This window comes from Leptinotarsa decemlineata, unplaced genomic scaffold, assembly GCF_025532065.1.
Source record: "Leptinotarsa decemlineata unplaced genomic scaffold, Ldec_3_MD MMD2_tig00026340_RagTag_RagTag, whole genome shotgun sequence".
Classification (NCBI taxonomy): Eukaryota; Metazoa; Arthropoda; class Insecta; order Coleoptera; family Chrysomelidae; genus Leptinotarsa; species Leptinotarsa decemlineata.
In genome coordinates this window covers 6,374,213-6,662,570 of record NW_027412694.1, presented here as the reverse complement: position 1 = coordinate 6,662,570, position 288,358 = coordinate 6,374,213, and the positions used below count along the sequence as shown (strand labels likewise).

At 34.4% G+C, this 288,358-nt stretch overlaps 2 protein-coding genes and 3 long non-coding RNA genes across 7 annotated transcripts; 3 read left to right on the top strand and 2 right to left on the bottom strand.

The window, feature by feature from the left end:
• Positions 1–91,306: 91,306 nt before the first annotated feature.
• Positions 91,307–92,780, bottom strand: LOC141485944 (uncharacterized). 2 transcript variants are annotated; one of them, XM_074183647.1, is made up of 3 exons: positions 92,261–92,780; positions 91,982–92,203; positions 91,307–91,922 (listed from the first exon to the last, which is right to left on the bottom strand). In XM_074183647.1, exons 1-3 carry the CDS (start codon positions 92,429–92,431, stop codon positions 91,572–91,574), a joined length of 744 nt encoding a protein of 247 aa, XP_074039748.1. In that variant the 5' UTR covers positions 92,432–92,780; the 3' UTR covers positions 91,307–91,571. The 2 variants fall into 2 exon arrangements, with proteins under 2 accessions (XP_074039748.1, XP_074039747.1); XM_074183646.1 differs by having other exon boundaries at positions 91,982–92,780.
• Positions 92,781–99,441: 6,661 nt separating this feature from the next.
• On the bottom strand, positions 99,442–285,828 carry MFS17 (Major Facilitator Superfamily Transporter 17). 2 transcript variants are annotated; one of them, XM_074183668.1, is made up of 10 exons: positions 285,672–285,828; positions 284,920–285,118; positions 192,400–192,587; positions 186,322–186,561; positions 128,915–128,999; positions 118,232–118,602; positions 115,466–115,598; positions 115,271–115,411; positions 109,661–109,857; positions 99,442–107,118 (listed from the first exon to the last, which is right to left on the bottom strand). In XM_074183668.1, the coding sequence occupies exons 2-10, from the start codon at positions 284,996–284,998 to the stop codon at positions 106,990–106,992; spliced, it is 1,563 nt and encodes a 520-aa protein (XP_074039769.1). In that variant the 5' UTR covers positions 284,999–285,118; positions 285,672–285,828; the 3' UTR covers positions 99,442–106,989. The 2 variants fall into 2 exon arrangements, with proteins under 2 accessions (XP_074039769.1, XP_074039770.1); XM_074183669.1 differs by having other exon boundaries at positions 285,613–285,797.
• LOC141485936 (uncharacterized) lies at positions 159,058–160,574 on the top strand. The gene is made up of 2 exons (XR_012467542.1): positions 159,058–159,570; positions 159,630–160,574. It is a non-coding gene; the product is annotated as an uncharacterized lncRNA (long non-coding RNA).
• LOC141485954 (uncharacterized) lies at positions 230,281–230,808 on the top strand. The gene is made up of 2 exons (XR_012467553.1): positions 230,281–230,694; positions 230,750–230,808. It is a non-coding gene; the product is annotated as an uncharacterized lncRNA (long non-coding RNA).
• A 1,301-nt stretch (positions 285,829–287,129) lies between the features above and the next one.
• LOC141485925 (uncharacterized) lies at positions 287,130–287,569 on the top strand. The gene is made up of 2 exons (XR_012467538.1): positions 287,130–287,330; positions 287,387–287,569. It is a non-coding gene; the product is annotated as an uncharacterized lncRNA (long non-coding RNA).
• Positions 287,570–288,358: the final 789 nt, after the last annotated feature.

Below are 288,358 nucleotides of genomic sequence, written 5' to 3'. Positions count from 1 at the left end.
TTTTTAATCCCAAACATGCATTATACTGCTTTCACGATGATTCAGAGCATTTAAACTACCTCAATGTAAAGCGTGGTCACTTTTTTGATGCTTACCATTACAGAATTTTCCAAATCTTCCACTATACCTATCTATATTTCTGTTCGTATTTCATTGAAATAATATCGGGCATGGTACATGGATCCTTCGTAGCGACATAACACCAGGGAAATTCCTAATCTTTATCCCGGTACCAATTTCTGGAATGAGATAAAATACAAGCAACAATGAAAAAATTGAACTAATAACACGAAATGAAAATTAAAAATTATCAACATGAAATGAAAATCAAAAACGATTCCAAGCCCAGTTACTTTACGACGTTATCGCCAGTTATCAACCGAAGACGATTGTTTTATTGGTATTCTGTAAGCGTCTTCTATTCCGGTGTAACAAAGTTGGTCTACAGTGACAAGTGTTGAAAAGAAGTACAGTATTTCCATATTTGTATAAAAAAATTAAGAACTGACTGCGCCCTTGCCTCCGCAAATCAACTGGGTCCAACTGCGCACTTGTTCAAAATCAATAAACCAGGTTATGTTATATAAAAATGTATCTTTTTGATAATAATATTAATCGAAATTTCAGGATTACTATGCCGATACATTCACGTGTTCATCTTGAATTCGCAGCTAGTGCTTCTTTCTCCTTCAAATCAATTCAAATTCCCAAAATTTCCTGCACAAGAAAAGACATATTCTATTCTTTTTTCTGGAAACAGATTTGCAGGATATTGAAATGTTTCATAGAATTTCTTCTTTCTCCTATATAAATTCAAATAGACAGGGCCATACTGCATGCAGTCACTCAAATAATTTGAACCTTTTCGAATCAAACTTTGTGATATTATGTTCACATGATGAGAATTCAATCAACGAGACGAAAAACTCTCTATTTAACCGACTATATCATTTACAGTTAACAAGATCTCGATAATTTTCGGAAAACTATGAAGAAAATCATCGCCTACTAATCATGGGAGAGCCGATATTTTATTGAAATTGTACTACCAGATCTACAATCGCTCAATGAACTATTCCACTACTATACACAGAGTGAAACTTCACAATAATTTGTCATCTAATCCATATGGATAAAATAACATAATACCTTAGTTTTCTCTTGACATAGTGTTTCGTTTAGTTGTTTGGTGAAGGAAAAGGTTTTTCATTATTCATTTGAAAAAAGTGGAAAGTATTTTATAGGGGAGAAGAAAACCTGAATGAAATTTTTTTGCTGAACCTAAAACGAATTTAGGTTCTATTTATCTCTTCTTTCTTAGGTTCTGGAAAATTTAGGATACAATCAATTTTTTGTAAGGTTCGGTTCGACTCCATTTTCGATGATGACGTCCACAAAAAAAGTAACTTTTTCTTCTCAAGACTTCGGTTAGATCTTCAAAATGATTTTTCGAAATATTTCGAATACTTTTATCAATCTCGCTAAATGCTCGTGGATGGTGAGAGAATATACGATAATGTCATCCATGTATACGATACATTTTTCGTTCTGTTTACCTGGAAAAACGTTATCCATTACTCTTTGGAACATGCTCGGGGCATTCTTGAATCCGAAAGGCCTACGTGCAAATTCATAGTGATCATTGCCCACGGAGAAAGCCGTTTTGTGTGATGAAATATCAGTATTCACCAAGTTGATCTGAGAAGTCTGTAATATTTGATATCGGCTACCATTAATTCGTTGAGTTTTCGGTATTCCATGACAACTCTCCACTTCTGTTCGTCTAAATCATAGGTATATCTTGTTTTAACATTTTAGATGTATGGGTTTTTGCTTCCTGCTTATGTATCTGTGAGTGCCTGTAAGATTTCGTGAAAATGAGTCTAGCATCTTCGATTCCAATGGTGTGCTTTATTCCGCTGGAGTTCCTCTTGATGTTTCTCTTCATTTGGATGTTCGATCCTCAAATGGGATTTTATTTCTTGAATTCAGTCAATAGGCATTGATACACTCTCAATTTGATCAAATCTCTGAAGTTATGTAAGATTCACGTCTATGCAGATGACACCCAAATCTATTACAGTTTTCCTCCCCCTCTGATGGATAGTGCTTGTGAAATTATAAATCAGGTATTAGTGACCTTCATTAATTCAGCTTCTGATCACTGCTTATTGATCAACTGTACTATATTAAAATTATTGTTGTTTGGTTCTGCATATAATCGTGCTAAAACGCAGCAAATAAACGTTAAAATCGAAGATGATTGGTTAACAGTAATAAATGAAACCAGAAATGTAGGTGTCATATTAGACTCAGATCTAAGATTCGATGTTAATCGCTCGTCGGTGGATTAAAACCCTCTTCAAGGAGCATTGTGCACACATGAAATATGGAAGGATAGAAAAATCCAGTGTCGCCCAACATGCTCTAAACAAGGACCACAGAATTGGTGAAAACAATCTGAAACTGTTTAGGCATGTGCATGACAGTAGGCTACTTGATGCATGTGAGAGTCTAGAAATAGCAAAATGTAAGAACAGCATGAATGGTGATAAGGGACCCATTCCGTTTAGCCCCCTTTTTAATCTTCTGTTAGGAAGAAAATAATTACTAAGAACTTGCAGGTGGTTATTTACCGAGAAATTCCATATTGGACTTCAGGTATGCAACCTCAGGTAACAAATTTTAGTATATAAGGATTAAGCAGACTAAACTAGGTATCAATTTTCTTTTCCTGAGGATGCTAACTTTGTTGGCGAAACGCGCGTCGAGTGCAAAAATATCAGTTTAGTGTTAGGGCAATTGATCTCGAAAAAAGTTATTCAACTTTCACACCAAAGGTTCCAATCTCATCGTTAAGAATTTCTTACTTGAAAAATAAAAGTCAGTCTTATCATAACTTGATCTCCTTACTATAGCTATCAATGTAATTTGTATACTCGTCTTGTCTTTACTCGCCACCTTACTATTATTGAGGAAAAATATGCTATATAGAGTTAAGTGAAAGAACATATTCCTGATGAAGTAAGTGGTTGCTTTATTGGAGAAAATGAACTTCGCTCTTTATTTTCCAACTTTCTTTAAAATCATTTTTTAGTATAGATGTACTGTATGTGGAAAATAATAAAAACGTATTATTATTATTATTTTGGTTTATCTGGTGTATATCATTATGACATTTGGCTGAAAAATTATTTTTGGAACTTTTTGATTTGGCTGACGGTTTGGTTGTCTAACAAAAATCTTGGCAAAGATTCAAGAAATACATCATTGTGAGATTTTCATTAAACAGTGAGTGGAATTCCATTTTCGATTGAGGTTCACAGATTCGTACTTTCTGTTGAAATTATCCCTGTGTTTGAGGATCTTCATTGCCTCCAGTACCAATGGGTTGTGTTATCCCTGGTTGGGGTAATGAGTTTATTATTTTCAATCAGAATCCTGTGGTTTCCTCCACTAGGTGCGTGCTCCGCCACAGCCGACTTGTCCGTTTGGCCTTGTCTCCAGTTTTTTTCTTGCTCCTTCAGCCCATAGGTCTTTTGGTGGTTCCGATATACAGGGTGTCCCTGGACTTCCTCTTTTCCTCTCGGGAATGTATAGATGGGGTCAAAATATCACCAGTACTTCATATAACTTTTTTTCCTAAAAGTCTTCGTAACCAAGTTACGGGCCCTCGAAGTTACAAAATGAAAAATGTTTTTCTTTGATAACTTTTCAAGTGAATATTCAAAATCATCCAAATTTTGGTAATTGACTAAACAAATGAATTCCGTCGATGAGCTTTCATGCAGGAGTCAGTTGTTTTGCTACAAAGTCAGGAACGGACTACCCCCGATGGTCCACACCCCAAAACTTTGAAATAACAGATATTTTTCAATATTTTTCAACAAAATAAGGTTACTTGGACAATTTTATGAATAAAAGTACTCGTGAGGAAAGTCGATCGGAGCAACGAGTCTTGATAAAAATGTAGTTCTACTCGACGACATCAAACCCGCTCGTCCACCATTATTTGAAATGAATAATTATCAAAGCAGAAATAATAATGATAACGTTAATTCAACAACATTTATAACAGGTATAATACAAAGTATGCTAAAATGAAGTCGTAAACAAAAAGTACAGTACCTATATGGAAGTTTAAGTCACAATTGTGATAGCAGATATTTTTTCAAAAGAAATATCAAGTTCTGTAGATTCGTGGTGTTTTTAAACTAACAAGCTACTCTACTATGAAATATCGAATTCATTCCATATTTTGTATGTACATAATACGTGTGGAATAATCACGTTTCGTGTTGATCAGTTATCTGAATCTCATGAAACTCAACATTCGAATGTTTCAAATTCTTCTTCACAGCTAAACTGTTGAGGAGTTTCACTGATAATTATAATTTCATGGGAGAAATTCTTTAACACGAATCTAAATTTAGCTGAAAAAATGCACATCGGAAAAAATATTTACTATACTAATAAAAAGCAAACGAATGAACTACAAAAACGGCTGCACATGATCAGGTGAAAAATATCCAGGGAATAATTATGTTCCATTTCTTTCACAGATGTTAACAAAAAAACCTTTTAGAAAGTTTTGATAAAAAATGAGAAACTGGAATGCGATTTTGTTTTGTTGAGTGGTGCGTTGTCATATGACTATCATTGTATTGTCAATATTCTATAGGATATTTTCAATTTTTTGATATGGCCGAACAGTTTACATTCAATGAATATGTAATGTAAGGTATGTAATAATTGATAATTAATTTGAGCACGTTGTTTTATTTCGATAGTATTGTAGTTACAGTTTTGCCAAAACGAGGTGGTGAGGGCGCTCCTAGGACTGTACGTACCGTTGTATTGGAGGAAAATATTTTGGAAGCCGTCGCTGATGATCCTTCAATGAGCATCAGAAATCTATCAGAACAGTTCCATACATCCAAGTCCACTATTCATAAAATAATTAGAGAACAACTGCTCCACCCATTTCACATCCAGAAGGTACATGCCATGACACCTCAAGATTTTCCAGCACGACTGGAGTATGCCAATTGGTTCATGGATAGGCAAAGAGAGGATATCACTTTTATTAATCGAGTTTTATTCACTGATGAAGCAGGTTTCAGTAGAGATGGAGTTATCAACTCTCATAATCTCCATATGTATATGGGCCGAAAAAAATCCCCATGGGATATTGCAAACCAAACACCAACGGAAAATCAAAGTGAATGTTTGGGCTCGTATCATAGGAAACCATCTTATAGGACCATTCGTTCTACAGGACCGATTGAATGGAGAACGTTATTTGGAGTTCATTCAGAACGATTTGAATTGACTTTTGGAACATGTTCCATTGCAAACCCGAAGAGATATGTGGTTTATGCATGATGGCGCTCCTCCTCATTTTAGTTTGATTGTGCGTGACCATCTGAACCATATTTTCCACAATAGATGGATTGGTAGAGGTGGGCCATATTCATGGCCATCGCGGTCTCCGGATTTAAATCCATTGGATTTCTTTCTGTGGGGGCATCTAAAAATCCTTGTTTACGCTACACCTATTCACACAAGAGATGCATTGTTGAATAGAATAACATTACATTGTGAAGCCATACGAAACGACCCTGGAATGCTATTTCAAGTACAGAGAGGGTGTCTTCGCAGACTAAGAAAATGTATAGAGAGAGAAGGTGGTCATATCGAGCAGTTTCTGTAGCGGATTTTTCATTTCTGTTTGCTCTTGAGGCTCTTGAGTTTCGTTAGTTAAACGTGTTTAATGTGTTACCAGAACGTACCACCAGAAACGTGTTAATTTGTTGAAAAATATTGAAAAATATCTGTCATTTCAAAGTTTTGGGGTGTGGACCATCGGGGGTAGTCCGTTCCTGACTTTGTAGCAAAAAAACTGACTCCTGCATGAAAGCTCATCGAAGGAATTCATTTGTTTAGTCAATTACCAAAATTTGGATGATTTTGAATATTCACTTGAAAAGTTATCAAAGAAAAACATTTTTCATTTTGTAACTTCGAGGGCCCGTTACTTGGTAACGGAGGATTTTAGGAAAAAAAGTTATATGAAGTACCGGTGATATTTTGACCCCATCTATACATTCCCGAGAGGAAAAGAGGACACCCTGTATACCTTTGCACAAGTGCACGGTATGCGATATACCCCTCCTGCTGATAGTGGGTCTCTCTTATCTTTAGCCGACCTGAGAATCTGTTGTATCTTCTTGGTGGGTTTCAGAACCGTTTTAATGTTGTGTTCCCCCAAGAGTGTTCCAGTTCTGTCTGTGACCCTAGGAATATCACTTGCAACTATCTGAGCCTTGATATCGAATGAATACAGTGTACCTGGGATCAACAATTGCGTGTGCGTTTGCAAATAATTGCGTGTGCGTATCTATCATATATTCCTAGGGTCACAAACTGAATTGGAAAACTCTTGGGGAGAAATTTGTTTTCAAACCCACCAAGAAGATACAACAAAGTCATAGATCGGGTAAAGACCAGAGATACCCACTATCAGCAGCAGGTGTATATCGCATACCGTGCACTTGTGGGAAGGTATATATCGGAACCACCAAAAGATGTATGGAAATCAAGCAGAAGGACCATGAAAGAAACTGCAGACTAGGCCAAACGGACAAGTGGGCTATGGCGAAGCACACACTACAGGATTCTGTTTAAAAACACAAAATTCATTGCCTTCAACCAGAGATACGGTAGCCGACTGGTACGGGAGGCAATAGAGATCCACAAACACACGGATAATTTCTACAGAAAAGAAGAGGCTGTGAAACTCAACCGAATATGGAATCCCATTCTAAGAAGTTCAAATATACCAAAGAGCATAACGGCAGGTAAAAAAAGGTCGACGAATGTTATTGACAATATATCTGATCCAGGATAAGGTTTTAGCACACCAAACTACCTATAGTACTATCGTAATATCGGATCATCGTACATTACTCAGGATGTATCTATGAAGAAGCTAGCCTCTCCTGCCAGCGAAACATCAGGAAGAAATCCCAAAAACCAACGGCCTTCAAACCCATAAAATAGTGACACTGATTGCGAGAGAAGTTTCGGACTGGTTGTAAAATATACCAGAACTGGCCCATTCCAAAGTGTATTTGCTACCAAAGAAATATTAGATTTTATCATTTTGACTTTTCATAAAAATGATAGTGAAATAGAAGAAACCAGATAGCTATTTCATTCCTTACAGAAACTGTCACCTTTAAAAACGAAAATTAGATAAAATAGTATTCAGTCTGCGTCGGCGGCATAACAATCCCATAACAATTCGCAGACGGTGTTGCGTTTACTCTCAAGTTCGACAACCAGTTGAGAGGGATACATGTTATTAACGTCGTCTTGGGCTCCGATATTACGTTATTACGATAATCGCATCCACAAATTGCTGACATTACTGACCTGGCTTGGTCTCTCGCGCCCCTTGCCCCAGGGCCGTATTACACAACAGGAAAATACTCTGTTATTATGAGATACAATGATTTCGAATATCGATTCATCTCATCTGCAGTATAGTGTAAATAATTTCGTTTTATTTTCTGTGTATTATTTCACTCCATTTTTTCATAAACCGGCATAATATGCCATGATAATTTTTTTAAATATTTAGTGAAATAAACAAGTTTTTATTGTTATAATTCTGATAAATACATGAAATAATGTTTTATTACTTTTGGGTGCATAACCTGCCATAATCCGAAAAATAATCGAAGCCAAATCGATGTAGAATCTGCTGACATCTAATGAAGAGCAAACTGAAAAGTTTACCATGAAAAGTTACTGCGTAACATAAACCTTTGAAGAGAACAATTAGTCAATAACTTGTATTCAAAAATGTTGCCTACAAATTGAGTAATCAATGTTGAAAATGGAATTTTTGGTTTGTAACCGCCAAAAATAAGTTTAACACAGTAATGAAAAATAATTTCTGTAGATCATTGAATGTTGAGGCAAAATGGCTTCAAACAACTTCAATTGGACATATTTTGAATTTTCATAATGCAAAAATGTTGTCATTATCTGCAGGATTCCCCATTTGTGTCGAAAATAATATCGATAGCTTGGAGTTTTTTGAAATTAATTTGATGTAAGTGGTATGGAAGGTAGGAACTAAAAGGACTTTCAGTCAAATACGTTCAACAAACTTACTCTATTTCGTCAAGCTTTCGTCTCTGAATAGAGACTTTGTCAGGACGCTAAAATGAAGTACAATACAAAAGAACTTGAAAAAATGGACAATACTTACAAGTAATCTGAGTTTCACAATTTAAAATTGAACATTGATGAAAATATTTCAAAAAATTGACGCATTGGTATTAATAATGTCATTTTCAGATATCTGATATCAGTATTTGAAATATTTTCATCAGTATTCAATTTCAAATTGTGAAACCGAATACTTGTAAGTATTGTCCATTTTTTTAAGTTCTTCTCTATTGAATTTCATTTTAGCGTCCTGACGAAATCTCTATTCAGAGACGAAAGCTTGACGATTTGTGAAATAGAATAAATTTGTTTTTTGAACGTGTTTCACTGAAAGTCTCGTTAGTTCCTACCTTCCATATACTACATTCAGTCGTCAATCACAAATCTACATATATATATATATATATATATATATATATATATATATATATATATATCGAGTGTGCATGATATAAATCAAAAATTAAACAATTTGGACAAACCGCGGACACGTGTTTCTGGCGCGGTGCAGCCAAGTGTAAAGATGGGCAACACTTGTTTGCCGAAAGCAGGAAATAACACATACGCACGGAGTCAACAACAGAAGCCAGCCGCACATTTGTGGTTCCAGTTAGAAGACCTAGAATTCCCAGGCTACATCTAACATGACCACGTAGGCAGCTATAGCTACCTGCGTGATATCCGGGTCCAGGATATAAATACAGATAGAGATTTTATCGAGTGTGTATGATACAAATCAATAATGAAATAATTCGTGGACAAAACACTCAAAAAAGGGGGGCAAACCGCGGACACGTGTTTCTGGCTATTGGCCTCATCAGCGCGGTGCAGCCAAGTGTAAAGATGGGCAACACTTGTTTGTCGAAAGCAGGAAACAACACATACGCACAGAGTCAACAATAGAAGCCAGCCGCACATTTGTGGTTCCAGAAACACGTGTCCGCGGTTTGCCCCCCTTTTTTGAGTGTTTTGTCCACGAATTATTTCATTATTGATTTGTATCATACACACTCGATAAAATCTCTATCTGTATTTATATCCTGGACCCGAATATCACGCAGGTAGCTATAGCTGCCTACGTGGTCATGTTAGATGTACCCTGGGAATTCTAGGTCTTCTAACTGGAACCACAAATGTGCGGCTGGCTTCTGTTGTTGACTCCGTGCGTAAGTAATGTTTCCTGCTTTCGGCAAACAAGTGTTCCCCATCTTTACACTTGGCTGCACCGCGCCAGAAACACGTGTCCGCGGTTTGCCCCCCTTTTTTGAGTGTTTTGTCCACGAATTATTTCATTATTGATTTGTATCATACACACTCGATAAAATTTTATTAATTATCTGCGAGCGCTTTGACAGTTGGTGGGTGGTTTTGTTGTGAGTTTCCTTGTGAGGAAGAACACAACTCAAAACTTAACTACCTGGACATAACCATAGGATATAACCACAACAAAACACAATTTCAAATGGCAATATACAGGAAACCTACACAAACAAGCTCCGCCATAACCGCAAGTTCAAACCATCCACCATCACACAAAATGGCTGTCTACAACGCATTCATATATAGAATGTTAAGTATACCACTCAGCAATGAAGCCCGAAACAAAGAACGGAAAATCATATACCAAATAGCGAACACAAACGGATACACCCAAAAGACAATAGATAAATTAGAAAACAGAATCAAACCAAAGATACAGAACAAGGATCAAGCCACCCCAACAGACAAAACAACACAACGATGGACAGCATGTACGTACGTAGGACACCAAAACAAAAAACTAACAAACATCTTCAAACCACTGAACATCAACATCACATACAAGCCGAACACGAAGATAACACAAAAAATAAACAACTATGAAAAAGAAGAAGACAAAGACCAAAACGGGATATACAGTATACAATGCTCGGACTGCAACAAATTCTATATCGGCCAAACCAAGAAAAAACTGATCCAAAGGTACAATGAGCACAAAAAGGCATACATAAATCCAACAGTATATAAATCAAACCTTGCAACACACGCCATACAAAACAAACATAATTTTCCCCCACCAGAGAACATAAAACTCATAAAACAAGTCAAAAAGGGAACCGCATGGACATTTGGGAAAACTTGAACATCCATAAATTTAACAGTCATAAATCACTCATCGAGGAACAAGTACAAATCAAAACACAACAAGATCTCACATTCAATATATTAAACAAAACCATACAGATTCCTAGAGAAGATCTAACACGAAGAAGAGTACCTGATGCAGAACAAAGACAGGCAAATTTATCTAAAGTACCTGAAATACCTGAGTTAAGACGCTCTGACCGTATAAAGAGACAGACAACAGAATGACCAGTTCAGTTTGAGGAGTGCCAGAAGATGGCAGAAGATGTCGAAAGCGCTCGCAGATAATTAATAGAAGATATAAAGCTCCAAATCGTTTTTGTACAATTTAATATTGAAATACTCAAAATAAAGGAAAATTAGTTGCATCAATCAATATATATATATATATATATATATATATATATATATATATATATATATATATATATATATATATATATATTGCGCTGGTTGTGCTGTCATCCTCTAGGCACTATTCTATCTGAACGTGTCATCCTGTGTGTGTCCTTTCATATGGTCCGAACGCCTCAATACAGGTACATATCAAAAAGTGCATTTAAGATCTGCTTGGGGGAATGAAAAAAATGCTGGCACAAGTGTATTATATATGTGTGTGCATACACAAGTGTATTATATCTGAGAGGGGCTATTTTGAAGGATACAAAATAAAAATTTATAAATAAATCAATATATTCAGAGAAGAATGAAAATTCACCTCATTTTTCAACAGAGTAATTGGGCCAAAGAGCTTCAACAATAAGCCATGTAACATAGGTACTTCCAGTAGGGTTATACGAGTATTATCTGTCAATTTTTCTCTGAATGCTTATGGACTTTTTTTAAGATATGGAGTTTATTTCGGAAAAAGAACAAATGAAATTTTCTACGAATACCATATTTGGTGCATTCATCAAACTGGTTTCAATATCTTTAGGTACATCATCACATCCACCTTAATTTTCTTTGAAGTTTTTAAGAATTCTGTGAACACTTCTTGTCGATACTTCAGTCAAATCAATACACAAATTAACGACGTCGTTATACGACATATTTTCATTCTGTTCACGGAGCCCACAATACATATTGTATAAAACAGTTTTTTCACCTTCAGATATATTTGTACGTCTGCGTTTGCTTTGACTGCTTTTACTATCCATATTGCTAACAGTTCACAGCACAACATTAAATTGATTTATAATGATATTTCCCTTGTTGTTGTTAGTCCATAAACATATCCCTTGGTTTTCACTAGATATAAAATTTCTTTTTTATTTACTGGTTATCATTTTCCTAGAAATGTAGGTACCTGATACTATGGCATCGACTACATGATAATTTTTTAGGAATGGAATGAATCAATAGAAATATGTTATTCATCTTTTATGTTTATCTAGTGTTCATTCAAGTATTGGGAAAACTAAATGGAAAATATGTATCTACACTGAATTCTAATTTCAAGCAGAAACTCCGAATGGCTTTGCTAGCTGACAGTATTGACAAATACACAGACGAGCCAAAGTAGGAAAAATGGCCATATGGTCGATTCGAAAAAACGATTTTCATTCAAACCAAGATATGAAGCAGTTTGAAAAACAAGCTTCAGTGGTCATTATTATGACAATTTCAATACATTAGACTATATTTGCCTTTCAATCTAGTTATAACTCACACTCGATCTTATGAATTCTTGGACAAAATAACTAACGATAGAATAGGTGATCCAGAGCCCAAAAGTGTTTCCCCATTATTCAACATCAAACAAATAATGTTTTAACCTACCATAGGTATCATAAGAACTGATCTCCTAATAAAAGTAAAATTGAGTAAGTAGTGACTTTCTCTTCTCACGGAAACGTCACCTAAGAGTTCGGCAAAAAACTCAAACCGCGAATATCGAAGATAAACTGAGGTCTTTTCGTAGGTATGCTGCAAAGCTAAGCTACATCGACTGCCGAAATAAAGATAGCATTCTGTCTCTTTCCGAGGCTTCCACTGTGAAAATGGTTGAAAAATGAACAGATAGATATGAAAGCCCAGCATTACAGAATCACGGTATTCACTTGAGTACCCATGTTTTGATATATGAAGAAACACTAATGAAATCACTGAGATCGGTTTATTTGAGAGCTCCACTGAAAAATAGTAATCCGATAAGTTTTTTATTCTATTTTGTACCAAAAGTTTCGTCTGCTACTGCGGCAGATGAAACATATGTGGCATGTGCGTTGACTGTGAGGACGAAGTTATATCTAAGCAACTATTGACTGGCGAGCTACCTGTTCATTCATATGTATAATCTCAGAGGGTGGAGGGGCTGATGGTGGGGCTGATGGTGGGGAAGATGGCGAGGTGTCCATGCAAATGCCTACTTCCGATTGATCCGTACTTTTGCTCAGTTGTTGTGATTGGTCGACACTGTTACTAGGTTGTTCAGATTGATCCAAGTTGTTGACAGCTATGCTACTATAGGATTTCTATCGGATTTGTATTCTAGTCTATTTCTGGCCTTCTTGAGTACTGGTTACCACATTCTGTGGATCCCAATACATTTTTCTCTTCAACTGAATCTGTTGGGATGGTTATAGATCTCAATGACCTCCATACCATGCGTGATAATGGATGGATTCGTACTTTATTACGTGGTATGTTCCTTCTAGGACGCTTGCGTTCCCGTATGCTAGTGTTGATATGCGTTTGATAGTTTCAATGAAGGCTACATGAACAGGCAATCCTATAAACATTGGCGGATGTCAGAAGAAGAGGAAGGTGTTGATTAGCCTCAATGGTCTTGATATTGTGACGTTTAAACAGTTTTCCGATACGTTCCGTGTCTCCGTTTATGTAAGACAAATAGACTGTGCCTACCACTGGCAGCTGTATCATGGTCAACGTTGAAGTATTTCTCCTTCTAGAATGTAGAGCATGTTTGATTTCTTGCGCTGTAAAACTATTGACCAATGGAGCTTGGTATAGATAACGAAGTTCTTCTACAAGAAGATGTGGTTCACAATTCATGATAACACTATCAACAAGTGTTTTCATCATATTACGTTTATGCCCTGGATGGCGTTTTGAGTTCTTATTGAGGAAATGATCAGAATGAGTAGGTTAGTGATCAGCTGTGAGACCTAGTTTTCCGTCAGATTTTTGTAAACCAGTCTACCAAAAAATTGCACCCTTTCATCATTTCCTTTTTCATGGTTAACTGGATGCGAGGATGAATGGAGGTAATATGGCGTAGGGTTTGCTTCCTGTGGCTCCAAATAATAAAAGTGTCATCAACATAGCGAAACCAACATGTAGGTTTCGCGGAGCGCTTTCTTCTCGAAAACTTCCATTGTAAATTTGTAGTGGTGAGAACATGATCAAAAATAACTGTGATGTCTCCTGTGATCTGCTACAACGTCTCCTTAACTGGTACAATGGTGAAGAGAGAAACGTCATCGTAGCTAACACAATTGGACGTAGTGAAAGGTTTGGCTCGTAGTCTTATGAAGGCCCTAGAGTCTAAGTGGTTAGGCTTCAGACTTCCGAAGTTGGCGCTTGTTTTCAGTTGGAATTGAAGAACATTCGTTGAGTTGGTTGATATTCTTCAGTATTTTGGATATAGGGTCACGCATGAGAATCTCATAAGTTGCTGGGCCAAGAAGATCGAACATTTTCTGTTAATAGTCCTCAGTGTTCAGAACTGTTGTGGGGTTGCCTTTACTGCACAGAGTACAATAATCTCATCGCCAGCATTCATCTATTTGAGAGCTGCACGTGCTACGATACTGATGTTATATTTTTGCAGCTTGACATATTGAAAGATACGTGCAGATTTTCTTCTTATCTCTTCCGCTTCCTCTTGTGGAAAATTTCGTCCTTTGGCAAGAATGGAATATTCATCTTCGGTTGGAATGGGATTTGAATAATTGACTAGGATTTCTCTTCAAAGTTGATGGTGGTGAATCTGAAGAGGTGGTGGCAGACGCCAGGGCTAAGGCCGATTTGAAAGTGATACATATGGTCTATGTTGCCCCAGTCTTATGCATTCCATCGGTTGCTCCAATATAGGTGAAGAGGTCACAACTCTTGATCAATTTGAGAAATCTCCTAACGAGTCTGAGCTAGCCGCTCTAGCATCAAAGGTCGTACAGTACGGTGGTACACCATAACTTTTCCACCATAACTTTTCGAAAAATTTAAGCCATCCTGTTTGCCAATTTTATTTCGTGTTACTTGTTTTTTTTTCGACTAGTTATCGACACAATTGGATCGTTAAATTTGGGTTTTTTTCACCGTTTTTTTTTTTTTGTAAAAAAGTAATCATTTTCCATCGATGATGAAAATACGATTTTGTAGTACTATATACTCGTAGTACTATATACTTTTTGAATGAATTTGTTTATCAACCAGTTGAAATTATCACAATGATATATTCTGATGATTAGTTGGTTCCCCAACTCTTAAAAATATTTTTAAATAATATGATTGATCAAATTAATCCAAACATTCACCATCCATCTCTGTCGCCGTTCTTTCTTTCACACTTTCTCTCTCACCTTCCAATGCGTGTTGTTGATCTCCTAACAACATTATTGGTTACACGCACTAATTTGGTCGTAACATAGATCATGTTGGCATTTGCAGTAAACAGAACACGTGAATGTAGTTCAGTGTGTGTGAAAAGCCCTCATGTCGTTATTTATGGTGTAAAGTTGACCACATGGTGTCTAAAACTAATTCATTTGTCACTGAGAACAGAAGAGAGAATTAGGGAATGCTCTATTCGTAATTCGTTTGTTGATGCCGTTAGAATTTTATTTACTGGCTGCTGAAAGGCGAGAGTGGCCGATGTGCATTCTCATGCTTCTGTGAATTGAAGTGAAATTGAAAATTTATGCAAAAAATATCGATGCGAAAAATTGAAGTTATTTCAAAACACCAAATTCTCGGAAATATTGAATTAAAAAAACATTGTTGTCAGGTTGTGATTCTTCATATTTCATCATATTCTATTCAAATCGTACACACGCAGATGAATGGTCATAGAATAACGGATAACGTGTTTTATTCAATAAAGAAACTTCCTGTTTGAAGGTGATTGACAATGTTTCATTTCATTAGTTGTATTATATAAAATGATTTGAAATCCTTGAAAGAACTAATGAAAGAAGAATTAAAAAAGAATAGCTGAAAATAACAATTATATTAATATTATATTAGTTATATTAACTTCCTGCTAATGAAATGTATTCGAAAGCATCAATGTTTATTAAATAAATACAAAAATATATGATTTGAAAGGGTTATATTTTTAGGAGTGATTAATTTTTTGGGAAAGAAAGAATATAACCCTTTCAAATCAAATAAGATTCCTCATGGCTGGGATTAAATCAAATAGGTGAATGAATGTCATTACGATGTCATCGATGACATAAGCATATTCCGTGACATTCAAAATCGTAATTCATGAATGAAGTGTGTGTATTTTCTATAATGTTATCCAATTTGGTACTGAAGAGCCTTAGGGCAAGTGTCTTAAGGCGAAACACGTGTATACCAGTTAGGGTGACAGTGTTCCATGTGAGTACAATTTATTACCATTCATTCAAAGTAGAACTCATGTGAATGATATCTGATTCTTATTCCTCCACAAATGTTCGATATACAAACTGAATAGAGAAAAGTATCTTCTGTATAATTCAGTGTCCATATAGAAGTATTTGTTTCGAATGAATTTTTTTCTTTCGTGTAATTCAATGTTTATATAAAAGTAGCTGTTTCAGGAGGACTTTCTTTCAGTTTGTGTCTGAAAGTTACTTCTTTGCATGATCTACACATCCATGTATAGAGTTACTTATTTTCAAATTGAATAATCCTTCCTTTCTTTGGAAGATTCTCTCATCCATTTTTTTGTATCAGATGGAGTAGTAGAAAGCCAAAAACTTTCTTTCCCAAAAAACAAAAATATACAATTTTGATTTATATTCTGCGACTATAAATGGCAACGTTGCGTATAGAGAGATGTTTGTGGGGCGGAAAAAAGTTCGAAACAGCGAAACATTCGTTGAATAATACCTAGAGTAAATAATCATTTTTTTCTCTGATTTGTTATTGTGATTTAGTTATGAAGATTAAAGTATGTTTCAACACTAATGACAGTTTTGTAATTTCTGTTATAAAAACTATAAAATTGGAAACAACCTTTTTAATATTATAATGATATACTCATTAAATAATGATATTTTTGTATAATACACACACTAGATAAACATAAAAGATGAATAACATATTTCTATTGATTCATTCCATTCCTAAAAAATTATCATGTAGTCGATGCCATAGTATCAGGTACCTACATTTCTAGGAAAATGATAACCAGTAAATAAAAAAGAAATTTTATATCTAGTGAAAACCAAGGGATATGTTTATGGACTAACAACAACAAGGGAAATATCATTATAAATCAATTTAATGTTGTGCTGTGAACTGTTAGCAATATGGATAGTAAAAGCAGTCAAAGCAAACGCAGACGTACAAATATATCTGAAGGTGAAAAAACTGTTCTATACAATATGTATTGTGGGCTCCGTGAACAGAATGAAAATATGTCGTATAACGACGTCGTTAATTTGTGTATTGATTTGACTGAAGTATCGACAAGAAGTGTTCACAGAATTCTTAAAAACTTCAAAGAAAATTAAGGTGGATGTGATGATGTACCTAAAGATATTGAAACCAGTTTGATGAATGCACCAAATATGGTATTCGTAGAAAATTTCATTTGTTCTTTTTCCGAAATAAACTCCATATCTTAAAAAAAGTCCATAAGCATTCAGAGAAAAATTGACAGATAATACTCGTATAACCCTACTGGAAGTACCTATGTTACATGGCTTATTGTTGAAGCTCTTTGGCCCAATTACTCTGTTGAAAAATGAGGTGAATTTTCATTCTTCTCTGAATATATTGATTTATTTATAAATTTTTATTTTGTATCCTTCAAAATAGCCCCTCTCAGATATAATACACTTGTGTATGCACACACATATATAATACACTTGTGCCAGCATTTTTTTCATTCCCCCAAGCAGATCTTAAATGCACTTTTTGATATGTACCTGTATTGAGGCGTTCGGACCATATGAAAGGACACACACAGGATGACACGTTCAGATAGAATAGTGCCTAGAGGATGACAGCACAACCAGCGCAATATATATATATATATATATATATATATATATATATATATATATATATATATATATATATATATATATATATATATATATATATATTGATTGATGCAACTAATTTTCCTTTATTTTGAGTATTTCAATATTAAATTGCTTCATATCTTGGTTTGAATGAAAATCGTTTTTTCGAATCGACCATATGGCCATTTTTCCTACTTTGGCTCGTCTGTGTATTTGTCAATGCTGTCAGCTAGCAAAGCCATTCGGAGTTTCTGCTTGAAATTAGAATTCAGTGTAGATACATATTTTCCATTTAGTTTTCCCAATACTTGAATGAACAATCAACATTACAATTAGCACCAATGACGAAGTAACACATTTAGAAAAAATGCATGAGCTCCAAATTGAATCCCTATGTGATATGGTCCATTGGTAAGAGATAAAATAATGATAAAAAACTTTTAAAACAAGCTTTCATTTAAGTGCCCTAAAAAGATCAAAATAAAATTTTAAATCACATTAACCACATTCATTTATGACTTTACGGAATTGAAATTATAATAAAAGCTTGTCGCGATAATTTCAATTTGTACCTACTAAACTTGTAAGCAATTTATAATGTTTGTAATTAAATAAAAGTGCCGTGAATGCTTAAAATGTGGAACTTTAATCTTGAATAACTTTTTTGTACACATTAGTTTTATCGGGTTTGAAATTTAAAATTTTATTCAAATTTCATCTGACTGAATATAAATTTCTTCTATTTTTTACTTTCAATCGATAGTTATCGATCAATACGAAAGTTCATCTATAAAACGGAGAGTCCTTCAACATAAAAACTTAAGGAACGGGGAAAACTATTATTAGGATAAACTATATTCTATAGAAGTGGGTAAGTACCTAGCTTGTTATATTTCTTAGTCTATTCATTTCATTGACGGCGTCATTATTACATGGCCGAGTCCCAGTTAATTTCGAACAGTCTAATTTTTCTATCAGGAGGCCTTCTATTGATGTGACCCTACTTAAAGCCACGTACGCTTGGCCGGCAGCGAACAACTTTGAACCCAAGTATACAACAGCGTGGTCAACCGTACTACACTACATTTTGTGAACTGTACAAGCCCAGCATAAAACAATTGGCAATATTCTACGTTCAGCTGTATTATGGCTGAATTTAGCTGGAAATTGCGCAGATTTTGGTTGAATAACGTGGATCCCGAAGATGGAATGTCTGTGTTATACATTTATGCTCTCCGGAAACAGGGCCATATAATTTCTATTATATGACCGATGACACCATTCACTAGACCCTTAGACACATCAACATTGTATCACAACATCACCTTGGCCGCCACAAATATTTCCAACTCTTCAGGCAACCCCCAAGGTCACGTTTATGATTAGCATGCATTGTCATCAATTCTGGACCAGCATGCAAAATTTCAGGTCAATCGGATACCGGGAAGTGGGTCAAATTGAACTTGCAAGATTTGTTAACATACATACATGGAGTACTCAGGATTTGATGAAGTCGACGAAGGCAGTTTTTGCCTGGTCATGATTGGAAAAGGTTTTGCCGGTGAGAAAGTTATCGAAGTGCTTGTGAAGATGATAGTGGTTGGCGTGAGGTCTGGGGAATATAGTGGTTGAGGCAGAACTTCAATGCTCAATTCGTTTAGTTTTTGGACGATGATTTGTAAAACGTGCGAACGGACGTTGTCGTGGAGCAATCAAACCAGCCGCTGGCCACTATACAGTAACCATGATCTTTTTTTGGTGGGTTTTCGCCTTTGGGAAGTGCCTAGGTGGCTAATGGATGTCGAACCACTGTCCTGAACGTCTCTTGTTGTAGATGATCACACGTGAAGCTCCAATTGAAGAAATTATCGTTTTGGTTGCGTAAAGGCAAACAATAATTGACCTCCGAATGATCTTCAATTTCTGTCGATCTTTCAAATCGTGAAACGCCCACTTTTCGAGCTTTTTGACCTTTCCAATACATTTCAAATCATGAAAACCACATGTGAGCTGACGCTCAGTTCTTCCACCATCCCACGCTCCGTTTCTGATATGTCAGTCTCCATCAGGATCCTCGTGTCCTCGTCCTGGATTACTGTAGGTCAGCCACTTCGGAGCTCATCTTCGAGGCTAAAATCTTCGGAACGAAATTTCGCCAACCAACATCGAACAGTGCGTTCATTAACAGTATCATTGCTAAATGCCAGAGTAATTTAAATATGAATTCCTTGAGAAACATTGCCTGAAAATCGCTCAACGACATCATTAAGTAAGTTGCCATTCAATTGATTCACTGAAATATGTCAACCATATTCAGTACTCCAACAATTTTTCTGCGAAACATTTCTGTTTCTTATTGACCTTTTTTGGGAATTTTCTTACACAATCTAAAAATATGAAAATTATATGGAGAACTTTATACAAGTGTAGAAAGGGCAAACTTTTTAGTTTCCCCAGATTTTTCACAAAGAAAAACGTTCCATTTATCAGTAACTTGTCGTATTTAACAATTTTGCCTACCAAAAAATTTGTTAAGAAATAATACAATACTTATCTTAACGAATTTCACTAGTTCGGACTTCCATTGTCTATTATATAAAATGATTTGTAATCCCTGAAACAAGTAAAAAAGAATAATTACAAAAGAATAGTTGAAAATAACAATTATATTAAGCAACAATAAACCTGATACGAAGACGATTGTAGATACCAACAATCGAAACGTCGTGAACTAACGTGACTTGGAATCTCTACACTTTTTTATTTTTTATTATTTTCTTTTTGCATTCCTTTAATTTTTATTTATTCAATTATTATATTTTTACTTGTAGGTTATTTCACTATCATTTCATTTCAGGTTTATTGTTGCTTAATATAATTGTTATTTTCAACTATTCTTTTGTAATTATTCTTTTTTACTTGTTTCAGGGATTACAAATCATTTTATATAATAGACAATGGAAGTCCGAACTAGTGAAATTCATCACGAAACATTGTCAATCACCTTCAAACAAACACTTATCTTAACGTTTCGGAGGCCAAAATCTGCCATCATCTTCAGGAAATGACAAAAAATTCAAAGATATTTACAGTTATTCTTTTTCTGATTGTTTATTTCCCAACTTCTTCGACAGGTATCAAAGGAGTTTTGAAATGTGAATTATGTCAATGTTATTGATTGACTACTGAAACATTCGATGTAATACAAGGGGCTCTCTGATATCAGTTTATTTCCATTTCGCCCCTATCCAAATTTGTGTTCGAAATGGATAGCCAAGTACGATCTATTTTCGATGAGCTGTTCGCTGATTCTTTTTGTTTACGTCTCATAGAGTGAGGCTCATTGGTAATCAGTTTTGTCTTGTTCAATTCAACTCGATGTTCACCGTCTGATTTTATAAACAGTTTTCTGACAATTCAGATCCTGTCAATCGTCGGTGATTGTTGAGTTGGATTGTGTTGAATTTATGAAGCTGTTTGTAGGGACGTTTGGTTTTTAATTGACTCTTTATTTTCTATTGCATTTATCGTTGTAAAGACCATTTATTATACTTTTTTTAACACTCGCATGATGATTTGATATGTAGTGAAGATATCTATTTGTATATGTTTTTTTCCGATAAACATTTATATCAAATTGGTGTGATCACCTCTCCAACGTCCACCGACACCTTTCACAACTATCGTTAAACCTTGCACTATCATTTAACTATCGTTAAACCATTTGCAAGCAACTTGCGAAAGTTTTTTCACCAAGTACTTGCCGGCGTGTCTACACTGTAGTCTAATTGTTTTGAAATTTATTGCGGCAAATTACTCTAGAAAGTTCGTTTACTTGAGTAACACTTTCAGAAAAATGGCGTCTCAGCAAGTGCTTGTGCTGTTGTAACATATACTCACTTAAAAAAACAAATGAAGGAAAAAGAAAATGACAAAAAGTCTAGAAAAATTTGGATCAGAAAATGGATTCAGCGAAGATCTACGTTAGGCATACATGAGTAGTTGCTCTCTGAATTGAGAACGGAAGATCCTCAACAGTTAAAATTTTTTTACGTATGTCTGCGGAAGATTTTGATTTTTTGCTGAAATTGGTGAAAGAAAAAATATATAAAACAGATATCAAAATGCGAGAAGCCATTCCACCAGAAGAGCGTTTGTCCTTAACACTTCGCTTTTTAGCAACAGGTATATATTATTAGAATAACAACACACCTGTACTGAACATGAAAAATTATTTTTATTATCATGAACAAATGTAATATTTTATAAAATGGCTATTTGTTGTGTTATAAAGCTTAACTTCAACTATATTAACTAAATTTATTTTAAATATTTCAGGTGACTTATCATTCTTTCATGTATCTATACCGAATTCCAGTATGTACGATCGCAAGGATTGTTCCTGAATGTTGTGCGGCAATTGTAGAGGCCCTAAAAAATGAATATTTAAAGGTAGATTGAAATATCGACAATTTGGGTATTATTAGATTAGATTATATTAGACTAGATTAGAAGTTTATTGTTTTTGAAACATTACACTTTTCATAACAATAGAGTGCAAGTTTTACATAAAAAAATGCCTAAATGAGTTTCTTTACACTAAATACTAAAAAATGGGGTACTCATTGTGCTTGCATGTAGGCACAATAAATTGTTAAATATGTTGAAGTCAGACAAATCCATTTTTTAAACGAATCACCTTTTTGGATTTGGTTATTTAGTATTAGGAACTCTTCTATGTATGTTTTAATATAAAACCAGCACTCTATTGTTCTGAAAACTGTAATGATTCGAAAACAATAAAAATCCAATCTAATCGGTTTGGCTGGCTATTATTACTTTACCTGTGTTAGTTTCATGATTTGTGTTGAGGAACTGAATAGTAAATTGTGACGCATTTGAGCTATTCGTTTCGTAAGGAGATAAAAGTGGAATAGAAGCAGATGTTGACGTCTCAGATTCTTCTTCATCAGCCAGTTCTGGAATTTCCAAAATGGCTTTTAAACCATTCTTTTTAGCTTTCTCTGAAGCTGCTAGAAACGTAGGGAGCGAAGCTCTGATGCATCATAGTCTCCAAATATTTGGAAATTATCTATAGGCCGATCCATCACCTTTATAGCTTTAGCTAAGGTAGCATAGTCTTCAGTTGTTCTACAGTTCCTCTTTTTGTTTTTTTTAGAAGAGTCGCATTGTATCCTTTTCAAATATTTCTTCATTATCTTCTGTTGCATGTTGCGTACCCACTGTTGCATTTTGCGTATCTACTTCTAAAATATCTTCTCTTTGAACCTGTAAAAAATTAATTTGGATGTTTATTTTAGATTCCGAATACTCAAGCAGAATGGATAAAAATAGCTGAGGATTTTGAGAATATCTGGAATTTTCCAAATTGTATAGGAGCCCTAGACGGTAAACATATCGTTATGCAAGCAAGCTCCACCTTGCAGTCGGAGCCATTACTTCAACTATAAAGGCACACACAGCATAGTTCTAATGGCTTTGGCTGGTGCAAAATATAGATTACTTTATGTGGATACTGGCTGCAATGGTTAGAGTATCAGATAGTGGTGTATATAATATGTGTTCTCTATCTAGAGCTTTGGAAGAAAATACTATGAATTTGCCTGCTCCACGGCCACTTCCAGGAAGAGAAAAATTATCACCGTTTGTAGTCGTAGTAGACGACGCATTTGCAATGAAACCATACTTGCTTAAGCCATATCCGTTCAAAAACCAGCCAGAGCCAAATCATGTATTTAATTACTGGCTGTCACGAGCAAGAAGGATAATTGAGAACGTATTTGATATTATAGCAAATCGTTTTCGAATCTTAAGAGAACCTATACAACTTGTCCCCGAAAAAGTTAGGAAAATTGTTTTGGCAATATGCGTCCTTCATAATTATTTAATGATAAGAAATTCATCGAAAGCGAATTATCCTCCGGTAGGAATGTTTGATATAGAAAAAGATGAAAGTATTATAAATGGCCAGTGGCGCGAAGAAGGTTTTCCAAAACAAAATTTATTGCCACTACATAACAGAAACTCTCACAATTGCTCCCAGAATGCTGAAACAGTTCGAGAAGAGTTTAAGGACTAATTTATTTCACCTGAAGGTGAATGCAATGGCAATATAGATATATTTAAGTCTATGGAATATTACACATAATTATAACTTTGAAATATTACATTACATAAGTTTTCTTTGCAATAAAAATTAAACTTTAAACTTACCAGATTATCTTCTGTAAGGCTATGAGCGTTTGCAACTAATATGAATTTTAAAGAATCAAAAAATTTCCACGTGGTCTTATACAATTCATTTGTCCCCTGTCCACTCTTTTCCTTTTGAATTTTTCTTCACTCCTAATTTAGTTGTGTTCTCAAGTTATGTAGCTTGCGCTGAATTGCATGTTCAGATGTGTTGAATAGTTCTGCTAATTTTTGAAATGCGCCTTGTTTTTTTTACTCTATTTTTAAAATCTTTGCAATGTACATTCCATATTTCTGGGTACAGTTCAAAATTTTCAATTAGCACAAGAGTTTCTTCTCTATTCCAAACACGTCGTTCCTCCATTTTGTGAAAAAATGTTAATTTCAATTCAGATTCGAAAAAAATAAATAAAAGTTTAAAATAGTTCACAAAATCTCACAACTTGCTGCAAATATTTCGAAACAGTCTCGAAATAATAAAGTGCAAAGTAATTTGCTCAGATTAGCCGTGTACACTACAAGCTCTAACAAGTCGGCAAGTACTTGGCCCGAGAGTAAACTTTCAGCAACTTTCCTCTAGCGCTGCTGTTTACACGCATTGCAAGTGACTTGTGAGAGTACTCTAGGCAAATTTAATTGATAGTGGACACGAGACTTTACATTCCAGGGGCGCTATTCAATACCGTTCGCAACTTTCAAAGTCCTTCGCAAGTTTGAATATTGCGAATGATCCTAGAGTAATGGTATTCTTGACTGCGAGCGAACTTTGTAGTTCGCAAACGATTTGCGAACGAATTTGGAGAGGTTAGGTCGCAGAATTCTGAGGTTAGGTATAGTGGTACAGAAACTTTATATTTATTGTCGTATTAGTTGAGTTGTACCTAGTTGATAAATTTATATAAAATGGATAAACTGCAGTATATAGCAAATTTAGAGAACCTGGAAATAGCAGAGGAACCAATACATCAACCTAATCGGTTTGATAATATCGATCCTTCATGCGACCACAACGACGTTGTACTGACATGAACGTTACTACCAGGGTAAGATTGATATACATTTAATGAAATGTTTTTAAAAAAATGTATAAGTCAGGTATTGGTCACGTTACCCTTCTTCTCAAGGAAGTTACCAAATGGACATCGGGAGTGGAATTTTTGAATCTGTTTCATAATCTTCTGTCTCTTGATATATTGAGGAAGTAAGTGTTGCACTTAATGAGTCAGCAATTTTTGACAGATGGGTGACTTTCCCATGAAATATGAAAGAACCAAATGGAGAACGATTACGGTAAATATCTACAAAAGTATATATCTTTCTAGAAGATGGTCTCAAACTGGGTATATAAACAGAAATTCAGTTTCAACTCAACCTCCACATATCTGAATGGAAACTCAATACTTATGATACTTTCTAGATTTTTCGAAGATTTCAATTTCACAGCGGTTGTTGGCTGTATCGATTGCAAGCACATAGCAATATTTCCACCCAATATCGATGATGTTGAACATCCCGAATATATTTATGTTAATCGCAAAGGCTACCACTCCATTAGTGTTCAACTAGTAAGTCTACTTTTACGTTTGAGATTGCAGATTCTAACGTTCTAACTAACGTTACTGCAGTTTCATCCTATAAGGGCATTTTCAAACTTAACATAGAAAGTTTCAATTCTCTTGTCTTAACTATTATTTTGTTTTTCAGATATGCAACAGTAAACTGAAAATTATCAATGTCAATGCACGATACCCAGGAAGCACACATGATGCATTCATTTGGGCCAATTCCAATATCTTGGAGGTGTTTACCAATCTTCATGCTTTAGTTCATACAAACTACTATTTGTAGGTAGGTATGTCAAGGATTGTTTTCAATAGATAGTGATTTTAATTTTCCCAACTGATTTTGGCCAAAGTTTTTGGTAAAAAATGTATTAATCATATCTGTAATGAATTAATACATATTTTTCAGGGGTATCTGGTTATCCACTGAGGACATGGCTCTTAACACCCCTTGAAAATGAACCACCTGAAGGTACACCAGAGCATAATTATAATAAAGCCCACAAACAAACGAGAAGTATGATTGAAAGATGTAATGGGGTTTTGAAAATGAGATTCAGATGTTTATTTGAGCATAGAGCTTTGCATTATAAACCAGCGGTGTTATGCAGGATAATAAACTCGTGTGTTGTACTTCACAATATGTGAATATAGTATAACATTCCAATGCCGGAGAACGACAATGAAGATATACAAAATATTGACTTTGGAAATATTCTCAATGCAAAACCTGATGATTGCGATGAAAATAATGATGGGCACAATCCAGTGAGGCGCATAAATCCCCAGCTAGCTGCAGGAAGGAGAGCAAGGCAGCGTTTAATAGATAACTATTTTCAGAATTATTAGAATAATTTTGTACATTATCAGAATGTCCATTATATTGTTATATTATACTGGTGAACCATCAAACACTGAAATCATTACAGAATCATATCAAATACATATGAATCAACAATTCATGAAGTTTCATTTGAACCATAAAGATTATTTCTCAGTTACCTTACTGTGGAATTTAAAATTTTCAAAACAATATTGGAAAACTTGAATTTTTTCCTGAATTCCATGAAAAACTGTTGTATGAAAAGATTAGTTTTACTAGTACATAATTTACATTAATAAAATATCTTGTTTGGGCATAAAAATATATTTTTTTTAAATATGAATTTACAGGAAAAGACAGAAACAAATATATCCGCAAACAAATTGTATCTAAGATATAGCCTCCACTAAATCTCTTAAATAGTTTATGCTTTATGCCATCGCAGCTGCTGTTCTTTCCGTGCCAGCTGCTATTCTTTCCTTGGTGCTGCAGCAGCTTTTTCTGTAACGTTTTCATCATCATAATTTTTTTCTTCATAGTATTTTTCTTTAAAAGAATTTTTCCGGTCAAGGGAAACCTTATAATTAGCTGCTGTCTCAGATGCATTTACCAAATTATTTCTTGATGCACGAGGAAACTTTTTTTGAACACAATTTTCAGGTGTTTCCTCTAATGTAGAAGGTCCACACTCCAATTAAATAGGTTGAAACTCATCAATATTCACCATTTCAATTGGATTTGCTTGGTTGCCATCGCTTGAATCAAATGGAATGTAAAATCTGTGCAGGATTCTTTAACATTCAAATGACCTTGTATCTTTACAAGTTTAATAGTTTCAAGAACCTCTCTCTTGACTTCATTTTTCGGGTCCTGCAGAGCAGGTCCACCACCAGTTCCACTTTGGTGTCTGTTGAAGTGACTCTGTTTCACTTTTGTTCTTGATCTTATATCTGCCATGTCTGAAAAATATTTGAAATTGTTAACTATCTACTAACCAACTATGATATACTTCATATCTTTCTCCAGGATTTCAAATCTTTATTTGTGCCACCCCCACAGCTATTGAGAAGCACTGCTAGCTCCTGCCACAAAATTCGAGCATCTTTCATTAGAAAACTTTCCACTTATGAGACGCGGATTTTTTTCATATACATATACATACATATTTCAAAACTCCTTTGACATCTGTCGAAGAAGTTGAGAAATAAGTAATCAGCAAAGGAATAACTTTGCGAAAAAAACATTGATTCAACGCATTAACTTATCGGGGTAAACAAAAAAGTTTGCTCTTTTTACACTTGCATAAAGTTCTTCATTATAATTTTCATATTCATCAGATTGTGGAAGGTGAAACTACCCTAGAAAGGTCGATAAAAAACTGATTTTCCTCCGCAAAAAATGACTTTCGTTCAATATTTCTGTTTCATACTCAAGACAATTTCAATTTTCCCTGTTTTAATACACCGATCCATTTTTATACCGATTTTTATTCAATCACAGAGAGGGGTATGCGCCCCTGCTCTCCAACAGGCATGTGGATTATATAATAGCGAAATTACCCTAAGATTAAATGAATTGTTTTTAATTACAAGAATTCAAAAACTAACGGAGAAGAAATATTTCTGTAGTTGTATACCAAATGAATTGGGATTCAAAAATAATAATAGTACATTCGACGATCTACGAATGGATATTTTTTACATGCTATTTATAAGTATTTGATATTCAAATCGAAAAACGTTAAAAAGTAATCTATACTGGTATGTGAACCAAGCCCTGTTGAGGGAGTGATTGTTTTACAGTTTTGTATTTGATAGAAACATATGGAAGATATAAACATTGCTGTTGAATTCATTTTTCATTGAAAGTATTTCAATTAGTTTCAATTTCTATTAAAATGAAGATTACATGAAGGTTGACAATACAATATAAGATTAGTGTGTACTTTTGTCATATATCAGAATCATTCACAAATCTCGGAAAGTCTAACAGAGGTGCCTCAAAGGTATTCCAAAGCTCACGTTAAAAATTGACCGAACCGTCCGCAATCAGCTTTTATTATATTTTGATCTGTCTTCATAATTTCAGTATATATTTCTGTAGGCCTGTAATAGGCGATAATAACAGGTTAGAGAATCAATATATCTCCAACTTGTCAAAGATAATTACGGGTGGGATCGTCAACATGGCTAGCTTCCGATTGAACCTGAGGGCTGAAAATACTCTTGTGCATTCATTATAACATTGATGAAATCATTTTTAATGGCGAAGGTCATAAGGAGAATTTTGATTCGATATAAAAAATCGTACCGCTAAGTATTTTTTATATCAAGGACAGTTTATTACGAAGACAAATGAATATATCTCTTCTGATAAGATTTTTACCACCTTCATTTTTACTACTTTTGAGTGGAAATATTTAATCTTATCATTGAAAGTAGTAACAAATATTATAGTATTAACAAATTGATTTGTAAAATATACGTAAATTATTTTGAATAGGACTCAGAATGTAAAACGAAACCTAAACTGAATTAGAAACACAATAAAAAATGCGTAAAGCATATAATTCCAAAAAGGATTCATCAAAACTCTTGTAATTCACTATTTGTTACCTTTGTTAAAGTAATGAATATTACAGGAGTTTTATCCCAACACCAAACTGTTATTTTAAACACTCCGACACGTCTTTCGATCAAAAAGTGATCATTTTCTAGAGCAGGGATCTCCAAACTTTGAAGCCTTCGGTCCATAATGATTTTTTCAGTTCGTTCCAAGGGCCAATTTCTGCCCTTAACTATATTTCTAGACTAGGATAGTCGCAAAGTGCGTGACCTAAGCAAACTTACGCTTTTTTTGCATTTCAATTATTATTGTGTATTGTGACACTTAGCGACATCTAGTGGCGAGTAGTGGTACTATGTACTATCTTTTTCAGCTACACGCTAAGTGGCATTAGGCGTAATAAAATATTTGGAATTACCGCGTTGGTTCGAGAAAGTTCTGGTTCTAGCTAGTGTATTTCGATCACCTCGAAATGGCAGTAATAATTGCATATAAAAAGGCTAGCGGCGCAACTGTGAGTTAGTCTGCGTAGGAAAGGCGAAGGAAGCGAAACTGTCTATTGTGAAATAAAGTAAAACTCGTCAATTAAAGTATTTTGATTTGACTTATTGTTTTTATGTGTGATTTGTTAGTATGGAAAAGAAGCAAAAAATCGACAGTGAATGCAGATCGTTCCAAGAAAAATGGAACTTTCAGTATTTTGTGATTGAGTCCAGTAATAAGGCGCTATGTATAATTTGAAATGAAACCATAGCTGGTCTCAAAGACTATAACATTAAACGACACTATGAATCGAAACATCTTCAAAGTTACTCCAAGTATAGAGGAAGTTTGCGGAAGGAAAAATTTGAAGCTTTGAAACGCGGACTCAAATCGCAGCAATCTTTGTTTACCAAAGCGAATACTGAACAAGAGTCTGCAACTCGCGCCAGCTTTCGTGTGGCTCTTGAAATCGGAAAATGTGGCAAACCATTCACCGATGGAGAAATGATAAAAGAATGCTTGATTGCAGTAGCCGAAGAAATATGCCCCGAAAAGGTAAATTTATTTAAAAGTGTCAGTTTGTCAGCAAACACCGTGGCTCGGAGGGTGCAAGACATCGCAGAAAATATATCATCTCAACTGTCTGACAAAAATGGACATCATGAGTGGTTTTCTCTAGCATTGGATGAGTCAATGGATGTGTCAGATACTGCTCAGGTGTTGATTTTTATTCGCGGAGTAGATAAAAGCTATCAACTGTATGAAGAACTTCTTGATATTGATAGTATTCACGGCACGACAACTGGGGCAGATATTTTTAAGGGAGTTGAAAATGCCATCAATAAAAAGAACCTTCGATGGAGAAATTTGAAATCTATAACAACTGAGGGAGGCAAAAATATGTATGGTAAAAATGAAGGAGTGTTTGCACTTGTCTCAAAGGCTGTAGAAAATGATGGTGGTTCAAAACCATTAGTCTTACATTGTATCATTCATCAACAGTCCTTGTGCGGAAAATGTTTGGATATGTCTGAAGTTCTAAAACCAGTCATATCAGTTGTTAACTTCATCAGATCCACTGGGCTGAATCACCGACAATTCCGCGAGATTATTCAACAGATTGGAGAAAATGATTTACCATATCATACTGCCGTTCGCTGGCTTAGTTGCGGAAAAGTCCTTAAGCGCTTTTTTGAACTTCGAGCAGAGATCGAAATTTTTTTAAATGAAAAGCAGCGCCCTTTTGCCGATTCAGAAAATAGTGAATGGATGTGGAAGTTAGCCTTCTATGTCGATTTGACAAATCATATGAACGAACTGAATTTCAGATTGCAAGGAGAAAATCAGCTTCTCCCTGATTCATACACCAATATCAAATCCTCCAGGCAGTAAATAATACTATTACAATCGCAATTACACATTATGAAACATGTGAAATATTCAGCCACACTACAGAGACTGAATTTCCCGTCAATTTTGCAATCGAAACTTTGAGTGCTTTGAAGATAAATTTTGATACTCGTTTTTCAGATTTTAATGTCATTGCGAATGAAATTAAGCTTTTTCAAAATCCTTTTGATTCTGACATTGAAACCCTGGCTCCGGAAGTCCAAATGGAAATTATTGATTTACGGTGCAGTGATATGCTTAAGAACAAATATCAATATTTATCTTTGTTGGAATTTTATAGGAGTCTTCTACTGGAACAATTTGATAATTTGCATAAATTTGCTCGTGGGTTGTTTTCTGTTTTTGGTACTACTAGTGTGAGAAAACGTTTTCCAAGATGAAGTACACAAAGAATGTTTACATATCTCAATTAACCGATGAGCATCTTGAATCTATTTTGATAATTGGTACAAGTAAAATTGATCCACAACTACAAAGTATTGTCGGTGGAAAATCACAATTACGTAAATCTCATTAGTGTTTTTGTTTCACTGTGATTCATTTCAATTATTTGTTAGTTATTAATATGCTTAAACTTAGATACTCAATTTTCTTTGTCATCATTTCTGTCGTTAAGTTTTACCTTGCAAGTAAATAAAACCGAGTAATTATCATTCTGTGTTTTCTTCTTCAAATTATCACAGCAACAACAATTAGGTAATCATTGGCTGTCGCGGGCCAGATTGCTGACAGTAAATCATTGGCTGTCGCGGGCCGGATTGATGACACTGGCGGGCCGGATTTGGCCCGCGGGCCGTAGTTTGGAGACCCCTGTTCTAGAGGAAGATTAAACTAAATATACATACAATGTAGTCCTCATTTATACCACAGATATCTCTTTGTTTTGAGGACAAAATACAAGCACTACAGAAGAATCCCTCTGGCGCTCTTAAAGCGGTGCTTGTGTGAAAGTAGCGATTCACATTGTATGTGAATCGCTGGAGATTAAATCGTTTTGAAAAAAACGTTCTCAGGAAGTTTATTCCACATGAACGCAGTTCTGCAGATGAAACAGATTTTGAACAGTGAAGTTCGAGGTGTACTGAGTTGCACCCCAAAACGATGAGCAGTCACAGTCCGTCGCGTATTTCTGACACGTAGCGCTCTTGGTGGAATCAAATGTGCCAAGTCACTCGAACACTTTCCACAGATATCCATCGACGGCCACTTGCAGGGAACGTTCTTTCAGGAAGCTGAAGAGTCATACACAAAAATGATCCGACAAGCCATAACAGCAAAATTTGGCCAGCAAACCCTTACGCCACACAAGATCAAAGGCCTTAGAAATATCAAGTTAGCTCTTGATTCTCCATATTTCTCGATTGCGTTATTCCAAATATGGGTAACATACGATGTAAGGTCGCCTGTTGATCTTTGTTTCCGAAAGCCATATTGATGATCGCTGAAGCCTTCCAAATATTTTTGGAGATGGTGGTTTACGACTTTCTTCATGATTTTTGATATCACTGATAGCAAAGCCACTGGTATTCAGTTATTTGGAAGATTTTTCTTGTCCTTTTTGGGAATTGGCTGTACGCGAGCAGTCTTCCGACGAGAAGATAAAAACCTCTTTCGTGTGAGACAGGTTGAAAATTTTGTAAAGTTTTCATTAACAGCCTCAGAAATATCTAGACCCGTCTTGACCCGTCTTGAGAAGAAAATTGGATTAGATAATTTAGAAAACATTTGCTACATGAATAGCATTTAAGTGTTGTACTTGACCAAGAATTTCAAGAACAAGATTTTAACGATGAACGAGAACGAGAATGTTTCCTACTTATTCACCAAACTCAAACACTTGTTCATGCAGCTGCAGTTTCGTAAGAATGCATCATTTTACCACCAACCGATTTTCTGGAGTCTTTGAAGTCCACTAGATACTCGTCAGTACAACAAGAGAATTGTTCCGAATTCTTGGGGTTCTTGTTAAATATTCTTCATGATCATGAGCAAAAAAGTAGCAAAATCAATACTCCTGACCGCTCTGGATTGAATGATTCCATACAGTCTATGTCGTTCAGGAGGTAGCAAAAACGTATGTGACTTTCTAGAACTTCAACTAGCGTTTCCTAATATTCAACGAAAGTCATTTTTTGTGGAATTTTTATATTTTTTCAGATTGTGGAAGGTAACCATTACCCAAAAAAAGGTCGTTTCCTAATATTACTAATAAGCAGTCCGTGCAAAGCTTATTGTTAAATCATCTGAAAATAGAAATTTCAACAGGTGATGATCGATTGTATTGCTAATCATGCGCCAAACTAACTGACTTTTATAAGAAAACAAATATAGCTGAGGCACCAGTCAATCTAGTAATAACACTCATGCTCTTTAAACATGACTCAATCTCTGACGGAAGCACCAAACTCTTATGAAGGTTAGAAATAGATGAACACTTCAATCTAGCAGACCACTATTATAATCTTCATGCAGTCATTGTTCACTGTGATTCTGGCGTTGAATCTGATCATTATTACGCCTGAGTCAAAGACGAAACGGTTTAAGTTTGACGATAGTCGTGTCACGAAGTGTTTTGGCGATGTATTGACTTTATTGTAGCCTCTGGAGACATCCTACATTTTGTTTTATGAAAGAGAGGACATTGGCAGATCAAGATTTTCAGATAATGTGGTGTTGCAGTTTTTTCCGGCTTTCCTGCAGCTGAAAAAGCAAATGCGCCACTAGAATCAATGAAGTCGCCCCGGAGCACTAATTAATTTGGTTATAAATGTATACATTGAATATTCAGTTTATTATTCCTCTTGAAGGCGATTACTTGGTGATCGAAACATGTGTAGAGGTGTTAAAAATAACGGTTTCTTGTTGGGATAAGATTCCAGTAATATTCAATAAAACCCTTATCTTCTCATTTTTTTTACTCTTAGCTCTGTGCATTGATCATACATCATAGTTGATATACCTGAAGTGGCCAAAGGAATGCATAAGTTTCAATATCGAAAATGACAGATCCCTCTTCAAAACGCAAGAACGCAAAAATGTGAATGTGGAAATGTGAAAATATGAAAAAAATGACTATCAAATATGTAAATCGAACTTCTACAACAATTGAAAACTTCAGATTTCATGAACGAAACGTATTTTCCCCATATATCTATTACTTGTCCTATTATTATGAGATGAAGACGATTTTTCGATGAAAATTAGGGTCAGTTGCCGACTGCTCCAGAGCATATGCAGCAAACACACATCGTTGTCTATGGTTTTCTATCTTCAGTTCCTGAGTTAGTTGACTTTTCTACGGGTGCAGCTCCAAATCACGATGCTAAATTTACCAAGTTGTGGTCTGCGAAAGGCAGAGTTCTTGTGAGCGACGAGAAATGGACTGCCTTGGATTCTCAAATTTATCCACCACATTGCGAATATTCCTATCGGTAGGACGATTATGGCGACCGTAAAATGGGCGAAGAGCACGGTTCGTTCTCCAGTACACGCATTTTGATAAAACGTTTTAATTATTTGCACGTGTTGTTGAATGCTATATCTGTCCATGGTGATTTGGCAGGACAGACTGATTAAATAGCAACTAATTTGACATATGTAGCTTCAACAAGATGACCGTTATCAATTGTCAAAGTTCGGAAGTCCCATTTGGAAGACCTTGAATAGTGAATAGTGATTGACAATGTTTCATGATGAATTTCATTAGTCCGGACTTCAATTGACAAATAATATATAAAATGATCTGAAATCCATAAAAAAAACATACAAATAAAAAATTAAAAAGACAATTATATTTAGCAAAAAACCCTGAAATGACATTACAGTGAAATAAAATACAAGTAAAAAATAGAACAATTAGACAAAAAATAACAAATTAAGAGATTCCAAATCAAGTTACTTCACGACGCAACGTTTCGATTATTACTATCGACAATAGTCTTTATCATCCAAAGAAGATTGTGGGAAAAGTTTTCCTTTCCTATGTTTAAAATGTTATAGACCGGATTTGAAGAATCTCTCAGAGAAACACGACGTGAAACCAATATTTAGGCCAAAGAAAATTATCAGGTCAACTAAGGACTCCAGAAAGTCTTCAGAAACACCCGGAGTATACCACATTCCTTGTAACTGCGGGTTGGTCTTCATTTAAACCACGAAAAGAAGTGTAGAAATCCGTCTCTCTGAACTAGTGTCCGACCGAAAGCTCGGTTTCGGTCGAGTTTCAGCAAAAAAACGGGTTTCGGTTTCGGCGGCAAACCTGCCGAAACTACGACAGAAACCGAAACTTTTTTCAGGAGTTCCCGCGCTGTGATCGGTCATGTTCGGCTCGTTAAATTTCATACAAGTGATATTAGGTAACAACTCAAATAAGTAATTTAATGTTTAATATTTTTGAAAACCAATCAATAATATTGGAAAGAAGGATCTACACCTACTCAAATAAACAACTCACCTATTTTAAGTATTTTTAAGGTGCACTTAATATTTTTTCTCAAATAAGGGTTTTTTATGTTGATTATCAATAAGTAGGGGAGACCGGGGTTGGTTGGGCACAGGGGTTGGTTGGTACATTCGTAAAATTTCGGAATCCGTTCGGTTAACACCAGCGTTGCTCGCATCTATCGGAAGGTGTTTGAATACGCGCCAGTTGAAGACAGTTATCGTTGATGTGTTGGGTTCTTTTTTTTTTTAGTTTTACTTGGTGCACGTGGTTTTGTTACCCGTAAGTAAATATTTATGAGTTTGAAATATTTGTAATATCAGTTTTATGGCTTTTTCCATAACAACAGAGTATATATATATATATATATATATATATATATATATATATATATATATATATATATATAATTGATAGTGTAACGACCGTATGTATGTATAGAATAGTAGTTTTTCGGGGATTCGGTCTGATTAGAATAAATATTTACTCTTTTTAGCTGCCCGAGCTTTCGCTAATGTTTATTAGCTTTATCGAGGGCTGTAATATAAAAAGGACATGAAAAATATATATATATATAAAACATAATAACGGATTAAACAGAATACCTGTGCTATTTGAGAATATTCAATATTCAATATTCAAATTGAATATTCTCAAATAGCACAGGTATTCTGTTTAATCCGTTATTATGTTTTATATATATATATATTTTTCATGTCCTTTTTATATTACAGCCCTCGATAAAGCTAATAAACATTAGCGAAAGCTCGGGCAGCTAAAAAGAGTAAATATTTATTCTAATCAGACCGAATCCCCGAAAAACTACTATTCTATATATATATATATATATATATATATATATATATATATATATATATATATATATATATATATATATATATATATTAAGAAAATTTGCACTTTTGTCAATACTTACCAAGTATAAAACCTTGATTTATAATGTTTCAACACTTAGTTTTGACATTTCTAACGTAAAAAAATGCATTGGGGATGGTTGGTACAAACTGCAAGGGGCTGGTTGGTACAGTCTACCAAGCAACCCCGGGGGCTAGCTTTAGGTTTTTTTGTTTTGCTACTAGCTGGCTTTTTTAGGAAACCTTCATTTAAATGCGTAGGTTTAAAAGAAAATTGGAGAGAGGCAAAACACCCCCGGATGTTATGCTAAGAGCGGTCAGAGCCGTAAAATCTATCAGGCTGGATGAAAGAAGTTCATTTTATACAATATATCCAGCATTTTATTCAATACTCCAAGGCGTCTAAAGAAAACCCTCTCCTGCTTTTGACAGACAACCACGATTCGCATTTATCTCCTGAAGCACTAAACATCTGCAAAGATGACGGCGTAAGAGTGTTATTCTTTCCGCCTCACTGTAGCCATAAACTCCAACCTCTGGATCTCAGTGTGTATGGACCGTTAAAGAAGTATGTCAATAGTGCTTGTGATTCTTGGATGACTAATCGTCCGGGTGCAACGATGACCATTTATGACATACCCAGTATTGTTCGTACTGAACTACCATTAGCGGCAACTCCAAACAACATTACAGCTGGATTCCAAGTTTCCGGAATGTATCCATTTAATAGGGATATTTTTCAGGACAGTGAATTTATGGCTGCTTATGTTACAGATAGACCAGAGCAAAACGTAAATCCTGGTGAAGTATTGGGAGTTAAAGCAAATCTACCTGAACTTGGTCAAATTACACCCATCGAAGAGGCTTTAAACCGTGTCGATAACCCCTTGCCAGACCAAGAGACTAATCCCAACGAAGACGTGCAACAAGCTGGACCAAGCAGAATTGCAGAAAGTAAGACGCCCACGCCCCAGAATTCTCAGTGTCTCCAGTCATCCAACAAGGTAGCAACATGTAGTTTTACAGATCTCGAAAATTTGAAGCTGTTTTCAAAAGCCGCAGAAAGGAAAGTGCAACGGGGTCGCACAAAAATAAAATCTGAAATCTTGACAGATACGCCTATTAAAGATGCATTAGAAGAAGAAAAAAGAAAATAAAACGAGATCGATAAAAAAACAGGTCTTTAGCAAAACCAAAAAGGACACAAAGAAACAAGCAAATACGAAGAATTCGAAAATTAAAGACGATTCAAGCAGTGATGTAGAAACCTTCTGCCTGCTTTGCGTTGAACCCTAGTCAAATAGTTTGCCTAACGAGAAATGGATTCAGTGCACCCAATGCAAATTTTGGGCACATAAAAAATGCGCAGATGTGGGCTTGTTCTACGTTTGTCATAATTGTGATTCGGATGGTTCTGGCTAGATTATTCACATTTTTAACGGATAGGTAACGTTTTTTTTTGTATAATAATTTTTTTGCAGGTTAATTCTTACATAAAAAAAATAAAAACAATAATCATTTTCTTAGTTTTTGCCTTGACCAACCAACCCCAAGGTATGTACCATCCCCAAATACGGGGTTGCTTGGTACACTTGCATCCTTAAGGAAAAAATTGAATTCTGGATTTAGGATAGGTCCAAACATTATGTAATTTGAAATTTATATAAACAAAACAACACTTATCTGGAAATCAAATGTACTTTTTCACTATCTATCAATAAAAAAATTAGAGCGGCTTCAATTTGAAAAGCGAACCAACCAGCCCCGGTTTCCCCTAAAAATGTCGAAGACTGCATAACGTTGTGATTTAAAGATGAAAAAATAAAGACTTACTGATTAAAATAACCTTTTCTTTATTTTTCCCTCAGAACATAATCCTTGTAAGGAAGTTTCGTTTTCGGTTTCGGTCGTAAAAACCAGTTTCGATCGGACACTACTCTGTAGCCAGCTACTCTGTAGCCGAAAATATTTTCAACAAAGGAGGCACCCACATTATCTCATTGGAAGATACAGTAATACTCAATAAAACCCAAAATTACTATCCAAGAGTATACAGAGAGGCGATAGAAATTCAAAAAATCAGGGATAATTTCAATAGAAACGCAATGAACATTATCTGATTACCTGTCCTTAAAGGTACACAAGGAAGGTAAGGCAATCCAATTAAGAGAAACCAAGACACGTTCGGTAATAATACAATAAAACCAGAATCAAATATCAGCATAATAGTTAGGCAGTGTCCATTGATCACGTGAGACTTGAAAGGAGGGGGAGGGGGTTAAGCAAAAATCACGAAATATCACAAGCGGGAAGGGGAAGTTTACTAAGATATCACGCATATTTATTTCTTCGTGTGACGCGCGATTTCTTAACCGAAAAGAGGCGTGTAATGTGACTTTGACTCACCGTTTCCAACCAACGAAAGAAATCGCCGCGTACCACGACGCCGCTCGGTTCGGCTTACCAGTTATTTTCTGTTATTTCGGCGCCGAATTCATGCATACACTGTCACCTCGTACGTTTTTCATTAATTCAATGTCTAAACTAGGTGATCTGTATAAAAGACCTATTTGCAGAGTCTTAAACATCATCACCAAGGGGAAGGGAGTTAATAAATGCTAAATAAAACACGTGATCAATGGAAGGCCCCTTACCGTGTTCGAAACGGGAACAACAACTCAAGCACCAACTCTGGCACCTCCGCCGTACATCGCCTTTGATAACATATATCGCATTAGTAGACGAAACGTCAGACATAAAAACTTGCAGACTACGGTCAAAAAACGGATAATAGGATTCACACAGTTTCAAATAAGTTTTCATTATCATAAGTTTTCGCGATGAATGTAGTCACACTTTCCACACCTCGATTCTCCGTAACAAACTGAAAATTTCTCATGGAATTTTTTCGTGAAGTATCATAAACAGTGACTCCCAAAATATCGACTACCTAGAAATATGCCAAGTGTATACACGAAATATGTTTTTTTTTTAAATGAGAAGAAACATTTTCATAATATATATCACAGGCGAATAAACTTTTCTCACCAACCGCACAACATTTGTCAAGATGTTGAGTATCACATGATAATTCACTGAATCATTATAGTTTTTTTAATGCTAAATGATTTTCCCAACCCATTAAATTTTCTCTCAGATAAACATAATAGAATAACAAATTAAAAACAATTTGATCGCAACTTTAACATAATAACCTAAATTTTCAGTAAACTTCATCACATCCGAAACTACCTAATAGCTCCAATCAGACGTTTAACTTAATATCTATGAAGTAAGAAATTGCCAACCCTTCCTGGTAAGAAGACCGCTTTCATCTTGAGAAGCCCGATCAAATTTGGGCAATTATTGTAATGTTTAGATTTTTGCCGGTGCTATGTGGACATTAAAATGGTAGTTGGCGATGCAGCCATCAAATTGGTGGTTAGAAATAGGCCATAAATAATAAAAAATATGGGTTTTTATACGAAAGGTATGTTTTGAGAAGGACTGCACCTACGTGAAATTTCAGTTATCCGTAGCTCGATTGCCATAATTTGGGGACTGTAAAGGATCGCGGTTTATTTGTTGTTTTCGGCATTGATTCATATCATTTTGAATTCATATATAATACACTCATAGGAATATGATATTCAGTAATTACAGATTGTTTAGGGTGATACTCAGAAGTCAAATCAATCCGTGAAACTTCCCAACAGGAAAGTGATTTAGAGTTCATCAATATTTCGAGCTTCTCATTATAATTTTTCTTGAATCTGTTCTAGAAATTTTCAAAATCATCTATAGGTACTATAAAATAATACTATTCAAAGCGACCACAAAGTAAAAATTTCTCAATTTTAATGTCAAGTTGAACCCAAGGAAACATAAATACTGTAGAAAACCATATTCACCAATATTCAAATAATGGACCAGTGGATTTCAGAAATTGGAAGAAGTATATTTTTAGAAGTAAATAATTTTTGGAAAAGAAAGATTTTTGGCTTTCTACTTCTCAATCTTTCTACAAAAAGTGTGGGAAAAATAACTACTCGTGGAATTGGCCGCGATGGTAGTGCGCCCGACTCACGATCGGAAGACCGTGGGTTCGATGATTCCTGCCTCGACCAGATATTTTTCTCGAGAAAATTTATCTGGTTGAAGCTGGAATGATTCTGCAACCGTATTAGGAATCACACGTTAAAAGGTAAGACCTCGTTAGTCCTTAGCTCGCACAAGTTTCTCAACTTCTGAGAATTGTCGTTCGTATGGGGGCAACAGCTGATTAACGGAAAAACAGATTTTAAACCGATTTTTTTTAAGAACATTGAATCATAAGAAAATATTTTTTCTTGTTCAGTTTATATTCCCAAAATTCCTTATGGATTTGAATTGTGTATCATTCATAGCAACGCTTCACAATATAATATATGAAAGAGTTACGATATAAAATATCACCCAGAAAGACACTGATGGATGTACTAGTACTATTCCAAAACTTGGAAGTCCGGTCAATGAGGATGATAGTGTTTCAAGTAAGTGAAATTTCATTGATTATATTGAATAGTGCTCTAAACGAATGGAAGACAAACTGAATATGAAAAAGTGATTTTCATATAATTCAATGTTCGTATGGAAGAAGTCGTATCAAAAGTGCTTTCTTTTCTGTAATTCAATGTTGATGTGAAAGTAGTTGTTTCGAAAGGGATTTTTATTCTAGTTACTATCTGAAAGTGAAATGTATGCATGATCTACACATCTTTGTGAAGTGTTTATTCTGAACCTAATTGTTCTCTTCCTTCCTTGGGAAGTTTTCCAAATGTTTTGTATGGAGATGAAGAATTAGAAAGCTAAAACCTTTCTTTTCCAAAAATTTCATAAATATTTTTCGGTGAGCCAGGACAATGTACAACTTTCGAGAGAATCAAATAGTTGAAAAAATAAACTAAAAACGTGTTTTTGTAGAAAATATTAAAGTATTTCACATATAGTCAGTGGGCATACTTGAAGTCTGGCTATAAATTAAATTTAGTAGTTGGAGTACTGGTTTTATGGTAGGTGTCAGTCCATTAACCTACTGTGTAGGTTACACACATTACAACTCCATTAACCTACTGTGTAGGGAGTTGAGACTGGCCTGAACGAATTGTTTATAGATAATTTGAATATTAAAGTAAACAATAACTTTTCATTTTCAGAAAGTAGTTTCTTTTAACTTTGACATCAGTGAATAATTCATTTCTTTTGTTAGGTCTTTGAATTCTTTATCTAACAGTGATACATGCTTTGATATCCTACCAATCGTATCTGAGTAATAAGCGGTTTTATATTCTTTTTAAGAATCTGCAAACAAACGATAACTATAATTTAGAAAAAAATATTCAGTACTTACTCCAGTTCATCCCAATTTATTTAAAAAAGTTCAATATTCACTTATAAAATGTTTCTGTTTCGGCAATATGCACTAAGTAGAAGTAACGTTTTCTCTAGGCAGCTCTGAAATTATTCAAATGAAATTTAGGATTTTGGCACCAAAATATAAATTCAAAAGTTTGTAGTGAAAGTGGACACAACTTACTGTCGTGAGTCCTTTTTTCATTTGTTTAAATACATTCATACGCGTGACAGAACAAAATAACCTTTGTTTGGAAACAGCTCGACCTTACCATGTGCATCTCGATTTGCCAGAAGCGGACACAGTGAGTGTACGAATAAGGATATCAATTATGAATTATAAGAGTATGGCGACTACCGACATGGAAATTACCACCCTTAAAAACCCAGATATCACTCAACAATCCAAATCTTATCCATCTGCATTAACACAAAAATTGAACCAGCTTTCAAGTATGTAGCAAGCAATCGTCTTCCACTGGATGCAGTCCGAATACAGGATCACCTTTTCGAACTAGGCACTGTAGTTAAAACCAAAACGTATAACTTTCTGTTCCCGAATTTCCAACAACAGGATCTGTGTATACCTGTACGACAAAAAACACGTCGATCTGTTCTTGAGAAACCACGGTAAAATAAATATCGATGGCAATCTGGCAATTCTTATATACACGAACCAAAGTGGAAGTTAGAGACCGCCAACTAGGACCTGTTTCAAGAGTGTATCAAAATGAACATGCGAAATATTACTTCTGGAGACTCTATTGATGATATTCTCCGCCAATTCAATGCTATCTTGATTTAATCGGCTACTGAGGCGATAGGTAAGACGAGATACATCCAGAGGGACAAAATGGTACCTTGATGGAATCTTGACTGCGATACCTATATAAAGCAAAGCAAAAAAGCTCTCAATGCTATTAAACACTATGATACAATGCCTATAAATAGAAAATCTGATAAACTCAAAATTGAAAAGAGCAATTGCAAAAAGAGTAATTACCAAAGCTAAAGAAGATTCTTGGCAGAAATATGTTGAAACCATTAACGTCAACACACCATTGAATCAAGTTTGGAAAAAAGTTAGGAAACTATCTGGCATTAATACCTTTTATCAGATTGAGGCACTGGAAGTGGAAGGGAAAGTTTTCAAGGACAAAATTGATATCGCTGGAAAACTAGCAGATCATTTTAGAGATATGTCTTTCAATACTAACTACGATCCGACTTTCTTAGCGCACAAAGAAGTAGAAGAGAACAAATGTATCCCGATAGTTTCTAACGAAGACCCTATAAACACTCCCATTTCTATGGCTGAACTCTTCAGGTTCTGACAATATTCCCTCTAGTTTTCTCAAACCCCTACCCCTACCATTCTCATCTTCAATAAAAATCTGGACACAACACGAATTCCCTGAACTCTGGGAATTGGAAAATATAGTTCCCATATTGAAAGTGTAAGAAGTTCCTGAAAAAGTTGATTTCTATCGACCGATAGCTCTTACTATCACTTATGTAAATTGCTTGAGAAAATCATTAATAAACGGCTCATCTGGACTGTTAAGAAAAACAAACAGCTCATAAGTGTAGTAACCGGCTTCCGTCCACTGAAATCCATAACAGACAACCTAGTTGATCTGGAAAGTAATATCAATGGAGCATTCAAAAATAATCTATGTAAAGTCTCAGAGATATTTTCGTGTTGGAGTGGATGGTGTATTATCAACACCAAGATACGTAGAGAATGGCTTACCGCAGAGCCCTACTTTATTCCTTGTGGCCATTAATAATGCTACAAAATTTTCAGAAACCAGTTCAGGCAAGAGTTCTTGCTGATAATTTAATAATATTTGTGGAAAAAAAATATTCAAAATATAGTCATTATTCTGCAAGGGGAACTGAATGAGTTAGAAGACTGGTCGACAACAAGCAGTTTTACTCTGTGAACTTGGAGAATTACCTTTGATGCTTGGAAAACTTGAACTGACACTATCATATACAGCCAGGGAATAAGCCCATCATACTCAACAACCCTTCATTGCCCCAGTCACCCCCACTACAAAAACAAATATTACATTTCATGAAAATGCTTTCCCTCAACCTCACACAGATGCAAAAATTTTCACAAATCCAATGAAAACTTTCTAAAAGAATTTCACCATGACGTATTCCCTTCCGAATATAAATACCCAGCTACTATTCATTAGCCAAGCAACCATAAATCCCCAGCTGATCCAAGCTAACCACCAAACCATAATATCTCAATAGTCACTCCACCAGAAAACTTCACTGATGCATCCAAATCAACTCGTGGTGTAGGATGTGTATTCGTAACGAACGACACCGCCTATAAATTTGATTGACATGAATCTGCCACTATTTTCATTCGAGAACTGGAGTATGCCATCCATAGAGCGCTCTTTCCTATATTGAAACAGCACCTGGGAAAGAGTTTCTGATAATAACAGACTCTCTTAGCTCCCTTATTTCTTTCTTGAAAATATATGTCCATCACTTACTGATAAATATGATTAAAGAGGTCAGTAGCGGGTCGGTTCGACGTGGGTGCTTTGTTCACTTACACAAATCGACTGCCGTATTGGTCGGTAGTTAAAGCCCTAGGCTGAACGACCAATTTTTACTTGCTATCATCTAACCCGTATTATGAATCACACGTTGAAAGGTAAGACCTCGAAAGCCTTAGCTCGCACAAGTTTCGACTTCTGAGGGTTGTCGTTCGTAGGGGTGCAACAGGTGCAACTTCCTTTGTCTGATATGATTTGAAATCCCTGAAAAAAACCATAAAGTAACAATTGAGCAGCAAACTGAAATTACAATGAAATAAAATGCAAGTTTCACTTGAAAATTGAACAGTTAAAGAATGAAAATTTTAAAAAAAATTAAAGATTTCAAGCCAAGTTACTTCACGACGTTTCGATTTTTAGTATTCACAATCATCTTCTGGTGATGACTGGGTTTATTCCTCCGAGAGATGACTATTTATAGATAATTCGAGTGCTTTCGCCTATCCCCTTTTTCCTCCCTCTGCTTCATCGGTTTTAGTGGGAGCTGAATATGATTATTATTTTTCAGCTAATCTTTTTAATTTTATTGATTTTTTCTGAGATTTCAAACCATTTTATATCATATTAGACAATGGAAGTCCGAACTAATTAAATGCACCATGAAACATAGTCAACCACCTTCAAACAAACCCTACTACGGGTTCCTTCCCATACAGGGATTTCTAGAAACGATATAGCCGATGAACTTGCCAACACGCACTCTCAGTATGAAATCATTGCCAACAGATTCACAACTGAATATTGATCAATATGTAAAACTTCCAGAAGCTAAAACGTAGGAGTAATAATAGATTCACATCTTGAATGGGATGCTCATATTCAGTATATTTGTAATGACTTGCGTTGCATACTTTTTAAATTTAAATTTTTGGTAAAAGTATCAACGAACTCTTACCTCAAAATTTTGTACCATGCACTTGTAGCGACTCACCTGAGCTACAGAAATGCTGGTTGGGGAGGAACCTACTATACACACCTTCACCCTCTTGAGGTACTACAAAACAGGTTCCCAAATTTTTTTTTATATTCGCCAGCTCTTTCATTATAATATTATCATCCATTACAATATTATATCCTTGAAACAACAAAGCAACAAACCAGTTCAATCAAGTCAGAATTACCAGATTACGACTGGGTCACACTCGCCCTACGCATGAAAATCTATTGGGGAGAGAACCGCTACCAGAATGTTTCACGTGTGAAGTGCATGTGACTTTTAAGTATGTTCTGTTACCTGCTTCTCACAGTTGAGAGACTAAACAATAAAATCCCCTCCGACCTAAGTGAAATCTTTCAAAATATCAACAAAGTAACAAAGTGGTTCCATCAAGTCATAATTACCAGATTACGACTGGGTCACACTCGCCCTACGCATGAACATCTATTGAGGAGAGAACCGCTACCAGGATGTTTCACGTGTGGAGTGCATGTGACTGGTAAGTATGTTCTGGTGCCTGCTTCTCACAGTTGAGAGACTAAACAATAAAATCCCCTCCGACCTAAGTGAAATTTTTCAAAATATCAACAAAGGAACAAAGTGGTTCCATCAAGTCATAATTACCAGATTACGACTGGGTCACACTCGCCCTACGCATGAACATCTATTGAGGAGAGAACCGCTACCAGGATGTTTCACGTGTGAAGTGCATGTAACTGTTAAGTATGTTCTGGTGCCTGCTTCTCACAGTTGAGAGCCTAAACAATAAAATCCCCTCCGACCTAAGTGAAATTTTTCAAAATATCAACAAAGCAACAAACCGGTTCCATCAAGTCATAATTACCAGATTACGACTGGGCCACACTCGGCTCACACATGAACATCTATTGAGGAGGGAACCGACACCAGAATGTTTCACGTTGTTTCATAAAAAATGTGTTTCATAAAATCCCCTTCGACCTAAGTGAACGTTTCCAAAATACTAATATCAACAATATTATCGAATATCTTAAAAAATATAAAATTTTATTCAGACTGTAATGTTAATAATCGCATAATATTCTAGATATATTTTATATGTTTGCCGCTAATAGCTACGGCCAATGCGGTTTTTTTCTAAATAAAAAAATATAAAATTAATTTAATTATGAACATATCCTGGAGTCAAATTGATGAGCAAACCATTCACCAAGAATAGTGTATTCACAATTCTGGAGTATGAGAAAAACATACTTATTAGATCAACACTAATGTTATCAATTTGTTGAACATCGCTGTTGCAATAAAAAACATGAAATGCATCTTCAAAAACGATTATTAGCATAAATCTCTACTTTGAAGTTTCAAAAGCATGACCGCCACCAAAAACAGCTGCTGGGCAGACGATTTTTGTAATCCATGCACTGCTACTAGGCGTAAGTACTTGAAGTATGGGGGCCGCGGGCCCCAATAGTACCGAGAGAGCGGTAGCGAGTGCTGTATCATTAAAGACCATCGACTCATCATGTCCATCATGCGGCTTTCGAAGACGTGAAGTTATTCGACTTCAATGAATTTCAAACCACACTTTAAATTACCTACGTTTTCTAATAGCTGACCCTTGAGGTATACTTTATTATTATATTTTACGCTTCGAAGTACTTCGGTACCACTTTGAAGCGATAGAAGAGATAGTAATTGTAGAATTTCACTTGCGGTAGTGAAGCAAGGCTGAATTTATTATGATTCCATTTGATGGGTACCGCAAGAATATTTGAAAACACTCATCTGCAGAAATAACCTCAACTGAAAATTGCTTGCTTGAAAGAAAATAAGAAAAGACTAAGCGGAACAACGTTATATACAAAAACCAAATTCATTAACATTATCAAGATATCAGTCACATATCATTGTTAAAATCAAATAGAGCAAATCACGAATCCAGTCCAGATGAGGAAACTACTGTTCTAGTGAAATGCACACTGGAAATGAAGTATATATTGTGAACATTTATGATTATTATCATGAACACGAATCATTATTCAAATAATGTATTTTTTCAGTTCATAAAAAGCTAAATATTAAAACCGTACACAGCAATGAAAAGGAAAAGCTGAAATTTTTATGTTTTGAAAAACTGAACCCTGCTTCATTCTTTATTTTATGAAATATATGATCTGAAAAATAAGAAAATATTCGTTTCCATCACATACAATAAACAAAAATTATTTCGTGTGAATATTACAGACTGTACGACAGAATATAATACCTCCATAATTATAATAATTATAAACATTTGTGAAAAACAGCCTCTTTCGTTTTGTCATGTGCTACTCTAAACCTGTCAAATTTAATTTCTTTTAGAAAATCCTCAAAAATCAGTTTTTTGGGAATATCGAAAAATGCCAAGAAAAAAAGTTGCTAAGTTTTCAACTTTCAAAAACCCTCCGAGCTTGGGGAAATCAAATAAAAAGCAACAAATCGATTCAATCAAGTCATAAGCATGAACATCTACTGAGGAGAGAACCGCCACCAGAATGTTTCACGTGTGAAGTGCCTGTGACTGTTGAGTATGTTCTAGTGACAGCTCCTCACAGTTGAGAGACTGTACAATAAAATCTCCTCCGACCTAAGTGAAATTTCCCAAAATATCAACAAGGCAACTCTAAATCTGTCAAATTTTATACCCTTTTTCGAAATTTGGACTCTGCTGTCACTTCGGCATTTTTCCAATTTTTTAAATATTTTAAGTCTTTCGCTTTGTCTTTTCTCAGAAAATACCCGCATTGGCCTGTTACCAGAAAAAACAATAAATACACCCCAGAAATTTGTCGTTGTTGTTGCAAAATTCATCTAGTTTTTTCATTTCATTGTTAAACTTATTTGGATTTTCAACGTTTGGACGTTAATATGTCAGTAATACGTCTTTCTCTTTATTCTTATTACACTCGTATTCATTTTTTTTGGCAGATTTGTATCCCATTAATTGCAGATGATTTCTAAATATTCTGATGCAGTTTACACTCAACACTGTAACTGTTGGATGTAAACTGTTAAATGTAGTAATCGAAAAATAATGACGCTTCTTGAGTTAATTTCATTTTCACCATTACATGTGTGAATTATATTTCTTTATAACAAGTAATACAAATCATGAAATTATGAAACAACAACAATAAAAATTAATAGGCGCTCCGGGCCGACTTCATTGATTCCAGTGGAGCATTTGCTTTTTCAGCTGCAGGAAAACCCGGTAAAACCTGCAGCACCACATCGTCTGAAGGTCTTAATCTGCCAATGTCCTCTCTTTCGTAAAACAAAATGTAGGGTGTCTCCAATGGCACCAATAAATTCAAGACATCGCCAGAACACTTCGTGTCACGACTATCTTCAAACTGAAACCAGTCCGTTTCGTCTTTGAGCAATAATGACCAGATTCAACGCCAGAACCACAGTGAACAATGACTGCATGAAAATTATAATAATGGTCTGCTATTATTAGACTGACTGTTGCCTCAGTTAGTTTGGCGCATGTTTGGCAATACAATTGATCATCACCCATTAAAAGGTCTATTTTCAGATGATTCAACAATAAACTTCGCACGGACTGGTTAGCAGTCATATAACATAAAACCAAAATAAGTATAAACAAATTCACAGTAAAACATCATAACATTCACTGATTCATCTGAATAATCTTATCAACAACCCGAATTCATAACTCAGTATGTCGTCCTTCCCATTCTATACAAATTATAGTCGTTTCATTCACAGACTTTGTGACATAAATAGGGGATTTACGTTAGCACAACACTCCCTAATGGTATTTTCTAAATTTTCTATGGTTGCAAATGGTCTGTGTTCATATACTTTTTGTTTTAGATAACCCCATAGAAAAAATTCCATCGGAGATATGTCATGTTTCATGAAATTTCTGTACATGTCAGCGTTCAAATTTTTTCTAAAAAAAAGGACTAATTATTTCGTTATATAATAACTATATACTACTATACATTTTTTTTTCAATGAATATTGGTCACGGAATTCTATCACAAAATTTGGATTATTGTTAGACCACCAGCGAAAATTTTGGGAACTAACTGTTCCGTTCGACGTGAAAGTTGCCTCGTCTGTCAATAAAATCCATTAGGGAAATGCGACATCATTTTTTCTCTCACCTTGGAACCAAAATGCAAATCCTAATCGAATATCGAAATCTCTTTCTTTGAGAGTGTGTATAAAGTTTGGCTCATTGGGATGGAATTTATTTTTGTGCCAAATTCTTCTCGCAGTTTCTATGCCAACCTCTGTATCTTCGCTAATACTTCTAATATTAGTTTTTTCGTTTTCAACGACGCTCAAACAAACATTCTCACCACTTAAAAAAAATATTTTCACTTTGTTTTGTGTGGAAAACTCTTTACATTAAACTTATTTGTGAATTATAAATGTACGAAAATCTGTACATAAAACAACTCAATTCATTAATAGTATATTATGCAACGATCATGTAATGATGGTTATTAAGACACGAGCATAAACCGGGATACGAAACGAGCCGAAGGCGAGTTTTGTATGGTATATGCGAGTGTATTTATAACCATTACATGAGAGTTGCATACGCTATTTTTTCTGAACCCGATAAATAATGAAAAACTATAAATATTATATTTGTATTGAACACATTTACAGTAATTCACTCATATTTTAAAAAAAAACAAACTTAATGGTATTATCATGGTTATATGAAAACTATAAAGATTCTAATTATATTTATATTGAATATAACAACTGTAATTAATCTGATCTTTTAAAAATATTGGAGTCGATGGTATTCCTTCTATATCGCTGTTTTCAGAAATTTTGATAATATAGGTAGGTAATATGAAAACTGATTTTGACAAATAAAGCAATTAGTTAGTTAGGTTAGAATCTAGGACAAACAAAGGAACAGGATTCTTGATTGAAAAATTATGGGTTTCTATTGGTTGATAATCTGTATCGTTATGAAAAATCTGTATCATAATGGATATCATTATGAAACGGATTATGGTCATTTAAGTGTATTGTTAGTGTAGGGGTGTAGAAAAACGCAATAATTTGACATTAACCAAAACTAAAAATTTGTTTTGAAAGCCTACTAAGAGAAAATTTTATTTCGATTGATCAGTACCTACTATTTTCTTCTCGAAATGTTGCATTAGTCTTCTAATGTTTAAAATCACGAAATTTTAAATCATGTTCAGTACAAATCCCTCTAACCAATGTCTTTTGAATAGTTATGAAACTGCAGGACACTGTTTAGTTTGAAGAAAAGTATGTTATTTCGGATTAGTTTGTAACTGAATTATTGGTCAGAAAAATAATCAAACTATCGCTCTATCGTTCGAATCAATAGAGCAAAAAATTCGAAAAATTTAAAAAATTGGAAAAAAGTGACAGTAGAGGGTCCAGCAAGGGTATAACAATTGGAAACTGAGCAACCTTTTACTTCGACATTTTTCGAAATTTACAAAAATACTGATTTTTTGAGGATTTTCGACAGGTTTAGAGTAGCACATGATTCAAGCATAAACTAACTGCCAAGTCAAATTTTCATTATATCTGTTAATAAAAAAAAAACGTCCATATGTCGCGAAATTTATGTGTGGCACTGTATATCATGAATTAATTTAACAGAATTTTCAATAAAAAATATGAGATTCAATGAATGTAACAAAACAGAAGTAGTAGAACTGAGATATGGAGTAATGAAAAGAGAATAGGAGACTAGGAGAACTGTACAAAATGTTTATGCAAAAATTTGCACAATGGAATAATGTGTGATTCATATAAGTATGGAAAGATAAGACAAAGAAGGAAAACTTTCATAATGAGTTTGATTGATCAACTGAGTCGTACTCAATAAAGCCACTATTAAAGCCACTGATAAAGATATATTAACCTCGCGTTATTACATCTTACCTCTAAATTCCGTACAACGCTTCATTGTGAGATTTTGACCAAACTAGTTTAGTAAAAGTCTCACAATAAAGTGTTTTTTTGAATACGTTGGTTATGGATTTTCATGAAGTATCGGTCATTTCCGTCATATAGGGATTCCATACAAATGAGGCATTTGCAATGCCTCTGACAATGATATAAGGATATTTCAGACCTAGTACGTTCAAAAATGCGTAAGAACTATAAATCTTGAATTACATTTGGCTTATCATGCATAGTTATGAATATGTGAATAATAATTGAGATTAGTGTCATACGTGACGTCAAGATCTTTTATTTCTTCACATTTTTCCAGACTTATATTGCCATTAATGCAATACTCTTCTCGACGCGCGTTTCACCAACCAAGTTGGCGTCATCTCTTCTTCAAAAGTGCTTGTTTTGGATTTATTCTACGCTAGAGGTTCCAGTTTTACCTTTTATTAAATCGTCTATTTCATTATCATAAGGAATGTTGTTACAATTATTCTTACATTGTTCTTGCACCAGTAATTAATTTTATTCAAATCACTCTGCAGTGAGATATAATCCTAATTACAGATACTATCTTCGAGTCTTTAGCAAAAAGCAAACTTTCGCAGGTCAGAGAATCTATCAGATCGCTTATAAATGAAAGAAAAAGTAGAGAACCCAAAGATGATCCCTGAGGTATCCCTGATGAAACCAGGTATTCAGGTGATGCATAATCGTTATAGAAAATGTTGTTGTAAATTATGCCCGAAAGGAAATAACGCCGGCTGCCACTGGTAACCATAAACCAAACGTGACGTAGCTGAGAGCGTGGGAATATCCAATGTTACCACTCGAGAAGCAGCAAGAAGCATGCTACCAATGTCGATAGAACTTTGGCGAAAATTCTACTATGTTCCATTGCGATATTTAAACGCTTGCTGCAAGCGTATTCGGACAGTCAAGTACACAGTGAGGTGGATGTTACACGCGCACACGCGAAGGCGATAGACATTAAAATAATAGTTAAAATTTTCATTTATTCATTTATTCATCGGTCAAGTACACCACATAGTTATTGTAAAATCACAAATGGTACGACAAGAAAGTTTCAATTGTTGAAACTGGTCAAGCATTAGAGTTGAGTTATGAACCCAACAAGTAAGATTCTTAATATAAACTATTGTAATTGCTTAAAAATTAATAAACCTATTTATTTTTTTATTAGTCCAGTACACCACAAACTGTTAATAAAATACTAAATGAAACATAAAGAAAATATTAAAAAGACAAGAATAAGCATAAAGACATTCAACAATTATGATCAATTTAATTATAAAACAAAACGTAACTGTGTCAAGTACATTACAGAATTGTAACAAAGTCCCAAATGTTACATCAATGTGCAAACAAACCCAAGAGTAAAGTTATTACTTCATAATAAAAAAAGGTATGCATTTTCATTTGTCAAATAGTACATTAAATTCAAATTAAAATTAAAAAAATGACATATACAATCATTAGAATAAGTTATGATCATCAAAAGAAATAATAATCGACTATTCAGAACAAATGAACAATAGTTGATGGGCTTGTTGTATTTAAAGTGAAATAAAGTTAAGTTTGATTATTCAGTGTACTCAATTATTGGTGAACCCACGGGTAAAAACGTAACAATATACTGAACTCTGTCTTTCAAATATGTTGTGAACAAAGTCAATAATTATTTGGGTTCGACTCTTCCAGTTGTATTGCCAATTGCATATGCAGGAAATTTTCTGTGAAGATTCCTGCACTGACGCCTGTCGGATATAATTCAACGCTCTTCGTGGTATTAGCCAGGGGAGTAGTTGTTTTCTGATAGGCGTCCGTCCATTCGACCTACTGTGAGACTGGCTTGAACGTTTAAAGTTCATTTCTTTACAATTGGCATAGCCCACTGTAAAGAAATGAACTTTACAGTTCAGTACAATAGGCATAGCCCACTGACTAATAAGAAAGTTTTTCTTCGTTATTCAGAAGAATCGGGCAAATTACGGACATGCAGTTGATTAGTACCTCGTCCACTAGATGGAGCGACATTTTGTGACGTTCGCTCCAACTTCGGAAGAGGAATGAAATACTCTGAAAGAATTCCGATTTTCAATTATGGAATATCATTAACTTTAGGTCGATGATGGTCACTATCTTGCACTGATGAGTGGCTAATAAGCCCGAAACCGGTCTGCAAGTGTGCCCGTTCCAAATTTGAAGATCGACTCTTTCATTTGTATTGCCAATTGCATATGCAGGAAATTTTCTGTGAAGATTCCTGTACTGACGCCTGTCGGATATAATCCAACGCCCTTCGTGGTATTAGCCAGGGGAGTAGTTGTTTTCTGATAGGCGTCAGTCCATTAAACCTACTGTGTAGGTATATCGAGACTGGCTTGAACGTTGAAAGTTCATTTCTTCAGAACTAAATGAATGGTAAAATAATTGCACTCACATTCATTCAGTGTAGAACTCCTGTGAATAATATCTGATTTTATTTCATAACGAATGTTTGGAATACAAACTGAGTAGAGGATAGTGTCTTCTGTATAATTCAGTGTTCATATAAAATTATTTGAAATCCAATAGTTTGGACTTCCATTGTCTAATATTATATTTGAAATCCCTGGAAAAACTAAAAAAGAAGAATTAAAAATCAAAGAAGAAGAATACAAATGAATAGCTGATCAAAACAATTATATTAAGTAAAAAACCTGAAATGAAATAATGGTGAAATAAAATACAAGTAAAAATGGTGTTTTGCTTAATACAATTTTTTTTTCAGCCATTCATTTTTATTCTTCTTCTTTGACTTTTAATTCTTCTTTTTTAGTTCTTTCAGGGATTTCAAATCGTTTTATATAATATTAGACAATGGAAGTCCGAACTAAACGAAATTCATCATGAAACATTTTCAATCACCTTCAAACAAACGATAAAAGTGCTTGTTTCAAAAACATTTTTCTTTCGTGTAATTACATGTTTATATGAAAGTAGTTGTTTCAGGAGGACTTTTTCTTCAAGTTTGTGCTTGAAAACTAACTATTTGCATGATCTACACATCCATGTATAGAGTTACTTATTTTAAAATTGAATACTTCCTTCCTTTCTTTGGAAGATTCCCATATTATTTTTTCATTATGGAGTAGTCACTCCTAAAAATATAACCCTTTCAATATAAGAAAACAATTACTTATTCATTTCGAAATTTCCCAGTTTATTGATCAGCATATCATTTAGTTTGTCCAGGGTTTTAGAAATAAAGGTATAAATAACATCGACTTGACCCTTTTTTATGATTTTCCATGATTTCGGAAATATATTGAGTTGAACCATGTGAATTAGAAGTAGTTGAGCGATGAACCATAACAGAATTGTTGTGAATGAATATAGGACGATAATTGGATACATCAAATTTGTTTTCAAATACATGAATGATTTTTGCTAGTTTTTTGAGTTGAAGCTTCCGTTGAATCAATATTACTGAAAATTACAAGTAGTGATGCCACAAATATTTAAGCGCAGTCTCTGATACAGAAAGTTGGTATGGAATCTCTGACAGAAGTTTACGTAGAGACTGTAGTATCATTTCCAGAGAGTTTTGAAATAACGAGAATGGATACAGATTTGTCAATATTATTCGTATTTGAAACTTTCTATTGATCATTATAGAATGCTTTTGAAACAATCAGCAAAACTTGTTACGAATCAGTAGTTCAAGTTGATTTTCTTTTATATGGATGCATGAACAAAAATATTTCGGATTAGAAATAATATTGTTCTGAACATTGTTAAGTTCTTGGAAAGACAGCTCATATTGTAAGAATGACAAAGAAAATCGCATTAGCTCCGGACTCCAAATACTAGGCAGGAAACATAACCGCTTCAATCAGTAAAAAAATGAAGAAATGTATTGGCTTCTAGTACGCAAAGCTCAAATGTTCAAATGCCAACACTGAATAAAAAGTATAATAGCCTACGGCTATCTCTTCAGTCGATAATGTAGTTTCATCATAGATACATGTTCGAGAACCTGTTGAAACAGTAAGAAACATGGATTTGAAAACTCCGTTACCATGCTGAGGAACATCAACAAAGGGCTTCTGCTGAGCAAATAGTAGGAGTAGAAGAAGTGATTGGGAAAATCATTATGAATTCGTGAATTATAGACAACCCTGGATCTTTAACTTTTCGTAGGCGAGGCAAAAACTGAAAAATGCTGCGCCACTCACTTATATCTATTTTTTCCTTTATCATCTTTATAACTCCAGCTATCAAATGCCCACTGATTGATTGACTTTTGGACATAGGCAGTCCGGAAAAAATGCATCCATCGCATAATGCATAATAAAAATAGAAACCAAATATATTATTGCATATTGTGAATTGAAATTACAATTTTTCTCTTTAAGCTTTTTAATCATAAATCTATGACCTTGTCCTGATTTAATTCGTGTTCAATTTGATATTTTCTATCGCTAAGATTGCAAGACCCGATGAGCGTTCCTAGCTCATAGAAGATCGCAAATAATTTTTAATTAGTTTTAGTTTGCTAAAACTTCGCTCACAGCTTGCGGATGTAGTAGGAAGCGTAGAGAAAATTCGCAGGGCAATACAAATATTAGAGAAATTCAACATTTTCAAAATATTAGTACCATTAAGAAAAGCGAAATTCAGCATGGTAGCTCAATCAAACCTCTTTTTAATTTCTGATATGATTCGATCAAATACCATCATTATTTCTTTAGAAAATAGTTGATCAAGCTGGAGTGTTAGTAATTCGTCCTCACACATCTCTTCAAAGGGGTTTTCACGTTTCAGAATTCGTTTGTTTCGCAAAATAGGCACAACCTCAATATTTCAGCAACTTCTCCAACCTCTTTTATCCAATATTTCATTGGATTTTGTCTGTCTTTTGTTTTCTTTCAGATTTTCTGTATTGTAATAACTGCCCTAGCGATAGTAATATGAAATATTATTTTATTCATTGAAATCGAGGTCGATCACCCATTTCTTCGGTGTCGATATTTTTCCAGTTGAAAAAACGCTGAATTACTTTATGACTGTCGGACCATCGAGCGTCGTTTTGGTCATGTAAAATTTGAGGTAGTCTAAACAAATGAATATATTGCATCCCGCCGATTATTATAAGCTTGGGAAGGTTAAAAAAACGCTGAGATGAGGTTTTTGTGGCTAGCGTTGTTGACGCGAAGGCTTGGGAGAGTTTCTTCAAGAAGACACAAAGAGTTTGGTCACCGGATCTCGCCGAGACGAGATCGGAAGTCTAAATAGGGGAGTTAATTTGTTTGTAAGTGCATGGTTCGAAATTTAAGTAAAATCGGTAGTGAAATCATAAACCGGTAATGGGTACAGGTGAGTTCGAAATTAAAGTGTTGGTGTTGAAAACACACCGGGTCAACGGAACCTATGGTTGGCCATGAACCACCCACCCAAAGAAGCGTTATGTGAGTGTTTGTTATTTTTTTTACAAACCAGATGATCTTGAGAAAGAGTTCACATATTATTTTGTCTGAGTCCACTTTCCTATTTGCAAAGAGGTTACATATTGTTGGGTTCCTAGTGCTGATTGTTTTAGAGAGTTCATATTACAATTACACAAAAAAGGGCGCAAATTTAAAGTTATACACCACTCTCCCTAGAGAAAAAATGAAATTGGGAGTATTTTGTATCGAGTTGGCGCATTTGTAATCATTCAACAGGTTAGATTAATAGTGAATAGCATGGTAAAATTGGCGGCATTTCCTTTGTTCCACAGTTTCATTCATTTTATAGAATTTAACATTTTCCTTTTATATAATATTTCACACGTTTTTTATTTTGTCCATGGAGTCGTTTTTCTACTTATTATACTTTATATTCGAAACTTTGGACTTTCATTTTCTCTTGGACTGAGAAAAGTACCATCCTAGTAGAGTAAGATGAGGTTAAGAAAACAAAAACAAATAAGAGACCTGTTGTCAATCTATCTAGAAGAGAATAGTGAGTGAAAAGCATTTCAATTAAGATCAAAATTCAGTTCTGGAACCACATAATGAGAGAGAATATAAGTAAGTATACCAAATGATCAGATTTCAAAAAGACCGGCCTTCGTTTGATCGGCACGAACCCTACAGCTTTTTCGGACCTGCCTTAATATTCAAAATTTGATGCGGAGAAATCTGCATCTGGTGACAGCCACTGCTAAATTAATAATAATAGATAACACCATATATGATTAGAATACACATATATCGGGGTGACGTCGTATTCCAATACTTTGTCGGAATTGCCTAATTTTTGTACGTTGTTACACTGTCCTGAGAAAAGGACCATTTATTACAGTATTCAGTCGGTAGCCAAGCGGTTCGGCGTGGGTGCTTTGTTCACTCACTCGAATTGACTGCCGTGTTGGTCGGTGGTTCAAGCCCTAGTCTGAACGATCGATCTTCACTTGCTACCGTCCAACCCGTGTTAGGAATCACACGTTAAAAGGTAAGACCTCGTTAATCCTTAGCTCGCACAAGTTTCGACTTCTGAGGGTTGTCGCTCGTAGGGGTGCGACAGCTGGTTAACGGAAAAACAGATTTTTTTTTAAACAGATTCACTCGATTGATTTCGCGGAATAGTTGAATCAAGAATAAATTTAATATTATTTATAGCAGTTGAGATATTACCTGGAGTTTACCTAACTTCTTCTAAGGCTTCCGCTACTTCTGGCAAATTCTTCAATAGGGCAATCATAGTAACATGTTTCGCTGACCATCTCTTCTGACTTCTTACTTTTAAATTTGTTTTGAATTTGTTTTTCTCGATATCCCACCTAGTAGTGGAGCCAACTATAAAGCAATATACTTTTCCAATCAGTCCAAATAGGTTGAAAGCTTCATGGCATGATGAGACAGAACACAGAACACCTACAAGTATTGAGAATCCTGGCTTGTACTCCTTTATAGATGCCTGCCATATTGGACCCATTATCATGAGATTGGCCACGACATTGTCCAATATCTAAACCACCAACTGCCAAATTTCCTGAAATCTATTGACAAATGTATTCTTCTGTCTTTCCAGCAACTTCTTTGAAATGAATGAAACTTTTTTCATTTCACACACATCACCAGTTCTCTTTACATATCAAACTACCTGGCTCATTTGTTCTGTATGGAACACATCTGAAGTGCAGTCGAGCAATATGTTATATTTGGCTTTTTTGATGTCATTTAAAATAGTATTTCTAACTGTTTTGTCATTATGTCAATAATGGCAAAGTATTTTACTTGAAACTTCGTAGTTGATCATGTTTGGCGAGCAGGGAAATCAAGTTCGAAAAGTTACTTTGACTAGGCTGAATACATTGTGTGATGAGAACGGGTTCGTTGAACCCGTGAATAGGAAGACAGTTTGTAGATAGATACAATACAGCATCCGTAACACTACGCAGGATCTGTCTCCATTTTTCTTCCTCTGAGTGAATGTCTAGTGCAGGTCAAAGTTGAGTAAATGATGAGTTGTGCATATATCTGCAAAGTGTGAATTTGGCCACCCTCTGAACATTGGAATACCATTTGTTCGATTTTTTGACAGCGGGGAAAAACGAATAGTATCTGTAACAATTTCCATAATTTCAGAAAACAAAACTACTCTTAAGAAAAATGGATAACTGTTACTCGTATAATGAATCACGAAATTATGCGAACCATGGGAAACTTAACTAATAGTCATCGAGATGTGTTCTTAACCGAATCATCTACAGAACAAACAAGTACAGTGCTGAAGTATATAGCTCCTCATACCATCAACTTTCAAACGGGCAAGATAACAAAGTCAAACAAAATTTGTATCCGAAGGGATCATTTTAATACTTTTTTATGAGAAGCCAATAATGTGTCATCACTCGGCGCATAGAGGGCGCTATCAACTTTTATTTTAAAATGAAAATTGAGGTTTTGTGACCCTTGGCTTGCAAGGTATTTCAATTCTCTATACAACGACTTCTACTGTTTTGAATTTGGATAATCGGTTGCAGAGTTATTGGTGCAATAATTTGGAGCTTAGGAAAAATGATGATTATTGACTTCGCAGCTGAAAGAGAAGTGGATAAAACAGCCCCAAAGTTAGGTATCATAGGTTACACAAAGTTTGAAATGTGTAAAAGAAAGAAATTGTTCACGGAAATTAATCGTTTTTAGAATTAAATTGAATCATAGTATTTGACAATGAGTTTTGAATCAAATTTAGATCTTTTTTGTGATTGACTATATAGATAAGAATCTACACTGTATTACCCTAGTAAAAGAGTTTATTGTGTTAGCTTGACAGCTGTCACTATTGATACTGAGAACATGCTCGATTTCATTTCGTTTGAATTCTCAGAAATGGTTCTCGCTAGATCTTTGGAGAAAAAAACAGAAGCAATCCTTATACACGACAAAGCCGACCGTGATTTTAATAAGGCAGCAAGATTTTCCGATAATTCGATTTGACTAAAATATCTCATATCTTATACGGAAATATCAACCGCCCAAATGTGCGAAATAGTCAGACATAAACCAATATTTTCTTGAGATCACAATCGATCTCCTAACAAAATAAGTGTATGTGCAGGAATGTTAGAAAACCTTATATCTAGAAAAAAATATTACTAGTAATTTATGTTTAGGAATTCCTTCAAACCACATTTACCCACGAGTTCAAGATATTTGGTGAGCCGTCACTTTTTGACATGCAAGTGGCTTGCTTGTTCACTGGATTTGACTACTCTAGATTTTTTCCGTTGAGGCTTCATTAAATTGGAAGGTCATGTTACGCAATCTGGGACAGAACGAAAAATTCAAAATAGAATTACTGAATCTTGTGCTAGCATTATCACAGAAACTTTCCAAAATATCACGAATAGGTTCGAAATAGACTGTTTCAAAGTAAGTATGTTGAAAACTCACTCATAAGATGTATTTATGTATAATAATAATGACAGGGTTGAAATGAAATGCTCTCAGTTTATGCCCTTAAAGCAAAAGATTTTACTGATTCATTTCTCTTCCAAATGAATATTTAATTCAAAACATCTGATAGAGAATGGCAGTATTACAAAATTTTTAGTCCCAAATTTAAACATCAGTAATTCCGCAATTGGTTATCAAAATTCAGAAAAGTGAATGTCATTGTATAGAGAATTGAGATAGTTTCCATACAAAATGTCAAAAAACCTACCCTTTCCATTTGAGAAAAAATGTTGATGGCGTCCTCTCGGCGACAAATGATACTATTGACTATTGGCTTTTCTTTCAAAAAGTACCAAAAATTTTTTCCTTTTAAAAAAAATCTTGTTCGACTCTGATATCGTGCCCCGTTCGGAACTGAAGATGGGGGTCTATTTAAGTCCGCACTGTTATAATCCATCATCACTGTTGAATTCAATCGATCGACGCCTTTCTGATCAATAATTAGAACACAACATTTACAGAATCCCGTGACGGGACCCGACGTTTTCGAGCCAAGGTGCCTTGATCATCGATCATAGCCTATGTTCCGAGAACCTCGCAGATGTCGTGAAAGATGCAGCCTACACGGAGGATCATCCTCCTCTCCTTTTCAAAACCGACCTCAACCTCCCAATCCTCCATACTCAGGAAACCATATTCTTCAAAAAACCAGAAATTCACCGACAGTTCATACTCCAAAACATAGGCAACCAAAACCTACAGTAAATCGAGAGAAATCGACTCACAAATCTACAAAATACAAAAACTCATGAATGCTAACGACGCGACTACCCTAACAATAAATAAAAAACGACTAAATCAGCTTCCACATCCATCCCACATGGTTATCTCATGCGAAACAAACATGCAGAACATACGTACACACGCGAGACCCTGTACTCAAGATGAAATGGGACAGACAAATCTTCTCATGAACCAATTCGTACTGAAAATGTGGAGATAGGAGACAAGCAGACTTGACTATAGAGAGAGAATGGCCTTTTGGAACATGTAAGTCTTGACCAGGCGAAAACAAAAAACGAAAAATCAACTAGTTATCGACGGTAACGTACCCACTGACGCACACTTTGGCAACGAATACATCAATATTACACAACACAATCAGTAGCCAATTACCTAGGCAGACATCCCGGTTATATCCCCTGAGACCTAAGGTCCCCCCTCAGATCCCCATCCAATGAGGAAGACATTCTTAAAGCTATTCACTACGGTAGAGATACCGCATCTGGACAAAACTCAGTCAATCATCATCAAATCAAAGAGAGGAAGTGTTAACACAAAGATTCAGAGAAACAGGATCAGCCCCTTGTCGTCATTAAGAGGATCAGCTACTTGGAGTAACAAGCCTTAAATGTGAAATTGCTTTTAATGTCAAGAATCTGTTTTAATCATATGAAGCAGCTTTTGATATTGTTGACAAAAGGTATCGATTATAGGATGTTTCTTAACTTGAGAATTCTCTTAACATTATTTACTTCCTTCCAAATTATCTATTTGTTGGCAAGAGAACATTATCATCAACCTACCATGTGTACTGAGAGCCGGTGATTCAACTAGTCTACTTGTTATGGTTGCTTTGTCATTATTATTATCATTATTATTTTTACTGATATTCTACTGAATCTATTAAAATCAAGCCAAAAATTCACGAGATCACAAAGCTAACAATTCAAACATCAAAGGAAATGAGCTGAACTTTTCATCTGTATGATTCAATAATATTTGTTTATATTTACTGAATACCAATAGATTTCAATTTTCAAAGGTTCACATTCACGATGATACTTTTTGCGAATCAACGAACGTGAAAGATTTGAAGTATGTAATATTTATCTCATGACTTGAATAGTTTATACAAAAAATAAGAACGTCAGTGGCTCATGTACGCCTGTGGCTCTTATATCAATAACCACCATTAGGCAGCTTACGCACTGATGCAACGCAAATCTCACGACCGACTTATGTAATTAGTTGCATGAGATCCATGTTTTCACATTGTTGTACAATCGATGCGTCTATAATCAAGTTGAAATGGAATTGTTAGAAGATGAAGATGTCATTTCTTGGTATTCTCGTAGAAAAAAGTGAAGATGTTCCTCAGTGCACCCGTATTTTGTAAAAAAATGAACGAAGGCTGCAAGGGAACTCCATGGACGGGTTAAATTCAAATCTATGTATAGCATGAGTTCAACATCCTTCGTAGAACTACTTAATTACTCTTACCATACATCGTTCATTTCACTTGAAAATAAAGAAAATAATAACAATACATACGAAAGCAATGCAACTGGTCGCAGATCGACCGGCATGTCCAGTCGTATACAACGAGTCGTATGGTTGCATCAGTCGGATTACGCAAGTGTAAATGCTTCTAGGAAATTCTTATGGGGCAGACTGATACAACTGGTTGCTAGAGTCAGTTCTCTGTTGCATTGCATCAGTTTGTAAGCTGCCTCAAATGCTTTTCATTGCAAACTAATTACCTACTTGTTCATTCCGTAGTTTCTGTCTTCCACTTTGTTTGGCAGTCGCAATCAAATAATTATTCTATAGCACTGAGATATTTTTCATTTTCAACAATATTTCTCAGTTCCACCCATCAATAATATATTTCAATCAGACAATTGGGAGTATATAACTCTATTCGGAAAACTAGCAGGAATCCCGCAAAGTGACAGTAAGTTCATTCGTCTTTCAGGTCGTTTGGCTTTATTGCAAGTCAATGGAAAACATTGAAACTGAAAAAGTTCGCAATTCGAACTCGAACAACAATAATTAAAATTTTAACAAAATGTAATTGAAAGAAAACTAGCTATTACTGAGATTCAGATGTTATTGGAATAAAAAATATCTCAAACTGATATAGATAACAATGGTGAGCAGGGTGAAAGTTAAAAGAGTAGCTGCATCGATAGCCATATCCTTAAATATTTGGATGGTTTCAACATCATGAGCGAAACAAATATCAACTGGTCTTCTTCTTTCGTATGTCACCCATATTTGGAATAACGCAATTGAGAAACATGGAGAGTCGAAAGCTGTTTTGCTTAATATTTCTGAGGCCTCTGATCGTGTGTGGCATGAGAGTTTGCTGGCCAAACTTCGATGCTATGGCTAGTCGGATCATTTTTGTGCATATCTCTTCAGCTTCCTGAAAGAACGTTCGCTGCAAGTGGCAGTCGATGGATATCTCTCGAATACTTTCAACGATAGTGTTCCCCCTGGATCCATATGGTCTCCAACCCTCTTTTTTGTATTTTAACGACTTATTGAAAAAACGAAGAATCCAATGTATTGCTTTGCTGGCGACAGCACACTTTTCTCTTCCTTCCATTTACACTCCAGGACATTGGCTCCGGATGCACATCTTTCTAGAAGAGATTTTGAATTGGGGTGAAAGTAACCAGGTTCAATTCAATGCCACAAAAACCAAAGCGTCGGTTTGATTCCACCAAGAGCGGGACATATCAAATTGGATATTTTCTAAAATGGTATCCAATTTAGTACTGAAGAGACTTAAGGCAAGTGTCTTACGGCGAAACATCGATGTCTACCAGTGAGGATGACAGTGTTCCATGTAAGTGCAATTTGTTACCATTCATTTAAAGTAGAACACCTTTACACTTCAGGACATCGGCTCCGGATGCACATCTTTCTAGAAGATATTTTGAATTGGGATGAAAGTAACCAGGTTCAATTCAATGCCACAAAAACCCAAGCGTCGGTTTGATTCCACCAAGAGCGGGACATATCAAATTGGATATTTTCTAAAATGGTATCCAATTTGGTACTGAAGAGCCTTAAGGCAAGTGTCTTACGGCGAAACATCGATGTCTACCAATGAGGATGACAGTGTTCCATGTAAGTGCAATTTGTTACCATTCATTTAAAGTAGAACACCTGTGAATGATATCTGATTTTATTCCATAACGAATGTTTGGAATACAAACTGAGTAGAGAAAAGTATCTCCTGTAAAATGCAGTGTTCATATAAAAGTATTTGTTTTGAGACAATTATTTTTTTTCGTGTAATTCAATGTTTATATGAAAGTAGTTGTTTCAGGAGGGCTTTCTTCCAGTTTGTGTTTGAAAGTTTCTTCATTGCATGATCTATACATCCAAATTGATTACTTCCTTCCTTTCTTTGGAAGATTACCACATTTTTTTGTATCAAGATGGAGTAGTAGAAAGCCAAAAACTTTCTTTCCCTATATTGAATAATTATCAACGTTATTAGTCTGGAAGGGAAGTTGATACAAATGAAATAGTGTCTCGTTGAGAAACTAACCAATTCCAAAATTATACCATTAGACGTTGTCCGGCTTCGCTCGCGTAGAATTAATCATGTTGGGATTGAGACTCCAAAGTACCCTTTATTCAGTTTGTTTTCTAGATAATCATAGACTATTTTCATAATACCAAAATCTGCCAAGAATAACATGAAAATATATGGCTGATCTTGAAACAGGTTCTTGTTAGTCTTGAAACAGTTTCATGACCTATAGAACACACCGTTGCCACAAAAGTATCTAGTTGATAATATTTTTTCATTTTTCTTTTGTTTCAATGTTTCATGATGAATTTCTTTAGTTCAGACTTCCATTGTCTAATATTATATAAAATGATTTGAAATCTTTGAAAGAACTAGAAGAAAAGAATTAAAAATTGAAGAAGAAGAATAAAAATGAATAGCTGAAAAAAAAATTATATTAAGCAAAAAACCTGAAATGAAATAAAAGTGAAATAGAATACAATTAAAAATGGAACAAATTGAACAAAAAATAAATTGAAAATATAAAATTAAAAGATTCCAAACCAAGATAGTTCACGACGTTTCGATTGTTAGTATCCACAATCGTCTTCGGGTGATGACTGGACTGATTCCTACGTGAGCTGACTATTTATAGGTCACTTGAGTACTTTCACTTATCTCTGCTTTCCTTTTTCCGCATCACTGGTTTAGTGAGAGATGACCGTTTGGCGGGAGTTGGCCTTTTTTTGCTTGATTATGGGTTTCCATATGTTGTATATCTCTACGCTAGCTTGGCTAACTACATTGCTGGATAACATTGGACCATTCGATGTTATGTTGATGAGTCCAAACATGCTCTGCTATTCCTGATTTGTTGGTTTCCCCTCGCTGTGTGTGTTTCTTGTGCTCGGCAATGCGAACATTCAAAGGCCTCTTAGTTTCACCGATATAGGATTTTCCGCACTCACACGGTATCAGGTAAATGAAATTCTTGGAATCGCAGTTTTCGTTTGGTGTCCTGGTTTTCGTAAGGCTGCTACATAGTGTTTCCGGATCTGAAGCAGGTTCTGATGTTGTACTTGGATCCAATTCTTCGTGTCTTTTCCGATAATCCTCTAATGTAGGAAAGTGCAAGCGCTGGTTGTGATGGTTTCTCTTCCTTTCGGGGCTCCTGCTGTCATTTAGCCAAAGTCTGTTCCGTTAATACAATCACCGTGAATTTTGCAGTGAAAATCAGGTAAGTCGACGTTAAATAGATGGCAGAAGGTTTTTTTTTAAGTTCACGATTGTTAGTTGTTCTTCTTGTTGATTTTCATTGATTATTTTGTATCTACATTTCAATTTAACGACGTTTTGAAACTCACTGCTATTTTGTTGACAATTCAACTGTCGCATTATATACATATTCTGGTAAGTATGTAGGTTCGTGACAAATCTGCCTTAGGCAACATTATCGAAAATCCAACTATATTCAACAGTTTGTTTTTCAAAATTGGGCCTACATTTTCAAAAATATATCGAAAGTATTGATATCCATTTCATTACCATTCTGCCACTTTTTAGTCTTTCTTTTTAAGACGTTTGGTTTAATTTATCTTTCTCATCAGACATTATAATATACATTATTCTTTAAGCTGGTACCAGTTAGCATGTGAATCATTTGTGATCATTCTAATTTCATTAAATTCCACTCGGTCACCATAGGATTCCTAAATGTGTTTTGATAATTTTGATCTTATCAACGGTCTGTTTCTGATGTAATACTCCACTTTGATTGACATTAATGCTCCACTAATATAAATTTCACCACAATAATGTCTTCGATATGTAGAGAAGGTATTGATATTGTTGGTGAACCATATGAAAGGAAACTCAAATATCAGTAAATCATGGATACCGGCACTTCAGAATACACAAAACATCAATAATTAATTCAAAAAGAATTGGACCGGAAACAGTCGGTCGTTCGGGATTCAATCCCATTATGAATACTTATGCGCTAACAATGGATTAAAGAGGTTTTACTTTTCAACATACAATTCCTACCGGGGATCAGACAATATGCATTGGATTTGCTGAGACCTAATTGGGTTCCTGGGCAGAGATCAAACCCGTATTCACTGAAGCAGTGATATAATATCTAATCATTTGTTATTTCTACTCTCAAATAATTAGGTAATTCGGCCATAATCATTTTATTTCACAAGATTTCATGAAGTTACTGTGCCCCTAATGTACAGGGTCTTCCAACAGGGATTTCCGAACTTCAACAATTGATAACGGCCATCTTGTTGAACATTCATCTGTCAAATAGTTGTCATTCGTTCAGTCTGTTTGGCCAAATCACAACGGACAGATATAGCATTCACCAACACGTGCAAATAATAAAACTGTTTTAGCAAAACGGGTGTTCTGTTTGGGCAACGTATCGCACGCTTAGCCCATTTAATGGTCGCCATAATCGTCCTACCAAAAGGACTATTCGCAATGTGGTGGATTGAATTGAGTCCACTGGTTCAGTAAACGATCAAACAACACCCGTACGTCGACGAAATGCAAGATCCGCCGATGACATCGCCGCATTCTGTGAGAATCTGCAAGAGAAGTAAAAGGCCGAGAACCCGGCCTTTTGCTTACCGCGAATTGGCGAATCTGCGTCGTGACTTTGGTCTATACTGACCCAGGAACTGAAGGTAAACGACCATAGACAACGACTAGTGTTCGTTGAAAGGGCTCAGGAGCAGATGGTAACTGACCCTAATTTTCATTGATAAATCATCTTCAGCGATGAGGTCCATTTTTGAATGAATGCATATGTGAACAAACAAAGTTATCGAATGAGATCCAAGAACGTGTAATGCATCCCGCAAAAGTCACTGTTTGATATGGATTTCTGACTGGCGGCGACATCGTTCCATATTTCTTTGAGAATGACGTTGGCCATCACTGTCAACGGCGAACACTATCGCTTGATGATGATCAGTCATAAGCTAAGAGAAGCCGGGTGGCTAAATATGAAATCTCGCCAAAAACGTTACTGCTCTACCTTGTATAATTAAATGATTACTACCAAAACTCCCTCTTACCTTAACAGAAAGATTGTGTTCCGCACTGACGTTTATAATCTTAATATTAGATCGAAAGGTATTATGACACCACCAATCCACAAATCATCATTGTTCAAGAGAAGTTTTTCCTGTGATATTGAGGCTATGAAACTCTCCTCCTTTCGAAAACATTTGTTTGAATTTATGAAATCCTGTGATATTTAGAAAGCTATTATTTGAATCAGCACATATATCTATAGTTTATATCCAATTTTTATCAGTTGTGTCTGTGACCAATTATTCTGCTTGTCCAAAGATTGAATGAAGAATATTATTATTATTATTTACTGTAGTATGCGCTGGTCAGGCCCTATCCCCCGAAGCCCCGATACATTCGGGAGGGCGCGCTAGCATTATCAACCAATGACCACTCCCCACACCGTGGGGTAATTGATCATTGGGTCCGAGAATCATGCGCCCTGAGCAAGCACAGTGAGCCAAGAAAGACAGCCTGCTGAATCTGTGCGGCTAAAATTTCTGCCTGAGTGCGGCAATCCGATATCATTTTAATATTCGAGAGCAGAGAGGACATCATTCCACCAAGGACTCCAATAATTAGAACAACCATCTTGACAGAGTGGTCTGGATAGAGTCTGCGGAGTTCGGAGACGGAGTTCTGACGATATTCGTCTCGCCAGGAGCTGAAAACTCCACGACAAATATCGTTTTGCTCTGGTGGTCGAGAAGAACTACATCAGGCTTATTAGCTTGTATGAGCCTGAGGGTGGGGAACGAATAGTTCCAGTAAATTCGGCACTTCTCGTTTCCCACAACAGATTCAATATCCCCCAGAGCGTAGGGTAACACCGGTGTCTCGTCAACACCGTAAGGTAATATAGCACTCTTAGGGCCGCGTTAAGTCGTTGGATATAGGCCGAGACCGCATATGCTGGACATGCTGATAGCAAGTGCATTAGGATCTCGGGCGCCTCGCGGCAGGCCCTGCACTTGTTATCAAGAACCTCTATACCCATCACGCGACGCCATGATGAACCCACCAGTTTCCGACTTCAGCCCACTCGACCTGAGACAAGCGACCGTCAGGCGCTTTGATAAGCCAAGGTCTTCAATGTTATTGAGGAAGACCCCATGCATTGGCTTATCCTTGTGTTTCCGCAGAAGTAAGGTGATCTCTGCGGCTTTTGTCTGAGCTTTTTGCTGAACGGGTTCCACCTCGGTGACAGAGTTGTGGTCACCTCGTTCAGTGTCGAAAACTATACCGAGTTCATCAGCTGCTCGAGCAGCTGCCCTGAAGAGAAATGCTCTAATTCCTGCTCTCTCATGGTCACGGACCATGCAGAGAAGGGGATCCGAACTCCTGACGACTTTACAGGCTTTATCCAGTACCATTCTGTCATGTAGACACTCCAAACTCAAAAGTCCACGGCATCCCTATTGTCGGGGGAAGTACAACCGAGGAAAGGACGATTTGGGATGCAAACACCTATAGATATCCATCATTTTTCGGGTCTTTACGTCGAGTTGATACAGCTCCTCCCGAGTCCACTTCACTACTCCAAACGAGTAAAGATTGGAACGGCAAGCATATTTGCTGCAGCAACTGTGTTCTTCCCCGACAGTTCCGATGACTAGATCTGTCGAAGTTTGTGCTGATACTTGCCGCGGAGGGAGTTTTTCACTGCTGTTACCTCTTGTGAATGGCGTTGTTCCATCCCGAGGTCTCTTCGGCATCCAGATGGTGAAGTATGCTTCCATCCCCGAGCTGCCACATTTATACCCTCGAGTATTTCTGAGTGCAATGGATAATGGCAATAGAGAGATGCAGAAGAGAAGGGAACTGAGGTAATCACCCTGAAATGACCAGATGTTATGATGAAATGAGTTCGCCAAAGTGGTATCAGTTGTTCAATGTATCTCACTATTTTGTCGGGTACCGCAAGGCATCTGAGCAAATGCAAGATGAGCTCATGCGAAAGTGTATCAAATGCCTTACGGTAATCGATCCAGGCCATAGAGAGGTTACGCTTATATTGTATTGAGTCCTGCGTTATATTATAATTATTATTATTATTATCATCAACCTTTCGGCCTGAATTGAGTGATCTGGACACCAACGATATGTTTCAACAGGACGACACTAAGTGCCAAGTGGATATTCTGCACGGCGATTTTCTTATGGGGGTTTTTCAAATCCCAGGTATGTGCGAATGAGCCACAAACCACAGCAGTCCTCAAAGCCAACATAACCCAACAAATTTAGCCTGATGTGTACGCCACCCAAAGAAGCCGTAGCGGACATCAGAACGATGTTATATTTTATACATAATGGCATCAATAGGGTTTTCAAACGAATAAAAAATTTCGATGATATCTCACTCATACTTCGTTGTATTCGAATTAGAAATAGGGAGAGCTTGAGGAAATACCCTATACAAGAAAGGCCAAATTGGATATAGTCAAATATAACATTATAATTGAGGTTTTCCTTGAATATTGTATTTTTATCCCTTATTAACATTATTTGTGTGCGTAATTTTTTAATAAAATTTCAACACTTCAGGATAAGTATTACCAACAATGTAAAAGTTGTTCAATATACCACTTGCTTGCTGTTCGCTTTCTAAAAACAAAATATCAGCCTGTAACAACGGCTCATTAAACTCAAAATGTAGCTTGCCATAATGGTCCCAAAAATGATTGGACATCCGATAACCCACCAAATTTTCGATTAAACACGTCTTCGATTGCTCCAACCCTCCACAAAAGAAAATAACAATTTCCAAAAATTACCCACTCCGGCCTTTTTCTCGCCAATTTAAAAAAACCGCCATATAAGTCAATTAAACATCCAGCTGTCGTTCTTCAAAATAATAACAAGTTGCGGCGTTATTTATTGTTTTTCGGAAATTGCCATAAATGTGGTTAAATGGATAATTTCGGGTAATAACCGTTTCCGGATCAGAACGTCGGTCACAAAGGAAGGGTATAATTCACAAAAAAATCTGCAATTATCATCGCTAGCTATTTGAAGAGAGACAATCAACCCCTTGAACTAGCAATTGTTGCAGTCTAATACATGAATAGAATTTTTTTTTGTAATTTTTCCTGCTAGGAATAGCCCGGTGAAAACTTAGACCTCGCTAATCCTTAATTCATACAAGTTTCAACTCCCGAGTATTGTCGTTCATCAGGGAGCGACAGTTGGTTAAAAAAAAGATCCATTTTTCTCAAAATTCAATTGTTATCGATCAAAATTTTGTTGTTTGTGACCGCTTTATCAATCTTGACAAAGTGATCCAGCGCAGAAACCACAACTTATCTTCATAAATTATTTTACTAGTAGAAAGTGGAACTGAAACTACTGACGTAGGTACTCGTAGAATAAATCCAAAACAAACCCAGTCCACCATCTTGGTTGTTAAATTTCACGACAAGAAAAGAGTGTTGCACTTCTGGTATTAAGGGACAGTGCTCTATTGGATTTCTATAAGTCTTTAATTATCTCTGAGCAAATTATTCGAAAAATTATCATCTACCTCTATTTACAGTATGAGTGATGTTCTATGTTTTCAGGCTGATGAAGTGCATGATTTATAAAATATGTTCATTTATCGTGACAAACCAGTTTTCCATTAATTCATTTGCAAAGAAAAACTTTATGTGTATATTATTTTCGAAAAGTGGTTACTCAACATTTTCAGAATTCATACTAAGCCAAGCTGATTGAATTGAAATGATTTATGTATTCAATAAATAATAGTTTGAAAACTAAAAAAACACGCTTCAATAGCAACACAAACAGTGAAATAAAAAATAATTCGAAACTAAATTAAGATGAATTGAAGGGATGATATTTTTAGAAGTGATTAATTTTTGGGAAAGAAAGTTTTTGGCTTTCTACTACTCCATCTTGATACAAAAAAAAGGATATAGATGTATCAAGATGGAGTAGTAGAAAGCCAAAAACTTTCTTTCCCATAAATTAAGATTGTGTTCAACATAGATAATAAGTCCTATGGCATTTGATAGGTCTGAAATCAGAACAAATCTATTTACAAAAAAATTAATTTTGTTGTGAAAAGGCATGGGATGCCCTGAATTATATATTAATTATGGCTCCAATCTGGCAAACAGCTCTTAACCAAGTATTTTCAACAATGGATATCAAGCACCCCACGCTTTTTACAACATTTTTTTGTAAATAGATTTATTCTGATTTCAGACGTATCAAAAGTCATTAATTGCATCAAGCCAAGGACTAATTATCGATGTTGAGCACAATCTTGAATTATTTCCTAATAATTTCTTATTTTTCAGCTTGTTTTTTTAGTTTTTCAAACTATTATTCATTTCCCTCTTTTTAGTTTAACTTGCTATTTCAAGACCATTTGTTTTAATATGAAATATATACGCATGCACAGACGGTGTGGTTGTCTCACTTGCTCTCACACAGAGACTGGGTGAGGAAATGATTTAATCCTGGCGATTCTGATCAGAATAATGAGTTAAACTTATGAAATTGTCACCGACTCTTAATAAGTATACAAACTTTAAAATACGTCCGTTTAAAGTTAGTCGATATCGAGTCCAAAGGAATCGGAGCAGGAGGTTACATATTAATGAGGATATAGTAGTGATTTCGAATTGGGGTGAAAGTTACCAGGTTCAATTCAATGCTTCAAAAACCCAGACATCGGTTTCCTCCAAGAAGATAAATGTCTCTGAACCGATATAATAATGTCAGGTTAGACAATTTCGCTTTCTGCTTCGATAAGTTTGTTGGTTAAAATGGCCACCAATATGTCTTACCACAATCACGTCGCTGGAATTGCAAAGGCTGCTTCTCAAAAGCTTGGAACACTGTCTCGAACCAGAAAACTGTACACACCTCAGCAATTTTTGATGCTTTATGAAGCTCAAATCAGACTTTCTTTGAAGTTTGCCCCCAAACATACCCTGAAGTTGCTGGATTCCATCCAGAAAAGAGCCATCCGCCTGCTTGGAGACACGAACATCACGTGCAACCTTGATAGTCTGGAACATCGAAGAAAGGTTAGAATTTGTCCCTCTTCTACAGACACTTTCACGGAAAATGTTCAAATGACTTGGTACATTTGATTCCACCAAGAGCGATACATATCAGAAATACGCGACGGACTGTGGCTGCTTATCGTTTTGAGGTTCAACTCAGTACACCTTAAACTTCACTGTTTAGGAACTCTTTTATCTGGAAAACTGCGTTTATGTGAAATAAACTTCCTGAGAACGTTTTTCCAAATGGATTTAATCTCTAGCGATTCAAATCCAATGTGAATAGCTACTTTCGACCAGGCACCGCTCTGAGAGCGCCTTAAGAATTTTTTGTAGTGCTTGTGTTTTGCCCTTAAAAAAAAGCGTGTTAAAAATACGCTTGAATGAATCGCTTATTGACGAATTCATTATGTCACGCTATTCGATTATTGTTGTTCAAATTATAGGCGAAGGCAAATTTTTCATAACAAAACCTGTGAAAATCTGTTTGTTTTAAAAAAATAAAGGTTGTGTGAAAGATGAGATTAATATTTAGGACAAAATGTTAATGAGACTACAAAAAATCGATAAGTGAAACAAATATAAGTTGGTGAAATGTAAAAATAGATGACACCAACAAAGAATAATTTTGCGAAATATATGCATTCCAGACACCTCAAAAAAACTTTCTACCTCAGAACCAACTCCAAATAATTTAACTGCTACAAACAGGTCATCGTTATAACTTTTCAGTTTCTTATCATGGAGAAAATGATCCAAAGTTATCGAAAGAAAAAAAATTGTATTCCTAAAAAGTATTTTGCACTATTATTCACTATTATTCGTACACACCAAAAATAATTGAAATCTAAGACCATTCACGTAACCAAAGAAACTTTTCGACGGTCCAAAACAGTTTACAAATTGAACTACAATAATTACCAAAGATGTTATGTGAAACAAACTATTCGATACCTGAAAACAGCACAATTGATGCACATGAGAGAAAGTGCCATACATTTGATTTTTTAAATCCAACTATTGTAAAAATGTTCAACCATATCTTTCAAAAAGACTTCTCAGAGAAATAATTCATTTGAATTGAAGGGGTTAAAAATATAACCCCTTCAATTCAAATAAGATTAAATCAAATAGGTGAATGAAACGTCATTACGACGTCATCGATGAACTAAGCAGATCAAGCTTATTCCGTGACATTAAAAATCGTAATTCATTAATGAAGTGTGTGTATTTTCTATAATGTTATCCAATTTGGCACTGAAGAGTCTTAGGACAAGTGTCTTAAGGCGGAACATCGGTGTATACCAGTGAGGATGACAGTGTTCTATGTGAGTGCAATTTGTTACCACTCATTCAAAATAGAACTCATGTGAATGATATCTGACTTTTATTCCACAACGAATGTTTGAAATACAAACTGAGTAGAGAAAAGTATCTTCTGTATAATTCAGTTTCCATATAGAAGTATTTGTTATGAAATATTTTTTTTCTTTCGTATAATTCAATGTTTATATGAAAGTAGCTGTTTCAGGAGGACTTTCTTTCAGTTTGTGTCTGAAATTTACTTCTTTGCATGATCTACACATCCATGTATAGAGTTACTTATTTTCAAATTGATTACTTCCTTCCTTTCCTTGGAAGATTCCCTCATCCTTTTTTTGTATCAAGATGGAGTAGTAGAAAGCCAAAAACTTTCTTTCCTGAAAATAATTCATATTCTTCAACTTGAAAGTGTAAACAGCAGAGATTTCTAAAAACGATATACATACTACGATTTCATGAAAGAAATGCGAAAATATCATCTATAGGTATACATTAGTTTCTTAATCAGTTTTATTTCCACAATTTGAAAAAAACCTTGAAAAAACTGAAATTGTTCAAAATTCACTAGACCCATCCCTTCACAAATAATAACTCCACCGAACTCTTACAGGAATAAGCCTATGCTGTTGCAATATCATCTGAAGGCTACTGCGGGAAATTCCTTAAGTGGTTTTCAATATTTTGGTACTTGAAGCAGGATCTATTTGAAATAAACTGAAATTAATTATTACATTACCTACTACCTACCGAAACTACCTACTAAATTACCTACTGCATTACCACATATGCAGTGTGTTGCTTTTCAATTTTTTGTTTACAACGAATCCTTCCTCCATGAATTTTGATATTTAATATATCTAGTATAGAGTGAGATTCTAATTTCAAAATTGAATGTGACAATTTCAATTCTTTCTGCAGTGATGTACTGTATCAGTTCGTTTTCAATATTGGTATTACACGTGAAGAGTAGGTGAAACATATAATTAAAATATTGTGAAAATAAATTCCTCTTTCAATCACGAACGTTCGTAAATTTATTTTAAAATAATTTGTTTCATCGTCAGAGGAAATTTGTCATATCGAAATCAATTTTCAATACTTATTGTTGAAGTATAACTTAAATATGAAGAAGAAGTGGAGGTTTGCTGTATGAATCAGCCATGGAAGAGTTACCTGAAAGCTACGTTGGTTATGAAACCCAAATCTTATGTTTAGATGGTCGATACTCAAATACTTTGCCTGAAGTTCCGCAAGGATTGATTTTTTGATCTTTATTAATATTTCTGTATATTTCAGACTTTTATCGCTAAAGTTAATGTGGACTTTCAGAATCTTCGAGTTTCGGATCAAGAATAAAAAGACATGAAATCGAAAAGTCCCATAGTTATTAAATTATCTGAAATGACTCTGGCCTCCTATTTCATAAACATATCAATCTTGAATTTCATTAGTCCGAAATTCCATTGTCTAATATAATATAATATGATTGGAAATTCCTGAAAGAGGAAAAAAATATAATTCAAAATTAAAATGAATAGCTGAAAATAACAATTATATTACGCCAGAAAATCCTGAAATAAAATAAAAATTGAGCAAAAAATTCAAAATTGAACAATCAAAATAAACTAAAAATTTTTGGTATCCACAATCGTCTTCGGGTGATGACGAAGAAGATTGTGGATACTAACAAACGAAACGTTCTGAAGGTTTTTTCGCTTAATATAATTGTTATTTTCAGCTATTCATTTCAATTCTATTTTTATTTGCTCTCTCAGGGGTTTCAAATCATATTAGAGAATCGAAGACCTAACTAATGAAATTCACCACGAAACATTGTCAACCACCCTCAAACATATCAACTTTCTTCGTGAAAGCTCTCAAACTATCTTGCGTCTATTGTATCAAAGTACAGATATAATTCCATTTAGATTACAAATGAAACTATGCGACTCACATAGTTTGTTAAATATCCGTTATATATTTGTATTATATATTCATGGATCTAGATTGATACAATCCCACACATAGCATCTTCAAAAATACAGAATAACTTCATTCCCTTGTCTTTTCATCTTTGTTTCTCCATATCGCCATATTTTCGGAGACTGAAATATTGTATGTAGGTTCGTTTTATGTTGTAGATGTACAATAAGAAAGGATTTTCAAATATTCCAACTGGGATCTCCTTGGGAATAAAAGTGACTCGTTTACATATGAAAATTGCCTTCCGTACCGCAAAATTTTCGAAGGCTGAAATTTTGTATGTAGATTAGTTGCAATAAAGTATGATTTTTTAGGATTTCAACTGAGGCTCCCCCACAGGACAAAAGGGGTCCATTTACAAATGAAAATTACATTTTCATCACTGTTTCTCCGTACCGCGCTCTATTCTCTGATGTTGAAATTTTGTATGTAGGTTCGATTTATGTTGTAGATGTACAATAAAAACGGATTTTTCAATATTCTAACTAGGGCGCCACTGGCGAAAAAAAGAAGCCTTCATAAAATAAAATTACCTTTTCATCACTGTTTTTCCATATCGCTATATTTTCGGATGTTGAAATTTTGTATGTAGGTTCGTTTTATGTTGTAGATGTGCAATAAGAAAGGAGTTTTGAATATTCCAACTAAGATCCCCTTGGGAATGAAAGGGACTCGCTTACATATGAAAATTACCTTCTCATCACTGTTTCTCCGTACCGCAAAATTTTCAAAGAGTGAAATTTTGTATGTAGACTAGTTTCATGTTGTAGATGTGCAATATTTCAACTAAGGCTCCCCCACGAGATAAAAGGGCCGCCACTACATATGAAAATTATATTTTCATCACTGTTTCTCCGTAACGCCCTATTTTCAGATGTTGAAATTTTGTATGTAAGTTCAATTTTTGTTGTAGATGTGCAATAAAAACGGATTTTTGAATATTTCAACTAGGGCGTCAGTGGTGAGGAAAAAGAAGCCTTCATAAAATAAAATTACCTTTTCATCACTGTTTCTCCGTACCGCTATAATTTCCGAGGCTGAAGTTTTATGTTGTAGATGTGGAATAAAAAATGATTTTTAAATATTCCGACAACGGCGCCCCCACTGGGGATAGAAGAGGTGCTAATGAATCGAAGAGGTTTTGTATTAGAGTGTATAATATATTAAAATTCTTGCAAAGCGCTTTCGACTTATGTCATCATCAGTGCTCACTTGAAAGTAAGTGATCTGGTTGAAAAGGGAATTTAATGAAATTGGAGTTGTAAAATTTTAAGGTTAAGACATTTGGAAAAATTGTTTGAGATTACTTACTTGTCAGGCAACAGGAAGTATCAAGATAAGTGAATTGTACATTGTAATATTTAAATTATATAAAGCAAAATAGGCTTATAGCCAAGAAAATACATTTTGGATTCAGGCCATGTGGTTCAGTCAAAGTATCTTATGAAAAAGGACAACTTGAGACAGAATGTGTCAAGTGTCATGTTAAAATAATGGTACCAACTTGAGGAGTGGTCCATTATGGGTTTGATTGAATATGTAGAGGAAAAATATTGAATAAATTATATTAATAAACTATGATTAATTAATAATTCATAATCCTCTTATGAAGGGGAAGGAAATCTCTGTTTAAGTTTACTTGAGTATTCAAACAATGATCATTGTTAGAAAGTTCTTTAGAAATCTCCATGAAAATGTCAGCCAGGAAAGGTGAAAGAGGGTTACCCATTGCTAGGCCATCAAGTTGACTGTAAAATTTATTGTTAAAGACAAAAAATCTTGGGAAATGCATTGTCTTTAACAATAAATTTTACAGTCAACCTGATGGCCTAGCAATGGGTAACCCTCTTTCACCTTTCCTGGCTGACATTTTCATGGAAAATTTTGAAAATTCATTCATTATTATTAAAATTAATAAAATTCTCAGTTGGCACAGATATGTTGATGACTGCTTGGTTTTCATAGATGGCAACTCTAATGTAGCACATGATATCCTTGACTCCTTAAATAACTTACATCCCAAAATCAAATTTACACTTGAAATAGAACAAGACAATAAATTAAACTTTTTAGATCTGACTATAACAAAAACTAACAACAAACTAGATTTTTCCATTTACAGAAAACCAACCCAGACTGATCATGTCATTCCTTTCAATTCATTTCATCCCATGCAACATAAAATGGCTTCCTTCAATTGTTATGTTAACAGATTGTTGAACATTCCCTTATCTCCCTCCAATTTTAATTTAGAATTAAATACTTTAGAACAGATTGCTGTCAACAATGGTTATCAACCATACATTATTCACAAATTAATTAGTAAATTTAAACTCAGATCAGATAGAAGATTGGCCTTTAACTCCACCACCTTAGTTAATTCACCTTCTGTGAGATATTTTTCCTTACCTTATTTTGATCAAAATATGTGTACTGTTATTTCCAAATTTATAGAAAATACCATACCTGGTACAAAAATTTCCTTTAAATCTCAAAACAACTTAAGTAACTTTTTAGTAAATTCTAAAGACAAAATCAACAAATTAAACTGTAGCGGAGTCTACAAGCTTAACTGTTCTGATTGTTCGGCATCTTACATTGGTAGAACCTGTAGACCTCTTTTCACTCGTATTAATGAACATATAAAAAAACCTGATAAATCTGCTTTTGGCCACCACATAAAATTTCACAATCACAACTTTAGTCCCAATAAAAATTCCAAAATATTACATAAAATAGATAATAAAAATTTCCTTAGACTTGACTTGTTTGAAGAATTGGAGATTTCTAAAGAACTTTCTAACAATGATCATTGTTTGAATACTCAAGTAAACTTAAACAGAGATTTCCTTCCCCTTCATAAGAGGATTATGAATTATTAATTAATCATAGTTTATTAATATAATTTATTCAATATTTTTCCTCTACATATTCAATCAAACCCATAATGCACCACTCCTCAAGTTGGTACCATTATTTTAACATGACACTTGACACATTCTGTCTCAAGTTGTCCTTCTTCATAAGATACTTTGACTGAACCACATGGCCTGAATCCAAAATGTATTTTCTTGGCTATAAGCCTATTTTGTTTTATATAATTTAAATATTACAATGTACAATTCACTTATCTTGATACTTCCTGTTGCCTGACAAGTAAGTAATCTCAAACAATTTTTCCAAATGTCTTAACCTTAAAATTTTACAACTCCAATTTCATTAAATTCCCTTTTCAACCAGATCACTTACTTTCAGGTGAGCACTGATGATGACAAAAGTCGAAAGCGCTTTGCAAGAATTTTAATATATTATACACTTTAATACAAAACCTCTTCGATTCATTAATTCAAATAAGTGTATTCAGCTTTTCCAAATCCTTTTATTGATCTACAGAAGAGGTGCGTTCACATATGAAAATTACCTTTTCATTCCTGAGATAATGCTGCGGAAGTTTCACCGTTACGGATTTCGAAATAAAGCACATTCATAGTTCACGACATATTTATCTGGCCGCACACAAATAGTTAAGACAAAATCAATCTCATGTTTAGTTAATATACAATGTGGTGTCCTGCAAGAATCAGTCTTGAGTCGAATTTTGTTTTTACTGACGACGCTTGACATTACATAAAATGTCACCCTGTTTGTCAATGATACCACCATACTCTGGCATAATGATAAGTAAGCTGATCTTTATCACTTCATTAATTCAGATATAATAAAGGTCAAAGGGTGGTGGGACTTGAACCTTTTATACAGACCAATATACAATTACAGACCAATCTCTATCATATGCAACTTTTGTAAAGTGTTTGAGATGTTTCTTGAGAAGACAATCTATTGTATTGTCAGCAACATTATTAGCTCCAATCAACATGGTTTCATGAAAGGACGGTCAACCACCACGAAAAATGTAACAATTACTCAATGTATTGATTGTCAGTCTCAGACTGATGTCTTCTACACTGATTTTTCTAAAGCGGTCGACAGACTTGCTCAACAGACTGCTCAACAAGCTTTCGACTTTTGGGTTATCCAATGAATTAATTGCTCTCTTCAAATCGTATTTTTACAACAGTAAGCAGTACGTCCAACTCAATGGCCTCAAGTCTGAGATTGAAGCTGAGATTGATGTCAATTTCCTTTTATACGCAGATGACTTGAAACTTTATCACAATATAACATGTTCTAATGATTGCGAACGTCTCGCCCTGAATTTAAATCGCGTTGCTACATGGTGTCGAAAGAATAATCTAAATCTCAACATATCCAAATGCAATGTAATGACTTACTCACTGAAAACCAACCTGAATTTACACAACTACGTCATACACAATCAAGTTATGGAGCGTCCTGACACACTCACTGATCTAGGTGTTACTTTTGATTCATTCCTCTCTTTCAATAAACATATTGACACTGCTCTAACAGCTTATCGCATGTATGGATTCTTAGTTAGAAATACAAAAGACTTCCAAAAAGCTTCAACATTGAAATTGCTTCATTTCACTTTTGTTCGATCTAGGCTGGAATATGCATCTGTCGTGTGGAGTCCCTACTATCAGGTTCATATAAACCAACTAGAAGCCCTACAGAGGCGCTTCCTGAAATATATGTTTTTTTTAACTTGAAGGCACGTATCCTACTGTAGGAATACCCTATTATGGATTGCTTGTAACTCACAATTTTTGTAGTCTCGAGGTAAGGCGTAAATATCATTCATTTCTTTTTTTTATTCAAGGTCATAAACAATATCATCACCTGCTCTCAACTGTTATATATGTTGAATTTTTGGGTTCTTAGACGGTCATCTAGGAATAGTGTCACATTTTATCTCAAGACTCCGCGTACAAATGTAATGAAAAAATATCCAATGTATACAATGTGCGATACCTCTAATTTTGTTAGTCATGTCCTAGATATATTCAACTGCCAGATTATACAAATCAAAAAACATTTCTTAGCTAACTGACAGTTCTGTTTTTATTTTTTTTATATAGTTTCACAAATTATATTATGTAAGTACATATTTGTAAATGCCACTGTTAGCCCCTATTCTGTAATTGGGTTCATCCTGTAGAATAGTGTATGAAATAAATGAATAAATATATTGAAAACTAAGGTAGTATACTTCAAATGTGCAGTTGCTGATATTTCTTCAAACCACCAGATTATTGAAAACAATGTTTTTTCTGAATTTCTAGGACAACGGTCTCAAATTCAATGAACATGTCCAAAACTGGAATAAAATATTGTGTTCTGGTTGTTATGCTGTGAAAATTGCTGCAAACGAACTAGGATACCCAACCGCAAAGGCAGTATACTACTCCTTGATAGAATCACATTTGCGATACGGTATCCCATTCTGGGGAGTGTGCAGTAGTAATGTTCTTCAAAATGTATTGTCTTACAGAACAGAGCCCTGAGATACCTCTGTAAACTAAAATTTCGCCATTCGTGCAGATTTCACTTCAAGCAATACAACATATTCACGGTAGTGACTATTTTTATACATTTATCAAATGTTATTAATTTAATTACATTTACATTTTTATATACACGTTTTGTCAACAAGATGTTATTCTTTGATATTAAAGCATATTTTGATTGTTTGATTAATTGACTATTTCTCCGTATCGTGAATTTATATTTAGTATCGGCATTGCAGATTCGTGGCAGAACGCTAGTCGAAGAATATAATACTCTACCCAGTAAATTCTATTTTCCATTTCAGTTAAATTTTAATAAAATGGAGAAATGTCTCTTGGCTATACCTAATTGATTTTTGAATGCGTTATAATATAGCTCTGGGAAAGAAAGTTTTTGGCTTTCTACTACTCCATCTTGATACAAAAAAAAGGGATGAGGGAATCTTCCAAAGGAAAAAAGTAATCAATTTGAAAATAAGTAACTCTATACATGGATGTGTAGATCATGCAAAGAAGTAAATTTCAGACACAAACTGAAAGAAAGTCCTCCTGAAACACCTACTTTCGTATAAACATTGAATTACACGAAAGAAAAAAAATTATTTCGAAACAAATACTTCTATATGAACACTGAATTATACAGAAGATACTTTTCTCTACTCAATTTGTATTTCAAATGATCGTTGTGGAATGAAAATCAGATATCATTCACATGAGTTCTACTTTGAATGAATGGTAATAAATTGCACTAACATTGAACACTGTCACCCTCACTGGTATACACCGATGTTTCGCCTTAAGATACTTGCCCCAAGGCTCATTCATGAATTACGATTTTTTAATGTCACGGAATAAGCTTGATCTGTTTATGTCATCGATGACATCGTAATGACATTCATTCGCCTATTTGATTTAATCCCAGCCAAGAGGAATCTTATTTGAATTGAAGTGGTTATATTTTTTAGGAGTGATTAATTTTTGGGAAAGAGAGTTTTTGGCTTTCTACTACTCCATCTTGATACAAAAAAAGGGATGAGGGAATCTTCCAAAGAAAGGAAAAACGTAATCAGTGAGGGTGACAGTGTTCGATGTAAGTGCAATTTATTACCATTCATTCAAAGTAGAACTCATGTGTATGATATCTGACGAATATTTGAAATACAAACTGAGTAGAGAAAAGTATCTTCTGTATAATTCAGTGTTTATATAGAACTATTTGTTTCGAAAGAATTTTTTTTCTTTCGTGTAATTCAATGTTTATATGAAAGTAGCTGTTTCAGGAGGACTTTCTTTCAGTTTGTGTCTGAAAGTTACTTGTTTGCATGATCTACACATCCATGTATAGAGTTACTTATCAAATTGATTACTTTTTTACTTTCTTTGGAAGATTCCGTCATACTTTTTTTTGTATCAAGATGGAGTAGTAGAAAGCCAAAAACTTTTTATCCCAAAAATTATTCACTCCTAAAAATATAACCCCTTCAATTCAAATAAGATTCCTCTTGGCTGGGATTAAATCAAATAGGTGAATGAATGTCATTACGATGTCATCGATGACATAAGCAGATCAAGCTTATTCCGTGATATTAAAAAATCGTAATTCATGAATGAATTGTGTGTATTTTCTATAATGTTATCCAATTTGGTACTGAAGAGCCTTGGGGCAAGTGTCTTAAGGAGAAACATCGGTGTATACCAGTGAGGGTGACAGTGTTCCATGTTAGTGCAATTTATTACCATTCATTCAAAGTAGAACTCATGTGAATGATATCTGATTTTCATTCCACAACGAATATTTGAAATACAAACCGAGTAGAGAAAAGTATCTTCTGTATAATTCAGTGTTCATATAGAAGTATTTGTTTCGAAAGAATTTTTTTCTTTCGTGTAATTCAATGTTTATATGAAAGTAGGTGTTTCAGGAGGACTTTCTTTCAGTTTGTGTCTGAAAGTTACTTCTTTGCATGATTAACACATCCATGTATAGAGTTACTTATTTTCAAATTGATTACTTTTTTCCTTTCTTTGGAAGATTCCCTCTTCCCTTTTTTGTATCAAGATGGAGCAGTAGAAAGCCAAAAACTTTCTTTCCCAAAAATTAATCACTCCTAAAAATATAACCCCTTCAATTCAATATAGCTCTCAATTGAATATTGTATTTTATCTATCTAATATTTTTTGTTGTGTTGTATACAGCAATGTTCTTCAATACTGCTTTTAAATCATTCAAATAGTTTTTTTTTTTATTTTTAAACGGTCGATTCGTAAAGCTATTCGTAGCATTTTCATATTCTTTTCAATTATGTACATAATTTGTTTGCTCGATGAATGTATCCAATTTTTCATTTATTATTATTATATTTGTCTGTCACTTTTCAGTACTGTTCATAAGGTATACTCATTGAAAAGTATACGTGGGGAAACCAACTGTCAGTGAAATCGTCGAAGCACAACATCTAGTGGATCCCGTCAATAGTCCGGTATACCCATAAATAAGTCAAACTTCACATCACCTGACATGTTATTAAATACAGAAAGCAATAACGATTATAAAATATCGAGTCCTAAACACCGATCGCAGATAATGACTGGTTCAAGCACTTTTTTACCGACCGGGTCCCATTCCCTGCCAACTAGGATTCTAGTCAGATCCAGAATAAGAAGTATGAAAAAGAAAGGGGATTGCTGTTTTTGTTCCTCATTAAAAGTTGAAGCTGATTTGAATAGAGCGGAGGTAGTATACGAAATTTCAGTTTCATGTGGATTATTGCGGAATACTTGAAATGTGTGTATGTGTTCGAATTAAAAATATCTAGATGTGCTCAAAATATGAAAAAGTCTTTCTAGAAACATCGACGACACAATGCAAATATTGGCGCATTCGCCATTAATCCAAAAACGGTGAAGCACTATTAGAAACATTAGTCAGTCAGTCAGAAATGCTTTATTGTCATAAAAGTTTAGGTATTTTTGACAAAGCAGGCTTAAGAACTAAAACAATCCGAAACATTAAAATAAAGGTCAATAATTAAAAATGAAATATTAATATGGCTCAAGCATACTTCAAAAAGTTTATGATAATAGTTTGTGATAAAAAATTTTATATGTTGACAAAATAGGCTTAAAAACTAAAACAATCAGAAACATTAAAATAAAGGTCAATAATTAAAAATGAAATATTAATATGGCTCAAGCATACTTCAGAAGTCTGTGATAAAAAATTTTATAAGTTGGAATTATAAGTTGCGAAGTCATCCGAAAGAAATTCCTCAGTAGTGTAATAAGCTTTATCTAGCAGAAGTTTTTTACTCTTTTTTTAAACTGTTTGTAGCATGCTAACGTTCTGATTGAAAGGGGAAGATGATTGAAGTATTTTTGCTATTATAAAGAATCGAATTTTTAATTTGTGCTGTTGACAGGATAGGAAGAGGAATACTGAATGTGAGACGAGTGGCATAATTTTGATTTGAGTTCGAAATGTTATCTTTGTGCTTTCTGTGCATTAAGCAGACTGTTTCTAAAATAAAGAGGCAGTAGACTGTTAAGATGTGATGTACTAAAAAAAAGAGGCTTACAGGAATCTTGCACTCTAGCTCCGGTAATGAATCTCACTGCTCTTTTTTGTATTGTGAAAACTTGACTCAATAAGTTTTGACAGCTGCTTCCCCAGAAATAAATTCCGTACCGCAAGTGGGACTCAAAAAGTGCAAAGTATGCTTTTCTAGCAGAGTGATAGTCCAAAGAGTTAGAGATAGACATTATCACATAACAACTTGAGGATAATTTTTTGCATAGTATACTAATATGCGTTCTTAAATTTTAATTTGTTGTCTATGTTGAGGCCCAAAAATGTGTTCTCTAGTTTATGATCAATGATGTGTTATTCAAGAATTATATGGTCCAGGTTGCATTTAAAGGGCATTATATTATTCTTTGATATATTGAAAGATAATAAATTGGCATCACACCATTGTTTAACTTTGCCTTTATCATGCTCTACCCTAATTTTTAGTGCATCAGTGTTTCTTCCATGCCAAAGTATAGACGTGTCATCAGCAAAACTTGTGAATTTGAATATATAATAAAAACAGCAAAGGCCCGAGGACAGATCCCTGAGGTACTCCGCATTTGATGCTCATTTTATCTGATGATGAACTTTTGAAATTCACTACTTGAACACGATCTGATAAATATGACTCAAACCACAACAAGATGTTTCCTCTAAATCCATAGATTTCAAACTTTTGAAACAATATTTTGTGATCAACACAGTCGAATGCTTTTGTTAGATCACAAAATACTGCCACTGCAGCCTTACCAACATTCAGTCGAAGGTAAAGTTCTTCTTAAAAAGCAAACATTGCATCATTTGTGCTCTTAGAGGCTTGAAAGCCATATTGATTGGAGTGAAGAATATGATTTTTGTCAAGAAAATTTAGGATTCTCTTTTCCACGATTTTAGATAGAGTTGGCGGTAAAGAAATAGACCGGAAGTTCACAGGTATATTAGAATCGCCTCCTTTAAATAATGGAATAACGTCAGCAGTTTTTAGGCAATCTGGAAAAATACCATTTATGAGAGATTTATTTATAGCTTCTGCTAAGATATCTAATACAGTGTTTGGCAGTTTAAGGAAAATTTTAAGTGGAAGATCATCCCATCCTGAAGAGTTTTTATTTTTTATGCTAGAGAGAATTTCTTTCATTTCATCTCCAGAGGTTGGGAAATAGTTGAATGAGTTCGATATGGCTACATGTCTAAGGTAAGGTAATCATTGGTTAATTTTTTTTTACCATATTTTGAGCAATGGAACAGTAGTAAGTGTTAAATTCGTTTGAACTCAGTTCACTATCAACAAAAGATTTTTTGCTGTTTCCTCTTAATTCGTTAACGATTTTCTATGTTTCCTGCTGTTTATTATTCGAATTTGATATTTGATTGCTGTAATAAGTTGTTTTCGCATTTTTTATGATTTTTCTATGAATGTTCCGATAATTGTTATATTAGGCGATGAAGAGAACATGATCTCTGAAATATTTGCGAATATAGTAGAGACACCTCAAATTTTCAGCTGAAACTTTTATGCCCTTTATCATCCAAGCCTTCTTTTTCTTAAGTTTAATGTTTTGAAGTGGAAAATCTTCATTAAAAATGTTAAGCAATTTTTTGTGAAAGTCACGTAGAGGATCCTCAGTTGTCACTATATGTCCCCAATTAGAATTATTACACAATTCTGTAAATTTCTCAAAATTCGTTTTGCTGTAAACCCTAGCTTGTTAGTGTTGTACTGAAAATTTATCAATGTTATCAAAAGAACACTTACACAAAATTGCATCATGGTCAGACAAACATGTATTGACTATTCCTGGAGTTTTTTCCCAACACCAAATCACAACACCGATCACCAAGTGATCATCTTCAAGAGGAAGTTTTATCTTCCTCTTGAAGATGATCACTTGGTGATTGAAACACGTGTCGAGGTGTAAAAATAACGATTTGGTGTTGAAAAAAAAATCCAGTAATATTCATTACTACACCAAAGGTTCCAAACAGTACATCATATGTATTGACTACTTCACAACTTATTTTTTCTTCATGTAAATTAGAGCAAACATAATCTAATAGACTTGATGAATATTTACAATGTCTCGTAGGCACCTCAATGTGCAATTTTAAATTATATGTATTCAATATATTATCAATTGAGGTATTGCTCTGCAATGCATTGTTTAAGTTAAAGTCTCCTGTTAATAGAACAGATGCATTGGTTGGAAGGCGTGATGAAAGTATTTCTAACTTGAGTAAGAAATTTTCTGTATCTTCATCAGTTGGTAATGTTTTTGGTGTTCAAATGAAATCGGTGGAATAACCGGAATTACTTCAAATTGAAAGAAGTATATGTATTAAAAAAAAATTGTTTCTGGGAAAAAAGCTTTTGGCTTTCTATGTCCTCATCTTTATAAAAAAAATACGGAAAACTTACGAAGGAAGGAAGGAAGAGAGCAATTAAATTCAAAATAAACTCTTTATAAAGAAGTCTGGATGATGCATATATTGAATCAAAGAAGCGAATGAATGTCATTACGTACTGTCATCGATAACATGAGTAATTTTAACTCATTCGTGACATTAAGTCGTAATTTTATGAATGAATTCAGTACTTTATCTTGTAATGTTATAAAGATTGTTGCTGAAGAGGCAATAAGGCAAGTGTCATATTCCGAAACATCAGATGTCCACCATTGAGAATGACAGTGTTCCATGTAAAGTAGTATTTCGGAAGTATCTATTTCGAAAGTACATTTTCTTACATGTAACTCAATGTTCATGTTATTGCGGGAAGGTTTTTTTCCAATTTGTATTTCAGAGTAATTTATAAGCATGATCTGTACATCTCTGTAGAGAATTTATTCTGAACTTAGTTGCTTTCTTCCTTCCTTTGGAGGTTTTTCCCAATTTTTTATATGAAAACAGAAAAATAGAACGATGGAAAGCTGTTTTTTTTAATAATTTTATATTTCTTATATTCCACAAGCTATACGTCTTTTGAAAAATAACTGTTCTGTCGGGACTGGTGACAGGTGGATTATTAATCAGACGGACACAGCGTTTACAAATCATAGAATTTATCAATAACACCAACAAAACGGCAAACTTAAAATAACAGTGTAAACTCATGGCGAGGAGAATCAGAATCAGAGTTCCCGGCCGAAATCCCAGAACAGAATGAATCGCCTCTGCTGAAAAATGTTAAGAAATATGTTTGAAGGAATCCTCAAAAATCATCAATGACAATGGTCGGGGTCATAAATATAGTCAAGAAGGGTCAACCCCTTGGGCCTGAATTCCGTATCTATTCCTTATCTTAAACCATAAGAGTGTTAACAATGAGTACCTACTCGAAACATCCCCAGTGGTGTCGTTCTAAATATTCATCTGTTTTTTGGTAATAAACTTTCGTTTCGAAAGAAGAGAGAAATTCCTTAGAAAGTTGTTAACCAGAGATATTTCAACCATGGTGGTATTTTATTCATACATTTGGCAATGTGATAAGAGAATGCTCTTCTGTTAAATTCTGTGTGAAACAGTGAAGGAGTAAGTACCCTTTGTTAACCATGGTTCATACTTAGCCAGTTGTTATTTTTCAAAGTGAACAAAATTCTATTGAATTTTCTATCAAGTTTAATGAAACTATTGTACATCGAAATACGTGTTGCGATTTTGTTAACTGTCTAGTGGAAATGTCTCAGTAAAGTGTTACTCGAATAAATAATAAAGCGAATGAAACAGAAAAATTTCACTTACATTGAACACTGCCATCCTCAATGGCAAACATCGATGTTTTGGAATGATTTCCTGTTGTCTCTCCAGCACCATATGGATAACATTACAATATGAATTATATAATTGGGCGAGATTCAGTATGGCACACAGCACCGGAGGTACATATTGCCATATTCCACCTAGACCGATACATACTACTGAAAAGACAATAAGGCAAGTATCTTGTTACGAATCATCGATGTCCGCCTTTCAGGATGGCAGTATTTCATATCAATTGAATCGAGCTCTTTCGAATACTATATTGTGTAGCAATCTTATCAATGTTATCTGATTCAATTCCATAATAATGTTTGAAATGCGAACTGAATAGGAAAAGGCGTTTTTTGTATAATCCAATGTTCATATGGAAGTAGTTTTTTCGAATGTACTTTTTCTAATGTGTAAGTCAATGTCTATAAGAAAGTTGTTGTTTCTAGAAGACTTTTTCTTCTAGTTTGTGTCTGAAAGTTACTTATTCACATGATCTACACATTTTCGTAACAAGTTTATTCGTAAATTAATTGCTTCTTTCCTTATTTGGAAGTTTCGCACATTGTTGCTTGAAATATAAGTTTGAAAAAATTATTTTGAAAATGGGGAAACAGTACTGAGTTATAGAATGTACAATATAAAGTAAAGTAATGTGATTACTAAAGAAACAAACCTGTAACTTGAATGCAATTCTAATAACTAACTTATTTTGTCACGCAGGACGGTATTTATAGTAAAATAATTGATTACATGTTCAAAAAATAAACAAAGAAAATAATAGATTATTTGGAAGAGTCTTAAAAGTGTCGTTGTTTTGGGAGCTGCGTCTCACAGGATGTTGAATCAGCAATGTCAACATTGACATTGGTCCAGTTTATTCCAAGTCTCCTTGGTTATGAATGGTGAAAGTCAATAAAAAAATATAACAAGCATAAAAAAATATGAATACAACTAACAAGATAATACGCCTTGAAAGGTGTCGACGAAGTTTTTGTAAAACCGTATCTGCGGACTAAACGTAACCATACACCTCGATCTATATTCAAATGAAAATTAATGAAAATGATCATCCACTCTGCTTATGAATGAAATCGCCCGTAACAGAAACGAAAGAGACCAGTAAAGCAAGGGCTCTGAATTGCAGAAGGGAAAAATTAGACAACTGGAAAAGGGAAGTTAAAGAACTGCAGAGCAAAAGTTCCTTATTCTTTGACTGGTCACCCAGTCGGACTAGCGCATTTTTGCAATACTTGAATGATCAGCAGCTTTTTTTAAATCCTATCTAGGTTTGATAATGTTTTTTCTCAATTATACTTCCATTACATTTTTCTTTCCTTTGCCAGCTAAACCGGAAATAAAATTGCAACCAAATAAAAAAAGAAGCATGAACAAAATCAATAATGAAATATTTAATGAGTAAAAAAATCCTTTCGGTTGCGTGAACCATTTGAGTTGATGAAGAAGTCTGATGAAATCGATATCTTGACCTACGACGATGACAGTTTTATCATAATTTTTTGCAATTTCTATTGCAGTACTCATATTTAAATCATAGTCTTTTTCCAGAGCTTGTTCGCAGTTAGTTTCCTCATTAAATTTTTCTGATATAATTTTTATCGAATTATTTTTATTTGTATCAAAAGATAAAAATGTTTCTTCTGTAAATGTTATTTTGCTAAACGTTTGATATTCGAATGTAGGGACAAAAGATTTTCGTCTCTTGTCTCTCTCGAAAGAGACAAGAAAATATTTTTCAATTGAAAAATATTCTGTCGACAAGACAAGAGATTGGGTCATCTTGGTCGAGACGAAACAGGAAAACCCTCTCTTGATAAGATAGCACAAAAGAGGTCGAGAGAATGTAACATCCTAAAAGCTTACTTTATTTTTCATGTACTACTTGCCAAGAGCAATTTTATTTTTATTCTCGATAATAAACGAAAAATAATGATTTTTTTTTCCAACAAAATTCGGTATCTGCACCAGCCTAAAAGGAAGAAATAAAAAATAAACGAATACTCTCTCCTCGTCGTTGGTACTTCTTGATCCGCGAGAACTTGGCCGGAAATTAACTTTTACTATCTACCCTCGACGGGCGGACCCAACCATTTATTACCATTACGTTATAAGAAGACCACGGCAGCACTCAACCGTAGGTACTGCCCACGTATTCGTTCATCTTGTATTTTTATTCATGAAAAAGGACCCAAACGATAGGCCATGGGAATCTCACCCCTTTCTTGCCTCTTTCTGCTGGGGGCGTTCTTTTTACTAGGTTTCATTCATGAATGTTCAGATTTGTTGATTTATGAGTATTTTTTGTGATAATAATTCACAGGTAGTGCGGGTTTGATTTTAATTATCCATATAAGGATTTTTAACTAGGTACCTACCTATACCCAATAGAAGATAAACGTGATTATGAGCAACTACCAAAAAACTTAATAATAACATAAGTATCCGAATATGTTTTGACATATTGTTATGTTAGTCACACATCGCAATTTCGAACAACTACTTTCAAATGTTTCAATTCTGTTTAAAAGGGAATCCAGAACAATGTTATACGAAAGCTCGATTTGGTGGAAGTGTCAGGAAATTGACGTAATTGTGTTTATTAACCAACATGTACCAACAGGAGACACCCTACATTTTTTTTCATGAGAGGTCATTGATAGATCAAGATCTTCAGATGATGTGGTGCTGCAGGTTTTTCCGGGTTTTCCTGCAGCTGAAAAAGCAAATGAAGTCAACCCGGAGCGCCAATTAATTTTTATTATTGTTTTATAATTTCATGATTTGTATTTTGGAAGTGTTAATTCAATTATGGTTTTACAAATAGATAAATGTATATAAAATTTAAAAAAAAATGTATAACTGTCATTAAAAGTGACATTTTGAATAGTTGTCAAAAGATGATATTTACTAAGTAGCGTGTTAAAAATAGTTTTTATTTCTGACCGGAATATTATAAGCTTATATCGTCATAGTTACGCTATCAATAAAGAGGGTCATAACTCCCTTGGGACATTATAGATTTTATAATTCCCTCTACCTTTCACAAGTAAAAATAAATAGAAATGAAAACTGAACCATATTTTATTTATTCACGTCATTACAAATAATAAATGTACAATTTTGAAATGTTCCCCGAAAATTACTTCCGCCACTGGAAACAATTTCTTCTTTTGTATGGCTGGAGCTTCTGTTCACTACAGTCGAGGTACCTGCCTCTTCTGATGACAAAGTAGACAACATACGCGCCGTTTTATTTCTCAATTCGATGCTATCCTCCAAATACCCCTCCGCCACCGTGGAACTTTTCCAACCTCCGTGTCTTTTTAAGTTAGTCATAGTTGCTCCTGCATTGGCTAGAGCAGTAGCAGAAGTGCGACGAAGGCAATGTCCCGTATAGGAAGATGAGTTTGGCAATCCTAAATACATTGCGATTTTGCTGGGGATTTTCCCAAACATGTTTTTTCCAATTGGCTTCAGGACGCAAAGACATATAAAGTCTTAATAAAGGCAAAGCGGAGAACTCTTTTTCATCCACAACTGTAAATTTCTTCGATACACCAGTTTTACTTTCCGGTACGTTCACTACCATAACGGAATCCCGGTCCTCTATATCCGATATCTTCATATTCAAAAGTTCCTGACTTCTGCATCCTCCAAAATAACCCATAATCAAAACAACCTATAACAAAAAAAAAAGGAAATAAATACACACAAAAAGGAAAATAAGAAAAAAATTACCTTATGCAATAAATGAATATCATTAGGAGCGTCCTTTAGGAATCTGATAACATCTTTAGGAGATAAAACAGCAGACTTTTTCGGCTTATAACTCTTACTCTTCCGTTTCAAAAAAGCATGGCATTCATTGAACTTGGTGATATCTCGTTTCTCATGTATAGTCACCATCAATTTTAGCATTGACCATTTAGTCCATAAAGAATTCGGACTATACGTTTCTGACTGAAACGAATAAACACAATTACTACCAAATCTACCGAAAAACAGAAAATTCCTTACCAGTTCTTGAAAATATGCCAGAAATACAGTTTCAGTGACATCTTTTGGCATAAGATTTTTCCGTGTCAGCCAGTCCAGATATATCTTGTATTCTTTTTGGTATACGGCTTCACTTTTCGATGGAATTAATGATTCTCTTGCTTGTTCAGATTTTTTCAAAATATCCTCCATTATATTTGGGGTAGAAAACACGTTTTCACCGCAAACACAGCTTAATAACAAAGTTCTGTTTATAAACAAGTAACATAGCAACAACCTAGCAACAAGAAAACTCTACTATAATCAACGGTACCTGATTCAAATATACCGGGAAGGTAATGAATTGGTACATTTTTCCGTTTCAAAAATGAACAAAATTTTATTGAAATCGGTCAGAAATAAAATTATCTATGTACCACGGGAATTAATGAGCCTTAATAACCTCAGGCAATTGCTGTCCCTCGGGCCAGAGGCCCTCGGGACGCAAACTTTGCCATCGGTAATTAAGGCCCTCCTAATTCCCTTGATACATAAATAACTATAACACTACTGTTAAAAGTATTTTCAACGCGATTTTTTTCGAACGAATAGCAATAAACAAAACATAATTATTCAATTCTCAAGGAAGTTTTGTTATGAAAAATAGATATAGATACAATTAAATACCAGCAAGAACTTTAAATGTGACTTTAAATAAAACGCGTGAGCTGTAAACAATACTGTCTGTTGGTAACCAGAAGATTCGGTGTCACCTGACACGGCTACTTCACAGCAAATGAGATAACATGAAAACAGTTAACTGATAATTTCAATCTCCTTTACCAATATAATAGATAATTTAGCAGTTGAAGGCGAATCTATTTGGTGTTCTCAAACAAAAAGTCATGTGCCTACGGATCTCAAATCACTTCAGAAAACATGGGACGAAATTTTACTAGAAATTGCTTCTGACTCCATCACTTCATCTTTGTCATCTACCTCGGAAAAATCTCGCCTTAAAGCCGTCAATATTAAAGAATCGTTGAACGCATTACTTGTTGCTACTCTGGGAAACACTGTATCTTTAGAAAAGGGAGGGTGAGTGTAGGTCCACAGCACTTAGGCCACATGTGACCCATTATACATCTTCCCGAGGAGTTGTCCTTCTAGGTCATCGTCCATCCCGTCCTTTCCAGGAAGGTGAACAGGTCACTGGGGGATCTCTCCTTTATATCGGCAGATGTAGGCCAAGACTCTGAAAGCACTATTAGATAATGATACTTTCAGGGTAGCCATTGGACTCAGACTGGGTTTAGATATTTGTACTCCTCATAAATGTATTAAAAATACTCGTTTCTCAATAAATGAAAAACCATTATGATTTGTCTCTTTCGGTGGGAAAAAGTTGTGAAAAATAAGCAAGAACTGAGTGGATAGACTTCCAGAAATATGCAAGAGGTGCTGATAAGTATTTCAGACATAGTGTTGACCCTAAAACTTTGTTTTACAGTCGGAATGAAGCGAACCGTGTAATTTAATGATCATAATGGAAAGTAGTTGTTTCGGATGGACTTTTCTTCAGATCTGTATCTCAAAGAAACGTCTATGTATGATCCACCCATAATTTTTTGAAAGTTCCCCACTTTCTATTTATTGATGAAAAAGTAAAATTCAACAAGTTTTATTCAACATGAAGCTCCTGAGGATATTACTTTTCAAATGGTGCCGTATGTAATTATATTCTTTTTAGTTACGAAAAAAATATTCATATCAAATTATCAATTTATTTATTGGGTTAAGAACTGTATTTCAAGTTATTCCTGGAGACTGGCAGAGAACATGATCTATTTCTCAAATAGTCTCTATGTGATACAATATTTTCCAATAATTTGGATTCCAGGACATAGCCTGCGGATGCGCATCTTCACCGGCAGCAGGAGGTTGCATATCTTAATGGGGATTAAGAAGTGATTTCGAATTGGGGTGAAAGTAATAAGGTTCAATTCAATGCCACAAAAACCAAGGCATCGGTTTTCTCCAGAAAGATAAATGTTTCCGAAACGGTGTCAGGTCAGACAATTCCGCTTTCTGCTTCGATAAGTTTTTTGGAGATTAAAATAGGAACATGAAAATGTTTTGCCACAATCATGATGCTGGAATTGCAAAGGTTGATTCTCAAAAGCCTGAAACCCTGTTCCGAACCAGAGAACTGTACACACCTCAGCAACTTTTACTGTTTGGAGCTCCACCACTATGCATACCCTGTGAATCTGTTTGATTCCAGAAAAGTCATCAGCCTGATTGGAGACGCAAACATCACTTCCAACCTTGACAATCGGGAGCATCGAAGAAAGGTTGGAGATTTGTCTCTTTTCTATACATACTTTGACGGAAAGTGTTCAAGTGACTTGGCACATTGGATTCCACCAAGAGCGGTACATACAAAAACCGCTTTTAGAACGCCTTAAGGATTTTCCTGTAGTGCTTGTGTTTTTTCTTGAAAAAAATAAATCGAAACCAAAAAACACAATAGAAGAAACGAATATATCTTTAAGTAGAAAATGTTTGGGAAGAATATAAACCGAGGGAGAGAATGTAATGCTGAAAAATGAGTATTATAGTAATCCGTTTACATTCTTTTGTTAGACTAATTCAATCAACTCACACACCTCAGTGTGCCTGTATTTTTGAAAAATACATTGCGTGAAAAAGTAAAATATCTTCAGTTCAAGATTTTGAGGAAGAGGACATATTCTGTTTTTAATAAACTCTCTTGGTTCCCCTTTTCAAACAATTTTGTTGACAACTCCTGAAATTCGTACAAAACGTTTTGGATTGAACTCATATGTTTTCAGTTTCAATAGATCTAATCATTGATTTCTTCAGAATTCATTAAAAGAAAAATTAACAAACTACTCCCCAATTCGTTGACTGTTTTATTTATTGATATTTATTATTGTGCACGGTTAATTAAGAGAATCAAATATCCATTGATTTTATCAGGTAGCCATAATCCTCATAAATTATGACAACAGCTAGAAAAACAAAAATCATACTCGAACCAAAAATGGAAATCTAAGACCTCATATGCGGGAACTTTCATGTTGATCTGCATATCCGAGAAGTCGGTCGACAATTTTCTTGATTGGGTTATAAATCAGTCTATTTCGCCCATGAGCGACATATGCAAGTAAGAACAGAAGCTTTTGCTTAATAATACCCCACCACAGCTTTAAATAATTCATGATTCTGCTGCGATGCATGCTCTCACCTGAATGCTTGTCTGTATTATTTATGACCATTTATTCCCGTCTTGATTGCCGTGATATGTGTGGCGAACGGAGTAAATTTCGATGTGGGAGGAAGAAAAGTGTGGATATCCATCAACCAAAAATAGTTTGTATTTATCTCTTTCATTCAGTTTTCACATTCACAAAATTGTTTATTGCAGAGAAACACTTTCTTGTGAAAAAGATGAGGCACATAATACAACAGTACAGATTGTACGGTACAGGGTGCCTGTACCAGAAATCCCGTTTTATCTAAAGGCTCTCGTAAACATTTTTCTCGAAGATTCTTCGCTCTTCATAATCTTCCCCCTTTTCTTATAGAAAATGGTTAAATTGTTTCTTTTAACGAATCGAAGAGGTAATATCCGAAACATGATAATTTTCTATCAGGATATCATCATTTTGACGGTGATATCTTGAGAGACTAAGGAGATATATGTACCGTGCATGGTGAATGATGAACAATTATTCCAATAACATGCTGTACATACGGATCGAAAACCGAACATGTGACGAAAAATGTGCAAGAATTGATTCACGAGTAGCTGACATACATTTGCGACTAGCTGACAGCATTTGATAGTAGCTGACATACATTCACAAGTAACTGACACACAGCCTCGGATGGCTGACTTTCATTTATGAGTAGTTACCCTATCGATCAATATATGTCTATTTTTCAGGCGAAAGTCTATGCAATTTTTCATGAGCGGAGCAGACAGACAGCCAGCTTGCTCTTGGGGCACTGATGAACTCAAAAGAGACAAAACACATCGAGACTAGCCTGAGAACGCTGTCAAGAAATAAAAAAACTGGCGAACGAGAATACGCCTACTCTAAACTGGGTGTCATGAATCACAGGCGATGAAAAATTGGGCTCAGAACCACCTGTTCTGACGAGGTCAGATCAGAATAATTATCGATAAGAAGTAAATTGATGGATGCAGCCGTTACTACGTGGTAGGAGATCATAATGAAAAGAGAAATGAAAATTTCTATGTTTTTTACCACTTTAAATTGTAACTAACGTTACTGCAGTTTCGTCCTATATGGACGAAAGTGGTAAAAAATATAGAAATTTTCATTTTTCTTTTCATCGATAAGAAGCATAAAAAGTATAAGGAAAATATACATGGAAAAACCTTTATGAAGGTATGTGATGGAATTGGCCGGATTTGTTGAAATTGTTTGCGAATTTGTAAACTGTCTGGTGGGCAACAAAGTGGGCGAACTTGATTCATTTCTTAATGAATTACTATGTTTGACTGATAGTTTGTTGCATGTAGGTGCCGCTTTGTAATTTATAGCTTTTTCACGAAAAATAACCGAAAAATGTAAGTCACTAAATATGCTAGAATACTGTGCAGAGTTGCAATATGAGGTCGTTGTATTATTAATACTTGTTAAAAACGTTTTTCGGTCTTTGTATAGATCTGCGGACAGCTGTTTGTGAATTCGAATATAACTGAATGTTTTATCAAGATACATTTCATCAAAGAAAATTGGTAATTTCATTTCAAATTTCAGTAATACAGATATCACTGTAATGTTGATGTAGCAGAATATAAACTGGCTTTTCTGTTTTTCAACTGCATGGAAAAACGGTTACCAAGAGATCTGCTACACGTACTGATAACCTGTTTGCAAATTTTTCTGATCACAATGGCATCAAACTTTCTTTTCCACTCAATTGTACTAAAACTTCAAACGTTGTTTTCTTGTATCCTCCAAAGACGAAAAGACAAAAAATGTTAATTGCTGAAACCATGAATAACTATTAGTGAAAAAAATTGTTTTCTGAATAATCAATGAAAATGCATTGAAAAACTTTTCAGAAACAACATCTCAACAGTTTCAGTTAGAGAAAAACGAATAGAAGTAAGCTCAATTCTGATACTTATTTTTCAATCAGTTTAAAGAAAAGTTCACTCCAACACGACTCTAAAAACATGACTGAAAAACATTATTGGTTCACCCAAACTAAGGGATGATGCAAGATATTTATTGAAAATCCAAAACTTTCAATTACCTGATTTATGCATCTACAAAGTGCTTTCAAAAATCTTTAAAACGTCTACCGTATCTTATTCGGTTTACAAAAAAGATACTCAGAGCAACACAGAGCAATCTCCTGCTGTTTCTCTAAATAATCTTCTTATTCAATATCTTTGAACACATGAATTATTAAATGTCCTTCAGTATGAAAAACCCAGTGTCAGCAATGTTAGTTTGTATTTTCAGAGAAAGCTTTGCAAGTGTTGCTTGTAAGCTTTGGGAGAAATAGGATAGCATCCTTAAAGAAAATTTCTATAGTTAGGCATGAGCTATAAGAAGTACTAATGAAAGCAAAGCTAAAAATAATTCAAAAAGTGGTTTTGCAGTTAGCAATTGTCAGTTTTTTCTAGATTGGGTTGGTTCAATAGCGTATAGTTTCCAAGTTGCGTTGAAGAAATCTAGAAAATTACTAAATCGAGGAACTTGAAATTTATCGGATCCAAAAAGTATCCAATGAGGCTATCAAGTTTTCTCCAAATACAAAACTTTCTCCTAAAACTAGTTGGATCCATGATTTCCATTTTTATTAGAAACTTCTGAAAAGTTGCCAACATAATTTGGATATTATTGACGCCAAAGAGTGATGGAAATATATCCTAATCAATTTTTTCCAAAATGAAATGATCATACCACAACCTGAAATATTCTCAAAATGGCAGGACAGTTGAGAGTAACGGCATTGATGAAAGAATTAATCGACAACACTGTCAAATTTTTTTTAGGAAAAAATGGTAAATTTTGTCATGGAGCAAGCATAGATTCAGAAACCACAATTGCCTAGGATATTGGCCAAAATGCATAAGGCGAGTATTGCAATAGCAATACTCTGATTCAGAAAAAATGTTTATAAGTGGTACAAGATTTTGGCAGAACATCAATAGACGATTAAAATTACAAAGTGAAGAAAATTGTTATTGAGAATCATCGAATCATTATCAGAGAAGTTGTTGAAGATGTCGGCATATCAATTGGCTCATGCGGTGCAATTATTTCGAAAATTTTGGAAACAAAGCGCGTGGCAGCGGAGTTCGTTCCAAAATTGCTGAATTTACACCAAGAAAATCGTCACATGAGCATTGCTATGGAATTGTTAAATGACGTCAACGGCGATCCAGATCTGCTTCAAAGGGTCATAACTGATGACAAATCAGGTATATGGTTATGACATCGAAACCAAAGTCCAATTATCCCAGGATAGCCACGACCAAAAAAGTACGCGCCAAGTTAGATCACTGTTTTCTTCGATTACCGTGGCGTAGTACATCAGGAGTTCTTGGCACATGGTCGTACGGTCAATAAGAAGTATTATCTTGAAAAAGGCCGGTATCGTGAAAAAACAGCTCATGGCTTTTGTATCACGATAATATACTTGCTGACTCGTCATTGTTTGTTTGTAAGTTTTTGGCGAAAAACAACACCGTAATCATGTCTCAGCCACCGTATTCCCAGATTTGCCCCCCCCCCTGCGACTTTTTCCTGTTGAGGAGATAAAAACCGAATTGCTGAGAAGACATAACAAAAAGTGCATATCAGAACTGCTTCGAAGATTTTAAAAACGTTTGCACCTCATTTTTTGAACAGACAACATATACTATATCTCATATTATGAATTAGTCTTGATGGTATAACGTTTTTATCTTGGATTTATTCTAAGCCAAAGGTTCCCAATTTTACCCATTAACAATACTGGCAATATTCAACTATGAAAGTGAGCATGTTTCAGAATTTCGTTGGCCTTCACATTGGGCTAGTGACCTTCAAACTTTTTATGAGGCAAATCCATTCTCAACAGCGAGATAAACATTATTAATGAAAATCAGGAAGGAGACATTGAAATAGGAGTTTTTTTAAAAAGGGAATGAAATAAAACAACGAAAATAACTGAAAATATTTCATTATATAGAACATTAAGTTCTCTAACTCCTACCACCATATAGCAACGAAATAATTCAAACATATTTTCAATGATTATCTTTTTCACAAATGTGGGAACTCTTAATATTCTGTTTTTATATAAAACAGCATTTCAATGAGTGGCTTTTATTTGAAATATTTCATTAACATATATATACATTCATGAGCTTTTCAAAAAGTGTTATGTGATTTATACATATAATTCATAAATTAATGGTTCATTAGAATAATGCTCTCGAAAGTGAAAATTCAATAAATCCTAAATATGATTTGAAAGTCTCAATTCTGTTTAAAAAGTTCAAACATTACATTGATTGTTATCCTGAACAAACTTTTGAATCTTACTCCCTCAAGTTCTATTCTACAATTTACGATTATTCAAGACAAAAAGGAAAATCATCAATATGCAAAATTCTTTGGAATGGTACTTACTGATAAAATAAAGAGTCTATAATCCCATCCATTTTCAACTGAAGTTAATTAGTTTTTTCTTTTCTTCTTAGGTAAATATATATTCTAGCAAAATCAGTCCATTTCAAAAAAGACATGTTACTCTTAAAATAAAATGGAATGGTGAACTTCTTTTTAGTGAACTATGTTTGGCACAAAAATGCTTGTTATAATTTCTGAGTGAAAATATAGCAATTTGGATATAATAAAAAGATGAATACATAAATCTTTCATTACAATTCAATTGTGTGAATTATGGAAATTTGCAGAATTGATGTGGAATAATCATTCAGGACTTTTTCAAGATGCATTCGGTGGAACTTGATCAAGCACTTTATGGATTCATATATTGGTAACATTGTGGAATGAGTAATTCATGTTTAATATAATGTCTCAATATATAATGTATTCCATATAAGATGTTTAATATAATGTCTCAATATATAATGTATTCCATATAAGATGGTCTATTGGACGTATTGAGAGAATATCAACTTGAAAAATTCAATTAGAACATCCTCTGTATTATATGATTTTTGAATTGTGATAAAAAATCAAAATCACTTCTGTGAAACATGTTTTATACCTTTCTTTCACCGTTCTTGAAATATTAATCATTTTGTATTTTCCTCTGACTAAAAAGATACAAATAACAAATAATTTACATATAATTACAAGTAATATTACAAATAATAATTACAAATTAATAATAATACAAAATTATTAATAATATATAAATATTTCTTATCCCCTTTTATATATTGGGACCTTTCACCTCACCTACAGTGAGAATTATTTATCGCATAAGAGTTAGTTCATGCTCATCAAAATATAAGCATTCTCATTGCGAATCGCTAACCGAAAAATAACCATTCCATTGAGTTTTCATTCCATTCCATTGAGCTGCATTACATTTTCTAGCAAATAGTTTATTACGTGCTATTGGCTAAAGTTTTCTTTCAATAATGAATAAATCTCGAATTCAAAAGTTGTATATCTTTAGTAAGTGTCTCTTAAGAAGTAACAGAAGAAATTATAGGTACAGCATGTCCCTTTATAGTTGGAGTCTTTCTGCAGGAGCAGCCCCGACGATAGAAGGGGGTTTACGGGTTTAGTTATACCGCGTCCCTTGCAGTAGGGGCTTCAGTTGTACCAGACCCCTTGCATTATGACGGCAATATGTAATATATGATAAACTGGATACAATAATAAATGTTATTACAAAATGTAGTTTCAAGCTAAGTACATTAACAACGTCAATCTCTTTTGTCTTTACCGAGGGCATGTTTATTTGATGTCGCCATATTTAAAAAAAATATGAACACTAAATGTTTTTTTTTTGCTTCCGAAGGAAATTTTTGATAGTTTTCAGAGACGATATAATTCAAGCATCTACATCTCTAACCGATATTAATGAAAGAATACGCTGAATATATGCTATATACTGTGATTCTATGATTTAATCGATTCACAATAATGCTATTTAAATTTTTGCAACATTTGTGAGTGCCACTTTATTCGCAAAAGTTTTACAAAATTCAAATAATCATGGCTGAGCTTCAACCCAAGTAATACACCGAACTCAAGTTATATAATCGTTTAAATAAGGTATGATGGTTTGCATTTCACGGAAGACTTGGATATTATTTTATACAGATTGTTCCATAAATATGTTTCCATTAGTATTTTCAATAAGCAACCATCTCAATTTTTTTTTAATTTAAATAACCATGAATAAGTTTAATTTACTCTGACCTATACCGATCTCCCAGTTCTAAATTAACATATTACGATTTTTTTGCATCTATGCAATTATAAATCTTTATGATTTCAATTTCCTAAAATGACACACTTGTAAGTGCTCTTAAAATTCATTCTGTCAGATGAATGGACATTGTTTGGCAAAAAATAACCAGTGTATCATTATACCAATCAGAAAACTGAAAATTTCCGTACATACAGCAATTTTTTTCTCATTTTCAAACATATACTGGAAAATCAATGAATCTTTGCACTATCAATTCCAGGCAGTCCTATTGAATTTCAACAAGGATAATAGTGGGTGAAGATCTGCTTCTAATATTTTTATTTGAAAAACTAAAGAACATACTTGACAATAACATGTTCAAATAGTCTGTCAGAAATTATTCACAATCTGATGTCTCAAATAAGTGATTTCAATTCTGAAGCAGAATTCAAAAATGGTATATTATAGAGGATGTCTTATTTATTTGTAATTTCAAATTAAGGTAATATATGTTACATGTAGATATGGCAACAATGTGGAGATAAAAATATTTGCAAAATCTATTTCACGGCCCTCTATGATACTGAATAAAATTTGGAAAACATGTCTTCCTTAGTTCTCAAGATATGTATGATATACATATCTTGAATATAATATACATATAATATATAATATAATATACATATCTTGAAATGTTTCCTTTCATAACAATATACTGGTATACATTTTTTTACTGCCAATAAGATGCAAATAGGGCCATTATTTCTAATCATTACGTCTGGAAATCTGTTGTATATAAGTATGGCTTATGTTGGAAGTATAATCCACCTTTATAGTCTCTTTATAAATCGGAATTAAAAATAAAACTGGACATGTTGTACTGGAATCTGAGTTGACGAAACCACTGAAGTAAGAAAAATATTAATCTACTCTTAATTATGCAAGTACCAACAATTATGTAAGGCTGGATACTTAAATATTGATTCCTTGGTAGGTGCAAATACCTAAACATCTAATAATAAAATCATTTGTGTTCATTCAACCACAATGAAGAATGCAATCTGCCCTGAGAACTGATAAACTATGGAATTTTTTTAACAAATTCAAAAATTGTTCTATCGATATTACTCCAAGAAACTTAACCTCTTTTGAAGTACAAATGGCCGTGTTTGAAACAGAAATGTTTCCGAACATTTTTTCACTTACTCCTATATTATGAATGTTTAAAAATTGAAAACTACAGATACTTGCAGTAAAAACTATCTCTAAGTTACATAAAGAAATTTAAAAATTCAATCAAGTTCAAAACATCCAAAAGCTTAAAACAACTCAACTTCAATTTTTAGTTACACACATTTGAAAAAATTGAGGAAAGTGTATTTTCATAAGTTAGGATTGTTAGTCAAAATAAAATATTTCAAGATTATTTACACTCTAAACTAGAAAATTGAATATAATCTTATTAGTTTTAAAAATGTACAAATGAAAATACAAATAACAGTTAAACTATAAATTAAAGTTTGTTCCCTCTGAATACTGAATTCTGCGTCCTAAATATATTTGTTATTGAAGTAACAAATTCTGCAGAAAACTTCCGGGAATGATGAAATGCAAAATAAAATTTTCAAATTATAAGTTAGTATACCAAAAAGTTTAGCAATAGGATTATTCATTATCTAGTTTTGAATTATTCTGAATACAAGTTGGAGAAAAATTATTGTCAAAAACACTTTTGCTACTTATTTTATTTAAGTAAAATAAACCTTGTGTAAATTGGGAGCAGACCATCCTCAATAAGAATACCAAATATTTCAGTTCAATGGTAGATAACAAATAATATATCCTAACGATGGGATACCAGAAAAGTTGGAGAGCATAATATCTAAGGGGAATTGAATCTCAGAAAATTATGACAATGACATCGGTGGAAATTTCCAGTGATTGCACAGAATACATCCTTCCTTGTAACCTACTCGAAAAACTACTGATTTTTAGAAATTATGTACAAAAATCCAAAACCTCATAACTCACCCCAAAGTAAAGGTATTTCTGCCACAGTCAGTATTGCGAAAGAATTTGTATACCGGATATTTCAAATATGTCTCTCGAAATTGGGATCTCAGAAAAAAGAAGATTGAATTGGGAAATAGTTACACGTTTATGTGATCAACAAAGTGGCGTTCTTGAAATTCCGAGTATTTCCTGCAATACTGGGAAAAAATGGAAATTTTATTAAATAGTTTTCATTTTTTCTTGACTTTATTTGATAGAATATTTCAAAATGAATTACATATTTTCATTGCCACTTTTTCTCTGCTGCATGATAGTGTTTTCAAATTTTTATCATCCTTCGGCCTCTATCATCAATTAAGTTTTTTTCTGTTGTCTCAATGTGTAGACTGGTAATTATAAAAATCAAATTTTGGGTCATTTCTTCAAAGATTTGCTGAATAGAGAAGAGTATCATCACCTTTTGACATCAACTTTTGAGGATTATTCAAACGTTTTTTCACTGGTCAAATAACTTTGCATCTGGTACCAACAAGATCATACCTTACAACACAAGGCAGGTATCTAATCACCTCACCACAAGGTTCAGTGGCAGATGGATCAGATATAAAGGCCGTGTGAGATAGCCAACTAGGTCTGCAGATCTCAGTGTCCTTAACACATTTTTTTGGAATACACAGAGATAGAATTTACAGTTGGGGCAAATACCAAAATGTCGGACACCTTCAACTCAACATTATTTGAAACAGTGGAAGATTGAGAACGAAAATAAATTGCTCAGAGTGTGACTTACAAAAAAAATCATTTTGAGTTTCTCTTGTGATTCTTGAGCTAGTTATGTAGCCAGATTGATTATTTTGTTTTATTGAAAGTGTTCTTGAGCTACTGTTCATATAGAATATCTTGAACAAAGTTCATTCTTGATATCATTTTATAATATTGTCTTTCACATTACTACGAACCAAACATACCAAGATTTATCTCCCAATGGTGAGAATCAAATTTGAAACACCCGTGTGAATATTGTAGGAGAGTGAATGAATACTCTTACAATTGACATGATGTATTAGAATTTTCTACTATTCAATAACAACCATAAATAATATCTTGTTGAAGAATTTTTTGAGTTTTCAAACCAATTATTTGTTCTTGGATTACCTATTTTTATATGAAAACCTTTGGTAACCCCAAGTCTCGTTCTTGCTTTTTCTGCTCCAAGTAAACTTTGTTTTTTGGGAAAGAAAGTTTTTGGCTTTCTACTACTCCATCTGATACAAAAAAAATGGATGAGAGAATCTTCCAAAGAAAAATTCCCAAAAAATTAATCACTCCTAAAAATATAACCCTTTCAAATTAAACTTTGTTGTTCCGGACCAGTATTTATTCTACTGGACAGGTATTAAGTAAAGGTATTGTAACAGGTACACGACCTGTCGAGAATGAATTCTTGACTTTCTGCTTGACGTCAGTTACTTTGAGATGTGTGTCGAGACAATAATGACCTCTTTGATTGCGGTAGTCTCTGTGAATCATCTCGTTTGTTAAGACAGTCGAGACGTTTTTCAATTTCAATGACCTCACTAATTATCCTAGCTTGAAGAGTTTTCCCCATAGAAATGGTTTTGGTGTTTCTGAAGCTTATTGTTTGGCCTGTTTCAAGGTGATGTTTAAAAAGGGATGAGGCTGGATCTGATTTCCGAACAGCTAGTTCATGTTCATAGGCTCTGTTGGAATTTGGAACATGGTATTTCATGTATGCCCTGTGTCATTGCGTATCGTGTCTTTGGATGTTCGTAAAAGAGTGGAGATTTGATTGTTGTCTGTGAATATTGTTCTTCAGAATTCGGCTTACTTTGTCGGTAACTCTATGGATGTAATGGAGAAAAGCTTTTGGCTGGACAGTCTGTTCATCGGGTAATTCGGGGTGTAGGGTTTGGGTTTGTGTCTTTGGATTTGAGATACGGGATAGTCGTTTTGGTGAAGGGCGGCTTTGAGTTTTTATAGTTCATTAGATCTGTTGTGATTGTCAGTGAGTCTTGATGTATGAGAGAATTCAAAACTAATTTGGGCAGAATGGTGATGTTACTTAGCATTCAGATAGCGATTGGCATTGGTAGGTTTTCGGTAGACAGTGTGTGAGAAAGAGTTCAGGTGAAAAACACCTTATCCCTTGCCTCTCATGTGAACCTACGACTTCATAGGTTAGTATGGCAGGTACCCAATGGAAAAACAACAACTATCCTAGCTAATGCCACACAAAAAGCTGAATTGAAACCATCAGGCACCCGTGCAATGTCTTCCATCTGAAAGATTCGTCACAAGTAACTTCCTAAAAATGAAAAGTAGAAATTAGACCAATTTCGAGGTAATTGCCCCTCGTCAGTACCGGACGGGTTACTTCAGACAGAATGAAACGCCTGAGTATCCCGAACAAACAAAATTAATTCCAACTAGTCATAAATTCTATCTGCAGTCGATTATGTATGTCCACTGCGCTACCTACAAACAAAGCCCGGAAACAACTCCACAAAAATATACTCCGGGGTGGGAGTCGGAATAATAATGATATTCCGGAGAGGTGCCTGTTACTTCAGCTTTCTGCGATGCATTAGCTGTGTTAGTTGTGGTTTTTCCATCGGATATTTGCCAGACGTACCTACAATTCATCGGTTCACATGAGAGGCAAGGGGTAAGGTGTTTTCCACCTAAACTTGGGCATGTTATGCACGTTATGGGCATGTTATGCACGTCATGGGCTTGCTATGCACACACATTTTTACTTTTCTAGTTTACCTGATGACAATAAAAAATGTCGAGATATTGTATTATTGTCCTAAGAGTAGGCAGAAGTACTTAGAAACTCAATCTAGAATGTGGTGATTTCTTTGAATTTTTTATATTACTATCGAAAGTGAATACTCCATATGATCAACAATGAATGAGATCTTCAACATTTTTTTGGATAATTTTGATTCTGTTGAGATTCAAACGATTTTAATTGTTGCAAATAAGTGAAATCAGGAAATATTTATTATAAGGATCCCAACTTTCTCCCACACCTTTTCCACTATTCTGAAATATTTTGTAAAACTTGATGCAATGCTAAAATTTTTCGTAACCTAAAATTCTACATCTAAGCTTATCACATTAAAAGATGAGGAAAACCGAACTAGAGAGAACTTTTCTCTAAGTACAAAAATCATCTAATCCTGAACATTTGGTATATCATTAGAATATATTTCCAAAAAAAATACAGTAAGGTTCCATATCACTAAGTATACTGTCGCTGTTCTCCATTCCTAATTTCATGCGATAACATCAGATTCCATACTATTTTTCACTACCTTCGTTCCGTTTTTGGGTGATTTCTCAACCATCAGCACTTCCTGTTCTGGAACTATAATAGGCCCATTTGAATAATTCCATGACTGGATCTGTAAACAATGTAAACCTTTTTATTCAATGTTTTTTATTTATAATTGAAGTCTATTTAGAAAACTAACCTTTTGTTCGAAGTTCATTATCCAACTCTCAATTGAAATAACAAATTTGATACAAAAATATGTAGTTTTTTTCGAAAGTTGTAAATGAAACAATGAAATGCTGTTTAGAAATTATGAATTGAATATTATATTTTTGTTTAAAATAATGACATCATTCTTCCATTAGAGAAATATCATGAATAACTTTGGTGAACCACCTGAAAATTCTTGGAATAATATGTAAGATGAAAATTTTAATAGGTATTGTTGAAAATTTTGACTGAAATATATATTTTTTTGGACTACACCTAACGATTTGATCTTCACAAACAACATAAGGTGTAGTTTAGATAGATATAGATAGAATAAACTTGTAGATTATCATAATTTATCTGAACTTAAAAAATGCCCCATCTTTTAGGACTCAATTAGCATACCTGAATATCATACTCATGGCTATATGGGAAAAACCGGAATACTAAATATTACATTGGTTACTACAAAAACAGTTCAAAATCATCTGATTACATACATTACGTAAAGCCATCGATCTGGTCGAATGGTTGGACATAATGAAAATAGACTTCTACCCTTAGCCTGTCATTTCAATCCCGATGGGTGTTCTCATGGATCAGATCAAGAAAACTACTACCAATATTTGTCAAGCTACTTGAAAGTTCACTTACAACAATGAAAGAATACACATGCTTGCATGAAATGAAATGCTTGATAAAACACCTACTTTCATAGTGCATCGTTTTCTTTTACAAGTGAACAATTCACGTTTATTTTTGATCAGTCTATGACCAACAGCTCTTGTTTGGATGAACTTGCAATCAGTACATCAAAGAGAGATAGCTAAACAATCATGAGTCAATTTTTTAGATTTGGAGACCAACTGATGACATTTGACAGCTTACTAAGTATTGTTTATTCAATATTTCTATGGTTTCAATTCTTTTATACAAAACAAACAGTTGCTTTCACAACTACTAAATGGTGGCCTTTTTATATTTCACAGTGAGTAATTTTGATTCATGATAATAATTACAAATTTCACATATTGACTTTATTTCCAACTTCATTTTCAATATGTAATTCTTATCATGAAAAGTGTTATTAAATTGAGAACGGCTCTGTCTCAAGTTCCACAAACTTTTTAACTATTGTTATAAAGAATGTTTTCAAAAAGTAGTTAGTCAAGGTTAAAGCAAAATCCGAAATTGAAAATTACGTCACCAGAATAATAAACAGATTAATTAAAATGTTCGTTTTATAAACTCACAATTGCAATAATTTTCATACAATTTTTGTGTAAGTGCCGCAAACAACAGTTGAAATGTGTTTTTGATACTTCATTAGCAAGATTCCCACATTTTTTTGTATCAAGATGGAGTAGTAGAAAGCCAAAAACTTTCTATCCCAAAAAGGTTAGATAACATTTGAACTGACTACAAGGATACGCTACATAACAAGATGTACATGATCATCTCATATACAGTGGTCTCCTCAAAATGCGTTCTGGTTTAACCAAGTGTCCGAAATTCTTTCGAACTGTGTGGGTATTTTTCTTAGTACGCATCATGTCTTGCGTAGTTTCCAAACAGTTTCGGATGTTAGAACCAAAACAAACCTATTATGTTAGATTCTTTCAAAAGTATTGTCCATTTTGATGTCATTTGTTTTTGTATCTCCATATCTCCATGGATATTTATTGTGCTGTATCACGGTATATACTGATCGAAAGAATAACTATCAAACCTAGGAAACCTCTTTGCCAAATATCCGGAAAAAAATTATTTGGGAAAACATCAAATCACTCAAATTTATAATGTAAGCATATATAAAAATCACGGCAAATATTTAAAAATTGTACACTGGCTGAAGGACTTTTGTCGATGACCCTTTGGTATTCACCAATAAATGACGTTTATTATTATTATTATTATTCTGACATACAGTTAGTGTTTATATGGAGTTTCATCAAGTATCAGTCAGTTCCATCCAATTAATTCTCAGATCTGATTTTTTATCAATAATTGTTAGAGAGGGTTATGATAATCTACAAGTTCATTGTGAAAATCTATATTTAGAACAACATTTTTCAATATCCATATTTTATTTTGGAAAATCAGTGAATCGAAAAACTCTTTAATTTGATGACATTAACAAATATACTGCTGAATTCCTCAATTCCAATTGACTATGCAAATAAAATCCAAAAAAGAAAAAAATATTGTCCGAGTTTGCAGGTGTGAAAGTGAAATTGAAATCAGAATGAACTTCTGAGTTATATACAGAAATTGATGAGACCAAGTAATATTGAATAAATAAGTGACTAGGTAAGTACACGAAACCCATATCTGGATATGTACTGAAGTTTTTCTTTCACTATAAGGTCCTGCTTTCAAAAATGCTACATGAGAACCACTCGCCCATCTATAGATAGAATATCACATATTCACATAAACTTGATTAATGTTAATGTACTCACATCTCCTGTCCCCCATATTTGGAAAAATATATATGTTGAAACAGCTATAAAGCATGTTACATAAAACACATTCTTCCAAGCTGACATGTTGTGCTCTTGTCCATCTAATAAATCGAAAGCAACCAAGGGACTAAGAAAACTTGCAGTCATATGTATGGTTTGAGCATAGGCCAAAACAGGTCCAGCAAAATTGGGAGCTAAAACAAAAAAATCAATTTTGAAAAAGTAATTTATTGGTTTTTACATAACATATAATAACATCAGTAAAACACGCATATTGTGAAAAATTAAATTTTTTTACGAAGGTAAGTTTTGACACAAAATATAGGAAACTCCTAATTTCAATATAATACATATATCGAGTGAATATTTTTTGAGACCTACGAGAAAATTTCCTGCATATGCAATAGGCAATGTAACTGAAAGAGTCAACCTTCAATTTTGGAACGGGCACACTTGCAGACCGGTTTCGGGCTCCTTAGTCACTCGTAAGTGCAAGGTAGTGGCCATCATCGACCTAAAGTCAATGATATTCCATAATTGAAAATCGAAATACTTTCAGAGTATTTCATTCCTCGTCTTAAGTTGGAGCAAACAACAAAAATGTCACTCCATCTAGTGGATGAATGGATTAACTAACTGCATATCCAAAATTTACCTGATTGTTGTTCGCTTCATCTAGTGGATGAGGTACTAACCAACTGCAAATCCGAAATTTGCCCGATTGTTGTTCGCTCCAGGTCCAGTAAATTTTGTATATACATTTCTAGTTTAATCAGCGGTTGTCTAAGTTTATCTGCATTTCTAGTGGAATAATAATGATAGTCTATTGGGTGGAGAATATACTCTTTTTTTATGGATCTCTAACAAAGTGTTTAAAATAAATATACAATGCAAATGCAGAATTTTGTAAAGATGAAGAGAGGTTATCATGGTTCGTCGAATGAAGCTCCAGCTATTATTCTAAGTGCTTTTTTTGCCAAAGGCTGTAAACCAGTTTACAGCATTTTCTTCAATTTCATTGGTCTTGTCGAGTAGTTTACTCATGTCGGAGTTACAGTGAATCATTATTGTATCATCTGCGAAACAGACGACTGTGCTAGGTAGTAGGCTTTGAAAAATATCATTCACATATATTACAAAAAGTATAGATCCAAGGATTGACCCCTGAGGTATGCCATGGGAAACTACTTTCTCCACAGATAATCCCCCGTTTGTGCAGACGGCTTGTTTCCTTCTGGTTAGGTATGAATTAAATAAGTTTATTATTCCATAAATTTCAAGTTTACTGATAAGGAAGGCTTTACTCAAATCCCACAATGTTAGCGAGGTGAGTTCACCACTTTCCACATGTTCGATAATGTTTTGTATTACCTTCCCCGCTGCGTCTATTGTAGATCTACCTTGATGAAACCAAATTGATGGCCATGAAGAAAATTGTATTTGTTTGAATAATTGTGGAGGCACTCTTCAATTACAATTTCTAGGATTTCTCCTAAAATGGGTATAATCGAGATAAGTCTATAGTTGTCTGGTATATTGGGATCACCATTTTTAAAGATAGGCACTACTTTATTAATTTTAAAGACATCGGGAAAGGTACCTTCCGTGAAGGAGCGATTAATTAATTGTGTCGAAGGTTCAACAAGAAAGTCAATGGTTTCTTTGATGATTTGACTATTCAAGTGAAATATGTCAAAGCTAGAGGTGTTCTTGAGTTTTCAAATTGCAAGTGTTACTTCTTCATGATCAACTGATAGTAGAAAAAATGAATTAATTGGTTTTGGGAGGCTAGAAATATAATCGAGAACGGAGATGTTGCAGGTAGGTAGAGATTTAATGATATTCTAGGCAATATTCGTGAAAAATATGTTAAATTCATTGGCACTGATGTTGGAAATTGTTTTGAGCTCACCAGTAGAGTAGGTTATTCATATATGTACTTTTGGGTTGTCTTGTATAATGTTTTCAATATATTTTTTCCAATTTTCATTGGTATTGAGGTGTTGTAAATTATATTTCTATAGTTGTTAATTAGTATACATTGAAACTACATGGCAATAATATTTTGTCCTCATTGCAGCCCTGGTAAAAAATTACATTAGCATGCTTTTGTGTACATTTACTGAACCTTGGATTGGAATATAGTTTCAACATGAAGTATTAGCTACATTCAGTAGTAGTCGAACACATAGCATATGGTTTTCATTTGGTAGCGGACAGATCACACAAGCCGTTTTTAACTACAAATTAAGCAACACTGTGGACACTCTGAAAGTCTATCCCCTTTACAATTCACAAAAACAGGTAATATGAAAGTGGAAAAGTTTCTTATTGGTCGAAAAAAGTGTAGGGTGCAATCTGAAAGCTACTTTAAGATATGCTGCCAAGTGTGTTTCTGTTTTGAGTCATTGACATTTCTTTTTGAAATTTAAAAAAATACAGAATGTAGCTATCAATTGTTGTCCTTTGATATTTTTTTGTTTTTATGCTAATATTCCAATGTTACTTAGAATAATTCAGTACAGGAGATCCACCTTCGTAAAATGGCAATATTTTAATGTCAACATTGTCTAACATTCTGAAATATATGAGGTGAATTATATCATAATAAAAAACTAGGTAATGAAATTCGACTCGATTTTTCTAACGATTATAATAGCAAAAGTGAGATAATATATGACTTCAACATTATTCTCAGGCCTCTGTCATAACAAGTTCAGCAATATGAGTTCAACAGTGGAACGAATATACTCACAAAAATTATAAATAATGTTGTCAAGTTCCATATATACTCATTTGCAAAGGTCCAGCGTAACTTTAGGCAAGATTTAGCAAATAATTATCACGAATCAACTTAAATTCTAGAACATGTTTTAGGTTATGCTAATCATAATTCTAACTGATGAGAATAAAGTTGGAACCGGACGGGTCGAGGGAAAAAAGCCAGACAAAGAGAGATACCAAACTTTAATTCTTTGATGCTATGTACACCAAAAAAGAAGAAAACCTTACGGTGCGGGGTTACGGATACCCAGTGCCGGTAATGCAGGCCCCTCTGAACCGTTAACCAGCGACTGCTGCTCGTTCTTTGTAGACCTCCAGGCCAAGAAGAGTTCCTTTGTTACTGGAGAAGAGATTTTTGTAAAAGAAATGGAAGATCCATTTGAAAAAAGGAGTAATATTATCAGAACTCCTCCTAGAGAGAGAGCATTCTCTCTTTCAGATATAGACTGCAGGGAAAAAACCTCCAAGCGAAAGAGAATAGAAAATCCACCCCACACTAACACACCCAATCGATTACAGAAATCCTCCACCAAATTTTGAGCCAGGTGAATCTACTATAAAAAGTTATTAAAGACACATACAAACCAAAGAAGGAATTCGTTGACATCAGCAGCAGACTTTCTTACCAAATTGAGAAACTATCTTCCGGGAATATCAAAAAATGGATTAACATTACAAATTCTGCTGTAGAAAGCCAGAATAATCTACAGATCGAAAACAACAATATTCGTGAACAAATACACTTGTTAGAAACAGGCTATAACAAGAAATTGGCCCAGGAGGAACATATATCTGATACGAAATGCGAAAATTGCAAGAGAGCAGAAAACCCTTCTTAGAAAAAAGCAACTGAAAAAGGAAGAATCATATGAGAACTTCTGTGCCACAACTGAAGTAGACAGATGTGTTTTTACAGGCTAAGGTTGAAGAAGGCCATATATATGACGCATCAAACGACACTGGGTTTATCTTTGTTTGTAAGGAAAACATTGAATTAAGAGATAGGAGCATAAACCAAATCATAAAAAATTTGGCGGAAGAGATGGACAGTCAAAATAAAAAGGAAGGGGAAGTAGCCATGACGAGTCATTCTCTTGGATTCCCAGACCAAGATGGAAATGTAAATCAATTTTATAAGATGGATGTACTTTGCAATCCTGAAAGAACTGGCAAGGACTAACGACCAATCTGAAAAACTACTCTTTCAATCTCTAGTGGCGATCAAAAAGCATGCGACCAAATACAAAACAAGTAAATTAGCGGTACATATTTCAAATGATGTATTCGGAACGATTTTATCCCGTATGTTGAGATATTTGCTTGCTGACACGACTGTGGAACTCATTGTTTATTTAGAAAATGAGAGAGTTATACAAAGTACAAGAAACCCTCAAACAAACACACCCGCCAACGGCAGTACTCGTATTAAAAAACCATGACACAATGCAATCCTTATACAAATGAAAGATAAATCGTATGGTGATTTACTTAACACAATAAAAGAGGCAGTAAACCCAAGCGAAATAGGAGTAGATATTAATGAAGTGAGAAAAAGTAGAAATAATGAAGTTATTCTCACAGTACAAAATGGATGGGACAAGGCTGAAATTTAAAAAAAAGAGTTAGAGCAAAAAGTACCAGAAGCAACAGCTCGGTTACTTTCCAGCAAAAAGATCATCCACATAAAGGGGATGGACGGGACCGTGATAGAAAGAGAAATAGTTGAAGAGATTTCCAAAATTATCAATAAGAACACTGAAGCGTTTGTGGTGATAGCACTTCGACCTGCTGATGGAGATAAGCAGAATGCAACATTACTAGTACACGAAGACGATGCCAAAAAGCTGTTGCAATTGAAAGCAACGAGGATCGGTTGAGCGATCTGTAGATTCGCTGAAAGACAGAATGAGAGTCGCTGCTTCAAATGCTGGGAATTTGGACACCCCAAGGAACAGTGCGCAGGACCAGATCGATCGGGATTTTGTCTGAGATGTGCAGAAGAAGGGCATAGGGCAAGTGAGTGTCGAAACAGACCATATTGTATTTACTGTGAGACAGAAGGGCACCAATCAGGTACATTCAAATGTCCAGCCAAATCAAAAAAGAAAATTTCAGTATTGACTTCGCGAACCGAGCAGGAAGTGGACTATTATCTCACCCAGGCACTGTCGAGGCACGGTTGATTCCGTAGGTACCTATATAACCGTAGAAGAGCAGAATATCCAGATTGTCTTTACTGCAATGCAGACGAAGACGTAGAACAAACCCTTTTTGTGGGAAAATGCGAAACTTCTGTATGCATGTGAAACGAACACCATATTCAATGCCGAAAATATGATGGAAAGTCTCTTACGTGGCGAAAAGACTTGGAACAAAACCACACAACTAAGGAAAGAGAAAGCAGGTGACGAGAAATAAGCTCAAGGAAACTCGAGATCAGTCGGAACACAAATCGATGACCAAATGTGATAGTTAGCTGCCAAAAGTTCGTGATAATAACTGTGATATTTTCTTTTAATGTATATGTTAACGTCCTATAGTTCTTAAATTTACTTTTAGTGTTTCGTAGCATACGTATTGAAGTAATGCGAGAGCGGTTTCCGATACGTATTGCTGAGCAACGGGGGAGGGGTTTTAGTTGGTAGGAATCCGGCACAGAGTCTATAAAGATTTCCCCTCCTCCTTAAAAAAAATAGGTGTATAGATAGGTGGATAGGACAATAAACAATATATCTAATAAAGGAAGTTAGGAGAGTATCTCATCACATTCCCTGTTGATTTAAATTGGGTATGTATTCAAAAGCATACATCAAAAAGTCTTACCAATATCTACAACATTCGCCATTGCACCAGCATAAGATGCAGTAATTAATGTCACTGCAATAAACCAGACCACCAGAACCAGTTCTATATCACAACCTAAGAAACTTATGAGAAGTACTAGTAGACCAGGTACAACTTGAGCTAAAAAAATTAAATAAAATCGAAAATAGAACACACTTATAAATATTCACTTACATAGGGCAGTCATTAGTTTTCTAACATTGGTCAGAGACATATATTTCTTTGTTACTAACTTATCAGCAATATAACAGAAGAACACTGATGCGATATAACTACAAAGAAAGGGTGCTCCATTCAACAGTCCATTCTGAAAAAAATATATAAAGGTTATAATGCATTTATACTGGGAACACCAGATGCATCTACTGTGAGAAGTAATGATAAAGTCTCTTTTAACAAAAAGACATAGAAAATCTCATTTTATCACATTATTAAAAAACTCGATAACTTCTATAATTCACTGAATATCTTGGTAATGGATCCATCTGTTAATAAATTATACAGTTTCTCTGAGGTGGAGTAGCATCAACTGAACTAATCTAAATGCAAAAGCTAGGGTAGTCAAAAATGGAGAAAAGAAGAATATTTGATCAATTGTCACAAACATTTGAATTGAAAAATTCGTCGATTTTAACAATCAAAGCTCAAGCTGTTCCTTGAAATTGTTCAATGAGGTACTGTTCTTTATTGTAGATGGTAAAACATTATAAAAAGGTGGGCCCACAACATTCGCTTTTTTTTGTTTGACACTTGGTTAGTGGAACATGCAGCAAATCTCTCAGTGTAGTATTGACCTTATGATAATTATTCACTTCCAAAAATTTATTTTTGTTTTTGCATACATGAACACAGATCTCAAAGATATATATATTCCAGGTAAAGTGGGCATTTCCAGTTTTTTAAAGAAAGGTTCACATGACTGTTAATGACTGACTCCAGGCACGGCGTCATCAACTCCGTCAACATATATCGAAAAAGCACAGGAGTTTAAATTAACCCCTGATACACTCCCAGCGTCACGCCAATCGTTTGGAGTTAATTTGGCATTTTTAGCCCTGTCCGAGAGCCCTGTATGATATTTGTTATTGACACATAAAAGATTCAACCTAATCGTTCCACAGTCCCGTGGATTTATAGGAGGGGTCGTAAAAGAGTAGTTGATCAACGGCCAGGTTTGTAAGCGTTTAAGCACGAACGCCTTTTTTAGGTTATATTATCATTGATTTATCGTGATGTTCATGTATAGAGATATATTTGTATGGATAATAGTAAACCTGTTTCTACCTGGAATATTACTGAGCCTTATTTCCTTCGTGTACAACATAACAATTGGTGACGAGGATAAAGCAAAATCTGGGTAAAAGAAGAAGAAAGCGAAGCTACACTTGTCGGAGTCATAGTCCATGTGACCGAGTTTAACCCGGGAGTAGAGGATTGAACAATATAATAATAAAAAGCTAGAACAATATTTCGAAGCCAATCCCATTCAGGATAAAAATTTTAAAGTGGACGTGTTGTTGAGTTTGATTCAGTTCACTTCTATAGTTTCCGTGTTGCGTGAAAGAACTGAATTTTTCATCGCCGTGCAGCAAGAGGGCGAGATGGTTAAAGAGTGGTACGCCATGGTAAAATCATTAGCGGTAAACCGCAAATTTGGCAGAGAGCTAGAGGTTTCACTGAAGAGTATGCTCGTATATGGTCTACGAAAGGGTAGGATCTTGGACAATCTGTGCGAAGAGATGGAAGATATCACGATAGATGCAGTTGTGAGGATAACCGTTCAAAAGGAGGATGTGGAGATATCATGCAGTGCTGTAAATTGTGTGGGCAGCAGCAAAACATGGAACGAACATGACCGATCTGCACTATCTGCAGCAGCACCACGGAGCAGTCATGGTAATGACCATTCGTGTCACGTTTGACGTCAGACCAGCGCCATAGATACCAGACGAGATGGCAAACCCGCCGAGCTGCAATGAATAGACAAGTATTATGACGTCACTGGTGCAATGTTTGTGATCGTGGACATGAAATGTGCATGTAATAATTGTGGAAAACTAAGGCATTTGGAAATAATGTGTAGGATGAAAAGACAACATTATCTCGACTAGGTTTATGATATGCTTAAGCCAACAACAAAAGAACCAGGAAGTAACCTTTTTATAATGGGAGTAAAAATCAACATTGAAAACTATGAATTTTTTATTGGCACTGTGGCAACAGCTTCAGTACTGAATGCGAAACATTACAACGACAGGTTCAGTAATTTTGAATTAAAACAGGATGATACGGTGCTGAGAGGGTACACTGGAAAACTAATATCACATTTAGAATAGGTTTTTATCACTGTTATAGTTGAAGATACAACCAATAAAATCCTGCAATAAAATTGGTAAACTCAAACATTTCCGTATGTATTCAGGTTTAAGAGCTGAGGCCAAGCCTGTGCTCTATCGTGCTCGCCCGGGCCTCTAACTTTCCGCGAGAAGATAGAAGAGCACTGCAGCTGATGACAGAGAAAGGTATTATTGAGCCAGTCTAAACATCAGAGTGGGGAACACCAATAGTACCCGTATTGAAACCAGATGATAGGACACCCATATGTGCCGAGATCCTTGACTTCCTTTCGCCTCTCTAATGTGTTTTTAATGATTTTTCAGTTGTCGAGTGCCCCAGAAATGAATTGGGAAATAAAAAACAGATTAGTAAGACAAGATTTTTTTCAGAAAGCCATGCTGATCTTTCAAAATTACTTCTTTCACAGAATCATATATGGTATTATACCTAACCTCTTCACCTACCAATATCTTACAGAAAATATACAGTATTCCAAAGAAAAGATTTACCAAATCGAATGATCTGAATAAACCAATCATGTCTGACTGATATATTCAACTTATTTATTCCTTCTCAGAGTAATATTGCTTATAATAGGCTCACCTTCTCAATACTGAATCCAAGAATGCTCTTCATATACGTTGGCCCAGAAATGATGAAAGTGTAATGACACCAAATCCTTCCGAATGTGGTAATACCGATGGACATCGCAGGCATCGACATAAAAATGGATTTCCACGGAACAGCCTGTTGCCGTGAATTTTCATAAGTATTCACAGTGTTCTCTTTGATATACTGTTGTTCTCGTAAGCTAATTCTGGGATGAGTTTCGGGGCTATCGAAAGCAAGGAGATACCATATGATGCACCATAAAACACCGATCGATCCTGTGGTGTAAAACACAGAACGCCAACCCAGGTGAGCAATGAGGAAACCACAAAGAGGGTATGTTATCCCAATGCCTATGCTGAATCCTGTGGAGAAAAATATTATCACAAATTGTCAAAAGTACAACTGAATAGTGCAATTATCTAAATTGGAATTAAACAATTCTGATTGTATCTTTCTCAGGTCTGAAAATAATGTTTTATTCAGAACTGACTACTTGCATTGCTTTTGAAACAGTACTTTTTTTGCACTGAATACTAGCCTGCAGATTTATTCCACTGTATGTTATATTGTTGGTCATCTTGTATTTGCCAATCTTCTTATGTGATATATTCCTGATATCAGTTTCCAGATTTTCTAAAATAACTATGGAACCTTTTCTGAGTATATTTTCTACAATCTATTACATTTTTCACTAGATATTTCTTAGAACTTTCACTTAGATTGACCAGTCAATGCAAGTCATCATTTTGAATAAACTTGAAACTTTTGTTCGAAAGCTTTTTCCAGATTACAATTTTTCATTTAGTTTCTCATCAATTCAATTCAGCGTCTAACTGTAGGATGTCAATATCGTATAAAACATATCTATGGCATTAATATTGAATCATTATACTGATGATTTAGAATATTCACCATATTTGTTGATGTACTCATGTGTTTGATTGTTCTTTTGTTAACGTATATTCTCATGGCAAAATAGCCACTAGAAGTGATATTATTTGGAAACTATACAATATCAGTTTCGCATCACTTGATAACAGTCAATAATTAGGGCAACATCAGAATAATCTTTCGAAATCTTTTCCACGCCAATGACGGTTCGAAAAATCATCTATACAATTTTCTAATGGAATATAACTCATTAGGATTCATATTAATGGCGAAGCTTACAGCCAAAAACGTTGAAACTCTCCCGAAAATATTTCCTTCCTGGCTGGGATTGAAGTAAGCACTTACTTCAAATCATGAAGTTCTGACTTATTTTTTAAACTTTCAATGTGAAGGAACATATTTAGTTCCTCTAGTGCTAAATATTCCTGCAAATCAATTTTTACATGAATACTGCTTCGTTTGTTATTTTTTGTATATTTTTCCATGAATAATATATTCAGGTTTCATTTCAAACGAATTGAGAAAGATATTTACGTAAAACTCAATTATTCATAATGGAACCACCACTACCACCACATAGTTTCAAGGAAAATCTGAAGAGATATATGTTTCAATCCGGTTTTCTTCTTTTATAATTTTAGTCAGTTGATACCTATATTTAATATTCATTCACCATAAATATGTAGAAAATATCAAAATTATCTGAATTATTATTGAAACTCTTCAATTATATTAAATTAATGACATAACTTTTCACATTTGAAAGATAAAATTCTCATCAATTCGTTTTCGTCTCCCTTTCCTGTTTTTCTCCCTTTATTTCTCTTACAAGTTGGATTGGAAAATATTTTGTATTAATTTGAGTTGGCTGTTCCTAGTTGGATGGAAGAGCAATTTCTGCCTTAATTTATCATGTGCAAATGCTGAATTCTGCCATTTGTTAGGTTAAGTTAGTCTTCTACTGAGTAATCTTTCATGCATATGTTTCTGAACGAAACATACCTATATGACTTACACAATTTTCTTTCGTAATTTGAAAGTTTCTCACTCTATATATCAACATAAACGTAGAGCACCAAAAACGGTTTTTCAATTATTCTCTCCTAAAGTACATTTCAACGTCAATTTCTTCAGGGATATTGAATAACAATAGACTAGTGGTCTTGGTAATTTACATAATTCTTGAATTTTATAGCATTCTCTCGTGTTGGCACTGCATTACATTACGTTCAGTTACAATTCATATATTCATTAAAATCCTGTTATATTCTTTGATACCTTAATTGAGATTTTAAAACTTCAGACAAGACAAGATCATTCAAGAAGCTCTTAGTTCATTCCAGAAATCGCCAGTTTGATGAAAAATTGTTCATAATTTGCAGATTAATTACACATGATTCTAATACGTTGTTATATTGAAAACAAAATAATTGATCCTAATACAATAAGATATAATAATGGAAATGAAGAGAATTCTAGGAATATAATGTACACTTCTCCAAGAAATTAACGCACCACTTTAATGAATCAATATTATTTGTAGTCAGAGAAGAAATAAAAAATGAAACATCTTCAGAGTTAATTTACATAGTATTAGTAATTGTAGTACTGTGTCAACTCATTATCGAGGGTTGACGTAACAAATAAAAAAAAGAAAATTAAAAACAAAATATTGTTGGCAAAAAAGTTGACAGAGATGTGCAGAAAAGAGACAATTACGAGTGTTTCAACCTCTACCACGTCTCACATCGTTGGTCCATACGTAACATTATGTGCCTTATTTCAGTCTGGTCCAGTTCTGTTCAAACCTGAATCAGTTTCTTCCCCTGTTCCTGCCAAGGATATCCCAGATATTTCTGTTGGATTTGAATCCGGGCTACGTGCTGACCATGCCATGGGGTTAATTTCAACCTCTTCGAGGTAATTTCTGACTATCTGTGCAACATGGAGTCTGGCGTTATCTTGCATTAGTAAGAAATTTTCGCCGATATGAAGAGCGAATGGTACTAAGTGTTGCCTCAAGATCTCCATTATGTACGTTTCAGCTGTAACGAACCCATTGTGTATGACCAAGAGGTCCCTACGTGCCGTCAAAGAAATACCACCCCACACCATAACCATGATATGGTTTATCAAAAGTTACATTGAGCATATCGTTCCTTAGGACGTCATAAACACGAACACGTTTGTCGTTATTGTGTAAACAATATCGGGACTCACCGGTGAATAACACTCGTTCCCAGTCAGCCTCTAACCAATTGACGTATTCCCTGGCGAAACGTAGTCTCTCCCTTAGATGGTCTGAAGTTAATAAAGGACGCTGAGTCGCTGGCGAACAGTTTCCGTACTGATTTGTATAGCATACACATTTCGAAACTGAATATGTATACTTCGATATGTAACAAACAGTTGTAGAAGTGCCAAAATTCTCAAATATCGATCCTGAATAGGGGTGGTTACCCGACTTCGTCCTTGCCTTGGTCTACGAGCATGGTCGCCTGTTTCACGGAATATTCGTAAGATCCGTGTAATGTATGTGTGGAACACATTGAATCGACGACCAATTTATCGGTAACTCCAGCTTTCTTCCAGAAGTATTACTGCTTGGGCACATTCATCACGGGTTGAATTACGTGATTGACGCTCCATAATAAACATAATTGAGAATCCTTTACAAATAAACAGTAACCGAATAAATACACCACTTAAACTCGTTCAGATTTGAGACCTCAATAGCTACAATAGGTGCTTTTTTTTGCGAATAAAAAGTGAAGCATTGAACCACAGTCGAAACATATCGCATTCACAAGTGGCATATACGAGGGGTTTACGAAATATAACATTGTAGTAGGAGTTTTTATTAACGCCAACAAAATATTTTGAAATTTCAATGTGGTGCGTTAATTTATTGGAGAAGTGTATCTGTCAAAAATTCTTCTTCAGTATTTCAATATCCAATATAAGAAATGCAAAAAGGGTATTTTAATAAATTGGAATCTCGTCGTTTCTGTCTTTGGACAAAAAACACAATTTAGCATGAGACAAATTCTCAAACTAAACAGGAAATTTCTGAAAGATTGCTTCTACCAATTGAAATGCGCTATCGTTTCAAATTGACCGAGAGATGAATACATTGGTGGACTCATCTGTGAATTCAAGAACTAATCTATTTTTTCTACAGCTTCAGCTACCAAATCGTTCAAAAGATATTTTGTGTATAATTTGTGTATTAAACTAATTTTCAAATATAAATATTATTTTGATTTGTCGTAACATAAAGAATTCACAGAAAATAGTATTAGGAATTTTCATTAAAAATCATTGGATAAATTGATAGATGTAGCTGTTACTATATGGTAGGAAATAATAATGAAGAAAGAATTGAAACTTTCTGTTTCTTTACCACTTTTATTTGTAACTAACGTTACTGCAGTTTCGTCCTATAAGGACATTTTCAAACTTATACATTAAACTAAAAATGATTGATTACATCAGCCCTTATATTTATAACACTTACTGTAGGTAATAATAGAGGTACTTAGCTTAATTGAGTACCTGGATTTAGTTTACTTGTGACAATGTGGATATGCTGATTTGAAAGTAAACTAGATCGATATGATCATTTAACAGGTTGCATCCGCAATGTTTATGCTTATGAATTTCCAAGGATTCCATATAATTGAGTTTGCAACCCTTCCTTGCATAACTCAAAATATGCGTTTAGATTCGGAAACTTGTGGTTGCATGCCAAGTAATGATTTGAAAACGTCGAATCATTTTTACCTAGTCTGAAGGACCTTTCATATTCAGCATACCGTTTTTGGAAATTTCGACCGCATTGTCCACTATTACACTCCGGACACTCAAGCTTATAAATTCCAGATTTCTCCAACCTGTCCACTTTATATTTGGCAATGAAAAGGAAATCAGTTAACCTGGCATGTGGTCTAAATGCAACTCCCACATTGTTTTCTCTGAAGAAACCCGCAATTATCTCTATTCTTTTACCAAAATATGTTAGAGTTACCAATTTCTTGATTTCTGATTGTTTGAGGGTATATTAATCTATAAGGGAATGTACGGCTTTGTTTTCTGACTAACTTCTGGATTGTATCCGCGTTGAAACCATTATTATGGCATATCTGTGTAATTATATCAATTTCCCTAGCTAGATTGTTAGCAGACAAAGGCTATATTAAATTGTAGGCTGCTAATTTGTGACTGTCTGGATGGGAAGAATCACTTGGGATAGTAATGCCTGTATAGCTAGGTTTTCTGAAAACATTGAACTCAAATTTATTCTGATTGTGTGTATCATAGGGTTCAACATTGAACTCAAATGTATTCTGATTGTATGAAACATAGGGTTTTCAACAATAATTCATACATCTTATAGCAAAAGGTCATTTCCGGTTTCCATCATGCATTTTAGGTTCATGAATCTTTTTCGGATGGGCAATAATACTGAACACGTAGTAGTGACACGTGTTGATGTTTCGTAAACTGTTCAGTGAGACACGTGTTGAGGTTTTGTAAACTGTTTAGTGAGAATCTTATAATGAAATGTTACACAAAATATGTTGTCTTGGAATTTCATCAAATATGGGCAATTACATCGCATAATTTTTTTGGAGACATTAATCATGTTCTAGCCATCAGAACAATTTAGACAACTTAAAATCTGCTCGAATCTTCTTTCGAAAGCCTACAAAGACATCATGAATGGATCAAGATAAAACTCAAACTCAGACAGATAGGATTACCTAGGTTCACAAAAGTTCTATATGAATAATGCAATTTATGCAGCGAACCTTAGTCCTTACTTTCCATTGGAAGCAGTTCTTTCGTTAGTCTTTTGACCAAGATATTTAAGTATTCATTTCTAATCGAGTGCCTATTGGGACAGTCATACATACTACTAGCAATAGTACTCATATGTAAAATATATGATGTACATAAGTTTTTGAGAAATATTAAAAAAAATTCGAAGTGTAGTTCAAACACATTCCTGATTAACTAAATTTAACCATTAATATTTCTTTTTATAGAACTTCTAAAATGTTTCTTCATTTCACCGAATTTAATACTGACCAAAACTAAATGTTCTTCAATGTTTGTCGTTAAGTTAGGAAAATTGTGACAGTTTTGAATGGATCGAGATAACTTAATTACCTTTTAATTTATTTGATTGGTTTTGAACAAAAAAAGCTACGAGGAACTATTTTTGGGGTACTCGTATACTCGTATATTACAAAGCATATTCCATCCAAAACTGTATTCTCATACAGTGCTGACCTTAATAGTCTCCCCCTCATAACTTTCGAACGATACAACACATCAGATTTGGGCAAAAATTTTGTGAAAAGGATTCATTTTCAGTACTTCATGGTGAGTAAACGCCAATAGTGTGACATCACTTGCATCGAGAGGACTGTGAACTTTTTTCAAAGGTTTTGTGACTTTTCGTTTGCTAGGAAATTCAATTCCCTATACACTTATTTAATTTGGATAACTAGTTGCAGAGTTATTGATGTTTGAATTTTGGACTAGGAACTTCGTAACTCCGCCACCCTATGTCAGATTTTTGTAAATGAATATTCAGTGAAAAGATATATAAATTAGTAAAATCTCTTGCAACAGATAAGTGTTAACTACAAGGGAACCTTCTTATCATTTATCTCATATATGAAAAAATAATTGCACGAAATGTTCTAAATTTTCTTCTTGAATCCCTGACAGCGAAACAGTCTATTTTCGAACTCACTTCTAACATTTTGCTTCTGGAGTACTGCTAGCTTTAGTTTCGGTAATTCTGACTCTAAGTTCCCGCATTGTCCCAGGTTGCGTAACATAATCTTTCGATTTGATATAGTTCAAAAAAATGGAGAGGAGTCAAATCCGGTGAACGAAAAGGCCATTCCAAAGAAACACGCCTACAATTTGCCTGGGTATGCCTGATAAAACCAATCCCTTACCAGCCTGAATCCGTGGGTGAATGAGGTTTTGAAGAATTTCCAAATCTGAATCGACAGTCAGATTTTTCTCTAGATATACGGGACCAACAATATGAATTCCCAATATTCTATACTATGTGCACTCAAGCAATGGAGTGATCCAAAACAGTATCATGCATAGTGTACGTGATCTCCCAGACAAGGATGCTTGTACAGAGCTGCACTAAGGAACGACCAAAATTTAATTTTTTTTTACAATATGCGGCTCGCTATATGATGTTTTTTTACGTGGAGAGTTGGGAAACAAATTAGCAGTTTCTCCAGCCGTATCAGTACTTGACATTTTGAAAATTTTAAACTTTAAAATACCGTATATGTACACATCACAGGCGTTATAACGTAACTGATCACTCCGACACTGTAACAATGAATTCCGCCAGCCAACTGCAGTTGAATCTGATTGGCCAGCGTGAGGAAGCTTGTTTATTGTACCCAATAGATGCGAATATGCGTGGTGATCATGCTTTGATCATGCATCTACCATTGTTTGGGTTGCTATGTTTGTTGGATGGATATAATTTAGACTTTCATTTTCTCAGCCGTTTGAGTATAATCTTCTTGAAAAATATGTGGGTTTATGTCTGACCAATATGGCACATTTTGGCAGTTGACATTTTTGTTCAAGAAAAAAGGACATTCGCCACTACAATTAATAATCTTCAGTGGACATTTATTCATAAAACTACATTCTTCTCTCAAGGTCATCTTCATTCAATTCACGTAATATCTTCAGTTCATAGGGATGAAACTTATGTATTCTTAGCGGTGGTTTCTGGGACATCAGTCTTACGGGCAGCTGATGCCGTGGCGCGACGATTTATATCTGTTGGTCGTCCAGCTTTTCTAGCTCTAGCTTCCATTCCAGTTGTTTGAAATTTTTCAACCAATTTCCTGATTCTTCAGATCGGATTATTAAGAAATCTTGTACTGAATATATTTTCTGTCATGAAAATCACATCCGGTCTCGTACCGTAAATAAGGATTGCTTCTGTTTTTTCCTCTGAAATTCTGGGGTGGACCATTTTTGAAAATTTGAACGACACGACAGTGGAGCGAATTTTCTGTAGCAATACTGATAGCTGTCAAGCTAACACAGTATTCCTATGTCAAAGCTATTTATCCGTTTGGTTGGTCGTGGTCTGCAGATTTTTATGTCTGATGTTATGTCTACTACAGCGGTAGATATCATTAAAGGCGAAGTGTTCGAGTTGTTCTCAACACAGGAACTCCAATGTTGGAATTCGTCTCCGGTTTTATATCATCGTGGCTTCGTTTCTCTCTTGGATCAAGTAACCTTGTACAATCAAGGACGGGTTACCAATTTTTACTAATGTTCATTGCCTCTTCATTTCCATTGGAAATATCCCTGTGTTTCTGAATTTCTATTAAATCATCTAAGGGAACAATGCGTTCAGGTCAGTCTCACCCCCCTACAGTGTAGGTTAATGGACTGACACCTATCAAGAAACAAATACTCCTCTGGATAATACCACGAAGGGCGTTGGATTATATAAGACAGGAGCCGGTGCAGGAATCTTCACTGAAGTATTTCCTGCATATGCTGTTGGCGATAAAACTGCAATAGATTTTCTATTATTGGAACGCATAGACCGGTTTCGAGTTGTTTGGCCACTTGTCAGTGCAAGGTAATGTCTATCATCTACATAAAGTCGATGATTTCCGACTATTTAAAATCGAATTCCTTCAGAGTATTATTCCTCAAACTAGGCTGAAGCGGACAACAAACAACAGGTTTGTCATCGCCCAATTTGCCTGTGAACCAGTCGCATATCCGAAATTTGCCCAGTTCCTCGTATAAGGAAAGAAAACTTTTCACATATAGTCAGTGCGACTACGTGAAGACTGGCTATAAATCAAATCATCTAAAGAACCAATTCGTTCAGGCCACTTTCAAATTACCTACACTCTAAGTTAATGAAGTGACACCTATCAGAAAACAACTATTCTCCTGGCTGATACCACGAAGGGCGTTGGATTATATCCGTCAGTCAGGATTCTTCATTGAAGTTATTCCTGCGTATGCCGTTGGCGATACAATTGCCGCAATAGATTTTCAATTATTGGAAGACACTTGCAGACCGGTTTCGGGTTGTTTGGCCACTCGTTAGTGAAAGGTTGTGTCTTTCATCAACATAAAATCGATCATTTCCCATTATTGGAAATCAAATTTCTTCAGAGTATCATTCCTCGAGCTAGGCTGAAGCGGACGACGAACAATAGGTTTGTCATCGCCCAACCTGCCTGTGAACGAGGTAACCAACCGCATAAACGAAATTTGCCCAATTCCTAGTATAAGGAAAGCAAACTTTTCACATATAGCGGGCCTCTTTACGGGCATAGCGAAGGTTAGGGGAATAGCTTTCCCTCCCTATGTTGAACTATTACACACCGAATTGGTGGAATTTTAGAGAAACGACACAACGTAAAACCAATATTTATGTCAATGAAAATTATCAGAGAGAGTCTAAGGTCAGCTATGGGCCCCAGATAGCCTTTAATAAACCCTTGGGTATAGGATCCCTTCTGGCTGCGGGTCGGTCTACATTGAAACCACGAAAAGAAATATAGGTACGCATCTCTCTGAACACAAAACAAATTGTTGACTCGGACAAACCAAAAAACAGCTACAGCCGAACATAATCTCAAATAAGTCACTCACATTAGGTATCTCATTCGAAGATCACAAATACTCAATGAATCTCAAAATTACTATTCAAGAATATAGAGAGAGGCAATAGAAATTCAAAAACACAGGAATAGTTTCAATAGGAAAAGAGGCGAAGAACATTAGAAAAACCTGACTAATTGTCCTTAATGAAAAAAGATACGATATTAAACCGGAGACCAATTCTACCATTGTAGTTTCTGCGTTGAGAACAACTTGAACATTTCGACCGTTACCTCATCGCCTGTAATAATATCTACCGCAGTAGTAGACAAAACGTCAGCCATAAAACCCTGAAAATAGCTTCGACACCATTATCTCTGGCCGTGAAAGTTCACATTCTTTCAAAAATACTCTGTGGAATCTTATCTACTTATCTACTCGGTGAATTCTAAAAAAATCATAAATTAGATTGAAAACAGAAAAGCGCCCTTTATGTCAAATACTTCGGTTCAATTTTATTATAATTACGATTCATTTAGGTGAAAAATTTCTTTCTATTACTCTTTACAAACTTTGTGTAACTTGTGATTAACTAATTTTGGAGCCATTGCCATCCTTTTTCAGTTGCAAAGTTATCAATTATCATTTTTCCTAGCCTCCCATTGACACACCAATAAATGCGTAATCGGTCAAACAAATTGAAACCGGAAAAGGTCGTTATATGGAGAATTGAAATATCTTTCAAGCGAAAGATCACAAGACCCTCTTTGTATTCGAAAAAAAAGTTGACAGTCCAAAATCTTGTCCGGCTATGATATCCCGTTCAAAAGTTAAGGAGGGTGAAATTTTTACGTCCGCACTGTATATGGCAAATGAACAGGGTATGGATAACATTCACTTCACTTCCATTGGTAAAATAAATTTTCATCAAATCTAATAACAAACATTTTGTATCTGTTCTGTTGTGGGTACAAAGCATTCATAACATTCGTATTTGTGGCATGGTTATGTTGATAGAAACGCAAGTTTCTAAATCCACAAAATAGAAATTCATATTTGTCTTCATCAAATCGTTTTATTTTCCCAAAAATTTTGAATTGGTTATTATATTTGTTGGTTTGGAGCATTTTAGATACTCACCTTGAAAACTGGACATAAACCGGCTCCTTTCAGGAACCGGAATCCAGTGCCCCACAAGAGCATACATAGCAGGCCAAGTAAGACCCTAAAAAGAAAAGGTTATCTGTGCAAAAATTTACCACGATATGATTTTTTTTTCAAACGAAAAATTAATTGAAAGTATCACTCGCTTCCTGAAATAAACGTATTAGATTTTCCAATCACCAAGCTAGTTGCATTGCTAGAGGCATTTTCTCCAAGTGACGGATATGTGTGCATTGTTTTCTACAAACCCTGACTATTGGGCACATAAAATGTTTTTATGTTCTGAAAAGATGACATGAAATTTTATTTCCACAAAAATTATTTATTATGCTCATATTTCCTTTATGTTCAATTGAGCTCCTTGGATGGGGGCGAAGTTATTCTAACTCAACCTACACATATGAAAATTATTAGTATAACAGAGATAGAGATTTAAGGAGAATAGTACTAATAATGTAACTGCAAATAAATAAAGAAATTAATATGCAAAGGGAAATTACGCTTCAATAAAAAAATAAATTCACTTTCAACTAGCTTGATGTCAGAAATCACTTTGTGTAACTCATTTCATCAACTTCTTTCCATTCCCTGTCTAGTATATTTTCTTATAACATTGTTTTCGAAAAATATTAGGTAGTTTTTATTCATACGTCATACGTCACGAAATACAACTTTACAAATTTACCATGCAAAGAGTGGAAAGAAGGACTTTTATGAAACTTGTCATGGATGACAAATGTATACCTCAAAGGAATTATGCGTATGAAAGTGAAGCAAATATTACTTCCTCGCAGGTCCTAAAAAGGCGATCGAACATATTGAAAAAAATTACATATGTACTGTAGCATAACATAAACGTGAATTCATTTTTCAGAGAGGTACCATTCAAATAAATATTTCTCAAACAAGTTAAGATCAGGTAATAAAAATATTGGGAAAAACCATATCGAAGAGTATCCACTTTTAGGTATTTCAGAAATCAACCAAGGAATAGAAGAGGAAAATATTGTGTATATTTCAAACTTTCATTACATCAAACTTCAAACAGGGCAGGCTTGACCTTCGAAATTTTCAATGTCATGATGTATTGTATTAGGTATAACTCTTACTCTGAGCAGTTCCGAGAGTAAAATGAAAGGGTATATTTTTAGGAGAGATGAATTTTTGGGAGAGAAAGGTTTTAGGTTTCTACTTCTTCACCTTGATACAAAAAATGTGTGAATCTTCCTAAGAAAGGAAGGAAGCAATATCAACTTCAAAAATTAACTCTATACAAAGATGTGTAGATCATGCAAAGAAGTAACTTTCAAACACAAACAAAGAGAAAGCCCTTTCGAAACAGCTATTTTCATATAAACATTGAATTAAACGAAAGAAAAATGTTTTCGAAACAAGTGCTTTTATATGAACGCTGAATTATAGGAAAAACACTTTTCTCTATTCTGTTTGTATTCCAAACATTCATATGAGATCGAATCAGATACCATTCACAGGATTCCTACACAATATAACTAATGAAAGAAGTAAAATTTCACTTCCACCCATGTCATCGATGACAGTACGTAAATAACATTCATTCGCTTATCTAATTAAATCCTAGCCATAGGAGTTTTGTTTAAATTGAAAGGGTATATTTATTTTAAGGGGGGATTGATTTTTGAGAAAAAAGTTTTTGGTCTTCCGAGGGTAATTCTAATCATTTACAAATATGTGAGAGGGGAGAGGAGTTAAACTTGGAAAAAATCACGTATAACACAAGCTCTAGGAAAACCCTACCAAATCGACCAAACTGCGAAGTGAATGATCATCAGGTCAGAGAATGCCAGACTCACTAAATGGATATTTATGAATAAGATTTTATAGGGTTATCTTGTATTGGAAAGTGTTGTACTTTTAGATCCCGTTTTAGTGATTCTTGCTGATGGTCCCTTTATATAAGGAACAGAAATCACCAGCAGACACGTTACATCGCTTGGAGGTTTTTCAGGGTCGCACACTATACTTATAAAAATGATGTGTTGAAATATGTTTTCCGCTAACCAGCTGTTGACCCCCTACGAACGACAACCATCAGATGTCAAAACTTGTGGGAGCTAAGGATTAACGAGGTTTTACCTCTCAAGTCATTCATTCATAACATAATAATTTTGAAACATCGCTTTGTTCATAATATTTGAAAGATAATGAAATTACATTATTATCAAAAAATGGTACTTTTTCCAATCACCCGAAATGCAATACTCTTCTCGACGCGCGTTTTCTTAACTAATTTGGGTATTCAGGAGATGAAGTTTGAGTTTTCAGGTGAATTGCGCTTCTGGTGATTGGAAAAAGTACTTGTTTTGAATTTATTCTTCGCCAGATGTTCCAGTTTTACCTTTTATGAATTATTATATTTTTATAAGTGGATAAATAATAGTTCAAAAAACTAAAAAACACGCTTTAATAGCAACACAAACTAAAAAATAGAAAATTATTCGTAACCTATGGCTTGATATAACTAATGATTTTCAATAAGTCTGAAATCAGAATAAATCTAGTTATTTAATCCTGGCGATCCTGATCAGGATAATGAGATGAACTTATGAAATTATTGTATTGTCACCGATTCTTGATGAGTGTACAAAGTTTAAAATACATCTGTCTGTTTAAAGTTAGTCAAAATCGAGTCCAAAGGAGTTGGTTACAAATGAACGAAAAAACAAACATACAAGTGAAATGTTAAAAATTGCCACAATGGTGTGGTGTTTTTAAACTAACAAGCTACTCTACTATGAAATATCGAATTCATTCCATATTTTGTATGTACATAATACGTGTGGAATAATCACGTTTCGTGTTCATCAGTTATCTGAATCTCATGAAACTCAACATTCGAATGTTTCAAATTCTTCTTCACAGCTAAACTGTTGAGGAGTTTCACTGATAATTATAATTTTATGGGAGAAATTCTTTAACACGAATCTAAATTTAGCTGAAAAAACGCACATCGGAAAAAATATTTACTATACTAATAAAAAGCAAACGAATGAACTACAAAAACGGCTGCACATGATCAGGTGAAAAATATCCAGGGAATAATATTTCTTTCACAGATGTTGACAAAAAAACCTTTTAGAAAGTTTTGATAAAAAATGAGAAACTGGAATGCGATTTTGTTTTGTTGAGTGGTGCGTTGTCATATGACTATCATTGTATTGTCAATATTCTATAGGATATTTTGAATTTTTTTGATATGGCCGAACAGTTTACATTCAATGAATATGCAGATATGCATGTATTTTATGGACGAGCATTTTGTAATGCTGCAGAAGCACGTCGTCTGTATTCTGAGCATTTTCCCAATCGAACGGTACCGTCAAGAGAAACATTCGAGCGTGTCGATCGCAGCTTGAGGGAGACAGGTATGTAATAATTGATAATTAATTTGAGCACGTTGTTTTATTTCGATATTATTGTAGGTACAGTTTTGCCAAAACGAGGTGGTGAGGGCGCTCCTAGGACTGTACGTACCGTTGTATTGGAGGAAAATATTTTGGAAGCCGTCGCTGATGATCCTTCAATGAGTATCAGAAATCTATCAGAACAGTTCCATACATCCAAGTCCACTATTCATAGAATAATTAGGGAACAACTGCTCCACCCATTTCACATCCAGAAGGTACATGCCATGACACCTCAAGATTTTCCAGCACGACTGGAATATGCCAATTGGTTCATGGATAGGCAAAGAGAGGATATGACTTTCATTAATCGAGTTTTATTCACTGATGAAGCAGGTTTCAGTAGAGATGGAGTTATCAACTCTCATAATCTCCATATATGGGCCGAAGAAAATCCCCATGGGATATTGCAAACCAAACACCAACGGAAATTGATTTGATTTGATTTGATTTGATTTAATATCGTTTAATGTCTTAAGAACTAACATCTTGTTGACAAACACTTTGTAACTCTAATGCGTGTTACCATACGATAGATACAATATATGAAATAGGGAATAAGCTTTTTTCCATTGGCAGGTACTTATTAAACACTAAGTTACAATGTAAATAATACTAAGTTCAGATCATAGATGAGGGAGAGAGTATCTTATAAATATGTATAAATTAAGTTTTTATGTATAAATAAAATTGTCTTAAAAAATTAAAATTGTAAGATAAAATTAAATTAAAATTAAAATAAGATTAAAATTAGAGTTACAGTTGTATAGATAAAATTAATATTGTATAAATAAAATTAATGTTGTATAAATAAGGTTGTCAATAGAATTAAAATTTGTATAAATAAAATTATTTCGTCATGAGTTTAGTTAATCATCGTAATATTCTGTCAAGTTATAATAAACCTTGTCGATGAGATGATTTTTTAGGTTTTTCCTGAATATTTCATAACTTTCAGATACTCTTATGGACAAAGGTACCTTGTTGAATATTTTTAAACCATTGTAAATAACAGAATTTTTTATTAAAGTCGAGTTTGGTTTTGTAGTTCTAAGCTGATCAACCTGTCGTGTATCATATGCTATGTTACCTTCAGTATATTTGAACTTGTTTTTGTATATTAGGCTTGCTGTTTCTAGAATGAATATCGACGTCAGGGTTAATATTTTAGTCTTTTTGAATAACGGCCTACAAGATTCTGTCCATTGGGCTTTGCAAATGTATCTAACTGCCCTTTTTTGTATTACAAAGATAGAATCGAATAACTGGGATGTGCATGCTCCCCAGAACGCTATTCCGTATCTCAAATGTGCATCTACCAATGCATAGTATGCACATTTGGCCGCCTGGAATCCCAATTCATTTGAAACCACTCTGAGAGCATAACATCCTGAGGCAATTTTTTTTTTAAGGTTTGTTATGTGGTCCTCAAATTTTAGTCTACCATCTATTTGAAGCCCCAAGAATTTCGTAGATGGGTTATCTTCAATCATGGTTTCCCCTAGAAATAGTTCTGCTAGGGTACACTTGAAAGTGACTACTTTGGTTTTTTTTGTGTTGAATGCTAAAAGATTATCATCACACCACTGTTTTACTGTCTTGAGATCACCCTCCACGTTGCTCTGCAGGGTGTTTATATTCTTTTCATGCCACAGAATTGTGGTGTCGTCGGCAAACATTGTGAACCTTCCCTTGATATTTATGTATGCCAGATCATTTATGTAGAGGAGGAAAAGGATAGGGCCCAAGATTGATCCTTGGGGTACTCCACACTTGATATCTAGTATAGAAGAGTGTGTCGATGTCCTGACAAATTGACTTCTTCCTGCTAGATAAGAGCACATCCAATTATATTCCATGCCTTTAAATCCATAATGATGAAGCTTCTGTAGCAGTATTCCATGATTGACGCAGTCAAAAGCTTTCGACAAATCACAGAATACCGCAACCAGAGCTTCCCCATCATTTATGTTTTTATAGGCCATTTCTAAAAAATTAAAAATCGCATCATTTGTGCCCTTTTTTTGTTGAAAACCAAATTGATGATCACTAATTATTTTGTTGGCCTCTAAAAATTCTATTATTCTATACTTGACTAATTTTTCAATTATTTTGGCCAGGGTCAAATTACTTGGGTCTCTTTGATCTCCTCCTTTGGATAGCGGTATGACTACCGCCGTTTTGAGAAAATGAGGGAAATTTCCTGTTGAAAATGAGTGATTTATAAGAGTGGCTAAGACCTCCAAAGCGTTGCCAGGTAAATTTTCAAAAATTTTTATCGATTGACAGTCTATCCCTGACGTTTTTTTATTTTTGAAACTTCTAATTGTTAGTTTGATCTCCTCAGCATTTGTTACATAGAAGTGAAATGATTCTTCAACCTGAATGTTTTGGAGATATGTTGAGGGATCGCGGGATTGCTCAAGTGGTGCTGTTATCTTTTCTGCTATAGTGCAGTAGTAGTGGTTAATTACGTTGGGATCTAGCTTTATTTCTGTATTTTCTTTGTTTTGTTTGCCTCTCAACTGGTTAACAATCTTCCAGGTTTCTTTTGATTTGTTATCAGCGTCATTGATTCTAGAGTGATAATAGTTATTTTTTGCTCTTCTGATAATAGTCCTATATAGTTTTCGGTAGTTGTTATAATAGTCCTCAAAAAAAACGTTGTTCAAATATTTTCTGATGTAATGGAGGGTGCGCATATTTTTAGCAGAAACTCTAATTCCTTTTGTGGTCCAGGGTTTCCTTTTTTAAATTTTAATTTTTTGTTTAGGGAAACATGTTTCGAAAAGGCTGGTCATGTTTGAATAAAAACTTTGGAATGGATCTGCTGCTGATAAGGTATTATTCCAGTCAAAATTTGCACAAAAAGTATTGAATTTTTGAAAGTTACCCCTGCTATATATTCGACCAATTTTTTGTTTTGTTTTCTTTCCTTCAATATCAATTTGTACAGTGCAATATATCGTCTCATGGTCAGATAAGTTGTTTGCATTTACATTACATAATATTTTAGTTTCGTCGAAAGTAGTGCAAAAGTAATCTATTAAGGTTGAAGAATACTGTGAAATTCTGGTCGGCGCGTTTACATGCATCACAAGATTAAAATTTATAAGTAGGTTATTAAGCCTCTGAGTGTCAGCACTATTCTGATCCTCGAAGTTAATATTCAAATCTCCCGTCAGTATGATCTGAGAATTAATAGGTACTTTCGTAAGAAGACCTTCTAATTTATGTAGAAAAGCATTTACATCCGAAGCAGGAGCTCTGTATAAGCAAATCAAAAATGTATTTATTGTTATTATGTGAAGCATTGTAAATTCAAAAACTTTTTCTTCAATGAGTTGGTTATATTTATCTATACTTCTGATTGTAAAGTTCTCAAATAGAGAATCGTGAACAAGGATAGCTGTGCCTCCATGTAAATACTCACTTCTACAAAACATAGACATCGCCCTGTAACAAGGTAGAGGTAGCGGTTCTGTCTTTTTTAGCCAGTGTTCGGTTAATGAAAGAAAATTTGGATATTCGAGTTCTTCCAACAATAATGTGAGTTCATCTATTTTATTACGAACAGATTGAATATTCAAAGTGAAAAAGGTTAAGTACTTTTCGTGACATTTTGCTTTCTGGCTAAAAAAGACGAATGCGTCAAATGTGCCTTTATTTGGAGGTCCGATCTGCTTCTCTCTTCAGAGTAACTTGAAGTTTTGTTTTGTGTTTTTTCCTCATCATAATTATTATTGTTTCGATAGTGCCCGTCTTGTTTCGTGGGGTTGTCAACATTGTCGTGAGCTGGAGAAGGTGTTGATGGTCGTATAGACTCAGCGGTTATCTTGCATGTTGTGGTGTTATCATCCGCGCATTTGAGAAGGGCCTTAGAAAGAAAATGTTTTCCAATGTTGTTTATTGTTCCATTTCTATGATAGTTAGTCCACTTCAGTATTGAGTTTATGTCCATAACATGTGTTAGATTCAAGTTTCTTATATGTAGTGCCTTGATGAATGATATATTTTCTTGGTATATCTCTTGGGTCCTCCTGGGTCCATATCGTTGATATTGCTTCAGTATGACTACAGTGTTGGTGTTATTGAGACTCACGATAAATTCGTCAATCAATCCAGCGTAGGGTTTACTAGGCCAAAGGCATACAATGTCCTGTCTTGTGAATTTCTTTGCGTTGCTTAGAGCTGTGTTTACAAGCTCTACGTCAGGGGCATTTGGTTTAATAATGACTTCAACACAGTGTTCTGTGGATTGTTTTAGGAGAAACCTCCCCAAGTCTCTACCATTTGTTCCCGTAACCACCAGCATTTTTGGCCTTGTCTCTCTTTCCAATATTGGCTTTTTAATGTTTGTTCCTATGGTTTCAGCTTTAGGCTTTGCTCCTGGTAGGTATGATAGCGTTTGGATCTGTTTGTCACTTGTTTGATTGCTGGTTTGAACATTTGCATCATTTTTGTTGCTGGGGAAATTGGTTGAGTTGTTACTGAGGTTGGAATTGTTTTTACTTCGCTTTAGTACAGATTCATTTGAGGTCGTTGGGTTTGAGATTTCCACCATATTTTGTAGTTTACAGTTCTTTTTCATATCTTTGTTTTCGGCATGTAGGCTGCATGCTTCCTTTCTTAATTCTGTTATTTCCTTGAGATTGGCTTCTCTCTCCCGTGAGAGACATTCTATGGAAGTCATCATATTATTTTTGATCTGAAAGAATTCTTCAATTTCCATTTGCAAATCGGCTATTTGTCTCGTCATTTTATCCACATCTTCTTGAAGTCTTTTACTTTCTCGTACAGTCATCAGATTTTCATGATTCAATTCCGCGAGGACGCAGTCTTTTTCCTTTAGTCTCTTTATTAGATCCTCTTCCACACTTATTGCTTCGTCATGAAAATCTGTAGAGGCTCGTTTTAATTTCTGAATGTGATTTTCTTTTTCTCTATTATCGTGTTTTAATTTGTTTAGCTCTTCCGATAAGTTGTTCATACTTTCCTCCGCCTCTAATCCCATCATCTCAATTTTAGCATCTCTTTCTTCTACATCTCGTTTTAAATTTTTAATAGCCTCCTCCATAGTACTAATCCGTTCTTCCTCTGCTTTGTTCTTTTTTACGCATTCTTTCGAGCAGAGTAATTTCGAACCTTCGATTAATATATATTTTTTTGTCCGGTCGACACAGCTGGAGTGGAACATATTAAAACACTGGATACAGCAAACATTTTGACACTCTTTGTTCTTGCAACATTTGAAGTTTGATGTCATTGTGAACCGGCCCTAATCCTCTAAGTATTGAAACACTTCCGTGTTTAAGCTTTGCCTATAATCACCGTACTAATGAGTTTATCACAGGCAAAAAGTCCGAACTGTTTTTAAGTCACTGATAATTTTTTATGATTTATCGTTAAAATTTGTAGCTTTTGCTTAGATGCACTTTAGGTTACAAATAGCGTTTTTATATGAGAGGTCCGCACTAAGAAGACAATTAATGGTTGCGGGAGCACTAAGTGAAGACACCATGCAAAAATCGCAATTTCTGGCAATCTTTAGACAACAGGAATATTCCAAAATACGGAGAACATAAGACTACACGTCTACACTTCATAGATGTTCTAGTTCAAAATTTCAATGAATGAACTCTTTACTTTACAAAGATGTGTAGATCATGCATAGAAGTTACTTTCAGACACATACTGGAAGAAAAAAACCCTGTCGAAATAACTACTTTCATATACATTTTTATATGAGCATTCAACGTGAATGTTTGGGCTGGTATCATAGGAAACCATCTTATAGGACCATTCGTTCTACAGGACCGATTGAATGGAGAACGTTATTTGGAGTTCATTCAGAACGATTTGAATGGACTTTTAGAACATGTTCCATTGCAAACCCGAAGAGATATGTGGTTTATGCATGATGGCGCTCCTCCTCATTTTAGTTTGATTGTGCGTGACCATCTGAACCATATTTTCCACAATAGATGGATTGGTAGAGGTGGGCCATATTCATGGCCATCGCGGTCTCCGGATTTAAATCCATTGGATTTCTTTCTGTGGGGGCATCTAAAAAGCCTTGTTTACGCTACAGCTATTCACAGAAGAGATGCATTGTTGAATAGAATAACATTACATTGTGAAGCCATACGAAACGACCCTGGAATGCTATTTCAAGTACAGAGAGGGTGTCTTCGCAGACTAAGAAAATGTATAGAGAGAGAAGGTGGTCATATCGAGCAGTTTCTGTAGCGGATTTTTCATTTCTGTTTGCTCTTGAGGCTCTTGAGTTTCGTTAGTTAAACGTGTTTGCATTATAAAAATTCGTTATGAACATTTTACCTATCATTTCCATTTTCCTTAAAAACTAATATTTTCGAATAATGGTAGACATCTCAGGATAAATGCTGTTGAATTAATGTTATCATTATTATTTCTGCTTTGATAATTATTCATTTCAAATAATGGTGGACGAGCAGGTTTGATGTCGTCGAGTGAAACTACATTTTTATCAAGACTCGTTGCTCCGATCGACTTTCCACACGAGTACTTTTATTCATAAAATTGTCCAAGTAACCTTAATTTGTTGAAAAATATTGAAAAATATCTGTCATTTCAAAGTTTTGGGGTGTGGACCATCGGGGGTAGTCCGTTCCTGACTTTGTAGCAAAACAACTGACTCCTGCATGAAAGCTCATCGAAGGAATTCATTTGTTTAGTCAATTACCAAAATTTGGATGATTTTGAATATTCACTTGAAAAGTTATCAAACAAAAACATTTTTCATTTTGTAACTTCGAGGGCCCGTTACTTGGTAACGAAGGATTTTAGGAAAAAAAGTTATATGAAGTACTGGTGATATTTTGACCCCATCTATACATTCCCGAGAGGAAAAGAGGAAGTCCAGGGACACCCTGTATAATTTGAGGTTATATTGTAAAGTAATAACAATTTTGTTCTTTCACACAATTTTTACATTGATAAAAACTTCATTTCAAATCTTTTTTTGTTAACAAAATCAGATATCATTTGTCCTGGTTGTCTGCATATAAATTGCCTAAATGACTTTTTAAAGTGGTAAAATAGATAGATATATAGATTTATTAAAGCTTTCAATTTGAACAATTGATAAAACTCAAGTCATAAAAATGATTACATTAACAATACAAATGTCTTAAATATTAATATAAATAAAAGCTTGTGGTATAGGTAAATACAATAAGTATATGAAAATGACAGGAACAAATAAGTAAATATCACAGATAAAGATTGATGAGTAGAATGTATTATGTAATATTGAAGTTACTAGGGAGCTTGAATTTGATACAGACTGAAAATAGTTATTTGTCCATGAATTCTTGTAATGAATATGGCTCAATGTCACACAACAGATCGAAAACACTTGTTTTAAAAATTAGTCTTGTCCGATCTTCTTTGATAATCAAGGGTAAATTGTTGTAGAATTTAATTGATGCGTGATGCGGCCCATGCTCTGTGTTTTTCAATCTATGTTCAGGAACAATATAAGTGGATTTCTGTCGGGTGGAATACTCATGCCTATATTTGTCATCTTCAAAATTCGATTTGTTCTCGTTTATAAAAAGTACACAAACATAAATATATATAGCATTTACAGTAAGCATTTTGTTACCCTTGAAGGTACCACGACAAGTATCTGTGTAATTCATATTGAACATTGTTTTCAATATACGTTTCTGCATTATGAAAATACATTCCAGTTGTGTACTCCCTCCCCATACTAATATTCCATATTTCAGCAGAGGATAAACAGTCCCATAATATGCGGTTTTAAGTGCATCGACTTTCAAGTGACGTCTCAACACTCGAATTGTATAACACTTATTTGCTAGTTTTTTTACAAGATAGTCAATATGTCCCTCATAATTCAGTTCATCATCTATATAAATTCCTATATAAATTTCTATTCCTCCGGAATAGAAATATTCATGTGAACATTTTTAAACAAAATGCAGTATGTTTTAGATGTGTTTAACAATAACTTGTTGGTATTGAAATATGTGGATGCTATAAAAATGCTATTTGAAATGGATTTTTCCAAGTTGAGGTTCCTGTTTACTGGTACAATGAGATTGGAATCATCTACATAGTTCACAACTTTAGTACTTGATTTTTTGTAAATTTCAGAGAAATCATTTATGTATATAATAAATAGTAAAGGTACAAGTACACTTCCCTGTGGTACGCCTTTTCCTATTTCAGTGAAGTCTGAGAAAAATTCATTATTTCGTTGCCTAATATGTACTTTTTGCTTCCTGTTACTCAAATACGATTTCAAGAGATCCAAAGCATTTCCTCTTATTCCGTAATTGAAAAGCTTTCGAAGTACAATGGAATGATTAACACAGTCGAACGCTTTACTGAGGTCCAGGAAGACGCCACAGGCACAAGAGTTTTGTTCAATTAAATATTGAATTTCATCCAGAAACTTGCACATAGTTGTTTCGGTACTTTTCCCTTTAAGAAAACCATGTTGGAAATCATTGAACAAGCCATGTGCCACAAAACAATTCGTAATTCTCATTGACATAATAACTTCAAATGGTTTGGAGAAAGCTGTTAACAAACTTATTGGTCTGTAATTATTCATGTCATTTTGTTCACCTTTTTTATATATGGGGATAACTACGGCCAGTTTCATTTGTCTATACCACTGCTCATTTTATTTTTGAGTTTATAGCTGGATTGGATTATTTCTTCTTCACTCACTGGATAGAGAAATATCGAGTTGTGGTTTGTTTTACTAGGGGTAGGATTTTCCCTGTTATGAAAACTCTCGATAGCTGGTGCAGAGTTTACAAAATGGACATTAAAATCATTCGCTATAGATTCACTCCGTCCCCATGAGTATTAGATAAAACAGTGTTGCTATTTCCTGCCTTGTTGTTGAGGGTATTTATCACATTCCAGGTGGTTCTTGATTTGCTGTCACTTTCTTCAATCATATTTTTGAAATAGTCACTTTTTGATTGATTCAAAAGTGGTCTGTATGATTCCCTGTATATATTTTTGAATTGTTCATTACCAAGAGCCATTACTTGCAAGGTGCTTACTTTTTCTTTCATCTTTCTGATTTTTTCATTCAACATCCACTTTTTGTTTGAGTCGTCCTATTTCGGATATAAAATTGTCAATAGTACTTTCTGAAAATAGTCTTTTATAAATGAAATTGGAATTTTTGGTACATTTTTTGATTCAATGGTTATAAGTTGGGCTCGATGGTCTGAGAGGCATGAGTCTATACCATTTGAGGTATAGTTTAGTTCCTTTCTGATAATAATATCAATACATGTTCCAGATCTGTTGGTTACACGAGTGTGTTCATTAAGAGTTAGGACAGCGTCAAAACAGTTCAAGATATCTAAGAATTTAGATTTATCTTTTGATTCTAACATAAAATTCAAATTAAAGTCTCCAGCTATAATGAACAAGCCATTACTTCTTGGGAGTAAGGAAAGTAAAGAGAACATTTTCTCAAAAAACAATGAAAAATCACCATTTGGGGGGCGATGTATACATACTATAAGGTATATAGAATTGTCCAGATGAAATTCAGCACCAGCACACTCAAAATTGTTTGTGATTGATAAGTCACAAATATCTTTTCTCGAATGACCTTCAATAAAATCCTTGCAGTAAATAGCAACACCCCCATGTCTACCTTCTTCACGACAAAAACTAGATATTAATTTATAACTATTTACACCAATAACGTTCAGTTCATCTTCACAGCACCAATGTTCGGTGAGGCATAAGAAATGTATATCATAATCCATTAAAAATATTTCTAGTTCATTTGTACTGGTTCTCAGGCACTGAATGTATTGATGTAGAAGACTTTTATTGTTTGATGGAAGAGTCAAGGAATTTTCAGCTGGAATAGAATTTGAGATAATCTGGGGTATAAAAAGTTTTATACATTGGTTTCACAGAGGGTTTCCTCTAGCTGAGAGAGCCGTGGATACAAGATAGTATCCAGTGGCGCATTTCCATCATTTCCTCCTATTATATATCCATTTTCTCTGTGTTCGGATATGTGGAGGTCCTCTGAATTTATCTTCTCACTATTGGTTGTTTTTTCCACCTTTTTTACAGTAGATTTCATATTAAGGCTAGTTTCAATAAAATTCGCTATTGCCCTGCTCAAAAAGTATGTATCTGTTTTCCTCAGGTCATAGCCATTACTAAAATAGTTCGATTTCCTGAGGTAATTATATTATTGCACTCAAATACATGTGTTGTTGGCGACTGCAAATTATGAATTGCCTTTAATGAATATAAATTAATTTCATAAATCTTATTGTTTTTACCCTTATTGAAACAATAAGGTTCAGTCATGGTGTTCGTATGTGTCAAAGTATTTAAAAAACATTTCATTTTTTTCACATCAGTGATCTTGGACCATAATAGTAGAATTTCTGACTCCGTCAGATTGTATGCATTTTCCTGTGCAATTTTTAGCAATTCGTCGGTGCAAGCAGTTGTTTTTATCAAAGCCTGGATTGTATAGTTTTGATGGGTTTCATTATCAAGATTCTTGGCCAAATATTTACCATGGTAATTAGAAATGATAATTATTCTCTGTTTGTTTTTGTAACGTCCAGATTCTTTGGACGTTTTACTAGTGTCTGCTTTGAAAGTGTGAAAAATTGAGTCAGGTGGGTGCAGCATGACCTGTGTTCCTTGATCACATGTATTAATTTCCTGTTTATCGACGCCACTGGTTTGTTCATCTGTTATTGTGGATTTATGAATATATATGACACTAGTTTGAGTACTTACAGAGTTTCGTGGTTCTTTTACAATAATCTGTTTTTGCAATTCCTTTATCTCATCTTCCATTTCTTTCACCGTATTTTTTTGAGTTTCTAACAGGATATTCAAATCAGTTTCCATGTCCATAGCTTGTTGCAGATAATGATCCTTTTCTTTTTTCAGCTTATTAATATATTTTTTATTAATCTCACCTTCCTCAACTAGTTCATTTATTGTTTTTTCCAGCATGCTGGTTTCTTCCAACTGGGCGGGTACACTATTATCTTTACAGCAGATTATTTTGTTTCCATTCACAGAAGCTACTTTTTTCTTTAAATTTGTTAACAAACAACTTTTATGGAAAACACTTGAACACTTTGTGCACACATATTGCAGTAAAGGTTTATTTTTACAACATGTATAATTGCAAGTCAGAGAGCACTGAGATTGTGTTGTTCCTGCCATGACTCGATACGACGATACTGTAAATATATTAATGTTTTTTATTGTATTGGGAATAGTATTTTATAATGTTGGAGCTAGATAAGTATACGTATGCTGTAAAAGTGATTTTTGTTAACTAGTTTAGTGATCCAATAATTTTTCTGAAAAAGGGGGTTGGTTTGGTAACAGGATCAATTTTTTTCTTAAAAAAACAATTGTATTCTTGCCGACGTTTCGAATTTAACTAAATTCTTCTTCAGGGCTCGAAAAGTAGTTTTTTCATGTTGATGATAATACTATTTTAAAAATCATCAGACATATTAGATACGTATTTGAAAAATAAAAATAATAAACACATTGCAAACAACAAATTTTCGAGACAACACCAACACAAAAAGACATGAAACAAACGATTTTTGTGTTAATGGAATTATATGACGATTTTTTTCGAGTGATAATTGTGTGACGGTAAGAGATAACTTTTCTTCTCGTGGTACATTAAAATTACATTGAAATAAAAGAGTTGACGAATGTCAAAAACACCGGCCTCACAAAGCAAATTGTCTGTAGGAAAGCGTGAACTTTTCGAATGGGCACAAATATCTGGCCTTCAGAGAAGAACAAAAGGTAATCAAATGAATGTACCTTGAGAACTCAAGATAAAACAGATAAAGCAGTACAAACAAATTTGTGCATTTGGAGTATAGCTAGAAATCAGGTGAGATTTTTCATACTTTTGAACTTTGGATGTTTTATACTTTGCATGTCATTATTTCGAACTGATATGTCTGATCCGGCTTTCGATGAAACAACAACTACTACATCCAAAACAAACACTTTTCCCAATGATCAGAAATGCAATACTCTTCTCGATGCGCGTTTCACCAACCAAGTTGGCGTCTTAGGGAGATGAAGACGCCAATGGTGAAACGGTTGGTGAAACGCATGTTGATGGTAATTGGAAAAATATTTGTTTTGGATTTATTTTACGATAGAGCTTCCAGTTTTACCTTTCAAAATCTACTACCATAGCGCATTTCTGAAGTTTTTAAAACTGCATCCAGATTCTGTGAATATATCATTATTTTTGAGACTACAAATATTGCATCTCCTTCCAGAAATTTCTGCAGTTTCATTATTTATTCATTTTATGAACACTCGCACGTTGCCTGCCATACCAATTTGGGATCAATGTATTTTCAAACCATTCCTCAAAAATATTAGCTTCCATGTTCTTATGATAGTCAAGTTTTTTCCACATAATTTCAAAGAATTCAGAACCCATCCTTTACTTCCTTGACAATGATTAGTAGCGATCCTTTGTTTGCAAGCATGTTAGGCCTACACATTCTCGAACCAGCAGTCCACCCTTTCGTAACTGTGTTGTGTCATACCAAGTTTCGTCCAAATAGAAAATTAGCCATTTTTCTTGACTATATTCAGTTATCTGTTCCGAAAATTTGTTACACAATTCCACTATTCTTCTGCTTTCCATAACTGCTTGACGTTTGTTTATTATTTTAAATCTAAATCCTAGTTTATTTATCCAATTCTGAAGAGTTTTGTCACAACAGATCACGTTATGGCCGTAAGTATTCAATTTCTTTCTTATGAGTAACAATCCTACATTGTTTTTTTAATGATGTTATTAGATGAACATCTAAAGGTTTTGGTAATCCCGTATCACATCGCGTCTTGCGTTAATTAGGTTTGTTTTTGACTATTTTACATACAGTTGACACAGGAATTTCGTTCAAATCTGATGTTGCTTGTAATAGTTTGTTTCCCTCGAAACCAAACTGGAGATGTAGATTATTATACAGTGTGTCCACAAAGTATGGAATAAATTCGATATTTTCAAAATCAAAGGTTGTTTTACAAAAACCTGAAATAAGTCGATTTTTAATTTTAATATTCTACATTTTACAACCAAATTTCATTATACAGGGTGATCCATATTAATGTGATGACGTTATCGGTAATTTGTTTAACTGCAACACCCTATATTCGGTGTCAGTTTTAGATACTCCGTATCGAGCTGATTCCGAAAAGGTATGATACTTGGGGTCCAACGGACAGAATTTGAAAGATGTACGCTTAGAAAATACATTTTATTGATATCTATTAAAAGTAGAAATTAAATGATTATTTCATATTTTTTCTAATGATTAACTTAACACTGGGAAAGTAATCCAGTAATAAATACATGACTTTATTTTAAATGTTCGAAGTGTAGTCCTTGCTGTATTTAACAGTAATCTAAACGTTGAATGAATTCTTGTTCAACCTTATTTACGGTTACTTGAGAAATTAAATTGTGGTTGAACCCACCATTTAATGTAAAACTGGCTTCATCAGAAAAAATTTATATTTTTTACGAGGAGACGGTCTCGGTGACAGTTATCCATCATGGCTTCAAAAAATTCTTTCTATCTGGATCATCCTCGTTCAATTCCTGTAGAAATTCGATTTTAAAGGAATCCCATTTTTCCAATTTTAATACTTTGTGTAGTTGTTTTACTGACATCAAAATCACGACTAACCTTACGAACAGAAGTGTGCACATCTTCTTCAAAAGCAAGTAGAACATCTAGTTTTGTATCATCATTTACAGAAGGACGACCTGATTTGCGTGCATTTTCAACTGTACCAGTTTCTCGAAATATCTCTTCAATCTTACTTATTGCTGACTGTGTTATGCGTCTTTTTGGATATTTTTCATTAAATAAGTTACACACTTCCATTTGACTTCGCGATCTGTCTCCATAGCCAATCATAATAAGTATTTTAATTATTTGCTTTACACTTAAATTCATTACTACTTCAAATTAATTCGAAGCAATACTACAGAAAATTCACGAATTAATACAACCACTACTGTCCTATTCAACAGTTACTGAACGTCAAGCGAAATAATGACATTTCACAATAACAAAAAAAACTAGTCGTCTAGTTTTTTGAAATTAATAAGAAATACTTGTTAGCACGGTTTCTGTCAACTACAGCAAAGAGTCATGTTTTTATTACTGGATTACTTTCCCATTGTTAAATTTATCATTAGAAAGAAATATAAAATAATTAATTAATTTCTACTTTTATTAGATATCAATAAAATGTATTTTCTAAGCGCACATCTTTCAAATTCTGTCCGTTGGACCCCAAGTATCATACCTTTTCGGAATCAGCTCGTTGCGGATTATCTAAAACTGACACCAAATACAGGGTGTTTCTTTTGAAATAATTGCCGATGACGTCATCACCTTAATATGGATCACCCTGTATAATGAAATTTTGTTGTGAAATGTAGAATATTAAAAATAAAAATCGACGTGTTTCAGGTATTTGTAAAACGATCTTTGGTTTTGGAAATATCGAATTTAATCCATACTTTGCGAACACATTGAATACATTGAAACATACTCTCTGTGTTTCAATATTCAAATGCATCCGAATCTTATTCACTGGTATCTATTTTTCGCATTGTTCACCAGCGCTATTAGAATCACTACACATGAAAAACTTTGAGTTGTTATCACATTCGTTATTACTGTTAGTACTTGTCCAAGGACACCACAGTTTAAACAGAGACCAAAAATTTTAAGTTATTATATCTACAACAATATCGAATTTCAACATTCAAATCGCGATCAGTTCCTGAACTGAACATTGACAACATGACTCTTCTAACCATCCTCACATTCTATTGATCACCATAACATGAATTCAAATTTAATTTTATGACTCTTCTGCCAATCATAAAAATCGGTTAGTAAAAATTATCTAATTCGAACCTCCAATTCTTCAGTCCTCGTGGACTAGTTCGTAGCGGCATTATTTCTCTGCCTTTGAGATGCCGATAGCTTAAACTATTCACAATAAAGATTACTTCGACTATATCTAATTGAAGCACTATCAGATCGGATCAAACCCTGACGTCATCTTCTGTTCCACGGAAAATTGAAAATAACTCAGATATGCCTAATTTATATGCTTTTCATAGAAAGTACTGGAAATGTCAATGGAAATTCAGAAGTTAAAACAATTTTAGGTGTAAATTTAAAAAAAATCTACTAGCTATTAATGCAAATGTTCCATATTTTTGTTACTCACCGTATACATTCAACTATCAAATCATACGAAATTGAATGTTTGAATTGAATACATTTTTTACATTTGAATCATATATGCCTATGGAACAGCTACCTGAAAATGATTTATTATTCTGTTGCTCAATAGCACCGACTATTCTTTTTCATTGACAGGAATTGTTTTCATACCTGACTTACTACGGGGCATTTTTAGAAATTTATCTGGAAAGTGAAACAAACCCATGCAGTAATTTACACTGAAAATTTTTTGCCAAAAAAATTATCCTATCAAATTTGTCTATTTCTAGTCATGTGTGTCGAAATAACCAATGAAACCATCATTACACTGATAACTACCCATGGATAGTTTTCACGGGTAGTTATCACTTATGTCATGACATTGCTAAGCAACAATATGAATTGGATGGAAATCGTACTCTCGAAGAGCTTGCATTAATACTCAAGGATTGGGCAATTAATATGAGAAAAAAGGATAGCACAGAGTTTAAGGAGGCTACTGTTAAAACCGTATGGAATATAACAAGCAAATTATTACAAGAAAAGTATTACAAGGAGTATAATATCATGCTAGACCCCTTTAAAAGTGTTGCATTCAAACAAGCGCGGAATGCACGCGACGCAGCACGAAGAAATTTACAAACAGATCCCACTAAACGCAAAACAAGCTCAGTACCATTAACTTCAAATGAAATGAGTAAAATTATAAACTTTTGGAATGAAAATACCCCTATAGGACTCCTACGCAAATTTTATCACATAGCAGCGGTGGAATTGGCTTGGAGAGGTGGTGAAGGTGCTGCTTGCTTAGTTGATTATTTTCATATCGAAAAGGACAATGCGTGGAAACACCTATGCAGTAACCGAGGCAAATACAGCAAGATCAACGGAATATCATTATACGAATTGTTCTTTTAATAACTGTGTGTTCAATAAATAATTTTGTTCGAATTGCAAAAAATTTTCTCACCGAATATCCCTCGAACATTGACAAATAACTCATAATTTTATCACAACTTCCTCAAGCACGTTATTTTAGGTAACATCCCTCCGCCTTCGGGATGTTACCAAATAACGTGCTTTCGAAAACTGTGATAAAATTATTTCGTTAGTTATCAATGTCCTTGGGATATTATAGCTGAAAAGTGAATAGGAGATGAATCTTGCATAAGATAGTAACCCGATACGATCTAAGGTTCAAGACCCATTTATGATCAAAGGCACAACCTCAGGCTGCATTCAAGTTTCATCCGTTTCCGTGATACATTGACACAAAAATATTGCATTGATCATTAAGCTAAGACAATCTTTCTCGACAGTGTGATACCGAAATAAAAAATTATTCATGACTAAACTTGTTAACAGATAATGATTTTGCAAAATACCTATTTCACGCGTAGAGAAATTTTTGTTTCTAGAACCACATTGTGTTTGAACAATTCCTATTGAGTGCCATCTATGAAACAATAGAGAATACTACTTTTATTTAGCCTACTGAAAATTTGAGCTCGTAACTACAAAAAGTGAATTTATCAAAGGTACAGACCGGTCCGAGTTACAACATCTTTTCCCATTTTTGAGAGTATTTTACATACTTTCACAATTTTGCGCCCGAGCCCCTGATTATGTTTTAATATGATACTGTATATTCCGGACGAGAATACACGTCGGTTAGAACTCAATCTGAACCCCGCAAAGTTTGGCATTACAGATCTGCTGAGTGGGAGGATCTTCAAGACCATTTCAGAAATGTTCCCTGGATGTTTGTTTCAGCTCTCATAATGCATCAATTTGTACTTCTGAAGACATGGAAGTTAATCTATCATCCATGGATGCATATATTCATTTTTCAATGAAACGAACTTCTAACGGCAAATCTTGGTTCAACAAAAATTGCGACTCCAACCCTCTCTTTATTGTATATCAACGACAGCACACTTGTCTCGTCATTCCATTTGGATTCCAGGACATCGGCTGCAAACCTTCATCGGCAGCAGGAGCTTTCATATCTTAATGAGTATTTAGAAGTTATTTAGAATTGGGGTGAAAGTAACCAGGTTCAATTCAATGCCACAAAAACCCAGGCATCGGTTTTCTCAAAGAAGATAAATGTCTCTGAACCGGATATAATAATGTCAGGTCAGACAATTCCGCTTTCTGCTTCGATAAATTTGTTGGGGGCTAAAATGAATACCAATATGTTTTGGCACAATCATGTCGCTGGAATCGCAAAGGTTGTTTCTAAAACGCTTGAAACACTGTTCCAAACGAGATACTGTACACACCTTAGCTGCTAGTGATGCTTTACCAGGCTCAGATCAGAACATCTTTGGAGTGTCATTCTCATGTATGGAGCTCTGCCCCTAAGCATGCTCTGAAGCTACTGGATTGCAGATTCAGGCCATGTTAGTCAACCGTGATAGTCTGGAACATTGCAGAGAGGTTGGAGATTTGTCTCTCTTCTATATATACTTTCGCAAATCACTGGCACATATGATTCCAATAAGAGCGGTAAATATCAAAAATATGCGACGGACTGTGACTGCTTATCGTTGTGAGGCTTGACAGTACACCTCGAACTTCACTGCTTAAGAACTCTTTTCATTTGGCAGAGGCACCACTCTTAGAGCGCCTTAAAGAATTTTATGTAGTGCTTGCTTTGTCCTTAAAAAAAAAACAAAAAATTATGCACATCAATCAGCTCTTTTATACGATTCAACTTCAGAGGCGAGTTCGACCATATATTTATTGATAATGACTCTCAGTATAAAGTATGGAACACATTTATTGCTAGCCTTAATAAATATAAAAAATTGGATAAACATTAAAATAAACCATGGTGAGGTAACCAAAAACAATTGTATTTCATGTGATAGATAGTCTCATTTCGTTATATACCTTGAGCAATTTCTCAATAGCAGCCTTGGATCCTTCATACCTTGATATATAATATTCACGATCGGTTGTTATCATCAACATGCGCCACTTGATATTGATAGGGACAATTTTTTGCAGGTAATGTTCCAGACCCTCCGTGGAACTTAGTAAACTTATTTTTTTTGCTCCTTCTCTGATCATCTCATACTCGACTTCGTTGCGAAATGTTTTTGAAGAGAAGTATTGATGTTTGGATTGGCACACTAACTTTTCCAGTATTTCTAAATACTCCAAATTATGTTCAAGCGTCGACATTTTATCTTATATACTATACGGAAAACTTATACCAAGTTGTTACTGAGTAACAATGCATTTGTAGTTCGTTAGCCTTCTCTATTTATATGGTTCAGGTAAATGGTTCTTCAGGAACTCGTCAACCCCATTAATCTCCATTTTCATTACCTGGTACAGGTAACAGAAATGTTACAGAATTGCCTATTAGAAAGTATGGTCAAAAGTTGTCTGGAAATTGATTGTTCTCAGATATAGAATATATACTTTATAAACTGGAAATATGATGTTACTGAAACTTTGAGAAATTTGACGTGTCTTATCAATGTTGTGTTCGATATTTCATACCGTCATGCGGCGTTTCCAATTGAATGGACATTTATAATGCATTTGTTAAGGAAACAGACTATAATTGAGAATAATCAGAAACCATTTTCCAACGGAATACCGGATATCGTTGTATTCTAACTGGAACCAAAATTTCAGCGATCTCTTTGTCGGAGTCATTGGAGTGTATTTAAAAATGAAACTGAAATCAGTAGAGTGAAATAAGGGCTTTCATTTCATGTAGTGATTACAGATTATCGGTCAATAATTCAAGTTATTCAGGATGTCCCTGGGTTTCCTATTTTTCTTTCGGGAATATATAGATGGGGTCAAAATATAACCAGCACTTCATATAACTCTTGTTCCTAAAATCCTTTGTTACCAAGTTAAAGGCTCTCAGAGCCCGTAACGAAGGAAAAATGTTATTCTTTTATAATTTTTCAAGTGAATATTCAAAATCAACCAAATTATAAATGAATTGCTTTGATGAGCTTTCATGCAGGAGTAAATTGTTTTGCTTTAAAGTCAGGAACGGACTAGCCTCGATGGTCCACACCCCAAAACTTTGAAATGACATTTTTTTCAATATTTTTCAACCAAATTAGGTTATTTAGACAATTTTCTGAATGAAAGTACTCGTGTGGAAAATCGATCAGAGCAACGATTTTTGATGAAAATGCACTTTTTTTCGACGACATCCAACCTGAGATGTAGCAGAAATAATTATGATAACGTTAATGTAACAACACAACAGGGATACTGCAAATGAAATATCAATGATAGATTCGTGATGTTTTTTAACTAACAAGCTACGCGAATATCGAATTCAGTCCATATTTCATATTCATTAATACACTATAAAGGGTATTACAAAAACGGCGACACGTGTTTCGATATACAATAGCTTTCTGAAGCGCTTGAAAAAGCTAGTTTAATTATGGATTTTCATCAAGTATCGACCAGTTCTATTCACTTGAATGTTTCAAATTCTTATTCACAGCTGAAACGTTGAGGAGTTTCACTGATAGTTTAATTTGATGGAAGAAAATCCCTAACCCGATAAATTTATCTGAAAAAACACACATTTACCTATACTAACAAAAAGCAAACGAATAAACTACAAAAACGGCGGCACATGTATAAAATATCCGGTGAATAATTATGTTTCATTTCTTCCACAAATGTGGAAATAAAATACTTGTAGAAGAAATAAAATAATTGTGATAAAAAATGAGAAACTAGAATGCGATTGTGTTTTGTTGATTTGTGCGTTATCATTGTATCGTCAATATTCCAAAAAATATTTTGAAGTTTGTTGATATGGCCGAACAGTTTACATTCAACGAATATGTAGATATGCGTGCATTTTATGAACCAGCATTTTCTAATGCTGCAGAAGCCTATCGTCTGTATTTCGAGCATTTTCCCAATCCAACGATACCGGCAAGAGAAACGTGCTTGTTTATTAAACACACAGATTCCAGTATAAATAATGCAGTTACCGTTAGAATATTATGTTTTTTGAAGAAGGTTCTACAGGAGTCTCTTGGTTTAAGGTTTCCTGTATACCTTATAGCCCTTTTCTGTGAAATTAGTAGACTTTTGAATAAAGTTGCACTGCATGCTCCCCAAAACGGTATTCCGTACGTAAGTGAGAATATATGAGTGCAAAGTAGGCCATCTTTGCAGTGCTAAACCCCAATTCTTTATAAATCACTCCAACCGCATAACAGCCAGAGGAGACTTTTCTAGTGAGTTGTTTAACATGATCCACGATTCTGGTCAATGAAGACTCCTAGAAATTTTGTGTTATTTTTAAATTCCAGTGATCTGTCTTAAAAAAAAGTTCGTTGATTGAGAATCTAAATGACAATAAATTTGTTTTAGTTAAGTTAAAAGATGAAATGTTTGAATCACACCAATCTTCAACTTTTTTCAAGTCCGCAGAGATTATTTTGTGCAACTCACAAGTGTTTTTATGATTCCAAAGTATGGTAGTGTCATCTGCAAATAAAGTGAACTTCCCAGACATATTAAGCTTGGTGAGGTCATTAATATATAATAAGAAAAGAATGGGACCTAACACAGAACCTTGTGGAACTCCAGAATTAATTTCCCTTTTTTTTTTTAAGTTGAGTTGTTTTGACCATTTGCGTCCGTCCCATTAAGTAGGAATCGAACCATTTGTGAGTTACTCCTCTGCATCCATAACGTTGGAGCTTTCTCAGCAGTATTTTGTGATCAACGCAGTCGAATGCCTTTGACAGGACACAAAATACTGCGGCAGTCTTTTCACCGACATTTATCTCAGAATAAACTTTATTCAGAAATGAGAAAATAGCATCATGCGTATTTTTATTATTCTGAAAGCCGAATTGATTTTCACTGATGATGTTATGCTTATTTATGAATCCAAGTAGTCGTTTTTTAACAAATTTTTCAATGATTTTTGCGATGGTTGGTATGAGAGATATAATGGATAATTAATTGGATTATGTTGTTTTATTTCGATATTATTGTAGGTACCGTTTTGCCTCCTAAGGTTGTGCGTACTGTTGTATTGGACGAACATATTTTGAAAACTGTCGCTGATGATCCTTCAATGAGCATCAGAAATCTATCAGAACGGTTCCATACATCCAAGTCCACTATTCATAGAATAATTAGGTTACAACTGATGCACCCATATCACATTCAGAAGGTACATGCCATGACACCTGAAGATTTTCTAGCACGACTGGAAAATGTCAACAGGTCCATGAATAAGCATCGAGTTTCATTCACTGATTTTCAGTAGAGATGAAGTTATCAACACTCATAATCCCCACATATGGGCCAAAGAAAATCCCTATGAGATATTGCGAACTAAACACCAACGGAAATTCAACGTGAATGTTTGGGCTGGTATCATAGGAAACCATCTTATAGGACCATTCGTTCTACATGACCGATTGAATGGCGAACGTTATTTGGAGTTCATTCAGAACGATTTGAATAGACTTTTGGAACATGTTCCATTGCAAACCCGAAGAGATATGTGGTTCATGCATGATGGCGCTCCTCCTCATTTTAGTTTGATTGTGCGGGACCATCTGAACCATACTTTTCACAATAGATGGATTGGTAGAGGTGGGTCATATGCATGGCCACCGCGGTCCCAGGATTTGAGTCCATTGGATTTATTTCCGTGGGGCATCCAAAAAGCCTTTTTTACGCTACACCTATTCACAGAATGTTGAATGGAATAACATTACATAGTGAAGCCATACGAAACGACCCTGGAATGCTATTTCAGGTACATAGAGGGTGTCTTCGCAGAATATGAAAATGTATTGAGAGGTAAGGGAGTCATATCGAGCCATTTTTGTAGCTGATCTGTCATTTCTGTTTGCTCTTGAGGCTTGCGATTGATATTTACACTATGAGTTTCATCAAGCTAACATGTTTGCATTATATAAATTCATTATGAACATTTTACCTATCATTTCTATTTTCATTCAAAATTATTTTTTTCGAATGAAGATAGACATCTCAGGTTGGATGTCGTCGTACAAAAGTGCATTTGTATTAAAAATCGTTGCTCAGATCGATTTTTCACAAGAGTACTTTTATTCAGAAAATTGTTTAAATATCTGTCATTTCAAAGTTTTGGGGTGTAGACCATCGGGGGTAGTCCGTTCGTGACTTCCAAGAGGAAAATTCAGAGACACCCTGTATATATAGTTATAGTTATCGAAAAAGCACGTTTGAAATATTGCTATCAATCAGTTCCAAACGTAAACTGTTATGCATTTATGAATAATAGTCATTGATAACGTGCTTACTACACGTTATCAACGTTGCGAAGTTAACTTTTCTTCATCATTCAACAACTATGTACGACGTCATTCGACTACAATCACTCAAATATAGACTGCTATATAGTCAGGCTCAATTTCAATAACTTAAATGATTTCATGAAGCTTGGCGGTATTTAACATTTGCCGAAAACTGGTTCACTAGCGTAACTTGATTACTTTGAATTTCTGAAAACTGTAAAACTTGATTTGACTAAATAGGTGACAGTTTTTGTCTCCAATCGCATCGATAGTTACGTAGGTCATGCTTATTTCAGAATCCCCAAAATCACTGACAAACCCGCGGGCAGAAAGATCATTATTTATTGTAATATTTAACTAAATTTGTTACCATATCTATATATAGAGGTCTCAGTATGACATCACTGAGGTTCGATAACTTTATCGATTCTCCTTATCCTATTAATCAGCTGATTTTTAAAGTAATTCAAATTGACAGATGATACAATCTATCATTTTGTATAATGCTAACCAAAAAGTAGTCTTTTAAAAATATCCACAAATAGTTTATTCATTTTGAAAGTTTCTGTAACAAATGTACATTTCTTTTCAATGATCACGTTCATAAACTCATTCAAGCACTATGTGCAATACTATTGAATCGTTCTTAAACGTTCTCTATAAAACACTGACTTTGATACGTTCAGAAACACGCTATGAGTCAAGATGCACAAAAACCCCGGTGTTTCAACAGATTTGCCTTCGTTTTGTCAAAAAGTCTAAATACGAGAAATGAGATCGACCAAACTTTGTACACTTGTTGATAGATGCTGCCAGAATCGAAATCTGTCGCGTTCATTATGTTCAGATCTTCAATTCATGGACCATGATGTAAAAAACATCTTTCAACTGATATAATTTTATTTCCGAATGTAAACAACATTGAAAATGGAAGTACCAACTTGACATTAGTAAAGCAGTGTCACTTGAGGTGTACTTAGCACACCTTTAATTGAATCTCTTCATTATTCATCAAGAGTGTCGCAGGACGAGAGATTTTGATAAAATATTTTACATAGGGTGTTACACCATGTATATATGCTCTGAGTAAACTCTGCTTGCGCTGCTGTCAAAACGAATAAAGTCGTACTCTGATACTTATATGATATATTACACACAAAATTCAACAACAACATTTGGTGAATACTGCATCATGATGATTTCTTATGCATTCAATAGTACAATTAACTCTAAATACGATTTTTCCATTAATTCATATATATATATATATATATATATATATATATATATATATATATATATATATATATATTAACACCTGACACTCGTTATTTATATGCGATATGGTGTTTGAACGGTTATTCCGAGAATTGAATCTACTGTACTCCATCAACAGTAGTGAGTTAATGAATAGAATCAATGTATTTACTTAGTTAATCGAAAGAAAAAAGAAACACCCTTTATATCAACCAATGAACACTATCCACACAATTATGAAAATCGCGTGACCTGTATTCAGATGCAATGAGAACGATTAATATTTACACCGTTTTATGGCAATCCAACAAAACATTGAAACTGGATAGCAAAGAAGGCATCATTCCATCCGGAAACTTGTAAGAAATTCAACTATTTTACGGACAGCTCATTTAATCTTAAGATTCGAGATCAAAAAGAGCAGGAGCAGAACTCCTGAATCAACTCAGCATAACCACCTTAACATAACATCATACTTTTTTAGTATTTTTTAGCCTTTTTCTTTTTGATTCGTGACTCATCTGCATTTCTCGGCAAATTTCTCTTGAAGAAACCCTTTTCTCAACCTCAATCATAGCAAGAACGTTAATCTCTGGCTCCTTCCTCATTGATGATAAACTTCTGTTCTGCCTCTCGATTTCCCTCCTACCAAAAACGATTCTCAACTTATGGAAAATACTGATGGGATGGATACTGCCAATTAGGATATTTCTGAGCATATAACTCAGCAGTATACCTTGAATTCTGTGTTAGTCTCCAAACAATAACAACATACTCACTTTTTTTCACGTTGAGTATACACTATTTTGAAGCAAAATTGAACGAAAATTCAGAAACTTTCACCTTCTGCTCACAAAGGTTATGTCACTGTCATAACCTAAATGAGTGTTTTGTTATCCAAAGAAGACTTGATGGAAATAAAATATTATTCAACATGCCTACCCGTGGCACACTTGACAAAGATAAATACATTATTATCAAGTATTTTCCACAGTAATATTTAATTTATGTTGTTAATTGTAATCCGATAGATTCGCCATTGGTGGCCATTTAGAAAATAATAGACAAAAAAATGTAATTTTGCTAATTTGTCTTATTCATATCTAACATACTGGTCACTAAAACTACGCGATTGTCTCCGGGAAGTCTCAGTATGGTGTGTCCATACTTTTCTGCAATACTCTCAAGGGCATACACTTTTACAAATGTTTTTGTCTGTAAAACTTCAAGTAGTTGGTTTTTGGTATGATTATCTTCAAAATACAAATTGATATTCATTGAAAAACTTTGTATTTCACCTTTCCTCGAATTTTAATTCGGTACTTTGATGAACTGTCGCGAATGAGGAAGCGTTGTCAAGAACTATTACACTATTCCCATCCAAATTTGGAATCAATATATTTTCAAACCATTCCTCGAAAATATTAGCTTCCATGTTCTTATGATAGTCAACATTGCAGTTCTCAAGTTTTTTTCCACATAATTTCAAAGAATTCGGAACCCATCCTTTACTTCCTCCACTATGCACAATGATTAGTCGCGATCCTTTGTTTGCAGGCATATTAGGCGTACACATTCTCGAACCATCAGTCCACCCTTTCGTATCTATGTCGTGAGTGTCATACCAAGTTTCGTCCAAATAGAAAATTTGCCGTTGTTCTTGTCTATATTTAGTTATTTTTTTCTAAGTATTTGTTACGCAATTCCACTATTCTTCTGTTTGTTGTAGGAATCTCATTGCTTTCGTAACAGTCGTATATTGTTTTTTCAATGATTTTTATTAGATGAACATCTAAAGGTTTTGGTAATCCCGTATCACATCGCGTCTTGCGTTCATAATGTTTGTTTTTGACTATTTCGCGAAGTGTTGGGAATGTAATTTCGGTCAAATTTGATGTTGCTTGTAATAGTTTGTTTCCCTCGGAACCAAACTTGAGATGTAGATTTTTATATGCATCCGAATCTTATTCACTGGTACCTCTTTTTCACATTGTTCACCATCGCTATTGGAATCACTATACAGGAAAAAGTCTGCATTATTACTATTAGTACTCGTCCAAGGATACCACATTCCAAACAGATAACAAAAATTTTAAGTAATTACAACTGTACCAATATTGAATTTCAATACTCAAATCGCGATCAGTTCCTGAACTGAACATTGACAACACGACGGCTCGCTGATATAGAAAATGATAACAGTGATTTTAACAAACGGTCTCTTATGGAAAATGTCACTGAAGTTGATACAGAAAGTACTATAGATATTCAGGATTCACGTAAAAGATGAGATTTGTTAGTTGCAGGTACGAGTATCGCACTGATTATGGCGTAAAAGCCGAAAGTGTAATTTATAAATAAATTATTCACACGAAATACGACTCTATTCCTGATTCACGTAAAAGTGAAATGTGGAAAAAGGGAGTTAAAAATTAAGTAACTACCGATGATTTTGGTATTCCTAGAGTTATGATAAATTCACCTAGACCAATTGAATCACATCAAATTTTACCAATTCACTCGCAAAATAGAAAGTTACCACAAACGAAATCTTCATTTCTCGAGTGTAAAATATTAGAAGGTATATATGAGTAATCAAATTTTCAAATTCGTTAATAATATAACTGACTTTAAGATACGTGAAAAAATTTAAATGTCAGATATAGCAATTATAATTGCAAAAAATTTAAAATTTGCCCAACATTCTGATCGAACTGTGACTGTGATTAGTTTATCGTTGGAAGAATATGTAAAATAATAGTTATTTATGTATCAAGGGAATTAGGAGGGCCTTAATTACCGATGGCAAAGTTTGCGTCCCGAGGGACTCTGGCCCGAGGGACAGCAATTGCCTGAGGTTATTAAGGCTCATTAATTCCCGTGGTACATAGATAATTTTATTTCTGACCGATTTCAATAAAATTTTGTTCATTTTTGAAACGGAAAAATGTACCAATTCATTACCTTCCCGGTATATTTGAATCAGGTACCGTTGATTATAGTAGAGTTTTCTTGTTGCTAGGTTGTTGCTATGTTACTTGTTTATAAACAGAACTTTGTTATCAAGCTGTGTTTGCGGTGAAAACGTGTTTTCTACCCCAAATATAATGGAGGATATTTTGAAAAAAGCTGAACAAGCAAGAGAATCATTAATTCCATCGAAAAGTGAAGCCGTATACCAAAAAGAATACAAGATATATCTGGACTGGCTGACACGGAAAAATGTTATGCCAAAAGATGTCACTGAAACTGTATTTCTGGCATATTTTCAAGAACTGGTAAGGAATTTTCTATGTTTTTCGGTAGATTTGGTAGTAATTGTGTTTATTCGTTTCAGTCAGAAACGTATAGTCCGAATTCTTTATGGACTAAATGGTCAATGCTAAAATCGATGGTGACTATACATGAGAAACGAGATATCACCAAGTTCAATGAACTACAGGCTTTTTTGAAACGGAAGAGTAAGAGTTATAAGCCGAAAAAGTCTACTGTTTTATCTCCTAAAAATGTTATCAGATTCCTAAAGGACGCTCCTAATGATATTCATTTATTGCATAAGGTAATTTTTTTCTTATTTTCCTTTTTGTGTGTATTTATTTCCTTTTTTTTGTTATAGGTTGTTCTGATTGTGGGTTATTTTGGAGGATGCAGAAGTCTGGAACTTTTGAATATGAAGATATCGGATATAGAGGACCGGGATTCCGTTATGGTAGTGAACGTACCGGAAAGTAAAACTGGTGTATCGAAGAAATTTATAGTTGTGGATGAAAAAGAGTTCTCCGCTTTGCCTTTATTAAGACTTTATATGTCTTTGCGTCCTAAAGGTATTGAACGATTTTTTTTGAGCTTCCGACAAAATAAATGTACATCTCAGCCAATTGGAAAAAACATGTTTGGGAAAATCCCCAGCAAAATCGCAATGTATTTAGGATTGCCAAACTCATCTTCCTATACGGGACATTGCCTTCGTCGCACTTCTGCTACTGCTCTAGCCAATGCAGGAGCAACTATGACTAACTTAAAAAGACACGGAGGTTGGGAAAGTTCCACGGTGGCGGAGGGGTATTTGGAGGATAGCATCGAATTGAGAGATAAAACGGCGCGTATGTTGTCTACTTTGTCATCAGAAGAGGCAGGTACCTCGACTGTAGTGAACAGAAGCTCCAGCCATACAAAAGAAGAAATTGTTTCCAGTGGCGGAAGTAATTTTCAGGGAACATTTAAAAATTGTACATTTATTATTTGTAATGACGTGAATAAATAAAATATGGTTCAGTTTTCATTTCTATTTATTTTTACTTGTGAAAGGTAGAGGGAATTATAAAATCTATAATGTCTCAAGGGAGTTATGACCCTCTTTATTGAGAGCGTAACTATGACGATATAAGCTTAAAATATCCCGGTCAGAAATAAAAACTATTACATCTTTCCATAATCTTATTGAATCATTTCCATGTAAAAGGTTCAACAAAATGAAGTATTTAGACAAGGGATTGCATTTGAATCAAAAGCACGAAATGAATATTGTCAATAGACAAATTCCACATGTCAAACTGTTGGATTAGTCGTTCATGCAGAATATCACTAGCGAGACACGTGATTTGAAAATCCAAATAATTACCTACAATTTCAATTTCCTCTATGCAAATGGTTCTAATCTGAAAACTAATCATTTACAATTCTCAGATCGAATTACTTTTACTAATTACTAAAAATAATGCATTTCATTAGTTCGGACTTCCATTGACTAATGGAAGTCCGAAATGATTTGAAATCGAAAAAATGAAGAATATGGAAAAATAAACGTAGGAAACCTCAAAAAAGCTCGGGAAAGCTTGTCTTTGAGGTGTTTTAGCTTTACATTTGGAGGTATTTCAAACTTTCAGTAACTGGGTAAAGGGTCAATCACCAAGCACCAACGAATTGACGTTGTTGATTTTTGTCCGTATTCACACATATATACTCACACATACAGGGTGTTCCGTCTCAGACGAGCCACCCCGTATATTTCTTATCCCATAAGGAGTGGAAAAATTTCCCGAAACACGTCGAATGATTTTGTTTGGGGGACATCTTTTGACGTATAATTTAGGCTTTAACGAGCAAGCCCATACACTGCAAAAAATGTGAGTAAAATTTCGTGATGCATTCTGTAAATTTCACGGTATATATTAAGGAATCATTATTTTTCGTGATGTTTAACGCATAAATCCTAAAGCCCAGTATTATTTCTATTTTCATATGGTAAGTTTACATATGCTATGTACTTTTCACAAATTATTCTTCAATTTTGCATGTTCTATTTGGTAAAAATATTGATTCGATATTTATCCTGGAAAAAGTCATAGTACTTTACTAAGTTTCCGTTTATAATATTGTATTATGTTAACACACTTTATTAGTTCTGTAGTAGTACATTGTAAATAACCAGTAAATATTTTGTAATTATTTATTTCCAACATCAATACAGGAATTTTCAACGCTTGAATTCTTCAACGTAAAAATATAAATCTTAATAAAAGTCATTACTAATCGTGTAATATTAAAGAATTTGTTGTGGAGAATTCCATAATAAACTCGGAAAAAAGTCGTTATTCTAGTGCGCGCGCATTCCCCATTTGCCAGGCCACACTCGATTTTTGATTATAATGGTCAGCAGTTACGTTGCGGTTGTTGCGTATAGGTTAGAATTTAAGAATTTATCATAAAGTTTGTTGCTAGTTATTGATTTCATCGAATGTCTCAGTAAGTACATATATTTTGTTTATATGAAAACAACAAAGATGTTCAAAAGAAAATATGATATTCACTATTATGTTCATAGAAATTGGCCAAGTGTTGAATTTATTTGTCGCCGAAATGGCTGTGGCGTCATTTTAAAATCGTATACAGGTTACAGGCAACATGTATTCAGTTCACATAATTATAAGAAAAGTAGTAGTGTTGGAATTCGAGAGGGAAATTCACACAATAATAATAATTGTAATGTTGCTGGTTGTAATTTTGCTACATTGAACAAAAAACATTTATTTCTCCATTTATACAGTCATTTCAAAGAACCTAATGTTAGAGTAAGCTGTCCTCTTTCTGTAATATGTAATATAAATACGATTTTTTCTAATATCAGAAGCTTCATATCACATGTTTTTGTAATCATAGGAATCGAAACAGAACCGTTTTCAGCATTGATTCACAAATTGAAAGAAGTGATATAAATCAGACTGATATACAAGAAGTGCCGGCACCTACTAATAATTCAGAAGACTTAAATTGCTCCAGAGTTGATATTGAAAAATTAGGAGTGCCGTTGCTGGCGAACATGTATGTCATATTACAGAGTAAATTTTTTTATGTGATAAATCATTACAAACATTAATTGATGCATTTTCTGATATAGATCAGCTAAATACAAATTATATGATACATAATTTCAATGAAATGAAAAATACTTCCCTTTCCATACACACACTGTACATTCATACTCTTCAACTACTCAATCATCAGCCCTTATAAAATCCTAAAAATAGTTCTCGACATTACTCTTTAAGAAAATAAAGTTCTATTTCAGTACATACATATCATTATTCATATAATTATTTATGAGAAACCTATTTATTTTTTCATTTAAGGTGATGCACAAGAAAATGAAATCTTCTTTGTTTTTGTGGAAAGAGAGAACATTGATTTGCAAGGATATGGAACTTTTATGGAAGCTCCAAAAGTTGTGTTTTCATTATATTTCATTCTTAATTTGAAATATCCTCCAAAACTCCAAGCAACCTTCGAGCTCCTACAGAGGATGTTTCTCAAAATTCATCCTGATGCTGGTTCCAAGAGTAGAGGAAAGGTTACTCAGACAAAGAAGAAAGTTTTGAATTATATGTTGAAATTTAATAATCATTCATTGCAAATAAAATGAAGATCTAGAAACTATGTCTACTTACTGAAAAGCAATTAATTGTAAAATTATCATCTTTATGTACCAAGTGAATGAAAAAAATAATAATAATTTGTGGAATTCGAACTTAGGATCAAAATTTATAGCCAATTCAAAATGTAATATGAACTTTCGATAATATATGGTTGTTAGTATTTAAATTTATACAAGAATAAATTTATCTTTTAGTATTTTTCAAGCAACATTAATAAATGGAATTGAAATCTTCCTTGTGATACATAAAAATGATAATTGAATGGCTATTTGCTATTAACACTAGAATCGTATCATCTTTTGTTGACAATCTTGAAAATTAATTTTTATAATTGAGCCCATTTACTAGTACGCTAGTTACAATTTTTAGTTTCGAATTCATATTAGATATGTCAACAAATTAAATGACTGGTTCTTCCCTTGAATACATTTTCAGTTCCCCTTTTTATAGCATTTAATATTTGTAACATTATTGTGTTAGTTTTTATCGTTCCTTACATTATTCAGTTTAAAAATGAGTACCTATTTATTTTTATTCGTTTATTTGAAATATTTATTTTATGTTAATTCTTTGTTTTAATAAATATTTTTGTAATGGTTTTGGATTTTAATATGTAATAACCATGAAATACCTTGTAGTTTTACAACAAAAACGTAATAATACCTTGTAATTCTACATTCTAATATTACCATGTATTTTTACATATGCCTACCCCATGTATAATGGAAATTTACAAAGGAATTCGAAATTTCGCATGGTAAAGATACAGTTCCCATATTGTATTATTACTCATGTTCAGAAAAAAAATCCAATTCGAGTAATGTACAATTATATGAAGGGTACAGTAAGATTACAGATTTGATGGTAAAACCATGATATTATTACTGAAAATTTCCACAATATATCGTTTATAATAACCCTATTTGTGGTGTAATTTCAAATTGCAATTTTTTTTTACTGTGAAATTTTACTAAATAAATTGTGTGACTTTTACATTTTCTATACTGAAAAAAAATTACGTAATTAGTATCGTTATATGATTACATAATAGATTGTGGTAATAAATTGCCAACGATAAATTGTGTAATTATTTTTATCAGTGTAATAGGGGGTTCTTCAACCCCTCAACCTTGAATAGGGGAGAGGAGTTGAGTATATACATATATACGCACAAAACAAACGTACACATATTATAGATACTCTTATATTTACTCATTGAGTTTATATATTTTCTGGGAAAATAGTGGCATGGATTGTGTGTCTCTCAGAAGAAATCAACCATTTTTTTAGTTTTTTCTTGAAAGGACGAGAATGAAGGAAACTTTTCAGGGCTACTGGGATAATGCTTAAAAGTCGTGGTGCAATATATGAAAAGTATCTCTGTCCAATTGCTTTTCTAGCTCGCTGTAAGTGTATCTTAAGTTCATTTCTAGTATTGTGGATGTGATTAACGGTTTGTATACTAATTTTTTATCGCTATAAAGCATTAGTATGTTTTTTTCATACAACTTTGTGATATCCTTTACGTTCACGTCTATAAATGATTGGTTGCTGGAATATGTGGAAGTGAGTCCCAACATAGCCTTCAATACAACACAACAAAGTTTTTGTTTGGGGTTGAAATTAGATGATTTTAATGTATTTCCACGTGTTAAAACCGAAAGTGACCATAAAAATTATATATTAGCTCTTGTTTTCAAGATATAGTATCATTATATTATATATATATATGTATATTGAGTTTTCAACAAATGAAATATTTCATCACCAACAGTTGGTACACATGTTTGTTTACATAACACCCCTCTCATCAGCTGTTCTTAAGTAGTAAACATAACCTATGTGAGTTTGTCAATTGTACGCACGTGGTTGCTATTGAAATTATCGTGTGAAGTTGATTTTTAAATTAATTTAAGTGCTGATCTGAAATGCCTCGAAAGTGTGTGAATTCTGTCGATAGCTTTTGCTATATATGTGGTGAAATAACATTTAAAGCTCAGAAACGTAAAATGACACCTATCGTTAAGACAGCCTATGAACATTATTTTGGGGTGAAAGTTGGGGACCAAGATAAATCATGGGCTCCTCATATATGTTGTAATTCTTGTTCCGTCATATTGCGAGAGTGGCTGAAAAATAAAAACCGGGCAATAGCTTTTGCAGTACCTATGGTTTGGCGTGAGCCTACCAATCATACAGAAGACGGTTATTTCTGCTTAACTCCTCCCATTAAGCAAGGTTTATCTATGAAGAAAAAAGGAACGGTTAAATACCCTAATCTCCCATCTGCTCTTCGGCCTGTACCACACTCAGACAATTTGCCAGTCCCTTCTCCACCCCAAAACTATGAAATTTTGGAGGAAGGTGATGAAGACTGTTTAGAAGGAGCAACCCATCCTTCTACATCCTATGACCCTGATTTTGAGGTAAGCGATAGGTCTAGTGATCCGCACAGAATTAGTCAAGCAAAGTTGAGTGACCTTATAAGAGATCTTCGCTTGTCTAAGGAAAAGGCTGAGCTGTTAGGGTCAAGACTACAACAGTGGAATCTTCTAAAACATGATGTGAAAATATCTCAGTACAGACAGCGTCAAAAAGATTTGCTTCCTTTTTTTGAGAACAAAGAAAACCTTGTAGTTTGTTCTGATGTTAATGGTTTGATGGACTGCTTGAATTTGGATCACACTCCATCTGAATGGAGACTGTTTATAGACTCTTCAAAACTAAGCTTAAAAGCTGTACTTCTGCATAATGGAAATCAGCTACCCTCTATAAATATGAAAACACTTCTCCAATCAATCAAATATGAACAACACAAGTGGCACATCTGTGGTGATCTGAAAGTCATTGCTATACTCCTAGGAATGCAATTAGGGTTCACCAAGTACTGTTGTTTTTTGTGTCTGTGGGACAGTCGGGATAGAAAATCTCACTATAAAAAAATGAACTGGCCTACACGAGACCTAAACCCTGATGAGAAAAATGTAGTTTACGAGCCTCTTGTAGATCCTAAGGATGTTCTCCTTCCCCAATTACATATTAGGTTGGGACTAATGAAAAACTTTGTGAAGGCCGTGGACCAGGAAGGACAAGCTTTTAAGTACTTGAGAGCAAAGTTTCCCAGGTTGAGTGATGCTAAAGTCAAGGAAGGCATCTTTATTGGGCCTCAAATCCGTGAAATCGTAAATGATCCTGCTTTTGACATGATTTTAACAGGAAATGAAAAAAGAGCCTGGGAAGCCTTTAAGGGGGTTGTACATGGGTTTTTAGGTACCAAAGAGATGATAACTTCACAGCATTGGTTAAAGAGCTTCTTCAAGCTTACCACCAACTTGGATGCAACATGTCCTTAAAAATTCATTTTCTTCACTCTCATCTTAATTTCTTCCCACAAAACTGTGAAGCTGTCAGTGACGAACATGGAGAAAGATTCCATCAAGACATTGCCTTAATGGAACAGAGATATCAGGGCCGTTGGAATGAAGCAATGCTTGCAGACTACTGCTGGTCTGTGTGTAGGGATGCTCCAGAAGTGTTTTATAAAAGACAAGCTAAACGACAGCGATCTTACAATGAATCGGATGGACTTAATTGAAATTTGGTGGTACAAACTTCTTTTATTTGCCAAAACACTAAGAATAATGTTTTTTTTTTATTAATTTTGTACCTAAAATATTCTAAAAGAAACATAACAATATTGTTTTATGTACTTTCACTTTTCACGTATAGTATAACTACTCTTTAAGATCAAGTACTGTGTATCTCAAAAACCAGAGCTAATAAAAATTTTTCATTGTTATTTTCGTTTTTATCACTCCAAAATTAGTAGAAATTGACTAATGTAGTGTAGGAAACATTCAAAAAATATTTTTTTGTTGTGTTGTATATTCTTTTTTCTAAGATTTCTAGAGGTGGGATGTGGTAGTTTCATGCGCCCCCCCCATGCTATAATTTCGTATTGCAGTAGAGATTCAACAAGAGCATGGTACAGTATTTTTAGTTTAAGTTCTTGAGCTGGTAAACCTGTAAATCTTTTTGATAGTTCCGTGATATGAATATTCCGTTTCAAGAAACTATCAATATGGACTCCGAAATAATTGACCGTTTTTTCAAGGGTCAGGTGAATGGTAGTATTTTAGTTTTTTTTAAATTGACAGTAAATAGATTCATTTTGAACCAACCAATATTTTTTTTAGTCTTTTTCTGCTTTGTCTGAAAGAACCAATAAAATTAAAAAGATTAGTTAAAAAATAACAAATATATTTATAAAAAAAACTGAAATTAAAATGTAATAAAATACAAGCAACGATTGAAAATTGAACAATTACCAAGGAATGAAAAAAAATATATCAGTCCTTTTAGCTACACTTGATAAACTCCGGTTTGATGCCAGGGGAGGTGGAGTTGAAAAAACTAAGTAAAATTTGAAGATTTCAAGCTAAGTATTCACAATCGTCTTCAGGTGATGACTGGACTTAGTCCCCCATGCCCCCTCCCGGGTTGAGTGTCCTGAGTTGAAAACTTCTTCACATGGTTAATGTGTGCAGAAAATCCCATCTCGTCCATCCATCCCCGCTCCTCCGGAGCGGTCCTCAACTTACTAATGGGCACTTCAGCAAGATTGCCATCTGACCTCTTTTAGTCGAAAGTCAGCCTTTAGGTGCTTTTACTTTCTGATCTATTTAATTGTTTTATCATGACAGTAGTCCTGACTATTTAAAGGTCAGTCGAGTGCTTTCACTTATCCCCTCTTCCCTCTTACCGTTTCATCGATTCTAGCGGGAGCTGACCGTTTGGCGGGAACTGGCCGTTTCCCGCTTGATTATAGGTTTCCATATTGCACCATATGGAGAGAGGGAAAAGGGGATAGGTGAAAGCACTCGAATGACCTATAAATAGTAAGCTCTCGGAGGAATAAGTCCCGCTTATTTTCGCTAATAATTTTAATTTGATCGATCCATTGGATAATGAAGAACTCTTGGAGAATATGGTGTTATGGAAAATCGAAGATTTTATATGGTTGGAGAATATATATTTTGAAGATGTGTGAAACACCGATTTATACGAAACAGGTCGATGGGTACAATTCCGGTGTTTACAGTATATAATTTTTCTCTACAATATCAAAAGATGAACCCCTAGTAGATTGTGTTCACATCGACAATTATCGGAAACAATTAAAGTTATTGTTACTGGGAAACAGTTCTGATATGTCGAGAAATTGGTTATTCTGCTCTGCAGATTATTTTTTGAGGATTATTTACATTGAATGTTTATCATCAGTCTACGATATACAAAATTAGGTGAAGATACAAGAGAAAAAAAATTAATGATATATATGGCTTGTGTAGACAAAACAAGAATATCGAAATTATCAAGTGTAAATATATTCTATATAAAAGCCAAATGGAATAAATTCATCATTTCGGTTACGATACATATTTCAACAAAATCCCGAAACACGTCAAATTTAAATTATAATTTGACATACTTTAACGGAAAAATGCTACCCCTACCTTCAACCTCCGTCGAATGACAGGTACAACCCCGAATTTTTTAAATGGGAAGTATAGGCTTGTGATATATCGTATGAAAGGTCTCTTCATTCGCTATTCAAAAATGTTATTGCTTTCAAGTTTATTACCACAATCAAGATAAAATGAACTAAAATCATGTGGTTACCGAAATTCCATAAAATACACTCAAAACTTATTGCAATATACTCAAAACTCATAACAACTCATAACAAAAACCATAACAATGTTGTTTTTAGATGGCATCCTTTAAACAACTATAAATAATTTAGTAGAGCCAAGATGATAGCACAGCCACCTGTCGAAAGCGCTCGCATATAATAAATAAAAGTTATAAGCAAATTAATGTTTGTAAGAGTTTTGGGGAGAAAATAGAATGTTCCGTTGTTCAAATGATTTTTAGTTTTATTGAAAAAACTCACCTATGCGAAATGCTCGCCAGTAATATTGAACAGCTTTTATGAGGAATCCATGCCCACTTGAAACGATTTTACTTATAATTTCGCAATCAGTTATCCGATCTCATGCAACTTACACCGATCGCTTAGAAAAAATATCCTTCAGATGGGTGACTGTTATTTCTCGAATTTTATCCAAGAACAAAATTATCTATACCTAAATTGTTCTGGACTCATTGAAAAGACGAGTTACCCTCCAGTGAATATAGGTTTTTAAAAATTATGTACATTTTCAAAACATTATATTTATAATTAAATATTTGAAAAGTGAATTATAAAATGCGTTTTTTAAGGACAGAACACAAGCGCTACAGGAAAATCTTCAAGGCGCTCTCAGAACGGTGCGCGCGAAAGTAGCGATTCACATTGGATTTGAATCGCTGGAAATTAAATCCATTTGGAAAAACGTTCTCAGAAAGTTCATTCCACATAAACGAAGTTCTCCAGATGAAAGAGTTCTTAAACAGTGACGTTCGAGGTATACTGAGTTGAACCTCAAAACGATGAGCAGCCACAGTCCGTCTCGTATTTCTTATACGTACCGCTCTTGGTGGAATCAAATATGTCAAGTCACTTGAACACTTCCTGTGAAAGTATCTATAGAAGAGAGACAAATCTCCAACTTTTCTCCGAAGTTTCAGAGTATCAATCAGGCGGATGGCTCTTTTCTGGATGGAATCTAGTAGCTTCAGGGTATGCTTAGGGGCGGAGCTCAGTACATGAGAATAATACTGACATTATTATATTCGGCTCAGAGATTTTTTTATGTGGCATTGAATTGAACCCCATTTCAAAATTACTTCTAGATCCTCAGGAAGATACGCAACCTCGTACTGCCGGTGAAGATGTGGATCCGCAGCCGATGTTTTGGAATCCAAATGAAATGACGAGACAAGTGTGTTGTCGTCAGCAAAGCAATATATTGGATTCTTGTTTTTTTTTCAATAAGTCGTTAATATACAATAAAAAGGGGAACACCAGCGTTGTTGGTGAAAGTATTCGAGAAATATTCATCGACGGCCACTTGCAGGAAAAATTCTTTCAGGAAGCTGAAGAGCCATACACAAAAATGATTCGATAAGCCATAACATCGAAGTCGAAGGCCTTAGAAATATGAAGCGCAACAACTCTTACTCTACATGTTTCTCGATTGCGTTATTCCAAATATGGGTGACATACCATAGAAGGTCGCCTGTTGATCTTTGTTTCCGAAAGTCATATTGATGATCATTCAAGATGTTGAAGCCTTCCAAATATTTGAGGATATAGTGGTTTACGGCTTTCTCCATGATTTTTAATATCACCGATAGCAAAGCGACTGGTCTATAGTTATTTGGAAGATTTTTCTTGCCCTCTTTGGGAATGGAGCAATCTTCGAACAAGAAGGAAAAACCCTTTCTAGTATGAAAGGTTGAAAAGTTTGCAAAATACTGGTGCGAGTTCATTTGCGCACTTCTTAAGTACGATGACGGGCACTTCATGAGGACCAGACGCCTTATTGATTTGTTTCAAAATTCGCCTGACGACGTTGCCGAAAAGTTATTTTCAGCATTATGGATTCTAGCGTGAGAATAGTGGGTGGCGCCTTTCACAGAAAATGGTCAGCGGAGCGGGACACAAATTGTTCAGCTAGTACATTTGCTTTTTCATTGGCTGTTGTTGCAACTGAACCATCCGCTTTTGTTAGTAGTGGAATTGTGAGTTTTGTAAAGCTTTAAAACTTTAGCTACCAACGAGAAGGATCTAGATCTGTTAGGATTGGCAAGCAGTTTATCCCAAATTCTCTGATTTAGAAGTTCTTTGCTTTCATTTATTCGAAGTTTGCAGCTGTTGCGAGCATTAACAAACTTAGTTCGGTTTTCGGTACTGGAATTTTTGCACCATTGAGATTTCTGGAGGCGACAGCTTGCTCGCAATTTTTGTTGAATTAAGGTTTGGCGTTAGAAGGTCATTTCATTGAAAAAAAAATATATGCAACCATGGATGATAGAATAACTTCTGTTACTTCAGAAGCACAAATGGATCCTCCCACTCAGCAGATCTGTAATGCCATACTTTGCGCGGCTTAGATTGTTCACCGACATTTATCGTTCACTCAACACTGGAATGAGTTTGTGGTCAGAGAAGATCCCAATGGAGACCTTACAATGACTATGTAAATTTCTGGATTAGTTGTTAGATAGTCTATCCAAATTCAAGATAGAGTAAAACAAAAAAAAAAACGCCGCGTGATGTTCACGTGATTGGCCAGTGTCAGATGGAAAGGGCAGCGTTCATTGGTGAATTCGACTTCTTGGTAAGAGTTCTGTACCAGCACAGGGTTGTAATCAGTCGTTTGCGTGTTTGTGTGGCGTGCGTTATAGTATATTGTTCAGAATTGTTTTCCAATATGTCCAGTACAGACACTGCTGATGACACTGTGAGCTATCCTCTGAGTCCAGCCAGGAAACGAACCAAAAAAAGACATTTGAATGTTGAGATGAAAGAGTGATTTTAAATGTGTTCAAGAAAGAGATGGAAGAAATTGAGACATCGATTGTCGACGATGTCGTATCGAAAGTTTCCGATAAAATTGGAGTGTGTTGCGCTTCGATTTACAATGTTTTACGGGAATATAAACAAAATCATACATTTTCCAAACCGAATACAAATCAGAATCGTCAAACCATTATAAAATCAATAGATGATGCTGATAAACATACAATCAGGAGGAAAGTGCATGAGTTCTTTTTCAGAAATGAAATACCCACGATAGACAAAGTACTCACAGAAATAACTGAAGATGTTTTATTGCCGTTTTAAGCGGTCAACATTCCATAAAGTATTGAAACGTTTGAATTTCGTACGGAAAAAACGGGGGCGCAATAGTTTATTATTGGATAGAGAGGAAATTGTGTTATGGAGGAGAGAGTATTTGACCAAAATTAAATATTATAGGGAACAACAGAGAACAATTTATTATATGGATGAAACCTGGGTTAATGCTGGTCATACTACCCCGAAAGTATGGGTCGATGAAACTGTGACCTCATCTAGGGGGGCCTTTCTAGATGGACTATCCACCGGATTAACAAATCCATCAGGTGAACTTATATTTATATTAAGACCTGCCTCAATCTCAATATATAAAAAGTAACCCTCGTATTTGTTTTATTTATTTACATACCTCTTCATAATTTCAAGTAAAGGAAAACGGCTTATTATTTGTCACATCGGCAATGAGAATGGGTTTGTTGCTGAAGGGCTGTGTTTCGAGTCGAAGAAAACTGGAGATTATCACGAAGAAATGAACGGTGAATCTTTCGAACACTGGTTTTCCAAAGTTTTACCCCATCTGGAGGATAATGCTGTGATTGTAATGGACAATGCACCTTATCATTCGCGACGGTTAGAGAAGATTCCAACAACGTCTTCAAAGAAGGTTGAAATCCAAAATTGGCTGCGATCAAAGAATATCAGCTTTGAAGACTCAATGCTAAGAGTGCAGCTACTAAAAATTGTCAAGGAGCGCAAGCTTGAATACCAAAAATATATAGTCGATGAGATGGCAGCAGGCCAAAACAAAATTGTCCTTCGCCTGCTTCCATACCACTGCGAGCTCAATCTCATCGAGTTAATATGGGCGGATGTGAAGAATTTTGTAACTCAGCATAACACCACGTTCAAATTTGCAGATCTCAAAGTACTTTTTGATGAGGCTTTGAAAAAAGTCACAGCGAAGAAATGGGAGAAATGTGTTCGGCATGTGATATCGGAAGTCGAGCCAAAGATGTGGAAGCTTGATAACATAATGGAGACACAAATCGAGCCACTGATAATTCAGATTGGTGAGGATGATGAAGAGACAAATTCATCCAGTTGAATAATTTTGATTAATATTCCATTTGATTTTACATAAAATGAAAATTATCAATAAAGAAATAATTACGTCTCTTTTCATATAATGCTTGAGTGCGCTGTGAAAAATCCAATGAAAATCTTTTTATATTACACATATTATCTGCATTTTCCCGTTAAACTGCAAAAGTTGTGCATTTCACTCGTTATTATAAAAAAGTTTTCCTAAGTATGATATAGCATTTGCGATCAACAAGATGTTGGTTCTGAATACGACCCTGGCCAATTCTTGGGATTTTCAATATCACGTGCGTAGGGCATGTCAATGTTTACATCCACTCTATCTTGGATTTGAATTTGCTTTAGATCCAGAAGACTAGCGTACTCTCTATCAGGGTTTAGGAGTCCTGGTTTGCTCATATATAATCTGAGAAGTCCGCAGCTTATTGCAAAAGCCTCAGCAACCAATTCGTGGCGCCCTCTCATCACCCAAGAATACCTTCCCCGATCGCAAATACAGGCTGCCAAAAGGCGTACGGATTCTAATGCGATATGGGTTCCACTTCGTTCACTATAAAAATGTGAGTTTATATTTGTACATCGAGTTTGAAATACGTTTCGTTAAATACATTTTAATTGGTGCTTTTGTTATCAAGTGGAAGATAAAAGGAAGGCTAGGCCCCGGGTGAAGGAAAACGATTGTTCAAGGTTATCTATTAGTTACATCCCGAGCAAAGGTAGTTGAGAAAAATTCATTAGAATTCAACTTTGCATTCCATTTTTCTCTTGAATGATAAAACAAGTATTCATGTTCGATTCTATATTCATATCTTTTATACAGTGAATTATAATGAAATTATAGAATGTTAATAATGATCAAGTTTATCCATAATTCAACGATATGAGTATAAAATAGTTGTATACTCACATATCTACCTATTTCTTAACAATGTATATTGTTATCACAGTTTCACATTTCACTAAAACACCAAGTATGGAACAGAAAATTACCCATTTGTAATTAGATAACTGGTAAATGATTCTGATATCAAGTTGATATTTCAATAACATACTTGAGTTAACATTATGTTTTCAATGTTATAGATAGAACCTTGTGGAGTGTTCATCGATGAACACGATAATATTTTTGGAGTCCCGATAGGTTAATAGAAGATGACCCCATTGTTGAGGTGAAGTGCCTCAAAACTGTCTCAGAAAAAACACCAAGGAAACAATTGAACAAATAATCAATTTCTGTACACATACTGTAATAACAAAATTATAATTATTACTATCAAGTTCAAGGGCAGCTACAAATAACTCGGCGTTCCTTGTATTATTTTGGACTCCGTTGGGAATGTCAGTTGAAAATGTGGGCTTTGGTAACATCCAGGGCCGGATTCCGGAAAGAGAAGGCCAGGGCTACTTCCCCGAGGCCTTCACAGAATAGGGGCCTCCACAATAAAGATAAAAAAATATCCAAATGTTGACGGGTCAGCAACCTTTACGTTTTTCCTCCCAAACAATTTTTTTTGCATTTTTACTAAAATACTTGCATAATAATATTATTATCGATATATCAGAAAGCTCTGATTGCAAGTTTTCATTTACTATACATTTTTTATTTTTTCGAGCAATATTAATTTTTTTGGAAATTAATTAATAATTAGGGGCCTCTATTACTGCGTTGCTTCAGGGCCTTCAGACTTTCAAATCCGGCCCTGGTAACATCCCACAATCTGTGATATCGAAACTGAAAGAAAAATAGTTTTCATCCATATTTCATCACCGGCCTTCAACAATTCATACTCATTATACAAAAAAATGTTTGGTTATGAATATTCCGATGATAAATAATTTTTGTTTTGTCGAAACGATTAGTATATTGATACATTTGAATTTGTTCCCTTGTAAAGATTTGATTTTGTTTTAAATAAATTTTAACCGTTCTTATCGCCAAGCTAAGTGATTATTTTGACGTAGACTAGTGTAGTATTATTCAACACTCCTTGTAGATTTGAAGTTGGTACCCGAGTTTTCAAATAACAAAAAAATTTTTGTTTTACGACATTTTATTGCTGTTGGTATTGTAATATTCAACACTTCTTGTGAACTTGAAGTTGATACCACATTTCAATTGTGTAGATGAATTTTTATATTTTTTTAATAGTATTTTTCATGCAGTTGTCACGACTTTGATGTTAATATGTAACTCTCCCTGTGAAGTTAAAGTTGATACCACGTTTCCAAAATATGGTGGTCATTTTTCATTTTTTAATAGTATGCAACCCTCATTCCCTCGCTAATGGATATAAGTGCTATTGTCAAGACTAGTGAATTTGACCTATGAATTTGAATGAATTCATGATTTTTTTTTTGATTTTGTGATTTTCAATGGACAGTAATTTTTGTAATCAGTTTCAACTGTTCCAAAGTTTTCACTCAATCATTCCGCTAAAAACTAAATACATTCATCAAGTCCAAAACTTTGCCCAATTACCAGAACTGCATTACTCATATCAAATTGTTAACCTCCTAAAAACGCGCGTCGACAAAAGTATTGCAGTTCTGGTATTTGGGAGAAGTGCACCGATTGTCGCAAGCAAATTTTTGGCGATTTGTATAAATTCATAGAAAATCGTTTATGATTTTGAAATGTTGAATTTTATATCGTCATGAATTGGTAAAAACGAATGAAACAATCGTCCCACTTATTTAATACACGACCATAAACTCCCCACAGCGCACTGTAACGCTGCAGCGTTACATACAATTTTATTAAGAATGGAAAATTTTCGTGATTCATTCGGCCTTTTTCACATACGTAATTGAATTATCAGATGAATTGAGATGCTATACAAGCTTCCTTGATGTCCTAAATCAGAGGTGTCAAACTCAATTTAGAATGTGTAGGCGAGCCAGATTACAACATTTTATTAATTTAATTATATAGTATATAAATACGGTTGTTAAAAATCATATCAAAGTTATAAAAGAGGGAAATTCTTTTGAGCTCGAGGTTCCAGATATCGGACTTTTCTTGTTTTTAATAAGCTCATTGATATCAGGTATCAATATTCGTTCTTGTGATGCACTGTTTGGAACCTCTGATGTTGTAATGAATATCTATTACCGGAGTTTTATCCCAACACCAAACCGTTATTTTAACACCTCGACACGTGTTTCGATCACCAAGTGATCATCTTCAAGAGGAAGATTAATCATCTGTAAGATGATCACTTGGTGATCGAAATACTTGTCAACTGTGACTTCATATTCAGAGCAGTCAAGTGTTTATTTATATCTATACCAGAAAGGCACAATCAAACCACCAGTCATTGCCATAATCAATTGGGTTGCATTTTTCTAACAGCGTTGAGCTGTATCAACAGTACTCTCGTCAACATCCAGGGATAAGTTTGTAATATCCTTAATTTTCTTCTTCAGTTGAAGAACCAAATTTTGAGGTAACTGATTTATTCTTGAAGCAACAGTGTTTCTTGACAGCGAAATATTTTGAAATATTGACTTTTGAAATGGAAATGGAAACATTTTCAACACACAGTCTTTAATATAATCACCATCAGTGAAAGGATTTGATCTCTTCCTGATCTCTAATGCAATAATAAAACTTAATTTCAGGACATCTTCGCTCTCAGTATTAACTTTAGCTCTCGATTGTTGACCTTGAAGTTTAGATTTTGAAGATGACGATGTGTCCGTTCTTATTTTTTCAGTGCAACAATCGAGTTTTGATTTTCTGATTGATTCGGCCGTTACTTGATGAAGATCCATAGTAATTTCAAAAACTACACCTCACGATTTGATCTCCACAAATCGTGAGGTGTAGATTATGAAACGAGTATTGATTTATGGTTCATCTCTTAAAGTTAAACTTCCCACAAATAGCAACTGATTGCAAATCAAACACAGTGGTTTACCATTTCATTCAATGAAAAATATGCAATTTCCCATTTAAACTGAAAAACAATCGCTGCACTCACTAACAAATTTAAGTTTTTTTGAAATTATGCCAAAATCGTAACAATTATGGAACTCGACACAACAATTATGGATATCGCACCCGCACGACACAAAAAAATGAACAATACCTTCACAATCATTTGACTTCACAACCACTACTTCACAGTACAACTAGAATCCTTCTCCAACCGTATCGCTTCGATTACTCGTGTTAGGAAACCACACGTTAAAAGGTAAGACCTCGTTAGTCTTTAGCTCGCACAAGTTTCTCAACTTCTGAGAGTTGTCGTTTGTATGGGGGCGACAGCTGATTACCGGAAAAACAGATTTTTTTTGTTAAATAGAGTCACGTCGCGCCGACGCACTTCTTTTATATCGATAAGAAAGGTTCTAGTCTAAACTCGAAGCGCGTGGAAGTTTATATTGTTCTTAACAAAAATAATGGGGTATTTCCGATTGTTGCTAAGAGATGGCGTTACTGTCTATGATGAAGTTGTTTACTAGAATGTCTTTACACGACTGTCCTAAATTATCTCATCAGAATATCAAAGTATAGGTATCCCTGTGGAACTAGAGGGGTGAGCGATTGTTGAAATTTGACGGATTCGACCATGTGGTAGTACAGCGTTACAAATTTCCACCATTTGATATTATGGTTTTCCCTGGTAGGAAAAAATGGGTGCCGACCAACTGTTTCTACACTAGATTATATTATCAGTCGAAGTCTAAATAAATAAAGAGCGAACATAAAAATCAAAGCATTATTTTTATTGGACCCAATCTATTTCATATACTCCATGTAATAAAAAATACTTCTAGGAAGCGATAATCGATATCAAAACCAACTATGCCTACAAACGATATTTGATACGTTAACTGAATTGTATACATTTGAATGATCTCAGAAAAAAAACGAATCCAATAAATTGTTAGAATAAAAATATCGTGATAATTTCAATTACTCAAAGACACAAGTGTTTCAACAAAAATTCTCATGGAAATTGGTTCAAATTTGTTAAATATAACTTGCATGATAATCAAACCGCTTTACGTTCGCCAAGTTTTTTCAGAAATTAAGTTAATGACCATGCTCAGTAAGTATGTAGTTCGTTCAAACACCGTAGACTCTGAAACAGTAAAGGAAAAGGTGACTTTAAAATCGACACACATAATTTATAGATCGCTGTTCTATGAGTTTAATAAATAGAGCTTGGTTACAATCACTGTTGAAATCTGTAAAAATATACTTTTTCATAAACCAGCTGTCGCTGCCTAAGAACGACAACCCTCAGAAGTCAAACCATGGGTGAGTTAGGGATTAATCAGGTCTTACCTTCCAACGTAAGATTTCTAGCACGGATCAATGAAAGTCTATCGTCCGGTCGTAGGGTTTGAACTAGCGTTTCACATAGCGGTAGATTGGATGAATGAATGACTCACGCCAACCCAACCAGCTACCGTCCCTTGAAGTATAAAGAATAAACCATAGGCCAATTGCTAACAATATTCAAACAGATAAGTAGAATTTGGAACCCCTAGCGTAAAATAATTAATCTATTGAAAATACTTAGAATAGTTGTTTTATTCATCTCCTGATGATGCCAACTTGGTTAGCGAAACCCGTGTCGAGAGAAAACATTTTCGTTCAGTACGATAAACATTTGGCTATTCAACCACAGTCTAGGAGAACTAGTTATTTCACTTCGATCGGCATTTTTGACCTTCATGCCCAACAGTTTCGTTTTTTTTGACTAGTGCGCATTCTAAATTTCACGCTAGGGGTCTGTTCGAATGTGGTTGAGAGTGATTCCTGCTGAATTTTATTTGTTTAGCCTTTGTCTATATTTTTCAACTTCATCAAGTGTTCAATAAAAACTAATGAGAATGAAAACTTAGAAAATATGAATGAAATCAATTCAATTTTGTAGTGAGCTTCCCTTCGCGGTTTCTTTAATTCAAATCGGTTCATAAATTGAAAATTATGTCAGTTTTAAAAACAAACAAATATTTTTTTAGAATGAATGTAATAAAAATACTATTCAGATGATTCAACCCAATATATTACGGTGAACATTTATTGTTTGACTTATTTATGTAAAACTAAGAAAATTAATAAATAAAGTTCAGTAAAGAACTTAATTGCAAATGCCAGCATGACTCGATTTGAAACTCAGCATCACTTTTTATTTTGTCTTCTTTCCATTTGTGATGTTTTCATTGGTTATTTGCTCTCTATCAGGTATTTTTTCTGATTTAATATATTTGGATCGTTGATTTCGTTTATATATATAACAGTTCCAAGAAAGTATTTTCATCCATCATATGTGGTTGAGCAAATTGAACATACTGAAAATTGAACATTCAATATTATTACGTTTTTCCCATGGGTTCGACAATAATTGACCACACTGTATAATTGAACTCAACTTCATTTCACTATTACACTGTCAATACAACAAAAACACTCAGACTAATGCGCAAATGTCTATAGCCTTATTTGTTCACTTCGCACTGCACTTTCCAAACTGGACTGCTTTTCCCATGTGGCGGTAATGCTTATATAACGCGACAGAAGTATTTCGAAGCCGTTAAAACAACTCCCGATCGAACGCATCGTGCCTTAATTTTCTAGAGGGGTACGAATAGGGATAAGCGCGACATTGACCAAGTCGCATCAGTTGATCGAATAAGGCCAGCGTCGACAAAAGTTATATTTTTCACAACAATTTCATTCGTTATTTACATAGATGATAGAAAACGACAAAATGATTCGCTAAAGTATGAAAAGTTACATATTTGAGGATATTTCAAAGGAACTGCAAACATTGCCCAAAAAATGATCGATTTACTGCTCATCAAAAATTTCCCTACCGGATTCGATCATGCGCGATCAGAATGGAAACACAAAAGTGGGAGGAGTCAAATTACTGGTCAAAAAACCGATAATTCGTTTCGAAATTGCGACCCCAAACAAAGTTTAAACAGTGAATGTTTAGAATGTTACAAAAATGTATTGCAGTAAGGTTTCTTCAAATTCTGGAACAAAAGCGAATACATAAACGATAATCACTTTCGGTTTTTGTATAACAAATATAAAGTATGTGCGCATTGTCATACAGATCATTCCCGTTCAAACTAGCCATCCTAATAAATGATTTTATATTGAGACTGAAAAATAGTGAAGAATGTCTACTCTGATTTTCAGACGAGCACATTTCTGTGTAAAAATCAACCCATCCCTATCTTCATCTCAAAAATTTCAAAAGAAAACTAATAGTTGAATGTCAATTATGTATCCAGCCCTGTATTTTGACATTACAGCGGTGAGCAATGCCAGAAAAAAATTTTTATTCAATACCAAACTAGAAGGTCCACTTGAACAACTATCAAAAATGTACAAGATGAACAATACTGAATAATACTAATACTAATGAAAACAACAGAAACAAGAACTCACAAAATTTGATGACTTAGTTACTACTGCTGGAGTTGATGTTTATGTCAAAATTATTCTAAAATGAGTTTTTTTATTTTTGTCCAGTTTGAACTGGGTTCAAAAAATGGATCATACACTACGAACATGAAACATTTGCGAGGGTTCATGAATCATTCGGGCAGAACTTCAAGACATAAATATGAATTGAATTTGTTATATAAATTCATGAAAACTGGTAACGGTAGTAACAGACAACATGGCCGTTCAGCATCGATTCATAACGAAAGCATCATTGTTGCAGTTCTAGTCCACATTGCCTGGATAGTAGATATGCATAAGATATTCCACAAGTCGTCCCAAGCATAAGGAGTGAGTTGTACAAAGTGGGCCAAATTGTACCGTTTTGAAGGGAAACTCCTGTTTTCAAACTAGATAGATGAAAATTGATGACTGTGTCTGAGGATCCAATTTTATGACTAACTTAATGGTGAAAACCGCATATAGATATCTATCATCGTTTTTGAGTTACAGCATGTATTTTGAAAATGTGCATTTTCGAAAAGTTGCTGTAACTTTCTTCCTGTCAAAAATTTCTAGTTTCTATGAAAACATTTTCAAAGAACTTTTTACGTAGAATTCAATGGTGTAAAAATACATTTTTTTTAAAATGAGATATCAATTGTTATTCATGGAAAACATTTTTTCTAAGGGAAACCCTGTATATTCCAGCATATTTCAATAGAATTTAAAATTACCTTTCCAAAAATGTAGCACACTTCATGTTTTGCTGGAGTCATCTTTGAAACACAGACCTTTCAGGTTTTTTCATGTAGACTTTGAAACACACACTTTCATCAAGTAGGCTTTGGACGATGTGGCAATAAAATAGAATGCAAATCTTTACTGGTAGCTGTCAAATTTTGATTTAAGCAGTAAAGACACTCTCAATTAGTGGTTTTTGTTCAATTTTCAAACACATTAACAAAGAATTATGAAAAATGGGTTATCATAGTCTGTTTTATACAAACCGAAGACAATACAGAAGCAGCAAGCAATTTGTATCACGAGAGGTATCCAGAGAGAAAACAACCTATTAGACATTTTCGCAAGATTGCGACACCTCCTAATTGATGGCAGTCAATTCGAAAAGAAAACGCCAAACTTATATAAATAAAATATGGATAAGGAGTTGGAAGTTCACCGAAACTGAGGCCTAAGGACTTTCACCTCTGGGGAAGGTTGATGGATCTTATTTTCGAATTGCCGACCAATTTTAGATACGAATTTGAAGCGGTAGTGATGCAAAGTTTTGCTTCTCTCACTCCTATTGAACTGATTATTGCGGCAAAAAACTTTCAGAAAAGGTGTCGTCTGTGTTTGGAAGAAGCTGATAGACATTTCGAACACGTTCTCTGAAGAAATATATTTCATTGTTTGTTCTTTATCATTATTTTTATCATTGTTGAAGTTTCATTTATTAATGGTGAAGATAGTATATATTGTTATCAGTTTTATTGAAACTTTGCGTTTCAATTACTGTTATGAAAAGTGATGGATGTAGCCGTTACTACATGGTAGGAAATCATAATGAAGAAAAGAGAAATGAAACTTTCTATGTTACTGCAGTTTCGTCCTATGAGGACATTTTCAAACTTACCTATACATTAACATAGAAAGTTTCATTTCTCTTTTCTTCGTTATGAAAAGCTTTCTCAACATTTGATGGCTACTACTAAACAATTTATTTCTGTTTTATCGTCGAATCGACCAAAGCCTACTTGATGCAAGTGTGTTTTTCAAAGTCTACATGAAAAAACCTGAAAGCTCTGTATTTCAAAGATGACTCTAGCAAAACTTCAAGTGTGCTACATTTTTGGCAAGGTAATTTCAAGCTCTATTGAAATATGCATGAATATACAGGGTGTATTGATAACTCATTTGAAAAAATAAGTTTTTGACACCATTTAATTCTAAATAAAAAAGTACGTTGAAAATATTTGCATAGTAACAAGAAATTTTTGACAGGAATAAAATTACAGCAACTTTTCAAAATGTACATTTTCAAAAAAAATGCTGTAACTCAGAAATGATGATAGATATCGATATGCGGTTTCTACCATTTTCACTAAAATGTGATTCTCAGACACAACCACCACTTTTCATCTATCTAGTATGAAAACAGGACTTTTTCTTTGAAAGTATCCATTTTGGACAAATCTGTACTAACGTTTTTGAAATTCCACACTTAGAAACTGAAAAGATTTAACGAGAATGATTTCGACATAAGAGTTGAATTTTGTGAAATCCTCTCAGAACACGTAAACCGTAATCCAGCTTTGTTGTACACTACATGTTTCACGGACGAATGTAAATTTTATCTGAATGAGCAAATAGAGTTCAGAAAAAATGCCAAGAATCGTCATGGTTTTCGAATCTCAATACAGACCAAAAAATTCACATCCCCAAAAACCATATATTTGGCAGGAATTTCCAACAACCACATTAAAGGACCATTCATTTTGACAACATATCCAAATGTTGAAGGTTCCAGAACCCCCTATTTGAGTCCACTGGGTTTTTTTCTATGAGGATGGTTAAAATCAAAAGTCTACGAGTCGTAGCCAACTACTGTAGATAATTTACAGGAACAAATTACCAGATGATGTAGGTTAGTAACACCTGATAATCTTCACTGTGTAAGGGAAAAACAGAAGTACGTTCATATCATCGTGGAAAAGTTTATGGTGTTCATTTCTAACATTTGATAGTGATTTTTTTCAGTTTCACTTTCTTATGGAACGCCGTTTTACTTCTTATTGTCACAAATATTCATTCCTCAATTTATTCAACTAACAATGTATTAGTTTGAATTTAATTGATTCATGCATTTGTTCGACACATTAAAAACGATTGTTCCCAAAATTTGTTCTATTTTAAATGACACTTGATTTAAAATGTTACATGAATTAATTTTTTTGATGAAAAGTTGCAAACATTTATAATATAGATTCATTGTTTGAAATTTTTGGAAGTAAATGTTTGTCATATATACTTTTTTTGTAACTATCGAATAATTTACTACAATTTTTGTGAAACATGAATAAAATGGTTTGTTGATAATTATAGTTACATGAATTAAAACGATTGTTGATAATTTTAATTCGACGCTAGCGTCGAACGGATTCTTGCAGAAGCTGGATTTTTAAATCTGGCAACTTGATAGTTTAGTGATAGTAACACAATATTCCGTCCGACCGCAGCGCTGAATAAAAATTATCAACAATCAATTTAATTCATGTATCACCTAAAAGCAACAATCAAAACAATTCATTTTTACAAAATACCGATAGAAAGTAAAACGGCGTGTCACGCCGTTTTACTTTTTTTAATATTCCTTTGAAATGATCTGAATTATTTTGTTTGTTGAATTTCAGTGATACATGAATTGAATTGTTTGTTGATAATTTTTATTCGGCGCTGCAGTCGAACGGATTATTACCGTACTATCACCAATGACATACATATTATATGCAGTTATGTAGTTCCGCAAAAATACGCCCGACGTCAGCGCATTGTATTGCATTGTATATGTTTCCTTCTTCCAAAAACCTATTTGCCTCTAGTATAGTTTGACGAATCCTACGCTTCACATTAAAACCACTCATGGTAAATATAATATTGTAATGTTTTCACTATGAACAACCCGAACCATCAATTTCTGTTCAGTTGGGTAACCTATTTATTGGTGTCAGTGTCAGTATTAGGCGTATTAGACTATAACTATAAGCTGTGCTTACGTTAACTATGACGTCTGGACATCTTACGTTAGACACAGTCTACAATTTGTTTCTCAAAAGTCGCATAACATTTGCCATCTATACAATCAAACAAGATATACTAACCACAGAATAGTAACATTAACGAAAACTTGATGACATTTTACAGACAACAACCAAGAAAACTGTAAGAGGAACTAGTGTGACCAAAATCCGTTCGACCGCAGCGCCGAATAAAAATTATCAACAAACAATTTAATTCATGTATCATTGAAATGCAACAAACAAAATAATTCAGCTCATTTCAAATGAATATTAATAAAAAGCAAAACGGCGTGCCACGCCGTTTTACTTATATGTATATATATATATATATATATATATATATATATATATATATATATATATATATATATATATATATATATATATATATATATATATATGTATGGCGTTGGTCATAGTACGGTAATAATCCGTTAGACCGCAGCGACGAATAAAAATTATCAACAATCAATTAAATTCATGTATCACCTAAATGCAACAGTCAAAACAATTCATTTTCACAAAATACCAATAGAAAGTAAACCGGCGTGCCACGCCGTTTTACTTTTTATTAATATTCCTTTGAAATGATCTGAATTATTTTGTTTGTTGAATTTCAGTGATACATGAATTAAATTGATTGTTGATAATTTTTATTCTGCGCCACGGTTGAACGGCGTGTTGTCGTACTATAAATGAACTAGCATGTTGCCATAAATCCGCTCGATACCAGCGCCGAATTAAAATTATCAACAATCGTTTTAAATGTATCTTTCAAATACAAGAAACTTTTTAAATCATCAAAAAATTTAATTTTTTGTCAGAAATTAGCTTTTTAAAAAGACTGATGAAATAAAATGATACTTGCTTGAGAATGTTTTGCACAAAAGTTGTAACCAAATTTTAAATTGAATGCATTAAAGTGAATGTTGTAAATATTAAACACTTTCAATAAAATTGAAATATAACAATCTTTATTATTCATAGAAAAATATTTAGTATGGAAAGTTAATTTGCTATATTTTCAGACAAACGAAAGTCTATTTTTATTACCAACAATGTTTCATGGAAAAACTTTGACAGTCATTCAAATATATTATTTGAAATTTTATTCCCAAACTTACTTTTAGACAGTGAATTTAAAGTTTCATTGTAATTCAACAGTCATATAAATAACTAACATTTTATTGAAAGGTCAAAATTATATGCGGAATTGAAACGTTTGTTGAATTTACTCGAATAATACATTCCATTGATTGTTGAATTAAAATGTTGGTTTATTGCTGAGTTGAACTATATGTATATAGATTATTTTTCAGCATAATATATAATAAATTGGCGTTCCATTTTCCAATACTCTGAAACAATATTTTTCTTCGGAATCAATAAAAGCTTCAAGTTATTTCATTACTCTTTTTTATTCAAATAACAATTTTATTCATGTAACATTTTAAATCAAGTGTCATTCAAAATAGAACAAATTTTGTGAACAATCGTTTTTAATGTGTGGAACAAATGCATGAGTCAATTAAATTCAAACAAATAAATTGTTAGTTGAATAAATTGAGGAATGAATATTTGTGACAATAAAAAGTAAAACGGCGTTCCATACTTTCTCGTTAGGTATTGAATAGAAACTTAAATTTTCGATATTGCATATCGTTGTAATCTCAAAAATGTTAAAGTACTATTCCCACTTGGAATTTTTTGACATGTGGGTTGCTATTCCCACTTGAATTTTTTGACATGTGGGTTGTTATGGGAAGAAAGTTGCTGACAAGTGGTTGATTTCAACGTAGACATATGTCTTGCTGAAAACTGAAGTTGACATGATTGAAGAGAATTCAAAACGGACTGGTAAGCCGTGATCGAAAGTAACCTTAAGCAACTAACGTTTTGTCTGCTACTGCGACAGACATTATCAGTGGTATAAACAAAAGGTTGTTCGACTATAGGCATAGTAAACATCAAATGAGTAGAATTCTGTTGATGAAAGCTTGAGTACTGATTCAGTTTATTTCACTTACCGATGCGAATCCTTGGATGAACCTCAGAGCGATTGTTATACCGTAATGGGTATCACTAGCCCACGGTATGCTCAGGCTGCACAAGGCAGTTGCTAATTGAGAATAGCCGAAGACTCGCTTGGTGCCTAATTTTTGGGTAGCCAATCCACCCACTACTTGAGAAATTATGTATGCCCAATAAAACGAGGCTAATACATAACTCTGCACCTTGGTAGACCATTGAAGTGTGCCACCATAGTCCTAAAAAGTTGTAAATATTATTATTGTAAATGCAACATCTGCAGATATCCAGTTAGCTAAATAGTTCGCAAATCCAAATTTTGTAAATGATTCTTTCTAGATCTAAAATTGATCGGATCAGAACAAAATACAGTGTATTTCTTTAACGTCCCCACCTTTTATTTTTTGAACGGGTCAACTAAAAAAATTTAAATTTGGGATAATGAAATTGATGCATGAATACTTTGATTTGAAGTAAAATTGGCAGATGAAACTTTCAAAATGGCGACTGGGCGCCTTCTGTGAAAAAAAATTAAATGGAAAGGGGGGTTTTGTGACACATCTTTTTGAAGCTCCTGACAAATGCTTCACAACACTAGAATAAAATGTCAATATCTTCAACTACTACCTTACCTGAATACATTGACATTTAACTACATAATATGAGGTAATAAGCTTGAGGTCAGTTCAGAAGATGCCCAAAATGGTTGCCTTGAACTTCTTTACATATGAACAGCCTATGCAATATTTCACGCCGAACATTTTCGAACACAGTAACGTCAATATCTCTACAAATATTTATTATTTTCTGTCGTATATTCAATATTGAAGCAGGTTCAGTTTCGTACACCTTTTGCTTCAAATATCCCCATAAAAAAGTCCAGAGGTGTCAAATCTGGCGAGCGGGCTGGCCGTTCTGTAGGACCTTGACGGCCAATCCAATGACCGGGAATAGTAGTATCCAAATAGTTTCTTACTTGTCTGGAGTAGTATGGTGGTGGTCCATCTTGTTGGAATACAATATCCATATCGAAATCATTAGGATTCACTTCGACGATTTCAGTGATGAGAGGGTCAGTAGCATATTCGAATACAGTTCCCCTGTTAAAGTTTGATCAATAAATAAATACAACATGGTTTCCCAATATTTCTGCCCGAATGTTAATTTTTTCTGGATATTGGTTATGTGTTTCCCGGAAAACGTGAGGGTTGGTGTCATTCCAATAACGGCAATTTTGTCTCTGAACATTGCCGTTAAAAAATATATACATTCGTCACTAAAACAAATATTGTGAAAATAAGTAGGATGCCTTGCAATGATTTCAGTCACGATTTCGCAGAATTCTCTTCTTCGATCAGTGTCATCTTCATTTGATTGGTGTACCATTTTAATTTTGTGTGAATGATATCGGTTCCTCTTCAAAAGTCTCCACCCAGTAGGAGAAGACACCTCACAATCCTTCGCGAAGGTTCAGGATTTACTACCATCTCACCAACTACACTTGCTGTTCTTCCGGAATGGACGGATGACCTAGGGTCTTTTTGTTATGTACACTACCGGTAGTTGTGAATTTGGTTGATAAGTTGGTGAAGTTCCCTCAAATATATTTTTTACAGATAGGACGATTCTGAAAACGTTCATTGAAAATCATTTCGGTCTCGTGAAAGTTACGCGTCGCAACGTAAATAAAAACCTCTTCAATTATTTCTTCCAATGGACAAGAACTGACCATTTTAGAGATTGTTGACGTGGTACCTTTTTACTAGTAAAACCGAAAACTGAATGAGAATATTCTAACTGAACAATAATGTTCATTGTCGTACTGACATTTTTGGTCGTTTTTATAAACAAAAAATAAGTTAATAAACCTTATCGGGTTGTTGGAAATGCCATATGGCAGATAAAAAAAATATTTCTAGAAATATAAAATATTAATGTGTATGCCTTCAAGAAATTATTAAATGTTCCGCCATTTTGTAGTAGGAAGATATTGACTTCATATTCTAGGGTTGTGAAGTATTCGTCAGGAGCTTCAAAATGATGTGTCATAAGACCCCCCTTTCCATTTGATTTTTTTTACCAGATGGCGTCCAGTCGCCATCTTGAAAGTTTCATTTGTCAATTTCACTTCAAAATAATTAATAATAATACAATAATAATACAATTTTTTGAATTGACCCGTTCTAAAAATACGGCGAAACATCGGATGTTTACCAGTGAGGATAACAGTGTTCCATGTAAGTGAAATTTTACTTCTTTCGTTAACTATATTGTGTATGAATTCTGTGAATGATACCTGATTCGATCTCCTTACGAATTTTTGAAATACAAACGGAATAGTCAAAAGTGTTTTTCGTATAATTTAGCATTCATATAAAAGTATTCGTTTCGAAAGTATTTTTCTTTCGTGTAATTAAAAGTTCATATGAAAAAAGCTCTTTCGAAAAGGTTTTTCCTTCCAGTTTTTGTCTGAAAGTTACTTCTTTGTATGATCTACACACCTTTGTATGAAATTAATTTTTGAAATTAATTGCGTCCTTCCTTTGTTTGGAAGATTCCCACATTTTTTGTATCAAGATGAAGAAGTAGAAGGCCGGAAACTTTCTTTCGCAAAATTTATCAACTTCCATTATTATCATTCAAACAATTATTTCTACACTTCTGCACTTCTTCTATTAGATATTCGCATTAATAATCGATGCCGCTCACAGCAAAAAAAGCTCATCTGATTTTGATCATATTTTCAACGAAAATTTGTAAATTCATTTTTTTGTGAAAAAATAATTTCAATAACCTATCAAAATTGTGAAGAAATTGAACAAGATATTTGATGGTATAGGACGATTTTTGAGGAAAATCCATAATTCATTCGATTAACACTTTATTTTCAAAACTGGCATGCACATGGATTCATACTAACTATACTACCCACTTAGTGCTTTATATAAATCAATTTGAATCATATGGCCTCATGCAGTCATTGTTCACTGATATTATTATAAAATTTCCAGATAAGTTCCGCCAAGACATTACTTTGAACGCCAATTCCAGTATGATTTTTTTTTAATTGGATAAAATGCAAACAAAATAGGACGCTATTGAACTGAAAAAGTAAAATAAAAAATAATGTAAGCAAATGATGTAAGCAAATAGATATACTCATATATGTATGTATGAAATGTAATATATATGTATGTATGTAATGTAAAAAATAATTTTAACTTAACCGATAACATCGATATTGAATATTACATGAAATATCAGCAGCTTTATAATCTCTACAAAGTCATAAATACTCCTCAGTATATTTTAAAACTGATAACATAATAACAGGCAGAACATATTCTCAAACAGTACAAATCCCAAATTATCTACTAGGATACCGCATCTACTTGTGGATGGGATAGACCAAGTCATTTATTTACTGGGTGTCCATAAGTCCAGTCAAGTATTAGCTTAGGTCCAAAGTAAGTGGGTCTATTCGACCTTCCACAGCAACCCACAAGGGTTTATTGTGGCTCACACCTATTCACACTCGTCCAAATAAACTCAGCTTCTTAACGAAACTATTAGTTAATATGGTGAGTAGTCTTTCAGGTCAGATGGTAAGAGTACGGCTCTACCGAATTCTAAAAACCTGATTCGGTCCCCAGCGGGGCAGGCACAAAGTATGTGCTCTGCTGTTCCATCATTCTTCAAACAGAGGCAACACAGAATGTCCTCCGACAGTCCGAGTCTCTGCATATGATGATTCTATTGACAGTGACCTGTAAGAAGGTCTGTCAGACATCGTAGTTCATCCCTACTGTAGTCCAACAACTGTTTGGTATCAAGCTTCGAAGGGTGAATAAACGCCTTGGAGTGAGCTAATCCTGGAAGATTCTGCAAGAAGTCCATAAATCTTCTTGCCATCCAGGTGTTCAATGTTTGTTTGGCAAAGCCTTAAGCGATGCCAATGACAGGTTGTGGTCAAGTAGTAACTTATGTTCAATTTTGAACTAGCTTCTTACCAACCACACGATTATTATGTATTTTTCTTATATTATCATAAAAAAAACAGTCGTGCTGTGCATTAATTAATTTAGCAAGATCAGTTTGTAACATACTATGAGATTGTGGTCGTTTCAACTGGTGCCCTCTATATATAAGTAAAAGGACCTTTGCGTGTGGTTAGGCCGCGTTCACACGATGTCAGTTAAAGAGACAACTGACAGAGGACAGCTTACTGATATAAAATTATTGGCTACCTCTAGTCAACTGTCCTGCCAATTGTCCTGAGATTCGAATGTCTCCAGGACTCCAGAAGTAGACAGAGGACAATTGACTGGGCGCAGTGATGCCCCCCACCACCCTATCACGGCAGTTGCCTTGACAATTAGCGCCGTGTGAACGTGATAGAGCAGTAGATATCTCGTGTGTGAGTTTAATTATGTATTTTAGAATTTTCTGTTGTGAAAAACTGTGGCTCCTGAATGGAGTGACGATTAAAATTTTAAATTCGTGGAGTTATATGAGGAGCATAGGTTTTGACAATCGGAAAAAATGCTGTAGACTTCTGTAACTATTTCCTGTAGCAAGATATGATAGTGTCACTTCTAATTTCAACTTAGGGTGCAGTGCTTTCCCCATTATTGTGTCTTTTTTAGATAGTTCACCTTCAGCACTTTTAGCCATTTGCCTGACCATTCCTTTTTCTTATTTAACTCTTCTTCAAAAACTTCGCAAACCTCAGCGATAAATTCCCGACAAATATCACACATTACTTTCAATTCATCACGAGACACAACAGACGATGAGGATCCTGCCATTTTTCGTCACCAACTGCCGTGGCAATAGTTTCGACGTGTGAACAAGTTCTCATTCATTTGGACTGGTCTCAGAAATTCACGTAACTGGTCCAAGAAAACTGGCCCCGACAATTGTCTCCTCAACTGGCGTAGTGTAAACGCTGCTTAAGGACACCAAACCTCAAAATCTGTCGACTGTAATTCAAGCTGGGCTAAATACAATACAATTTAATCATGTTACAAACTTCAAAATGAATAGCACACAACCATTTGTTGAATAGTTTTTGAAGGAAAAACATCACGAGCCAAGAAAATCCAGCTATCAGCCAGATTTTAAACAGATCTCGTCTAACAATCAACTATTTGAGCACTCGAAATATCGATTCAATGTTTCATCTGCGATACGATCCTGATTTGACATTGAATCTTTTATTTTTCTGAATGTCAATAAAAAATTGCACGAAGATCAATTGTCGTGAGCAGTTGCTGCGTTGCATTCAAAAATCAATTTTTGGAGGTGTCCCAAGCGAAAGGAAGAATGCTTTGACGAGGGCTTGAAAAAGGAGAGAAGGAGAGAATTTTGAAAAACAGAGCTAATTTCAATAATACATTAATGTTATTTTATTATTAGTCCCAGAATGAAAACTGTAACTCTTCATAGACGTGTTCAGGAGTTAATTTTAAGCAAACAGTTCAAATAATAGTAGGTCTGGAAATTCACTGTTCACAAAATATCGGGAGTTGAACTTTTCAAAAAAATTCCTGTCTTGTGTTAATACTGTAAATCTCCCTTATCCGATTTTGGTGAAATTTTTCAATGTTATTTTCAGAGAAAGAGTTTCTTTTAGCCTTGACTGGATAAAAATAAAGTACGCCACTGACGTAACTTGTAAAAAATTTAAAATTTCGTTGGGTTATAAACATCAAAAAATTAAACTTTTTCATCTCCTGTTTTGTTTTCGTAGCTCGCTTTGTCTTCCAGAATAAAAAGAAAACCATTTCATTGCCGATCTCTCGATCACACATTATTTAATTTCCTTATTGCTGTGTAAATGAGATATGAAATAAGAAATTTTCTGAACAGGTGTATCTACAAAAACTATTCGAAATGACAATATTTTTTAGAAAAGATTAACGTTCTGTATCTCGGAAACCATGCATTTCATAAAATTTGGGCTTCAGAACATGCCCTCACATTTTATTGCCGCAATTAGAAAACACACTGTTAGTACTAACAAAAACACTCAGACTTTTCTCAGATCTCCTCAACTAATTGAATATAAAACTTACCACTGTTGCCGTATTGTTGCTAGTTTCTTCTATTATGTAACAGTACTCATTCGTTGCATTTGTTTGCTTCATATCAGTTTTTTCGACCATTGCTACTATGGCCATATTTATATCATTTCTCATCATAAAAGATACTAAGAAGCCTGACCATGATAGGAGGTATAGTACTAATCTGGCTGGAACCTGACCTGAAAACGAAATAAAACGTTAATAATTACAAATTTGAATATTCTGGGGAAGTCAGTCTAATTCGCATTCACATAACAAATAATGAGTGTAGTCACTCACTCTCTAGTATGAAACCAACTACTAGCCACACCATACATTTTTGTAGTAAATTCAAATATACTCGTAAGTCACAATAAGTTGTTTTACATTTAACAAATCTTCATTATTCAATTACAGTTTCTTAAATTGTGTAATGTATGTAAGAACGTCCAATGCAATATGAAATAGAACGTTTTTTTATGTGGTCAACAATTTTTCTTTGGTGAATGACACCGGTTCCAACTTCGATGATCTAAATACAAAGAAAAAGAATCAATGGTGAATAATAGAAAAGGAAATATACATCGACGGCTACTTGCATGTCTTACACTTAGAAATATCAAGCGCAACAAGTCTTTACCCTCCACGTTTTTCGATTGCTTTATTCCAAATATGGGTGACATACGATAGAAGATCGCCTGTTGATTTTTGTTTCCGAAAGCCACATTGATAATTGCTCGAGATGTTAAAGCCTTCCAAATATTCAAGGATATGGTAGTTTACGGCTTTCTCTATGATTTTTGATACCACTGATAGCAAAGCGACTGGTCTATAGTTATTTTGAAGATTTTTCTTTTCTTTTTTGGTAACAGGGTAAACGCGAGCAATCTTCCAAAAAGAAGTAAAAACCCCTTTCTTGTGAGATGTTTGAAAAGTTTGCAAAATGCTGGTGCGAGATAATTATTCATATTCATTTTCGTGTCGTGGCGAATGCTGATCCATAGAGAATGTTGTACTCTCTTCATTTATTCTGTTAATTTTTGCCAAATTTTAATATTTTGCCTCTTTTCAGTATATTACTGTATGATGTCGTTAGGGATTTCTGACCAATTTTCCTCTACGGATTCAAATTGAACCAAATTGCTACCGAAATAACCCGAAAAATCAACCTGGCATTTGGCAATGATAGTGTAAATGGACGCACAGCTCGACGTTGGTTCGCGAAATTTCGTTCCAGAGATTGTAGCCTCGAAGATGAGCCCTAAAGTGGTCGACTACAGTAATCCAGGACGAGGATTTGAGGACCCTGGTGGAGACTAGTCCATCACGAACGGTGCGTGGGATGGCATAGAACTGGAAGTCAGCTCCCATGCGGTTTTTGATGGTTTAAAACGTATCGGAAAGGTCAACAAGCTCGAAAAGTTAGTGTCACACGATTTGAAACATCGACAGAAAACTATCCTGTTTGCAAGCTTGGTTCATTCTGTATAAATTGTTTCATTGTATTCATTGAGCATAGTATTTTTTCTACTTATTTGACTGTTTCATTTGTATTTTGTAGGGTTTATTAAACACAAACCTAGGTTCAATTGCATCACCTCCTTAACGTTCAGGTCCAGAGGGGTCAGACCGATAATTAATTCCATTGCCGCATTTGATGTTGTTCTCATGGCTCCTGTGATGTTTTAACGAGCCAATCGCTGTATTTGATATAATTTTTGGATGGCCGTTGCTTGTAAACTTTTGTTTCCCATGCAATGGCTCCGTACGTTAACATAGGTATTATTATTGCAGTATAGATCCAGGTAACCACACGGGGTGAAAGACCCTGTGTGCGTCTCACTGTCCGCCGACATTGCTCATAAGACACATATGCTCTTTTTGCTCTACTCTGTAGGTGAGAGTTTCATGTTAGCTTCCTTTCGAGGGTGGTACCAAGGTATTTCACCTCTTCAGAGAAGTTTAGTTTGCTTTTTAAGATTTCGGGAGGTTTTAAGCGCGATGAACTTCTTTTCCTGGTGAAAAAGACCATTTCAGTTTTCTTCCTTGGAATTGATCGACAGTGAGTGTTCCTTACACCATGTTTCTATTAATTTGAGCCAATCCTGCGGTCTATCGCACAGTGTGTTCACAAATTTGCCGGTCTGCAAGATGACTATGCTACCTACATATGCAATTGTGTAGAATTCATTATGTTTGAGGTGGTTAATCAGGTTATCCAGAACTATGTTCCAAAGAAGGGGTGATAAGACCCCTCCCTGTGGACATCCCCTCACGACCAGTCCTCTCACTGTGATGTCTTCTGCATTGATACTTATTGCTTTACTAGAGAGCATCTTGAGTATCCATTCTCCTACTACCAGGGGTACATTCCTGGAGTTTAGTGGCTGGGTAATTGTTGGAAAGGTTGTTTTATAAAACTCTCCCTCAATATCTATGAATATACGCTGGGTGGATTGTTTGTTGTCCAATGATCTTTCGATTCTGTCAACCACATGGTGAAGAGCCGAATGCATGCTGATTTGGATCAAGTGGGCTATGAACTAGTACTTCATCTCTTATGTAGCGCTCCCATAGCCTCTCCATAGTGTTTACAGAGAGAGACAGAGCATGTCTGTAACTATGGTGCGACTGAGAAGTCAAGAAAGACCACCTGCGAACATAAACAAAATTCGTGTGGGGCTCATAGAAGAGTGAAATAACTTGCCCAGGAGTACATTCCAACGCTATTTTTTCTTCACGTTTGAAGATAGACGCAGACTTTCGCCTCCAAAACATTAAGTATCTGTACTATTTCTTTTCTCTTTGTTTGAAGGCAAAATTATTAGTTACGACAAGTTACTGATCAATAAAACATTTTTTTTTCGTGAAAAATACTTTGAATTCCTGTAGTGACTTATCGAAGTGAACTAAAAAGTTATCATTTCAATGTAACATACCATGCGTTAAATAGATTAACTAGAACTAGAACGTAGAAATAAATTGAAATAAGTTCTTGACGAACCCAGGAGCGTTACATCCATGATCCAATACCAAATAACATTGATTCGACCTGCCTCGTCACTGGTACTAGGCCTTGACATGGATGAAACATTTTAATTAATTCTGTTCTGATTAGAACGAACGAGTTTCCCACTATTCGCTCATTCTGTTCTAAATAGAACTGAATGAGTAATAGTGGGAGACTGATTAATCTTTGATATTCATGATTTGAGATTTCTGTCGATCCCACAGTTTGGGTTCATTTCGCCACTAATTAAAATAATTTCGGTTCATAACTGGATAATATATTAACTACTTATCCTCGTGATATGTGATGGATTTAGCGGGCACTTGATGAAAATCCATGATAATTTATTTAACTTTACTGTAATGTTTTCACATAACGTTTTACAAAAATAAGACATGTGCTATACACTAGCTTTCCCAGACTTGTTTGCAAATTTTAAATGAGTTTCATTTCAAAAAACCATTTTTATGTTCTTTTATGATTATTAAGAAAGTTCTCCACGTTTGACCAACATAAAATATCTGCCAAGAACCACAAGTCAACTTTTCCGACCAAAAAATGTTGTCTATATTTTGTTAAATTAAATTGCTCAAATCATTATTTGTTTTGTAAGTTTGGTCAAAATATTTCCTTTTCAAAAAACGCTCGATATTATTGGTGGGTTCACCACTTCACAGTAGGTCAATGTCCTATGACATTCGTCTCACTCTCATGACCGTTGTTGACAGAAATTTGTTTTTGAAAGTGGGATATTGGTTAATGGAAGAACAGATTTTAAACAGATTTTTTTAAAGAATCAAATACGAGTATCTAACACTAGAAATCGTATTCTTCAAAACAGAAAAATGTTTACTCCTCTATTAACTCACACATAATGGGAAATATTCACAGAAACCAAAAAAATCAAAGCCCAAAACAAATTTGAAATTTATACCCCTAATACAAACCTACAAACAGATACATTCTGAAACAACTACTTTCCATTACAAAAATTAAAATATACAGAAATGACTCTTTTTTATCAATTTGAACACCAAACGTTCACAAAAGATATTGAAAACGATTATCGTTAACAAACATAACAATACAACATCAAGAGTACTGATAAAAAAGATTTTTTTATAAGAATCACTTCTTTCAAAGTGATCTCAGGGTTTCGAACTGAAACATTCAGAAATATCTGAAATATTTTGCATTCTTTCAAAATATTTAATACTGTCTGAAACGTATTTATGAATGACTTTTCTACATGATTTCTTGGGAATTTTTTTCATGTTGAAGTAACCGAACATTTTGATAAAATGTTTTCAAAAAAATATTCATTTCTATATTTCATTCTAATACTGAGTCTTTCTTTAAATTGAAATAAAAAAGTATGTGTGATATATCATCGAAATTTTTTATTCGTTTGAAAGAACTATTGATGCCAATGTCTGTAATATAACATCGTTCAATTGTCCGCCACGGCTTCTCTGGGTGGAACGCATTCGAAACGTCCAATTTTCCAGGACTCTGGCGTATACATCAGGCTGAATTTGACCGATAGCATGGGTTATACTGGCTTTGAGGACCGCTGTGATTTGTGGTTAATTCACATACACTTCAAGACCTCACTCAAGAAAACCCCATAAGAGAAAGTCTAATGGCTTTAAATAACACGATCTCGGTGGCCAGTTCATATCACCTCCACGTGAGATAACCAAGCCCTCAAATCGCTCGTGCACAATATCGAATGTGGCATAAGCTGCGTAGCGCCGTTTTGTTGAAACCGCGTGTCCAATTCAGGCCAAAAGAAACTGCTAATCATCGACCTTTAGTGCTCGTCGTTGACACTGATGGCCTTGCCAACGTCTTCCTAAACCGATGACACCGCCAGCCCAAAATCTACATCAAAAAAGTGACTTTTTCGGGATGCATTAGACGCTCTTGGATCTCATGTGGATTGGTATCGTCCCAAATTCGACAATTTTGCTTGTTCAAGTATCCATTCATTCATAAATATAATTGTTTGATGAAAATTAGAGTCAGTTCCCAACTGCTCCAGAGTCCATTCAGCGAACACACGTCGTTGTATATGGACGTATACCTTCATTTACTGGGTCAGTTGAATTTTATACGGGTGCAGGCTCAAGTCACGATGCAAAATCCGCCAAGTTGTGGTCTGCGAAGAGCTGAATTTTTGTAAGCGACGCGAAATCGAATGCCTGGGATTCTCTTGCAGACTCTCACAGACAGCGGCAGATCTTGCGAGATTCCAGAAGGTTCAATGTTTGTACTTTATTTGCCGAATGTAATACGCCGAAGTTCATGTCCAAACCGTGGTTGTTCTCTAAAAGGTGGAAAGTATAAGAATTGGTTTTGTTTAGTACAAAACTTTTTTTATATTCGGAGACCCTCCTTTTGACTTTCTTGAAGTCCTTCCTATATAAACTTTTAGGCACCGTCCACATGTTAGTTTTTCATTTTTAACCTTTTGTTTTTTATATGTCTACCCAACGAGTTACCCGTCTTGTATGCTAGGTTATTGTTATTTTATTTCATCTGATGATAATTTTCCTGTATATGTGAGTGTTGAGTGTTTTGTAGGTGTTTTGCATAAACAAAACACTCGCTTTCATATTAACCAGGTCTGCTGTAATTTCACCAAAAAATCCAAACAACAAATTTCAGACCATAGTAAAATACTTCATTCAACAAGTTAACTTCCTCATCAGACCCGAAAACAGATTACTAATACATCATGTCCAATCCACAAACTACACAACTGTACTCATTTATTGCACTTAAACAACATCATTCCATCAGACCAGTAGTATACATTTTCCAAATATCTGATGTCAGAGACCAGACCAGAATTATTTTGAATTCAATACATAACTTGATATTATCAAACGAAAAAGGCCTGAAATTTTCATGGACTTCGAAAAAAATATTCAACAGAATCCAATTTTCCAGAAATGTATTTATTCTTACAGGTATGTTGACGTTGTTATAGCCTGCTCCACGGGAACACATTGACAATTAGTGATTTTTTCAATACATCAACTCTATTCACGGAAACATAAAACTTGAAATAGAACTGAAAATCATTGATTCGATAAACTTTTCATACCTCACAATTACAAAAATCAACAACAAACATAATTTTGCAATTTACCACAAACCGATATATACAGACGCAACTATCAATAACTATTCTAATCACCCTCATTAACATAAATTAGCAGCTTACAATAGCTTGATCCAAGACTCATCAGTATCCCTAGAAAAGAACAACTTCGACCCAAGCATGATTCATCACATCTTTGACAGGCCATTAACCAAAATATCACTAAAACCTACGAAACCATTACGGGAAAATCATCAGGTAAAATAGAAAAACTACTAACAAAAGAGAACCCAATTACTCCAATACTTGCCACCTTTCAGAGAATAATCACAAAATCTACCTGGTTTGTCAGAATTAATATGTTCAAAATGTTTTTTTCCGTTGACCAGCTATCACACACCTACGAACGACAACCCTTAGAAGTCCAAACTTGTGCAAGCTAAGGACTAACGAGCTATTACCTTTTAATGTGTGATTCCAAAGACGGGTTAGACGATAGCAAGTGAAAATCGAGCGTTCAGCCTGGGGCTTGAACCATCGACTAACACATCGGTCGATTGCCCTAACACCAAACTGATATTTTTGCACTCGACGCGCGTTTCGCCAACAAAGTTAGCATCCTCAGGAGAAGAAAATTGATCATCAATTTCCTGAGGATTTCAAAAGTTCTGTCTGTTTTAATGAGTCTACTACAAACTGTAATGTATCAGTGAATACTTATTCAAAGTAATCGAAATAAGTGCCACTTGAATCAGTGCACTTTCGTCAACGTAACACAAGTGGATTAATTCCGTCGGAAAATTGTATGCTGAGGATTTGATGAAGACGACGAAGGCCGTTTTTGCCTGGTCCTGATTGGCGAAGATTCTACTGGAGAAGAAGTTATCGAAGTGCTTGAAAAGATGGTAATAGGTTGGCCAGAGGTCTGGGGAGTATGGGGGGGTGAGGCTGAAATTCGACGCTCAATGGTTTACACTAACCATGTCTTTGTTTGGGTAGGTTTTCGCCTTTGGGAAGTGCCTGGGTTCCTCATTGGTGTCCAACCATTATCCTGAACGTCTCCTGTTGTAGAGGATTTACTTTTCATCACATGGAACGATCTGATCCAGAAAAAATATCATTTTGGTTGCGCGAAAGTAAAGATGAACAGACCTCGAAACGTGACAATTTCTGTAAATCGTTTAAAATTTAAATCGTGGAGCACCAACTTTTCACCTTTCCGATACATTTTGAACCATCAAAAACCGCATGGAAGTTGACGTCCAGTTCTTCCGCCATCCCACTCACCGTTTGTGATGGATCCATCTCCACCAGGGTCTTCAAATCTTCGTCCTGAATTACTGTAGGTCGACCACTTCAGGGCTCGTCTTCGAGACATAAATCTTCGGAACGAAATTTCGCAAACCAACGTCGAACAATTCGTTCATTAACACTCTCATTGCCAAATGCCTGGTTCATTTTTCGGGATGTTTCGGCAGTTCTCTGTTTAATTTTGAATTCGTACAGAAGAATTGGTTGAAACGCGCTTAACGACATCTAAGAAGCTGATTGGAGACAAAAAATCAAAATTTGGAAAAAGATGAACACAATCAATGTGTAGAGAAACTCATTAATACAGTTAATTGTATGATTTTTTTAAGTATTAATGAGTTTAATATGGATTTTCATCGAGTATCGGCCAGTTCTATTCAATTAATGTTTAGAGTATAAAATTCTCTATCGATCAGTATACACCACGACACATAAGAACGAATGTTCATTGCGATATGGAGCTACAAATACACATGACATTGAAACAAACAAACTTTTTGAAACAACCTAATAGTTATTTAAAATTACTCTATTTGATCAATATACAAATTGAGATGAGATTCCCGATAGAACTTTCGACTTTCTTTTCAATGATTTTCTGCAGTTTTTTTCATAGAATAAAAATATTTATAAATATTATGGATGAAGATATATTTTGTATAGTCAAAGTAACCGATATAGTCATTCTTAAAGCTATTGGCGAAGTCAAAGGCCAAAAAACCAATACAAAGAAATAATGTCGCTTCGAATTAGTCCACGTGGACTGAAGAATTGGCGGTTCGTATTGGATAATCGTTACTAAACGAGTTTTATGATTGGCTGGAGAGTCATAAAATTAAATTTGAAGTCAAGTTACGGTGACAATAGAATGTAAGGATGGTTAGAAGAGTCGTGTTGTCAATGTTCAGTTCAGGAACTGATCGCGATTTGAGTGTTGAAATTCGATATTGGTGTGCTGTCCTTGGAAAAGTACTGATAGTAATAACGAGTGTGATAACAACGCAGACTTTTTCCTGTGTTGTGATTCCAATAGCGCTGGTGAACAATGCAAAAAAGAAATACCAGTGAATAAAATTCGTATGCATTTGAATATTGAAACACAGAGAGTTTGTTTCAATGTATATAAGAACCTACATATCAAGTTTGGTTTCGAGGGGTAAAAAACTATTGCAAATAACATCAGATTTGACCGAAATTCCTTTCTCAACTGTACGTAAAATAGTCAAAAACAAACCTTATAAACGCAAAACGCGATTTGATGAGGGATTACCAAAACCTTCAGATGTTCATCTAATAAAATCATTAAAAAAAAAACAATATGCGACAGTTACAAAATGATTACAATGAGACTCTCACAGTTGAAATCATAAGGTAGAAATTGAATACTTCCAGCCATAACCTGAGCTGCTGTGACAAAACTCTTCAGAATTGGATAAAGAAACTAGGATTTAGATTTAAAATAATAAACAAACGTCAAGCAGTTATGGAAAGCAGAAGAATAGTGGAATTGCTTAACAAATACTCAGAACAAATAACTAAATATAGACAAGAACATCGGCAAATTTTCTATTTGGACGAAACTTGGTATGACACTCATGACACAGTTACGAAAGGGTGGACTAATGATTCGAGAATATGTACGCCTAACATGTCTGCAAACAAAAGATCGGGACTAATCATTGTGTATTGCGGAGTAAGTAAAGAATGGATTCCGAATTCTTTGAAATTATGTGGAAAAAAGCTTGAGGACTGCAATGTTGACTATCATAAGAACATGGAAGCTAATATTTTTGAGGAATGGTTCGAAAACATATTGATCCCAAATTTGAATGCGAATAGTGTAATAATTCTTGACAACGCATCCTATCAATCGCGACAGCTCATCAATGTACCGAATAAAAATTAGAGGAAAGATGAAATACAAAGTTTTTTAATGGTTAACAATATGTATTTTGAAGATAACTATACCAAAAACCAACTACTTGAAGTTTAACAGACAAAAACATTTGAAAAAGTGTATGCCCTTGAGAGAATTGCTGAAAAGTATGGACACACCATATTGAGACTTCCCCCCTATTTTAGTGTTTTCAATCCAATCGAGTTGATTTGGGGAAAATTGAAACAAAGCATCAGGAATGAAAATAATTGTCTAAAATTTGGTAAGAAGGTGGTAGAGCTAGTTAAAGAAGTATCTAATATTACCGAAGAAGACTGGCAGAAAAGGATTAAAAAAGTAATTTCAGTAGAAAAAGACTTTATGGAGATTGGACACTTCCATATTAATGGTGGAAATAAATTCATTATTGATTCAAATGACGACAGTGATAGTGAAACGAAGAATATGAAAGAGGAATTATCAGAAACTCTCGAAGAAAGTGACCATGCCACTTATTGATGGCGTGGTAGCAACGATAAAGAAAGAGGAAACAGGAAATATTTGAAATTTCATCAAATTTCAAATATTTCCTGTTTCCTCTTTCTTTATGGTTGCAACCACACCACCAATAAGTGCCATGCATGGCCAGTGAAATGATTTTAAAATTTCAAATCTTTTAAATGTTTAAATAAAATAAGTTTTTGTACTTTTTCTCTGAAACATAAAAATTTAATGTGTGACACTTTTCTACATGATGAAAAGTATTAACTTTGTCTTTCTCAATGCAACGTCTGACTTTTTACTATAACCTCAAGTTAATGTCTTGATAAAGGGAATAAACATTCTCGAAAGCTCGGCTATATAACAAAGAGTTTTCTTTAAACAACAGCCCAGTATTTTTTGACTGCATCTCCAACAATGTTCCGATATAAAATAAGTGAAACAATATTTGGGTATGCAGCAGGCCAAAATTTAGTGTACTCTTATAACACAGATTCCAAGCTTTCGATAATCTTTATTATCATCATCAGGGATGCTACAATAAGGGTAAAAAACAGTCATATTTATAAAATAATAATTCAAACCAACTTACAGTGTATGTGAGGTTATGTGGCAGGTTGAAAGAAGTATGGACGTAACATATATGAAAAATTACTATGATATCACTCAGGACGTTACAGACAAACAATATATAGTAGATTTAATGATATATCATTATATTAACAAATTAAAAAACCACCTGTTCCTTGAAGAGGAAACCACGTGCATGATTCAAAAAAGGACATATGACATGTAATCCAAAATTAGCATGGGCTGTATAAGCCAATTACGTGGCTCAAAACGAATTTGACATTCGACATCAACAAAATTGTTTGATCTGTGGCATAAAACCTTAACATTGTTGCAAAATGATTTTCGGGCAATGTCTGGCTGTAGACATCGCATGTTTAGATTCCATTACATTTTAAAGCCAAGTAATTATGTATTTAAACAATATCTGGACCAATTTTTGAGAAAACTTATCCTAATGGATTTTATATTAAAGAATAATAATGAAAAAGGATGATGATGTATTGTATATGGAAGATTCAATCTGTGAGAAGAATACCATAAGATGAGATTTGATGATTTCTCGTTTTGTGATTATCCATACAAATTAAATAAAAGTAAATATCACTTAGGTGATTTAAGTCGGTTTTTTTATTCATGGAGTTTTGTGAATGTGCTATATGTACCATTTCTAGGAAAAGCCTCTTGGTAGTGTTTTTTTCGGTTAGTAACATTTCAATTGAATTATAATCCATACGGTGGCCTTGTTTTGAGTCATGTTCACTCAAAGCACATCTTTCCGGGTGTAACCTACTGTCACTTTTGTGTGTTGTGATCCGATCTTTTAATAATCTAGATGTCTGTCCTATATATTCTTTGTCACAGTTTATACATGGTATACAGTAAACTACATCCAAACAGTTGTTATAGGGAGTTTTATCTTTTAATTTTGAAAAAATCTTATCGATTGTTAAAACATTTTTGTTTGCAATTTTGATATTGTTATTGGCAGACTTCAGGATTCTGGATAATCCTGGGTTGATATCTTTAATGTATGGAAGAGATGCATAAAAATTGGAAATTTGACTCAACTCAGTGGGACCTGCAGTTTCTGCATTTAATGAAACATTTGAATGATTATTCACATTGGTTAAAGTATATTGTTATTATATGATAATCTGATATTGTTTGTATTTAAATTATCTATGGATGAAGTGCTGTACAATAATTTTTTTAGGAACTGTGGTGGGTATGAGTTTTGCCAAAAAAGTTTGTAAAGGAGATCTAGGTTTTTTTGTGGAAGGAAGTGTCAGAGATCTTGAGAACCCTTTCTTTCATTTGTTTTATTACGTTCGTCTTCATGTTTTGGTTGTGATATGACCAATAGTTGATAAAGCGACCCGAGCTCATCGGTTTTCTATACCAATCTATGCATATCACGTTATTCGGTGATCTGATGAAGATAGTCTAGGAAAGGAACACTGTTTCCTTCATTTTCTTTTTCTAGTGTAAATTGTATATATGGATCGTAGCTGTTAAAAATGGACAGGGTTTCATCAAGAAATTCTCTGGGGATGGATATGATAATATCGTCTACATATTTTTTGAGGAAGAACGGTTTGTAAGGGAGTACTTCCAGGACAATGTCCAGCAAGTCGTCCATGACGTAAGCTGCCGTAAGGGCTTATTTTGGCTCCCATTGGGGTGCCAAAAGTTTGTTTATAAAATTTACTATTATATTTGAAATAAGTGTTGTTGAATAAAAAGGAGATTAAATTTAGAAAAGTATCTTTAGTCAAGCTGCAAAAACCACTGATCACGTCCCATTTCCATATATATATATATATATATATATATATATATATATATATATATATATATATATATATATATATATATATATATATATATATGGAGGAGTGCCAGAAGATGACAGTACTACCAACTGTCGAAAGCGCTCGCAGATAATTAATAGAAGATATTAAGCTAGAATTAATATTGAAATACTCAAAATAAAGGAAAATTAGTTGCATCAATAAAAATATATATATATATATATATATATATATATATATATATATATATATATATATATATATATATATATATATATATACATATACATATACATATATATATACATATACATATATATATACATATACATATATATATATATATATATATATATATATATATATATATATATATATATAATGAGAAAATCCGTCACGAATATTAGTTATGAAGATAAGACCTGAAAAGAATTGATTCAAATGTTTTGATTTTGGTCACATATTCAATATTGATAATTCCTTTCAACTAGTGAACAAAAAACTTCAGACAACTGACGATCAAAATTTATCTTTCAGCTCACCCAACAACAGTTGAAATATCGAGTCTTGAAGAAACATCTATAATTAATCTACACATTTCATTAATTACTTCAAGTATTCCTTTTCTTTGAAAGTTTTTCCAAACAATGCTCTTTTCATAGAAATTCTATTTCCTGTTTAAACTGGGTAATTGGAGAATTAAATAGTTCCAGTATTTTAAGAACAAAACACAAACACTACAAGAAAATCCTTAAGGCGCTCTAAGAGCGGTGCCTGTGCACCGCTAAGGGGGGTAAATGTTACCCTAAGAATTTTAAATGAGAAAGGGGGTCAGTGATACATAATTTTGATTGGCGTTCAATTCGGCTTCCAATGGTACACTGACTTATTATTTTCTGACAAGCAATTTCCGACAAATAGCGTTCTGAACTAACAGAACTAATAATTAATCTATCTGTCTATCAAGTGTGCCCATTCATTAATTGAAAATCGATTCCGGCAGTTATATCGTCAAACGGCATATGCATGAAATACTTCAGTGAAGATTCTTGCACCGACACCTGTCAGATATAATCCAACCCCCTTCGTGGTATTAGCCAGTGGAGTAGTTGTTTTCTGATAGGTGCCAGTCCATTAGAATACAGTGTAGGGAGTTGAGATTGACCTTAATGAATTGTTCCTTCAGATGATTTGACAATAATGCATCTCAGAACAGGCAAATTCTGATTACATGTGTAAGTTTGGAACGCTATTTTTCAGAAACTGCTCAATCAGTCAAGTGGCAAATCAAAATGTTGTGCCACTTGACACCCCTTCCCATTTAAGATTCTAAGGGTAACATCTACTCCACTTTGGGGGTTGAACCACGAGGGCTACAAATATTTTTTGAAAGTGTCCTCCTTGACTATAAAATTGCCCTGTGTTTTTTCGATTGTTTATATTATTTACTGGGAGGAAGATATTGAGGGTGGAAAGTTTTCAAATTGACACCCTGTATATCCATATTTATTTATACTACAGAATACCTTACGAAAGAAACACTCATCTGGCGGCACTTTGATGTTGAGGGGTCAAGTTTATGTGACCTGTATTTCTATATTTAGCGGTAAATCGAAATTATTTGAAACTTCTCAAATATATAATTTGATTGCGGTCACGGAATTATTACGATATCATCTCAGCAGGTTGTTGGACCAACATTTCAACAATTTCAACCAAACTAGCTTGATGTTATCATGTTCAATTTCACTAACCACTCGACGGAACTTTTAGGATGACACCCTGAGATCCTCAAAAAGTTCATGGTTATTGTTTCGTGCTGGTGTCCCTTCTGTAAGGTGGACTGTGCTCATACTTAGAACACATTATAAAATCATATTGAAAATTCCTACGAGTCTAAATAGGTATGGAAAAAAATTATTGATATAGAGCATCTGAAAAGTGTATTACAAAAACTCAACGATACTTCATAAATTAGCATTTATAAGTATTTCAAAAGTTCATATGATTTTCACTTTTCTTCATATTTTACTCTGGAACCCTGCTGATTACCAATGAAAATGGTTGTGTCACTGTTTATATTAAGCCAACAACAATATAATAACATAACTGTTCGCTACAATAGCACATATTCGACTGACTCGAATAATATTAAATTCCTATTTCGTAACCGATGTTATTAACCATCCGTCATCATACTTTCGAATAAAATACAAAACAAAAAATAGTTTCTCACATTCGAAGAAAGGTGCACGAAAAGGAGTTAAAACCTAAAAAGGTAATACATCAATTTTGAACCCAGAAGCACCTGATGATGCTTACCCAAGCCCAAACGGTAACATAGAAAACAGTTTTGACGCTGTAACTTCAAGTTTGTTTTAGTTATAGAATGGTTATAATATGTAGTACCTTGAAAAAATCATAACATTTTGCTGGTATTCTTCATGTAGAGAGTTTTCATAAATATAAACAAGGGTTCCGCAAGAAATTATAAAAAAATACAAAACACCTCTCTCTGGTCGACCTTTTTGACGCAGCGTATCACGATTCACGAGACGCAGCCGGATTTAGTCGCTACTACAGTTTGTTCATTCAAATGCTATTGAATTATGTGCGGGGAGATTGGAAGAATCCAACCTCATATACAAGTCAATGAAAATATTCTCGGACAATCAAACGGTGTCGGAAGCTCTTGGCTCCTACCGAGGAAGGAAGATAGGATAGGATAGGAAGACTTAACAGATTGTCTCTGGTCTGGATTCCTGACCACACTGGCCTGGAAGGCATTGAGGCTGCTAACTCCCTTGCAGAGGAGGGTGCTGCAAGCAGCTTCATCGGACCAGAACCTGTCATTAGCATCGCTTTAGGCTTTGCCAAACAAAGATTGAACACCTGAATGGCAAGAAGATTCATGGTATTCTGGCAGAATCTTACAGGATTGGCTCACTCCAAGGAGTTTATACACCCTTCGAAGCTTGATACCAAACAGTTGGACTACAGTAGGGATGAACTACGATATCCAGCAGGCCTTCTTACAGGTCACTGTCATTTGAATCATCATATGCAGACACTCGGACTGTCGGAAACAGTATGTGTCGCCTTTGTTTGGAAAATGATGAAACAGCAGAGCACAAATTTTGTGTCCCGCTGGGGACCGAATCAGGTTTCTAGAGTTCGACAGAGTTGTACTCTTACCGTCTGACCGGAAAGATCACTCACCATACAAACTAATCGGGTTCGTTAAGAAGCTGGATTTATTTGGTCAACTGTGAATAGGTGTGAGCCATAGTAAACCCTTGCGGGTTGCGGTGGAGGGTCAAATAGACCCACTCACTTTGAACCTAACCTAACTTAACCGCCGATATTTACTTGTAAGACCGCAGCCCCTTTGACAAAAGCCGCCTCTGAGATTAGGCGCTATAGTTGTGAACAGGCGATTTTCGGCTCTAACTTCAAAACAAAGTCGAGATTGTTTACACCGCATTTCTTGTATATCTATTTTTATTTTGGCTTTTTGTTAATGAAAGGCGCCGACTCGAGTATTTTTGAGAATGTTCGAGATCAAGGCCGGAAACAGACATGCGGTAGTCGGCAAATCCCGAATACCAATTATTCGCTGTTCCGCAAATAGCGACTTGTGTATATGGGTTTCACATGGGGACTATTCGGTATTTTAGGCCGAATCACATGAGACAAACATTTGCGATTGCTGTCGATGCACACATGCGTGCAAACTTCGTGAGCTACTTATGGATTTGTGGTCAATTAAAAATGGAGTAGAGTAGTGAAACTGTTCTGGAATTTTTGGATATCAATGAAGGTGAACGATTGAAAGTGAACATATGAAATGCATGGCATAATTTTAGAAATCTCAGAGTTAAACGTTCTTTTCTCGGAATAGCCTTTCTCATTCTTGTATCTTTTTTGGCAATCATTGGCTCTATTTTTTGTAGAAGTAGTTCAAAATCTGTGAATGACATTCTACTATGCCAGATAGTTCCTTCAACAAATCTGCCATGACCTGTGTTCTGCCATATCTAAAATAGTGTATTTTATAACATTTCAATTCAAGTCTTCGATGGTGAATTTATGAATTCAACAAAGCTATACATTTCAAATGAACAATTAAAAAGTACGCATGGAGACAAGTAGTATTCTTGTTGGTAAGTTGAACAATATATCTACCGTTGTCCGCTTCGGTTAACCGACACCATTCACCACCTTCTTCTCCTTCTTGTAGGATTAACTTTTCTCATTAACTACATATGAGCACAACTCAGCACTATGAAAGCTGCAGTATCAATTGTTTCACTTTCCATTTTTAAATTAACGAATATTCGTTGTTTCCACATTAAGCAATATTTGGCAAATGGGCCGCATGTGTATGTATCCACCGTGCTTGCCAAATGCCGAGTTGCTAGCAAATAGCGAATGGCGAATAGCAAATAATCGCGATTTTCCGAATACTGCATGTCTGTTCCCGGTTTAAAATTATAAAAGCGACGATCGCGCCTCGACAGTCAGTGTTTATTGCTATACTGCTATATTTGATTGTATCAGCTTTATACTCTTCTTTGGACTAACTTTTGTATGCAGGTGACTATCGTACATTATTTTGACCCCATCATCCTGCCACGTAACATTATTATTAAAAAGGAATAGAACGTTTGCTTAAAGGCGCTAAACGTGTTGCAACAATATTTTCTGATGAACCCAAATGTTCAAAAGCAGTACGCGCGGAGTATACAGCAATTACCGATCCAGACGGTCATATAACGACGTCCATTTCCATGGTTTCAAATGCGAAAAAAGAAAGTATGATGAATCGTATATCAGTACCGGATTTGTTGATTCCAACTGCTCACCTCCCTGCATGCTGTGTAGTAAACTGCCTCTTAATAGGTCCATGGCACCTGCCAAGTTGCGCCGATGTTTATAAACTGTACAGAGACTAAAGGCAAGAATAAAGAATTATTTGTACATAAGAAAACACAGTTATTGGAAAGTCTAAAAACTATGATGCATGTAACCCAAACTATCAATGAAAAGACCACAGAGGCATCATATTTAGTTAGCTATCGCATTGCACAAGCAGGTGAAGCACACGCTATCGCTGAGAATTTAATAGAAAGATGTGTGTTAGACAAATATCGACTGATATCGCCGGTCTGGCTATCTTGCTGGTTATCGTGAGATATCCATATGAAAGTTCTTTTGAAGAAGACATGCTTGTGTTCACAGCTGCCCATAAACACTCCCGGAGAAGAAATTTTTATATTTTTTTAAGAAAATAATCTGAGTTGGAACGATTGTATTGACATTTGTACAGATGGGGCCAATAGAATGACTGGTTAAACGGCAGGGGTAGTGTCACGAATAAAAAATAAAAATAAAATAAAGCGCTTAATTGTAGTTTCAGCCATTGTATCCTGCATAGACAAGCACTTGCCATGAAGCAAATGCCGTTCAATTTAAAATTAGTTATGGATGAAGTGATCAAAATAAATAATTTCATCAAATCACGACCACTATAATTCGGATTGTTCTCATTATTGTGTGAAGATTATGACAGCAAACATAAAACACTGCTGCTCCTTACAATAGTGCGATGGCTGTCTCGGGGTAAAACTTTAACAAGGCTATTTGAACTTAGAGCCGATTTACAAATGTTTCTTTCAGATACTTCGTTTATTTTGAAAGATCGTTTGTATGATAAAACTTGGTTGTTCCGGCTGTCTTTTATGGCGGATATCTTTCAAAAACTGAACGAATTAAATTTATTGTTCCATTCTCACTTAAACTCATTTATTTTGTATCACACTGTATGTATTTATATTGACACGAGAACCTACGAGTATTGGGCGTGCGTGTGTGATATCACGAAACGAGGGACTTACCGCCTCTCTGACCCGTATCTAAAAATATGCCGGCGCAGTGTTGAGCTATATAGATATATAGCTCAACTCACTAAGGTATGTCATGAAAGTACAATACAGTGATATTATTTCTAATATATAAAGTCTCAGTAACCTTATTATATATAAAAAATCTGTTTAAAATCTGTTTTTCCATTAATCAGCTGTCGCCTCCATACGAAAGACAACTCTCAGAAGTTGAGAAACTTGTGCGAGCTAAGGACTAACGAGGTATTACCTTTTAACGTGTGATTCCTAACACGGTACAGTCTGATAATATTGAAAAACATCACCTATTTATCATTGCAAGGTAACCAGACAACAGTGTTCCAGGCTTGTAACAAAATTACTGTCTGCAAAAAAAATTAAGATTTTTGGATTATTTGCATTGGTAAGAGAGAAATAGAAAGTTTTACGTCACTCAGTGAGTTTGTTACCGATAACGACACAGAAATGTTTCAAGATGATGTATTTGAAGAATTGGTCCAATATATAACTTCGATGCGCGCATCTTTTGAGAAATATTTTCCCGAAAAACAAAATACAAAACTGAAAATTCATAGATTCATAATTCATTTTTACCTAACTTGCAAATGCCCGAAAGTATGTCAAACGAGATATATGAATCTCTTTTAGAAATGTCATCAAACACAAGTATATCCAGTACTTACCAAAATGACTGAATATTCTTCTACCGTTCCCAACAACATATTTGTGCGAAACAGGATCCGCAACATATGCAGCCAAACAAAATACCGCAATAGACTGGACACCTCACCTGATATGAGACTTCAATTGTCTTCTATCAAACCCAATATCAATCAATTGATGAAAAATAAAAAAGAGTTTCATACCTCCCATTAGTTACATTTCTTCTTTTTTAATATCTCTTGTTATTATACCTGTTATGTAAGTGCGTAGTAAGTAACTGCTACATTGTACTTTTATTATGCTTATTAATAAAGAATACACTTTTGAAAACTATTGTTTTATTGTAGGGTTCCGTCACAAAAAAAAATTGAGACCGCTGCCATACAGAATGAATTTTCTTCCATTTACATTGATATTCTGCAGTATAGAAATAGACAAAGAGAAAGAGGATGAAAAGATTTGTTTTATCGTTTTACTTTGGGCAAGAATATAAAATAGACTACACATAGAGAACCTAAATTGTGCAATAACTGTCATTTCTCAGAATGTTGATGTGTTCTGTCAACTTTAGAATTAATATCACGAAATACACTTTCACCGAATCTTCACCAACATTTGAATTGTTGATACATCACAAATTGTAGAATCGTGTTTTATTTATAATACATAAAAGATTTGAATGTATGGAGTAAAATGTCATATATCCAAAGCTACTAGCAAATGCCACAAACAGTTAATTCATTCACATTAGAAAATAAAATTAGAGGAAACATTATTCATGCACATGCTGGACTCGTGATTACATTCGAATGAAAAACGTGATCGAAATGGAATCAGATTGAAAACAACCAACGACTAGAGTTTTTTTTTACGTGTTCATCTGCAAAGCTGGCAGATATTTTTATTATATTCATTGCCAAATACCGCGAGAGCTGCAAGGTCGGGCACTTAATTTCGTACTATTGAGCTATTATGCAATCCTTGGAAACAAGTTTTTAATAAAGGTGTTAGGTATTTTAATAAGGCTAAGCACGCACGAGCGATTGTTTTTCATCACAGGCGATTACAAAATGGTCGCAGAAAAAACCTATTGGTGTGTATGTGCATTGGCGAAGGATCCTTTTCACACAGCCGTTAGAAATTAGTAAACCATCATGTATAGAATGAAAGTGTTGTCAAAACATAAAGAGGAAGGTAGTGTGAGGATCCCTGCTATCAGCTTCATTTCCGGCAGGATATTTCCAGTGGGAATTGGAAAACATTTTCTAAATATGAAGGTCGGCTTGTATAAAAGGAAGTACTGATGAAACTCAACAAAATAATCAGATAAATGATCGATAATCAATTGTATCTCAAAATTAGGAGCTAGCTGACTGTGATCCCTTATATTGTCTCGTATAGTTCAAAGACCAAGGAAGAGGAGATGCGAATTCCATGGAAGCCAGCCATCATAGCAAAAAATACACATTGATTTTGTTAAACGCGCATACTTTTCTGCAAAAGCGTTACCACAGAAAATAATTATCGCAAAAAACAAACCTAACCAACAACCTAACCTATCTAAACCGCTGAATTGTATGCGAAGTATTTACCTACATGCTAAATGTTTCGCCGAATGTATTTCCGAATTAATAATACTTTCTATTTTTGTAGTTATATGCTTCGGAAACAGCTTTTCTCAAGGGATCTTAGGATGATCTAGAATCTATACGTACGGTCAACCAAAATGGATTTGTATTGCGGACATATTTGAGATAGATGATTTCGTTGAAACAGTTACTCAAAAGTTTAAGGTACTGGACAGGATACGAATACTTGTGGCGAATAAAAAGTCACTAGTGAGGCGAGCGAGAAGTATTGCGGAAAACTTCAAGTTCCGCGCGAACCTATCTCGCTTATTCCAAAAGCCACCACATATTGTGGATAATCCACCGATCGCTTGAATACTTCTGCGTAGATATTTATGATCATTCGCAGCCCCTCAATCTAAACACTACAGCCTCAGTGCAGTTTGAAGCCGATATCGGCGCCAGCCGATAATCCCGGATGATTTTAAAGAGCCCTTGTGGATTTGAAGAACTTTGCTGGTCCTGGCCCAGGCGAACCGAATATCTATTAGTGGAAAAACTACCAACCACCCACTGCCATCTGACCAGAATTTTCCATTCATATGTGAAGGGAGAGCAGCAAGCAGATTCCTGATTGGTTTGTGGAGGGGTGGACCGTTTTTATCCCCACGAGCGGAGATTTGTCGATTCCAAAAAAATACAGACCGATAACATGCTTGAAGTTATGTTATAAGTTATTTACGATCATGTCATATATACATATCGATACTCTCCACAAATGACCGAGCATTCGAACGGATTTATGATCATAGTGGGTCAAAGATAGAAGTGACTGTCTATAAGGAGAACCTGCTCATCGATAGATGTGTAACACAGTCCTCAATACAGTACAAGCGGAACCTCTTTATGGCCTGGTTCGATTACCGTAAGGCATTTAATAATACAACATTCCATGACCTTATCTTGCATTTGCTCGGATGCCTTGCGATACCTGACAAAATAGTGAGATTTTTGAACAACTGATGCCACTTTGGAGTACTTGTTTCACCATAACATCAGGTTGAGCTGAATCCAACAGAAAAACGGATCACTGTCAGATGGGGTATATTTTAGAGCGATTTCGTTAGTCCGCTTTTTCTGAATCCCACTGTCGCCATTATTCTTTTCGTATAGAAATACTCGAGGGCACAACTGTGGTACTCTTGAAAATTGGAGACATAAGGTCACCCGTATGTTTTATATCGATGATCTTTAACTTCATGCCTCTGGAGTTCGGATCCCCTCGTCTGCATAGTCTGATAGAGCAAGAGTTTGGTCATTAAACTTTAAGGTAGCTGCTCGTGCGGCTCATGAACTCGATTCAGTTATCGATACCTGAACGAGATGATAAAACTCTGTCACCGAGTTGGAACACAAGAATAAGCTAATGCATGGGGTCTTCTTCAACGATATTGAAGACCTCGGTTTATCAAAGAATCTGGCTTTTGTTGAAGGGTTCATCATGGCCAACCAGGATTATGTCAATCAACACCTTACGTAGCCACGTGATGGGTATACAGATTCGTAACACTAGGTGCAGAGTCTCTCGCGGAGTTCAGTGCGTCTCGCGGGGCGCCAGAGACCTTAATGCATTTGCTGCCGGCATATTCAGCATACGCGGTCTCAACCTATATTATAAAAGTCTTCGGTACGTTTATGGTATTTCTGACCACCAGAGTACAACGATATTTGTCATGGAGTTGTCAGTTTCGGGTAAGGCGAATTTTGTCCTAAAACGGAAATGAAATCGGATGAAATATCGAGATCATCCTTTCGAGCTTCGAAGACTCTATCCAGACTACTCTGCCGAAATGGTTATTCCGATTGTTGGACTCCTCGGTGGAATGATGTCCTCCTACTCTTGAATCTCAAGATCATACCAGCTTGTCGTGCTAAGACAGAAATATTCGCCAGACAAATGCAGAAGAGTTGGTTCTTCGCGTCTGCTTAGGGCAATGATTATCGAACCCAATGTATAGAACTAATCAGGTTTGTGATCTGTCTTTCAATTCCAAATGAAAAGGTGACACGGCAGTTGAGTTGTTTTTATTACGATTATACAATATACATTTTCCTGTAGGGATATTTTGATATAAACTGTGCCATTTACATTGTAATTGATTAGTATAAACAAGAACACGCGTTTCAAATATGAATATTTCCAAAAACGTAACTATTTTGCATTGCTTGAATGATAAGTTTCTACACGATATTCGTGTAGGTTAGTTCCACCAAAGATTCATAGTCTTTATTTGAGCGACAAAGATACGACGCTGACGAAAAACCACCCCGAAGACAAATGTTATATCTAACTCGTAATTCTACCAACATGATAATAATTCAGTAACTGATCTAAAGTAAAATTAATCGAAGATTTCTCATCAAATATGTAATGGATTATAATTTCGAAATGAATTGGCAACAGTGCCCTTTTCAGTTGTGACACTGGTCCTATGTAAGTCCTGATAGTTGACAATCTTTTTGTGAGCAGTGAAATCTAATAAATAGTTTCATTTCAAAAGTTTGATGCACAGAACTGTAGTTACAGCAAAACAATTAATTATACAGTGTCTGATTAAATTCTTTCTCCAAAGAAATGCCACATTCACTTGAAATCAATAACGAAATATCATCAGCATATATATGTATTTTCAGCTACTACACTATTCATATCATTACAGAATAGTATAAGAACATTGGTAACAAAACGGATTCAGAACTATTATGATTATAATTAATTGAAACAAGCAGGCTTTGTTTTCGTGAAAAGCTCATTCCAATTCAAATGTTTTCCCTTATGCCGTGCGAAAACAGTTTATTCAACAAATTCATATAACCAACACAGTCATTTAAATTATATACACATACGCAAACAATAGCAAGAAAAAACAAAACTGTAAAATTGATAAAATTATATTGAAATATGATTACGAGTGTTTTCAAGTTATGTTTTTGTGATGAATAAATATCCATTTGTATAAACCTTTTTTTATCCGGGAGTTGGTCGTGTTCCGCTTGATTATACGTTTCCATATGTTGCGTATATCTACGCTTGCTTGGCTTAATGCGTTGTTAGACAACATATATACGGCTTCTTTGAATTTTCTCTAAAACCGGTGTCCAAACATGATCAAGTATTCCTGATTTGCTGGTTTCTCCTCGCTGTGTGTGTTTCTTGTGCTTGGCAATACGAACTTTCAATGGTCCCGATGTATAATTCTCCGCACTCGCAGGCTCTACTAAGAGTCTTGATGATTCCTCCCTTAGTCATGATTCCTCTCTTAGTTATCAAGACTCTAATAGACCGTGCTTTTGGGCTCTGTAATACTAAAGAAGGTCTTGAAAAGGAACTAGACATCATAAAAAATTACCTCCAACGGAATGGTTACTCCAAAGTGATGATGGAATAGACTTTGGCTAGAAGACAGCACGAGCCTCACAAGGAAAAAAAGCCGCCACAACCAGTACTTGTACTTCCCTACATCAAAGGATTGTAGGAAAGGATAAGAAGAATTGAGTCCAAGTATAACATCAGAAACTGCTTCAGATCTGGGAACACTACCCGTAGCAGCCTCACGAAATCTAGGCCACCAAACGCGGACTGCGATTCCAAGAATTGCATTTAGCGGATATCCTGCGAGTGTGGAAAATCACACATCGGTGAAACTAAGGGACCATTGAATGTTCGCATTGCCGAGCACAAGAAACGCACACAGCGAAGAGAAACCAGCATGTCAGGAATAGCAGAGCATGTTTGTACTCTTCAACATAACATCAAGTAGTCACAAGCTGAAATCATCCACAACACCGGTTTAAGAGAAAATTCAAAGAAGCCGCATATATGTTGTCCAACAACGCATTTAGCCAAGCTTGCGTAGAGATACGCAACATATAGAAACCTATAATCAAACGGAACACGACCAACTACCGACAAACGGTCAGCTCCCGCTAAAAAATTTCACAAGAATTAGATTTCCTTCCCAATTATCAAATTATCACAATTCAAGAAAATCAAAATGCCATTGGGAAAAACTCGGAAATAAATTGTTTAAATAGAAAGTTTTTTCATAGAGAAGTAGACTCAGACTTTATTTCACAAATAATAAACAGAAATTAAGGTATTTGAAATTTATGAAACAAGTTTTGTTTAACCGTTGAATGTGAAATTCTGTCTATCATATTACTTTTCATTTTTGTTATAAATTCTCTGTGATATAAATTATTACTAAAAATTATCGTGAAAGAAACCTAAAACATTCATCTGACTCATTACTTTATCTGATATGTAAAGGGAACAAAATATGCATATTGTTTTCAACGAAGTCGCAATTTATCTGTTAAGAGGTATGCTTGCTATTGGGTAACAATATCAAGGACTTCTATTAATTTTCTACTAATTTAATGATTATCATCACAAATCATCTATATACTCCGCGATGTGACAATCCACAGTTCTCTTATGTCATCATATCATCTTTTATTTTACAATTTTCAGTGAAATATTTAAAGAACTGGATTGTTGAAACAATAGAAGTGTTTCGCCGGATAACGTGGTATACCAAAAAAAAATATTGACTTTCAACGTACACAACATTCTTAATCACGTTACATAATAATGCAGTTCAGACACGAGTTAAGTTTTACAATCCGTAACCTAATTCCTTTTCTTCGCATTCAAAACGGTCCTCTTCGAAGTTTCGTGCCACCCATGAATCTCTTACATAGGAGTAGTTATGAAAATAAATATGATTTTAGATAAATGGGCACCTAAAAAGTAGTTGGTATCATACCAAATAATAAATAACGTTTGCTGATTTAAAACAGAGCCCAAAAACAAATCATTCATGATCGAATGTTTCGACCCGGCATAGATCTCATCAGAGGTACTAACTGTTGAACGAATGCATTGCTTATGACAACGCCATCTATATGGGATCATATGGTAGCGCAGTTTCGAACCGCATATGTCTCATCAGTAGTGCTAGGTTGAACCTTGATGCATTACTGAACTTAACAGTACTCAAAGGACAAGCCTGAGAAAATAAAAAAGATATTCCCCTCCCTTCGTAAGGGGAGATGTCATCACATTTTCCACAAACAAGGATTGTATTACAATTTCAAAATTCACTAAATGTATGATGACTAAGTTCACAAATTACTTTATATCATACGTTTTTTATGACAATAGGACAATAGTTTGAACAATGCCAAAAACAGTGGAGTTTCGATGTCCCTTAAGTTTCCACAAATTTTCAATAAACACTACTCCTTCAGTTATATAATGAACTGGAATCAGTAGTACCAAATATAGGTATAGCTTATACGAGGTCAATCCGAACAGATGAATAAAAGGCTAATATAACGGGTCTGATATATATATATATATATATATATATATATATATATATATATATATATATATATGTATATATATATATATATATATGTATATATATATATATATATATATATATATATATATATATATATATATGTATATATACATATATATATATATATATATATATATGTATATATATATATATATATATATATATATATATTTATTATATGATGTGTTGTTCTTCCGGGTGTTCATCCGTTCTGTACTATTCGATAGTCGACGTTTCGCCATCATCTCAGATGGCATTATCAAGACGAGTTACTGTTATGGATTTGTTACCTGTTTTCCTACCTGACGATTGTTGATGGCTTTTGGTAGTTCTCCTATCTGTTTTTCTACCTGAGGGTTGTTAATGGCTTCTGGCGGTTCTCCTACCTGCGATGGTTCATTATCAATTTGTGGTTGTCTTTGGTGGTTGTTTTTAATTATTGTTTTCCAAATCCTTGGGATGTTTAGTGAGTCATCCTTTTTGTTGATGAGGCCTTGCTTTTCGATTTCGATAGCTTCCCTGATTTGTCGAATTCTTGGGTTTTGCACCTGTGCTATCTGTTTTGTTGACTCAAAATTAATCTTGTGATCTGTTTGTAGATGGTGTTGAAAGAGGGCAGAGGAGGAAATTGATAATGAACCATCGCAGGTAGGAGAACCGCCAGAAGCCATTAACAACCCTCAGGTAGAAAAACAGGTAGGAGAACTACCAAAAGCCATCAACAATCGTCAGGTAGGAAAACAGGTAACAAATCCATACAACTTACGCAAGCGAAACCATATAAAAACACCACAAGAAGAACCTAACATCAGTTACACATCTCGAAGCGAAGCAGTAACTCGTCTTGATAATGCCATCTGGGATGATGGCGAAACGTCGACTATCGAATAGTACAGAACGGATGAACACCCGGAAGAACAACACATCATATATATATATATATATATATATATATATATATATATATATATATATATATATATATATATATATATATATATATATATATATCATATATATATATATATCATATATATATATATATCATATATATATATATATATTTATATATAGAAACAAAACTTGGGAACTATCTTTGGATGATCAGCTGACCAGAAGCGTACTCTTATAACACAAGTTATTCCAATATTTCGATGAAGTTCATGATCAAGGAAGAGCTCTAATAATATAAAATTTGTTACAAAAAGGCTCAACTTACTGTTAGTGAGGATGCCTGTGTTTAAACGAATGTTACATTTAAACAGTTGAAACATGTCAATAAAATAAAACAAGTCACCACATTAAAGAAGGTTTGACCTCCTCACTGATATAAGGAAGATTATTTAAATTTACATAATAAAATCGTTATATAGTTTGAAATCATAAATTACGGGTAAAAGCCATGTGGCTGTAGACCACAGAGAGAGATAATAAAACACTTGACACTGACAGCTGTTATGTGATTCAATTTGAAAAATCGTTTGTATGACTATATTGAACTATAGAACAAAAGAGAACAATTATGGTGCAAGTGTGATCAGAGTCATCTGCTGTTTTGTGAGATTATCAATAAGAAAATGACAAATGACAAAAATAACAAATGACAAAAACATGAAAAAGTGTTATTAAAATGAAGTAAAGCCCTGAGTTGGTTACATTAGGATGAATTACTTTTAAAATATTACTCCAGTAATATTTTAAAAGTTACATTATCGGCCTCTAACACTTACACTTTTCGAAAAGTGAGAGATCCTGGAATAATGTGACCAAGGTACAGTTGTGACAAGGTCGCAGAAAGAATGCACGTAAGAATGAGAAACAATGGTGCTATTCCCAATCGGAGGTTGAAATTTATGTCCACAGTTTATTGATTGTAAAAACAAATATTTGTGTAGTACAGAAAAATTGAAATGATAGTAGGCATCATCAATCGATCACAAAACCTAAGAAATTGACAACTACCAACGTTTGTATGGCTGTCTTTCTTCGATGTACAGAGTGCAAGCTATCATTCAAACAAGAATTATCTATGATTGAAAGGGGTATATTTCGAGAAGAGATCAGTTTTTGGAAAAAAATTAATCTAGTGCTCCATCTTGTAATGTTATCCAGATTGGTGGTGAAGAGACAATCAAACAAGTGTCTTATTCCGAATCATCGATGTCCGTCATTAAGGATGACAGTGTTCCATGTGAGTGAAATTTCATCTCTTCCATATAGCAATCCTATGAAAGATATCTCATTTAATTTCATAACGAATGTTTGAAGCACAAACTGAATAGGACAAAGTTTTTTATATATTTCATATTGAAGTAGTTATTTCCAAAGTATTTTTTCTTTCGTGCAATTCAATGTTTGTTAGAAAGTCGTTGTTTAGAGAGGGCTTCTTCTTCCAGTTTGTGTCTGAGAGCAACTTTCATGATGATTTACACATCTTTGTAAAGAGTTCATTTCGTGTTACGAATCACACGTTAAAAGGTAAGACCTCGTTAATCCTTAGCTCGCACAAGTTTCGACTTCTGAGGGTTGTCGTTCGTAGGGGTGCGACAGCTGGTTAACGGAAAAACAGTTTTTTTTTTTAAATTATTTGCTTTCTTCCTTTCAACAGGAGTTTCCCATATTAATGCCCCTTTCAATTTAAACAATATTCATATTGTTTGCAGAAAAAATCAACTGAACTTTATTTGAATTTCAAAAAATACCAAGTGGAATTCAAATAAATGAATTAAATTTTATCAAATAGCAATTGGAATTCAGGTTAAAGAGTCCTGAACATGGTTGATTTCATAGTCTCATGGTCAATGAACAAAAAAAACTTGGGAAAACAAAGTATCAGTAACATGCAACGGAGTGCTGGCGTAGGTAAGCGAAATACGTGTGGTAAAGCCTTAGAAAGTAAGTTTTGTATTGTTTACTGCAATGTGTCAACTGCGTGAATGTGAATAATGATAAAAAAGGACGTTACAAGTATTGTTACATTCCTAAATGCAAGAATTCTTCGGTAACTGCACCAGACAAGGGGCGCATTTTTGTTGCGAAGATCATTTTGATGTAAATATGAATGATAATGAATAATAAAAAAAATTATAGTTTACTCTGAGTAGGTACTACTTTGAATTTTAGGTTGAAGAAGACTTAGAAAATTACATGTATGTAAAAACTATGAAAGTGAGAAAAATTATATTAAAACCAGGCGTAATTCAAGGCGTTTGTTCAAAAAAAAGGAAAAACAAATTTTGTTAAATACTTGTAACGAAAATATCGCTGAAAATCAAAGCATGTCTGATGAAGCAGGTACACAGGAAAAGACCTTCGATGTTGGAATAAATGAACAGGTTTTTCGAAGACCAAAAGCTAAACGGACCGTAAATATTATATACCACCAAAAAAGAAATCGTTCTAAAGAAGTAGAAAATACAGAAAGTATCGTTCCCCGAAGACAGTGAGAGTTCGAGTACATCAGACATGACTTCTGTTGATACATCAGATTCTATTTTGTCTGAAATATTTGTTCAAGACTGGAATTCGAAAAACAATATTGAGCGAAGATCTATTCACGTCATAAAGAAAAATCCGAAATAATATCCTGGAATCCCAAGGGACTCTTTATTTATTATAGAACTTTTGTCTCAAAAATGCCAGTTACCCAGAATTGATATATACATTACCTGGAAGAAAATTAAATTGAATTGGTTTTATGAAATTCTGGCGGACGATTTTTGTTTAGCTGCTGCTTCCGTATGTAATGCCATTAAAAGAAAACTTCCAAATTTAGCAGTTTATTTGAAAACATTCATTCAATGGAAACCTATAAAGGAGGTTAGAGAAAATCTGCATATAGCTTTTAGACATCGTTATAATAACGTACAGTGTATTATTGATTGTTTTGAGACATCGATTCAGAAACCAAGTGAACAGTTCTCTACTAAATCTGTCTTCTAATGAACGAATGGTCGTTAACTTTTAAATTGTTTTAAAAACAAAAGAATTCAAAAATACGTAACACGTGGTTTATTTCAAACCAGCAAATGAAACAAAATCCGACGATGGCAGCGATTCATAATCTCCAACTACAGGCCCGGTTGCCACCGCTCGAAGCTCGTTGCTTGGTGTGACGTCAGGATGTACCGCGGGCGATATCATATTTTCAATTGCTCTTGCTCAGTTGTTAATTGACATATAAACCGGAAAATTTTGTAGGATACTTGGGAGATGATTTACTTTTATAATACTTAATTTTTAATAAAAACTAAATTAGCCTGCCATTCTGGCAATCTTTAAATAAGGGAATCCTTATATATTCACTAGCAACCCGTCTTGGCTCCGCACAGATGCAATGTTGATGCTTTATACAGTGTGTCAATTTGAAAACTTCCCACCCTCAATATCTCCCTTCCAGTACATAATATGAAAAAATGGTCAGACAGGTCAACTTTATTTGCAAGGGGGACACTCTGAATGAATATTTTCAACCCTCGGGGTTCAACCCCCTAGGAGGGGTGGATGTTACCCTCAGAATTTCAAATGGAAAGGGGGGTCAAGTGGCACATCATTTTGAAGGGCATTCAATTCTCTTGCCAATGATACCTTTTTCATTAGTTTTTGATGAGCAGTTTTTGAACAATAACGATCCAAACGAACGGTGATTAGAAGTGAATAAGAATAAATGATTAAAACTCGCCCGCACTAGATGTTTGGTATTCAGGTTGGTATTCAAAACAAATGATTGTAATGGACTATTGGAAAAGGTGAGCATCGTACTAGGTAGCATCGTTCCAACCCTTGAGTAATATTCGAATTCGTGGATGTGAGAGGAATGTAGAACTACTTAGTTAACGAAATACGCATCGAGTGCAAACAAAAAATACTAAATTGCAAAAAACAAATTTCAACCATCTTGTTACGCTTTATCTGATAATATGTTCAAAATGTTGTCCATTCTGCTCTAAACAGTAATACAGTCTGTTTTCGAACTCCTCTCGAACATTTTGGAAAACTTCACCACTAATTGACCGGCATGCTGCTGTAATTCGTCCTTTGAGGTCATCGATATCAGTGGGCTGTGTTTTATAAACGACAGATTTGAGATATCCCCAAAGAAAAAAATCTAATGGAGTCAAATCCGGTGATCTCGGTGGCCACTCAATTGATCCCCTTCTGCCAATAATGAGGTGGCGCACCGTCCTGTTGGAAATGTAACAAATCTTCCTGCAACAGTAAATTACCGTGTGCATCAATTTGAGTTTCGAGCTCGTGAGTTATAAGTGGATCGATAGGTGCTTGAAGCATATCTAGGTACAGATCACCATTCAAGTTTTCTTCAAAAAATAAAGGTCCGATAATGGCATTTCCAAGAATACCAGCCCAAACATTAACTTTTTGTGGGTGTTGTGTATGTCCTTCTCGAAAATTGTGAGGGTTTTCGTCACTCCAATAGCGACAATTTTGCCTATTAACATTGCCATTCAGGAAAAATGAACATTCATCACTGAAACAGATATTGAACAGAAGATTAGGTAAAGCATTGATTCGAAGAGTCATGATTTCTTCTGTCATAATCATCCTCATGGAGCTCGTGGAGAATCTGCATTTTATATGGATGAAATTTGTGCATTTTCAGTGCTTTCCTTACAGTCTCGTGTGACATTCCCGTCTGTTCTGCTACTGATCGTAAGGAGCTAGTCGGCTCTGAAGCAAATGTTCCCAACACCTCAATTTGAGCATCCTCATTCAGTACTCTGGGGTTATTCCTTTTTTTATTCTTCACCGAACCAGTTTCGGAAAACTTTGTCACCAAATCAAGCACATACCGGTGACTTATATTAAGATTTGGATTTCTTTCATTAAAAAGAGATGCCGCCCTTCGTGCGCACTTGCCCACCTCTCCATAAATAAAAATTATTTCAATTCGGTCTTGGATAGTGTAAACCATTCTTACAATTTATACACTTTCTAAGGTATCGCTGATCAGCTCAACAAATGAAACTGAAATGATAGTACTACCAAATGGCTTGAATGCGATGAACACCTTTTTTGCTCAAAAAACGATACTTTTTATAGCAGAAGTAACAAAAAAGGGATAAGAGTTTTAAATCCGATAATAAACCCAAATGAAAGTCACCGAAATCAGATAACTAATTAATGTAAATTTTTTGAGGCTTGTCTAATTTTACCCCTGATGGAAAGTTGAAAAGCTGACCCGTCATCACAAGTTTTACTTATAAGAGAGTCAATAAATTGTATTTCTTTGCATACTAACTTGATAACCAGGCATTTTAGTATAGGCCAATTCTAATTACTTCTATTAGTTTAGAACTACATTTTCGGATACTGCTGATCGGAAAATAATAAATGAGGGCACCGTCGGCAAGCGAATTGAATGCCCTTCAAAATGGTGTGCCACTTGACCCCCCTTTCCATTTGAAATTCTGAGGGTAACATCCACCCCTCCTAGGGGGTTGAACCCCGAGGGTTGAAAATATTCATTCAGAGTGTCCCCCTTGCAAATAAAGTTGACCTGTCTGACCATTTTTTCATATTATGTACTGGAAGGGAGATATTGAGGGTGGGAAGTTTTCAAATTGACACACTGTATATATTAAACTCGTGCGATCACTGCTAATTAAAAGTGCTGTAGGGCGAAGCGCGGCCTTCGACGCACTATTTATAATCACGTGCCGCTGCCGCTGGCCTCCGGCCGATACCGCCGCAACCGCTATGTCCTTGCATTCTAAATCGGTAATATCTTCTGAATATTCATTTGAATTACATGCTGTATAGAGCCATATTGAATGCACAATATATTTAAGGCACTGAATTGGATAATGATTAATGCTGGATTGCTTAAAATCGCTTCGCCATTATTTCTCGAGGATAAAGAATGGTTATTGTGGCTTATCCCTAGAAGACAGACATATACCATCGCAGAATTTTTTGTAGACCTTTTTGTATAATACTAATATAGTATATTTCTTGATCTGTCTCGTAGGATTCAGCCAGAGTTTGCAGTGTTTATCCACGACATCACATCAGAAATTATCAGTGTTTCTCTACTATATTATGCATGGTACATACATATACATTTTTCTTTCGAATCACTCCATCTATTGAAAAACCCACATCCCGTTACTTAGTTTTAAAGATCTAAGCATTCATAGGAACAGACAGCGTGAAGCGACTTTGTTTTATACTATGTAGTGATTAATGCAAGGAAGTCCCACAGTTTCATTGTTAGCCCAAATACGAAATAAGGTTTGAATTAATTTTATAGCATCGATCAAGACACATGTAAAAATAACTTTGTTTAATCAAAGTGCCCAAAAGGGAAAATTTTCAGATGACGATTCCTTTATGTTTGAATTTTTGCAGATACTTTGATTAAAAGCTTGATGTTGCCACACCATTTATAACGTACTATAATATAACAAAAAAATACTGCAATTGAGAAAATAATAAATTCATCAAACGACATGAAAAATAGTAGTAGTCTTCCATCACTCTACCTACATCATTTAACAAATTTTCAGCTGTTGGTCAGTCAGCTGCCTTTTTTCATTTTTGTATAATGTCAAGTATCATCTAAAAAATTTTCAGTAAGGCAAACATCACAAAAAACACCCATTCTTGATGCCGCATCGTCTACCACGCTTTATAATCATTCCTAGAATTATTAGCTGAGAATATATCGCTTCAGTTAAACATCTACATGTTTTTCCGAGTGAATATTTGATCTCCAGCGATTCAAATCCAATGTGAATCGCTACTTTCGCACACTCACCGCTCTTAGAGCGTCTTAAGGATTTTCCTGTAGTGCTTGTGTTTTGTCCTTAAAAAAAGTCGCCATCGAACAATGTTTCACAAGTTCCCAGTTGTAAAACACATAACGTCATTGTCATTAATCATATTAATCCAAAAATTGCACTTGAAAAATAGATTGATATACAGATAAATAATCCAAATAATCCCAATGATAACGAATAATTTTCAGAATCTCATAAATTTGAATATCCAATATCTGATTTTTTATCTTTTCTAAAAGTTACTAGATAGATTACAAAATCATGTCAAGGTTAATCATATCGTAAATGAAAATTTCTATGTTTTTTACCACGTTTAGTTGTAACTAACGTTACTGCAGTTTCGTCCTATATGGACATTCTCAAAATAATACAATAAACTAATAAACCAACAATGATTCATTACATTCGCCAATATATACCATTCAGGTACTTGATTGAGTACCTGAATTTACCGTTCACAATGCGGATGTGCCAATTTAAAACCGGAGAGTAAACTCTGAAACAGGCAAGAATATAGTTTACATATCTGTACCAAAAATGAATATGTTTTTTACCTAGGTCGGAATTTACTATAATGGTCTCCAAGTTGTTCATAAATATGTCTGCTAAAAGTGGACTAAGATATGTACCTATATATGTAAGATATGGTACAGATATGTAGACGATATTCTTGCCTGTTTCAGAGGTACTACACGACAGCTGAACCAATTTATGACATTCATGAACAATCTCAATAGCAACATTCAGTTCACACTCGAAACAGAGATAGAGAAACAGATAAATTTCTTTGACCTGGCCATTACACACAATCAAAATAAATTCGAGTTCAATGTTTTCAGAAAACCTAGCTATACAAACATCACCATCCCAAGCGATTTTTTCCATCCAGACAGTCATAAATTAGCAGCCTACAACTCAATGTTGCAGAGCATTCGCACTGCCTTTGTCTGCAGACAATCTAGCTAGGGAAATTGATACAATTACACAGATTGGTCATAATAATGGTTTCAACGCAGATACTATACAGAAGTTAGTCAGGAAACAAAGCCGGAAATTCACTCACAGATTAATATATCCTCAGGTCAAACAACCAGAAATCAAGAAATGGGTAACGCTAACATATTTTGGAAAAAGAACAGAAATAATTGCAGGTTTCTCCAGGTTATCCCATTTCCTTTTCAATGCCAAAGATAAGGTCGACAAGTTGGAAAAATCTGGAGTTTATAAGCTTAAGTGTCCGGAGTGTAATTGTGTTTATGTGGGACAATGCGGACGAAATTTACAAAAACGGTATGCTGAACATGAAAGGTCCTTCAGACTAGGAAAAATGATTCGACGTTTTCAAACCATACGGAAATTCTGCACTATGCAAGGAAGGGTTGCAAACTCAATTATTTAGAATCCTTGGAAATTTACAAGCATAAACATTGCGGGTGCAACCTGTTAAATGATCAAATCGATTTAATTTACTCTCCGGTTTTTAAATTGGCACATCCGCATTGTGAACTGTAAATTCGGGTACTCAATCAAGTACCTAAATGGTATATATTGGCGAATGTAATGAATCATTGTTAGTTTATTGTATTAGTTTGAGAATGTCCATATAGGACGAAACTGCAGTAACGTTAGTTACAATTGAAAGTGGTAAAAAACATAGAAATTTTCATTTCTCTTTTCATTATGATCTTCTACCACGTATTAACGGCTACATCCATCAACTATTCTTATCATTTATATATTATCATGTTATAATATTGGGGCTAGAAACTAATTCTAGTTGTTATATTGATTTGTTCATCTTTTTATTAGTTTGCCTTATTTATTGAAAATACGACCCTGTAGATAAAAAAACAAAATGTTTTAGATAGTTACTGATAATTTGTCAAAAGGAAAAGTTTATCCCGACTAAAAGTAGGATTTATTGGGCATTTCCGAGTTTGATAGTTATCAAGAAAACAACACTATGAAACTTTTGAGGTTGACTTTGTTTTCTATCAACTAATATTTCATTGTTTTCAGTAGAGATTGATTAGAGATACAACCTCTCAACCAAATATATGTTTCCATATTTATTTCAAATTGATAGCTTTATCGGAAAATGTTTTTATTTTTAAAATACAAATATTTGAAAAAATAATTAAATTAAATAAAATTTATTACAAATTTGGATAGATCACCTGATGGCGGGAGGACGAAATAATATACATGAGTGTTTGAAAGTGGTTGACAATGTTTCGCGGTGTATTTCATTGGTTCGGACTTCCATTGCAGGATATGAATTGATTTCAAATCCCTGAAAGAATCTATGAAAAAATTAAAAATTTAGCTGAAAAAATAACAATTATATTGAGCAAAAAAAACTAAAATTAAAATGAAATAAAATAGAACCAACAATCAAAAAATTGAACTATTAACACGAGCTGAAAATGAAAAATTATTAACAAGAAATTAAAATTAAAAGATTCCAAGTCAAGTTACTTCACGAAGTTTCGATTGTTAGTATCCACAATCGTCTTCGGGTGATGACTGGACTGGACAGATCTCGGAGAAATAATTCCAGTCATCACCCGAAGAATTTTTCAGGGATTTCAAATCAATTTATATCATACTAGCTGACCCTGCGAACTTCGTTTCGCCTCAGGGTCAATAAAAAAGCACATTTTTTATTTTAATAATTAAATTTTTTTATTAATCAAGTATTCCACTCCTCAGTTAAGCACCTTGTGATAAACGACATTTTTTTGTTTTATTATCAGGCGCAAGTATAAATAACGCAGATGGTCTTCCGACCCGTGAACATGCCACATATAATTGACCATGTCAAAAAAAATTGATTTTCCAGCTTCAGACCACAAACTTTCAAGGATTGGCCTTGTGATTTGTTAATGGTCATGGCGAATTGGAAATTCAAGTCTTTTAAACTCAAACGGCATATCGGTTGGGATCATCGGGATCCTCGGAATGAGAACATCCTCACCTTTGAATTTTCCTTTGAGTATCGTCGCGTAAATCACATTGTTCATCAATTTACTAACCACCAAACGTGTACCTTTGCAAAGTTTTGGTAGGTTTGTTTCCAAGCATGATTACTACGGAGCCAACCTTCAGGCGTAAATTGTGCGGTGGTAAGCCAGGCACATCTAAGGAGTTTTAAAATTCAATTGGATAGTTGGTGGATTCATCTTCATTTGATACACAGTCAATTGATTTGAATGAATGCATTGTTCCAATGATATCATTTTGAATTATGTAGTTTAGGTCATCTACATATTTATTCTTAGCCGCTAAAATTGCTCGCCCACTCAACCATTCATTATTATTTTTGTAGTTAGTAATTACGTTTGGAATTACTTTGCTGACAAGTTCGTCTTTCGATGAGATAAAGTTACAGAAATTCTGAGGAAATGAAATCAATCCGCTCGATTCGTCGACCGGTACTCGGCCATTACCGATAGTCAGCAGATGTATCATTAACCAATGCAACTCTCATGTTTGTTGTCAGCTGAAGTTTCTTCACATAGCGCCATAGATTCAATGATTTGAGGCAAGCTTTTATTTCGTCGGCAGCCTTGATCTTGGAATTACTGGCAGTGTTTGGCGGAAATCGCCAGACAGTAAAATCATTGCACCTCCAAAACATCTCGAGTCATTGCGTAGATCTTTCAGTGTTCGGTTAAGTGCTTCTAATGCACGTTTGTGCGCCATTGTGCATTCGTCCCATATGATAATTTTCGATGCTAATAAAACTTTGGCCATTGCGGAGTTTTTTGAAATATTACATGTTGGTTCTTCAATAGTTTGAAGATTTAACGGCAAATGTAATACTGAATGAGCCGTACGGCATCCTTCTAACAATGTGGCTGCTATTCCAGAAGAAGCAACTGCAAGCGCAATGTTGGATCTCGCACGAACAGTAGCTAAAACTAATGACATCGTGAATGTCTTACCAGTTCTTACAAGATTCGATCGTCTTGGTCGCGGCATTGTCAAATTTTTTACCATACTTAACCATTGACAAAATTACGTTTACCTGTCATTTACCTTTTTTGTTATTTTGTTATTCCATGTCAGATGTATTTTTGCTATACCACGTTTTATAGTTTTATATATATATATATATATATATATATATATATATATATATATATATATATATATATATATATATATATTATATATGTATATATATATATATATATTATATGTATATATATTATATGTATATATTATATATATATATATATATATATATATATATATATATATATATATATATATATATATATATATATATATTATATGTATATATTATATATACAACATTTAAGTGAAATATATTCCTATTTACTTTTTATAGACAAAAATTGGAATTCCTTCAAAGACAACTCATTTGACATTACTTAAATTCATTTATCAACTTATTAACAAAAATTATACAACAAAACTCTTTCTTCTAGAGGCAACTGTAACTCTTTGATTAATTGCACCAGCGGCAAATGCCAAGTCTACTTCTTCTTCAAAATTTAATAAATTGACAAGTGATGTGTTTCTAACCTAAGATCACCACGTTCTTTCTCAAATTTAAAAAAAAAAAACATTTTATGAATATTCCTCATTTAACTTTTATATTTGTAGCTTTCACTTACTTCATATGTCTTGTAATTTTACAGTTGTTATGTGTTTTTATCATGATCACAACTTTCATATTTTAATTTTAACTCAACTCACATGCGACCAATCTCACTAACATTGTAAGTATCCGTCTGTTAACTTAGTTCTGTATTAATTCAAAATCTATCATCTTAGCTCCCTGATGATGACAATAACCATTGTCGAAATATTGGAAATATAATGTTATAAGAGTACACTTGCGCTTCGCTGCTATCCCAAATAACTCCAAGGAATTATTATTATTATTATTATTATTATATATATATATATATATATATATATATATATATATAAATATTATAAATATTATATATATTATATATATATATTATTTATATATATATATATTATATATATATATATATATATATATATATATATATATATACATTATATATTATATTTTCATCAAGTATCGGCCGATTCCATCATATACATGTCAGATGTCTTTTTGCTATACCACGTTTTATAGTTATATATATATATATATATGTATATATATATATATATATATATATATATACTATATATATATATATATAATGGAAGTCCAAACTAAGGAAATAATATACATAAGTCATGAAGAAAATACTCGATAAAACAACATACTTTGTTAAAACATTATTTTCTTCTTCCAGTGAATAAGGAAGATAAACCAGTTAATGTTCGAGTTAAATTAAAGAGTGACTTTGTTTGGATGATGACTTGCAGTCGGTAAATCGAAAATAAATTGTTACAAACGTAAGACGTCGGTAATTTCATAGATTTCAAGACCAATTGATGAAATATCACAATCATTTGACATTTGACATTGTTTACTACACAAATAGTTTTTTTACAACTAATAAACTGTGAGAATTTCATATTTCACAGTAGCTATGGTCGATACTTGATTAAAATCCAACATTCAACATTGAATACAAGGCAAAAAAATGATAATCACGTTCCATATGTCAGACTCAATATTACTTCAAATTCTCCTAATTGTATTGGACCTAGGATATAAAACCAACTTCCCGAAATTATTAAAGCCACAAAGACTTTATTTCGCTTCAAAAAAACTTTAAGTGACTTACTATTGGAAACATTTTTCCTTTGATTATGCTTTTGTTAATCAATATTTTTTATAAACTGAAAGTAACATAAAAAACTTGATAATTAACAAACTAAAACCCCACTTTTTTTTCACTTCGTGAAGTTATTCTCAATAGAACAATGAATAGATCGGCATTGCAAAAATTACAAAATTTGATTTTCCATTTTTTTAACAACAATTGAAAATTAAAATATAAAAAAATTAAATACTTTTTTTCTGAATCTTGATTTTTTGAATATCTAACGGTTAAAAGCTACTTAAAAATATTTATTTTTTACTGTTATTGTTTAAAAAGTTGTTGAATAAATAAATTTTGTATGAGTGAATTTATGATTTTTAGAAAAAAAAAACTGCTCCTTGAAAAAGTTTATTTGTTGCTAAGAAATGCGTTTATTTATTTCGATTTCCCCTATAACCTCGATATTCCCCAAATACTCGGGAAACCCCATGCCGTCTTATTCTTCTTATCTTATTTGTGAATCGGACACAGAGGCGGCGTATGGCGTGGGCGGTGTGGGCCACTGCCCACGGCCTCGCGGTGCAAAGAGCTTCGCGACTCAAAGCCGGAAATTAGTAAAAAAAATAGGAAAATAATTACATCTGAAAACTCTCAACCTTAAGATATTGAAATAAATTGATGGATATATCCTTTACTACGTGGTAGGAGATCATCAGTTTATTGTATTCGTTTGAGAATGTCCTTATATGATGAAACTGCAGTAACGTTAGTTACACATTCAATTGATAAAAAAATAGAAAGTTTTATTTCTGATTTTTCCTAAAGCTATTCCACTCTTCGGCGCACGAAAGCAGCATATGAATGAAAATTTCGTGAATTTATTTATTTTTCTGATAAACTATATTATATTATATTAAAAAATTATCGTCTTTGTCATTTCTAGTCTTTCGTTTTTATTTAGTCTGGCAACATTACTTGGCGTTAAACTGCTATCGCGGGGAATCCCCGATCAGAGACCTCGGGACTTTTCCTTAATAGACAGCCAATCAAAGCATCCCATGCAGACGCAGTCTCGCTTCATGTTCCTATATTATAATTCCTAAAAGTATTTGATGTGGGAATAAATGATAGTGTTACATAGTTTTAAAACGATAATATGTGTTCAATAAGTAGAAATTTAAATCACATACTTGTGCTAAACAGACAATAAGGCGAGTGTCAGTCATATGCTGCAACAACGATGTCAGCCATAACGAATTTTTGGAATACAAACTGAATAGAAAAATGTGTTTTTGTATAATTCAGTGTTCATATAAAAGTAGATGTTTCGAAAGTTTTTTTTCGTATAATTCAATGTTTATAAGAAAGTAGTTGTTTCGAGAGGGCTTCTGCTTCCAGTTTTTGTCTGAAAATATCTTCTTTACATGCACTACATAGTTTTGTAAAAAGTTTGTTTTGAATTTGATTGTATTTTTTTTCTTTGGAAGTTTCCCACATTTTTTGTATGAAGGTGGAGAGCTAGAAAGCCTAAAACGTTCTTTCCGAAAAATTATTCACTCCTAAAAATACATCTTCGAATTTAAAGTTTCCCAACAATTGTGATCGCTCAAGCAATCGGAGATATAATATCGAGAAAAATGTTATCGGAGACGCAGATCGAAGCAATCAGTATACTTTATACAGCGTGACTCACGGTCGATGGTAGGTTAGACGTTTCTGGAAAACGCAAAGCATGATTTTTCTGAAAATTTCATCTCTCACATTTCCTTACCTGTTCTATCGATCTAAAATATTTTCAGCATTGCGGCGTTGCCACTTCCATCAAAAAGTCCTAGCAACTTAATTTTTTTCAATGGAACACCCCGTATATTAATATATTTTTGGAATCGCTCTGGTATTTCAATACTTTTTTGTTAATAATGTCCTATACCTATCTCTATCTATTTTCGAGATAAAAAATAAATTGTGCTAAATATGGTCCAAAACATAGCCTTAATTATTAAGTACATCGGTCCTCTTAATTCATGAAAAGTTGATATTTTGATGATAGTTTGGACAAACTCGAAATATTCAAATAACAACAAGAAATCGACTCCATATCATACAGGGCGTGCTAAAATTACTATTATTTCCACTGTGCATAAAAGTAGTGAAAAGTTCATTTTTTCAAATGAAACTCCCTATATATTACTCGATAAATTGAAAGATGGTGAAAAATGCTTCAAGATGATATATATTGTCCCTATACCTAAATCGTCAAGTTTTATCAATAAAGTCGCTTCTTTTAGAAACATTATTTTTTTTTAGAATTTGGATTTAGGTAGCAGTGGAATTATCAAACTTATAGCAGTTCGATTGCTTTTATAAGTAATTTACGAAGAGTTATCGACGGTGTTTCGAATCATCTTCCAAAATGAATGCAAATATCGATTATTCAAACGAAGTTCTAATGAAATTATTCATTATACACATGAACAAAGTGATCAAATCATTGTCAGAACGTGTAAAAAATTCAACCAAATATATCCTGAATTAACACCAATGAACGAGAGGAAGTTTGTAAGGTTACAAAATAATTTTCTTAACTATGGCTCAAAGTTTCCAGGGAACAACTGTACCAAAAATCAGTCATTTCTAAGTAAAAAGTAAGATTTTGTGGGCTAAAACATGTGAAAGTACAGACAATAACAGAATAGGATGATTCAAAATAACAAAATTGTAAACAAAATATCACATTTTCACAATAAATGCTGAAAATGTTGTCCATTACATTCTAAACACTTTGAAATGTTTTTTTGTACGCGACTTGTGGTTGCTTTTTCAATTTCCTGGGGATCCAGATCTTCAATATTCCGCACTATTCGCCGTCGCAATTCTTCTTTGGTAGGCACTGGAGTACTGTATACCCTTTCTTTTAAAACACTCCATAAAAAAAGTCAAGTGGCGTGAGATCGGCTGATCTCGGTGGCCAATCCCACGGCCCTAAACGCCTAAACCAACGATCGTCGAAGAGTTCGTCAAGTTTCCTGGAAACTTTCTGGGCGGAATGAGCTGGCGCTCCGTCCAGTTGAAACCACGAATTCCTTATTCCTCTAAAAGCAAATTTTCAAGAAAATCGGTCACAGTCGTCCCTAATATTTGGAGATATCTCTCTGCATTCAGTGTGTCTTCATAAATAAAAAAGCTAATTTTATTGTTCTTCAGAATACAGAAAACATTCAGGTCAAATGTTTTCTTGAAAACCCATTTCTTTTGTAACATGAGGATTATGATCAGCCCAAAAATGTTTATTCCTTCTATTGAAAATACCATCCCTCGTAAATTTTGATTCGTCGCTCCAAATTATTTTTGACAAAAATACCCGTCTTCCTGTGTATGAATCAAAAGGGATTCACAAAGGCATTCTACGTTCGAAGTCTTCTGCTTTTAGAGCTTGAACTTTGTTAAATTTATACGGATGCATTCCGTGATTTTTCAAAATTCGTTGTACTGAAGCATATGATTGATACACATAACTCTTTTTCTGCACTGCGAATGGAAGCTTCTGGATATGCATAAAAATATGCCAAAACGTTAACAGTATTGGTAATTTTGAAGGCGCTTTTAACATGGAACCATAGTTAAGGACATTATTTTGTAACCATACAAACTTCCTCTCGTTCATTGGTGTTAATTCAGGATACATTTGGTTGAATTTTCTACAAGTTCTGGCAATGATTTGATCACACTGTCCGTGTATAATAAATAATTTCATAAGAACTTCGTTTGAATAATCAATATTTGCATTCGTTTTTGGCGATTTTTTGAAACACCTTCGATAACCATTTATCAATTTAATATATAAAAATGGATGTTTGTTGGTTGGTTGGTTAGTTGGTAAGTGATAAACTTCTACATCGCTCAACCGATCGTGATGAAACTTGACATGAATAAGTAATTTTTCATAGAGAAGGTTTTTAGGCTGTCAATTTTTCTGTAACCCGCCACTAGATGGCGCTGTAGAACAATTTTTCCCAAGTTCGTTGATTCTAATTCTGTCAAAATATTGGAACAGCAGCGATACAGCAACATAGTACTAGTTACTTATAAAAGTCACCAAACTGTCATAAGCTTGATATTTCCACGGCTACCTAGAAATCAAATTCTTTAAAAATTATTTTTTATACAACTGTTATTGAAAATCTGTTTGATAGAAACACTTCACTCAGAACACCTACCAAAACATCATTTAGAAAAGTTCACACATGCAGTTGGTGCTATTGGTAATATTAAATCCCTGTGAAGTTACTGACGATGACGAAGTAGTATTCAGTCCAACTGTAGATAGTCCTTCATGACTAACCAATAATCCTCCTTAAAATAACGTAAGTTGGCGTATGTAGTTGTAGCATATGCCTTGTAATCCAAAGATCGTGTGTTCAAATCCCATGGACCCTATAATTGTTTTATTATCAGCAGTAACGTTATACAAAAAAATTTGTATGTTATATTTGTTAAAAGTGATTTTATTTTGCTCGTGAGTTTGCTCCACTTGCTGACGCTCGTTTTGCAATAATCCCCACTCACAAAATAAAATGCCACTTTCAACACTTGTAGATAAAACGTGAATAACTATTTTTCCACAAAAACGGCTCTATTAAGAAAACTTGACGATTTAGGTATAGGGACATGTATATCATCTTGAAGCATTTTTCATCATCTTTCAATTTACCGAGTAATATACAGGGGGTTTCATTTGAAAAAATGGACTTTTGACTACTTTTATGCACAATGGAAATAATAGTAATTTTAGCTCGCCCTGTATAATATGGAGTCGATTTCTAGGTGTTATTTGAATATTTCAAGTTTGTCCAAACTATCATCAAAATATCAACTTTTCATGAATTGAGAGTACTGATGTACTTAATTTCAATTAAGGCTATGTTTTGGACCATATTTAGCACAATTTATTTTTTATCTCGAAAACAGATAGAGATAAGGTATAGGACATTATTAACAAAAAAGTAATAAAATACTAGAGCGATTCGAAAAATGTATTAATATACGGGGTGTTCCATTTTCCATTTAAAAAATATAATTGCTAGGACTTTTTGATGGAAGTGGCAAAGTCGCAATGTTGAAAATATTTTAGATCGATAGAACAGGTAAGGAAATGTGAGAGGTGAAATTTTCAGAAAAATCATGCTTTGCGTTTTCCAGAAACGTCTAACCTACCATCGACCGTGACGCTGTATATAGTCGATTTCCTCATAGATTCTTCATTTTTCAAAAAGACGACAAGTCTTTATGCCTTTCAGTTTCATCCAATGTTACCAAACAAACTGAGTTAGAATGTTACTTTTTGAACAAAAACTGAAAAGCAAAGAACGCTAAGAAATAATTTTATTACTCGCGTCTGTTATTTGAATTTTTTCTGAAATGGAAATCAGGTTAAATTGGCTCATTTTTCAATCACAAAGTCGAAGTTAATATACCATTACGAGTATTACATGATAGTGTTCATTGTCTTTACTAACAGCGATAAAAAGAGTTTGAATTTAATTAATTACCCTACCTCATTATTTATGATTTATGATAATGCTATTTCCCACAAAATTAACATAAAAGGGTTCTGCACCAAACTCGACATTTTCAACAAAACTGAGACGTTTAACGGACAGTTTTAAAACATTTCGAGAACTCGACCATTTTGAGACTGCTTCAGTCCCATCCGATGATTTTAAACGTTTTCATATATTTGCTAAAAAATCCTTTCAATTGATAGCGTGTTGAAAAGTTTTTTATTAGTATTATGCTTGAATATCTTCCCACCTTTAATAAAATTAAAATTCGCTACTTGACATTGTTACGAAATAATGGAACGAAGGTTCGCATGGAGTCCAATATCTCCGTTTTTAAATTCGTTAAATGAATATTCATTTTGTGTCTTTTAAAAACGAAACTGGAGGCAGTGCCGTGTTCTTGTGTTTAAAATAGGTTTTTGAATTGTTTCTGTTCAAGGTGTTTTTGATGGTTATTCGTAAACAACACAGGACTAGTCCGTTTGGCGAGAAACCGCCTCAAAATACATACCGTTTCCCCCAGACATCAGTCCACAAGTGGACTGTACTAATTTCAAACACTCATTTCATTTGTGAAGGTTTTCGACCAAACGGACCAGCCGAGTCTGTGTATTGACACCGACAAAATCGGAACATTTCAAAAACTTCATTTCGGCTAGAGGGGCACGGTGCAGACTTAAGCTTTGTTTCTGTTTTCATTTAATACCACCAGATGAATAATTGTACAGACACAAAATATTGCTTTGCTCTCTTATGATAAAACGTTATATTAATTCGGCCCCTGAAGTCGAGATATATTGGCTAAAGAACCAAATTGTTACACTTCAAAGTATTTGAAATTTTATAAATATATATACAACTGACTGGCCTTGATCTGCAGATCATTTCATAATTCATGTACGATTCCAATCAAGATATGGAAAACAAAACGAGGTCAAGTAATACATTTTTCTGAATAAAACGTCATTTAAATAATATTGATTTTTAAAGAGAATCCCATTATTTTATTTTGCTGTTTTAGGTATTGGAAATATTTTCATATTTTCATACACACATTTGCAATTGAAAATGTTATAAAATAATGTTTCGAGGAATCATGAAAAGTTACCACCCTTTTCGTGTAAAAAATCGCTGAACATCCATGGACGACAGAAAAAATTAAGACAGCTACTGAAAACCAGAAGGTAAGAAGATAATTGAAATGTTTCATAAAAAGCTTATCCTTCACACTTGGCTGTACCGTACTGACCCTTGTCTCTCATATGAATCTACCATTTTGCAGGTACGTGTGGCGGATACCTGACGGAAAACTAGATTCGTCGCAAGTAACCCTATATACAGTGTCACCATTAAAGTGCGCACCATATGGGAAACTTTTTTTTCGAAAAGTTTCAATGAAGTTTAACTTCGGCACTTGTTTGTGCTTTAAATTTAACTTGAAATGATGCGGCCAACTGCGACGCACTGACGTTCACTGTTTGTCAAATTCAACTTATTTTTGGAAAAAAATTGAAAAAGTGCATTTCTAGATCGAATTTAACAAAAAGTTACTTGAAAAAGTTGTGTCTACGGCAATTGTATACCAATATGCCAAATTTTATGCAACTAGGATAAAGTTAACTTTTTGCTTTTTTTTGACAGATATCCCCTTTATTTTAAAAAACAAGTTCGGTTAATTGTCATCAATTCATGTATACATAACAAACTCATCATGGAGTTTGACTTTTCTGATACATTTTTACTTATACGGACATTTTTAGAGAAATATTTACAGAGCCAAAATCACCAACATGCTCACTAATTATTTCCAAAAACCACATAATGATAAAAATCATCTGAAACAACTATATAAAAAATTAAAAGATTTTTTTAAATCACCCAATTTTTATATTAACTAGATCAGATCTCACCCCAACCATTCAACGAAAAGCATATAACCTTATTTTTTATTTGAATTTATTTGAAACAGCAAAGAAATTTCTGATATTTATATCTATAACACCAACATATTATGGATTAACTAAAATTCATAAACCTACTCTCAACCTCATACCAATAATTTCATCCATTGATGCTTCAAATAGTAAAATATCTACAATGATAACAGAAATTCTGACTCAATCATACAACATGGATAATGATTATTATATTAAAAATTCGTTTGAATTTGCTTCTTTCATCAATGAGAAATCTATTCCAACAGGATATAATTTGATAAGTCTTGATGTGGTATCTCTTTTCAGAAACATGCCTATAGAACTGGTTGAAAAAGGAATATTAAAAGATGGAATTTCTTGAAATAACTAAATTTATTTTCAATTCAAGCTACTTTTCATTTGAAGGAAATTATTATAAACCAATGGGTCCAACAATTTCACCAATACTTGTACAATATATTATGGATGATCTCTTTGATGAAGTTATTTCCTAACTTAGTTTTAAAGTTCCGTTTCTTAAAAAATTTGTTGACGATGTTATTTGTGTTGTCCCGAAGGATAAATCACAATAAAAACTCGAAAAAGAAAACAGTTATAACCGCATTTCACTATAGAACTGGAAGATAATAACACAATTCCTTTTTTAGATACAAAAATAATTAGCAGAGAACACATTTCATTGATAACAGTTTGGTATATTCAACCAACAAGTTCAGAAAGATATATTAATTATAATTCGTTGCATCAAAAATCAATGAAAATAAATATAATTATCTGTCTTGAAAATAGAATCGAAAAACTATTTCATACCTCACTAAAACAAAAAATTGACTGTTATTGAAAAATATGCTAATAGGAAATTCTTTTCCATAAAAATTACTCAACATATAACAAATAAAATGATTTGAAATCCCTGAAAAAATTAAAAAAATGAATAGCTGAAAATAACAATTATATTAAGCAAAAAAACCTGAAATGAAATAATAGTGAAATAAAATACAAGTAAAAATAGAACAATTGAACAAAGAATAAAAATAAAAAAAAGTTAAGAGATTCCACGCCAATTAACTTCATGTTAGTATCCACAATCGTCATCGGGTGATGACTGGACTGATTCCTCCCAGAGATGAATATTTATGGGTCATTCTAGTACTTTCACTTATCTCCGTTTTCTTTTTTTCCGCTTCACTGGTTTAGTGGGAGATGTTGCGTATCTCTACGCTACCTTGTATACGTTGTTGGACAACATGTATGCAGCTTCTTTGAATTTCCTCCTAAACCAATGTTCCTCTCTGTGTATGATCTCAGCTTGGGACCACTAGATGTTATGTTGATTGGTCCAAACATGCTCTGCTATTCCGGATTCGCTGGTTTCCCCTCGCTGTGTGTGTTTCTTGTGCTCGGTAATGCGAACATTCAGAGCCCGAAAGCACGGTTTAATAGAGTCTTGATGATTCCTCTTTTAGTCGATTGATGGTGGTTGAATTCGTGGTTCAGATACTGTCTCGTGTGAATGGGTTTTCAGTATACAGATGTTTCCCACTTAGTGTCGGTCTTCTTCACCAATACGTCTAATAATGGCAATTCGTTGTGGACCTTCTCCGTTGTGAAAGAGATGGAAGGTATTACGCTGTTGATGTGTTTCAGGAAGGCGTCTAGTTCAGTAGAGTAAGTTTGTTTTGAACCTTCAGTATATAGGCAACCCTGAGCATGTCACAATGCACCTCTCCGGAATATTAATCATTATATATGTATATATAGAAGAATCTTTATTTCGGGTATGCAGTCAATCAGGGGATGGTAAAATAAGTGAACTCTTTTTTCTGTTCTAGCTTTCGAGTCTTTATTGGCTCTTCATCAGGAAGTCTACAATGAATTGATAATTGATTTTAATATTTATTTGACAAATTGTGGAACGTGTGACACTTACGAAAGTGAGGTTAGTAATCCTTTTCACTTGCCGCGATTTATTAACACAACATTTACCAGACGACAAACACTCTTGGTAAAAAACAACATGAAAATAAAAACTTAACCTTATGTAATGATTGATCAGATTATTTGAAATACACTCAGTATTTATTAAATCATAGTCTCCCATGGAGACTATGACGTGAAGTTGACGGTAATGAAATTATTGACAGTGATTTTTTTGACCTTATTGCCAACTTACAATGAGAGATGAAAAATAAAAAATATAAAAACACTAACTATGTAGGGTTGCCAATATTATATTATCTTTGGAAGGATTATACCAGTTGTTAGAAGTCCCTCGTAGAGGGAGACTTAGTAGATATGAATAAATTGTGCTAAGATGATTAATGTCAGTTCTATAATTAATTGATTTTGATTCTTTAAAAATCTTTGTCATTTCGAGAAAAGTTGTCTTTTTTTAATTGGATTCATGTTTTAAGATAGTGGCATAATCAGGTATGTGGTCTAGTTCAATCGTATGTTGAGCAAGAGCACAGGTTTTTTAAAAATTTCTAATATCGCTTTTATGAGAACAAATTCTGTCTTTTAATTTCCTTTTGGTTTGGCCAACATACTTTTTATAACATTATGTATAAGGTATGCAGTAGACTACATTTGAATTGTCTAAAATCGGATCTTTGTAAATGTATGGGCATGGGGTTCGAGATGTAGGGAGTACTGTCGTACCGATTCTTTCTGGTTCCTATACTGGCCTGTTATCCTATATCCAGGCAACACTGCCCGGAAATCCTAATCTATTTCAACGTGCTTAATCAGAGCGTGGCTACAAAACTGTGGTTAACATAAATTGATGTCATCGTTTCGCTACTAAAATATTATATTTCAAAACGGGCAGAATATTTTAAAAACTGGTCCGCTAAAATATAATTTAGATTAAAAAAAACTCGTTTTATATTTCTGAACTCGTCACTCCTAATCTAGCAATAACTCGCATAATTACCACATTTTCCATGATAACCGCTATATATACTTCGACTCGTTTTGAAGTGGTGGTTAATGATAATACAACTATAGCATTCGATATATGAATGAAAATTTTATCAGAATAAGTAACTGCAAAGATGATACAGACGCAGGTATATTTAAAATTAATAGTCTTTCCTTCTTTATTGGCCGCTGCTTCCTATTCAGGCGCAATTGGAAAAATTAATAGTCAATGATCCATCCAATCCAACGTAAAATAATTTATTATCTGTGTTAACAGCAAAATGTTGAACTAAATTCAAGGTTCCTAGCGTATCGATCACAAACAAATGGGCAGAAAGTAATCGATTACATAGCAATGAATAATGCACGTTGATTACGTAAATCTATTTAACCTTGTGTTAATCCATCATCCATAATAAAGCAAAGCATTCAAAAATTATATCACTCACTCTTGCAGCTGGGTATTACATATGTATTATCTGGATATCGAAAATTTGACAAGTGACATGCAAACTCCACTACAGGATACCAGCGTTAAAAAATAAAATTTAATTTCAAATTTTAATAATAAACTTTCAATGTTAAAACGCTCTCATTTTATATTAAAACTTGTTTTACTTGCACTCTATGTACGAGTATTTATGCTTAAATGCATGTATACAGTGTGCAAAAGCCAAATGGAATGAATAAATTCATTGTTTCGGTTACTGTACATATTTAAAAAAAATCCCCGAAACACTGTCAAAATAAAATTATAATTTGGTATAATAGGTTTGTGATATATCGTTTGAAAGGTCTCTTCATTCTCTGTTCAAAAATATTGTCGCTTTCAAGTTTATTGCAACAATTAAGATAATTGATTACTATGGAGTATATGTGCATATACTCACTGTATATGCACATATACGTAGACACATAATATAAAAATAAACACCTATTTTTGGAGACGACAAATTCATCAATTAACTAACGTTGTGGCTAATAGTGTGTTGTGTCTATTAACTTCTTATCAAATTTTGGAAAATTATTTTTACACCTGGTGCTTTTTTTCAATTTTCCCAAATGAAATCGATGGGATTGAAAACACAAAAGTAAGGGGGAAGTCTCAGTATGGTGTGTCCATACTTTTCAGCAATACTCTCAAGGGCATACACTTGTTGCCGTTGTTCTTGCCTATATTTAGTTATTTGTTCTGAGTATTTGTTACGCAATTCCACTATTCTTCTGCTTTCCATAACTGCTTGACGTTTGTTCATTATTTTAAATCTAAATCCTAGTTTCTTTATCCAATTCTAAAGAGTTTTGTCACAGCAGCTCACATTATAGCCGAAAGTATTTAATTTCTTCCTTATGATTTCAGTTGTAGGAATATCATTGCTTTTGTAACAGTCTGTTTTTTTTCAAGGATTTTATTAGATGATCATCTGAAGGTTTTAGTAATCCTGCATCATATAGCGTCTTGCGTTCATTAGTTTTGTTTTTGACTATTTCACGTACAGTTGAGAAAGGAATTTCGGTCAAATCTGATGTTGCTTGTAATAGTTTGTTTCCCTCGAAACCAAACTTGAGATGTAGATTCTTATATACATTGAAACATACTCTCTGTGTTTCAATATTCAAACGCATCCGTATCTTATTCACTGGTATCTCTTTTTCGCATTTTTCACCAGTGCTATTGGAATCACTACACAGGAAAAAGTCTGCGTTGTTATCACACTCGTTATTACTATTAGTACTTGTCCAAGGACACCACATTTCAAAAAGATAACAAAAATTTTTAGTAATTATAACTGAACCAATATCAAATTTCAACACTCAAATCGCAATCAGTTCCTGAACTGAACACGACGTCGATAACCATCCCCGCATTCCCCGATTTCTATTCGTCACCGTAACATGACTTCAAATTTAATTTTATGTTAGTAAAAATTATCCAATACGAACCGCCAATTCTACAGTAAACGTGGACTAGTTCGCAACCGGTTCATTTCTATGTCTTGGTTTTTTTGACCTTTGAGAGTGCCGTCAACTTTAAATGTGCACAATATCGTTTACTTCGACTATATATCAGGGTATCAACCGCCTAGCAATAAAATTAATATTTCCAGATTGTCTTGCGCGGGCATTAAATATGGCATCAGATCATTCAAACTTCCTTATTTGTGAAGACGTCAATATAGATTGTCATAAAAACTAATTTCAGTTCAAAACTACTTTTACACATTTTCAGAGATCTTACAATTTGAGTGACAATCCTTTACGTGCTACTAGAGTTTTCACGAACATAAATTCTTATACCAGTTCATCTCCCATAGATTAGATACAAATCTACCTGAGAGTCATACTATTGTAACCTGACACAACTAAATATAGCGGATCACCTTGATCACCTGCACCGAAAAACAACTGTCCGGCAATCATTTTCAAAAACCCAGTTGGGAGAGATTAATATTCCGAGATTTTATTCCGAAATATGATTTTTTTATACGTATTTATCTCCCCCTGATACAGATTTCAGACAGATATTTCCAATTATTTTGACATACCCAGATATATCTGTATATTGCCCGACTAACAAATGTTTTTAATATAGTTTAGTATATCTCAGTGCAGTTTTTTGACTTGTCAATTAACTTTGTGTTCCTGAATACCAATAAATAAATTGAATTGAATTTTAGTTCGGGTCAAATCTTGCAATTGAATTTTGAAGCACTTATCCTTAAACGACTTAACTGAAATTTTGCATACACGTTTAGTTTGGATGACAGTGCATAGTTAGTATTGTTATTATACGAGTACATACAATATGACGGACCGTCTATGATGACGAACTAATTACATACTCTCTATGCACTCACATGGTATAGGTATCAAAGCAAAGTATCAAACGAATTCGAGAAATAAAATAACGCCATTCTATACACTCAAAGACAGTAGTAAGAATATATTTTACGATTTTATCTATACAGAGTGTCTATTAAACATGGGGCAAAAATTTGAAGGACTATTCCTATTCTAAGGATATTTTGTCCTTTGATGATTATTGACAGGGCCTTTTGTTTCGCAAAAAAAAAACGGGAAAAAGAATTTCAACAATAACAATTTATTAACAAAAATTACATGTAATGTTTTTTTTTAAAAAAACAGGATTGTTTGCGATTGCGTTACACCCAGCAAATTGAATGTCTGCAGTCGTTTCTGGTAATCGGAATGTTCTTGACAGGTAGCAACGGAATTGTTCGATTTTTCATTACTTGGTAGGTCCAGTGTAATACGCTATAGTTTTATTTCAGCTACGTTAATAATTTTAAAACTACCAAAATTGGTATTGCCCGTATCTTCGAAACAAAGCGCCCTATCAAAAAACATCAGAGAACAAAATATCCCTAGAATAGTCCAAGGAATAGTCTCTTAATTTTTTGACGCATGTTTAGTAAACATCTTGTAGAACTTTATTAGTTACTTTATGTAACCACATAGTATTTATGTACAGCAAATGAACAAGAGCAATATGTGATATGAGGTATGTACCCTTGAATTGATTAAGCAATATCATTGAATTAGAATTCTTGCTTAAATTTGGTAATTCAGTGTCTCGAAAAAATTATTGTTTTCTTGGGATTTTATACAGGGTGTTTCAAATTCGATCCTCACCATTGGGATTTCAGAAATTATGAGATATACGAAGATGGTTAAATTAGGGCAAAGTTGCGCATTTACCTGACTAACAACAGGCCGTTGAGAAAGTTCTGAAATTCCGAGTATGTCCGGAGATATCCGAAAAAAACAGAATTTTCGGAAAATTGTTTTTATTTTATTCTGGCTTTATTTTTCGAAGAATTCGAAAACAAATTGCACTTCCACATGGCCACTTTTTCCCTGCTACTAAATGGTGTTTTCAGATTTGCTATCCGACGTTTCGTCTTCCGGTCACCATCATCAGCTTATTTTTTTCTTATGGGTGCTATATTGGATTCTTTCTGTTTTGAATGGAACCAGATTTTACCTTTTCAATGATGATTTCATAAACTACACCTCGCGATTTGATCTCCACAATTTTTTTTTTTAAAATATATCACATGTTTCGCTAACACAACAGCTTCTTCAACAGTGATTTGAAATGATGTATCATAAGTTATCATTTTTTTTTTTTTTCGAAAAATTGGAGATATTGAAAAAAATGTTATTCTTATCATAATAGGCTTTGACTTTGATGTTCATACTCGTATTATTTTTAAGTATCTACAAACATACGATAAATAAGTTTATGGATGGATAAAAAATGAGAAATAAAACTTTCTATGTTTTTATACCACTTGTATTTGTAATTAACTGCAGTTTCTTTCTACAAGGACATTTTCAAACTAATACAGTAAAGTATTGGGTAAACTGGAGTTTTAATCGAAATATGGCATGACATTTATAGCTTGTTTGCAGATTATTGAAAATAATAAAACTGCTAATTATTCTGGAAACGACTAGTCCGATTTCTAGAAATGAGCCGTTGTTGTACAGACAATTGAAATACATGTCAAACGAGGTGTCACGAGACCCCTTTTTCATGAAAATTTTTTTTGCTAATATCTGTTTTTCTCATTGTATGAAACTAAAAATACGTTTGTATTTTGTCCCGTTCAAAAGTCAAGATAGATAGAGAGTTATACGTCCGCTCTGTATGTCTGATTATCAACGACAATGATTCATGTAATGGTAATCAAGTTCAGCTGGTAATTGCAAACTGTCACTTCAATAAGAGACATGACAATTTCTGCAATTAATGCAAATCACCTACAAAAAAAACAAGATTTTCATTTATGTTCATGTATTTGTATTGACGACAATCCTGTTAATGATGGTTGATAGGACAAAAATTATTATGACCCAAATAAGTGGAATGGAATAAAAGTTTGTTAAGCGGGTGAGGTATATACGCCTCTTACTTTCTGAGTCAAATTTACTTCCTATTGCTGACATTATTTTCAAAATATATCAAATTCAACACCTGTAATTTTTCTCAGGTGGAAATTATTAAGAAGCAGACAAAATTTTTGACACGTGGATTCCTGATAATCCCGTTTATAAATGAAAGCAACGTAAATGACAACAATTCCTAAAAACGTCATATTTGTGATCCAAAAAGCGCTTTGAAAAGTTATAGAGTACACAGAGTTAATTTGGTTCAGATTGGAAATACTGTTCAAAGTGAAAAAATGATCAGTCAAATATAGGTCGGTGATCACCAACTTCTTTTGGCCTGAACTGGATGATCTGGACATATATAGAATAGCGTAAGCTAAACTCCGCCAAGATAAAAATAAAGACCATTTTTTTCCACTGTAGTTTGCGCTGGTCAGGCCCTATTTCCCCAAGCCCCGATACATTCGGGAGGGCGCGCCAGCATTATCAACCAATGACCACTCCCCGCACCGTGGGGTAAGTGCGGCTAAGATTTCTGCCTTAGTGCGGCAAGCCGGTATGATTTTAAGATTCGAGAGTAGAGAGGGCATCATTCCACCAAGGACTCCAATAATCAGAACAACCATCTTGACAGAGTGGTCTGGATAGAGTCTGTGGAGTTCGAAGAGAAAATCTCGATATTTTATCTGTTTTTCCTCCTCTTTTCTGACGATTTTTGTCTCACCAGGAGCTAAAAACTCCACGATAAATATCGTTTTGCTCTGATGGTCGAGAAGGACTACATCAGGCTTATTAGATTGTATGAGCCTGAAAGTGGGGAATGAATAATTCCAATAAATTCGGCACTTCTCGTTCCCCATAACGGATTCAATATCCCTCGGAGCGTAGGGTAACACCGGTGTCTCGTCAATACCGTAAGAGTGGCGTATATTGTAGTATAGCACTCTTGGGGCTGTGTTATATCGATGGATATAGGCCGAGACCTCATATGCTGGACATGCTGATAGCAAGTGCATTAGGGTCTTGGGCGCCTCGCGGCAAGCCCTGCACCTTGTGTCAGGAACCTCTATACTCATCACGTGACTGCGTGACGTGACTGCGTGACGTGACTGCGGTAGACATCCTGGCAAGCCATGATGAACCCCTCAGTTTCCGACTTCAGCCCACTCGATATGAGAAAAGCTAACGTCAGGCGCTTTGATAAGCTTGTTGTCGGGGGATGCACAACCGTGGAACGGACGATTTGGAATGCACACTCCTATAGAGATGCATCATTTTTCTGGTCTATAGGTACGTCGAATTGATACAGCTCCTCCCGAGACCACTTCACTACTCCAAACGAGTAGAGTAAGATTGGAACGGCAAGCATATTTGTTGCAGCTACTTTGTTCTTCCCCGACAGTTCCGATGACCAGATCTGTCGAAGTTTGTGCTGATACTTGCCGCGGAGAGAGTTCTTCACTGCTGTTACCTCTTGTGAGTGGCGTTGTTCCACCCCGAGGTAAGCATACGTCTCTCCGGCATCCAGATGGTGTAGGATGCTTCCATCTACGAGCTGCACCTCCTATCCGTAGTCCCCGCATCGTCCTCTTTTGAGATGGACCATTGCACATTTGTCTATCCTGAATTTCATACCGATAGCATGTGTGTACTCTTCCAGCACCCTCAAAGACTGATGGAGATCCTTCTCTTCAGAGGCATAAAGTTTAAAATCATCCACATAAATCAGATGGGTGACCTTGTGCCTCCGGTTTCCGGCGGTGCCACAGTTATACCCTCGAGTATTTCTGAGCGCAACGGATAATGGCAATAGTGAGACGCAGAACAGAAGAGGACTGAGGGATTCGCCCTGAAATACACCCCTTCTGAAAGTGACCCATCCTGTTTGGACTCTTACATGGCCAGATGTTATGGTGAAGCGAGTTCGCCAAAGTGGTATCAGTTGTTCAATGCATCTCACTATTTTGTCGGGTACCGCAAGGCATCTGAGCAAATGCAAGATGAGCTCGTGCGAAATTGTATCAAATGCCTTACGGTAATCGATCCAGGCCATAGAGAGGTTACGCTTATATTGTATCGAGTCCTGCGTTACACATCTATTGATGAGCAGGTTCTCTTTACATCCAGCGACTCCTCTCTTCGACCCTCTCTGCTTATATATCCGTTCGAACACTCGGTCAACTGCGGTGACATAATTGGAACCACCTATTGGTGTGACACCCAAGTCAACTTGCCAAGTTTTTATGTCAGTGTTGGTGGACCGCCTGCCCGCTACTGACGATGCCCAATAGGCTGAAACAGCTGTCTACCGGTGGCTCTTGAAATTGAAATCAATATGGGATTAATCAGAATGGTACTTATTCATTTATCTTTTGATTTTCATGAAATTATATTCCAGCAGCTTGACTTCATTAACCTTTCTCGATTTCATATCATTTTTAGAAACATGTGGATTCGTTTTTCGATGACATTTCAGGTCAGCTTCCCAAATTTCTGCCAACGCAGTTGTCGGTGATTAGTCAAACCACGTGACACAAACAAACAAAAACAAACAAAAGTGGTTTGACCACTTAAGAGTATGCCACGTTTAATTGTCCGTGTGAAAAACATGGTATGTTCAAATCCAAGCCACAAACGGACATTGTTAGACCTTGGGACTTATTAATAGTCATTAAATGCCAATATAATTGGAAATTGCACACGTTCGAAATGAATTAGCACATCTGTAGCTATAACAGGGATTCGTGATATTATTATATTTTCACCTCAGGATTTGCCATTTAAAATGCTGGCAACAACAAAGTTGTTCATTATTTTTTTAATGACTAATCGTGTGCTGTTGCACAGCCGTGTTGAACTCAATTACGGAGCGAGCCAACCTTCAGTTGAAAATTATGCGGTGGCATGCCTGGAAAATCCAATGAGTTCGAAAACTGATGGACAATTCATCTGTTGGCATCTCAAACTGTATTTACGTTCGATGGATAAACACTTATAATGGCCGAAAACTGTGTAGGCAGTGAGAGAAGGATCATTGTGTGAGAGAGGCAGGAGACCACCTTCGTTCTCATCGCTACTCCGTTCTGTTTACTGAGTGAGAAGTGACACCGGTAGACGCCTGGCTGGAATTGATCAGGGTTGAATATGATAAAAGGGTAAAAACTCAGGAGGATATATGTATTTTTTAATAATGAAAATAAAAACAAAAAGTTTGTATTGGAACACCCTTAAAGGTATGAAATATAGATTATTTGAACTTATTGAACCAGAACAATAATCGACCGATTGTTTCGCCATCTACAGAACAAAGTTAGGCAGAGAAGAAGAAGTAGGAAACAAAACCGAATCGATAAAAACGTCAGGTTTCCTATGTATCTTGGCCCCAATACTACTCATCCAACATGTGGATCGAAAAATTTGCATTGGTTGACGTGTGCATTGTGGATTGACCATTGTGTGTCGGTTAAGCTCCACAATTTGAAATCAACGCTGGTACCAACACTGGTTGGTTAATAAGTGTGGTATCCATACATTGGCTACTATGTCCGGTGCAGATATCGAAATGGGTCAAATAACTTTCATATGACTCGGTTGATCATAACTATATCTGATGTTTCTATGATATATCGAAGCAAGAAAGCTGTCCATTAACTCACAAGCGAACCAAAAAAACAAACAAGTATAAACAACAATTAAACAAACAAATAAAATTTATTCTCTGATTGGGTAGTCACGTTTCATTGTAAAACGAAATGTACATATTTAATGTTGAATCCAATAATTTAGAAATGATTTCCATGCGAATCATATACTGAATAAGATGAGAAAGCACAGACAAAATATTTCTTTTTTTTATTGGCACTTCTTTCACAGACGGAAGAATATATTCATAAAAAGGCGAATCCGTATATTAGTCTAATCAACAAGAAGTTCAAAAACATGAAAAATAGAGATAAAGGTCCCAAAAATATGAGCGATAGGTCATTTGAATCGGAATCACCTCTAGAAAAATGTTTTTGAAGGATTCTGGAACAGGTAAAAAATTGCAATTGTTATTAACAAAATAAGATTTTAAAAAATGGTATTTAGTTTTTCGCTAATAAGTCAAAAAATATTGATATTTAGACAATTTTGAAAAAAGCTCGTTGAAGAGGAGGAAATTTCCGATAAAAAAGTCCCGACTCTCGAAACTTTATCTCCATTATTTATAATTTTAATTTGACTTAGAAAATAGGATTCCGCGCGGCTGTTACGGCATGCGCGCGCTGCCACTAAAGGGAATTTATCAAAAGAAATAATTTTTCTATAACATAAAATGTAATTTTAAAAATTTGAAAAAATTTTAGTATCTTCTTAACACTTGAATAAATCGAGTCCCGTAAAAAAAGTTTTATCACCATTTTTCAAAAAATTATTCGATTGTTAACTAACAAATTTTTTCACAATCTCCGTTGGCATAAATAATGGGATGAAAGGTATAAATGATTGGCCTATAAATTTTAAAATTCGTGGAGCCCTTTTGATATACAGGGCTATTCAAATTCGTTTCTGTACATGGGGATCTCCTAAACAATAAGAGATAGAGTGTCGGTTAAAGTATGTCAAAGTTGCATATTTTAGAGGTCTATTCAATGATGTAAAGAAATCGAATATAGCTCTTTTTGTTCCGAAGATAAACAGGAAAAACCAAAAAATCCCAAATAATTTGTTAGCCTATATCTTCTTTATTCGCAGACATTGAAAATCTGTCCACAATTTGCTATTGGCACTTGATGTGGACTCTCAGAATATATCCATGAATCTTTTATACAGGGTGGCATCTGACTTGGGCCACCCCCATCTTTGAATTTTTAAATACGGACCTGTATTTTTTGTTGTAGTTTTTGGATCATAGACGTTTACTTTATACTGAGAAATTAAATTCAATTTCATATTTCAGGATGTTTCGGTAATATTCGATTATAATTGTGTGAATTATTCCCTTTTTAATTACGGCCCTGGAAATTGGTTAACTGAGTTGAATAAAAATATAATAGCAACTTTCACGTCTCCCTATGTATAGTAGAGTTTTTCGAGAGTTTTTTTTTTCATTTTTAGGTACCTATTCATATTTTTTCCATTGCTCTGAGCGTTTTCTACAATGAACTTCAAATAAGAAAACCTTTTATGATTATTTGAAACATATCTACATCAAAAATATATTATATGTGTTTTAATAAGCAGAAAAAGAAATAATAGCAATAATAACATTCGAAACGAACACTATAATTGTAATGAAAATAGAAATGTATATACTTCATACAATCCTGCGATAAAAGTTCATTAAAATTTATTATTTTGTTAATTATGATTTTTTATAACAATTGCAAAATGAAATATCTAAAAATTGTTGAAATTTTTTCTCAATTGATATTTAGCTATGTCTGTTTTCACATTAAACAATAGCAATTATTAACATAGGATATGAATTTTTTACGTAATTTGTTTATTGAATTGTTTTGAACAAATAGAGAAATTCAATATTTTTGAAAAGGTTTTTTTGCTATTTTGGGCTGGTTTCCAACCCAAAAAGAGGTCAGATTTCAATCTTGCTGAAATGCCTAGCAGCTGGATTGAGGACCGTTTCCTTAAGAAACGGGGGGTGGAAGGAAAGGGTCGCCAGGTCCAAACCTGCGGGAAATGATTCCGTAAGGAGGGAGCTTGCGACCTGGGCACACAACCCGGGAGGGGGCATGGGGGGGGGCAGAGGTTTCAGTATGAAGTCTTTGTCACTTGTTGTAAGTACATAAAGTTCGACAAAATGAATTCTGAGAAGCGAAAGTGTTTTGCAATTGAAGAAAAAAAAGTGCAATATTACACCGATTAGAAGCCGGTGAATCAAATGCAGCCCTCGCAAAGGAGTTTGGCGTATCCCATTCTACAATATCCACAATTAAAAAGAATAAAGATCAGATCGAATCGCTGTTCTATGCCAATTTTTTGAAATGCAAACGTGTAAGGACTTCTATTCAAGAGCAGTTGGATAAGGCATTGTTACAGTGGTTCAAATTTCAGCGCGACCGGAGAACACCCCTTAATGGACCTCTGCTACAAGAGCACATCCCTATATTACAGACTTTGAAAGCATAACGCTGGTGTTTTTGCCTCCAAACACGACATCAATGTTGCAACCCATGGACCAAGGGATTATTCGAGCTTTGAAATCACATTTTCGTAAAAACGCCAACGTCGCGAATAGCAAAGATAATGACGGTGAGGAGATTTATCCAACCTTGAGTGTGTCTGAAGCTACGAAGGCTGCGGAAATGCTCAATGTGTTTGTTCAGACTAACTTGCATGATAATGTTATGAAAACAATGATGTCGCGAATTCATAATGCTGTACGAAATTCTTACTACTTACTGTCAAAAACAAACTCAAATAACAGACTTTGTACATTAGGATATTTAAGAACTATTAAAATGAAGCATATGTGATTTCATAAAATGTTTCATTCACCTATCGATCAGATATCCGAACAGCTAAATGAAAGACTAATGAACAAATGTATAATTTACAACAACAGAATTATTCCGTTTTGTGCGTCGCACACACGGCAAAACAGCCGATTTACGGCGACAAAAACATTTTTCAATACAGAAACATAAATTGTGTGTATAAAACATTATTTGTGAGATATAATTTCATGTTGGTTGAGTTTTAATGAGAATAAAAGGCAAATATTGTTTTAAAAAAAGTTTTTGATTCATATAGATATGTATGATAGGAAAACACACTAGCTAGAACAGTAAACATTGAAATCTATCAAACTAGAAACTTAAAAATTAACTAACCTATATAAAACAATAATAATAATGATAATTGAATGATGAAAACAATAATTTCAATCAGAATCCGATGAATCATCGTCACTCTCATCATCACGGTCACTCTCCGTGTGAATATTTGTTGAAAATTCTGGAATTGTGATCATTGATGACACATCTTCAGTAAATACTTTTTTTGTCCTGGTAGACCTTTGACGTTTGGCAGTTATTACTGGATCCGAATTTATCAGCATCCAATGCATGATATCTGTGTTTGTATCTATCCGTGACGTTTTCCTGGAATGGGAGAGTCGAATGTTTTTATATTCTTTTTGGGTTGCTTCCAAAACATCTTCTGAAAAATGTCCCACAGATAATGGCAAACAGGCTATTATGTCACTACTGTGAATAAGCAGCTTGTGAACAGAAGCACTGATCTTGTACCACCCGTAATTTTGCACGCAAAATTTTGCAGTCTCTAGACAGTAAGATTTGTAAGTGTCTAGTTTTATATAGTGGCAACTAGATATTGTGCTCAATATGTTGGCAAATCCCTTCAATAGATTCTCATCCAGACCTGTTATTTCTGCAACAATAGAGGAATTGTCAAAAAATTTTCTCGCGGTGTTCCCGTCATTTGAGTTTCCTCCACCCTGCTTTGGCTGATCTACAACTAGACCCATCTTCTCATAAAATGGATCAGTGATATGTTTTTTCTTTCCTTCACTGCGTTTTTTACTGTATCTCATCTAGCTTGCCACTGTTTTGATTCCATATTATAGGTTATGTGCAAAAGATATTCGTAGCACCTGAGGTATGAATGCAAAATTGAGATTCCAAACTTGAAAGCAGAAATTTTGCATGGTCTAGCTATCACTTTCTCAAGGTCATTTATATCTTTTGGTGTGACTCGACATATATTACAAGCCTGTGTTGACGCTGTGTCCGTCAACACATTACACGTTTTCCCATCCATCATTGTGCATTTGGGTATATGCTTAAACTGAATACTTTTTTCTGCGTTCAGCAGGATATCTGTTGGTTTCAGATTTTGAATTTGCTGCATAATGAATCCATACATTTGCTTTGTGGTTTCATTATTTTCTTTTACCAACTTGAAACATATAGGGCGACAGAATTTTATCGAAGATGGACTGAAGTTCTTCCAGAATATAAACTTTTGTTCTCTAAGCACAACTGACATTTCTAGTGGCACGATTGTACTAATGACAATATTGGAATCTGAGTACTTTGGATCATTTGTGAAATTTTGCTTGTAAATACTGTGACATCCATTCCCATCTAAGCCCCATTTATAATGGACATCAATCTGCGTTACTTCAGTAGGGAGGTGCAGTTGAAGAACTTCACTCTGGAATTCGATTAACTGGCGGATTGTCAAGTCCAAGAGATCTTGAAGAAGTATCGCAGCTTCGCTTTCAGAAATTATAATACTATTTGGGTAACATTTTTTTTTCACTTCTGAAATGGTATTGTAAGCAGAATAAATATTGGTCCCTCTTGTTTTGGCACCTCTCTGAATATTAATGTAATGTTCTTTGGTAAGATTCGTATCAATAATGAGTGCCAAAGCTTCTTCCGGGCTGTATTTTTGTAATGAAGGTATTTCTTTCACATGCTGCATTTTTCTCAAACTCCTTGGTGAAGCTTCGAGAGCAAGCTTTATAACGTTCGCAGTTTTTCTTCTTCCCGTCTTCACTAAGCTGGATTCGGCAGCATAAGAAAGTTGCTCAGGAGATACATTGTCGACAAAAGTTCGAACATTTCGTTGTTTTGTGCGCAGAGAACACTCCTCAATACTTTTTTTTGGTCTGCCTTGGATTTTTTTTTCTCCTAGGTGTAACTGCTTCAATATTCGAAAACTGAGGAACTTGGAATTCTTCGCTCAACCACCTTGTATGTTTGTCAAAGAATCGTTCTTGCATGTTGTGGCATTCTCCCTATTTAGACCTCAACTTCGTGATGAAAACTTTTATTTTAATTCTCAATGCTTTTTCTGTTGTTGATGGACAATCATCAATGTTGTATTTGTCAACAATGTAATCAAATAATCGTTTATTGCACTTAGGTATCGATGACTTGAACAAACTTTCGCTCCTCAGTATCAAGAACAGTTCTTTTCTGGTTATTTTCGGCAACGCCACAGCGCCATCGACTGTCTGACTACCTGTGAAAAATGACGAATTATGTGAAAATGTGGCAAAAAGGGGTGCTAAAAACTATTGCGAACTAAAGTTCAGACACGTGTGTTATGTTTGTTCACTTTTTCTAACCGGAACAATGTGGAACTTTTTTTGAAAATCTAGTCAAACTAAGGCAAACAACAACAAAAAAATGTGCATTCAACGGATATGTTCGAATATTTCACTAGGATATTTCTATAACTACATAAATATATTAAAATTACAATGTACTTACCACAAGGTAAAATATCCATATTGAAAATATTCCACTTAATGCACTATAACTTCACAAAAACACAACAAATCGACACTACGGTTGGGACAGAACTGATGAGCCGAGTAAGGGTGATGAAAGAACTCGAAGTTTGGCTACCTGCCCCATGGATTAGGGCATTTCTAGAAAAAAACCTAATATTGTATTGGATATAAGGGATATTTGAGACCGGTTTGGCATTAAAATTTTATTCAAAATAAAACTTTATTTTTTGATTTTTGTCGTCGTAAATAGGCTGTTTTGCCGTGTGTGCGTCGTCCGGTTAGTACGACATAGTGTATCCGGTCCCTTGAAGGTCGTTATATCCGGATTCTACTGTATTTAAACAATCGAAATATAACAAAATCGATTTTAAAGAATTAAAAATTAAAATTAGGAAAAAAAAATTTTTTACAAATCATAATTATCTCTAGACAAAATAGCAAAAAAGATTTTTTCAAAAATTACGCTATTCGTTTAAATCAATTTAATAGACACATTACGTAAAAAATTCATATCCTATGTTAATAACTGCCATTGTTTAATGTTTAAACAGACATAGCTAAATATCAATTGAAAAAAAATTATCAACAATTTTTAGATATTTCATTTTGCAATAGTTATAGAAGATAGTGTTAAGAAGATACTAGCTTTTTTCAAATTTTTGAAATGACATTTTATGTTATAAAAAAATTATTTCTTTCGATAAACTCTCTTTAGCGGCAGCGCGCGCATGCCGTAACAGTTGCGCGGAACCTTATTTTCAACGTCAAATTAAAATTATAAATAATGGAGATAGAGTTTCGGGAGTCGTGACTTCTTTATCGGAAATTTCTTCCTCTTTAACGAGCTTTTTTCAAAATTGCTTAAATATTAATATTTTTTGAGTTATTAACGAAAAATTAAATACCTAGAGGTGATTCCGAATCGAATGAGGTATCGCTCATATTTTTAGGACCTTTATCTCTATTTTTCATGTTTTTGAACTTGTTGATTACACTATATATTTGTTAAAGTGCATATAAATACGGATAAAAATTGACTTTTGAATATAATTAGAACTCGAGTCAAGGCTAAGTATATATCTATGAATATTTTTCTACTTATGGATAAGTTCGCGTAATGTTGGCGAAAATGCAACCTTCACTAAAGCATACATACGATATCTACATAATGAGTTGCCATACGTAAGACAATGAAAAACGAATAGCCCACGTATCCCTAGTTACAAAATTTGATTGTTTCAGTGTAATAAATCTATGATTCTGCAACCGTGTTAGGAATCACACGTTAAAAGGTAAGACCTCGTTAGTCCTTAGCTCGCCCAAGTTTCTCAACTTCTGAGAATTGTCGTTCATATGGGGGCGACAGGAAAAACAGATTTTAAATAGATTTTTTAAACACAGTCTACTAAACTGAAACAATAATTATTCATCGACTCACTTTCGCCTTCCTTAGTTTATCTTATCTCTTCGCCGGCTGACACTGAGCCTCCAGCGCCGTTACCAATATTCAAATATAACACGGTACAAACAGTCACAATCTGCTCTATAGTATCGAAAATAATCACGGAAGGTTAAGACATATTAGTAATTTTATAGAAAAACAGGGCCTATTTTTTGAATAGTTTGTCTATTACCTTTGAAACTTCCAGAATTTACACTTGTATATGGAAAATACGTTTTCCTATGAAAGAATGCCAAGAGTTCGACATAACTGCGGACATTTCTTGAATTGATAACTTTTTTATATTTCGTATACTTCTTTTTTGAATGGGAAAGAAAAATTCCTCCACTTGTACTGGAACCAGCCGCTTCACTCTTCACCCTTGATGTATAAATACTATTTTTTATTTTAATATCAACATATGCCACAAAAAGGATTTGAAGCTTTATAACTTCTATTATATGCGAGCGATTTCAATAACTGGATGTGCTTTCATCTTCAAGGTTCTACTCGAACTGAACGTTTCATCCTCTTGTTTGTTCTTTTATGCGGTTAGAACGCCTTAGTGCAGGTACTGCAGGTAAATTTGCCTTTATTTGGGTTACATCAGGTAATATCCTTTGTGTTGGATTTTCTCTAGGTTCACTGTTTCTAGGAATGTGTATTTTTTGTATAGTATATTGAATGTTAGGTTTTGTTGTGTTTTGATTTGTATTTGTTCTTCGATAAGTGAATTATGACTGTTAAATTTATGGATGTTTAAGTTTTCTCAGATATTCATACGGTTTCCTTTATTGACTTGTTTTATGAGTTTTATTTATATTTCCTCTCATTGATCTATTAACGCTTCATTTCCATTCCTCACCCAAAACAAACGACTCAACTATTGAAATGTTCATGTTCATAATCAAAGTTATTTCTAATAAGTTGTTTCTTCCGGTTTGTATCTAAAAAAAACTTTGTGCGGGATCTGCAGATTTTTTTCAATTTCATTAACATATTTAATTTTTTTCTTTCTTAGGAACTTCTGCCACTGTTGATATATTTATGCACTGAAAAAATAGGTTTGAAATTACACAATCATTACATATTTTATAATGTTTTATTCAACAATATTTTATGAACTTATCGAACATAAAAAATTGTGTATCTACGATATTACCAGGAATTTCCGGTTTAATTCTGATATTTAGAGAAAGAATGAAGAATACCATTGAATATTAGTTTAATCATACACATTTTCATTCAACATTGTACTTATTCATGATACTGTCTGTATTAGGCAAAGTTGTGGGCTATTAGAGTCCGAGCAATCACTTTTAAACCCTTTAATTGATTCATTTTCATTTCTGGTCACAATGATTTGTTTCCTTTATAAATTAGCGTTCTCATTTTTTCGAATTTCATACCCATTTTTTCATTTCTTTCTCATCTTTGATAATAATTTCTTTTCAATTAACTTATCCGAATTGTTGGATCCTGTTGTTTTCAGTATTATTATTATTAGTATTATTAATAAGCTTCATAATTTTCAAATCTGTTAACACTTAACAACACAACACAAATCCGAACCTGTAACACTGAATATTTGATCATCTAAACATTTTTCACATGCTCAGTATTGGTAATATCCTAACTGTTTCAGGTACTGAAGAAAACAACAAATTTTTCGTGTTTCACGAAAAAGAATCGACAAGTCAAAGTGGATTCATTACTTTCATTCATTCATTCAAATACACCCAGAAGTCGGAACGAAATCCAGATCTGCTGTCTCAAAAAGGACAATAAACTTCATGAACAAAATGAAAAAAAAATGTAATGTTGACGTGGAATATTGTTTGTTTCAAACTCATTCTCTGCTGACGTGTTCTGACAAGTCTTTTTTCAGAATTGATAATTCTACAAAAACTCAAAATTATAATTATAATTATATATATATATATATATATATATATATATATATATATATATATATATATATGTCACAAAAAGGGTTTGAAACTTTAAAACTTCTATTATTATATGCGAGCGCTTTCGATAGCTAGCTCCGCTATCATCTTCAAGGCTCTATTCAAAGCAGTTTGAGTATATATACAGGGATATTCAAATTCGTTTCTGTACATGGGGATCTCGTAAATAATAATAGATAGAGTGTAGGTTAAATCGTGGCAAAGTTGCGTATTTTAGAGATCTATTCAATGATGTAAAAAAATCGAATATAACTCTTTTGGTTCTGGAGATAGTTCAGATGACACCCTATATAAAATATTCATGGACATATTCTGATAGCCCACATCAAGTGCCAATAGCAAAATGTAGACAGATTTTCAATATGTCTGCGAATAAGGAAGATATAGACAAAAAAAATTCAATTTTTTTGGTTTTTCCTGTATATCTCCAGAACCAAAAGATCTATAATCGATTGTTTCACATCATTGAATAGGTCTCTAAAGCACGCAACTTTGCCACAATTTAACCGGCACTCTATCTCTCATCGTTTTACGAGATCCCCATGTACAGAAACGAATTTGAATATATATATATATATATATATATATATATATATATATATATATATATATATATATATATATATATATATACAATCTGTACTTTCACGAGTCTTAGTAGCTTCAACAATATTTTTTTCATCTCTAATGGAACAGTATCGTCAAATAATGATGAAATAGCAAGTTCATTACTTAAGTACCACAAATGCAAAATCATTTTATCACAAGTAGCCGAAGAAATCAAAGAATTGATACGTTTGTACTCAATTAAATTTTTCAAAAACTGTAAGTCATGATGAGCAGCAGCAGTTGCAGAAGTTGACGAAAACCAAGCTTTTAAATACAGTACAACTATAAAAATACAAAATTGCCGAAGACCATCAAACTCTTTACTAGAAAGTGTGAATTCATCTCTAAATATAAACATTTTAAACAATAAATTCCCTTTGCCATCCACCTAGCATGATGAACTGCACCAGGACGTTTGAAAAAAACTTTGTCTTGAGACATTTCTCCAAGTAAAATCAATGACACAACTCCAACAATGTTATCATTATAACATGGAATCTTACGTTTTTTGAGTAATTAAAGTGTGAATTTTAATAAATAGCTCAAAATTGGGACATAATGATTTAATAAAAATTTCAATTTCGAGTTTTTTCAATTTTTTGCATTTTTTTAGAAAATTTACTAAAGTAATTTATATTTTTTCTATACCATCAGAAAGTAGAGATTTCAAAGAACAAAAATCACACCAACTTTTTGAAAAAAGCTGATATTTTGACGCAAGAATTTTCGATTGAAAATTAAAGTGCTTTTTTGATATTAGGTAAGTCAAAATAAGGTGAAAAAATAAATATTTTAAATCAAATAAATTATAATGTATTTGGGTAAGTTTCACCAAATTTCTTAAAAGATTTTTTTTTTAAAGAAAAATAAAAAACCATTGCTATTTAACTTTTTTCCACAGGATTTGTAGTTTTGCCGGAAATCGAGATAAACCATTTTTTACCTTAAAAACTCACCCCCACCCACTTCCCGAACTGAGATCGCCCGTAATTTATTTTCTCTTTCATTTTTATCACATTTCCCTTCTTTTCTAATGGGATTCATCCTACTGTTATTTTTTTTGGTTTCAAAAAGTATCGACCGTGGTCTTCATATACACGTACAAGCACAATAACAATTTTTAAAATGCCTATATAATGTATGAAAACACAAATATATGTATAAAATATGATTAGAAGTTATCATAAAATTTTTGCAAACTATAGGGGCTCTCGATAAGAAAATCCTTGGTTGATTTTGGAAAGTCAGTACAGGTTATTACGCATTTCAGGTAGTTAGGAAGATGATTATACATTTTGAGACCATCATACAATACAGAATTTTTAGTTAAAGTAGAGTTAAGTATGGGAAGACTTAGATTTAGAGCCTGGCGTGTGGTATAATGAGAGACAATTGAGAGAAGTTCTGTTCTATGTATATGCACTAAACAAACAGTTTCTAAAATAAATAGAATATACAGTGATAAAATGTTGTTGCCTACAAGAATCTCGCCGCCTGGCTCTACAGAGAAATTATAATGCAGAATAAAAATCCACTTGGATTACATACACCCCAGAAAGGGATCCCATATCTTAGATGTGATTCTACTAATGAATGTAGACAGTTTTATCTGCAGTTAGTTCTAGTTCGTTAGAAGTTATCTTCACAGCACAACATCCAGACGAAGGTTTTTTGTAAAGTGATAGTATGCGGTCCTCAAACTTCATTTTATTATCAATTAGTAACCCAAGAAATTTGTTACATGGCGTGTTCTCAATCACATTCGAATTCGAAGCTACAAAAATATTAACAAGAATGCAATCAACTGATAAAACTTTGGTTTTTGACATATTAAAAGGAGAAAATCTAAAGTTGAACTCAGACTTCCACAACTATCCAACCCGAAATAATAGTCAGGTGAGGCCAAACAGGTTCAGACTGAAAATGTCTTCTTCCAACTCTCCCAACTTGAATTTGTACAATAAACTTAATGAAGGCCTAATAAAGCTCAGCATGTATCTTTTTAAGAAAAAAAAATTAGAAAACAATGACTGAACATTGCTTCTATTCAATAGAAGAATACATGAACTCCACAATTCACTAGTCCATTGCTATACATTCACCTTCTTTATATATATATTTATTTTTTTTATTTTTACATTCATATGTGTACTGTTACTGATCTGCTACTCATGTAAGTTACTTACAGTGTGGTCAATAAAGTTTCCTTTACCTAAAAAAAATTTGCATTACACCAATCTGTGAGTTCGGAAATAGCAGACAAGATGGCATTATATAAATCATTAGTGTTGGTTGTGTGCCATAATATTGTAAGTGTAGTCGGCAAATGAAGTAAATTCACCCTCTATATCGATGGTAGTCAAGTCGTTGATATTGGGCAGGAATAGGGTAGATCCGAGTTCTGAGCCGAATACTTCATCAAAATAAAGTTGAATTATTAATCATTTTCTCTCACTGTTATTTTGGTATCTTTATATCCTTATTTCAACATGTAATAACACGGTTTATCTTGTGAAATCATTAGGTGATGATGAATTGAAAAAATGGAAATCATCGTTATTATTTCATCAACACTTATTTGTTCCAATTAGTAATTCCTGAATATAATTGCAAATTGTGAAATTTTCTATAGGTATGACAGTAGTGAAATAACAAATTTGGGAGAATTAAAATTCAATTCTATTCAATACTACTTCATCACGCAAATTACGTATATTCAAATTATATAATAATTCAATCCTTATTAAAATAATAACACCTAATATAGGATATAATTTCGTATCCATATTCATTTTACAATCTGCGGTTACCTGCACATTTCCAGTGAATTTTCACATCGCAAAACTTCATACATAGAGAATATTGAAATACATTATACAGTACGGATGTGAAAGCCCCCCTATTAACCTTTAAACCGAACAATATATCGAGTCAGACAAATCATCGCAGAGATGGAGCTAGAAATTTTTTTATTCGAATGGAAAAGGGGTTTGTGATGCCTCTTTTGATACGACTTTAATTTTATCTATCCAACACTTTTTTATTTTTAGAAATCGTATCAGCCCTTGTATTTAGCAGTTCATTACTCATTTTAAGTATTTGCAAGCGACCGATAAATATCACAATTTGAAGAAAACATGTACATTCCTTCCAGTGCCTTTCAATGAATCTTTGACAGATTCACCATTCAATTCCTGACAATAATGAAGCTTTTTCACAAATTCATTTCTTACATTATGAAATGTTTCTGGAGGTACTTTCATTCGGGGCATCTTTCATTATATCCAAGAGCTCTGGGATATGCTGAGGATGTGTAACGTATACGTTAGATTTCATGAATCCCTACAAAAAATCTAAGGGTGCGATTCTAAGGGACCATATTTGTCTAGTCGCCAGTTTGGATAATTGTTATCTAGCCACTTTCGAACCAGCATTCATAATGAAGTGGTACCTCATCTTGCTTTAACGTAATATCTGTTGAAAACTCATTTGAATTTGTTCCTTATCGAAACTGATAAGAACAGGCAGAAAAGGTCATTTTGACCTCTTTCACACGGGAATCTTCACGTCTCTCGCTCCCGAGAGGAATGCTCTTGGCGCCAAAATGACGAAGAGCAGGAGCTGCCACGTCTCCTGCACCTCGAGCCGAGGTGCAGGAGACGCACCTCTTCAACATGCAAAAGGATGAGTGGGGGCCTTCCACGTCTCTCCCTAGTTGACGCTTCCCACTAGTTATCATGACAGAAAACGATGTAGAGCTATTAATCAGTGCTGTCCGCAACAACCTGCTCTTTGGGATTTATGTATAAGAACCGAAATGAAGTCGGAAAAATTTGGGTGCCCAACGTAGATTTAGCAACTTTATTCATAACATTCTTGATCATTGACGTTTCTATCGTCAACGGTAGACAAGGTATATGGCAACAAATCGCTTGCAATCCGTTCTCCGACTGACCTCAAGGAGCCAGGAACTAAAAAGGCGGTAGGTAGGAGTGATAAACGCTCTCGTGTAGGAGCGAGAGATGAGAAAGAAACCATAAAGGAGTCCACTAGATCCTAGATTCCTAAATGGTGTTCCGCGGAACCCTCGGCTTCCGTAGAAGGGTCACAGGGATTCCGGGCGCTCTTTTGGAGATCTAAATACCATGCAATTTGTGACGATATACCGATGCGAGACTGGATTTTCAGCTTACGCTTACACAAAAAATAAATACAGAAACAACTGGATGCAGCTTCAGATTTTCGCATTCAACTGTCAGATATAAAGCCGAATTTCACTAATATGAAAAATTTGTTTCACATTAAATAGCTGTTACAGTATAATGATTTTCATTAGTTCGGACTTCCACTGTCTAATATGATATAAAATGATTTGAAATCCCTGAAAGAACAAATTAAATTGAATTGATGAACAGCTGAAAATAACAATTATATCAAGCAAAAAAACCCTGAAATGAAATAACAATAAAATAAAAATCAAACAAAAAATTTAACAATTAAAATGAAATAAAAATTAAAGGATTCGAAGCCAAGTTACTTCACGACGTTTCGATTTTTGGTATCCATAATCGTCTTCGGATGATGACTGGACTCGATTCGATTCCTCCGAGAGATGACTATTTATAAGTCATTCGAGTGCTTTCATCTATCTCCTCTTCCCTCTCTCCGCTTCACCGGTTTAGCGTGAGTTGACCGTTTTCCACTTGATTATCCATTTCCATATGTTGCGTATCTCTACGCTAGCTTGGCTCAATGCATCGTCGGACAACATTTATGCATCTTCTTTGAATTTCCTCCTAAACCAGTGTTCCTCCCTGTGGATGATCTCAGCTTGGGACCACTTGATGTTATATTGAGAGTCCCAACATGCTCTGCTATTCCTTATTTGCTGGTTTCTCCTCGCTGTGTGTGTTTCTTGTGCTCTGCAATGCGAATTTTCAATGGCCTCTTAATTTCACCGATTTAGGATTTTCCGCACTCACAGGGTATCCGGTAAATGCAATTCTTGGAATCGCAGTCCGCGGTTTTTGTGAGGCTGCTACGGATGGTGTTTCTGGATCTGACGCAGTAGAACATCAGAACCTACACTCTGCGAACCTCGGCACTAGATCACGTGATAATCGAAAAGTCTAAAGTCTACGATATACAACCTCTGTCATTTCAAACTCGTAGATAGAAAAAAAAAAGAAAAGAAGAAAAAAGAAAAAGCAACGAAATTTCTCCAGGATCATTTCGTATTGTAGACAATAATTTTGTAAATAGACATTGTCGGGAAGTAAATGGTAACACTCTGAACATTCATTGGAATAAGCTGGAGCGTAGGTACATTTTTTTCTTGAAATTATATTTTTCATTTGTTTGCAGGTTCTAGAAACGAATATTAAACTGTTAATTACATAGGGACGGCTGATTTGATTTCTAAAAATAAAAAAGTTCGATAGAGAATTGATATAGCAATCAAATAAATGATCACAAGACTCCTTTCTATTTGGATAAAAAAGATAATAGCGCCCTATCGGCGACGAGGGATGTAACACAAAGTACTGAAAATGATACATTTTTATGTATATTTTGTCGGACCTTAATATCTTGTCCCGTTCAAAACTTAAGAGGGCGGGGATTATTTACGTCCGCACTCTATAGAGCAATACTTTTTTATATTTCTTTCCACAATACAGGGTGTCCCATATAAAACTCCGCGGACAATATCTGAAAAATGAGAAAGAATATCCATATTTCGTGAAGGCAGATGATTTTGATGTCAAAGGGTCCTCTTATTTGCGAAAAGATCCAGAAATAGACGTCATCCATTAGGGCGTCGCGACACCGACGCCAATGGTAACCTAGATTTTCCGATTCGTTTTTGAATTCTGCATTAAATTCTGAATTCAGCCACATAGCACACTTGTAGTTTTCCTTGAATACTGATGTAAAAAGGCAATTTCATGGCATATTATAAAGAGGGCTATGAATAAATCAAAATGAATGCAATAATACGAGTTTAATGAAATGAATCCATTAGTTATGATTTCATTGTCTGTTCAATTTTATCTAGTTCCATATTTCTGTACAAATTAAAATAAATGTTTCAAATTACCAAAAGATATGTTATTTTGACCATAACTCGACTAACATGATGATAACGAAATCAATTAGTGATAACAAAAAATATTTTAGTAAGTGTTCGAATTGCCTCCCTTCATGTAGAATACGCATATTGCATCTTTTTAGTAATTCCCGATTCGTGACAGCTAAAAGCGTCTCTCGCGTTATGGTACCACAAACATTTGTGATACTATTTTTCAAATCCTCTACATTTTGTAGACGTCGCATATAAACTAAGTCTTTGATATATCCCCACAAAAAGAAATCTAGTGGAGTAATATCTGGACTTTCTTATTTCCAATCCATTTCTCATTAAAAGAATCATCCAAATATTGGGTAACTATTCTATTATTATTTGGAGATGCCCCATCTTGTTGAAACCACATATTCAGTCGAATTTGTATTGGTAAATTCTCCAAGAGATTCGGCAACACATGTTGTAGAAAAGCCAAGTACCTCTCCCCATCGAGAATTCCTTCGAAAAAATGAGGTCCTATCAAATAACCATCAATGATTCCACACCAAACATTAACTCCTTACACAGGCTGAAATCTCGTTTCTTGCACCCAATGAGACCAATTGTGACAATTATGTTTGTTTATTATACCGTTGTTATGGAAACGGTTTTCATCACTCCATAATATTTTTTCAGAAACTGATCATCATCATGAATACGGCTGGACAACCATGCAATGAAGTTCAATTTTCTATAAGCATCTCCTGAATATGGGAATATATTTTAGTTATTGAAACTGAAACAAGAAGATTATTACCTGGATGTAGTCCTTGAAACAAATGTATTTTGTAAGGATGGAATTTGTTTTTTGACAAAATACGTTGTATTGAAGATTTCGAAATGTTACAATACATTGCTACTTGTCTAGTAGAACTATATGGTTCCAACACCATTTGGCCTAGCACTGCAACACTGTGATTCTAATCAGTAGCCGTTTTTGGTTTTTTTCGCTTTCGTTCATTAAAACATCCATTTCATGCCAAAGATTTGGCTAAGCCAGCGAATGTTTTGTCTGACGGTAATTTTCTGTCAGGATACCGATTAGCACATATTCTAACTGCTTATTTTGAATTCCTTCTTGCTTCGCCATAAATTGAATTGAATTGAAAATTGAACCATTTTTCAATTTTACGAAAAACCAACACAAAACTGAATACACTTTCGTCAAATCTGACAGGTCTTCTGACAGATCGATAAATACATTATTGCATTTATTTTGACTTATTCATGGCCCTCTTTATAATACGCAATAAAATTGACTTTTTTCATCAGTGTTCAAGGAAAACTACGAGTGTGCCATATGGCTGAATTTAGAATTAAATGCGGAATCCAAAAACCAATTGAAAATACTGGGTTACCATTTAAAAAAATTGGCGTCGGTGTCGCGACGCTCAAACGGATGATGCCAAGTGCTGAATCTCTACGTAAATAAGAAGACCCTTTCACAGCAAAATAATCTGCTTTCACGAAATATGGATATTCTTTTTCATTTTTTAGATATTTGCCCGCGGAGTTTTATATGGCACACCCTGTATAATTGTATTGCTTTTTATTACAGTAAAAAATATTATCGCATGAAATGTGGCAAATAATCTCTGTGTATTTCCTGTGATTAAAAAACATATGAAAAAAAAAATGAGAGCACTTTATTTTGTTAATGATTGTCAATTAAAAAGATATTTACAACAAATTTTCAAATTGGGCGATAATGATACCGGCTCATATTCATGTAAATCCGTTGATCAAGGTTTTAAAAACGTCAAGACTCATTGTGAACTAATTATAGCTATAACTGATAACCCTACACTAAATAATTTTCACATCCGCAATCGGATTACCAAGATTAATTTCACAAAGACAAAAACTTCACTCAACAGTGATCGGGTAATTTATGGAAAAGAGAAGAGATTTTCGTATCAACATAACTCCAGAGGTAATGGAGGATCAGTAGACGCCTGAAGAGAAGTTACCAGCGAACACTTGCTCTAATGGGCAAGAAATATATCCTCGAAACCAGCAGAATTCTGCGGAAAGAACTGCAAACCCTTCGAAACCATCAAAGGAAAACCCATCTAGCCTCAACACCGAAGACCAATCTGCATGGAATATAAAGAAAGGACCACCGAAAATCATGTTTCGAGGACTACACCGATCAAGAGAAAGCTAATCAAAGCGCATCAAATTTGAAACTTCCAAATTAGAATCGAGTACCTATCTATTACATAATTGACACATTTTAATGTCATATTGACGAATAAAAAAATGCAAAATATATTTTGCGTTATATTTAGTTTTCAATAAATTGATGGATGTAGCCGTTACTACGTGGTAGGATATCATAATGAAGAAAAGAGGAACGAAACTTTTCATGTTTTTACCACTCTTGGTAAAAAGTTTTTTCGTTTTTAGTTTTTTTACTCGACAGGAAATTACAGATTTTTTAATTTAGGGGAAGGGTGGGCATAGTGGCCACTGCGGGCAAAGTTGCCACTTGAAGTTTTCTTCCCTGTATAGTGCTGCAGTCTCGCGGCAATAGTCTCAACTACTCGCCCGGCAGCCGTTGTTATTGTGTTGTAGTTTGGTGCCGCTCAGATGCAAGCTCACCGAGATATCGCAAATTTTCCACTTTTTCGACCCTCTGATGTTAGGTAAGTGCATCACATGTTTCGCTTCATTTTATTGTAGGCCTAGGTGAAGTAAATTGCACATCAATCGTGCAAAACAACATGTTTCTAGCTTTGAATTCATATGTCTCAACAGTAGATACTACAACGGGTTGTACGTGAAATATTGTATTTAGAAAATGGCGTGGTAGAGGGCAAAGTGGTCACAGCCGTGGCCACTTTGCCCGCGAATGTGTCCACTTTGCCCGCAATGTATGTTGCATAAAACTTGATTTTTGAAACTGCATTCATCACAAACACAACTAAGTAGGCCTATAATATCAAGAGCAAGATTACGGCAAACTTCAGTTATTCTAATTCCGTGTTTTTTTACAGAAGAAGAACAGTATGGTGTCCAAGTATAAAAGGAAAACCGCTCAGCAGTCTTGGAACTCTGAAGCTATGCAAAAGTCCATTGATGCAGTGAAGAAGGACGGGTTACCTTGGCAAACCGCAGCTAAAAGGTTCCAGGTACCTCGAAATACTTTAAAACGGCGTGCACTCGACAAAAATGTTCATGCAGTAAACACAAAAAAGGTTCTTGGTCACTTTCGGCCCATATTCACTGAGGAGCAGGAAAAAGAAATAGTTAACCATCTTTTGGACATGGAAGTCCGTTTTTTTGAGTAACAATCGCTGATCTGCAGGCTCTTGCCTACAAACTCGCTGTTAAAAATTGCATACCTAACTTTAGTCATGAAAAAAAAACTGCTGGGAAAGATTGGGAACAGGGATTTAGAAAACCTCACCCTAAGATTGCATTACGGAAGCCAGAGGCGACTTCAGCTGCACGGGCTCATGGGTTTAACTAAACTAATGTATCAAAGTTTTTTGACATTTTGGAAGGCATTCAGAAAGATCCAGAAAGATCCAGTCCAGTCCAAGTCGTCCAAGGTCTCTGCTCTAAACGGTCGGCGACAAGTTGGCTCTTTAACATCTGCTGAACGAGGCGTTCTTTCAACTTTTGTAGTCTGTGTTTCGGCTGGAGGGACATTTATACCACCCTTTGTGATTTTACCAAGGCGTAGATTGTAAGTTGAACTGCAAGATGGTGCACCTCCTGGATCAGCTTTTGCATGTCATCCTACTGGTTGGATGCAAATGGAAATATTCACCTCATGGTTTGACCACTTCTTGAAATTTTCAAAGCCAACAAAAGACGACCCGATTCTTCTGGTACTAGACGGTCATGTAACTCACACGAACAACTTAAACTTCATCGAAAAAGACAGAGACAATCATGTCACTGTTTTGTGCATTTCCCCCCACTGCAGTCATAAAATGCAGCCACTCGACGTTGCGTTTATGGCACATTTCAATACGTATTTTGTACAGATTCCAGATTCCAGCCGTACATCTAAATAATATTCAAATAGATAACGTACCAGCTTCTAAATTCCTTGGCTTGTTCATTGACAATAGTTTAAAATTCAACAATCATGTAGATACTTTGAAATCGGAGCTCTCCTCTGGATGTTATGCCATACGAGTAACTGCATTTGAGCTCGGATCTGCAGAAGCTAGAATGGTTTATCATTCCCTTTTTGAACCACACCTCCGTTATGGTATTTGCTTTTGGGGTGTGTGTTCTACCACATGCCTTCAATCAGTATTACTAATACAAAAACGTGCAATACGATGCATATGCAAAGCCAAGCCTAGGGACTCTTGTCGACCTCTTTTTGCCTCTAACAAAATCCTAACTGTGGTCTCCCTATTTATATACGAGACAATCTGCCTTGTCTTCAAAAATAGGGTATTAACAACTTGGACGCGCCAATGTATCAAACCAGGCAAAGATTCAGCTTTAAATTACCGCTGCCTTCTTCGTCGCTAGTTAAAGATTCCATTATTTACAACGGTCTTAAAATGTTCAATCACCTTCCTCAAGCTATAAGAACCATAAAGGACCTTAGAGCTCTTAAGAAAGAGTTGAAAGACTTGCTCTCTGGGAGACCTTATTATAGCTTAGCAGAATTCTATGATGATAATTTTAATTGAGAAGACTAATTGTAATATCTACGGTATTTTATTGATTTCATTTCATTCAATTTAGTTTAAATTGATTTTTTTACATTTTGTTGACCATGTTCTTATATCCCGAACGTTTGTTATTATTTACATGTCTCTTTTCAGTTCATGTTATAACCTACTTTTAGTGATTTTACTTTTGTGATTTCATGTATATGTTATTTATATTTCGCACAAGGCTTTGTCAATAAGAATTTATTCTTCAGACAATAAAGTATATTAAAAAAAAAAAAAAAAAAAAAAAAAAAAAAAAAAAAAAAAAAAAAAAAAACATAGAAAAGTTCTTAACGAATAATCCAGGACGGACAGTGACTCAATTCCAGGTTCCCCGGCTACTCGGTGAAGCGTTTTTGAAAGCAGCTTCACCAGTTATCGCCATAAAAGGCTTTAGAAAATGTAGAATCGTTCCAATCGACATAAATGTGTTTACATAACTGGATTATGCAGCTGCTGAAAGAACAGAAATAACTCTACAAGAAGACCCTGCGCCAGGAGAAGAGAACACCATCATACAAGTTTGTGCATCTTCATCTCAGACTGTCAACAACAGTAGCTCAACAGAAGTCATTGGCGGTTCTGAAAACCCCAATACCGCCTTCATCAGCTGGTTCCCTAGAAACAACTTCAAATTTGAATAGTCCACCAAACAAGAAGTCCACTTCATTTGCTGTAAGTCCACGTGAAATTGTTCCTGTATCCAAGGTCAATAGAATTATCAAAAGAGAAACTAAGTGGAAGAAAGGAACAGCGACAGTTCTAACATCCAGTCCATATAAGGCCACTCTTATGGCAATTAGGAAAAAAAAGAAAATAAAGAGACTGCGAATACCAGTGATTTCATAGTTTCACATACTTTTAGTAATGCCTATTTTTGTTCAAAACCCTAATACAATCGTTTTGAGTTCTGAAACTATATGAGTTTTATTTTTTCCATACTACCTAAATTCATTTAGGCAGTGGCCATTTTGCCCTACCTAGTGGCCTAAAGTGGCCACTTTGACAACTTTTGGTAAAGTCAAAATTTTGTACAAATAAGTTTGAAAATCAAATTGTTATTATTTTTGGATCAGGCCTAAGTAACCATACTGTTGAAGGGACTTATAAAATGTTTCAAAAAAGTTTAGGGGTGGAAAAAATAGATGTTCCTTAGGGTGGCCCACTATGCCCACCCCTTCCCTACAAGACCCTAAAATGTAGTATTTATGAAACCAATATACATTTCAAATTTGAATTCCTAATTCAATTCGTTTAAAAATTATTTAAGAAAAACACTCTAACAGAAGGAAATATAATCTGTATCATTATTTTAGAAAGCAATACTTGTGTAAAGCGGAAAATCAATACGAATATTCTTGATACAGAAATATGGAAATATCAAATTCAATTTTTCTTTCATGAAGATTATTCATTTCCGGCACTCAATAGCAATTCCTAATTGAAGAAATTAATAACTCTTATGTTGTATATAAGTACATATATTCGATTCATAGAGTCAATAGCTATTATTGCTGATATGATTGATATAATTGATGTTTAATAAGAAAGAAAGCTTTACTTAGTAGTAATAGTCTGGGTCACAAGATCCTTTTTTTTGGAACTTCTGTCCAAGGGCAACGAAAATTATGATCCACGGCTCATTCGATTTGGAATGGCCTCTAGCAACTTTTTGAAAAATTTCAAGAGATGCTTGAAAAAAATTGCAAAAGTTATAAACAATTTAGTAAAACAGGGGGGTTTGGGTTTTTGCAAATATCTCGGAAAATATTAAAGATATCCGTAATTTGAAAAAAATTCTTAAAGAGGAGGAAATATCCTAAAAAAAACACCTCCCGTAACTCTATCACCAATATTCATAGTTTTGATTTAGAGGAGAAAATAGCGCTAAAAGCGGGCGATGCGAGTCCCGCACGCGCTCACCGATACGGAGCGCGTACGAGACTCGCACGCGATACGGATTTTGGACCCATTAAATATCATTATTAATTCACTTACCTGCTAGATATATGAATAAACAAAAATCCATGGAAAACAAATTTCCCGTGATTATTTTATTAGATATGTTTTAGTTAAGCAACTAACTTTTACAAGTTTTAAATTTACATAAAAACCCTGATAATTTTTAAACTAAAAACCTCAAATTTTTTCACTACTTGTAGCCTTCAAAAAAGATTCCCGTTGAAAAAATTAAAAAATTTTGATTTTTCACTATGTTATTAATCAAAGACGTTAAAAAGTGAAAAATTCAATTGAAGCAATAAAAAAAATTGTTTTAATATTCAAATTCATTAGTATTCTTATTATTAAAAGTTACATAAAAATGATTTTTCATAATTTTAGCTCTATTTGTTTAAAAAATTGTTATAAACAAATGTATTTGAAATTTTTTTGGGGGCATTTTTATCAGTGATGAATATTATGATTTTCAAAAACAAAATCGTTTCTCAAAATACATTTTTATTGCTAAAAAACGCATGTCTCTCAAATAGTGACACATAGTTGTTTTTGTTTTTTTTTGGTAGTATTTAAAAAAAATATATCGTAAAAATTAATTTGTTTAAAACAAATTGTTTATTAAATAAATAAACTATAAATTAAAAAAAAGTTTTTTTCAGAATATTAAAGAGAAATAGAAATTATGATTAAAAAAAAATCGTTTTCAAAAAAATGTTTTCATTGCTTTAATTGAATTTTTCACTTTTTATCGTCTTTGATTATTAATAACAAAGTGGAAAATCAAAATTTTTTAATTTTTCCAACGGAAATCTTTTTTGAAGGCTTTCAAGAAAAGCTCCAAGAAGTGAAAAAAAAATGAGGTTTTTAGTTTGGAAATTATCAGGGTTTTTATCTAAATTTGAAACTTGTAAAAATTAGTTAATGAACCAAAATATGTATATCTTATAAAATAATCACGGAAAAAAAATTCTATGGATTTTCATTTATTCAAGTGTCTAGAAGGTATGTGATTTATTTTAATAATGATATTAAATGGGTTGAAATTATTTTTATTGTTCCAAGGCCCGTATGGATCAGCGCGTGCGGGACGCGCTTCGCTCGCTTTCAGCGCTATTTTCGTCTCTAAATTAAAATTATAAATATTGGTGATAGAGTTCCGGGAGGTGGATGAATTTCCTCCTCTTTAAGGATCTTTTTTCAAATTTCGAATATCTTTAATATATTCCAAGATACTCGCAAAAAACCAAACCCATCTTTTTATTACTAAATTGTTTATACTTTGTGCAATTTTTTCGAGCCCCTCTTGAAATTTTTCAAAAAGTTGCTAGAGGTCATTCTGAATCGTATAAGTCCTGGATCATAATTTTCGGTGCCCTTGGGCAGAAGTTCCAAAAGAAGGATCTTGTGACCCAGACTATAAAGTTCCGTTCTAAGAGCGCCTTAAGGATTTTCCTGTAGTGCTTGTGTTTTATCCGTTAAAAAAAAGGTTTTGAAGCTTAGAATAAGAATAAACCTACTTAAATTCCAAGTATACAGAAAGCCTCAATACAAATGTGACTATACTGAGTCGCAAATTCAAACATAATTCCGTAACGGGCTGTCGAAATTAAAAAACTGTAAAGATCATTGTATAGGGAATTAAAATAACTTTCATAAGAAACGTCAAAAGACCCCTTTCCTATTTGAAAAAAAGTTGATAGCGCCCTCTCGGTGTCAAGTAATGTCACAATATTGGCTTTTTATCAAATAAGTTTTTACAGTCACTAATTTTGGTCATAAATAAAAACTGAGCTTATTTCATTCATAATCAAAGGTGACATAGATGAATTACATGAAGTTATGCAATGTATCATTCTAAAATATAAATGTTATCTGGAAGTATTTTTTGTGGTTCTAAAGATCATTTACTTTCAGTGAGCATCATAACAAACAAATTAAAAAAATAAAAATGTTTAATAAAACTACTTATCCAAAAGTCATAGTTCACGAATTTCATTACTGAGCATTCCGAAACATGACTAATAAAACTGTTCGAGTACAGACTTGATGGAATTGTTTGATTAAAGTGGTGTGAATCAATACAGTGTGAACCTATCAAATACAAATGTACTCAAGTGACTTTCACTGTCTCGTAAAAATTCATTTTAATTATGTCTCCAATGGATATAACATCTGTAATTCGGAAAATTCATCAGTTATAAACTAGTGAATTTGCATTCATCTGTTTGAAATATTTTATTATAAACCAGCAAAGAAATGTAGTGAATTGTTTGAACGAGTAATGCTATATTTCAAAATAAGATTTATTTGTCAAGGGTATTTGAATAAGAGTGACACCATCAAATTTCATAAAAAGAAGCAGCCCAGAAGATTATTCAAAAATATTTCCTATTTTCATCATTACATTCAATTTCAAATAGTTTGAATATTGAGTGATTGAAAATAAAAAACTACCACCGTATATGGGACCTAAAATAACATTTTGTCGAATTTTCAACAATTTTCTACGTAAATCATCCCCTGAAAAAAAAACGCCGGCCGCCGCTGGTCGTCGTCAATAGTTTGTGACTCGTCCAAGATCGCGCTCAACTCAACCAGCGCTTCGCGATCATTTTAAATGTGGCGTCGTTACGAGAAACTTCCAGGACTTTCCCTATCGGGGAAAGTCCTGGAAGACTTCCATCACCATATATAAACACTACCAACAAGCAGATGGAGAAGTCTAGTTGAAATAGCGGTACGAAGTGATCTGATAAGGCGAAACACATTTGAGTATTAGTGTGAAGTTTCAGTTCTAGTGTTCGTGTTGTATTGTCATTGTAACAGTGAAATAAGTTGAGTTTAATAGTATGCTGTAGTCAATCATTGTCAAACCCACGAAGAAAACGTAACAGTATTATTTGGAAAATAGGTTATGCCAATTCACAGCTAAGCTTCGAGTTTAAACAATCTTTTGTTTCTTGAATAACCTGAATATTCCAGTGATTACCCTAGAATCAGAGAGTGTACTCTAGTAGTATGTGAGAAATCAGAATACATTGAGAATTTAAGTCGCATAAAACAATCGGTGGTTTATTTAGCTTGATCTTCAAGCTGTGAATCTCTAGTTAACAACAATTTAGCCTAAGTTTACGCTTGTTATCGTATTGAGCAAGTTTTTTGCTTCTAGTTTAAATATGTGAATGGTTATGTGAGGAACTGATAGTATCTCAACCTTTTCGATTATAATCTGTGACAAATCAGATTCAGTTTTGAAAGAAAAATGTTAGCATGTTTTTGGAATTATTAATAAATGGTTTTCTGAGAACAATTTATTTTTGAACGCGAAGAAAACATATTCAATGAGATTTCATCATCGGCAACGGGAATGTGATGTCATCAGTTTTAGAACAATTGATAATTCCGACACAGTAACAACAGAATGTACGAGCTTAAAATTTTTAGGTCTTCACATTGATGAATGTTTGAATTGGCAGAACCACTGTGAGTTCCTAATCAAAACAATTAATTCTACCTATTTCATATCGGTTTCGAAATATTAGGCAGGTTTTGAATGTTGATGCTGAGGCTGTACTATGCTCAGGTTGATTCCAGATTAAGATATGGAGTGTGCTTCTAGGGTCTTTCCTCTCGCTGCTCTGACGTCTTTACAGCACAAAAAAAACTTATACGTATCATTAGTGGCATAAGTAACCGTAATTCATGCAGAAATGCTTTTAAAAATTTTAGAATTATGCTTGTCTGTTTTTGAGAATAGAAACAAATTGTTTATACCAAATAAATGTAAGCATAATATTGATACAAGACAAAAAAACAATATTTTTGTATCATTCGCAAAAACTAAATTAGCTTTTGTATCACCCGATCAGATGACTCCACGTGCCTATAATTTGCTTCCAGATATTATAAAAAAATCCAAAACCATGTATATCTTCAAAAGAAAACTCAAGGATTTTCTTGTTAATAACTGTTATTATCGCTATGAAGACTTTATGTGTATTAGTAGTTAGTTGTCATTATCTTTTTTTTTTCAGGAACTTCTAGTCTCCGATCTCCGATCAAATTTTATAACTTTGTCAAAAATAAGGAAAATAAAGATTTATTATTATTATTATTATTTTCACCGTAGTGTGCGCTGGTCAGGCCCTATCCCCCGAATCCCCGATACATTTGGGAGGGCGCGCCAGCATAATCAACCAATGACCACTCCCCACACCGTGAGGTAAGTGATCATTGGGTCCGAGAATCATGTGCCCTGAGCAAAAGCAGTGAGCCAAGAATGACAGCCTTCTGCATCTGTGCGGCTAAGATTTCTGCCTTAGTGCGGCAAGCCGGTATGATTTTTAGATTCGAGAGTAAAGAAGACATCATTCCACCAAGGACTCCAATAATCAGAACGACCATCTTGACAGAGTGATCTGGATAGAGTCTGTGGTGTTCATAGAGAAAATCTCGATATTTTTTCCGTTTCTCCTCCTCTTTTCTGACGATATTCGTCTCGCCAGGAGCTGAAAACTCCACGACAAATATCGTTTTGGTCTGGTGGTCGAGAAGGACTACATCAGGCTCATTAGCTTGTATGAGCCTGAGGGTGGGGAACGAATAGTTTCAATAAATTCGGCACTTCTCGTTCCCCACAACGGATTCAATATCCCCCGGATCGTAGGGCAACACCGGTGTCTCGTCAATACCGTAAGAGTGCCGTAGATGGTAATATAGCACTCTTTGGGCCGCGTTATGTCGATGTATATAGACCGATACCGCATATGCTGGACATGCTAATAGCAAGTGCATTAGGGTCTCGGGCGCCTCGCGGCAGGCCCTGCACCTTGTGTCAGGGGTTCATCATGGCAAGCCATGATGAACCCCTCAGTTTCCGACTTCAGCCCACTCGACCTGAGAAAAGCGAACGTCAGGCGCTTTGATAAGCCAAGGTCTTCAATGTTATTGAAGAAGACCCCATGCATCGGCTTATCCCTGTGTCTCCGCAGAAGTAAGGTGATCTCTGCGGCTTTTATCTGAGCTTTTTGCTGAACGGGTTCCAACTCGGTGACAGAGTTGTAGTCACCTCGTTCAGAGTCGAATACTATACCGAGTTCATCAGCTGCTCGAGCAGCTGCCCTAAGGAGAAATGCTCCAATTCCTGCTCTCTCATGGTCACGGACCATGCAGAGAAGGGGATCCGAACTCCTGACGACTTTACAGGCTGTATCCAGTACCATTCTGTCATGTAGACACTCCAAACTCAAAAGTCCACGACCTCCCTGTTGTCAGGGGAAGTACAACCGTGGAACGGACGATTTGGGATGCAAACTTATTATTATTAGTATTATTATTATATTATGAATGAAGAGCAAAAAAATCAGTGACAGAGTACAAAATTGAAATGATCTAGAAAAATGTAAACATTTCAAGTAGTTATGTTAGGTTAGGTCCAAAGTGAGTGGGTCTATTCGACTCTCCACCGCAACCCGCAACGGTTTATTGTGGCTCACGCCTATTCACATTCGACCAAATAAACCCAGCTTCTTAACGAAGACGATTAGTTTGTATGGTGAGTGGTCTTTCAGATCAGATGATAAGAGTACGGTTCTGCCGAACTCTCAACACTTGAGCGCAAACGTTTCCTAACCTGCTCATGGGGGGTTTGTTCCTCCACTTGAGACAGATTCTGCGTACGCCGTTCAAGAATTTGGTGCAAGGTGCAAGGTACCCCGCTCAGTCGTTTCCTAGCTGCACCACCGAACCTTTTTTTTTAGGTTCAGTTATTGAATCAAAAGTTGGAGAGTTGAGAAGCTCTCGCTACTGATCTAAATTTACAGGGAGGTCAGTTGGAGTCGTAAACTCGACATCCATCTCCTCTGTAGACTCGCTCCTGATCTAAATTTACAGGGAGGTCAGTTGTAGTCGTAAACTCGACAACCATCTCCTCAGTAGGGGGGTAATATAACCAGCAGCGCCGATCGCATTTGAAGTAGTACTGATAGTCTGATAGGTATCGAAAATTTTGCTGTGGCAAATAACGGACCGCTCAGTTAGAAGAAACATTTTTTTCTAAATCGTTGTAACATCATGCAGTATTTATATTGTTTTTTTTCAACTTTTATGAAGGAATTATTGTTAGTTGTTTCTTATGTCGAAAATGAAAACTTGAATAGTTCTTCCTGTGAGACAGTTTTAAAAGTTTTTACTTCAGTTGTTTTTTTTTGTTTTTGATAACAATAATAACATATCTGAAGTTTTATTATAGAAAACACTAATCAGCGACCACAGACTCGGCCAATATAAATATGATAACAGAACTTATAAACAACCAATCAGGTTCTGATAAACGAAAATATTTTGAAAAATTAATGGGGATTATCTCATAGGACTTCCCCTTGAACACATATCGGATGAATCTTTTTTTGTTGTAGGAACATGAACGAGATTTGCCCTCTGTCTTTCACTGCAGCATTCACTGCTAGTCAACTAGTAGAAACCAAACCCCAAAAACTATGTATTCGTGATCCGACACTAGACAGCCATGTTTCGACCCAAAATGGGTCTCAACAATGTTGTTAGGCTGAACCACGAATGCATTGCTGAACTTCGGAAGCAGTCTAGTCCAGAAATGTAGTCATGGTTCAGCCTGGCACTATTGATGAGACATATCGTGGGTCGAATCAGCACTGTTTGATGTTGGATCACGAATGCTTTCTTTTGGTCTCTGGTTTCTAACTGTTGACTTGAACTGTCGAAGCTTGGTTTTGAAATAGACCGCCTTGGGAAATCTCGTGCATATTTTATATTCATATATTGAGTCTTCTGTTGATATCACAAGTGGCGTCTTTGTAGAGAATTTTTTTTAACCATTACTTACGCGTAACCGAATTGGCCGATTTGCAGTTTTGTTTTGTCGTCGAACCAAATGATTGTTAGTTATGCACGACGACAAGCTGTATCGCGTATCTTTACATATTGCATGTGGCGTTATTTCGACCTCGTAATTGATACGTCCAACTAACCAAAACTAATGAATATATGAGAGAAATCCTATATGATTCCACTTTAAAAAAATGTGATTTCGTTTCTTGGTGTTTTCAATCTTCCACGAATTGAAAAAAAATCTAAATCAGCCGAGAATCTACTGAAGTGTAATTAAGGGACAAATTGAAACGTTCGCCCACAAAAGTTACTTCATAATATGAGTATCTGAACAAATTATATAGTCAGTAACTTTTCAAGGGGAACTTTTCAGTATATGCCTTCATTCAGGGCCGGATTTAGGGAAGGGGAGCGGAGCTACTGAGAGTACTCGCACAAACATAATAATTTTTTATCGATATATCAGAAAGCCCTGATTGCATGTTTCCATTTACTATCAATTTTTTATTTGATCGAGCATTTCAGCGGCAATAAATACTTTTTTTTAATGTGTAATTTGTACCCAAGAGTTGAAGACAAATAAAACAAGTAAAAAAATACCAAAAACGGTTGACCCTGCAGATCATCCTTACAACTTCTTGCTTCTTCGAGCTCAAAATTTAAAAAAATATTTGACGAAATCACTTGATTGGAAATTTTTAAACGACAGTATCTATTGAACGGGTTGATTTTCGCCCGCTTTCCCTGTTTGAAAATTTTTAATTATCTAAGCGTAAAGTTGAAAATTTTTAATTATCTAAGCGTAAAGTTGAAAATTCAACTTTTATAAAAAAAATCAAGGGACCCATCAAGCGGCCTCCAGACTTTCAAATCTGGCCCTGTCCTTTATTCACTCGAACAGATTCTCTATTGTTTAATATTAATTGTTTTTAAGACCGGGGAAGGTTAAAAGCCCAAACAAATCAAGAAACAGTATTCAAAAAATATATAGTTTTATTTTTGGTAAGTAGGTACAAAAAGTAACCCACAAATTTTGACACCTACAATTTAGAAGTGTCACTTCATATGAAAAAATTGATAAATGACATTTCAGGCATTGAAACAGAAACAGTTTGCTAATTTTATGTCACGTTTGTCTAAATAAAAATATGTAAATAGCTGGATAGGCCTTGAGATACGGGTAAATTTTAACTAATGAGAAACTAGGTATACACATTCTGTTTGAAAATGGTTGACAATGTTTCATGGTGAATTTTATTAGCTCGGACTTCCATTGTCTAATGTGATTTGAAATCTCTGAAAGAACAAATAAAATTAAAATGATTAGCTACAAATATCAATTATATAGATTATAGACCAATAAAAACGTGAAATGAAATTACAATAAAATCAGAATGAACAAAATATTGAAAATTGAACATTTACATATTGAAATAAAAAAGTTTTCGAACCAAATTAATCCACCGTTTCAATTGTTAGTATCCACAATCGTCTTCGAGTTATGACTGGATTATTCCTCCGAGAGACGACTATGTATAGGTCATTCGAGTTGATGAGTCCAAAATGCTCTGCTATTCCCGATTTGCTGGTTTCTCCTCGCTGTGTGTATTTCTTGTGCTCGGCAATGCTGATTTTCAATGGCCTGATTTTCGTGTGGCTGCTATGGATGGTGTTACCGGTCCAAAGCAGGTTCTGATCTTGTACTTGGACCCAATTCTTCTTATCCTTTCCGACAATCCTCAAATGTGGGGAAGTGGAAGCACTGGTTGTGACGGCTTCTCGTCCTTGCTCGTCTCTTGCTGTCTTCTAGCCAAAGTCTGTTCCACCAACACTTTGGAGTAACCATTCCGTTGAAGATCTTCCTTAATGATGCCTAGTTCCCTATCGAGACCTTTCTTCGTATTGCAGATTCCGAAAGCACGATCCACAAGACTATTGATGATTCCTCTTTTGGTATAGATTGATGGTGATTGGATTCGTGATTCAGATACTGTCAGATACTGGTTTGAAGACTCTTTTTTAACTTTTTATTTTTTTGTAATTTCATTTTACGTTTTTATTGCTCAATATAATAGATATTGGTATCTAATCATTTCAATTAAATTGGTTCTTTCAGAGATTTGAAATCACATTAGAATCATATTGAACAATGGAAGTCCAAACTAATAAATATACTCATTCTATATCGGTCGGTCGGTAGCCAAGCGGTTCGGCGTGGATGCTTTATTCACTCACTCGAATTGACTGCCGTGTTGGTCGGTGGTTCAAGCCCTAGTCTGAACGATCGATCTTCACTTGCTATCGTCCAACCCGTGTTAGATTTCACACGTTAAAAGGTAAGACCTCGTTAATCCTCAGCTCGCACAAGTTTCGACTTCTGAGGGTTGTCGTTCGTAGAGAAGCGACAGCTGGTTAACGGAAAAACAGATTTTCAATATCATTGATTTTGAAAAACAAGTAATTTTATTCGATATTTTCCAAATGAAAATACGGGTGTATCATACTTCTGTTTAAGAATAGTTGTAAACATCAAAATAACAACGAATAAAATAAATTGGGAAGGTTCCTCCCTTTTTTCCTTTCCGATCCCCAAGAATACCAATGCTCATTTTTGAGCCAAGGATCACAACCAATGTGAAGGCAGCCATGGGTTGCAGCCATGGGTTTCAGCCACGAATTTGGGGAATTTACCGCAAACGGAAATGAGTATGTGAAGCCACCAGTGGCTATGGCTCGTCATGGAAATTTGTCTCTAATGATATTCATTGCCAGCTACGAAATCGTTAAAGATAAATCGATAATAATGTACCTTTTTTTGACAGATACAACAATTAATGTTTTATGAATGTTCAATACTTGAAATTAATATCAATTGGATCAACTATGACTGAAAAATATGCATGGAACAATAGTTTTCAGCATGTCTTACTACTTCTACATAATCCTATATTTTGTTGCGGAAAAATTCATTCCCCCCATAACCCTTCGTACTATTTTGATTGAAAAAATCATATCTTCTGAAAAAATTGCACTTTGAAGCACCCCCGGCAATCCATCATATTATTTAGATAAAAAAACATATTTTATAAAAAAATATCACTGCTGGGGATACTTTTACATACAGTGAATTTCTTTAATGTCCTCCCCCTTTTATATTTTGAACGGGTCAACTAAAAAAATTTTGGATAATGAAATTAATGCATGAATAGATACTTTATTTTGAAGTGAAATTGACAGATGAAACTTTCAAAATGGCGACTAGAGGCCAGCTGGGAAAAGAATCAAATGGAAAGAAAGGGTCTTGTAAAAGTCCAAAGGTGCCAAATCTGGCGAGCGGGCTGGCCATTCTGTAGGACCTCGACGGTCAATCTAACGTCAATCAATAGTTTCTTAATTGTCTGGAGTAATGTGGTGGTGCGCCATCTTGTTGTAATACAATGTCCATATCGAATTCATTAGGATTCGCTTCGACGATTTCAGTGATGAGAGGGTCAACAGTAGTTTCCAGCATATTCAAATACAGCTGTTGAATTTTGATCAATTAATACAGGTCCTACAATATGGTTTCCCAATATTCCTGCCCAAACGTTAATTTTTTCTAGATATTGGGTATGTGTTTCCCGGAAAACGTGAGGGTTGGTGCAACTTCAATAATGGTAATTTTGTCTGTAAACATTGCCGTTTACAAAAATGTACATTCGTCACTAAAACAAATATTGTGGAGATAGGTAGGAGGCCTTGCAATGGTTTCCGTCATGATTTCGCAGAATTCTGTTCTTCGATCGGGGTCATCATCAGTTAATTGGATGATACCTATTCCTCTTCAAAAGTCTGCACACAGTAGAAGTACAACCATCTTATATCAAGGTATAAATTCAGAAAATTATAAAAAATTACCAACATTACTGAAACGAAAATCAGTAGTTTTTCAGACTAAAAAAGGGAAAACTTCTTCTAGCGAAGATATCAATAAATCTTTCTCGTAGTAATTTCATTACATTCTGTAATTTGAGGTTGTTTTAGTTGATTATTATAATTTTCGATAAATATGTACTGCGTATAGATTGAACAATAATGTATTGTATGAAGTATTTGTTAGAATAAAATAATAGTGTTTTTACAAATATGTAGGTATGTCATGTAACAAAATTTTCCAACAAAAAAACGTCAACGGAAATTTTCATCAGTCGTGGATAAAGTATAGTATTCTACTCGCGTATAATAGCTATTATTCTCTCCATGATTTAGGCCATAAACTTCATCTCTTGAATAGCCATCATCATACGCTCCTTGAATAATATACTATTAAAAATTATACATTTGAATAAAACGAAAACACCAATGAACTAATCAGAATCATAAAAAATGTGCCAAAATGTGTTTTCATAGTATTTCCATCTGCATACGCTCAAACCAAATCTGTTCAAAAAAAATCTGTGTTTCCGTTAACCAGCTGTCTCACCTCTACGAACGAAAACCCTCAGAAGTCGAAACTTGTGCGAGCTAAGGATTAAAGAGGTCTTACCTTTTAACGTGTGATTCCACGAGTTGGAAGATAGCAAGTGAAAATCGATCGTCCTGACTAGGGCTTGAACCACCGACCAAACGACAGTCAATTCGAGTGAGTGAACAAAGCACCCACGTCGAACCGCCTGCCTACCGACCCAAGTAATACTTAATTGTGAGATTTTCACTGAGCAGTGTACAAAAACGCAAGATGAGTTTCACTTCCCAATAGCTCGTTCAATGAAACCATGCCTGAAGAAGCCATTTATATAGTGAAGCATGTGTTGGCATTTTGTAAACTGTTTAGTGAAAATCCCACAACAAATAGGGTTACTTAAATACATATCCGAAATTTCATCATATATCAAACAAGTCCTCATTTTAAAAATCAAATAACACTCAAAGTAGGTTAACTTTAGTAATGATATCAGTAAGAAATATGGAAATTAATAAACACAAGACCTAGTAGGTATTAGAAACTTACCGAAAATCCTGTAAATGAGGCACTTTTTTTCTTCTTTTGGATAGGAGAGGTCACTTGTATAAACTTTGTCTTCAGCCATTTTTTAAAAACTTCACAAAAAATTATTCCTCTGATTTTCGGTAATATTAACAATCCATCATATATTTACAATTATTCTATTGGGATTACCCAAATCGCCAAAACGCAATCCAATTGAGAACTGTTAATAATAAAAAATAAATAATTAATGAAAACCAGATCAAAAAATCAATTGAATAAAATCTGGCACGATATTTTTTATCGTCTGAAACAAGAGAAGCCGGTATCAGTAATGTTTATGGTATGAAGTGGCCTGCTGAACTGACTAAAAAATGACAAGCAAAAGTGATAAATTAATATTGATGATGAATGATAATGACGAATACGTGAATAATTAATTGAATGGGAAGCACTGTTAGTAGTATACGATAGGATCTATATTTTGAACATATAACTAATGATAAATCTCTCTAAACCAAAATATTTTTTTAATAATCACAAATCTGGTGAAATTTGTAATGTTGTGAATATGAAATTAAAATGATATTTTTCTTGAATCAATTGAAACAACTAGAGTCCTTGTAATCATTAAAACAGACGTTAATATAATCATAATTGGCATAAAAAAAAGTTTATTGAAATTGAAAGATTCAAAATTTCAAAAATATAACCTACATTTTCGACTTGCTGACCGGTGTAACAACAAAATCTACGATCAAAGTACATAAACTAACCTTTAAATTGACTATCATATATGAATTATTACTAAGGAAAATTGGCCACTGTATCCCCATTTTTTAAGAACATAAAAATTATTGGACAACTACCCCTCCTATCTTCTCCACTCACTTGTAATTTATTGATTTTATTTCATAGATCATGAAAGAACGATAAGAAATGACATCTGACATGAAACATGAAATCCGACAGATTGTGACATAGAATATTACATGATATCCAAATTATGACATTACATAACAGATGTTCCAGGCCAAAACTGTATGTTAAAACTTGATTGAACATGTAGGAAAAAGGAGTAGCTACCGTGTTTTGATTATGCTGTATATCCGGAACAAGTGCTATGCAATGTCTCCGAAACCAGTGAATGATTAATAGTCCAAACAAACCTGCTTTCATAATCTGTTCAAAGACGATGTGTTCAAATTTGTATACACACTTTTTTCGTTTCCATGTTGGTTGCTGTAGGCGGGCTCTCAAATTTAACAAACAATCCTGATGTTTTGCTTCAACCAATAAAAACGCGCTAACGTTTCAAATAAACCAGTAAATGAATCCATCAAATGAATCGGTGTAATCATCCTTGAATTCAAGAACTCGTTTTGTGTTTGGCATGGTCACAAATGAGGTATTGTATTTCATGGTGCAATCGATGGAGCGTGCTCCTCCTAACTAATAGCTGTTTCGTTGGTAAAACTAGTGCTAAGGAATTTTTTTTCCAAATGGATTAAATTTCCGGTGATTCAAATCCAATGCGAATCACTACTTTCGCACAGACACCGCTCTTAGAGCCCCTCAAGGATTTTCCTGTAGTGCTTGTGTTTTGTTTAAAAAAAATTGGGAAACCAGATTTATGTGAATTGCACTCAGTATATATTTTTCAGCATGATCTGTAGTTGTGTAGGTTCAGTGCTTGGTAGAACGATGGTGCGTAAAGTAAAGATACATATGTTGAATCAATTATTTTCACCACTTTCATCGAGTGATGGTAGAGAAATTTGAATAATAATTAAAATACCCGTAGCAACTTTCAGCACATGATAAAAAATCAGTAATAATGAAGGAAGATAAAAATGAAACCTCTGGCGTAGAATAAACCCAAAACGAGCACTTTTTCGATTCACCAGAAATGCAATAATTGTCTCGACGCGCACTTCATCAACCAAATTGGCGTCTTAAGGAAATGAAAAAAATTTCATTATAAATATATCTTTAGGGCTGCACCATTGTCGAAATGTGTTGGTACGATACGAAGGAAGCACTGCTTCCTTCATATTATAGCAAAAAATGCTATAATTTACACAAACTGCATCAGCCAATTAATTTTACTCATGCCCTTAGTCACCGTTTTCTCTGTAAAGCCAAGCTTGCGTAAGCCCGCTCAAAAGTCAAGCCAAGCTTAAATGTTTGTGGAACATTAAACGTAGCTTAGTCAAGCGCCAAATTAACTTGGCAACGTTGTATCTTTTCGGGGATAATTACTGTTCACGCGTCAATTTTCAAATTACGAGAACTGAATATTAGATGAATTTAATAAAAATTGGGGTTTCGATGGTTTACTTTTACGTTGTTGTCGAAAAGTATCAGAATCAGACGAAAGGACATACTTACCAGTGAATTTTCATATCTATTACAAGCGAAATGAATAAAAAAAAGTAAGGGTTCCAAAGTTTACCTCAACAGAGAATTCATTTTTGCAATTCATTCATAGCCCCTGTATTGCAAAATAAGATCCAACTGACCACGTATAGAGAGAGAAATGTTCTACTCAGGACTACCTGCATCTCGGCCGATGGCCAGATCTGCTGAACAATAATAATACTATTAAACCACTTATAAATTTTCTATTTTACAGTTTTATCTTATGTGATTGTATTAAAAAAAGTAAAAACAATTGAATGATTTTTTACCATATCATCCATCTCCTCGAAATAGTTGGGCCTCCTAAAAACTATTCGTGGAAATCCAAAATCAATGATGTCTAAGATGACATTATTGACTTCTAGTGATTTCATCTTCTAGTTAGGAATCACACGTTAAAAGATAAAACCTCGTTAATCCTTAGCTCGCACAAGTTTCGGCTTCTGAGGGTTGTCGTTCGTAGGGGTGCGACAGCTGGTTAACGGAAAAACAGAAAAAAAAAACAGTTCCATCATTCTGCAACTACTGATTTTCAATTTTACAAGCCCGTTTACTGAAACATTTCAGCAAAACGACACATTATTTTCAAAACTAAAGAATGAAAAGTAAGGTTCTGATGTCTACATAAGCTTGGCTTTACATATACAGCCACCGAATTTGGCTGCTTACATTTAAGCGAACTTGAAGGCTATTGAGGATATGGTGCATACAAAACTGAAGCGTTAAGCGAGCTAGCCCCTTATGCTTCACTTACTGGTATACGGTGAATACGGGCATCAGTGATGTTATAACACATAATAGTGTTTATAGTCAAACAGTGGTAATTTCCCAAAATTGGCGCGTTGAGAAGGCCAACAAAGACTCAAGGATAAGGTGGTATGTCACAGGCCTCAACTGCATAATTAAATTTCAGTCTGGAACTTTTCTCTGTCTCAAAGGAAGAGTCCAAAAATAGTCTGTGTTTCCTAAGAATAGTAAGAACCAGGAAATAATCTGGGAAGAACGCTAGAAGGGGACGACATTCTGATGAATCTAATTTGTT

What these genes read in the sequence shown, in the direction of transcription:
- LOC141485944 (XM_074183646.1), bottom strand. Translation starts at nt 92,431, where the DNA reads ATGGAGGATATTTTGAAAAAATCTGAACAAGCAAGAGAATCATTAATT. An exon ending in ATATTCATTTATTGCATAAG is followed by an intron (nt 91,923 to 91,981) that starts GTAATTTTTTTC and finishes TTTTTGTTATAG; the next exon opens with GTTGTTTTGATTATGGGTTA.
- MFS17 (XM_074183668.1), bottom strand. Translation starts at nt 284,998, where the DNA reads ATGGCTGAAGACAAAGTTTATACAAGTGACCTCTCCTATCCAAAAGAA. An exon ending in GCAACAATACGGCAACAGTG is followed by an intron (nt 186,562 to 192,399) that starts GTAAGTTTTATA and finishes ACAACTTTTTAG; the next exon opens with GACTATGGTGGCACACTTCA. An exon ending in AAATATGGGGGACAGGAGAT is followed by an intron (nt 107,119 to 109,660) that starts GTGAGTACATTA and finishes CATTGTTTACAG; the next exon opens with ATCCAGTCATGGAATTATTC.